Here is a 215294-nt window from a genome sequence, read left to right on the forward strand (position 1 = left end):
CAACGGGCTGAGTATAAGGGATTGATGTGCCAGTAGATAGGATTTAAAGCTATTGCATAAATATTGCCAGAACTGCACCCAACACAGGGTGCAAAAATCACCCTATATAAAGAGCTAGCAGGAGTACGTCTCATTGAAAGTCAGCAAGATTGGCCTTTAATCACTTGGATCTGAGACTGCAGGTTTTTCCCTTCTCACCCCACCTTCCTGCAAGGCTGACTCTCTGAACAATGTTGAAACACCCAGCTGGCATGTTCCCTACAGAGCCTCCCAGCCTGAAAACAGGGCCCCAAAACCCCTGAAAATTTAAAGCAATAGCTCACACTTAAGTACAGTTTTCACTATACCATAATTCTCATTAATGATGGCTCCCAAAGTCTGCACAGAGGATCAGGGCCACACTGTGCTGGGTGTGGTGTGCAAATGGATACAAAGACAGCCCCAAGAGCAGGCTAGCTGTGCTAGGAGAGGGTCAAGGACAGGAGGGGAAACATAGGATTGATGCTAGAAAAATAAAGTCTGCCCCTAGGGTGTTAAAACCACATTGCATGCTTGAAACAGCACAAGCTTTGCTGGTATAAAATACATGCAAACAGAGGATTAACTTCCTTACATAAAGAAGGAAAAAAGCAAAGCCACTGTAGGCTTGTTTTCTGCTGCCCTCTCCTGGGCCTTTAAAGGAAAGGACACTTCCATTGTCAGTGAAAGTAGTTTAGAGTGCAGAGGTAGACAGAGCAATCTGTGACTTAATCAGGTGCCACAGTCTTAGAGTACATCTACATTGCCCTGGAGGTCAATCCTGTCTGGGTCGATCTTCTGGGATTCAATTTTGTGTGCCAGTGGAAACGTGAAATTGAACGCTCAGGGATCAACAATTGACACCTAGACGCCTCGTTCTTGTGAGGAATAAGAGAGGACAAAGGGAGAGTTTCTCCTGTTCATCTCCCTCAGTGAGGACGGCCAGCTAAATTGATCATAGATACATTGATACCAGCTATGCAATTGCCATAACTGGAATTGTGTGTCTATGATCACCGTTAAGATACAGCGTAGACCTTTTCAGAACAGCACTTTAATCATATGCTTTATTTTAAACATGTCCTTAATTGCAGAGTGGTGGCCGTGTTAATCCGTATCTTCACAAAACACTTTGAAGCGCAACATGACTGCTTTTGTGTTATGTGCTTCATTGATGTCCTTGACAGTCACCAACTTAAGAGGTTTCCCGAACCTGGGTCTTAATGTTTGCTGCTATATCAGTGAGCACCACGTCAGCTTAAAAGACGCCAAGATTTACGTATCTGAATGTTGAAAGTGAAAAACTGACAGACTGGGCCCTTCTGAGCCAAGCAGGTGCTTGAGCTCTTTGAAAAGCGACCTGAACTGATGTGTTTCTCATGTCATTGGGAAGGGGGTGCACAAGAAGTGTTTACTGGAGGAAAAGTTGGAAACTGACAAAATAAGGCCTGGTCTACACTTGGCCAGTGAGTTGATTGCCGATATGCAGTTCTAGCCACGGCAATTGCATAACTAAAATCAACTTCCCTGCAATCAACTTACCTGGCCACCTGACGGAGGAAGGTCAACAGAAGAGTTTTGCACATTGACTGCCCTTACTCCTAGGAGTACAGAGATTGACTGCTGACCTCAATAGGTTAAATTCACATGTCTCCACCAGGCGCACCAAACTGAGCATCTACCCTGATTAGCATGTAATGTAGACTTGGCCTAAGGCATGCTATGCCATTGCCAAAAAATGTGCCCTCCCTGCACAATTATTTATGGGAATTCAGTTACAGTGAATGGTTTGGTGTACTCTTCAATAAGCTGAGTACAGCAGCAAATAGGATAGAAGTGACCCCTGGGTGATTTTTCTGCATGCATGTTAAATTGGGGATTCCAAACTCATTTGTATCACCCCTTTGCTGTGCAGGCAGAGCAGAGTCCTGGCAGAATCTACTGAGGCAGGCATTGAGATGGGAGGGGTCTGGGATTTCAACTCTGCAGGAGCATGAACTCCAAACCAGCAGGGCAGAAACTGGTTACAGAGGAGAGGAAGGAAGCCAGGTATGGAGGTGTGCAAAAACCTGGAGCTATGCCACGCCAAAAGCCATTTGTCATTTTGCTCCAGTCAATTTCACACCCTCAAATGTCATTTGACAAACACTTGTATGTTCGCGTCAAAACAGGAGCACTGGGAAAAAAAAAATATATATATCAAATCCTGAAGCTGCCTCTCTCATGGACTAGGCCCTCTGGTGCTCAGCAATAAGCTTCACTCTAGTGAGCTAAGGGGGCATTTTTCCCCCCCCAATAAAATGAACACCAAAATGATAAATACTTTCTAAGAGTGTCACCCTTTCACCACAAACATGTCGCACAGCAACCATCATGAAGGGCATGCCCATCGGGGGCTAATTCATCTCTGCAGTACTCCAATTTTAATTAAACTAGTGGCTACACCAGCGAATCAAACCCCAAGAATGCTGAACAGTCAAATATAATGTGGCAAGCAACCGAGTCCAAGCACAGACCTCCATCCTGCTTCTCTATTGAGCGGACAATGAAGACATAATGAGAAGGCCACATCTGGCTCACTTTGCACAGATTCAGTGGTCCCAGTGAAATCTACTGGGTGAAGGGAATATTGTTTAGTGCAATGTTGTTACTATAAGGCTGTGTGTGTGGGAATTCTGTCACATCATCAGTAGGAGATCAGTTAAAGATGTTTGCAAAGATTAATGTCCAAAAAGGCTCCCTTCCTGGGAAAAAAATTGAGCTTTGTTCCTATCCAAGATTTTGGAACAGTTGAACCAGAAGACGGACTTTCCCTTTGAATTCCATCTACAACTATCAGCTGGCTTTGACCTGATGCTTACAGCCACCAGTCCTGGCGTTCAGTGTTATTCAGCTCTAATTTACCCCTAAATGTTTTCTAAGATCCCATTAAGCAGTGGAAGTGTTGGTAATGTGCTAGACTCTATTGAACCCCGGCAAATTCTCTCATTTGGCACCAGTCAGGTCCCAAGGGTGCCAGACAAGAGAGATCCAACCTGCAGTCAGTGTGAATAATAGAGGCAAAAATGAGGCCCTTAGATACAAACAAACAGACCTTCAGTGTAGGTTCACTGTCTCAGATCTGTTAGACTTTATGGAACTATGACCATTTAAAGCAGCGGTTCACAAACTTTGGCATCACTCCCCCCTTTTGATTTTTGAGAAACCCTCACACCCACACACCCCATCTCTTCTATACGATCATTCAACCCTGCTTTTAACAAAAAATTCAGTTCATAATTTAAAGTAAACACGAAAATGTTATTTAAAATTAAAAACAAGCACAAATAGTTTTTCTTGGCCCCTTGCAGGCCACCAGAGCTGACTGCAACAGCCACCTACCTGCCTGAGACCTGCACTGCCAGAGCCACCCTCCCCGCCCCCCAGTCTCATACCATCATGACCAGCCACCCACCAGGCACCTGACCACCCACCAGCTGCCTAAGCCCAGCCCGGGTGGGACCAGCTGCCCACCCAAGCCCCACACTACCAGGGCCAGCTGCCTGCCTGTCATCTCGAGCTACCCAAGCCCCACACTCTGGGGCCAGACAGCCACCCACCAGCCCAAGCTACGCATGCCACCAGGGCCAGCTCAGATCATCTGAACCCTGCGATGCCGGGGCCAACTGCCCAAGCACCACAAGTCCCACAAGGTGGCCGGCCACCCAAGCCCCTCCCCTCCCACAAAGCCAGGCACCACCAGCTCCCCCTCCCCTGCTCTTCATCCCCCTCACCGGAGCCGTGTACCCCCAGCCTCTCATCTAATCCCATCCTCCTCCCCTACCCAACCCACACTAACTCATCTTTACAGGAGGCAGCCTTTGCCTGCTTGATATAGCAGCTGCACCAGGTCACCCACTCAAAATGGCAGGGGCTAAGAGGTGAAAGTAAGGGCAGGCTCTTTCTTCAGGTGCTGGGAATGATGGGGGGGGGGCTGGGTTGCCTTGTGCCTCCCCCAGAATTTCTTCACACACCCCACTTTGGGAAACCATGATTTAAAGCAACTGAGGATCAGCCCCAAAGAGAGAGAGAGACACACACACACACACACACACACAAATAGACAAATGGCATTCTGTCCCATCTTGGCCAAGGTTTTGACTTGCGATGAATTGCCCTTTCCCCTGTAAGAAGTCCCACTAAAATAAAAAGCACTGTTCATCGTGCTGATTAAACTTATGTTTTAAGTGCTTTGCTGGAAGCCAGGCTTGACTGCTCAGCACCTTGCAAGATCGAATTGTGAGGAGAAACCACCATTAGTCTTTAGGTACATACATGCATGTAAATTACCAGACATACAGCTTGGCTAAGTACCAGTTTGTTGAGCTGGTCAGGAAATTTTCTCTTCGAATGATTTTAACAGAAAATTAACTTTGTGCATAATTGATATTTTTCTTGGAAAAAAAAGTCTGTGTTCCTTGAACATTTTTCCCCTATAACCAGGAGCTCCAAGGGTTCCTGACTTTTGGCCCCCAGGCCTGCATACCCAGGGGAACCCAGCTTCCAGGTTTCCCCAAAGTGCCCATTTCCACATACAATAGGCTCTAGGCAGCTCAAGAAGCCTCAGAAGTATTTAAACAAATTTAAACAAGATGTGGTTTCAATTTTTAAATGAAATTTCATAATTACCATTCCATGAAGAACTTCAACCTTTAATTTTTTCACTCCAATTCTGCGTGAGTTTGTTCTTCTGAAGGTTTCATATGTCCCACAGAACAAGAATTCCAGCAGCCATGCTGTTAGTGAGATTGTACTATAGGTGGTCCATCATGAGAAGCATTCAGAATCCTTTCTTGGGGAACTAATCCTCCTTCAATAAAAATATAGCTCTTGGGGGGGTTGTTTTGTGCCACTTAATGACACAAAATTCTCTCTTGCGCAGTTTATCTAGTTTCTTTGTTTCTTGTTAAAGAGCTGTTTAAAGCATATAGCGATGCCCCAGTGACAGGTTGAATCTCTCTAATCCAGCATGATTTTCATTAGCCAGATCTCCACATTTCATGGGTGCAGCCAAGTTTCCCACCGTCCCATAAAGTTTGTTCACTGAGCACCAGGGCTGACGGCCGTATTCTGGGATGTTATTTCATTGTAATTTGCCCCTATGTAACAGGCCCCTTAATGGTTTGGCACTTCCAGGCCACTCCTTGGGTGCCTCACAGAAGCACCTTCTCTTTGCTCTGCGACTTCCCAAAGTTAAGGGTCTCCCTTTATCAAGCCCGTCTCATCATGGGTCAGTCTGAATTCAGGAAGGAGCTAGTCCCTCTCCATCAGCCTCAAGCTGCTCCAGCTCTGTTCCAGTTGTCTGGCCCTCCAGGGGAAGGGTGAGAAGCAGTCCAGTCCCACCCACAGCCCTGGACTCTGGGCCAGGAACCTAGGAAAGGAGGGAGCTGGTGGGGGCATTTTGCCCCTGCTCTACAGCAGTGCCCTTTCCCTGGGCCTCTTCACACATCACTACCACATTGCTGACATACCTGGCTGGACTGGGCTCTACCCCTTCCCTCCTGCTGCCTGGGGAAAGCCTTTGCTAGAAAGCCTGGAGGCCTTAACTGATCACAGGTGCTTTAATTACAGCCTGTTGCTGGCTGACTCCTGACGAGCCCCAGCTGCCTATCCAGCCTGCAGGACTGCACCCTCTGTCAACTGAAGAGGGGAACAAAAAGGGATTCCTCCAGCACCCAAAACATTCCCCGTCCATCAGGCCCTTGTCACCTGCAGTCTGTGGTCTGCCACATCCTAAATCTTTTCTAGGAGCCCAGGAAGCAGCGGAAGTGTTGGTAATATGCTAGACAAAATTGACCTCCCAGGGTCTGGCAAATTCTCTGCTTGGCACCAGTCAGCTCCCAAGGGTGCTAGATTAGAGGGATTCAACCTGTACACTATTAAAAATTAAATACATAAGGAACAGGGAAAACAGATGGTAGGTCACAGAGAAAAACATTTTAATGTGGATATATTTTGATGCATGAACATTGCAGGCTCTTGCTATGGAAGTGGAAGGAAAGCATAGGCTTCTGAAGAAGTCTGTTTATTGTGTGCTTTTGTTGGCCATTTTATATGTTTTAATATTGGCCACAGTATTAAAGCAGAAAATCTCCATATAGGGTGAGCAACTTGATATTATTCATTTCATTTTAATGCCCTAGCAAATTTATGTGCATGTTTCCATATATTTTTCTATTTGTTTATGCCAAAAAAGAAAATGCTTAAATAATAATAATGATAATATATTTGCTCCACATCCATTTTTAGTGCAGTTTATTGCTTCTGCAATAAAATATTCAATATGGGATTTATTTTATGTGTTATGAGATGTATTTACACATATCAGCTTTGAATTGCAAGAAACAATTTGAAAGCTTTTCTGTTAAAAATCCTATTTTGCTACATTTCATTATGCTCTCCAAACCAGGAATACATGCCTGGAAGTTTTGATAAATCAGAAGAGGGGTGGGGGAAGTATATATATTTTCAACATGTACGAATGATCAAAAATGTCATTTGTATTTTAAAATATATAAAAGCAGGAAAGGAAAATGTCCCCTGGACACACATTTCTATAATTCAGCAACAATACATGGGAAGATCTTTGAGTTGAAAATGCGAGTTTCTGAACATCTGGTAACTAGATCTCAGAGATTTAGTAGGTAGATGATAGTTTCTCAGTATGAAGTCAACAGTCAACGTTTGGCCACTGTGGTGTGACAGCATTAACTCAACTTTGTGGACTTTGTGGGAGGTGAGGAGACTCAACATCGAATTTATAAAACCCAGAGTTATGATTCCTATTCCTGGTCTACACAGCCCCTATTGTGAAACAGCTGTTTCAGGATAGGTGCTATTCCTCACAGAATGAAGTTTACAGAATTCAAAATAGCCATCTGCCATTTCAAAATAGTGGTTTTGCTGTGTAGTTGCTTGCAAAGGTATTTCAGCACAGCTGCCTTTATTCCAAAATAACTTAGCTGGGTAGACACCCACCCAGTCAGCTTGTAAGGAAAAAGCCTTTTCCCGGAGCCATATTGGAAGGCCTAATGCCTCAGGCCGTCATCAGCAGCCAGACTGAAAGAGCACCACCCATTAGCTGTAAAATAAGAAGTCACACCATCACAGTCCTTCTAAATTTCATTAAAATACTGTGATACCAGGGTGTTAAGAAGGGGACCCTGTCCTAATGGTTTCCAGGATCACAGCTCTCAAGATGGGTAAAGAAAACTTAGTCTGATAGCATTTAATCTGGCAAGAAACCACCTTATCCATTGTTGGGGTTGTGAAAGCCTCATTCTTATTATAGTCCTTGATTTCCTGTTGTTTGTGTGATCTCAGTCTGGTTTTTAATTAATTCTGTCTGCTGTGTAATTAATTAATGATTGGTTAGGCAATTCTATTGCAATATGTTAGGCCTGGTGAGTAAAAGTTTACTATTACAACTGTTTAAGGTGTAGCTAAGCAGGACTTCAGTTTCACTATTTAAACTGAGCCCAAAAGGAAGTTATCTGGGAACAAGCTCCAGGACCAGAGCTGCTACAACAGCTCCACTCTGTGCCCGTGATACTGTACAGAAACTGGAATCTTCCAAAGCGGCCTGATCCTAACTGGCTACTATGACTGATTAGTAACTATCCAGCCACCTGCAACACCAGTATGTGTGTGAGGGCCTGCAAATGCTACTTTTCATGTTGTATTGCCTTTTCCCCTGAGAAAGACTCCATGTGTCTCTTATAAGCACAACAAGCTGAAAACCCAGAATGTTTCATTTCTCTCCATTGTAGCGCTTGCTATAACTGCAGACTGTCCTAGCTGAATCGTATTAATGTGTGGGTTAGCTGTGAACTTAGGCAGGGGTATGGCTTTTTGGGTGATCTTTGAAGCTGCAGGCAGGAGTAGATGAGTTGTAATTATATGAAGCTATGGTTAAACCACCTTCAACTGTGAGTCGAATTCTCTGGTGGAGAATAAGCCCGCTGGTGAAAAGAGAAGGTTTGTAGGAGTTTGCATGGAAATGCAATACTAAAAAGAGCAGTCAGGTGCTATAATTTGCATCAATTCAATTCAGACCAGTGGCAAGTCATGGTGAGAAAAAAAATGACCAGCCGCTGAGACATTAAACTACAGGTTGTAGTGAGCATGAGCTACTTATTTCATCATTGGCCAGATGTAAAACTGTGCCATAAAATCAAGTATAGCCCAGGGTGGAGCACAGATGCTGAAACAATTTGTATAGCAGAGGAGCTGAGGGTCACTCAACCAAATTGTACATGACATAAGCCACAATTCCAGCATACATCTGGTAGGGAGTGGAAGGACTCCTCCATTTTAAGGAATGATCAATTGGAGTTAATGCCAAAACCTCCCACTGGGAGCAGAATGGGTTACTAGTCTTGTACTGTGACTGCAGAAATCAGTGTTTCTTGACTGCACAGGTCTTAAATAAACCCAGTTTTCTGGATCCAAGGCATAAAATGCAGGAAGGAGCAAAATCTATACTCATATGCATTTTTAAAAATCCACACTCTATTCAATCAATGTTCCATCTGAACATCTTATATCCATATGCAGAATATTTTTATGTGCATCAACAGCAGAAACAAAACCAAGCTGTGGGCACTTTGTCCGACAGGTGGGTGACATCTGAATGTCTTTTGAGTGTCCGCAGAAATGCACAGCTCACAGGGAACACCATGCTCTACACACTTGATATCTGATTTCCCCAAAGGATTTGGTAGAACAGCAAATGGCATTTAAACCATTTTAGTGGCAGGGTGTAAGGTCTCATGACTGCAACTGACCAAAGATCATGCAGGACAGTAGTGACATAAAGTTACAGTAAACTCTTGCATATCTGGCAGTCCCTGAGCCAGAAGCCTGCCAGATATTCATATATTCTGGGTGATAGAGAGCTGTATCTAGCAATGCACAACACTGAAGAAAAACAAGATTAGATATCAAGAAACAAACAAAAATGTATGCAGAATACTTTATTCATCACCAGTAGTACTGTACACTATAAACTTACACTGTATTTGCTGTATTTTCACTATACTGTACTTACGGAAAACGTAACTAAAATTTACTTGTGGTTGAAATACTGGTTATTTGAGAGGGCTGGATAATAGAATGCCAGATATGAAAGAGTTTACTGTATAAACAAAAGTAGCACATTGTGACCTGATGTGTACCCAGAGGTTTCCCTGCAAAGGGATGCATAAAAGAAATAGGCAATGTGGATGCACTATTTCAGTTCAGTAATTTGAGATGCATTCAGCCAATTTTAGTTGTTTTGAAATAGTTTCCTAGTGTAGATATGGCCAAAGTGAATGAACTTGGTGATAACAGCCTACTCATGGGCTAAAAGGCCTACACTGAAATTCTACTACCAAACTGGAGGAAAGGTGGAAATGATTTCTCTAGTTCTGAGTTCACCCTATCTTCCCCTGCCAGAAATGACTCATCTGTGAGGCTCTTAGGGTTTTTTTAAAAAATAGCAAATGGCCTATTTAATAGAATAAATTACACTGAACGGCAAGGAATTTTCCCAAGAAAGTATTCCTCTGGTGGGCAAGTTGAAGCCCTGTGCTATGCTATCCACACATTACAGTTGCTTGCCAAGAACTAGAAACAAATTTTTCTAACACAATGGAACGTATCTAAACATTTTGTCCTTTCTTTCCTTGCCTAGTTTTATTTTAACAGGTAAACAGGGTATGTAGTCTTGCTACATGAGAGATTTATCACTGGCTTGGGAGAAACATTTTTGTGGGATCCTTTTGTGAAAATATTGGCAGTATGACTCTGAGCCACAAAGTGTGGAATGGCTTTGGCATGAAAATGGATGTCTGCTGGGGAAACATTGGGATGTGTTTGGGAAATAATAATGTGGAGGAAATAGAACAGAATACTAGACCTGGGAGAGACAAAAGGAGGTCATCAAGTCCCATCCCCTGCTCACATAGCAGGACCAAGCACCATCTACATCATCCCCGTGTTTTAAAATCTCTGTTGCTGGAGATATTAACAACCACCCTAGGCACGGAGTATGAGATGCTACTGGTAACAAATCTTTGCTAACACCAAACACATTTGAACGAAGGCATGGGAGTATGAGGCTTGAAATACAGAGGCGCTCTCATAGACAGCTACAGGAATGTGTGGTGCTGTGTGCTTCGGCATACTGATCTATAAAACACCCTCTGGCCACAGATAGGAGGGACTGAGGCTTGACTAACAGTGAACCAGCTGGTTACAGTAGGGAGAGGTGCAAAAGCAGTTGTTCTGTACCTTGGATAGTAATTAAGGAGGGGAAAATCCAAGGCACCCCCCACAACCTCTTTCCCTTAACAACTCCCATGTGGGTCTCCAATCCAGCACATGTCTGACTTGGGCTTTTGCAGAGAACACCCACTTGGTTCTTATGCCAAATAATAATAATAATAGATGGAAAGGTTTTACTTACAGCTGGTGTTTCCATAGCGCCACATTTCAGCATGAAGAAAACTGGGTCCCTGGCTCCTGGATTCATGTCCCATATGCATAAAGTCATTTTTGCAATAAAAAGACTTAGCATTACACAAAATAGAGATAGGCAGGACAAGGGCCAGTTGCAACAGGCATAAAACAGCCTGTTTGCCCCTCTAACCAGGGTTCCCCTCTAATTTTTCCCATCTGAGTGCAGAATAAATTTTGTTACATTCACCAAGGCATGTGCGGACATGCACCACCAATAGAAACATGCTGCTGGCTGTGGGTGCCCTGCTAAACAGCTGGGCAGCACCTGAATCTCTCCAGGGTTGCCACCCAAGCGCTCAGTTTACAGAACACACTGCTTCTAACCCATACTATTATTACTAGTAGTAGCACATATATCTATTATGATAGTGTCCAGACTGGGGGGGTCTGGCTGGACAGGGTGTCATACAGACATAGATAAAAGACAGTACCCGCTCTGAAGGACTTACAGGCTAAGTCTAAATTACAGTGATTTTGTTCGCCAATGTTACTGTTGGAAGATATCTTCCACCAAAACTTCTGTTGACAGATCGAGGCCAAACTGCCAAGCAGATCGCAAGAGTGATCCACTCTGTCGACAGCAGCCGGAATGCCCAGCTGCTCTCTCGACAAAACGGCCGACCAGAAGCATAGCAGACAACGCAGCCTGGTGTTCTGGAAACCCTGTCTGCTGACAGAGGGCCTCCCAGAATGTCCAGACCAGCTTTCTGTCGACAGAAGTGTTCTGCATCGCGGGAAGGGGGATAAGACTGTCGACAAAAGAGCTGTGTTCTGTCAATTTACTGTTGACAGAACACCTTGGGAATGTGGACACTCTAGTGTAGACAGACAGTCTGAAGATACAGACAAAGGGTAGCGATGGGGATATGAAACATACACTTAAAGGCTACATCTACATGAGAGGGTTTTTCTGATAAAACCGGACTTTTTGTCAAAAAAAAACCCATAGAGTGTCTACGTGCAAAATATGCTTTGTCAACAGACTGTCAACAAAACCTGGCATATCTGCCGGCACCATTCTGCTTCTCCATGTTCAGGAATAACACCTTTGACAAGAGTTTCCTGTCCGCAAAAAAAGCCATGTAGATGCTCCAGGGGGGTGGGAGGGGTATGTCAACAGAGAGGGCTTCTGATTCACCAGGCAGCCCTGTTTGCTGAGCTTCCGGTCAGCTGTTCTGTCAAGAGCGCAGCCAGGCAGTCTGACTGCTCTCTGGCGACAGAGCAGATTGCGCTTTCGATCCACTAGCGACAGAAGTTTTGCCAAAAGATCTCTTCCAAGAGTAACTTCTGTCAACAGATCACTTTAGTGTAGACGTAGCCATAGTGTTGGGACAGTTGTTGGTTCCAAAGATTTTTCTTCAAATTGAAAACACCATACGTGCAGCTCTTCTTTGGCGCATTGCTTAGCAGTGAGTTGTGAGAGTGCCAGTTTTCAAAAGGGCACTCTGTATGATGCTGTTAATATGTATAAACACACACACACACTGCAGTAGCATTTACTATTCTATACTATTTAGTTTGCAGAAGAGAAGAGTGAGGAGTGATATGATAACAGCCTTCAACTTCCCGAAGGGGAGCTCTAAAGAGGATGGAGCGAGGCTGTTCCCAGTATTGACAGATGGCAGAACAAGGTGCAATGGTCTGAAGTTACAGAGGGAGAGGTGTAGGCTGGATATTAGCAAAAACTGTTTCACCAGGAGGGTGGTGAAGCACTGTAATGTGTTACCTAAAGAGATGGTGGAATCTCCATCCCTAGAGGTTTTTAAGTTCTGGCTTTACAAAGTCCTGGCTGGGATGATTTAGTTGGGGTTGATCCTGCTTTGGGTAGGGGGCTGGACTAGATGACCTCCTGAGGTCCTTCCCAGCCCTAGGATTCTATGATTCTATGATACTAGGTCAGCTTTTCCCTTCTTTCTTCCCCAGGGCTCCATCATCACTTGGTGGCATTGGCTGTGTCTGATAGTCAGCATCTGGCAGCATTAATGCTGATTTTAGCTGTGAGCTTAAAGGGACTCGTGATGCAGAACCCAGGAAGCTGGTTTAAAAAGCTGGTTGCATGTTGAGTGGGTTAATTTTTAACAGGCTCAATGGTGAGCAAGAGAAGCTGCAATAAATACTTTCCTAGAATATCACTGAGAACTTTCCAACGTCTTCGAATGTGTAAGCCCTTTCCCCCTGCAAATATATTTGCACTCTCTGGATCAATCGCAGATAGCCTGCTACAAGTCTACATTCAGGTTGGCTTTTGTTAAGTGATTGGGCAGACTAACATGGGAGTGCTTAGAGGTTTTGATTGGCTTAGCTAAAAGGGTGCTCAGGAAAGAGGACTGAATAAGCATAGCCAGTGCACAAACCCATGTGTGCCAGTTTATAATTCACCTGCCCAGACATGTAGTCTGGCACTGGGTTCTTGTGAGCATTTGGAAGAACAAAATTCAGTTATTCAACCTTTTATAAAACAAACCAGCAGTCCTGTAGCACTTTAAAGATTAACAAAACAATTTATTAGGTGATGAGCTTTCATGGAGCATTCGCAAGCGATCCAAGAGTTTTCCCTTGCTAGAATGGGTTAGCTTAGGAAAACAGAGGAATGATGATAATGTAACAACTGATGTGCTTTACCTGGTTTACTGTAACCTCTACAGCAACACAGTTCCTTGGTTTGGTCACAGAATTCAAAAGTCTGTTTTCATTTCCCTGTGCACACTTTCTATATTGGAACAGTTGGTTCAGGATGACTACATCCAACAAGGTTGCGCTCCAAGAATTAGTACCTGTTCTGTCGTTCTTCTAAGGTGTGACCTCTTTGTGAAATCATGAAATCAGATCATTAAGATCACATCGATTACAACATATTGTACTGAAGCTATGTGCAATAGCATGAATCTCACGACCTCCTGGTCAGCTGTTTCGTTGCCTTAAATAGAATTATATCTTTTTCAAAAAATGGCATTAAAGCTGAGCTTATCAGGTATGCTGTATCCATTTGAGCCTTTCCTACCTGAGCACCACTCGACTCAAGTACGTTTAGTTAAGAAGGAAAAAAAAAAATCCATATACTCTTTATATACCCTTCAGTAACGTCTGGTCCTTCACGCTGAGACTATTCTGTTTCCATGCCACGTAAATGACTGAAGTCTCACACAAATATCTCTGTGCAGTGTCCTATGCGGATATAACCTCCTTGGTTCTGCAGTCATCTGCAAGTCCTTAGCAACCCTCTTCCACCTTGCTGCCTGTAGAGAATGTTGTTGATGTGTATATAAATTTTCAGTAAGTTGCCCATTGTTCTTCCTCACGCCCTGATCCAGTGCTTAGAACGTTAGCTCCTCTGGGCAGAAACTGTCCTCGAGTGGTGAGAAAGTACTAGCACGTAGTGAGCACTTGCAAATAAATGAATAATATTAAATGCTGAAAGTTGACAAAGCCTATATCCCTTAAATTATAAGTGAGGTGCACAACAGCTGTAAGTTCTATGCCAGGATCCTAAGACTTCAACTAATTCCTCAGCTCAGTGTTACCAGAGGCTAAAACAAAATAGAAAAGTTAACATCATGTTAGAAGATCATTCAAGTCCTGCAGGTAATATACTGCACAATGCAATTTGCATGATCCTTTCCTGATGAGAAGGAACCCCAGCCGTTCAAGGGAGGCACAAACCTCACACGAGACACAGTTGAGTATAATTCATTTATACTGGATAAATCACATCTTTTCTTGGTCCTGCGCACCTCGAGGCCATGTCTTTCAGTTAGGACTTATCAACCTGGAGGCTCAGAATGAGTGGACACAGAAGAGGGTTGAGATTAATAGCTCCCAGGTGCAATATATTTGTCATTCACATGTTTATTATGGGAGAAAACAAACCAACCCATACATTCAATTTGCAGACACCGATTGTTTTTTATTATATTGCAAATCAAGACATTTGTAATAAATCACTTAAATGAATGGGAAAACTGTTCATGAGAGACCAGCATTCTGTGGCTTTAACAAAGCAGCGTCGTGTACATGAAGGGGAAATGAATGCCTTGGCATCTGTCGAGATCTCATTGTTGAGACACACTCATTGATTTCCTCTTGAGCGCAGGGATTGGTGTCATCCTGTGTGTGTGAACTGCACCTAGTACATTATGGTGCTGCTGGAATACCAGTGTCAAGTCTGTTCCCCACTGCGACACTCCTAGTGAAGAAGGTGAGGGACCTTAAAAATACCTTGCCTCTATAGTCTTCTGCCTACAAGCTTTCCAAGGTCACAGATGACTCTGGGAGGTAGCTGCCATCATCCAACAGAGAAAACCCCTCTTTTGAACCCAGGAAGATACACATGGAATGTTTCCTCGTGGGGTAACCCCAAGCTCTTAACCCTCCCTTAGGAGACAGCCTGGAAACAAAGAGGAAACCTACTGTCTCTGATAGCTGACCTTTCAATCTTAGGCATGCAGGCATACACACAGACCCTTCTCTAGGGCACAGGAATCAAATCATTGCCTTAAAAAGTGATTTATTACTGAAACAAAAAGATATACTTGATAAAGCATAACTGGTTGCTAGGTGTTACAGAGCAACTAAAACAAAGTAGAGTAAACCACAAAGAATTACTTCCCTGGGGCTCAGTTTAAAAGTTATACTGCACAGGGTGGTACATCAGCCAGCCTGAGAAGTCCCACACCAAATCCAAAATTTAAAAAAAAACTGCTCATCTGACTAAACATTGCCTTTCAACTTCCTTTTCTGTTATTCCAAGCTTGTTCCCGAGGCCTGGATATTGCTGAAAATTCCAAGCCTAGTTTCAGATTTAATCCATTTCCATGTCTCTCCTCTGGCCACACAAGATTCTCTTAGCAGGTAACTGATTCAATTCAAACATCCCCCTCTCTCTTCCCATTGGCTCACTTGGCTGCTTATCAACACAGAACCCACTATCTCTGGGTTTAACCCTTTACAGGCATTAATTTATGACAACCAGTAACAACATTTGCCAAGGAAGCTTTTCCCAAGGCTGCTGTAGCACAAATGTGTATGTCAGCCTCTGACCTTCACCTTGTTGCACGTGCCTTCTTGGTGGTCTGTTGTGCCCGAGGATGATGTCTTGAGCTTGCACAGGCTCATCAGTTGTGGATTCGCATGTGGTTAAGGAGTCTAAGTCTTGAACAGCACGGGCGTTCACAGTAGGGGCAAAGGAACTGTCCTGGCTCTGTCGGTGCAACAGCTGCTGTTGCTTTTCTCCTCTCATGAGCATCTATCGGGTGTAAGCGTCGCTGCTTTCTGAAGTTGTTATATGCGTGTTGCATGACAGCACACTGGCCTGTTCTAGCTGCTTTGGCTTTAATCCAGCATGAGCCGTGTTGGCGTTCACACAGTCCTTATACCTCTTGCAAGGCCTGCCTTGATTCCTTGTGCCCTGGGAGAGTTCACCATAGAGGAGTTGCATATGAGTGGGCTGCTTACAGATACCCTCCCAGCCCCTGCAACCTGAAATACACACTCACCATCAACCACACACCCCATGGCAGAAACACTAACCCAGGGTCAGTCCCTGCAACAAACCCCTTTGCCAGTTCTGTCCGCACATCTACCCGAGTGACACCATTAGACGTCCTAACCACATCAGCTGTCTCGTCAAAGGCTCATTCACATGCTCATCTCTTAATGTAAGATATGCCATCATGTGTCCCTCTGCAACGTACATTGCACAAACCTGACTGTCTCTATAAGACACAGTGCAGAAAAAGTGGGACAAATCCTTGTATGCAGCATTCTGGTATTTCACCTCTCTGTGTTAAGGCTTATGCTGTTTACATAAAATATGGGGTGGAGGGGAGCAAAGAAGCTAACAGAGCCATCAAGCTTTGTTAGGTGTTTGAAATAAGTTAGCCCTTCCAGATCCAAATGGAGAATTAAGGTACATCCAAAAGCCTTCAGATAATTCTAGGATTCCAGCATATCTGTACGCACAGGGAGCAGAGACAATCAGATTCGTATCTGCTATATGGCACTGTGAGACTCCAGTCTATCCTTCATCCTTTCTATTAATTTTACTTAAGCAATGATTTACTGCTTTGGGAAATTAATGCCAGTCCCATTTTGAAAACTGGGACAATAACAAAGTAATCGAAGCATCCAGTACAAAGCAGAACAAGTGGAGATTTCATTTCAAAGTGGGGTGGCAGGGCAGCCCCTGCGCGTGGAGGGGTTGTGTGAAATTTCACGAGGTAGGGGTACAGCATGATCTGCTGCTGAGTCTCAAGCTCATCCATCTCATTGAAAATGTTGAAATCTGTTACTGGTTTTATGTCTGTGTATTCACAGTTACATACTGACTAATACAGTGTTTACATTCTTACAGACTTATTTTCTTACACGGACTGAAAGGGCTTTTTTTTTATGTAAACATAACCAAAATTTGCATCAGTTTGGATCACATTAGACTGGTTGGGGAAGGGGGGCTGCTAACTGTAGGGATAAAAGGTGAGGCCGGATGTAAACAGTTTGCTCTCCCCTGTTTTAGGCCAACCACTTAACTTTTCATGCAGCGCTGCTGCCAGGGTTTTTATTGGTTCTTAGCACCATCTAGTGATTAAAAGAGATCCTGCATCCACAACAATGTGAATTTCAAATTTGAAGAATTCCCTGACGCCTGGGTTGCAACTCCCGAAAGCAGTAACAGTGAGGTAGCCATGTTAGTCTAAATCTTAACAAAACAAAACAGCGGCCCTGTAGCACTTTAAAGACTAACAAAATAATTTATTAGGTGAGGAGCTTTTGTGGGGCAGACCCACTTCTTCAGATCTGGAGACAGTGTTGTACTGGAGATTTCCAGATAGGAAGAAATGGGTCTGCCCTGCAAAACCTCATCACCTAATAAATTATTTTGTTCGTCTTTTCCCAAGAGAAGGAAGAAGGAGCACGTTTCTGCCAACCTTACAATGCTGCTCTCCATCACTGCTTCCGTAGAATTAGCAGGTCTCCCCCGTTGCATCCCTTCCTGGCCAGGCGTATACATGCATTGGTCTGGTGTTCTATATGCTGCACAATCGTTCTGACTGATTTGCTTGATGCTGGCCTTCACGTGATAAAACAGAACCTCTGTTTCCCATTGGTTATAAATGGCACAATGTTAAACGTCACATGGAGATAGGACCCTGAGACACTTAGTCCTCATGGTGTCATAGCAGGAAAGAGGATGTGGCTGTTACCACTGTGTTAAATATGAGGTCTGAAGTTTGAGCTTTCTCATCACATATGGTTGTGATTTGATCCAAAAGAACACTGAGTGCAGAGAGCATCTGAAGCTGCAAAAATCAGATCCCAGTTTCAGACTCTAGTGGCATACTTTGGATTTGTGGCTTTTGTTTGGTCCACTGAAGTGATGGGAGGTATTTGTGACAGCTGAATTCATGTCTTAGGCCAGGTCTACACTAGGGCAGAAAGTTGACCTAAGAGTTGCACCTCCTGCTACGACAATAGGCTTGTTGGAGTTGATATACCTTGCGTCAACCTTCTGCACCGTCTCCACAAAGGGAGATCACTGGGAGAATCTCTCTCATCAACTTCCCTTACACTTCATGACTGCAAGGAGTACCGGGGTCAATAGGGACACCCTGCTCAAGATCATCAGCTACCACCCTGGGCTCACACGCCAATGTCCTTCTCTTTGAATCTTTCGCTATCACCCATATCTCACATCCATACAACATGCTGCTGAATACACTCGTTTTCAAGACACTCAGCTTCGTTCCCAAGCTAATCGCTTTGCTTTTCCAGACCTTATCCATCGCCTTCAAACTTGCTCTTGCTTTTGCTACTCTAGTTGCTATTTCCTTCTTACAGTCTCGATCACACATCATGTTGCTCACCATATCTGTGAACTTCTCTGTTCTCTACTTCAATTCTGGCATCCCTGTTAGACAGACTGAATTGAAACCCAGAAAATCGATCTCCGCAGCGTCAATGCTGTGGTAAACGTAGATGTACCCTCAGATTTCAAACACCTCCTGAGTTTGATTTCTATTTTAAGGAGGATTTTTGCCTCGGAACTGTTTTTGATACTTCTACTTGATATAAAAATACTCCCAAGCTGTAGGCACTTACATAGTGTTTATTATTAAACTATCTCAGCACAAATGTTATTTGCTAAAAAGAGAATAAAGATGTTATCCTTCATGTGTATTGTAATATGGGACCCATAATTCTAGTTTTTAAGGGCAGAGTTCATATTTGATTGTTTAAAAGAAATGATCTAGTATAGTAAGCAGGGTAGAAGGAACAGTAGACTAATGGTGGAAGATGTAAATGCACCATCAGAACAAACAAATAAGTAAATGATCTAACTGTCCCAAAAAATCTAACAGTCTGACAAATGACCTTGCATTTATGATAACTGACCATGGTGACTGCTTATTACTCTCTTGCCTCCAGTGGGGAAAAATACAATGTTGAGCTCATTAGCATTGTCTTTTAAGGAAAGCAGGGCATCTAAACTGTTCTTAATTTTTGAAAACTGCTACAGAAACTGCATAAAAATGTACCATAGCATCTCCAGAATATAGACAGTGCACTTTGTGTTCAATAATGCTAGTCCCTTTGGGAACTCAGATCTATCTTGCCACTTAGGTAAGCTTGCCTTCTTGATTAAAGGTTTGGAATGGGAGCCATACAAAGAAAGATTAAAATGAGTGGGACTTTTCGAATTAGAAAAAAGGTGACTCGGGAGATATTACAGAGGTCTATAAAATCATGACTGGTGTGGCAAAAGTGAATAAGAAAAATTATTTATTTGTTCCCATAAGAAACAAGTGAAATCAATGGGTAGCAGGTTTAAAACTAACCAAAGGAACACAGGAGTTCTGGATTCAAATCTTGACACTGCTGGACAGCTGGTGTGACCTAGTACAATCAATTAATCTGCGAGAGTGTTTATTTTCTATAGCGGTTACTGTACACAAACCGAACAGCTAATAAACACAACTCCCCTTTCACCCTACAGGACTCCTGCCATATAGAATTTGTATTGTAGCAATGAGGTTGTTTAGAAGAAAAATATAACTGTTGGAAATCATTAGATGGTGTGGAAATTTCATGAGAACTTGATTGGATCTTTATATGGATATCAGCCTAGCCAGGGTTAACATAATGAATAACAAGAAAAATTTGGGAAGGTATATTAAACCTCACGTACCAGACTTCAAGACAACCTCAAACTATTAAAGACCAGGATCAGACAATGTGGGGGTGGACAGAGGACTACTGCTATTGCAGAGTTCTTGCACTTTCTTCCAAAGCACCTGGTGCTGGCCACTGTCGGAGAGACTAGTTGGGCTGCAGTTCTGCTCCAGTCTGGCAGTTTCTATGTTCTAGAAGCAGGCCTGCTCACGACGGTGCCGTGGTGAGGAGGAGGCATGTGAATATAAGAAAGCAATCTGGCAATTCAAGAAAATGACAGACACACAGGTACAGAACAAGGGGAAATACACCTGATTTTAATCTGATTTCAGATAACAGGGTTGCAGTGTATTACAGGCTTTACAGACACTCTGGGAAATGCCAACAAGAAATCCGAGGGGAAATAGGAAAAAAAAGTCCACCCCCCCCCAAGTCCAAATGGGTCAGATGAAGAACATCCCAGAGTAAGGCAGACGAGAGAGAGAGAGACTCCTAATTAGAGATTTTCACTTTGCTGTCTGTAAATTTCCTCCAGTATAGAACGATGAATAACAGGTGCACAGTGCAGAGAGAAATGTGGCTCTCTCCTGAGCCCTCCCAGGGAAGACGCTCACAAGGAAGATGCAAAATCCTCCTTAAAGTTTAAATGAAACTCACAAGGAAGATTCGGGAACAACTTTTCTGCCACAGAAGCACAACTGTATGTGGGGAAACGTTGCTCCTTAGAATCTTGGTTAAAAGAGAGAGAATGGTAACACTTTGTATTAAGGGTCTTTTTAGAAACAGGTTGTTAATTCATAAATAACTCTGTAACTAGTTATCTGAAAGTTCTGTTTGTAGCCTTTGGTTTCAGTGGAACCATAATCCCTCAGATTTGTGTTTCTACTTGATATTCCATCATTTAAGAGAAGCCAAGGTTGTGTCAGATGTTATGCACTCTATCAAGCACTCCTTTCTGAAATCCAAATCAAAGAAATGCAAAAATTATTCTATTTTCCACTAGAATGCCGCTTTCTAATCATTTCTTTTTAATGGAGAGATTGATTTGCATTCTAGGCTGACTGAGAAAAGGTGTTTTTAGTGGAAACCTGAGACGGCCTGGAGGTGAAACAATTTATTAAAAATAACAAACTTGTTCCTGGGGTTAAGCTTAATGAAGAACTGTTGAAAGAAAAGTTTAAGAAACAGTAACAAGAATTGTGAAATTGTCTTATCCGGGGAAAAAGAAGATACGTGAAATATTTTCAACCGTAGCAGAGAAATAACAATCCCCTCAGGATTACTGTACATGAATGAAAAATATGGTGAACACTGAAAAAGAGAAACTATTAGAGTTCCTATAGTGTAGCATAAGAAACAAATCAATAATTTGTATTTAGAGTACCCACTGCAAAGCCAGGACTACACCTTAAAGTCTATTGTAGCTATTCAATCCCAGCCCATCAACCTCCCTTACTCCTTGTGAGATTGTCGACCTGATAGTTTGATTTTGCATGTGCCCACTGGGCACACGAAACTGAACCCCAGAAGAGTGGCCCTGATTGGGTCAATCTTCCTGGGAGCGTAGCTGCAGCCTGGCGTTCGTGATCCTTTGCAGACAAATCATTAGGAACAAAAAGTTGGCGTTCTGGTGGCAGGTGCATGCTCTCTATGCCATTACCTCAATCACTAGGGGAGACACTGAACAGAGCCAGCCCCAAACCTGATACCTGTGGAGCCCCACTTGTTACGCCCTTCCAGCCTGACTGTGAACCATTAATAACTGCTCTCTGCAAACAGTTATCCAACCAGTTACACACCCGCACATGCACACGTGTGTTATATACTTACACACGCACGTGCTACATTTCTATTTCACATGTGGAATTTATAGTTGCAGCTGCCATTTGTAAAGCTAAAGAGTGACCTAATTAAATAGAGGAGTCAAATTACAGAAATTTCAAATTACCGGGGGGGTGCGCTGAGACCAGGGTTGCTTCCGCCCAGCTGGAACATCTGCACCCAGCGTGCCCAGGCCCACTAAGGACAGGGCCTTCTCTGCCCCGCTATGGCACCCCACTCTGCAGCACACACATGCCGCTGTAGAATGGGGCATTCCCAGGCTGGACCGCTGCAGATGTGGGTTGCTGTGGCCACACTGGAGTGCCCTCCAGCCGCAGTGGTGATGCAGGTGGGGATGCTCAAGCTGGGCCAGAGCAGTTCCAGTCCCTAGAGAGCCGTGAGCAGGAGCAGCCCTGCCATGCAGATTAACCAATGAAATGGGATTTTCCATCCCCAGGCTTGGTGGGAGGTAGGGTGCTGGATCAGGCTGGAGGTGGAGTGTCTGGGAGGGTGCAGGAGTGAGCTGGTGGTGGGATGCCTGGCCTGGGGGAAGGGTACAGGAGAAAGGCAGAGGGCAGGAGCTGACGGGGTGGGAGGGATGGTGATGCAGGGGCTGGCCATGAGGTCATTGTGGGGGGGCGCCTACCTGGCTCCGCATTCCCTGCCACTCTCACGTACCCCACTACACTGCTCCTATTGGTTAAAATCTCTCCAATAGGAGCAGTGGGGAAGCCCTCCCAGGAGCAGTTTCCAGCACCACGTTCCCCCAGCCAGGGGAAGGGTGAGCAGCAGTGCCATGCTGCTTCTCACCCCCTCTGCCCCCCATGCTGGACTCAGTTCCCGAGGCTCGGGGCCCCCCACCCCTGAGAAGATACTGTTTTAGAATGAAAACGTGTCGAAGAAGCTTTTTAAAAGCTTTTAAAAGTTGGCAGGGCCAGTCCGCTTGTTGATTAGTTATTTTCAGAAAAACAAAAAAAAAAGTCACTGCATGATGATTGGATGCTTTGTGCGTGCGGCTGTGCTTTAGCCAATCAGAACGCTGGCTTGTGCACGTGTCAATGAGGTGATGAAAGCAGTGAGTAACGAAGCACTTCTGGAAATGGCAGTGGAGTAAAAAGTATATTTTCTTTAAAAACAACTTGAGTAAAAGTTAAAGTATCACCAAAATAAACTTCAGTAAAGTACAAATACTGAAAAAAACATACTTGAGAAGTGAAACTAAGTATGTCTGCTTAGTTACTTTCCATCTCCAGCTGTGTGTCATAGACCCTTTACGGATGTAAAAGATAGAGATCTGTGGTGTGTGGGGGTGAATTTTTGTGCAGGAGCTGTAAAGCTTCAGGTGTGTCTGGTGTAAGTAGGTAGCCATCAATTTGTTGCAGTTCTTTTGCCACATATTACATTGCATTCCATTTTGCAAACCTCACTGTACACAGCATATAATTTCAGCATCGTAGCTACTGACCTACCCAATACTCCTCCCTGTATTAGTAATGACAATTAGACAGTTAAATCACAGCTCATCAAGTTGCAGAAGTAAACTCACTATGGTTTATTTCATCAGGTAACTTTGTTGATCACATCAACCCTGAAAGCAAAATTCTAGGGATTTGGGCATAGCAATGAAATTTGTTAAAGTCAAGTTTTTAAAAAGATCTTCTTAATAAAAAGTGTTACCAAGACAGTAATAACAATGGGAAAATACTGAGGTTTTTTTTTTTTTTTTAATTATAGAAGAAGGCTTAATTTTTTTAACCTTAGAAGCTGCAGTTCTGGGTTTACTAGAGAACTTCATGATCTCACGTATGCATTGGGCTTCCTCCTTTCTTAAACTTTAATTGTGAAATCTTTTCTTCCAAGTGTTTCTTGTGTGTTTAAGTGAGTTGAAGGGGGGGAAATGCAGTAGACAAGGAAAATTAGGGTGAAATTCTAATATAAAACACAAGCAGAAAAGTTGTTTTTTAAATGTAGACCTCTCAGCAACCATAAATTATCCACCCCTCATGCCAAAAGAAAAGAGGGGGTGGGCAAGGCATGGCTGGGGGGAATGCAAACCCAATTTCTCATTCCTTTGCTGCTCACCTTTAAACAAATTGACTGCCTTGATAGAATGCAATTCAGGAGTCTGCCACTAGATGGCACCAGGTTTTCTGGCACCTTTAAGGAAAAGATTGTTAAGGACAAAGTAGTAGAAGAACCCCAAAAGTATCACAGCATATAAAGTATCACAGCATCTCCTTCTAGTAAAGTCTGAACACAGAACCGCCCCCTCTGAGGCTTCATTTGTCTATTATAACCCTCCCTTCCCCCCCGCACCCCCAAGTTCTCCTGCGGGAGATGTGTATTTGAGAGAATGAAGCTGAGATCCACTCCAGCTACCGATCAGCCCTTTTTAAATGGTTTACAGAGTTCCTGTGAGGGAGGGAACTGTATACACTTGCATATAAGCTGAGACATTGGCATTTCAAACGCTAATCAATCTTTGCAATGTAGCCTTAAGTTGGGGTGAATTTAGCAGGTGAATTATGTAAAACGACTGTGGAAAATAGGAAATTCTAACTGAATTGCAGTTTTCATTGATCACTCTTGCCATTAATGAAATCATGACAGCAAGATGTAGGTGTGTTTTAGGTCGGATCAATTTATCAATGGCCGGTTCTGATACTTATTTACACAAAGGAGTACAAAAGAGCCTTGATATAAATGAGAATGAAATCAGTCTTGTTTATATCAGCTGTAGGATCTTTCTCAAAGACTAGGTCAGCTTACATGTTTTTCTGTTATCCTTTAAGGAGGATAATGTCTAGTTTTGTTTCATTATTATGATTTTTTTTAATCTCTACCAAACTGACAGCATCAGCTTGAACAAGAGGTAAAACTCCAGTACTTGCCAGCAAATCTGGTACAGTCAGACTGGGATCAGGCAGAGAGAGTGGAACTAACCATAGACTTTCAGGACTACTTTGCTTTAAACCTAGTACCAAAAATGTCAGTTGGCAGGAAAAATCCCTACAAAAGGAAGAATAAAAAATTATACAGCTAATGACCAAAGTTCAGGGTCTTGACAGTGGAAAGGGCAAAGTTACTGTGCACACATGTGAGACTGGCAATAAAGACAATCCTCAGACTTCACTGTTGAGATATTTTTAAAAAGGTTCTGAGTTTGTAGAAACACAGCGCAGGAAGGAAGTGGGAGAGTGGACCAGGGAGAGGAGAGTTGGGGGAGGGAGTGGGATTTTTTTGAACCATCTGAAAATTCTGTCCTGAAATAAAAAAATAAAAACAAATCCATTTCAGTGATGCCTCTGGCTGACAGTCTGCTCTGTCCTGGAACGGAAGCAGCTCCAGATCCAACGGGCAAAAGAAGGGAGGATTTGGCTTCCCTAACACCATGCTACTCTCCTGGCATGAGGCTGAAGGGCCTGTTGATTTAAGGCTGACTGGGTCTTTGTACCCCTGATTGCAGTGATGAGATCTCTGGTTACCCAGGCAGCAGGGGATGCCACACCACACCTCAGGGTAGGCAGCTGGCATCAATAAGAATTGCAAATCTGCCACTTGTCAAGACAGAGAGACCTTCTTCAGAGGAAGTCCTTGGAGGCTTGATCATGAAAGCCTAGGGGAGCTGTATGCACACCTGGGACAGGATAATCATCTCCTGAGAGTTACTTTCCTTTCCCCTGGCTAAGGGCTGACAATTTGCAGGTGCCCTGGTGGGACAGAAGCCTGGAATGGAGAGATCTCTGATGGGATAGCGCTGGAGAGATCTCTGATGGGATAGCGCTGGAGAGAGAGACACCATGAGGAATGTGTGTTGGGCCAGAGATGCCTTGGGAGATAGAGGTGTGATGGGACAGACTCCTGGTAGGACCGACGTGCAGGTAGAAAGAGAACAGCATGGGAGGGAGGAGTGACAGAGTGGGACAGGTGTTTGGACAGGAAGGGCTGGAGTGATGGACAAAGATGGTGACAGCATAGACTCATCATGGGGCAGAGGCATGAAGAATTAGCTGTGTGGCAAGAGACGTGTGGAGAGCAGACATACAGCTGGGCACAGATAGACAAACCAACAGACCGGAGAAGGTTCCAGCTTTGGAAAAGGGACAAGCTGGGGAAGAAGCATCTGTTCCTGAGCAGGGTAGCTGGAAGATGGAGCTGGCTGAGAAGAGAATAGCAGCCACAAAGCAGGGAGCAAATTACCATGGAGAATGAACAAACAGCAGAGAAGAAATGAACTGCCTGGGATGACTGGTCCAGGACACAAGGATAAATATTGTGCTGGTAACTTCAGAGCATAGTCACAGAGACAACATCTCGTTATTGCAGGGGTCATGTATGGGGGACTGAAACCAACCAGCAGGTCTGAGTTCTAATATTCTTGTCCCAATAGCACGCGCCAGTCCTTCCTGGCCACAAATCAGTGGCTCAGGAATCTCCAGGCTGGGCCTGAGCCATCCAAATCTAGATCCAAACATCCCCCCAAACATGGGTGTGTTTGGGTCCAGGATTTCAGTTCAGACCCTTTCTGGTCCTTGATATTGGCTCTTTGAAAGGCCAGCTGCCCCCTCCCCCCCCGTCAGTCATCCTCAGGTAACGAGCAAGCAGCCGCTTGACAGCAGCCTGGCTTTGTTCAGGGAGAGCAAGAGACCTGCACCCCCGACTGCGTGGCAACCAGAGATATGTTACCCAGCCCTGCTCCCTCCAAGGCGCCCCTCTCTCTCCTTTGCTGGACCCCACCTCATCTAGTCCACAAGCCCATGCGGAGGTGGGAGAGGAGGAAGGTGGCTAGCAGTGCCTTTTGCACTTCGGAGCATGACACCACATCCTTGAATCTACAGGCTAGGCTCTTCCCGCCTGGGGGACAGGCAGGGAGAAGGGCGAGTCACACCGATGTCACATCTAGGAGAGCTGGGCACCTCTGCTTCCTCCCTCAAGCTTTCCTGCTTGTCCTTTGCTCGCGTCCCCCTGCGCCCACCCCCCGCGATACAAAAGGGTCTCTGGGGGCAGCTCTGGGAGCAGGGGGTGGAGAGCCGGGCCTCACATAATGCTGCATCGGTTCCTGCGCAGTGCCCCCTGGAAGCGGATGGTGGTGTGGACGTGCTTGCAGCGGGCGCAGCCCACGGTCTTGAGCAGCTCACTGAAGAGCAGCAGGATATGCCAGTTGTACTTGGCAGAGCACTCGATGTAGCCACACTTCCAGGTCTTCTTCACCAGGTTGGAGACATTCCAGCGGGGGATCACCCGGCCTCTCTGCAAATCCCGCTTGTTGCCCACAATGATGATGGGCGTCTCTGTGGTGCCAATGACCCTGCAAAGAGACAGGGAGGAGAGAGACAGAGAACAGGAGTGAGGGGAATTGGCAACAGAAAACACGGCCATTTCTTTCATTGCTGTGATGGCCACAGGCCACTAGCCTCTGACCTGTTCCCCACTGGCTCCTCCCTGCTTCCTCATTACCCCTTCCCGCTTCTTGCAATACCTCTTCCGAGTCCCTAGAGCTTTTTTATCTTCCTATTAACATTTCTCTCTCCAGGGATCCCTTCCTATCCTCCAGTCCCAGCTGTGCCTGTCCCAGTGGCAGGGGATGGCAACCCAGAGCCTCCCTTGTGAAATGCAAGGGGGACAGACTGGCAGCTGCTGTCAGGCAGGCAGCAGGGAACCTTGTTCTTTAGGGAGGGGGATGTCAGAGCCCATGACGGCAAACTGCCCTGTTCCTCGCCTGCCTTGTCACACTGTTAAAAGACCCAAAGGTGCTTTGCCCAGGACTAAACATAGCCCTGCTGTGGCTCTTAGTATTTCATTGGCAGCAATCAGCCGCTCAGAGATTTCCCTTCTGAGCTGTTTGTTGCTCTTCGCTTGTCTATCAAGTTCCTGCTGGTGAAAGGTGCCATTTTCTAGCCCGCACCTTTTGGAAGACTTCAGTGTCTCAGGCTATCAATGCTGAAGAGACCAGGACTCCTGGAGAATGCAGCGCTCAGGGAGCACCTTTTCTCCTTCCATCCCCCTCCCTGCCCCCAGGATATGCCCAGGGACAATGCACAACTGAAAGGGACTTTAGTGTGGCGAACAGGAGCGCTACTGAAGCTCAGCCAGAGCCAGGCCAGGGGTAAGGCAAGCAGGTACTCACCTCGTTTCTAGGATCTGTTGTCGAATAGTTTTTATGTACTCAAAGCTGTCGAAGCAACAGATGTCATAGACCAGGATGTAGGCATGGACACTCCGCAGTCCCCTGCAACATATGTCCGCCCACTCCTGCAACACACACGCAGGAATCAGCCACAGTTCAGGGGCAAAGAGTCTTTTGGCATTGCCCTGAGGGTGTGTCTCCGCCTTTTACTGCCAGCTCAGATGCCAGGGCACTACTGGGATCATTGCAGGCCTTCTTCTGCTGGGGTCTGTGTCCAGGCTTTGATGGAGCGGGTACTGCTTGTACCATAATACCATGTCTCCTTCTGCAAACGTGGCTGTGGCACAAAACTGCAGCACCACTGTACTCTTCTACCTCCAGCATCCCTGGGACCTGCTGTATAAGTTAACAAAAAAGGTCCAAACCTGCTTTGGGCTGGGAGGTATTGCAGATGGAAGCGGGGTATTCCCAGCCTGATTTCCCAACAGCAGCCTCACTGCATGCAGCTGGAATAAGTAGCAGATAATTATGGCAGGAATATGATCTAGTGCTAGGGAGTGGGAGTTAAATGATCTGGGGTTTATTCCTGGTTCTGCTGAGACTGTGTGACAACAGGGGGTTATTTAACAGTCACATATGTCTCTTCAGTCAGGTCACTAACCTTCCTCACCCTCACCCTCTCTTTAACCTCAGTCTCCTCTGGTTGCACCCATGCAAATAGAAGCACGACCTAGTCCAAACAGGAACTGACCCAGGGAAGTCTTATGGCCTGTGTGACACATTGGTCAGACTAAACAACATGAACAAAACTGCTCTCACCAGCATCTCCACCTATCGGACCCCGGAAACCCTTAGGGTCATAACACAGGGGCAAGTCCTCTTTCACCTCTAGAGCAGGGGGTTCAAAGCCGAGCCAGTGATCCAAGTTGCTTATATCTGTGCACTGTTTGATGGGTTACATGATTTGAGACGGGTGTTGAGAGATAGGGTCAGAACCCAAGTTCCTAACATTATATTCACATTGACAGGGAAATGTGGGGAAATCCTGTGTGTGTAAGACCTCAGACTCCAGATGTGTTAAACGCTTTCTAGCAGCACTAAATTCACCTGGATTGCTAGATACTTGATAACAAGAAGTCCTGTGGCACCTTGTAGACTAATGGCTATTTTGAAGCATAAGCTTTTGTGGGCAAAGACCCACTTCGTTAGATGCGCCTAACGAAGCGGGTCTTTGCCCACAAAAGCTTATACTCCAAAATAGCTGTTAGTCTACAAGGTGCCACAGGACTACTTGTTTTTTGAAAATACAGACTAACTCGGCTACCTCGCTAATACAAGATACTTGATAATACTCTGGATCTGTCCATGGTCCTGAATGGGCTTGTTTGCTAGATTTATAAGGCTAGCTTCAGCCTAATGAGCTCATTCAAAGTTTTGGTCAGTGAACATATTATGTTTTCACCTGTGCCAACCTAAACAGTACACATTTTGTTCAGCTCAAGAAAAGAAATGTCTCTATCTCACTCTATTCCAGACTGGCCATTCATCCACATCACAAGACGACTGGCCCACGCCTGCTCTTTGCTTGGGAAAGGCAGACCAGCATACTAGATTTTCCTAATCAGAAGGCGTGTGGCACAGTGGCAGCCCAGAGATGCAATCTACATTGTACATTAGAAATCAAAAGACAAAGGCAGAGACAAGCTTGTGTTGGTTGGGGGGAGAGGGTCCAGGAATTCAAGTTTGGAACAGCAGAACAACCTATAAAGCAAGACTGGTGATGCTTGTAGAGAGGTGAGCCCAAGACTGGCATACCATAGATCAGCCCAGGTGTACTGGCAGAGCTGGGAGTACTTGGCTTGAGATGCCCTAGCACAGACAGGCTGGCAAAATTAGGAAAGCTGCAGCCCCATATCAGGGACCTAGTTCCATAGCTCTGCATTCCTCCCCTGCATTGTCTGGGTCTGCAGGGGACTAGTTCAGTGAGGGTGAGGCACGTTATATATGCAGCTTAGGGTTATATAATGTTAATACAGAGATGTTTGTTGAACAGCTGGGGCTTTACAAACCCCTCCCCTACAGAACAATCAGCATTTTGTTCATGAAGCACAGGTGAAAATACACCCTGCTTTTGTGTCCTTAAATGCCACCATTCTGCAGCAGCTAACACTGCATCTGTACAAGAGAAAGCACAGAGGAAAGTACTAATTCCCAGGACTTAAGCCTACCTTTCGTAAAGATTGTTACAAGGCTTTCTGAATGCTGTTACCTTGCACACAAGCCAAGTTAAAAGGAGATGCTAGAAATACAGCAGCTGTCAAAGGACTGGAGAGAAGCAAATCCCAGGCAGCAACTTAGGAGACATTCCATCTTTGCCTGCTAATCTTGTTCAGTACACAAGAATCCCGTCTATGACAGAACCACAAAGCTGTAGAGACCAGATCTCTGGCAGCCTGGGTCCCTCTTGTGAGCCATACAAACTAGCACCACTGAGCACCTCTCCCACTATAATGCAAAATTCCCAACAAAACAGGAATCATCCCTGTGTATAAGGCAGCTGCACTAACAGAATGAGGAAGAGGGAGAAGTCCCTGACCCAATGGCACTAGAGAGAAATTTAGGATTCCATACAATATAGACAAGTATCCGAGAGGTAGCCGCGTTAGTCTGTATCTTCAAAAACAACAAGAAGTCCTGTGGCACCTCATAGACGAAGAGATATTTTAGAGTATAAGCTTTCGTGGGCAAAGACCTGACGGAGGTCTGATGGGGGCTGACGAAGCGGGTCTTTGCCCATGAAAGCTTATACTCCAAAACATCTGTTCATCTATAAGGTGCCACAGGACTTCTTGTTATTTCTGAAGATGCAGTATAGACGATCTCATGACAGGTAAAGTAGGACAGTAATAGAGGCTGGAGAAACTGCAAAAAAACTTTTGAAACTTGACTACCGAATGTAAAAGTACAGTCAGAAGACACTCTAGTAATATTTCCTATAGTGGGGCATTTTCATACCTTTCAAGGTTATGATAGCTGGGAAAGAAGCAAACAAATGAACCTAGGAATGGAGGCAATGGCAAAGGACACTTTCTTGGAGCCTCGCTCTGCAGGCTATAAGAGTTCGACAGAATCACTGAATTTAAAGATGAAAGAAACCTATTCATGGTACCACCTTCATGCACCTTGGTCAGCGGATGAAAATTACAGGAAGGCATTTCAGTGACTGTTACCAAAGAGACAGACTATTATAGTGGCAGTTTCTTAGATGAGGGTTAATATCTTTGTGGAAGAATTCCAAGAAGTCTAGGAAATCGGTATTACAGCTTATTATGTAGTAAATCTTGAGGCTGGGATGCAATTTACTTGACTGCCATCACTCAACTCATTTTCAGTGCTGTTGATCATGATTTCACTAGGGTGTTATAATCGGCTATATATTTTTTTTTAAAGTTTCTTTGCCTAGTGACTCCTGCAGTTAAGTATCTTAATAAAATTATTGGAAGTACAATAAAAACAAGGCACAATGATTAGTTCATTAATGATCGGTTGCTGTCTGCAACAGCTTATTGATTAGGCTCTTGAGTTAATGTCAGATTTCTAATAGTTGAAAGAACAATGATAAATTGCATTGCAAATACTGCAATTATGCAGAGAGAGAGAGAGATAATATAGTATTATCTACTGTGCAGAGTAGGGATTCTGGGAGCTAGCAATCCCTGCATTCTACTTTTACCTACTATAGTGCCTCCCTGGGCATCTATAAGGACACTATGTTCTTAAGTCACTTAACTGCTCCATGACTCAGTTTCCCTTTCTAGAACATGAATTTGACAATATTTTGCAGCTTCAAAGAGAAGTTGTAAAGCTTTATCCATGACCGTGTGGAGTGAAAGGCACTAGAGAATTATAAGAATTCCAAATAATCCTCCATTATCAGGGAAGGAGGAAGATGTGACAGTGCTGATGGAGGGAAATTGAAATGTTTGTTTGCCTTAGGCTTGAAGAAAGTTGACATTGCTGTCAGGAGGGTCAAAAGTTCCAATTGCTGGAGACAAAGAGCTTGAGTAAACAGTCAGGAGCAACTGGGCTGATGTGGCCGATGTGAGTTTGAGGTGTGTTTATATAGGTTAAGCTGGAATCTTTGAAAGGTGCAACTTCGCTCCTCTCAGTTGGGGTCTAGTGAAGATAAATCTGAACCTTGGACCTTGATTCTTCATTCCCATGGGCTACCTCTACACGACAGAGTTTTGTCAATAAAACTGGGGTTTGTTGACAAAACTTGTGGAGCAGCTACCCACAAAATGCATTTTGCAGAAAGAAACTGTCAACAGAAAAAAGCCGCATAGATGCCCCAGGGGACCCGTTTGTCGACACAGCGGATCAAAATATTGATCTGCTTTTATGTGTAGATGCGATTTGTTGACAGAAGTTTTGTCAGAACGTCTCTTCCATCAGTAACTTCTGTACACAGATGCTTCTAGTGTAGCTGTAGCAAACCATACTGCAGTAAGGGTCATATAGGGAGATTAACCTTTGACCAATTAACCATTTGGGACTAGAGCAGAAAGCCATGGGAAGTGGACTGCTCCAGTCCCACAGGGCCCACCAGAGGTGGTGGTGTCCTCCAGCACAGCCTGAGAAACCTGCAGCAGCCTTGTGTGCACCATGGGCAGGGGCACTCAACCAAGCTAGAGCAGCCCCTGTCTGGGGCAGCCCCAGATGTGCTGTGAGCAGGGGCTCTCTAGCTTGGCCAGAGCAGCTCCCTTGCATGGCAAAGGGGCTGCTCCAGTGCTCCCTGGCCACACCTCCCACCCATTTAATTGGTGAACCAGTTAACTAATTAAAGAGGATTGTACATCCCTAGTTCATACACCCTTCTCTGAAGAATCTGGTCCTGGCCATTACTGCAGATAGGACCCTGGAGTGGATGGACTTGGGTGTGGGCCAGTAGGACAATTTCTATGAGTAACTTCACCGAAGACAATGGATTTACTTGTGTGACAGGCGCACTAGGCTGTTACACAGTCTTAGCATCTTGCATGCTGCCCCATATGTAAATGGAAGCTGAGTGAACCTGAAGCGAGGCTCCTGTAGAGCTTTGTCAGTGCAGGCGGCAGGCTGGCCCATTCCTCCTCCCCAAGAGAATATTTCCAGATTGCACTCCCCTTGTGACATGCCTGTGAAACTGAGCCTGGCCACCCCTGGGCATCAGGATGTTGCTTTCCTGTTGGTTCCCCTTGTGAAATGAGTGCCAGAACATTTGCGATGAATTAGCTCCCTGTTCGAAAGCCCCTACCAACCTGTGTGACTGTCAGGTCTGGAGGCCTGCCATTCCCTTCACAAAACTCCTGGGGAAGAGGAACATGCACTGTCCCCTTCTGCATACGCCCATGTGGAGTGTCACCCGCGGCTAGGGGAAGGAGGGATCCGCCTGACAGCCCACCGAACATTCCAAAGGGGCAGGGCTCAATCTGTGAGCATTCCAAAAGGGCAGGGATTGAACAGCCAGAAGGCAACACAGAGCTGTGTGCTCTTAGCTGTCCCACGTTCCTCCAGCACAGAGAGAGACGGGCATCATGCAACAATAAGGCCATTCTTGAAGAAGCTGTTGCTATCCCCTGCCTGAGGCATTAGTGGATAAGGATCAATGCGCACATGCCTGGGGAGAGGTGCTTACCTCCTGCTAGCTTCTCCCCCACGCAGCCTCAGCCCTTCTGCATTATGCATCGCCAGAGGCCCTATATTCGGTGTGATTATAAACACTGCGTATTTATAGACTGCTGAGCATCACTTTCTTCTTGGTGATGTAGCAGCCTCAGCCCTGCTGCTTCCAAGTTCTGCTTCAGAAATGCAAGTGAAGCTATTTAAAGCAACTAGTGCAGGGTGACAGGATCCATACCGGCTATGAGCTCAGGGCCAGTGCTGGCCCCCCTGAGAGGTACTGTGTGTGGGTCCCACCCACAGTTCCCTGTTCCTGGGGTTGAGATTTATTCCCTTTATGTACCCAACAAATCTTGGACAATCTCCACCTGTAGCCTACCAATAGCTGTGGTGACAACCCCTCCTACCGCCTTCATGTGTACATGAAGCTCTGTGAGGTCTAGCTACCCTAGTGTAGACTGGGAAGCTGGGAGGTGAAGCTGATTCCAAGCAAGGAGCCAGAAAGGCCACATTGGACTGTAGGCTGGGACTAGGGGGCTGCTGGTCTGGCCAACAGATGGGAGAGCCTAACCTGGGACTGATGGAAAAGCAGGCTCTTATGTGGCTACATATGGTACTGTGACCTCTCTTGGAAAGGTTTGGCCTCCAGATACAGTTCAGATTCACTTGCCAACCCATTGGCACAGTGCTACGGAAACAACCAGACAAGGAGTCTGCCCACCTGGGCTAGGAATCCCTTAAGGACAGCTTCTCTCATGGCAGCTCCAGGACTGGGTCCTTTCAGTCAAACCCAGAGGAACACAGGGGAGAGCCCCTCACTCAGTATTTTGGCATTTCAACTTCTGCCTCTGACCAGAGGTGAGCCCAAGCTATGAGGTTTGGCTCATGACCTAAACTTTCCCTGAGTTTCAGGAAGGTTGGACCAACCCATCTCAGAAGCACATTGCAGCACTCACACAAAACCAGACCTTCAAGGGGTGATGGACATGACCTGCTGAAAAGCATGTATCCCCAGAATACACACCAAGCTGTTCATGCCCCTCAACCCTGCTCTGCAGGGACCTGTATCCCACTTGATCCTCCGCTTTCTTTCTGAGGCTAGGCTAGGAAAGAGGCCAGTTCTGATGGGGGAATCTGATCCCCTGGAATGGCTCTAATCCACATAAGACTCTGACAGTCCCCAAGCAACCCCTTCTGGTCAGCTCAGACCTGTACCAATAGGGTGATCCAAGAGGAAAGCCCTTTGTAAAGCGCAACCAATGGCCTGAGCCATACATGCTCTGCCTCCTCTTCCCCAGTCAGGTGATGCATTCTCCCGCTTCTCTGCATTTGTTCCTCCCCTGCAGCTTTGTCTTCAGCAGAGTAAGGGTGAGCCAAGCCCCTGTGTTCCTCATCTCTCTTCACTCCTTTGAGATCACTCCAAGGACCATTCTTCCTTCTCTGAAAATCACCATCTGTTTGTACCTTCTGCCCTCTCTAGTGCATGCTGAGGCATGGCATTAATTGAGTATGTCGGGCATTGTCTGCCGTGTCGATAAATTACCCTTTGCTATTTCTGTCTGGCTCACGCACTGACCTTTTGTTTCTTTGTGCAACATTCAATTCTCCTCCTCTTTTGTTGTGCAGCCGTCACTTCCTAGCCTCCTCTCCTGCTGCTCTGGGGGAATCCTGCCATTTTTAGCCCTCTACTCTACTGACATCCCTGAATCACCAGCAGTGCTCCTCCCAGATAACGCAGGGGCTGGGAGCAGCACCCCTGAAGCCTACCCAGCTGAGGGGGATGAATGTAACTCCCCCAGAACCCCTCAGATGAATCCTATTTCTAGCTGTGTAGATGCAGGGCCCCGAAGGGTGATTCTGGGCTTCAAGGGAATGTAACTGGGGCACTGACATTGAGTTTGGCCCTTGGCACAAGCTTGAAGGGCATAGATTTCAAGAGAGCACTGTGATCATCTGATCTGACCTCCTGCAGAATATAGGGCAGAGAGATGCCCTGAATAAACTCCCACGTGAACTGGCGCTTATCTTTTTTGTCTTTTAATTCCTCTTCACAACTGTGCCATTTTACAACCAAAATGGTTGTACAAAATGGTTTTACAACCAAACTAAAGCAAATGGTTTTCATTTGGGTCAAAAACATTCAGCTTTTTTCCACCCCTACAAAGCCCCAGGCACTAAACTGCAAACACTTTTTGGTTAACATTTTCATTTCCCTGTACAATTTGTTGTTTTGAAAACAAACTTTTGCTGAAAACGGATCGTGCTTTAAAGCAAAAGTTCTGTGACACATTTTTTGAGAAATAAAAACAAGCCAAACAAAACCCAGTTTTTTTCCCCAAATGCCCCTTAAAAAGTTACTGACTTTTCTTCAACCTACATGTTTCCCCTTCTATCAATTAGACCAAAGCTTCTCAGCCTTTCTAATAGCAGGGAACAGCTCGCTAACGGTGCCAGGGAGACCTTCAGGTCTGGTGTCAGTCAATGAGAAATACTGAGTGAGACTGCTCTCAGTTTTCTTCTGCCCCTGTTTAGGAGTAGGCCTGTTCATGGTCTGTTACCTCCTTAAGCATTATCTATGCACAAATTCATACCTCTAAGGCGAAGTGGTACAACTCCCCCGTGCGAATGCAATTCTATCAGTACTAGAAGATTTACTCAACATTGCTCAGGTCCTTGTATAATTGTTGGCTTTGGGAACGATAACGCAAATGTTTGTGTTTCATTTCAGTCACTGCTCTGGGGTGGGGTGGTGGAGGTGGGGTTCTGTACGCAGGCTGCCCTGGGGGAGAGGACTACCCCAGCGCTCTCTCGCTGCAGCAGCTGGGCCCCGTGAAAAGAGCCTGGCCATGGCTGCTGCAGCTCCAGGGGGCCCGGACAGGGGAGGGCTGCATGTCCCTGGCTGGGGCAGGTCCAGGCTCACCTGCCCTGGTGCTCTTCAGCCAGAGCAAAGAATACAGTACACTGCACTCTCCCCTCGCTGCCTGAGAAAGAGGAACAGACAGCTTTGTTCCCATATGAATCCTGGGAGAGGCCAGGCTGGGGAGAGCTTCACCCCCCTCTGCCCTCCCTTAAGTGTGCCTGGAGGTGGGAGTCTGGTGGCTGGGACAAGCCTGGATTGGGAGGGGTCCTCTTCACCTGCCTGGGGATTCTCTCTCTTTTCTGCATGGCTGTATGAGGAGAAATCCCACTCCAGGCACATCCCACTGTCCTGGCAGAGCCAAACCCTGGCCTGGCTGTATGTTATGCTAAGAGGAAGCTTTATACCAAACTCAGTGGTCTCAGCTTTTGCCATTCAGGAGGAGCTCTGAAGCCAACAGACTCACAGGCTGACAAACTCTCTCAAACATACAGTAGATAAGGGTGCTTAAGCAGATGCTGCTTATTCCCGTGTAGGAAGGGACACAAGCTATACCGGTGTAAAGCCATTTTAAACCAGTCCAAGCAAAACTGACCCAGCGTTGCTCAGTTATGTAACTGAAGCAAGATTTGTTTTCTTTTTTTCTGTTTAGAAAATCAGAGGAAAATACGTACAGTAAACCCTCGAGAGGCCACTTAGCTCATATTAACGCGAGTTAAGTGCAAATCAAAACATCCCCCCCCAGCCCCCCGGTTCCCTTAGCTGGGAGAAACTGCACCACAAGCTGCTGTGGGCTCCCCAGCTGGGAGAAGCCAGGGGCCATGTGTCTGCCCCTCCCATTTCCCCCAGCTGGGGGACGCCGGGGAGCAGCAGAGCTCTGCAGCACCGGCAGCCAGGAGATTTCCCCAATCCCCCCCACCCCCCAATTTATGCGAAATTTGATTTATGCGGTGGTTGCCCAGGATGCAACCTGCAGGCAAATCGAGGGATTACTGCACAAACCACACAAACCATCGTGTTTTTGGAAAATGAAGGAAAAAAGAAGTTTGTGTTGATAAAAGTCAGAGAGTGAGTCAAAGATTACGTAGTGCGTCGTGTGAGACCACATTTGCAGTCTGTCTCTGCAGCAGCGTGGGGTGGGGGGGTCGATTTGGAGCCTGAGCCAGAGGCGCAGCTTTTTCCCTGCTCCCAGCACATCAGCAGGGGGGTGCTGGGGTTGTCTTCCCAGCCCCAACATCAGTTGGTGGGGACAGGACAGGGCCAGGGTGTCGAGCTGCAGTGTCTTGAGGGGGCTAGTTGGGCGGGGGGCAGTAGGGCTTCCCTCACATGGTGCTGGATGAGGGAGGGAGGAGAGACTGGGATAGAGGGGCACTTACTTCTCCTGGCAGAGTGGCGAGCCCTATCTCCACGTGGCCCGTTTCCCTGCTGTGGCTGCGCCCAGTGCTCATTCCGACCTATGGCTAATCCCCGCGCTTGCTGCCCGATGGGTGAGTATCACGTATGTTGTCTCTCCCCTCGGTGTTCCTCCTTTCCCATGTTCTGGGAAACCCTGGGATTTCGGGCATTTCCCACTTTCCAACCACAGCCGACCCCCGACCCTGGTTTAAGTTAGGGTAAGAGGCAGCTGCATGCCAAATGTCGTGGTTGTAGCTCTAACGGCTTAAGAGGAGCTGTTGAACAAGCACAGCACCAACAGACAGACGCACTCTAGTTATATACAGCAGATAACGAACTGCCTCCACTCTAGGGATTGTACCAGCATCAGTACAGATTGTTAAAGTTATTTAGCAGTTGCTGCACTAAATGTTGGAACACTGTTGAGGAGCTGAACGTTAATTTTCAAAAGGGATGTAGGAAGGTGTATAGGAATGAGACAAGCTCCTAAATCAGGCAGGTGTTGCAATACAGAGCACAGCAACACCAAAATACCTTTATAAATCTGGACCCCCTGACCCCAGTGAAATCTGCAGCATGGCTAGAGGTGTGGCTGGCTCAAATAACAATAGCAAAGAAGCTGCAGTGGCAGGGGCTGCAAAAACCCAACGAGAAACCCTGGGAACTTATTCAGGTGAGTAGCCTGTGCTGAAATCTGCTATTGCGTGTTCACTCTTCTGGTACCCAAGCGAGCTAGACTAAAGCTGGCTTTCTCTATATGATCTGCAGTCGTGCCCTATAATTGCAATGTGGACTCTGTGTATACATGACACCTCTGAAAATTATTCTGGTGGAAAACTGTACCGGGCCGAAAATTTAGAAAGTGCTTTTGCTCTAACCTAAGACAGGAGCAGATATTATGGGAACTGACTCTGGATAAATGCTTGGAATAAATAAAGAGCCAATATTTCCTGTCCTGGGGCTTACTGGAGGTAGATGCGGTGGGAAATGAAGGAAAAGGTCACATGATGTCTTTTCACAACTCAGAACAAATTTAGTTCATCGTTTGGGGTGAGGACTCTGGACTTCTCCCAGGCTGGTTCCACCTTTCCCCCATCAAAAAGGGGATCTTGAATCTGAACACCAAAGAGTGTATTCCTTGTGTGCGATCCTTAGGCATATTCTCCTTTCTGCACAGCAGGGCTCGTGCGCCTCCAACAGCTGCTTACCTGAAATTCAGCAGCCTTTCATTATCTCCAGTTTGGCCCCACTTCACGGCTTTCCCCATGGGAATGAGATCTGGGTCAGTCACGCTGAGATGCTTCCTCCCCCAAGCCTGAGCTCGGTACCAAGTCTGTGATGTTACTCCAACTAAATAACAAAGCGCTCCTCTTCCTACACAGAACCCTCACAACCAATGTTCTTGCTAATCGTTTCCATTCATGGGCAGAATAAATTTTGTTGTGCACCCAGGCATGCGCGAATTTGCACCCCCCAGCAGAAACAAAAACTCTGGCTGTGAGTGCTCTGCTAATCGGCTGACCAGCACTGGAATCCCTCCTGAGCAGCTGGCACAAGCACACAGCTTACAGAAAACACTGCTCACAAACCACTGCTGCAGGCAAATACCACTCAGGATGGGATGCAGACATAAAATTTCTAGACACCATAAATGTCTGCTTCTTGGAGAGACTTGTCCTATAACCCACAAGGGGAGAGGCAATTCTTGATTTAGTCCTAAGTGGAGTAGAGGATCTAGTCCCAGATGTAAATATAACAGGACTGCTTGGTAATAGTGACAATAATGTAATCACATTTAACATCCTTGTAAGGGAACTGCCAATACAGTAGCGTTCAACTTCAAGAAAGGGAACTACACTAAAGGAAGTTAGCTCAATAAAAAAACAACAGAAAGAGTCACAAGAGTGAAATGTCTGAAAACTGCATGGAGGCTAGTCTAAAAAAACATAATAGAGGTTCAGACTAAATGTTTCTCCCCCCCCACAAAAAAAACCCACAACCACAAACAGTAAGAGAACAAAAAAAAAAAAAAATTACCACCAGAGCTAAACAGCAGACTAAAAGAGGCAGTTATTTTTGAAAACTCGTGGAGATTGGGAGAGATCCCAGATGACTGGGAAAAGGCAAATGTGGTGCCCATCTTTAAAAAAGGAAAGAAGGACAATCCAGGGAACTATAGACCGATCAGCCTTCCCTCAGTCCCTGGAAAAATCATGGAGGAGATACTCAAGGAATCCATTTTGCAGCACTTGGTAGAGGGGAAAGTGATCATGAATAGTCAAAGTGGATTCACCAAGAGCAAGACATGCCTGACCAATCTGATTAGCTTCTATGATGAGGTAACTGCCTTTGTGGACATGGGGAAGTCAATGGATGTACCTTGTCTTCAGTAAAGCTTCTGATACAGTGGAAGAGAGGCTGGATGTGAGTGAACAGTGTGTCCTCGTACCCAAGAAGGCTAATGGCATACTGGGGTGTATTAGGAGCGTGTCTACACTAGCCAAAAACTTGAAATTGCTATTCAAATGGCCATTTCGAAGTTTACTAATGAAGCGCTGAAATACACATTCAGCGCCTCAATAGCATGCATAAGAGAAGAGTGAGTGGGTATTTGATAGCAGCCCTCATCTTCCTGAAGTAGGCCTCTAACAAGGCTGGAGAGAGGCTGTTCCCAGTAGTGATGGATGGCAGGACAAGGAGAAATCATCTCCAGGTACAGAAGGGGAGGTACAGTTTGTGTATTAGGAAAAACTATTTCACCAAGAGGGAATGCGTCACCTGGAGAGCAGTTGGAATCTTCTTCCCTACAGGTTTTTAAGTTAGGGTTGATCCTGCTTTAGGCTGGAGGCCAGACTCAGAGAGCCCTTCCAGCTACAGGATTCTATGTTTCTATGAGTTAGAAGCAAAAAGGCAAAACCCCTAGAAGTCAAATCAAGCTGAAGAAAACAGAAAGACAGGCAACCTCTGGCAAGCCCGAAGTAGAAATATGGTAAGGCAGACCAAGAAACTTTTTGTGATCTTAGCTACTTACTGCTCAAATTCTAACAACATTATTTTAAGTACCTCAGAAACAGGAAGCTTGTCAAACAGTCAGCAGGCCTACGAACCCAGCGAAGTGGTAAAGGAACTCTCCGGAAGCACAAGGCTCTTACAGAGAAGCTAAATGAATGCTTTGCACTTCACTCTGTCTCCACTGAAGAGGAGGTAAGGGAGATACCCATTCTTTTTAGCTGACAAACCTGAGGAACTGTCCAAGTTTGAGGTGTCTGTTGAGGAGGTTTGAAAATAAACTGATAAATTTAACTGTAGTAAATCAGGACCAGATGGCATTCACTCAAGAGTTGTGAAGGAACTTAGAGATGGAACTGCAGAACTATTAACTGTTGTATATAATCTATTGCCTAAATCAGCCTCTGTACAAGATGACTGGAGGATAGCTAACGTAACGCTGATTTTTTTAAAAACAGGCTTCAGAGCCATCCTGGCAATCAGAGGCCAGTAAACCTAACTTCAGTACCAAGCAAATTGGAAACTATGGCAGAGTCACACAGATTAACACGATAGGCTGGGAAGAGTTAACACAGGACTAAACAATGGGGTACATCTTTCAAAACTGCCTGTTCTGTTCATTCCCTCTGGAGCAATTGGCACTGGCCACCGTCAGGAGACAAGATACTGGGCTAGATGGACCACTGGGCTGAGCCAGTATGGCCATTCTTGTGGTTCTATGTTATTTTACTTTGCTAGAGCCACGCTGTACCCATCCGTGAGAAGGTTATTTAGAGGATTCTGCTTTGGGTTGAAATTAAGCACAAGAGAGCAAAGGGCCTGCTCAGAACAGTTGTGCTCCTGGGTAATCGATATACATATGGCTAATTTTGAAGTACCCATCAGCCGAGTAGCTACTTGGGAGGTGAGAATCAGAGCATGAAATCTTAACTATGGAGCCACTCCCATGACTGACTCCATAACCCTCCCCAGCTCCCTACAGATCTTGCAATCACCTTCACTCCCTGACTGATGACCCAATAAAAGGTACTGACCTCTTCAGACAGAAGGCAGAAAACTAATGTCTCAGCAAACAAGTCAGCCATTTGTAGTTACTTCATGCTCTGCATCTGCTGGGCAATCAATGAAATTGCATTGCACAATTGCAGTAGGATACAGAGTTTCTTAGCCCTGGTACCACAGTATACTACATACTCTGTCATTCCCTCTGGTGGTTGGTTGGGACCTCATCCCTTACAGCCTTTGATTTCAGGGGCTGATGTTGGAGGGCAGAATATCCCATTAATTTTCAGCAGAACTGCCTGTTTCTGTGACAGTAGCCAAATGTCCTCCAAAGGCTCCAGATCTGTTTTACAAGAAGGAGATAGAGAGAAGCACATCCTACCTGCAGAACAAAGCCACAGGACATACCGGGGAAGGCAGGAAGGGAGCGCAAAGGACAGACTCAGGCACAGCCCACACTGGGAGTTCGGCCCGTGGGAAAAATGAAGTAGCTTAGGAGGCTGACTTCAGAGAGCCCAAGTCTGGCCAAATGACCCACGTTCTCAGGCTGTGTTTTAATCCCACTGCAGAAGGAACGTGAGCTAGGGAAAGAAGCTTCACTCTGCACGTCGACAAAGCACTTCGGCTTGCGCTGCTCTCTGATTTAAATCAGTGGCTGTATCTATCTACACTGCAGCTGGAGGTGGAATTTCCAGCCCTAGTAGACATACAAGAGTTTTGATCAAGCCAGCATACTAAAACCAACAGCACAGGTGCCGGGCCGGCTAAAGGAGCTTGCCACATGAGGCTGTACCTAGGTTCTTAGCCAGGATTCTACTAGCCTGTGTCACCACGGTTACACTGCTCTTCTGAGTGCGCTGGCTCACTCCAAGCCTGCGTACGTTTCCCTGTCTGTGCTGGAAATTACACCTCCAGGCTGCAGTGCCGCCACAGCCAGCCAGACACAAGCACAGCTCCAAGTGACTGCACAAGCTCCAGCGTTTCGCACAACAGAGATGGGCCACAACTCCTCCCGTCACTTGGATGCCTCAGCTGAGTCAAGACAATACCACCCTTTCAGCAAGAATACATAGATCTCCACATGCTGTGCAAAAGGAGGGTGGGATCATTCTCCATTTAGTGGGGAACCTGAGGCACAGAGAATGGACTTACTGAAAGTCACGCAGCAGGCCAGTGGCAGAACCAGAAATAAAAGGCAGAGCTCTTGAATGTCAGGCTGGTGCTCTACCCACTAGGCCACATCGCTTTCTACCTTCTCCTCCACGCACTATCTACAGTGCTCTGGAGGCACTGAAAATATTCGGCTCTCAGTGGGGGTTCTGGCCTGTGGGAGAGTAGCACATACATACACTGACCATGAACAGCACCTCAGCTGGGCTGGCGGGTTACTTGGGGTTTCAGTAACGGGGGTCACAACGCAGCGTCTGCATGCTTCTGGGGTTCCTGAGCTTCACTGCAGCTCTCACTCAGACATGAGCTCTGCAGTGCAGAAAGGTGTCAGCTCCCACGATACTGCAGACTGGGCCCTGCTAAATACTAGAACTATCATGAGAGTTAACCTCGTGGCCATGTTTTAAGTGACGACACCTTCCCTGGTTTAGCACCTTCCCAACAAAAGGCTCAAGGCAACTGGCAAACAGCAAATGAAGGCGTCAAGAATGGAGCTGACTCACCAAGGGCACAATATGATTCAGGGACTAGAACCCAGGTGTCCCGATTCCCCTCCCACGCTCAGACCACTAGAACAAACCTGTTGCAAGCAGCCCGGTTAGTCAACATTTGCTTACCAGGAAGATCTTGCCCCAGACGTACAAGACACAACCTGATCCTAAGAGAAACCGACTGCAAAAATATCCCTGGATTGCATCTTTGCAGGGCTATGGATTAGCGTCCTGAGAGGGAACCCCTCCCATGCAGAGTCAAATGGCAGGAGACTCCTGGCACAGACTCTTTTCAGCTGATGAGCCAGAGCATGTCTGACCTGGGGAAGAATCATAACCAACGCCCATTGCTCTAAACAGACCCAGCTGCCTTGGGCTGGTGTTCCCAGGTCAGCACCCGGCATACATACCTGCAGCGTGTTAACTGGGAAAGAGGGGATGGGTGGGAAGTCCATGATCTGTAGGTCGTGCACGTGGCCGTTCATGACCACGGCCGGCAGGTAGACACGCCGTGTCTTGGTGGGCACGCAGGCCTCGCTGAACTCGTTGTAGAGGAACTGGCGAACAATGGCGCTCTTGCCGACCCCTTGAGCCCCAAGCACGGCAATCTTGAAAGTTGTCACCATGCCTCTCGGCCGCGGCCCTCCCACGTGACGTGGTGATTGGCTCCCTGACGCAGTCCACTGCGTTTGCACTGCCAGGAAGGCCCCCGGGCTGCATATTCCAGTGGCTGCGGTTTCAGCCCCATTCAGGAAGCATTTCCTCTTCAGCCCAGCCTGTCACTGCAAGACGAAGAGGGACCCAGTCAGCAGTTCCGCCAACCCCCCACCCTCCCCCCAGCAGCCTCCTGCCAAACAGCCACCTCAGCCCTGCCCCATCAAGCTCGGACTCTTATCCAGCCCCTGGATATCTGAGCACCTCACAGCCTTACACTCTATTCACCCCCCCAACCTGTTATACCCATTTCACAGATGGGAAGTTGAGACACACAGAGAGATTGAGTGACTTATAAGGATCAGGGAATTGAACCCAGGTCTAACAAGGGCCAGACGAAGATCCCAATCATTGGCCATCCCACCTCGGACTGCTGCCCCTCTTCTTCTCCTGTACTGACAAAGCTATGGTTCTCCTCAACTGCCCCCTTCACAGCCACCTTTAGAGTAGTTCCTTGGCAGTTCCGTTCCGACAAGGGGCTGTTTTAAATGACACCAGCTGGCGCCGGTTCCCTGGGGATCTCCTGCCAGACAGCATCCCATTTCCATTATTCCCCTAGCCCCGGTGCCCCCGGGGACTGCAGAGAGAGAGGGTTAGGCGACAGCTCCACCCTTGGATGGGCTGTATCCCCAGCAAAGGACACAGTGACTTTCTGCAGCTCTCGTGACTCAAAAGCAGCAGAATGAGCCACAGAGTCTGGTAACTGGCTACTGGGAAGGAAACGAGACAGGAAATTAAGTCAGAACCCTTTTTGTAAACAATTAAAAGGGAGACCAAAATGACTAGCTAAAGCCCATTGCAACCAATCCCGCTTGATCAACTCAAGATATTCAGCACCAGGTAAATGCAACCAGCTCTGGGGTGGGGGAAGCAGCCAGACACATTGCACAACAGGCCAGGGAGTGAAGGGGCTGAAAATGGGACACTCAAAGGGCAACAGTGCAATCCTTACTCCAGGATGCAGTTCATGGGCAGAGAGCAGACAGGTAGCAACTACCTAGTACTCTACGGTGTGAAGATACACGGATTGTAACAGACCCAAACAATATTGGACTGGTCCAGAGGCCAGTGCCCTGCCTCCCTCCCTTACCGGATCACTCCATAGGGCCACATGGCGTCTTATATTGCCCCCTCCTCTGCTGAATCAGTCCAGCTGCCCATAGTCCAGACTCCTGGATGTTCTCATAAATCTACTAGGTCCAATATACATCTTATGGCTGCAGGCACAATACTGCAGTAGGTCCTCCACAACTCCCATGGCCCGTTCAATGCTACCTATGGAGTGGGGCCCCATTCCATAAAATTACAGAACCCTTGGGCTGGAAGAGACCTCAGGAGGTCATCGAGTCCAGCCCCCTGCAAAAGCCGGACTAAATCATCCCAGCCGGGTCTTAAAAACCTCTAGGGATGGAGATTCCACCACCTCGCTAGGTGACGCATTCCAGTGCTTCACCACCTGCCTGATGAGATAGTTTTTCCTAATAGCCAACCTACACCTCCCTCCTTCCTGATCCCAGCAGGCAATCAGCTTCTGCCATGAAGCACAAGACTCCTGGCCAGGACATGACTGCAGCCAGGCCAGAGAGCTCTGCGCACACGTCCTGAGAGTCCCTTCCCAATGCTAAGGGAGCTGCACTTGACGTGGCCCAACAGCAGAGCCCAGGCACAGCTCCCGAGAAAGGAAACAAGGCAGGTCTAGCCTCAGAGGACTAAAGAAACCCAGGGGGAAAACAGGAGAAGAGGAGCCACAGATCACCCCTCTCACTGGGCCTTCCTCCCCCGGCCAGAGAGAACCACCTCATCTCAGCTTTCCGCCTCCACCCGACCCTCCCCAGTTACAAGTGATGAGTCCGAAGAGAAAGCTACAAACCAATTCCAATCAAGGGGAAACAATGAGGTGTGTATTATTGCACCCTCCAGACTCTCCACTCTAGACCAAGGCCCCATTGTGCTAGGTGCTGTGCATATACATAGGCTCTGAGGAATGTAGGTCTGCGAGGGACCTCTAATTCCCCCTCCCCCCACCGCAGAGGCAAGGCAAAGGAAGCGTAGACCAGCCCCGACAGGTAGTTGGGCAGCCTGCTCATAAACCCCTCCAGGGATGGGGCTTACACAACCTCCCATGGAAGCCTGTTCCAGAGTTCAACTACCTTAATTGTTAGAAAGCTTTTCCTAACATCTAACCTAAATCTCTCCTGCTGCAGACTAAGACCCTTCCCTCTTGTCCTGCCCTGAAGCGACGTAACACCCATAATGTAGTTGAAGACTTATCAGGGACACCACCCCCTCCCCCTAGTTCTTTTTCTCCAGACTAAATTTGCCAGATTTTTTTTTAAACTTTCCTTATAGATCCTAAACCTTTGATCCTGGTTTTCTGCTCTCTACTGGAGTCTCTCCAACGTGTCCACATTTTTCCTAAGGTGTGGTGCCCCCAGTTAGACACAGTGCTCCAGTTGAGGTTTCACCCATGCTGACCAGAGCAGGAAAATTACCTCCGGTATCTTACATAATGCACTCTCCGTAATGCACTTCAGACTATTTGGCATTTCCACAATTGCATCATATTGGTTAGCTCACATTCAGTGTGATCCTCTCTCAACCTCAGATTCTTTTCAGAAGGGTCTCCTCCTAGCTGCTTCTCACTCAAGTGGTGGTTGTTGCATTTCATTGTTCTGTCCTACGTGTAGTATGCCACACTGCACTTTAGTACAACTGCTCCTATGCGGGTGTCATGTCAGGCTGTGTCAGAAGCCTTGCTAAAATCAAAACAGATCATGCCTACTGCTTCCACCTACATGCTCAGCCAGTAACCCAGCCAGAGAATAGCGAGAGATGATCTCGGCCCAGGCAGCTTACAGTCTTAATAGTCACAACAAAGGCAAGAGAGAGGATGGAACTAGCCCAACGTTACTGGGAACAGAACAGAACCTAGGTGTCCTGAGATCCCAGCCAGTGTCCAAGTCATTGGATCTATTTCTTACAAGTGAATTCAAGGCTGGCCTACTAACCTGTCTAAGGAGACATCCACATGAGACTAGGAAAATTAACTAGTTAAACCATATTAAACCCTTGTTTGTATGCTCAGACTCGGTATTAAAGTGTCCCTAATTCGGTTTAGCTTAATTCATGTGACTTAAACTAAATGACATTTAGGCTACATGAATTCTGAGTAAGAGTGGGCACACAGGGGCTTACTGCAGTTGTTAACTAATCCACTTCAAACATTAATTCTGATTAACTTTCCTGAGTATTCCCAAGTGTTGCACTTGGTCCCTGTTTTGGGGACCAGCAAACCAAAACTGGGCAGCCTGCAGGTGAAAGTATTTGATAGCTGCTATCCTAAAGGATTTAGTGCTGGAGAAACAGCTACAAGGTGGCTTGGTAGCAGCCTCCCAGAGAATAAAGTGTAAGCCAAGAATGAAAGAAATTTAGAGTATTTTGACATTACATTTTGAAATTTTGCAAACTAAAAATTAAAAATAAAAATGTGAAAGCCACCCAGCAAGAAATTTAAAAAAAAAATTTGTTTTGGTCCAACCAAGTGTTTTGTTTGACCTGAAACTATTTTCAGTTTCTTTCAGCAAGAAAAAAAAAATCTTTATTTTTTTTTAATTGAACCGATCTCCCTCTCACTCAGATTTTTCAGTTTTGCACCCGAACCAAACAAAATTAACTACTTGCTCAGCTTCAGTTGAGTGACCAGGATAAGCAAGTAAGGGGTTGTGCGGTTGGTGAAGAGACAGAATTCACCAGCCACTGTTCAGGGCATTCCTAAGCTGACGCCTCCCAGAGCTGGGAAATCTGTCTTCTCTTTGCTTGGACAGGCAGAACTGCAGTTAGTTTGGGCTGTCACTCTGATGCATGAACAGCGTTAATGTTTAATTTCAGGGTCTGATCAATTGTGTCCTTAACTTGATGGGGGCTAATTTCTAAGCAGGCAGATCCTCTGAGTGCTAGAGATGCGGACACGTGGAGAGATCCCGTCTGAAGACAAATGTAGATACCCTCCAAGAGGCACGTGCCCACATACATGCTCTGTGACTCACAGAGACGTAGCTATAAACACCAGCACACTGTACGCTCACAGACCAAACAGACACACGGACACTCCCCATCAACGTTCATGCACACATGCCTGCCCAAACACACTCACCAACACTGCCCACAGACAAATGCGCCTGGCCACAGTCACGCAGACAGGCAAACAATGAGAACATACAGCTGGACTGATGCATAGGAGACATGCACACGTGGCTGCACCCCAATGGCTCTGAAGTCAATGACCCAACTTTCATTGGGGCCATTGTCTGCAGAGCTCTGGTTGTACCCCAAAGGTGCATGTGTTTCTCATCAGACACGTGCAGCTAAGAAAACAAAGGGGTGTCTGCGTCTCTAGGGGAAGCAGGCAGTTCAGAAAAGAAATAAACACGACTCTTTGGGTGAGCCCAGTGTTGCCCACTGTCAAGGCCTGACCCGATCCCTGTAGCAGTGTTATGTTGGCCAGACATGGAAGCCATATTTTCAGCCCTTTTCTCTATCCTTTTGTGCACCTTTGTTATGTTCTCTTTTAATGGAAATAGGCTCAGACGAAGTGCAGCAACATTTCCAGCTCAGCTAACTTTCTTCTCTCCCCCAAAAGTCCTAAGGCAGAAGACTGGGTGTCTGGACTCCTGGGTTGTATTCCCAGTTCAGTCTCTTCCCTTCTCCATGCTTCTGCTTCCCTCGCATGTGCAACCGAGAATAACAATACAGATCAGCCTCACATGGGGCTGTAAACCTTAATTAAGGTTTGCAAAGCACTTGGTAATGCTCAAATGGAAAGCACTATAGAGGATCATGGTATTTCTCTTGCTCCTATGTTTTCTTCCATCCATCCTGTTCACCCACTCCTCTGAGCATGGTTTCATCTGATTTCTCAACAGGCTCACAGCATGTACTTTTACCTGGTCATCACTGATTCATATGCTTGGGGAGCCCAGGTTGGAATTCAAAGACTAGCACCAGAGTGCTGATCACCACCTGGAGAAAATATTGTCTCCCATCCAGAAGCAAGTTCTTGAGCCCCGGCATCAGGGCATTTGACTCAGTGAGAAGCTGAGGCATCACTTAACCAAGCAGTTTTGCAACATTATAGGCTGTCACATTTCCATGCAAGCAACATGCGCATCATACTGCCAGGTCATAACACGCCATCCCCACCACACACAACCCACCACAGCGTCCCATGCAATGGGAAGGGAACTAGGTCAGCCCAGGGTTGGGGTGGAGGTCAACGTATTTCAAGAAAATCAAGATGGGCCCCTGACAGCCCAGAAGGGTGGCACGTGTAGGACCAAGGCCTCTACTTCTGTTTATACCATAGCTCGGTAAGGATGACATGTACTCTATGCAACGATCAGGTAGGAAGCTGCAGGGATGTCCTTTTCCCAGCATGATGCTTTCATCGACACACAGGTGACTGACCCTTACCCTCCCAGCACTGACCAGGCAGTAGCTTTGTTCTTTTTCCAATCTAGTGAGTCAAATTGCCACAGCCATGGTGGCTGCTTATTCATAGGGATGACTGGGCAGCTCAGCAACATCCAGATCTGCAGAGGCTAGCCCAGACTTCTCAGACGGAGCGAAAGGCAAGGTGCTCAACCTGTGGGAAAGGGGAGTCTCACTTGGTACAACTATCCGATCTATCGACAGGGAACAACAGGCTCCGTCTCATCCTTAAGCTGGAAAGGGAAGTTGGAGCTGCAGGACGAAGGGAGTGGACGCAGAGGAAAACAGGGAGATTTATGTTAACAGGGGACTTGGAAAGGGAGACAGGTTGGGGCTGGGATAAGCAGCGTAGCTGCAGCTTGTTGTTCTTCCATCCCTGTAGGAACACCACTTCCTTAGGTCAATGGAAACTTTCTGATGACCTGGCTTTATCTGTGCCGGAGGTTAGGTCAGATTATTCCCCCCCCGATCAATACACTGTGTAGACCAGGCCTCAGTGTTAGCAGCACACTTGCTCTAATACAGGGGTCAGCAACCCCTAGCATGGTGCCAAGGGCAGCATGTGAGCTGATTTTCATTGGCATGCAAGGCGGGACCTCCTTCCCCATGCAGCCGGGAGCTTGCTCAAAATCAGGCCACCTGTGGATTAACAAAAGACCAACTAATGCTACTGACCACCACCTACACGGTAAAGCTCTGCATCTTCATTTATTTATTGATGAAGCTGTTGTAAACTTAGGACTATTAGTGACTTTAAAAAGTATCACCAGCACTTGGATCACAGAGGTCAAAAGGTCAAAGTTTGGCACTCTGCCTTGGAAAGTTTGCTAACCCCTGCTCTATTGCATGCCTCCGCCACGCCAAACCACAGCCCCGTGGCTATTAACGGTGCAGGAGAATCTCCTTTAGCTAGCAGCAGTATTAAGGATTTTATCCTCTTTGAGGGTCTCCCCCCCCAAGAGGGCAACGTAATCACGAGCTCATGAGCAGGCCACCAAGCCAGTTCCATATGACGGGCAGGGAGATCCTTGTCCAGGGAGCTGGGGAAATGCAGCTGGAGGGCTCTGGCTTTGCTCAGCTTTGGTAACTACATTGCATTGTGTGGTTTCTCCTCAGGAAAAAAACCACATTTGCTTCAGATAGGAGCCTTGGATGTGTTTGTGGGGAAGAGCGTGGCGATGCCAGGCCCAGCCTCTCTTGCTCTTCCTCCTGAGGAAAGTGGCTCCCTTAGCAGAGTTTGGCACAGGTCTCCAGGCTGCTGGAAGCAGCCATGGTGGGTGGAGGTTCAAGGCAGAAGTTGCTTTCCAGTGAGATCTTGCTTTCAGAGAAAGTGAGGGGCTTGGCAATGTGCTGCTTCCTTCCCCACCTGGTCCCTGTCTCCGGAGAGAAAGCAGGCCATGAGCTGCAAAGCAGCTGCTTGTTTTGCCTCACAAAAAGACCAGTGATTCATGGGCTCCGGGAATCTGAAAGGCCCAAACACACCTCTGCTCCTCCCTTCACAGCAGTTTCTACACAGCTCCCATGCCTGGTACTAGGCCAATCCCCTGCTCTCCCACCAAAGGAAACAGCCAGGTGGTCACTGTGAAACAAGAGGCTTTATAAAGGCAGAGAGATACTGGAATAGCAACGAAATAATCAGAACTCTCTCAGCCGTCTACCATTCCACAGCGCCTTCCACCCCTCTGACACTTTGGAGCAGTCAGGGCTCACCAGCCTTCTTTGACTCTCAGCCTCAGCCCATGGAGAAGGAAACTGAAGCAGGGACTGGGAAGTGACTTGTCCAAGGTCATCCAGCAGGCCGACCAGAGCTGAGGCTAGAATGCAGCTCTCCTAACCACCCCAAGCTTCAAGCACCCCACAAAGCTCCTGCCTCAGCACAGAGCTAGGAAGAGGTCTGCAGGTTGCAGGTTGCACAAAGGTGTGTGACAGCGGACAGAGTTATGGTGCTAACCTAGGACAGGGGACACATGGCCTCTATTAGCTACGCAGCAACCGGCTTCCTCTGAGCTGGGCAGACTGTGTAACTGGGTAAGGCAGAGTGGGGAGGGCCTGCGAATCTGTCACTTCTCCGGAGGAAAGCTTGTTGTCCAGACTGAACAGTGAACTCCACGGGGAGGCCAAATCTGCGATCACCAAAGACAGCCGTACACTGAGCTAAAGAAGCAAGTAGCTTAGTCCAGCAGGGACTTTTATAATCGCCAAATTCCCACCCTGGTGAGCCGCCTCTGACAGCTCCTGGCAGTGGCCGTGGCATGTTAGAGCTTGCCCGTAAACAGTGCGTATGCAGTGACCATACACACACCGGCTCCCAGGCCCATTCACGCACAGATCCATGCACTGCACTTGTACAATGGAGAGAGCGAGGGCCTGGGCCTGGACCCGGGGCCAGATAGGGCACATGTGCCCTTCGGTGAGCAAACCCTTATGCAAGTGGGCGTCGACAGCCAGCGCGTTCCCTTCAGTGTGTAGCTGGGGAGCATGTGTCAGGATTTCGGCTGTGAATATGCATCAGAGTTTGTATGGCACTGTTGGAAGAAAAATAAGCTGCTACGCCCACCAGCACACACCACAATATGCTGTAGGGAAAGTCAGGGACACCCAGAGGGAACCTTAGCAACTAGCTGTGTGTGACAGAGAGCCAGCCCTTGGAGAGCTTGTCGGACTGACCAGCGGTGAAGGCAGGTGGGGGAGGGAAGTTATTCCTGGGCCCTGGGAAGGAAGCCAAGGGAGTGAGCTTCCCGTGACATCCACCCACCCTGAGTCCCGTGCGTTAGATTCAATGTGTCGGGGAGATTTCAGCATCTCTGCCTTGAACTGCTGACCAAAGAGCAGCAGGGGAGAAGGGGCTGGGCAGGGGGGCTCAGTGATCCCATACCCAGGGAGGCAGAAGGCACCTCCGTAATCAGACTGAGGTTAAACTTCATCCTCCATCCAGAGGCAGCATCCCTGTCCCCACCCCCAGGGGTGCACATCTCACCAGGGAAGTAGCCTGCTGTTCCCCAGGACCTCCCCAGTTCACACCTTCTCCCCCTGGCCTTCCAGGGCGCTGGGCCCATGAACTGGTTCGAAGAGCTCCGGCGAGCTGGTCCACATCCCCAGCCCTTCGGTGCCAGGCAGGACTGGACCCCCAGCTGCCTGCCCCACTTCACAATGCAGCCCTAGGAGATTGGGGGTGGAGGGGGCGGGGGGATAACACACCAACACTGGTTTGCCCTGGACCCTGTAACCCTCCCAGCGCCCCCGAACCAGAGCTGGGCCGTGGGAGGGACCCTGAATTCTTCCCCTGCCCTGCCCTAGGGCCGGGTTCGGCCTGGTGCCCCCTCTCCCCGCAGCTGCGCGAGCTGCACGGCTGCAACTTTGACTGCTGATCGGCTCCTTTGCAGGACCCCCCACCCCGCCCGCCCGGCGGAACTTGATCGCCCCGGGCGGGCACAGCTGCTGCCCCGGCTCTCCCCTGCGCCTTGTCCCAAGGCCCGGCTATGGGGCCGGCCTCCCCCCGGCCCGGCCGGCTCCTCACCTCGCCGCGGTGGGACTCCCAAGGGCGAGCTGCCCCCAGCTCGGCGCTGCGCCTGCCGGGGTCCGCTGCGGGAGGGGGGGGGTCGCTTTTCCATCCAGCAGCCCCGGCTCCCGGGGACTCTCCGCGCGCCAGGCTGCTCCGGGGCCGGGGCCGGGGCCAGCTCGCGGGCCCCGCGCCGGGGGGGCTCAGCGAGTCTCGCTGGAAGCTCGCGGCTCCGGCTGGCTGCCCTCTCCCTGCGCGCCGGGCAGGCCCCCGCCTCGGCTGGCAGCGGTTCCTCTGGGTCACAGCGCCTGCCACGTTCCCGCAGTCGGGGCCGGCCTGGGCTGCGGCTGCTGCGGGCGAGGCTCTGCGCCGGGGGTGGGCTGGCCGCGGGAGACCCCCACGCTGCCTTTGCACCAGCCGGCCTGGGGAGCAACGCCGAGCCGCATCCCTCTCGCTGCCACCGCCCCCCGCGTGACCTCGGTCAAATCACTTAACCCCTCGGGCCAGCGCTGAGAACTGCGTCCCCCTGGGTGGCTTCTCCTCAGGAAAAAGGCCTCCTCGCCCCCTGCATTTCAATACCTCACCTCAGCGCCAGACCAGGGCTTCCTCTGGCTACCAGCTGCAGAACTAGGGACGGTTCTGGGGGTAGGTCAGACCTCTGCCATTTCTCGCTTCATTTATTTCTTAGTGCCGGGAGGTGGCTCGGCCAGGTTTCACAGAGGGCTCGCGACCAGCTTGACGGGGGCCAACTGTGCAGGGCATGGGGTGCGCGAGTTTGCAGCTGTGCACCCATGCGTTGGAGACTGGCACATGGTAAGGGGTGTAGGTGAGGGGATTAATGCAGCAAACACATGGCCACTGAGCGTGCAGGGGGTAAAGTGCCCAGGGGGTTGGGGTGAAATCAGATCCTTACAGCCACCTTTTTAAAGGAGGAAGGAGCCAATGCACCAGGCAAAATACGCCCCCCCCCCCCCCCCCACACACACATTTGTGCATCCAAACCTCTGCTACCCCAGCCTGCCTTCTCCATGGTGGTGCAGCTAGGGAATGGTTAGGGGGCTGGGACTTCTCTGCACCCAGCTGCTCCACAGCCTTTGCTGAACATACAGCTTGGACCAGGCAGCACTCAGCCATTCAGGGTCTGGAACCATGAAAGGTGGTATAAAGATCCCCCAGTCGGCATCACATCCTAAAAGTCAGAGAATTGAAGCTAACATTTGCCTGAGGTCCTAAACTAGCGAAGGGGAATTAATCAGGGTGAGTTCCTCCTCCGGTGACAGTTTTGTAGAGGTCTGGTCTGATACTTGCTGACAACTCTAGGGGCTGACCTGGCCTAGGAGTGTACAGTAGCTGCTCTGTAGCGGGTGTATTCTGTTATTTTTGTATATTATCTAAGCACAGCTTCCATATCTTGCCAGTAAACCCAGTGCCAGTCCTTCTGCCAGCACCCAGCAGTTATGAGTGGGAAGAGGCCAGTTCATGACCATCTTTGCATGCTAGCTGGTGTAAACCTTTTTGATGCTTGCCAGAAAAATTCAGGCTCCATTCCTGGCTACACTGGGGATCCAAGTCTATTTTTGGTGGTTTTAAAAATACTCACTGAGAGGTTGTCCACTTGCAGCATTTTTCTCTATTACACAAACTGTAGCAGGGGGAAAAAAAGCATTGGATTCCTCTTATTTCTGGTTGCCTGGGAATTCTCTCCCTAACTCCACTAAGACAAGACGCTTACAAACAGGAAGCCAGCTGCAGGGATGCTACCAGATCTTCTCCAGCTGCACCAGGTCTTCTCCAGCAAGGGAGAGATGGTTCTGGGATTAGAACACCAGTGAGGGATTTAGCTTTTGGCTGTGTCACAAACTTCTTGGGCAAGTCACTTAATCTGTGGATGGTTCAGTTCCCCAGCTGGAAAATGCAGAGGATAAGTCGTCTTTTTCTGTCCTTGGCTGCAGTGGTGTCAAGACAGAGACTGTCTCTCTCTCTCCATATGTACAGTACCTAGCGCCATGAGAATCTAATTGTGGGTGGAGCCTCTGGGTACCCTGGTAATACAAACACCCGTTCTGGAGTTGGAGGGGTGGATTAACAGCTTTGGGTTCTTTGCCCTCCTGCACCTCTCCACTACTGAAGCCTCTGCTGGGCCAGTTCCTGGGTGATACCAAGGAACTCCCCTTGCCTGCAGTGGGTTTGCACAGGTGGAACCTGGCAAAAGGCTCCGGTGACAATGTGCAAGATGGCACAGAAAGCAACCCACTCTCCTGTCAGTGCACTGGCTCTGCAGGGCTAACAGGATTACAGAGCAGCAGCCAAGTACTGCTCAGCAAATCGCTCCCTGGTGCGTGCAGGAAACAGGTGGGTGGCGTGAAAGGGTGCCCTTTTGGCATAGTCACTTTGACTCAGGCTAGACCAGGCTGGGGCTGGTGCTCTGCACAGATCCCTGTGTCCATCATGGGCATGGGGCATGATTTCCAAGGCAGTTTTAAAAGCCTGGTTAGAAACATTTGATTCCACATCTCTTGGAAGAGCAAGAGGGAGAGATAGGGAAAGAGCTACAAGGTGCTGTTGGAGCTCCAGGGCTGATAGGAAGAGAGGGTGCTGCCTCTAGTAGCTGCATGCATGTCTCACACCTGCCGCCAGCTGCAAATCAGGCTCAGCCTCAAAGCTCATGTTGAGCCTACGTGAATTAGTGCTGCAGCCATGTAGCAGGACCATGTTTGCATGAAGGGCCCTACCACTGGCCTGCCTTCATCTCAGCAGTGCCTCCAGGGCCCTGGCTAGTCCCTTGGAAAAAGGATGGAGGCATTAGGGAATACTGACAGCAAATTCAGCTGCCTGGTGTGGCAAGGGACACAGTGATGGAGGCGAGAGAAGAGGGAAGGTCGGTGCCTTTACTGGGCAGTAGTTTCGTAGGATGGGGGAAGGCTTCAAAGTCTTACAGCGCAGAGCTCCAGCCAGGTCACTGCTGCGACTATGGTTTGTGCTGCTGTGGCACCTAGACACTCCACTCTAGCTCAGGCTCTCACCATGCTAGGTGCTGTAACCGCCCACACTAAGACAGGCCTTGCCCTGAAGAACTCACCTTCGGCAGCCTCCGCGGGCCCCTTGCCAAGGTTGGGGGACCAGTTCTGCACTCCGCTCTGGCTGCCAGAGTTCTAAGGAGCCGTGGCAGCATGGAAGGCAGTGAGGACTCAGCTGTCACCCCACCCCTCACCAGCTCCCCTCTCCAGGGGCCCCGTATGCCCCGGCCTGCCTGGAAACCTGGCTGGAGGGAAGGTAGCAGAGAGGTTTGCAGCTATCAGTGCTACTGTTATACTGGAGGATGCTCTGAACTCCCATCTATGGGCAGTTCAATCCCAGCTGTGTCTGAAACCAAAGCCCCCAGAATCCTGAGCTGGCTCCACCCCTGTGCCCTGTGTATTTCCAAGAGCACCCCAAAGCCATGGGTACAGAACACGTGACCCTGGGCACTGCAAGGAAAGATACAGTCCCTGCCCAAAGGAGCTAACACTCAGCTCTGCTCCCTGGGAGAAGTCAGGCCAGGCAGCTAGTGGAAGGAAATGATAAAATCAAGTCACTCTACCCTCACTCAGAAGTGGAAGGGACCTTCCGAGGTCAGAGTCCAGTCCCCTGCCCTCTCAGCAGGATTTATCATCATCCCTGACAGAATTTTTAAGTTTAGTTGCCCTCGACGGCCCCCTTAGGGACTGAGCGCACAAAACTGGGGTTAGCTGGCCAATGCTCAAACCACTGAGCTATCGTTAGAGGGTCACATGTGAGCATTTACACCTCTTATACACCTTTGAGTTTGTCATGTCACCAGGGGCCTTCTTCCTCTCCACAGAAGCAGCCAACCCTTTTCTTTCGGCTCTTTGTCATCTTGGCGCAGAGACTTCTACTGGTTAAGCGTGTGCTGCATATAGAAGTGTTTCCTTTTATCCCTCTAGGCATGTATCTGGCCCCTAGGGCACATCATACCCAATGCATCCCCAGGAGGTAAGGTACAGATAAGGAGCTGAGGAATAGAGATTAAATAACTTGCTCACCTGCTAAAACTTTACGTGGCTTCACCTCCATCGGTGTCTAGCAGACGCGACCCTGATTGACTTCAGTAGGAGCAGCCGTTGCTCAGCACACCTAAGAACTTGGCTGTTTGTTCTTGTTCAGCTAAAATGCAACCTTTATACAGGAGTCAGCCTTGCTGGCCCCTCCCACTTCCTGTTTCTGTGTCTGAAAACCTCCCCAGTACTATTGCATGGCAGAGCTAAAAATAGATGCGCTGTGCCTCGGCTTCCAGCGCTGCAGGGCTGCCAGGCACACCTGCTTTGCCCTGCTCATGGCAAAAGCCAGCCTCTGGCACCCAGAGGAGGGGTGGGATTCCACATGAACTGGCTTCCCTTGCTGCTGCTTTTTCATTGTCACATCAGCCCGTGCACCAGGCAGTCAGTGTATAAGGGTGGGATTAGAGAATCACCAAAATGTAGGTGTGGAAGGGGACAGTGACAGGTCATCTAGGCCAGTCCCCTGCACTGAGGCCAGGTGAAATTCTAGACCATCCTTGTCAGGGGTTTGTCCAGCCTGTTCTTCAAAACCTCCAGTGATGGAGATTCCACAATTGCCCTTGATAATTTATTCCAGTGCTTAACCACCCTGACAGTTTGGAAGATTTTCCTAATGTCCAACAAAAGGCTCCCTTGCTGCAGTGTATGTCTTTGGCTTCCCATCCTGTCCTCAGTGGAGAAGCAGAACAGCTTATCACCTCCCTCTTTATCACACTCTTTTACATAATGGAAGACTTGTTATATTGCTTCCCCAGGCTAAACAGACCCCTTTCCCCTGCCCCAATCTTTTCTCATATTTTATGGACCTTTAGTAGTTTTTGTTGCTCTTCTCTGGCTTGTCTCCAATTCTCCACATCCTTCCTGGCCTGTGGCACCCAGATCTGCAGACAGTGCTCCAGCTGAAGCTCTGTCAGCACGGAGCAGAAGAATAACGTCTCATCTCTTGCTTACAACACTCCTACTAGAACATCCCAGCATGACGTTTGAGTTATTTTGCGAGACTCTCCTGGTTGACGTATATCTAGTCTGTGGTCCACTATGAGCCCCAGATCCCTTTCTGCAATACTCTTTCCTAGCAGGCACTTCCCATTTTGGACTCACACCGTTGATTACTCTTGCCTAACTGGAGTACTTTGCATTTGTCCTCATTGAATTTCACATCATTTTCTCCAGACCATTTCCCCAGTTTGTCCTCATCTTTTTGAATTTTAGTCCTGTCCTTCAAAGCACTTAAGATCTTCCCATCTTGGTGTCACCCGCAAGCTGCATGTGAATACTCTCTGCCATTAACTAAATCAGTGATGAAGGTACGGAGTACAGGTGGCCTGTACTGGGTATGCCCTTCCAGCTTGACTGTGAACCACTGATGATTAGTCTCCGGGAACTGTTATTCAACTAGTTACGTAACTCCATCTAGACTATATGGCCCTAGTTTGTCTATAAGAGATTGTGCATGACTCTACCAAAAGCGTTACTAAGTCAAGATATGCTACATGTGCCCCTTCTTCCTTCTCTGCAAGGCTTCTTGCCCTGCTGAAGAATGCTGTTAGGGTGGCTGGGCATTGCTCTTGAAGGGGACAGTGGCTTGATCCGTCAGTGCTGAGGAAATGAATATTTGCTGCAATTGTTGCAGCAGCTGGCCAGTTTCCCCGTCTCAGCTCCGGCACCCAGGTCAGAACCTGCTGCCTCAGCTCCCTGACATGGAGAGGAAAGATAGGGCAGCATCAGGTGAGCTAGCAGCTTTCCCAAGGAGGGACTTAGGGGGCAGGGAGGGGGCTGCTGGTTCAACAGACCAGGGAGATCTCCAATCACCTTGTGCTAACTCCTTTCACAGCCCCTTTCGATCTAGGTTGCCCTAGCGGGATGTGCCAAACGTACCTCACTGTTAACACATAGCTGACCGCAGGCACCAGCATTAAGGGGATGCACAGGGAAGCTGTACTTAGAAGCAGGCGCCATACCAATTAACTGCCCCCCTTGGCCCTGCTCTTCACTCTGACTAACAGAGAGCAGTTAAGATACCAAAAGGCAGGGAGATCGCCCCCGCTGACTTAGCTAAAGACTGTTAGCTCTAGGGAATGCTCCCCCAGTACCCTGCTGCATGAAGCAATGGGACAAGGGCTGGTCTCCTAATGGTGAGTTTTTTAGCCAAAGACCTCCCAGTACATCTAACTAACCCTTGCTACCATCCTATCTTGGCTTATAGTCATGAGACAGAGAACAGGCGAATAGCTAGAGCAGGGGCTGGAGCCAAGAAACTTGTGCCATTGAACCTACAACCTTGGCAAAATCATTGTTTCTCTGTAAAACGGGACTGATACCACAATCATGGGTGCTAGGACTACGAAAGTCAGGTGTAGATTGTATCCTGGACAAGTACATACACTGGAGCCAATTTAATTTTGTATTAGCGAGAAACATTTCAGGAGAGGAGTTTCAATATTTTCATTTCAAACTCTTTTGTGACACAAAAGTGCTTTTTGGGGGGGGGTAAAAACTGAAAAATTTTATATTTTCCCCAGAGTTTTCCAATTTTTTTGGGCAATCCCTGATTTTTTCCAGTCCTTTCCCAGAGATGATAGGTTGGGAGATGCAAGAGAAGGGCAAAAGTAAGTATTTAGAGATGGAGCATGCTGAGGGGGAGCTGTTAAGTGAGGTTAGGCTGGGAATTGCTGACCACTAGACAACATGGCCAGGCTCAGATCCTCAGTGGGAGTTAGAGGTCTACATACCTCTGAAGAGCTGGCGCTCCACTTTTTATGAGTCACTACGAAGTGTTATATGAAAAGCGAGCATCTCTCACATCACACGTGGTCCAATCTCTTCTGCAAGCCCTTGGCTGCTCTGGGAAGCTGACACTCAGGAGCAAACAGCAATGGGAAGAGATGTTCAAAGGTTGGAATCAAGCTGAAGCCACCTAATATTACCTGTTGGATCTCTGAATAAATACACCACAGGCGGACTAATGGCTCCAACCCACTGAGCCACTTCTTACCCCTCTCTGCAGTGCACGGTAAAGGAGGTAATGATCAAAGATCAGTGAGCGTGGGAGGATGGATCTCTCCCCTGCCTTCCCCAGAGGAAGATCACCTCAGCTAAGAATTCTTTGGCCTAAGTTACATGCAAATAAAGCTGATCCCAGGCCTGTCCAATCACTGCCTGATCACACCATGACTCAAGGACGTGCAGGTAGCGATTGAGCAGCTCGGCCTCTCAGGAAAAGATGCACTGGAAGGAGAGCTTCCCAGCTTTCATGTATTTCATCAGCCACGAGACATGGAGAAATTGGGCAATTCAGCTTCCTTTGGGAAACTCAGCCCAACGGCTGCCCGTTTTATTTTGACAAGCTGCTTGGTGCCACGGCTTGAGGAGGAGCTGGTACCAAGGAACACACAAGCCCATGGGCCAGCTGTTTCTGACGAGCCCCAAGGTGGGTAGAGAACAGGACTTGGGAGAGCCTGATTCCCTCCTGAGCTCTGCACTCCCTTGTGCACCTCTGGGCAAATCATTCCAGCTCCTTGGAGGCTTGGTTCTCTCTTGGGATGGCTGTGGAGCAAGGGGCATTGATAGCCACCGATGGAAGGTGGCAAAGGACTTTGACTTGGCAGAAAGCCAGGCTGGAAATGTATTTCAATCGCATAGCAGCCACAGAAGGGGGTGGATGGGAGTATTTTCATGATGCACAGCTCTGGAGGAGAACCCGTAGCCAGGAGGGATAGCTGCACGCTGAGGAATAAGCCGCATGAGTGTGAGGTTCAGAGCCCAGGGCAGCAGACTCAGGCTAAGCTGTGTCAGTGCCTGGGTGGGGAAGGGTCAGAGGGCTCCAAACTGAGCCCTAACCTCTATAGAGCCCCACAGCACGAACCTGCAGCAGCTGAGGCTCCCAGGCTCGTTTTGCAGAGTCTCTCTCCCCTTACTCATTCCAAGGTGAGAATGGTCTCCACCCCCCGCATCCTCCCCCAGGTATTTTAGAATGGCTGTTCTCACCCTGGACCAGTCTTAGCCTCCTCTTTGGGACTACTTCAGTGTGCGCCTGACCATCAGGAAGGAGACAGACAATCTCAGCACCCCACCTTCCAGCTCTTACTTATGAAAACAGTGTGCACAGGACCGAACCATTCTCAGGTTCCCAGAGCTCTGAACCTCCTGCGTCTCTGGGCTGGTATTGGGCCCACATGTTACTTTCACAGACCTCTTCTACCCCCCAGCATGCAGGCAGCTTCTCTTTTCAGCTTGGTCCTCCTTTCCCAGGCTGCAGCTGACTTGGCCTGAGGGCACAATGCAGGGGATGTTCCCTAACAAACCAGAGGGTCAAAGATTCTGAGATAGGCCTGCAAAAAGTCATGGCTTAAAAATCCGACTTTTTGAAAATACCTAGAGGCATCTCTCTTTCATTTCCTAGTTTGGGCTCCTTAGGGGCATCCTGCTGAAGAGGGGTTTTCCCCATGTGGTGAGGAACTTGGTCTTACATTAAATGGAAGCTGAGTGTCTCATATGACTCCAGACACTGGGGTTATTAAGGAACACACCAACCATCACCAGAGACAGCAACACAGACTCAGCCTAGTGACTTCCCAGCTGCAGGCCTGGCTCCACTCGTGGTCAGTGCTTCCTTCTCACCTAGCCAAGACTCCAATTTACTGAGCCCCCAAAGGACACGGGGCAAGAGGAAGTTACTCACCTTGTGCAGTGAGGATGGTTCTTCAAGATCTGTGCCCCGGGGGTGCTCCATTCTGGGTGTCAGTGTGCCCTCGCACCGGCGCTTGAGAGAGTCTTCTATTGCTCTGGTTTCCCATGCCACGTGTGCGCAGCAGCACCTCCTCATGCGATCTGGTGTGTGTACGGTGTGTCATGGGACCACTCCCATTCCTTTTCTACCCCACAAACAGAGCAAGATGCTTCAAAGCAGGGGAAGGAGGGAGGGAAGTGGACCACCCACAGGGGGACATCTCAAAGAACTCTCACTGCTGCACAAGGTGAGTAACTTCCTCTTCTTCGAGTAGCGTCCCAGTGGGTGCTCCTCTCTGGTGACAATAAAGCAGCAGTCGCAGTTTGGAGGTAGGTTGGGAGCTCGGTAACTACCTCTTGTCCCATGTGGACGGAGGAACCAATGGAAGAGGAGAGAGCATAGTGCTGGGCACCATGATGCTGGAAGACCATGTGGGCTGCCTTGCATATGTTCACAAGGGGTACGCTCTTGGGAAAGGTGGTAGTGGAGGGGACAGCCCGGGTAGAGTGACAGCACCCGTGAGTTCCTGTTGATGAAGCACCTAACGAGTCTGAGTGCTTGACAGCTGCTGGGATGAGATGGGAAGGCCTTTAGACTGGTCTGTGAAGGACAGGAAATGCCTCAAGGATTTACACCAAGGTTTTGTGTGGTCAACGTAAAAAGCCAATGCCTGACGGACGTCCCGGGTGGGCCATGCCACGTGCGTAGGATTGCAGTACAGCTTCAGAAACATGGGTAAGTGAATAGGTTCGTTAATGTGAAATGGAGAGGGAACCTTAGGAAGAAACTGGGGACGAGGGTGAAGGGTGACCCTATCCTTGGTAAACGGTGTAAGGAGGTTTGGCCATGTGGGCGGAGGTGATAGTGAAACAGGTGGTGCTCATGTTGTGCGATGGCCAGTCCAGGAAGATCTTCCAGGCTCTTGACCACACCCTCAAAACTGTTGCTTAAGTTGCTGATGGTGGGACATTGTAGGCTGTGGTTGCTCCTGCCTATTGGATCATCACTGCTGGGACCTATGGTGCTGGTGTGGTTCACAGCACAGTTGCTGCGGTTGTTGAAACTGCTCGTGTGGCTTCTGGTAAGGGGCATAGTGAGTCTGTTTAACAGGGGGAGCGTACGTGCCCAGAGTGCGCAACGTGGTGCAGGAGTCCTTCATTGAATGAAGGACTTCACCCATTTTTGCAGCAAACAAGTGCTGTCCATGGAAGGGGAGGTCCTCCACCCTTGCTGTAAGTCCTTGGGGACCCCCGAGGGCTGCAGCCATGATGTGCACTGCATAATCATGGCAGAATCTGTGACTCTTAACTGCCCTACTTGTCACATCCATTGTGGATTGTAAAGCAGTGTAGGTGATCAGGTGTCCCTCGCAAATGATGGTAGCAAGAGCCAGATGCTATTGTTGGGGGAAGGCAGGGACCAGCTACTGAAGCTCTGAGTAGTTCAAGTGGTCATAATCGGCCAGCATAGGCACATAGTTTGCTACTTGCAGGAGCAGTGTGCTGGACGAGTTAACTTTGCATCCTGCAATGTCCCATCTTTTATTGGGCTTGTCTGGAGAAGTTGAATGAGATGAATTATTCATTATGGACTGCATCCACCACCAGTGAGTTGGGTTGTGGATGGGTGAATAAAAACTCCACATCCTTAGAAGGCGCAAAGAACCACTTGTTGGTAGGTAGGATTGATGCCGGTGTTTGCCAGATGACATTGGCGGCGTCCATAATGTCCTCATCCATGGGCATGGCAATCCGGGAGGAAGGAGGAGGCTGCAGGGTGCAGAGAAGCCTATATTGTTTAACTGGCACCTTTGGCAGATCTTTCTCCTGAGCTTGGGCCACCCTTCAGAAAAGCTCCTGGGATGCCTTGGCATTGTCCGCAGAAGGGGGAGACACCGAAAGTATCACGTTGTCTGGTAAGAATGAGGAGGGGTGCAGAGAGGATCCCTATTCACCCTCTGATAAGCAATCCTCACTACCAGAGTGATGAGAAGGCTGGTCTGGTGCCAAGGTCACAGGCTGCGGTGATGGCAGATGACTTTGGGACGGTGCCCATGGAACATGGGAGTGCACTGACCATGCCTGCCAGGATGACCACTGTCGCACGGGCTTGTGTTGATGGGAGTAGTGGTGCACAAACCTTGGTGGTAGCAGCTGCAGGTATGCTATGGTGGGAGGGACATCCTACCAGGTGGGGTGAGTAGGACTGGAGTGCTGGGATGAAAACACTCCTGCAGTTGGAACCGCTGCCTCCCAGGGTGAGAGGTCTAGCCCCCAGCCATGTGAGAACCCCGAGTGCTGGGACACGTATGGGGATATTGGCGGCCACAGAGATACATGATGCATGCTAAGTAGTGCTGTATACACCTGGATGGTGAACTTTCGCGGTGCCGCTTTGGTGCTGTGCTGTGCTCCAGTGCCAGTGACTTGGCCAGCACGACGTCCTGGTGCTGCTTCGTTTGCAGAGAGAGAACAAAGCTCCATCTACAGCCGAGGATGACGGAGAAGAAACTGAGGGATTCCACACGGCATGCGCACCACTAACATGGCGCAGGAACCCAAGGCAACAGAAGGTTCTCCAACTGCTGGCACGAGGAGGCACTGACACCCAGAGTGGAGCACCCATGGGGACAATACCAGAAGCCCCTCCAGCCTCCACCTGGTTGATACAAGTGGATGCCTGAGGTGCTTTATTTTCAGCCCCCTGATGCTGTCCAGGTTATGTGTCAGAGGTGTAAGTGCAAAGCACCTGGCATTGAAGGTGGGTGGGAGCTTAAAAGCTGCACAGCAAAATCCATAATGTGTTGTAACTCACCCAGCAAAGGATAAAGTCTAGTAGAATATCACAGTCTAGTAGAGCCAGGACACTGGACTGGAAAGCTAGAAAACCCGAGTTTTATTGTCATCTCCCCTCTCTGTGACTCAGTTTTCCTCCTATCCCTGCATATTTTACGTCTATTTAGAGTGAAAGCGTTTTAGGGTAAATACTCTCTCTCCACGTGTATGAACACTTCGCACAAAAGGCTGCTGATCTCAGTGGCAGCTACCACGTATTCTAATAATGCGCACAACAAACAATGATACCACGCGCAGACATGAGGAAGGAGGGGAAGGTACGTGCGCAGTTCAGAGGTGAGCGAACAGAGCGGAGCAGTGTTCAGTTCTGGGTGGTGAGGGAACTTTTCACAAATAACTCACTGGGTCCCATGGTACCTTGGCTGCTTCTGACCAGTTTGGATTGTCTGAGCACACGGACAGAAACAAGAGGCCCCTGGATCACGATGCTTCTGAATAATCCTCTGCTGCCATGGCATCCTCCAGTCCTGAACCAGTGTGTGCTGCCAGCCCCCTTCCCAAAGAGGCACACCACAGCCAGGCGTTAGTGTAAATGACAAGTTTATTGACAAGAACACAAGATAAAGCTTTGCCCAAAAGTGAGCACAGTGTGGCTATGCAGTACAATGGAATGGTGTTGACACTGAGAAACACTCCTTGCCTGCCCTCTGGCTCCCCTCCCACAGACTACGCTTCACGGCATGCAGACACACACAGCACAGGCACCAGGCGGGGGAAGGAGTTTCTGGCAGGCGGGGGATTTGCTCAGGGGTTGTTTAATTCTCTCCCATCTTGAGGATTTACAGAGGGTTTAACTAAGCAAAACTTGTGCCATTGCTCCCAGGGATCCTTTACCACTTCTCCAAGGTCAGTGACATAATCTGTGCTGCTCAGTGAGCCTGCACATCTTCATCAGCTGGTATCAAACCCAAGGGAATACCTGGGCTCTGCGCAGAATGTGCCAAGCCCTGGCAGAGCAAGAACAGGGATTTCCCTGCTGCCCTTCACACTCCGGCAGGACTCAGGCTCCCTCTGTCGTCCCCACCCCATGCACACAGATCTCTGCAATGGAAACTTACGAGAGGCCGGGTGCCACTTCACAGCTTGGCTATGAGGGATGGCTCAAGAGAGGCGTGTGCCTCAGCACACCCGGCACTTTATTAAATGACTGCAATAATTATTTCTATAGTGCACGCAGCCCAGTGATCCACAGGGCTCCAGACAGCCAAGGTGGTGCATGCTCAAGTGTCCATTTCTACAGCTCTGTTCCACATTCTGCCCAGCCGGGATTCGTGCTGCCAAACAGCCTCTGCACGGAGGACACAGCCCAGCTCAAATGTGGAAAGATGCTGCTGCTCCCAACTGTCACTCACTCAATCTTCCCAACATGGAGCCAGGTTTCATCCTGCCTTTGACCTGGTCTACTCGAGCCAGCCTCTTCCCCATCATTCTCCAGGGCTACCATTGCAGTCCCATTCTGTATCCCCAGATTCCCGTGCAGCATTGCAGACACCACCCCGGAGTTGATCCCCACCAGGTCTTGGAGCTCAAGAGCACCAGCTCTGAGGGTTGTACGTGGCCTAAGCCAATGGTCATGTGAAAGGCCCCACTTTGCTCTGGGGCAGAAGTGCAGTGCCCAGTGTAAGCTAAGAGCAGTGGGGACTGCAGAAGCCATCCTAGGGCTGGCTTTACAAATGCAGCTATGTAGAAGGACTGATCGATAGAGCCAAGCCCAGCTACTCTCCCGCTTTTCTTTCAGGCTGGTGTCTATTACAGCTCCATGCCTGTGACAGGACAACTCGCTGGCTAGCAGGGAGACCAAGCAGCTGCCCCATGCTCTGGGACCCTGCTCTACGAACAGGCTGCAGCAGACCCTACATCCCCCATGCCAGGGAGTTTCAGACACGAGGGGCTCAAATGACCCGGTCTATTACCTTTGGCACAGCAAGGCCAGGCTGAGCGCTAGCGACTGGGAACGGAAAGAATGAGCCTGTAAGATCACTTCCTGTGCAGCACCCACTGGCCCTTGAAGCAGAAGAGCTACCTGCGGGGGAGGGTTTATGAGGTTCGCCCAAATGCTGCAGGAGACTCTCTCGCATCATGATACATTTCCGGGGTCACAAGCTGGGGGGAGGTGAGCTGCGATTCCCAAATCGGCTGCTCAGGGACTCTGCTTTGCGCCCCTGGATAACGGGTGCTTCCTCCTAAGCAATGTCTGACTCTCTCAGTATGGAGCTAGCCCTGTCTCATCGAGCTGGGAGGGACTTTTGGGGGCCATCGAGTCCATCCCCCGCCCCCACAGCAGGACCTAGCACCACCCCTAATTTATTTGCCCCAGATCCCTAAATGGCCCCTCAAGGGCTGAACTCACAGCCCTGGGTTTATCAGGCCAGTGCTCATACCACTGAGCTATCCCTACCTCTTGGGAGAACGGCTTTCCAAAGCCAGGGACAGCTTGCCAGACATTGGCAATGACTGCTGGGCACTGGTGGTGCAAGGAGTGGCTGGGACCCCCCCCGAGGATTTAACTTAAAGCACACAGCCACAGGCTGCCACATCCTCCAGCTTTTCCAAGCACACAAGCACTCCAAGGGACCACAAGCAAAATGGCTGTCACCACCGTCTGCTGGGTGTTAGGCACCGCCCAGCTCTGGAAGCTGACCCAGCAGGGCTGCGGAAGGAAGGTGGATCAGCTATAGCAGGAAGACAGGGAATGAGCAGGAAAGGGGGAAAAAGGCAACTGCTCCCCTTCCAATGCCAAAAGCTTTGCATTCTGGGAGTCAGGCCTGACGCTTCCTTCCTTTTTTGCCATCTGTTGCCCCGTTCTCAAACTGGGCCTTGCCAGCTCCTTCCTCCCCATGCAATGAAGAACCACTTCCAAAGCCAGGACCTGCAGCTAGGCTCCCTTGACTGTTTTCACTACCCCGATCTGTTGGATTTCTTCCTTCTTTCAACTGGTTACAATACAAAAAAAACCCCAATGTATAAAAAATATAAAATAATAAAGTGCAGTTTGTGTTTCTATGACGCCTTTGCCTTGTTTTAATGAACAGAGACTTGTCTTTTTCAGGTTGTTAATGAGCCATCTATTACAAAATCTCAACTCCGCCAAGCGCGGTTTAGAAAACGCTAACCATTGGCACAAGGTGGAAAAGCCCACAAGGAAGAACGACAGAACAGTGGACGGGGAAGGGTCAAAGCAGTGGTTAAAGTTTCCATGGACGCTAAAAATATCAAACAGTTGTTCCCTAGTATTATTACCATGTGGATACTAATTGCTACCTTGGTTTCTCGGTGCAGTTGACTGAAATCCTACACATGAATACAGCTGCTTCCCGTTAAAGTCCTTTGCCTGCACCGACAATGGGCGTATCCAGACTCTCCCCTCCTCCCTCAGCGGGGCGAGGCATGGAGCCATGCTGCTAGTTTTTCAAAATGCTGTCATAGACCTGGTAGATGTACTGGGACACTTCAGGAGCCCGGCACTTCAGGGACAGCTGGAGAGACACAAAGCCAAAGGGAGGGTAAGAAGGCAGCAGATACATGCACGGCCCATCTCTACTAGACAGCTTGTTGGCCCCTCAGGGTCCATTTGGCTGAATTTGATCCACACTCCGCCCCATCGATCACACAGCGAGGCTGCATAGTTTTGGCTACCAGGACACTTCACTCATTCCACAAGGTGCCGAGCACGCGCCAAGGCTGCTGCACACAGATGTTGCATAGCGATTCAGTCTGGTCTAACAGCAGGTAGGCAAGGACACAAGTGATACTCGCCCACCCCTGCTATTCAAGTTCTTCTGCCTAACCACTGTGTCCCTTGAGCAGGGCTGACTGAAGACCAAACGCAGCAGCCCACTGATCTCAAAGCACAAGCTTTGTTGTCAGTCTAAAAGACCATGTCCCTTAACTCTGCTCTGTGACTGGAGTCTCAAACCTCCAGGGGGTGACACACACAATGTGGTCGCAAGGTTACCACTGTGCTTTCCAGGGTACCAGATTTGGGCTTTTCTTTTTTGGTTTAATTTGCACACAACTTCAAATATCTCATTCAGTTGCCATCCAAAAGCTCTACCACCGGAGCCCTGAGGTACGTGAAAGTGCACGCCTCCTCATGCGTGGGACACTCACCAATTCTGGGACAGAATTTTGGAAACAAGAAAAGAGCAGACAAAGGGACCCCGACCAGATGACTGGTTACTTCGTAGTGGTATAATGAATAACTTGCAGGGATATTTGGCGGGGAAGGGGAGCATACACAGACAGGCCTATCCTCCAGAAACAGAATTCACACCACACGAAACCACGGAAACGCTCTCTAGAGGTCCCCTAGAGGGCAATGCTGATGACCAAGCTGCCAGTGCTAACCACAGACGAGCTCACAAACCAGAGCCCTGCTCGCTGTAGTGTGTAACTAGGGAGTTTAGCAGAAAGCCAAGCTCCTGTTTTGAGGATGTTAGCTGTTTCTTTTCGATGCAAAGGGCCCCACTGGGTAAACCTTGAGATTGTCAAAGCCAGAAAGAAACTCCACCAGGAGAATCTGCAACAGTAAGCAGCCAGGGGGCAGGAGAGTTAAAGGTGGGACAAGCCACACTCTTGCCTTGGAGTGGCTGCCACAGATGAAAGGGTAAAGAAATCTCCCAAGTCTGGAGAACTGGGCTCTGGTTCCACCACTCAGTATGGGGTAAGAGTCCTGCTTACTAGAGGGGGAGGTGGAAGGGCAGGGGTGTGACAAATTCTGACAATACTTGTGTGGTGATTTCCTTGGCTAATTGTCTTGGTAACAAACCTGGCCGACACACACTGGCTGCTGAGCATGAATCTTGCTCCCTGGGTCACCAACATCCATGGTTTCCCATCTTGCCCCAGCTCAGCAGGGATTCCCCCTGAAGTTGAAATTAACAGGCCCTGTGCCATAGGAGCATGCAGGAAGCAGCCGCCTCAGACCTGAGATAGCTTAGGAAGAGACATTTGGCCTCTCCCTCCCCGTCAAAATCTGAAAGGTCTTACTGTGTAATTTGGGTTCCCAGGCTGAATACGAAGCTCGGCCAAGATCCAGATGCCATTGGTGAGTTTCAGAGACTGGTAGAGCATGTCCTGACCTTCCACATTCCTCTTGGCAATGGTGTACACATTATTGTTCTGCAGCTTACTGGAAACAGTGTCTTCAAAGAGAAAAATGCCTCTGTTAAAACCAAGCACACACACTGGGCACACAGAGGGAAAAAAGCACAGAACTACACCTGCAAATGTTATCTGTATTATTCTAAAACCTAGGCGCCCTCATCTCAGACCCAGGTCCTATTGTGCTGGGTAGGGTATGAACAGAACAAAAACATAGAGCAAGCGTGCAAAGCCAGTGAATTCATGGGAGAAGGTGCATGTTTGAGAGTGAGGCAAGAGGACATTCAGTCACAACTGACCCATCTCTGCGGAGATGTCCCCTTGGATGTAGGTCTTCCTGCTAAGTTAGCATTTGCTTTTCCCTTAGGGGTCCCGCTCCCACCTCCACAGCTACCCTACTCTTGCCAAGATGTGCATACAGCCAGGCCTGGGTCCCTTCCATGAGCTGCAGACTCTAAGCTCCCCAAAAGAGCCCAGAACTTGGGCGAGGTGATTCCAGACTTTGTAGCATGAACTCCCAAGCCAGAGGATGCAGCTAGGTAACAACAAATAAGAGCACTTCTTAAATCTCAATTGTGGCTTCTCAGTCATTAGCATAGTTCTCTGCACCTTGGATTCAAACCCTTTTCAGTAATCAAGTGGGTGAGAGAAAATGCCTTTCCCATCTGCCCCTTGGCAGCACGACCACACTGAGGTTTTTATACCATTTGAGACTTGCGTTCGCAAGAGACATATGATTTTACCATCACATAAATATTTGGCTGTAACCACCATATCTATTTCTTAGATACCTTACAGAGAAAAGAGAACAGCAGCAGGGCCCAGAACTCATAGCACCCAAATCAATGGTCCATGCTGACAGCCTGTGGAAGCCAAAACCCAGTTTAAAGAGAGGCTGACTGTGGTCTTTGAGGCCAGAAGAAACTCTGGGCCACAGCAGCCATGAAATGAGCAGTGCACCTGTAAGTTTCATTCCTAAAGCTGTAGAACCTGCTGCTCCAGGAAAGCAGGTTCAGTCCATGAGAACATACGAACGGCCATACTGGGTCAGACCATCCTGCCCAGCATCCTCTGTCTAATAGTAGCCAATACTGGAGCTTTGGGGTAGTGTCCAGAATCAGGCAATTTTGGAGTCTTTTCCCCCTGCCCTTCACTCCTGCCTTCTGATGGTGAGTGGATTCTCAAGACAACCACGAATGTCTCTCGTGGTCCAAAGCACTCCTGGCTGTGGGCTCCCAGGAATACTTCCTGGCTTTCCAGGTGGTTATTTATACAGGTCTGGTCAGCAGATGTTCTACATATTACTTCATGAGGCGAGAGTTGCCTTGGACACATTGGCCTGAAGACGTCAACGTGAAGTGGGTCTGGAACTTACGCTGCCCTGCGCTGCCAGTTCTTTTGCTCCAATCACTGGGCCATATGGTCAGTCTCCTGCGTATTGGCTGAGTGTACAATTATTCCCAGGCTCAGGAAGTTCTGGAAGTGGAGGAACACAGATGAGGCCTGTGTTCCCAGACTCATTGTTCTGAGCAAAAGGGAGGCAGAATCCTCAAGCAATACCAGCTGGGGCAGGTGTCTGATGCCTGCTTTGAAAACTCAGCTCCCTCCTTGGTTCCAAAGCTGTTACAGGCATTTACAACACAGGTGTGCTGAAGGCACCTGGCTAATTCCAGCAAGACATTTTCAACTCCCTCACTAAAGAGTGCAGAGGGAAAGTTCAACACCAGGAATTACCAGCCTCACAAATCCAGCAGCTCCCTTGTGCCAGTTCATCCCACAGTGGCATGTGGGAAGTGGACACGAGTGGGATGGGTCGTGTCCAGGCTACTGACCAGTGTTGTACGGTCCACAGCAACCAGAAAGACGGAGAGGAAAATGCAAAGTGGCTGGCAGGCAGCTGAAAAGTCCCCGTGTGCCTTTTGGAGACTTTGGCAAGTAAAGATGAGAGTGAAGGTAGGCAGCGGGCACAGGCCCAGCAAATCCACTGCATGAAGAGGGCAGGTGTGTTGGCAGGACAGAGGCGCACAGCGTGCGTGTGGGGAGCACGCCCCTGACAAGCCACAGAGGCGCATAGCGAGCATGTACCTGACCAATCAGACTCCAGCCAGCCGCTTTGGCCTCCAATGCTCGTGAATACTGAGATCTACACAAGGTTACATTTAAAGAGTGGAAGCAAGCAAGGCTGTGCTCGGGCAGGGGGTCAAAGGAGGAGCAGCGGAGCCTCAATCTATGCAAGAGAGCAGAGAGGAGAGCTGATCTCTCAAGCCCATGCTCCAATTTAGTCCTAGATCAGCTGCCTTTTCATCTGCACCTACCCAGCAGGTGGGGGCTGCAGCTGAGATGATGCCAAATAGGTAACACTGAAAGAGTCAGGTTTGGGTTTTCCTCTTTTCCTTGGTTACTATGGAAACTAGAAGAGGCAAGTAACTGATGAATTCTTGAGCTAAAGAATCCTCATTCCTTTTCCCAGTCTCCAGCTAATACACAGGAAGGGCTCATTGGGGTCAGCAAAAGATGCAGTGCAGAAAAGTCCACTCCTAAGCTCAAACGGAGTCAGGGCAAGCAAGAGGGGACTCTGCTACAAGCTCTATCAACTGACTATTGTGCTGGCATGGACGAGCGCCTGCCAGGGAGTGGGATACAACAAACATGCTTGTTTCTTGTACAACCGAAGGGGATTGCCGCACACAAAAATCTACAGAAGATCCCAAAGGCAAAGATGCCACACTGGGCAGTGGGCCTGCCTGAAAGGAACATTAGCTACGTGTTAGCTGCAGGTTAGGGCTAGATTTGCTTCCCAGTGCAGTGGGCCATGTTTAAACCACAGCACTCCAGCCGGCTAAGGGTCTTAGGGGAAGGTTTCCTGGCTAGCTCTTCTTCTCCACCATCTTTGTTCCTTGCAACAGCAATTCCCCTAGGCCTGGAGGTGCTGGATCTGCTGAAGCTGAGTAGGGGGACCACACGCCCTCTCTTTAAAGAGAGGGTCCAGTATTTAAGCCCTCCTGCAGGTGTCCTAACTTACAACAGGCAAATTGCCTCGCATTTTCTCTCTCTCTCCACCCCTTCCCAGCAATACTGGCAACTTCAGTTGCTGGATGGGTCCCTGATTGCCATCCGGAAGTGGAAGGGGCAGGAGTCCAGGGGCCAATGATGGGGATGGGTGTGCAAGGCAGGTGGCAGACCAAAGATGCAGCCTGTTGGGCCATTTGCTCCCCGGCCGGTTTGTCAGCACAGCTCACTGCGTGTGCTGGCTCTCAGCTGGCAAGGTCCCCTCCCCGGCCTGTTTCCAGCTAGCATTGGCTGCACACTGTGATGACTGGTGTGTGGAGACAGGCGGCAAATTATGCGTCACCTCTGCTGTCCACCTGTTGGTCCCCTCTGGGCTGTCATCCCCCTGCTTTGTTCCTTTATCCCCAGCCCTGCTGCTTGTCCAAGTGCCTCCCAGTGCTGTGCATAGAACCAGCCCGTGACTGGAGCACTCGGCATGCCAACAGCCTGGTTAGCAGGCTTCTTCCTTCCCTCACAACCTCCGCCTGGATGGGCGCCCCTGGAAAGCCTGAGGCCCCCAGCTTGAGACACTACAGTTTCCAGCTGTGTGTGGGGGGCGGGGAGAGAGTGGAAGAGATGAGTTCTGCAAAGATATGGGCCAGATCACCACCACCACCACCACCACCCTCCCCACCACAGGTAGAAGCAGCTCCCGTTCCTTCCATCCCCTACAGTGGGAAAAAGCTGCTGCTGGCCACGTTCTGGCGTGAACCCTGGCAGAAGTATGAAGAGGCAGCGCAAGCCCCTCCTCTCCATGCTGAATCCGAAGATACGGTGCCAGTTATCAGGAGAGGCGGTTCTGTCCCAGGAAGTCCAGCCAGGCATGAAGGGCAGAGTGCACTGGGCAGGAAGGGGTGGTCAGTAACTCACACCCCAAAGCAGGAGAGAGATGGATGCTTGAGAGAGAGGTATTCCTCCATGTGATGTCAACCTGAATGCCTGCACTTTATAGATCTGCTAGAATGTCATTGAATTCCCTCTTATTCAAGTGTCCTGTATTCAGAGGATGGAAATACGGTCACCCTAGAGCTGAGCAAAGGCACTAGCAGCAAATGAATTCAGAAAGCCCTGAGATGAGATGGAAAACACAGGTGGCTCCCCTGTTACAGACTTTCATCTGCCATGAAATCCTAGCTCAGCACTGTCCCCTTAAAGTTAGCAGTTGCTGCTCCCCAGCAGCGTGCTGGTTCAGAGCACACACAGAAGCAGAGGGCCGGTTCTATAGCTTCATAGACCTTTGCCGCCAACACATGACAGAAAGGAGGCACCTGCTGGTAGCCTGGAGTCTGTCAGGGCAAGCTAAGGGCTCTGACCCCAAGCAGGGGCATGGAATTGAATCTCAGTTGGAGACTTTATGTTCAAATTGTGGACCTGCTGAGAAGCGTTTGTTGTGATTTATTACTGGCAGCAAGCCTGGAAGATACCAGAGAATTGCTAATTTGTCCGAGCATGTCATTTGCAAGTGTTCCTCTCCAGCCAGGAAAACAGGAGTGAAACAGGCCACAGTGAAGCCTCCCCAAGATCACACAAGACGATGGAGCCAGGGTCAGAATTCCCAATCTTATCATCTTGGGAGTTCACTGGAACATCACTGGACACAGGTGCCACCAGGAGACTCAACCACTGTAACTATCTAACGTGTGCTGGGCTTGGACTGTCACTTGAACCTGTCTGTCTCTATCAATAGAGACCTCAGGGTACACACCTCGGAAAGCAAGTGCCATTTCCAATTCCCTTCCATCCCACATACCCGCTGTAGCCCCTTCCCTGCCAGCACGTCTAAACTAATGTCAGCTTCTCCAAGATCAGGCAGTGTTGCTAGGCAACAGCGCCAGGCAGTGCCTTGCTCAAGCTGGACAGTTAATGCCATGTGACACCGCTGCCTTTATAAACAGACATTTGCTTGGGGGGGGGGATCAGCCTCGCTTTGAATTGTGCTGTACGGTGGTGAAGCCTCTGGTAATGACCACACGGTGCAAGCGGAAGCTCATAAAAAGATGGTGCTGATGGAGCAGGACACCTATCTCACCTGCAGGACCAGATGACAGTGCAAACCAATCCCAAGAATTCAGGATTCCTTTACTGCTACAAGATAAGATGCATCTGTCCTCAATATGCAACTTCCGATTGGCTTGAGAGGTTTTTTTGTATGCAGAGGTTATTTTTAATTAAATTTGTAGATTAAAAAAGGCGTAACAGAAGGCGTTTTCCTTCTGCTACCACCTGAGGCCGGGTCTAAGTCCATCAAAGATACACAATTCCAGCTCGGACAATTTCGTAGCTGGAACCAATGCATCAAAGATCAATTTTTCTGGTCATCCCCATAGAGGGGATCAATGGGAGAACATCTCCTGTTGAGCTCCCTTATACCTCGTGAGAATGAGTGCCAGGGAGGACTGTCAAGCCCTGAGGGTTCGACTGAGCGCATCCCCGCTTGGTGTGCTAAATTGAACCCCGAAAGATCGACCCTGAAGACATGGATCTTCTGGTAAGCACAGAAATACCCTCAGTCTCTCTCTGGGTGCAGTGCTGGAGTTGGAAAGGTTTAAATATTAATGAGGATGGATGTGAAGGGTCTTCGCGGCAAGAAGAAGGAATTCCAGACACGCACACTGATGGAGGGAAGAGGTTTGATGAGTCCCACCTCTTCTCCTCAGGAACCTATGCACAACTGTCGGTGTGGTCGCTCCATCTGTCAGACGCCTGTTATAGCTCCGCTACTATATTTAAATAGCTGGTTCTGTGATTAGGGTAGATCAGCTGGGAAGCGGAGGTAGCAGAAGCTCAAGTCACATTGCTGAACTGGAAATCAGCTAGATTGGCAGATGACTGTCATCACTGACAGATTTCTAAACCCTGGAAGGGATCACACCACTGTGAACAGGCATCTGCTTGTCAGGGATTAGCTCTTTACGTGGTCTCATGGGACTCTCACTCATTTACACTGGCCAACGATGGCCTGGACACTTATTGAAAACTGGTGGACGCAGTGATCTTTGCCAAGGAGCAGCACTGCAGGGAATTCTGAATGGTCGTCAAGAGCCACTGAAATTCACAAGCTTTGTTTGCGGCAACTGCTGCTGTCACAGCTGGAAGCAAGGACAAAATCATGAGAGCACATCTGTCCCCAGTCTATGCCCACGGTACAAACGCTACACAGCTACACTGGTCTGATTTCCCAGGAATGAATAGGGCCCAGTGTGGCTACACATCTACCTGTGGATGTGGAGATGCCGACAAGCGCTGGCTCCTAGGAGCGGTGACACCATGCTCCTCTGTGCTGGAGGCAGTGTCTTTTGGGAGCAGAGCACTGTGGATCAGGAGCTCCTGATGTCCGTCCACAGATACCACATCCACCAGAAGACACGTGTAGCTACACAGGCCTCTAATAATAAACACCGGAGAGCTGGAACTTTCAGGGAAAGCTTTAACTTTCGGCTGCTCCTGCCAGGGAGAAAGAGGCCACGACACAGAGGTAGATTGTTTAACCCACACCCCAGAGCAAGCACACACAGACTTCAGTATTCCTACCCTTGGTGGAAAGAGTGGAGCATGGCTACAGTACAGCCTTGTCTACACTCTCTGCCTTTTTCAGTCATGGCCACCACCGCAGACCTACAGCATACAGGAGATTTACATCCATGCTGTGTGGTTGGCACTGATGCAGCTTCCTCTAGTTTGAAACTGCCGGGGTCCAAATCGTGCTGCTCTTGTATCAATCTGCACCAGGGCAGATACAGCCTAACACGCGTTACTCTCATGCCAAGCTCTCAGTCTTCTGCACCACCCACTCTCAGCTCACTTGGCTTTACCATCCAGGTGGTCAGGGCAGAAAATGGCCCTTGTAATTGCAGCAGGGATGAGGCATCAGCTCCGAAGACAAGAACAGAGGCATCAGCTGATAAAAGCATTTGAAGTCTGTTTATCAGCCATGACCCATTTTCCTCCCTAAACAAGCAGAGGAGGCTGACAGATTCTGCATATGCTGTAGCCTCCCTAGTGACAGGCAGCTTCCAAAGCTCTGGCTAAAAGACTGACAGGAGCTCACTCTCGCTGAGCCCCGTGGTGGCTGTAGATAGCACTGTAATAAAGCAACGTTATTGCTCATGCTGAAAGTGCAATGGCACAGAACTCTAACAGGCCTGGGGTGCTCCTGCATGCCACTCCACTGACAGCTGAGCTTCGTTACAATTCCGAGCCAGGCCAGGCCAGGCCATGCACAAGGGCTGGCCCAGGGCCGGTAAAAGGACCAATCAGTAAATTCGGTCAATTAAGTCTGCAGCCTTTATCAATGCCCAGGGGAGCAGGTGGGTAAATGGAGAAAGCGCTGCACTTTATAGACTAATCACAACCAAGGGTCAGGTAGAAAACTTGACAGAGGAATACCTTATACGTAGAGACATCCCAGCTTCCTCTGGGCATTGGCCATAACGATGGCCAGAAAATGGACCAGATGGCCCACTGACGTACTTCAAGCCACATGCAAGTAGTCAAGAATTAAATTAGCTATTTCTCCCAACAGACAGATCAACTGCAGCTTTGGGGCTGGAGTCAGGGTAAAAACTAATTCGCAGAAGTCTTATTGGAAATTCAGTCACCCACCGAGACTGAACATTTAGAAAATAGGCCCACTGGGGGATGGGAGGAGATGAGCCTGGCTAAGGGACAACCGTGGTAGGATAAGGGTGTGATGGATTACAGAGCAGCACTTCCTATCAGGCAGAAATGTCCGTGTGCCATTTGAGATGTTGGAACAGCAGGAGCATTGGGAGAGACTGAGAAGTTGCACTCACAAGAGCTCTAGGAACAGAATCAAGTCATAAGGTCTGACAGTTGCTATTTTTATCACCCCATGCGTCACATCACGTGTGTTCCAAAATAATCCAAATTATGGCTACAAAGGCCGGAAGTGCTTTCTGCCTGTGCCTGAGGGGAGAGGAGTGTGATCCCCGCCTGATGGCAGGCGGGCCGGACATGAGAAAGGTTACAGGAGCTGGTGATCAAGAGGGACACACTTCTCTGTAAAACACACTGGCTCTTAGTTGCAAGTACCTGGCTCCCATCCAGGCTTCTCAGTGGTAACCAAGCTGCTCTACCAACCATATACCCCTTTTCGTATGCCCTCATCCTTCAGTGGCCAAAAGGTCACCTGTACAAGAGAGATGTTCATTGTCCAGCCATGGCAAACAGATGATTAAGCACTTGCCTCAGAAAGAGAAGACAGAGTAGAAAGCCATTTATCTAACAATAGCTATATATGACTGAGCTCTTAGAGAGGGCTTCTTCTGCAGATAACACCTCCTAGCTTTCTGATAGGGCTTTTGATCAAGCACTCTACAAAGGAGGTCAATAGCATTATTTTCATTGTACAGACGGGGAAACTGAAGTAATCTGCGCAACATCATGCAGCAGGGAACAGAAAGCAGGGCAATCTGGCACTCTAACCACTAGGCATGGTTATACTCTGTACTGGTAAAGGCCCAAATAGACACTGGGGTGGAGGGAACATGACACACACAACTGATTCAGCTAAGGTCACATAAGTTAGTGGCAGACCTCTCTAGCCACTCAACCACAGCTGCCTCTCCGGCCTTATATATTCCAGTTTGTAATTTCTGTAATGTAAGTTACGGTACAGACTACAGTAACTAGCAGGAAGGACATGAAATCAAGCTCAAAGTTCTGTGTACAGAGACACTGCTACTAGGAAGACAAATAAAGGAGAAAGTGAGAACATTAGAACTAGAATGGAAAGAAAGAGGGAACAGGTGAGATCATAGGGTGGGATTGTTTTCAGAGACACTCCCTGGGGAACCTACTTTTATGGAATTAAGGTGAAAGTTTAGGCACAAGGCTCACTGAGGTACAGAATGAAGTCACTCACCAGCATTCAGGTGACAGTCCTTAATCTGGAACTGGAGCTCGTTTTCATTTGGAATATCCTTCCATGTGGCAAGGAAGACCTGACGTTCTATGGACGGAAAGATAGGTCAGTGTTCTATTCTCCTGATTCTCTGGCCTACCCACGCTGCCCTTCCAAAGAATCAGTGTAGAATGACATGCAGCAGAGAGAGAAGACACCTGCCTGGTCACCTCTGGCCCATCGCCTGCATTCTAATTCAAGCATTTTCCCTGGAAAACATTAGCTAGCAATTTGTCTGGCTTCTTTCACTGAGTGCAGTGAAGTCCTAAAGCCCATCTGGAGCACAGGTTGCAGCATCTTTGCTGCATCGGACGTCTATGAGCCAGAAGCAGGTGGGGCTTGTCAGGAAGAGACCCCAAAGCAAAGAATACAAGAGCTTGATTTCCATTTACCACCAGCAAAAAAGGTCAAATGCACCAACGAGCTCTGCGTCTCTGTTCCAAGCAACTTATCTGCCTCTGATGTAAAAGCTGATGTTGAATAGGAGAGACTGGGGGGGGAAGGGATTACAGTGTAAGATTTATGGTCTCAGGGAACTCAGTGGCCAACTTCACTGAGCGCAGGACTTGACATGCCCCCAGAGTACCAGCGTACCTTTGTTTGGTAGGGACAATCTGATTAGAGTAGGGATGTTCTGGAAATATAACTGCAGGAGAGCAGACACTAGCTACTATGCTGCCCTGGCACCACAGTACAGATGGGTCTCTGCTATGGGAGGACTTGTACTGGCAAAGTGCTGTTTGATGCATTGTACTCTGCTTGCCTGCATTGCTCTCCAAAGACAGCAAGCAGTACTCACCCATTTTGCCATCCTCCACGAAAAGCACATTGAGAGGAATAAGGCAGCTGAAGTAGAAGACATCGATGCTGTTTTTCACAGCCACCTGGCATGAGAAGAAACAGGCGAATTAGAAAATTTGACTGCAGCATGTGCACACTGGGGACGGATGGGGAAAAAGTCTCTCCTAGCCATTGTCATTGGGGTTTGTGCATTTCTAGGGGTGATTTTTAATAACCCTGCCTGGAGGCAAAGGCCAGCCCAGCACACTGGGGGATACGGAGAGACGCTGCTGAGCCTAGAAGAAGGAGCCCGAGTGGCTACTGCGGATCCAGCCTGCTCTTTCATAGGGCTTCACTCCCCTCCCAGGAGCACTTCACTGTGCCAGCTGCTGTAGGCTCACAGCCTCACTCATTTTTTATTCCATCCTCATTTTCCATCACTCCCCTCCCCACCACGCTAATCTATTCTGGCTGCATGCAGCACCGTCATCTCTCACCCTAAGCTGTTTAATCTTCTCCTTACGTCCTCTCCCTCCTATGTGCAACCTGTCCCCTTTCCCACCCACCCTGCGTGCTCCATGATCTCAGCCAGTCTGCCCACCTAGGCTCTCACTCCACTTCCTAACCCTCAGTCTTCCCTTCGACTCCTCTACACAGACACCTTGGTTATTCTTTTCTCCGTCTAGCTACACTCTGAATACTCCACAGCCTGAAGCCAGTCCCCTGTCTCAAACAGCCCCTCTCCCTTTTTCATGCACTGAATGTAATTTCTTTGTTTGCAGCTTGTAGGTGGAGTCTGGGCACAGGCTCCCTTTGCTGGTTCATACTCATATGGCCATTAGTTCTGGACTGTCCCTCTTCCGCTGTACATCAGGGACACCTGCTCAGCACATATATTGCCACATTTGTCAGCTTGCCTCAGGCCTCATAAGTCTGCATTTTGCAAATAGGGACACTGAAGCCCAACAGCTAAGTGACTTGCCTGAGGTTGTGCAGCACATCAGTGCCAGAATCAGGAATACACCCCAGATACCCCACTCACTTCACTACCCCCAACTCCTACTGGTCCAGCTTCCTCACCAACTCAGCACACTTCACAGCAGCACCTGAATTCCTGGCCATTTAGAGGGGAAATCTAGGCTAGTGAGCGGGCCACGTGAGTGGCCCTCCATCTCAGTGAGCCACAAGGTTGTCGCAACCAAGAAGAACTCCCAAAAGAAGGCAGTTTTGCTAAATGCACTTGTGTACCTAGAACTGCAGCGTGTGCCTATTAACTGCATTTTGAGTGGCTGCAGAGAAAGTATACGGCTCTCGCAATGTTGTGTGCGATCAGCATGCACTTCACTTCTCATGCCCTTGCTGTAAGCATCTCTTGCTTTGGCAACACAGGTACAAAAAACCTATGCAGATGAAAACTGGCAACCCTCTGTATGAGCAAGGGCAAACAGAACAACCCATGGACCACACACAGAACTCCCATAGGTCACATACAGTCCTCAGGCCACTGCTGCTTTAGCACCTTTAACCTGAGGAAAGCTGAGTAAATGGTTCTGTGGGGACTGAATCCTCAAGGAGTTGATAGAAGAGGTAGCTGAGCCGTAAGCTCTCATTTTTGGAAAGTCATGGGAGACAGGAGAGATTCCAGAAGACTGGAAGAGGGCAAATATAGTGCCCATCTACAAAAAGGGGAACAAGAACAACCCAGGAAATTACAGGCCAGTCAGCTTAACTTCTGTGCCAGGAAAGGTAATGGAGCAGGTAGTTAAGGAAGTCATCTGCAAGCACTTGGAAGGTAGTAAAGTGATAGGGAACAGCCAGCATGGTTTTGTAAAAAAACAAATCATGTCAAACCAACCTGATAGCTTTTTTTGACACGATAACGAGACTCGTAGATAAGGGAGAAGCAGTGGATGTGGTATACCTAGACTTTAGTAAAGCATTTGATACGGTCTCGCATAATATTCTTATCGACAAACTAGGCAAGTCCAACTTAAATGGGGCTGCAATAAGGTGGGTGCATAACTGGCTGGCTAATCGTACCCAGAGAGTAGTAGTTAATGGTGCTCAATCCTGCTGGAAAAGCATAACAAGTGGCGTTCCGCAGGGGTCTGTTTTGGGACCAGTTCTGTTCAATATCTTCATTAATGATTTGGATATTGGCATAGAAAGTACACTTATTAAGTTTGCAGATAATACCAAGCTGGTAGGGGTTGCAACTACCTTGGAGGATAGGGTCATAATTCAGAATGATCTAGATAAATTGGAGAAATGGTCTGAAGTAAACAGGATGAAGTTTAATAAAGATAAATGTAAGGTGTTGCACTTAGGAAGGAATAATCTGTTTCACACATACAGCATGGGAAAAGACTGTCTAGGAAGGAGTACAGCAGAAAGGGATCTAGGGGTTCTAGTAGATCGCAAGTTAAATATGAGTCAACAGTGCGATGCTGTTGCAAAACAAGCAAACATGATTCTGGGATGCATTAGCAGGTGTGTTGTGAACAAGACACGAGAAATCATTCTTCCGCTCTACTCTGCGCTGGTTAGGCCTCAGCTGGAATACTGTGTCCAGTTCTGGGCACCCCAATTCAAGAAAGATGTGGAGAAATTAGAGAAGGTCCAGAGAAGAGCAACTAGAATGATAAAAGGTCTGGAGAACATGACTTATGAAGAAAGGCTGAAAGAATTGGGCTTGTTTAGCTTGGAAAAGAGAAGATTGAGGGGGGACATGATGGCGGTTTTCAGATATCTTAAAGGGTGTCATAAGGAGGAGGGAGAAAACTTGTTCTTCTTGGCCCCTCAGGAGAGAACAAGAGGCAATGGACTTAAGCTGCAGCAAGGGAAGTTTAGCCTGGACATTAGGAAAAAGTTCCCAACTGTCAGGGTGGTCAAGTACTGGAATAAGTTGCCAAGAGAGGTTGTGGAATCTCCCTCGCTGGAGATATTTAAGAACAGATTAGATAGAGGTCTATCAGGCATGGTGTAGATAGTGGTCGGTCCTGCCATCGGGGCAGGGGACTGGACTCGATGGCCTCTCGAGGCCCCTTCCGGTCCTAGTGTTCTATGATTCCATGATTCTATGAATTAACAGCTCTGCACTGGGCTGGAAAGAGCAGGATCTGCTTTGAGGGAGGGAAATCAATGGATGACTATTTAATTGCTAACAGCATATTTAAATTCCCACAGCTGAAGAGATGTATGTGGCTGCCTCTTAGAACTAGCAATCAGCCATTGTGCATAGGACTGACTGATCTTTGCTCACCAGCAGTGACCGGGCTTGAGTCTTCTCTTTGAGGAGGTTTATGGCAATAGTCAGGTCAAACCAGGGCCAGGAAAACCTCAACATAACCGAGGCTTGGACCACAGCTGTTGAGTTTTATTTACCCATCTCACTCTGGCCACACCACACAACGTCACTGGAACAGAGATTGGCAGAGGTTCAAATTCTGTGGAATATGTGAGCCCTAACCCTGGCATTGGACACACAGTACTGACCGGGAAAGGCAGAACATCTGTCATGGGTTATGGCTGGATACATACACAATGTTGACAGGAATTTAGCGCCTCGCTTTCTGCAGATTCTGGGAAAACCCCAGACTATGTATCCTCTTATTAACTGAACTGAAATACACACACAGAGTAGTGAAACAGATTAATCCATAGATGCAAAATTAAAGACTTCTGTGTTTTGTCTGTGGAATAAAATATCCATGTGCTCTGCAGGGCCTTTTTAGAAATAAACTAAACACCCAGTAGAAATAGTTGTTCATAAAGGAGAGAAGGGGCGATTGGGAAATTTGAACAGACCAATCAGCTGGCTTGCAATACAGTTGCGTTAAGGAAATGAGGTCAGCTTCATCAACAACTGAAAATTATTTTGGAGCAATCTGGAGGGTCCTAGGAGAGCAGAGACCAGCATGAGATTTGCACATGACAGAACTTATTTTTCCACATCTTTTCTTTTAAAAAAAAAAAGGTGTACATTTAATTCACACATGAGAAACGATTGCTTAAAAACAGGGATTAGCTGAAACCATTATACCCTGTAAATTACCCATAAATACAAACAGCTGCACATTATGGTCAGTTGTCAGACACCAACTGCCATCAGTGCATGTTGGCAGGTTTGAAGGCAGAGAGGCAGATGGAATGAAAATTCACATTACGCAGGTTTAGGGGAAAGGCTCTGTGTATCTGCGGTCATGCTTGGATTATCAAAAAATAAAGGCTTGATTTAAAACCACACACACACACACACACACACACACACACACACACACCCCTAAGATGCATATGGTACAGAAGCAGCACTGACCCCAATTTAGCTGTGCAAATTTTTATTCAGCTATGCCATCACTTTACCAGAGAGATCTAAACAAACTAGCTGGGTTTCAGAGAGGTGCAAATTGACTCAGTCTGGAAGGAGGAACTTATTCAAGCTAAACGTGTGAGATTTGGCTAAATGATGGGTGAAGAGAGGCGTCCACAGCTACAGTAAGGGTATGCAGCTAGCCAGGAGGAAGACTAACTATTCAGAAGGAAACACTGATGAGAGAGTAATGGGATTGGACTGAAGCTGGAAAAATTTAAGCCAAACGTCTGGGAAAACGACAGCAAAATCTATTAAGTGACATGATAATCTCCTGAGGAAATGGGAAAGACCAATGCCTGGAGTCTTTAAATTGGATTTGACTATGCACTAGAAAGCTGTACTGTAGTAAGCAATGGCACAGGGCAAGGAGATGGACTCCGCAACCAAAGAGATTTTCCTACCTCTGATTTCTCTGATTAACAGCAGTGTTTATTTAACAGCAACAGAGGTTCATTAGTTTTTGTAGCTAATTGCTGTTGCTAAACAATAGCAGCAGCTTACCACTGAAGCTGGGGAAAAACTTCCTCTCCCCTCCAGGCACACAGCTAGAGGAACACCACTCCATTAATATGCTAATCTTGTTTCTGCAGTTACCAGAGTGCTATAAAAAGGTATCTGTTGACCTCCCTTTCAACTCTGCCGAAATACACTGAGCCAACCAATTCTGATGCAGAGCTGCACAGTGGGGCCTTTTCCTCCTGATATCCACACAGCCAGCAGTCCAGCCTCCTCCCTGGAAAACTGCGTCACAGGATTCGCTGATGACATCACTTGCAACCATTAAGTGAAAATCCCTGCAACCGGCTTTCCTGAGCAGCCTCTGCAAATAAGCACTGACGTGAGAAAGGGATAATCTTGCTGGGACTCGGACCCTAAGTCCTGTATATTTCATAATAAGGTTTATTTGACTTATCACCAAGCACTTTCTTCTGAAAGTATGCACCTGTTAGGTCGTGGACCGAAAGAGCCAGTAAATTACACTCCCACTCCCCACAAGCTGAGGTTGACCAGGTGGCTCAAGAGATGGGAAGAATGATGTAAGTCTCATGAGTCCAAGGTCACTTGGCCTGAGCTTCAGCCAGCTGGTTGGGAGCCTTCCGATGGCTGTTAGCAAGAGATGAGGCTGAGAGTCTAAATGGCCTAACCTAGAGGGTAAACATCCACTGCACAGCAACAGACGGGAGGCCCTGGCATTAATGGGCCTATCGATTGCTCTCCTCTGAGCTCCCCAAGAGAGAGGCTAGCACTAAGAGGAACATGAAGGGTGGAGTGACATGAGTGTTGGACCCATTCCATGAAGAGAGAGCTTGATGCTTCTGGAGATGTCACCCCAGCACCTTTGCCAAGCAGGACACTGACCCACAGATGGAACAGCCTCCGAGTGAGGCTGTGCGCCAGGCTTCACAGTGTAAGTGTTTCCTCTGGGAGCAGGTTTCAAGAGTGCTGAGGAATTTCCGCTCCCTGCTCAAGATGCATCTGATGCACTCCTGTGTCAGTTACCCAAGCCATGCAAAGCACGCTCTGCTGCATTTACTCACACAGCAGGGCTAGCCACACATGGCAGAGATCTATAAAAACAAGGTGCTTTGAGTCAGAGAGCACAGCCCATTGACCTATCACTGTCCCGCTATTGCTGCCCATGTTCAGCATTGCAGCACATCACACATACCATCACACGCACTATTAAAAGCTCTTCCGAAAACACCTGAGGCTACTCTGGGCCAGGAGAATTCTCTTTTTTACGCCCAAAGAAATCCCCGGAAAAGTTCTCATCGCTACTCTGTTATCAGTGTTCTCCTGGCAGATATGGTGTTTTTACAAGCAAGGATGACTGTGGGCTATTTGCCCCTGCAAGGAAGTTCCTGAAATGACCTCAAAAAATTCTTCACAACTTGTGCTGCTCAGCCGTCTCCTATTAGGCTTGCATAATGGCATTTTGCTTGACCCACTTGGGAGGAATAACTCTTCATCTTTTCCAAACAGGGATCAGCCTTTAAAGAAGTTTGCCTGCATCTCATCTGAACTAAGAATGTACCAGGGCTTTCAGCCTCAACCTCTTCTGGGAAGGAGACAATCTGGTAACACTCCGATTTTCCATCTGCAACCTGGTTTGAAAGAGAAAAAATTCTCTTCTCTGAATTGTGTCAAACAGGAGACTGCAAAGTCTTTCGTAAAGTGAAGGTGACAGCTGCCCGTGGTGCTCCAACACTGAAAAGGTCTCGTCCTGGAAAACCTGCACCAGCACCGTATGCTCAGAGCTTGTTTAACTGCAACCCTTTAGCACCTCAAGGCATCACCTGAGAGTGCATCCTCTGTGGACAAAAGCTGCTGAGATTTACATTTGCTTGCTTTGTGGTGTCTTAACTCTCTCCCTGAAGGAAGACATTAGAACAATGATGACTTGCAGCTGCAATTTTAGGATGAATAACACTAACTTTTTTAACATATTATCCATGTGCAACAATTAAAGAAATCAAACCAAATCCCCATTAATACTAAAACTAAGCTCTAACAACAAGCATAAAAGTACTCATCAGGCCCTGTACTGCTGTGTATTCAATGCCACAGTAAAGAATGTGCCCCGGCAATACTAAGGATTAGTGAAGTACTATGCAATTGAGCCGTATCTTCCCTGTAGCTGGGCTTCCTTGACTAAGTAGGAATCAAGTTTCTGTGCTGGCATGTGTCTATGCACACTGGAAAGCATGCTGCCCCGACAGTTTAGATATACCAATAGTTTTGAATATGAGCACATTACAGCTGTGACATTACCGAAGTGAGAACTTCCTTTTCCAGGATCCATGTCACCTGTCAGCTCCAGACCACGGTTTATTCAGTGACAGTGCCTGCAGCCAGAAACCTCATGCACATGATTCTCTACTTCTCATTTTGTTTGATGGGTATGGTTTACAGAATCCTCCAGTATGTGACCACCGCTGACGGCTTGGTGCTCTACATAGAAGCATAAAGCCTGAGCTCACACAGCTGAATTGAGTGCTTGGTATGCCCAGGCTGGGTGATATGCCCTTGGCTTCAGCTGTCACCTCCTGAAATGCTGCCTGTGTCAACGGTCGGGGAAACAGTAAATTAGCAGGAGGAGGGCTAGGCTCTCATGCATATCTGGCTCCACTGTAATCTCCAAAGAAGATGTTAGTGCATCAAATGGTCTGCATCATGCACCAATGAGGTCAGGTCTAGTAAACTGAAAGAACTGGCTGAAGACTCCAACTGTGCTCTGGGTGCTAACTGCCCACAGTGGAAACTTTGGGGGCAGGATTATTTCTTCCCCTCCTCACTGGGCTACAGTTCTCTCACCTGCAGGAGCTGGAAAGGCTGAGGCAATTATACTGACTAAGCACTTTCCTCAATGCATGAAATAAAGTTGATGCGCAGCAGCAGGCTCTGGTTTACAAGATGATGGAGTTCAAGAGATTCTATGGGATTATGGTTAAAACAACACAGGGACCTGTGATAAGTGTTGGGAGAATTTGGGGTCTGCTCCCAACTACCATTGGTTCCCCACTGTGATCTTACTCCATGCCTCAGTCTCCATTTTAAACAGAACAGCAAGGAATGGTACCCCCTAAACACAAGACTTCAAGAAAGGAGCCACAAAATTAGCATTATTCATGAAGCTGCTAAAGAACTGGAAGACTGTCCCCAAGCAGGCTCACAGAGACAGAAGCACTTCTTTACTGATGGGTTCCACCAGTTTCCTCCCACAAAGGTCCATCCTCTTCAGAAAGACACACACCCAAAGGGACAGGGGTGTTAAATTTATCATTAAAATACAGGCAGCTCTGGACTGGAATGTGACAGCTGTTTAACAGCATACAATATCCGATAACTGCTCAGGGCAGGAAGAGCAGAATATAGTGCCCAGCTGAAATCAAAGGAGCCAACTGCAATTTGGCCAAGACTAGTACAAACACTTAACTCTTGCAAAATGAGCCACAAGTGTTCAGCACTTTGCTATAAATCTAATCCAGAAAATATTGCCCTCCAGCAGCACAATGCCTCCTCCCATTGTGCTGGGGAACAGGTTCAGGACCAGCTCAGAGCAGACTCCTTACTGGATTGGCATCACCCCTTTCTGTAGCATTTCCTAGCCATGCTCTAACCATTCCTTGCCCTACTTGAAACCTCCTCAATATCCTTGTCCCATCAGGCCTCTGCCTTCTTTCCAGGAGACCTCATGAATTTCATTGTTCCCCTCCATCCTCTGAGTTAACAGCTCCCCAAACCAGCTGCCCCCGGCCATGGAAATCATCTGAAGTATTAGATAAATGGATTTTAAGGGTCTAGAAAGCTGTCTAGATCAGCAGGCCCAACAGCTAGTGTGTGTGGCTGGTGGCCAGCATCAAGCAGAGTATATCAATGGTTGGTTCTGGGGCTGGTTTTGTTTAATATCGTTATTAATGACCGGGTGAGGGGATGGACTGCACTATCAGCAAATTTGCAGATGACGCTAAACTAGAAGGAGAGGTTGATATGCTGGAGGGTAGGGATAAGGTCCAGGGAGACCTAGACAAGTCAGAAGATTGGGCCAAAAGAAATCTGGTAAGGTTCAAACAAAGACAAGTGCAGAGTCCTACACTTGAGACAAAAGAATCTCAAGCACCGCTACAGGAAGGGAACCAGTGGCTAAGCAGAAGTTCTGCTAAAAAGGGACTAGGGATTACAGTGGACGAGAAGCTGCATATGAGCCCGCAGTGTGCCCTGGTACCCAAGAAAGCTAATGGCATACTGGGCTTCATTAGTTGGAGCATTCCTAGAAGATCGGAGAAGGTGACTATTCCCCTTTATTTAGCACTGGTGAGCCCACATCTGGAGTACTGCATCCAATTCTGGACACCCCTGTTATAGAAAGGATGTGAACGCACAAGAAAGAGTCCATTGGAAGGTGACAGAAGTAATCAGAGGGCTGGAACACATGGCTTATGAGGCATGGCTGAGGCACTTGGGCTTCTTTAGTCTACAGAAGAGTGAGGGGATTTGACAGCAGCCTTCAACTACCTGAAAGGGAATTCCAGAGAGGATGTTCTCAGTGGTGATAGATGACAGAAAAAAGTAGCAGTGGTCTCAAGTTGTGGTGGGGGAAGTCTAGGTCGGATATGAAGAAAAGTATTTCAACTAGGACAGTTGTGAAGCTCTGGAAGGGGTTACCTAGACGGAGGTGGTAGTATCTCCTTCCCTGCAGATCTTAAAATTCTGGTTTGACAAAGCTCTGGATGGGATGATTTAGTTGGGATTCATCCTTGTTTTTTTTGGGCAGGGGAGGAACAGAGAAGACGCTTGGACTTGAGTTCCTGAGGTCTCCTCCAACCCTGTAATTCTATGGTCTCTTGATCGCCAGTACCTTACCTAGGCTGGCCTTCTTCTAAGGAAAAAGTTGCATCTTTGCTTCACCTTTAGGGAGAAAATGGATCTGAGATACGGAGCAAAACAATTTGGACTCAACTATTCTACACTTCACCGTGCTTTGCAGTGAATTAGAAGTGTGTTTCCAGTATCATTATCAATGAAGAATGTAGAAATTGGCAACACAATCACTGTAAATGTGTGCCAGCTGATTCAGAGGACTTAAGGGCATTTTGAAATATTGACGTAATGTACTTGGCTGCTAGCTCACCAGCTGCGCTGAACAAGGCCTAGTGATTGACAGAAGGAATGGAACACAGTCGATTTGGAATGTCAAAATCCCAAGAGAACTCCAGTGCTCCAGGCTTGAGTTGATACATTAAGGCTCTTTGTGATTCTTTCTAGCTTGTTTTCTATTAAATCAACTAATAGTCAATTACTGTCATGACAGAGTTGCAAATTTCCACCACTTTGCAGCATCAGCAGTGAAACCTGGTCCACACTGGCAATTTTCTGAAATTCTTTCCCCTATTGCAATATCAAAGCAGTCCCTCAAGTGCTGCTAATAATGGAATTGCCAGGATAGAATGCCTGCCATCATTTCTACCACGGCATTTCCTAGACCTTCTCAGAGCAGGATCAAACTGCAATCTTCAAGGCTTTTTACAACAGTGTTTGCACCTTTGGGGAAATTGGTAGTGCAGACAGCCTCAAAAGCCCTGTCTATATTGAAGCAAACTGGGCCAAATATAGCAATGATTTGAAAGACGGCAAGTTTTACAGTGCTGTGCTGAACTGCAAGGAACAACTGGCAAACATGGTTGTATCCAGCATGGAACTCCAGCAAGGACAGCATTTTATTAGCCAAAGCTATACTTGAAGGTTACCTGTCCAGCAGAGACCTACTACTCTCTCTGAACACTAATCTGGGCCAAATCTGGAAGCAAAACTCAGCAAAATGAGATTTAGGTGTAATTAAAAGGGTAAAATATTTTACATGGTCACAAGCACTGCTACACAGACACTGGTAAACATGTTCTTCGCTGTTAAACACACACTGTGGACTACATAGTGTCCTAATCTGTCTTAACCTTGCCTGCGTGGACAGAAATGCACAAGTCTAGATTTCGATCAAGGTTAAAATGTGGCTCCCAATATGGTTATAACATTTTACTCTGCCCACACACATAGAAACACAATCCAGGTTTGGCCAACAGATTCAATAGTGCAGATGGGGTGCTGGACGGCACCTGCTTTTAAATGGCCCAGAATTCTGGGTAGGAAACACAGCCCACACACAGCTCATCATTTTCAAGTGACAGAAGGCACTGAGTTTTAGAAACCTTTACTCATTGCCTGAGTCAGCAGCTGGAATTGTCTTGAACATAAACTCGTCTGTTGGGACAGGGCGCTGCCTGCAACACAACAATTCCTCCAGGCCAGCTCAACATCAAGGAGAAGTCACACCACTGAAGGGATTTCTGAATTACCCTGAAATAGGGGTGTGTTCAGAATGCGGTTTTGTTTCGGTGCAGCCTGGTTGCCAACTCCAGGCATTCCAGCATGGCTTTTTTTTAGTTTAGATTTGGCTCTAAATCAAACTCTGGTTTGGATAGCATTGGTGGATTTTTAACCACTGTGGGACCACATTGCAGAGCCAGCACCTTCCACCTCACCCATTCCTCCTTATCCCATTCGCACAGAGGTAGAGACTCGAAAAAGCAAATGCCGAAGGGATTTCCAGGGGAGATGCAATTGCCACTTCGGTTCCACGCCTTGCTTCAAGGTGGGGAAAGAAAAACAAACAAATCAAGTCTGCATTTTATTAGCCTGCAGTCAACCCAGGTTCTCTGAAGGCCAGCTCAGCCCTGGCACCTCTAGGCACTAGCAGAAGAGCTGAACATATACCATTGGCTTTAGCCAGAGTTGTGCAGTGGTGTGATCAAGCCAAATGCTAGGTGGTTTATGAAAGGTTAAGTACTCGGAGAATGTTCCTAAGCAACCAGCACTGACGGAAATTAACAAAACAAGAACAACTAAGTCAAGAAGATCTCATTTAGCAACAGACACTCTTAGAAAGGCTCATTCCAATAGCAGCTCTCTTCTGAGAGATGTAATGGAGATCCAAATACAATGTACCACAGCATGATCTGGAGTCTGTTTAACTCTACAAGGCCAAAATGCTTCTGTATTTACATCCAGTTTCATCCTTTGATTAAGGCTCACTGATACTTCACTACAATCGCTAATGGTTCTTGGCTGACTGTTCATATCAGCAGGACACAACCATTTTCAATATTAGGTTCACGGCAAGGAGGGAAGGAATTTGCTACCCTTTACCACATACGGCAAGACCACTGGAAAACATATCCTAGAAGGTTGTTAATGCCATGTGTAGACCTTGATGGCATCTTATATAACCAGACCTCCGAACATTTAGCTACTCTCTCCCTTCTCTAACGTGCTGGGTTTTTTTAATGCATCAAGTGTTTTAATCACTTTCATTGTTTAGGAAAGAGACAAAACTTAAAGTACACTTTGTGAAGACTAAGATATTTTACTAAAACTATGAGACGAACAGGATAAACTCATTACTTCTGAAACGGTTGCCTGCAGAATGAACAGCTGGCCTTAGAAGTTTTTAGTTTACACACCATGAAAATTTACAGATCAGTTTGATTACCTGAGGACTTGTTCTTCTGTTACTATCACAAAAACAGAAAAAAATAAAATAAAATAAAATAAAGGACTTTAAAATTCAAACAAATCTTGTACTCTGGCGCCTAACAATCTCGTGCACAGAAAAATGACATGAACTATCACACCCAACGTGCAGAGTTTTCTTCCTTCAAAGAAAATAAGCACAGAGAAACACAGAAGTCCTTATAACACAAAGAATGGCATTCCAGAGCTCAGTGCTGTCAGGGCAATGACAGATCTCTATCAAATCCATTGCTATCTGAAGACTAAAAGTACTGCTTTTTAACTTGGCTTCTGTTATCATCCTGACTCAACCCTCAGCTGAGCAAGGTACTATTACTTCATATGGCAGCTTCTCTGATTGTAAAAGGGCAGCCAACTTCTATGGCAATGAGGTAGCTAGTCAACTTGTGATCAGGTCTGGCACTAATGAATGCTCTTCTTCATGCCAAATAAGGAGCTTATTTTCCACTCTGCTTTATTCTTATAGCATTTTCTATTAAAAACAAACTGAATGGTGACTTTGGAGGTTTCATGGTAACCTGACTACTTCACTTCCTTTCTGTTAAAGGAAGCAGTGGCTTGAGGGTGCATTTCGGAAGTGTTGTAGGACACCACTTCATGGCCAAAGCCAGGAAGGCAGATCTAGGACAGTTACTGGGACTTGCCCATTCTTTCCCCACAAGTTCATAGCAGCTGAGACAAACTGATCACCAGCTTGACAAGTTTAGCTAGTCCTGGCCCTGGGGAATCTGTGACACATGGTTTTCTGCACAGTGGTGCGAAATGTTGAAATTACCTCCTCTGTGGAATGGATATCAGGAACATTATCAACTGTCTTGCCACCCCTCTTAGCCCTCAGCAGAAAAAGCCCCTGCCTGGGAGATATGCATTGTTCTCAAACTCCACTAGCCTCATGACTTTCCTAAGAGATTGTGGGCTGGATGTTCATCTCTGCTCCACTCATGCAGAAGCAGCTACTGCACTGCTCAGTGTGGTGCTAGTTCGGAGCCTCAGGCACTGAGCAGCAGAGCTATTTCGAGCTGTTTGCACAAAGACTCATTAATAAGTCATGAGCCACGGCGTGGAACAGCCAAGAGAAGGGAAGCGTTTTCAGGAAGATGAAAGTTACAGTTACACATAGTTTTTAAACCCAGGAGGGAGTAAGAACTCTCTCTACAAGGGAAGTGCTCCACTCTGGACCATTAATACAGCTAAAAACCAAACCAATGGGATGTATAATCAGACCAGCTTCACCCCAAGCTCCTCCAGCCCCAGACTATTAAGTTACTGAGATACACATGCTATGAAACTGATGATTTGCATCTGTTGCACAAGAGAGTTCTCTAATGGGAGATGCAGAGAAATAACAGACCACAGACAGGGAAACCACTAAATCAGCCAGCTTCCCATAAACAGGAAGCTACTGCAGACTGGCAATGGGGCAAAACTCTGTTCTGTTCAAGGGCTGCATCTGCCTGACCAGTGAGGTGAACGCTAACAGATAACTCAAACAGTGCCAGGATGTCCAACAAAATATGACCACAAGCTGCACTAGCAGGAGCTGGGAGGCCCACTGGAGTTATGTATTACAGTGAGAAATAAGGGCCTGAGGAATGAAACAAACAAGAGAGTTTCATTAATGGAACATGAAACACCCCGCTCTCCGGTTTGCGGGCATGCCCTGGATTTTAGCTTTGCCTGAGAAAATGCCTACATATGATCTTGGGAAAGCATCATAGAAAACTACAAGTGCCAGATAAATATTCAATCACTCCAGCAGCAGCCATCTTTCCTGCATGTTCATTTCTTCTTGCATCTCAAGTCATCATCTGTACTGAAGTAAAGCCCAGCACGGGGATCCACTCCAGATATTTGTAGCTCTTCCTCCCCATTAGAGCCAGCTTAGTAAATCCCTGCCCTCCCTCTCAACCAGTTCCAAAGGCACCTTCTCTGGAGCATTTCTGAATCTGTTGCATTTGTGCAACTCCAAGAGGGCTGGGCTTATTCACTGCAAATATGAACAGATAAAACACAAAGAAGTCACTTCTCAGAGGAGATTAGCTAAGATGGATATTTCCCCCTTTCCTAGGAGGGAAGACAGCAAACCCATCTTCCTTCATTTCTCAGATCCTCTGCCTAGCGCACATGGTTTTTCAGTACTGAACATCAACATCTCATGGAGTCTGGGCACTGCAGAACTTCCACGATTCACCGTCCAGCTTCCCCAGTTTGGCTACAGAACTCTTGTGTATGTCACAGGCACAAGCTGTTATTCTGCAGAGGCCACAACCCTACACCAGACTTGGCAGAGAGGTTCTTATACAGAGTCTCTCGTGCTTGGGGACAAAAGGGTTATGTTTGCCTGCTATACAAGTGTTGGGAGTATTAATACAGGCCTTGGGAGTCAGTAACTCAGGGCAAAAGTCCAGTTCTGGTAACTACATTCTGCCTCCCCTTCACAGTTCCAATTAACCCAGGAATCTCCTTCACCTCCCGTCCTGCACTGCCTCGCCATACACGCTTGGCCACGTTCCACCCAAGACCTGGCTGCTCTGCAGTGACATCAAGTGGGCCCGAGTGGCAGTTTAGGCTTGCCAAGTGCTTCAGGATCTTTCCCGTTGAGAGCGAAGCTAAAACAAGTGACCTAAGACTTACCTCTCAGTGCTGCAGAAAAACCAGCCGGGCCCCGCCATTTCCAACAGCTTCCTGGCTTCCCCCATCCTGGGGAGTCATTGCTCAGCATTTCAGAGAACTGCCACATGCCTCTTTGCAGGAGCCCCCAACCGGAGGTGACCTCTACTAGAAGAGGCAACTCAGACAACTGAGCTACGAGATCCTTGCTCCCCTGCAACATGGCACCAGACGCTCCTTACCTGAAGGTTGTTGAGAGGCTCCATTTTCATAACAGGTCCCAAGGTGTTGAGAGGAAGGGAGACGTCAATGCTTTGGTTTGGCATCAGTGGAGTGTGAATGGCCAGGGGAGTGCTGGGGATGACGCCAAAGCTGGATGAGAGAAAGCCAGAGGGAGTTCACACAGCACTGCCTTTCTCAGGGCTCAATATGTAACGTGGAAACTTCCCTTAATGGGGAAGGGAGCCGGGACCTGCTGTCCAAGGTTCTCTCTCCTCCCCATTTTAGCATGGGCTGAACTAGCTTACTGCCCTTCCTGAGCTGTGCTCCTCTGTTAGTTAGGGGATAGGGAAACAGGTGGCAATCTGCATCAGGGCAGCTGCTTGAAGGAGGACAATGCACACGGACTGGAGTCTGGTTGGTCTCCCTGAAAAAGGATCACGCTCTCCAAGAGATTATCTGCTGGCAACATTTCCCTTCCCCCTAGGGCCAATCAAATTTCTCAGCCCTGGTCTGCCCTGAAAAGAACAGCTTGCTAGCAAGTGAAAGCCTGGGGGATAGCTCACACCCTGGGACAGACGCTCTTCACTTCCGCCAAAGAAGTAGGCAGCCAGGCAGCCATGAACCTTGTGTCAAAGTGGGAGCAAAGGACAGAGATGCAAGAACTAGTGTAAGGCAGGGAGAGGGCAGCCATGAAACATCTAACCATGGAACTAGCAGCAGATTGCACTCGGACAGGTCTCAACACTGCCAGCTGGCTTTGGATGGGTGCTGCTTCTCTGCTCTTCTTCACATTCTAACTGTGGAAGCGCACTACCAAAGCAGATATTCACTCATCCCCCTGCAGCTCAGACACATTTTAACCCCACATGTCCTACTTAGTAGCAGTGTTTATGTGGTACACATTTCACCCCCAAGCTTTGCAGGGTTGGTCTGTAAGTGCAATTCAAGGTGTGAGCTTGGATTGATACCAGATACATCACTGACCATGTCTTTCCTTATGTACTCTGCTCAGCAGCTGAGCTCAGCAGGGCATCTAACCGTGAATGTTATTTGAATTTTGAACTGGTGATAGAATATACTTAGTAAGGGACCTTCTGCCCTGATATTTGCTTTCCCCGTCTGTCTGAGTTCAGGATTGGTAACCAGCCCCTGTGATTTATTCTTGGGCCTTTGTCTGAAGGGATAGTGGGCTGCATTGCTTTGCCAGATGGGGGAGATGCTCTGGAGATGATGGGTGCACTAGAAATGCTTGGAGCTTTCTTTGCATTGGTGGACAAGTACCCAAAGCTCTGATGGAGTCACTGTACATAAAAAAAATAAATGCTCTAGTACTGGGGAGTAGGAAGAGATCTCCCTGCCCACAGGAATTGTATCACCGCTATGGTGCAACCAGAGGGTTCACTGAAACAGAAAGGGCAGGCCAAACAGATGGGAACAAGAAGAAGAACAGCAGCAAGAGCAGAGAAGAAAGGTCATTCTCCTCACTGGCACACACCACAGTCTTCCTGAATAACTATGCCCTGCCTAGAGTCTACGTACCTGGGCGCACCTTCAGCAGCCATTCTGTCCCAAAGAGCTGCACTCGAATCTCTGCCCATATATTCTACCCCTGGCTGGCTGCCCAGTGCTCCAGACAGACGTACGCAAGTCACGCAGAATCTGGAGGTTAAGTGACTGGGCGAGGAGGAGCACTTTGAAAGGGCTCTGCGGGGAACGGCTGTCCTGGGCTGAGAAGGTGCCTGCACAGTACAGCACTTCCAAAGGCCTGGGTGTCAGATGAGACGAGAAGGGAGATCACTTGCGATTTTGAAAGGGGAGAGTGTGACCACCAGTCCCAGTTTTCAGCTGGACTGAAGCAATAAGGAAGCAGATATTTGGATCGTCCACAGAACCCGCATCTAATGTCAGCAATACAAGCCGGTCTGCTGCAAAAGCAGCACAGGGTCTACTTACCGCTCCTCACAAATTACACACTACCTAGGTCCAAATATCCCTTGTGGGAGGGGAACACCAATGTGTATTGAACAGGGCTTTATATAAAGGCAGAAGTGTCCAGCACGGGAGGGAGAGGGGGAGGAATGGTTCCAGCCAGCTGCCCTTTGCAGAGCTTCTCTGATACGTCAGTGCGGTGCAGCCTGCTTTTCACTGCCTAGCTACTCAACCTGCCACCAGCAGAGATAAGGCCCAGTGACCACAGAAAGGGAGAGAGGAGTCCAGCAACACAGCATTCCCAGGGCACACTGCCCAGCATCAGCTATGGCAGACCACTGCATGGACCCTCTCTGACTGAGGCAGGTGCAAACGTGAATGAGTAGGGATTTTGCTGACAGGGCACTTTGCCTTGTTAGGGCAGGTATAGGAACAAAGAACACTATGTTTTAGACCTCAGACTAGGCTGCAAGTGGCAGCTCCTTCCAGCAAAGTGATTTTGCTGCCTGCAGTACTTGCCATGGGCTATTTTACCTTGTGATTAGTTCACTGGCAAATAAGTTTAAGGCCTGATTTTCTAGTCCTGTGTGTATGCTGTGCTCCCTCCCAGCTCAATATGGAAATGCAGGCTGGGGTGAGTTGCAGCTGCTGACTCAACAGCCTGTCAGTTTCTCAGCACTTGGCTCGGGCTTTACCAGCTATTAAAAAAAACAAAAAAAAACAAACCACCCTTTTCAGCCTTACAAATACAGGGGTTGTTTCAAAACATTGCTGAAACTGAAAGGGGCAGCTGCAGCTTCAGAGCTAGCAGGAAAAAGGGACCATATGCTCGCTTGCTCACCAGGGCAGAGCAGACTATATTAAAAACAACACAGATGCATCCATCTAGGATATTTTCAGTTGTGTTTCATTCAGCCTGTAGCTAGAACTGATCATCACAGCATATTAAGCATTCGCTCTCAGGACTGAAATAGGCGTACACATCAGGAACGGCAAAATTGCTCCTTAGAAGATCTAACCCTGAGCAGTTATCACCAGCATAAGTAGCCTCAGGCAGCCAGGGCCAGACTGCTTTCAACTACGAGGAGGCATTTTCCCTGCTGTATAGACTCACCCAAGCAGTTAGACCTACACTTGTGTTACTCAGAGCTGTACCATGGCTTTGACCTGAGGTGAACTCATTCTGGGGAGGAAGAAAGTACCTGACTCGCATGTTACAGTTACTAGACACAGAGAATGCAGTGGGATTTGGAATGAAGCCCAGTGCTTCTACTGAAACCAATGGAAATTTACTACTGACCTGATGGGGAGAACTGCTGGGCTAGCCTAGAGCATTTTTGTGAGTCCTAAGCACAGGAGCCTTCTCAAAAAAGTTTGCCACTTCCAGCATTTACCAACAGAAGCAATCTAGGTCTCTGGGCAGAACACACACAGGAGGGTGGGCAATAATTTTTGATGGGGTGTGCCATGCCAGGATTTTGGTAAGTGGCCAACAGCCATATTTTCTTAGGGAGGGCCTGCAGGTTCTGGGGCAGAGGTTGGGTGCAGCAGGATGCTCAGGATAGGGGATTGGGGTGCAAGAGATAGTGTGGGGTCAGAGAGAGTTTGAGTGGAGAAGGGAATTGGGACGCAGGGTCCTGGAAGGAATAGGGTACAGGAGAGTGTTCTGGCCTCAGGGAAAGGTGTAGGAGGGGATGCAGGGTCTGGAGTGAGCTGTGACCTAGCAGAGGGGAAAAGGAGGGGCAGAGGGTTTGGGTGGTGACCTGAGGTAGGAAGGAGTGATGACCTGGGTCAGGGAGTTGGAGTGCGGCAGGAACTGACATGACAGAGGCAGGCTCTGGCTGGGAAGCACTTACCTAGGCTGCTGCTGGCCAGCAGCCCTGTGGGACCCCAAGGAAGGCTCCCTGCCTGCTGAAGCACCAGGCTGCTCAAAATGTCCAGAGGCTCACTCCACGTGCCTCTCTACCGCATGACCTTTCACAGGGGCAGAAGACTTTGCATGTAGCCCCACCCCCAGCCCAATAGGAACTTGTATGTTTGGGCTTATGTGCTTCAACAGGCTGGAGGCAGGAGCAGTGCCTGAAGCTGCCATCTCCACCCCCATAAGAGGCCCGTAGCGCCTAAAGGGAGCTGCCTTGAGCCTTTTTGAGCAGCCTTGGGCTGCAGCAGGCAGAGAACCTGCCTCAGGGTCTCGGCTGGGCAGGCCACAGTCTGGATCAAAAGGCTTGGTAGGCTGGATTTGGTCCACAGGCCAGCTCTTGCCTGCCCCTGATATACACAGGCCTTGCTCTGACTGCATGTAGTTGTGGCACTGAATATAAATCTCACCAAGATGTGGGCTAAGCTTTGACTCTCCCTGCACTGGTGACTTGCCCCCATGGGTAACAAGTACAGGTAACTAACCATACCATAAACCTGAAGAGGTTTTAATGACAAATTATCATCATTAATGTTTTCATTGTATTATTGGTGATCCAGGAAAGCTTTCAGTGGCAGCTTTAAAAAACAGTCACTTTTCATTACCCTTCGTTACTATTGTTCTTTGAGACGTGTTGCTCATGTCCATTCCAATATATGCACACGCTCACACATGTAGAGCCTCTGGAAATCTTTTACTCTGTTGCTACCCCAGGAGTGGGCTGTGAGGCCCTCTGGCGTGGCACTGCTGCGACAGTATATATAAGGCACAGCTGACCCCCCACCCTCAGTTCCTTCATGCTGGTTTGGTCCAGCAGAAGAGAGGCGGGTGGGATTTGGAACACACATGAACACCACACCACAAAGGAGCAGTAACAAAAAGCAGTGATGGGGAAGGTGCCCCGGCGACATTTAACAAGGTTTGGTACAGGATGTGATCCAGTGGGAGTCGAGAGCTGACAGGATGACATTGCATCCTCTCTGCCACAGTAATGAAGAGCTGTGACAACTTTCTAAACTGCTCCATTCCCTCTATATAAAAGGTGAGGGCACGTTGAATGGCCAACGAACAAAGCACATGCTCCCCGTTGTCAGTGCGGGGCTTCTGGTAGAAGATAGGCAGGAATATAGTTTAGATGCAAAGAAATGGGAGATCACCTTAGGCAGAAAGGCAGAGTGCGGCAAAACTGAACTTCTTCCTTGAAGAGCATGGTATAGGGAGGTTCTGAAGCGAGGGCCCTGGGCTCAGAAAGCCTGCTGGCAGAGGTTAGAGCTCCAAGGCCACCATCCAAGATAGGCAGGGCAGTGGGCAGATGGCTAGTGGTTCAAAGGGAGAACGCATCAACTTGGAGAGTATGAGGTTTAAACCGCACTGGGAAGAGGCTGCTTGTTCCGAGGATACAGCCAGTCCAGCCCTTTGAGAAACAGGGTTACCACGGGATCTATAAATACTGACTGGCCCCGGGTGGAAGACAGAAATGGCAGCCAGGTGTATCCTCAGCAGCCGTGAAAACCGAAGCAAAAAATGCATTTAGATTCTCCACAATGGGCTTATCTTTGAGTGCTCCCTTAGCATCTCAATCATCCAGTGGCCCCAACGGTGGTTTTGCAGGCTTCCTGGTGTACTTTAAAAATATTTTGCTATTGCTTTTTGAGTTTTTGGCTAGCTGTTCTTCAAACTCCTTTTGGGCTTTTCTTAGAACGTGTTTACACTTAACTTGACAGAGTTCTATTTCTATTTTCACTCCCCCAGGGCATCTGGCACCAGCCACCATTGGAAAACAGGACAATGGCTAGATGGAGCTTTGGTCTGACCCAGTCTGGCTGTTATGTTTCCACTTGGCTTGATAAATAGCCCTAGTGGACAGCTTCCTACTTCCCATAAGGGCCTCCCTACCCATGCTGGAGTAGCCCAACTATGGAGGGGTTCTTCTACAGAGCATCCATACTGTGAGGTGGAAAGACTCCAGGTTAGAATGACAGAGCCTGCCATGGTCAGAGGGGAAGGGCCCTGGGTAGGGCCCAGGAAAGGTTCAACAGTAGGACAAACCAGACACTATTTTCAGACTATCTATACTAGAACAGACAAAAATACTTGCAGGAGCAAGACATCAAGCTGTTCCAGCAACTGGCATGAACGGTAAGAAGGAACTGAGAGGATGGGGAGATGGAAGATAATTTAGTTGGAAAGGGGCCAGTGGTAGTCTGCAGGTGATTGATTTAATCCTGTTTGGGATTTGCAAAATGCAGTGAACAAAAGAGCCCATGCAAGTGTCTGGATTTGTTTTAAATCCCTCAGTGACACTGAAAATCATGACCTCGAAGGGACAGGTCACTCACAGCCTTGTCTAGAAGAGGGAAAATGAGCTGGGGCCCATTCCAGGAGTGTGCCACTCTCTTATCACATGAGGCCAAGCATGTGGTTTTCTTACCTGTTCTTATTAAACTGAATGGCAAAGTCAGTCATGTGCTGCAGAGCCTTGTTGGTGAAGTTCATCTCCATATATATGTGTCCCTGCCTGTGAGTGAATGTTCCAGAGATTTCCAGTCCTTTAGCCTTCACAGCAGGCAGCCAAACCTGAAATGTGACAAGAAATCCTGATTTGTGCTAGCGTAGAGCCCAGCCGGGAAAAACTCAGGGAACCCTGTGGAGTTTTTAAACATTTGAGAGGAAGGCCCTGAGTCATGCAATCCATCCAGTCAGGAGATGAGACAGTATCCATAGGGACCCAAATGCTGACAGCGTGCACTGCACACAGGTCACGGGAAACAAAGAATCAGGCTCAACAATGAGCAATACTAACCCTGCTGCTCCTATTCCACTGATAAAACTCTGTTTACAAACCTCCTGTAGGAGGTCCGAAACACTTGAGAACACTAAAGTGCACAAAAAGAGAAAGGGGCTGGGATGCAGGATTGACTGATCTACTGAAAAGACAGGCTCCTCAAAGAAAGGTGTCGGGATAATGCCAACAACTGAACCAAGAAAAATCATGAAGTCAGCGCTCTTAGTTGTTCCTAAAAACCCTTCTTGGGGAATCATGATCCGCAGCAACGGCAGACTCTGCACCAGCCAGCGTGACCACAGTTGATAGTGCAAACCAGGCATCACATAGTGAAATTCCCACAACTGGCTCACCCTGTAAACCTGCAAATATCTAGGGTGACCTACTGGGCAGTGCCAAACAGAGTCAGGGCACGCAGCCAGTTGCACCTGGATGGAGAGTTTGCGAGCATGGCATGCGGATGTGTTTTTGTTCATCCTGGAGACATGGCTGAAGAACACAATGAGTTTTTGAAGAAAGGCCAGATTGCTATGCAATAATGCTTTGCGCTAAGTCAAATCATTTCACTGTGTTCAGGATTTGATCTAATAGTATATCTAGGCAGATTGCGGAAAATCCAGGATTTAAATGTCATCAGTTGAGCAGTGGATAGTAGTTTTTCATTTGACACGGTGAGACTTCTGTACCCAATCTTTTATTTGTCACAGTACCAGCAAGCAGCCAAATGCTGAAAATTTGGTATAACGTGCATAGTAGTTTATGCACATGGATTCTATATAATTGTAAGAATTTGGCTGGTTATTCTTCTCTTGGCCACTAAATGGGATTAAGCAAAGTTTTAACAAGTGGCAGCTCCAAACAGGAAGGCGAGCCCACTGGTGCCACAAGGAAGAATTCAATCCCTCAGCCTGACCCAGGGCTTTGAAAAAACTAAATGCCAATTCCAACAGCTGCTCAGAACTGGTATGCTGTCCCCCTAGATCTAGCTTCACATTGGGTATTCTATCTTGGGCAACGTGGGACCAAATTCTGTGGGTACTGAAGAATCACTAATAATTGGATTAACACCACAAACTCTCAGTGAGCACTTTTAACAACTTTCTCTTCCACAATCAGGAAGGTGCAAATCCAGGATGCACACTCATTCCAAGCAAGTATTTATTTTAATCCCTCATAAATAAGACTCCCCCATACAAACAGATATTCTGTTTATTGATCAGCACTAATGCTTGTCCCAGAGTGGCATAAAATCTTGGGACCTGCTAGCAGACTATCAGGACATCTAGCAAGTAGCTGCTCAATGGGGAAAAGGGCAAAGTCCAAACTTTTGCAGATGCTATAAGCCCTGCCTTACAACATTATCTTACTGACAATAGTAGGGGAATGCTGAAAACTGAAATCTTTGGCCAATTAGATTTGTCTTCAATGATTACTGTCATTCTGGGGGAAACATAAGATACACAGAACAGAGCGTAATTCATACAGTCCATCCTGTATCTCCAAAGAGCACGAAAGGGACAACTGAATAGCTTCATTAACACCATGCTGCCTAAGCTGTACGACTGGTGAACAGCATAATGAAGCAACATGTGTCTTACGTACTGATTTTGGAGCCACGTATCCACCAGGGGCCATGCCTATACCAGACGAGAGTTCAAACAGGTCATTGAGGCCACTGCTAACCACAGCTGGGGTGGGTGAAGGAGCAAAACTCGCAGGCACAGATGATGGAATGAAGGTCTGGCCTACCTGCAAGAGTTAGGAAGAAAGGGTAGTGATGAACAAGGGGGACACAGAATGCTGCTTATTAAATAAGACAACATCCTCAATATTTTAGAGCACTTTACAGCTTCCCTGCTGAATTATCAATAGTGCTAAATAATGCACATGAATTCCAGAGTCCATGGAGACTAATCCCCACGCTCTTTGCTGTCACATTACCACATGATATCCTTGAAGCCGCTTCTAGTAGTCCCTTCTGGTCTACACAGAAAAATGAAGACCTCTAAGGCTTGAGAGAGCACACTTTAGGGAACAAGTCTGCCTATGCCTGGCAAAAGGACAAGATGATATAAATCATCTTCCTTTCTCCATGCTAAGTCCCATGCTGACGTTGAGCTCAGAACAAAGAACTTTGCACATCCAGAAACTGTGATGGAGTCATGATACGCCTGAGCACAACAGAGGAACTCTTCTAACTTTCGTCCCATGATCAATGGTTCACTCAACTGCAGATTGGAGGTCTAGCCCCATTTGCTTGCCAGGAATAGAAAGCCTCTGATACAGGAGTTTGGTTATTTCCCTGAAGGACTTCATTATAAACACCTGGAGACCAGGGCCATTCTAATGAAGACAATAGCTCTGTCTCCAGAGATGGCAGTTCTTGTCCTGAAGAACTCACCTGGAGACCCAAACGCTTTTGAAGGACCCACTATTATTCATTGTGATTATGGCCTTCTGTTTCCACAAACCCAGTTGTTTAGTAAAGCAGCAATGTAAGGGGAAGACTGTTTCAGAATTATTATATTAGGGGGAAACTTTTTTACTGGAAAGAAAATTCATGGCACTTACTGCCGGACTTCCTCCAATGCCCCCGCCAAGGTCACTGCCAAGCTGAAAGAGAGAAAGGAGAGAGAGAAGAGAAAGACAGGAGTTCATATAAGCTAGAATACCGAATGCCAAGAATAGAGTTTTTCAGTTCACTCAGCTGAATGCTGCAAACGTGTCTCATGCATTCACCATGCGCAGGACAGATGAATATTGTGTTGTGAAAGCACACACAGAGGAGTCTCTTATGCTAATAAAGCTGCTTAGAGAAGAAGCTGGTAAATAAGCTACCACCTTGTAATGTTTCAGATAAACATGTTTCAATCCATCTTATCCCCAGGATTGAGCACTTTGAAGGTTGATAGAGAAAAAAAAGACAATCCAGTCTCCCACCTATCATCTGTTTTGCAAAGTATGTGCAATTCTTCATGTGTTATGCACCAGAGCTTTTCCAAGAACCCCATGTTAGCTACCAGCAGTTCTAAGCAGCTCTAAAAAGTCCAGCAGCGTAACCACAATGGAAGATAAAAGTGACAAGGAAGCTCACTGTGACTTCGGGGAGTAGGTTCTGGAAGGCAGAAAAAAGCAAAGACTCCACAATTATTTTAAACAGATCTCAGCTGTATGTCCAAGGGAGGGGTGGGGGGAAGGGAGAGGGATGTGGACCTCCAATGTGCCCACTGCTCATACAAGCACAGCAATATGCGCTTTCCTTCCTGCTGCTCTACTGGGGTCTGACTTCAGAGCACTAGGTGACACAGAATTTTAATAATCATTGCTTTGAAGTTATCAAGTTGACAGTTAGGGCAGATAAAATTGTCCAATATGCTCCTCTTAGAACGACTCGATTCCAAACTCTCTCATTTCTCCTGTCCTTCCGTTCTCGATCACCCTGTCATTACCAGTTCACTTTGAAGCCTTACTTTGTTCTTAAAGCTTACCGAGAACTTTCCCAGAAAACGTTAATATTGTCTGAAAGTTATGAGGCCCCACGATACAATTTACTTTTGCATTTGCATCCTTCTGGATTTTCAAGAGAAAATTCAGTGCTGGGATCACCGCAGGTGGCCAAACCCTGTGATCCCTTAGGGATAGATACCTGAACACAGGTGCAATACTACTGGTATGGCAGTGCACCTGCAGGCAGCGTTTTCCAATTCCAGCAATATTTAGAAACTCAGGATGACTGACAGCAATGAGGCGATGCTGATCTATACTGAACTTCTACTGTAAATTCTCATTCTGCTGGCTTATCTCTTATTAATCATCTTCGCACAGTTTTCCAGTCACATGCAGGACACAGGTCAAAGACCACCACCCAAAAGAACAAGCGCATACGTGGAAAAATGCAGTGACCATCACATGGCGAAGGGTGGCTGGCTGGCCAGGACGACACTGAACGTCACATGGAGGGCTCTGCTGCTCAGTTTGACCACGAGTTTTGCGGGGCCCCTTGTCAAACAGGGTCAAAGATCCACATGTGCTTGGTGCAGTGCGCATGGAGCAGAACGAAAAGTGACAAGACTCAGAGTAGGCCCCGGAGCTGTACAAGGTCAGAACCTTCAGGGTTCCCGTACATCACACTCCCCACATATTGCAGAAAGGGATTCCACTTGTTCTTGGGGACTACCACCCCTACTTTCTGGCCATTCTTGTACCAAGTTTATGTTTATATGGTAACTTGGCCAATAGATGGCAAATTAACCAGCTGCTTTCCCCCAACCCCACCGGAGGATACAAAATACATCACCTTGAGCACAAGTTTGGAGGCCTTTTTCAAGTCAAAGGCAGGGTCCTACTGGATGAGATCATGGCCACCTGAAATCCTCTAGCTTTCACCAGCTCCTTTGGTGCTCTAGGCTCCCTCTTTCCATAAGTGCTAAAAGTAGGAAGGCAGGGGATGCTGCCACGCTTCCTGCCTTGACGCTGACTCCATCATATGCGAGGTCTAACCGCTTGGTTCAATAGCTCTCAGCACCTCCGCTGTACATACTGTTCCAGCATGCCAACTCTCTCTGGTGCATCCTTCCATCTCCTACAGTGACCACCTTCCTCTAAAGACTCAATATTGCCTACCATTCAACAGGCAAAATTATACTGCCCTTCCCCCAGCCAGAAAACCAAGGCACACGCTTTGTCTCACGAAGCCCCCCAAGCCACTCCCAAACCCAGTTCTGATACACAGTCCTCCAGGCCTTTCCCCCACACCCCCTCCCACCCACACTGCAGCAACTGACGCTTCATTCATGGACTTTGATGCTTTGTGTGAGGAGAGAGAGCGGCTGGCATTCAAAGGCAGCAGCTTGGAGCTCCACTCTGTCAGCCAGTGAGTGTGCAGGGCTCAAATGATCATTTCTCCCAGTTTACGTAAGACAACAGATGTGGTGAGTGATTCTAGTGTGAAACAACAAGAGTGGTGAAAGGCCCAAAATGCTACACCATTAATTGGCACAAAGTTACCCAGTCCCGTGGTGTAACTGTGGGCGCTGATTAATACTGAACTTGCAAAATGGGGTTTATCAATCATCTGGCTGACCAGTTCCTAGCCATTCAAATACACTCATCTCACACAGTGGGGAAATGCTATTCAGATAGCTCTCAGTCCCAGCCACGTCTTAGCAGAAAAGACCAGAACACTTCTGCGGAAGGACTGGCTTGCCAAAAAATCATGGTGTTGTGACACAGTTTCTCATTTTATAGTCTTGCTTGTAGGTGCCAGCCAACTCTGCACTCTACACCAAAAAGCTGAGAGGTCCAGGGGGAAAAGCCCAAGGAAAATAAACGAAGGAAGCACTCCAAGACTTGATCGTAACAGTCTCATTTCTAATTGTTACTACAATACCCATGTGGATTTCTGGGCCCTTCGTTTGATGAAAGAAAAAGAAAATGCCCATCCTGCAGCAAAGATCTTATATCCAGTATCATGGAAATGATGGGAATAATTCTGCATAGTTGATCCAGATGTTTAGCTGCTTTTTATCAGTTTCTTACTATAGTCATCTTAGAAAGCCACAGGCTCAAAATTCAAGCTTGAAAGACAACAGCCAGTGCTTCGTAGTGCTGGCATTTTGTTGTGTGTGCCTGCAGCTGTGCACGCCTGGTGGGAAACCTCTGAGAGGGGACACTGGACAAGGCACGGTTTGTAAATATCAGGATCCCCCAACGGCAGTCTCATCTTTGAAAGAGCTCCAGCTTTACAGTTCCCTATAGGAGTAGCCACATGAGCCTTCCCATCACACCATGGTGCAGTCCCTGACCCTACGAATGATGTAGTGGGGACATAACTCTTGGTGGAGGTCACCCACACCAGGCAGCTTGAAGGGAAGGAGCCAGTTTAAAGGCAGTCCTCCAGACCTCTGAAGAGCGGTGATGAAGGGATTGTGCTCTGCATGGACTAGAGAGGCACAAGAGAGCAAGAAGAGCCATTTCTCAGTGCTCAGCACCAAGGATATGGAGGGCAGGGTTCCAGTCCTAGGAAAATGTTCCTCCTCACTCTTTAGACATTGAATCTGCTTTCATACCCCTCCTGGTGATCTCTCTCCAAAAACGATTTCGAACCCTCTGAAGCCCCTCAGTCTCTCTCATTCTCAATGTTCTCCAATGCATCATATGCAAGGGACCAAACTTAGCTGATGGAGAATATGTCAACTGCTGTGCCAGTCCAGGGACAGATACACCTCACTGTTAGACACAACCCAAGTCCTCTTCGGTGGAGGCATTGCTGTCTATGCAGCATGCTGGAGCAGGAAACTATGACATGTCTGGTTTAAATTGCGATTGACACAAAACACATGCAACAGCTTCCCAAAGGAGCTCAGGACACCCTACGCACAAGACAATCAGCCTCCAGCAAGCCAACTGGTGGCTTGACAGCGTTTTCTTTGCCCCTGTCTTTCCAGGATATCTATAAATGTCTCTTGACTAGAGACTGCAGCTCCAGCCCGCCTTGCTCCCTCGGCTGAGGGGTGGGGAGGAGGAGGGAGGTTATTTCAGTATGAACTCAAAGGGTGGGAAAGGTGATAACAGTGATGCGTATGAGTAATGAAGGGAAAGGAGGCAGACAGTAAGAATAGGAACCAATTACCCATTGAGTGTCCTCTCCCATCTGCAGTGACAGGCAGAATGCAGAAGGAAAGAAACAGATATTAGTCAAGCATAAAGCAATGCTGAACAAATTCCCTGGGGAGCTGGCAGCAACTGTTAACCATTTCCACTCATATCACTAGCAGGTCTCCAGCTGGCCAGCCATCCTTTGCAGGAAGCATAATGTGCCCCTTTGCTGTTTATACGCACAACTGAAGACAGTTCCACTAGCAGCATGCTCGCATCAGGAAAGAGTGGGATTAACAACACTCCTTGCCCTGCCCAGCCCAACAAATTCTCCCTATTACAATAGGCTGGGTAAAGCACAACTACTGTTAGCGTCAACGGGGACGGTCTCTGGGGACCTGAGGCTTCATCACATGCAATACAGCTTGGACAGCTTTCAGGACTAGCAGCCTTTCACCCTCCTCAGGTCCCGCTGCTGTGGGGTGACCATCAGTCCCATTTTCAGCGAGACAGCCCCGTATTTTGGTGGCCATTCTGGCATCCTGACTTATCGTGCAAAAGGGGCTCATTACCCCATATCTCCCAGTGGTTCACCGGCTTCCCCCAGCTGGGGGAACCAAGAGCTGGAAGCCAGATTGTGTGGCTGCTCAGCTGCTGCCTGGCTTCCCCCAACAGGGCCTGGAGCTGAGCCAGGGCCGTGGGGGTTAGGGCCAGAGGTGCAGGGGGTGGGTGAACTGGGGCTTCAGTGGGGTTGGATCTGGGGCCTGGGTTGCGAGGGTTGGAGCTGGAGCCGGGATTGGAGCCGGAGCCATGGGGGGGTTGAGCTGGGCCACAGGGGTTGGAACAGGAGCCAGGGCTGTGGGGGGTCACCTGTAGCGGGGCCGCTGGAGCCGCAGAGGGTTTGAGCTGGGGGAGGCGGGGGGTTGTGAACCGTGGCTGCAGTAGGAGAGCCGCACAGCTTCACAGCTGGGAACTGGACCTGTGTGGCAGCACGGGCTGCCACCCACAGCTCAGGGAAGCCAGGAGTTTCGCTGGCAGGGCAGCAGCCCTGTTCCTGGCTGCACCACAAAGGGTGACCATGTGTCCTGTTTTGGCCAGGGGAGACATGGTCACCCTACGCTGCTGGAAACAGGAGCAACCGCAGCATAACCGTAGACCTTCCTCCACAGCAGCCATTTCGGAGAAGGAACATGGCAGGCAGACAGCCAGAGAGTAACCAGGCACAGCAAACAATGGGGAGGACTGTCTTCAATTATAGCTCGCCAGACACACACACGGTCCCATCGCTGTAATCCTCTAGTTTGCAGAGGCTTCAAGGGAAAGATGCCAGACCACCAAACAAACAGCAGCAATAGTAGCCCCGAACCTCAAACTGCAACATCTCTGCCTCATGTTAATTGGCTCCGATGACACTGCAGATGCTCTGCAGCTAAAGAGCAACTGTTCTGAAATTTTTATTCCACTGCAAGCAGTCTCCTTGATCTGTGCAACACCTCTGGCCCTGCCACGCTTCACTCCAGCACCTATTTGCATGTTGACAGTGCCTTGGAGGGACTAAGATGTTTGCTCAGTACATATGGATTACAGGCTTCCACAGCCATGTCTGCAATGGTAAGTGGACATGCCGAGGATCTCAACCAGGTTCAGAGGGAGAAGGGATAGAGTTATTGACAAGAGCTGCAACAACCCTGGTCCAAAAATCTAAATCCTCCTTAGTCATAGGATTACTACATCTGCCAATGCAGCCATGTAGCACATGGAGCTTTACTTAATTCACAAGCTAGCAGGAGACACATAATGACATGACATGATTTTATTCATCTAAGAGCTACGTTTTCATGACTCAGAGTAAGATGAAAACATTAAGAACTTGCATAATGTGAATCTACCTAACAGCAAGGAAAACAAAGCATTTCCTGAACTGAATCAATTGAATGGGTTGGCTAAACACTTGAGAAGCCAACTGTTGCCAGCCTGAGGATTGACTGGGGCTCACTGTACTTCAGGAACAGTCCTAACCGCAAAGGGATTGTGTGCATATGCAGCATCCTTGGATCTCCCTGGAGCTTTCAGACACACTTGGACTTGCAGCCATCTCCATTCTTTGGTTCACACATGGGCACTTTCCATATGGAAGCTAATGGACTCTGGCTCTGGATGTGCTTTTCCAAGCAAGATCGGGGGGCTGCAGAAAGACAGTGCTCACCCTGCGTGAACAGTTATTGCAATGTACAATCAGGACAGAACACCGTTAATGGAGCTGTCACCCTAACAATGCATTGATTTCAGTAACACTTACTGTCCTTTAACACTTGGTCCGTTAGGAGTGCTTCCACTAAAGGGTATCAAAACTATTAGCTATTTATTTCAAGCTACGCAGTAAAAGGTAGCACCTAGAGCTTTATATGGACCTCACAACTTTCAATTGAATGTAAACCTAGTAGCATTAAACAGACAGGAATTCGCTTAGCCACCAGGGTGCCTTTCCACCCCATCACTGATCCAAGCACATGCTCTTAATTTGCCCATGAAACCCTCTCACATATGTATTTTTTGCAGCCTGCCCAGTTTATCACCATATCTGGGCCATTTCTCTAATCCCTGTGGATAGGACAAAAAGCTTTAATTGCAACAAAGGTGGTTTAAATTAGACATTAGGAAAAGCTTTGTCAGGGTGACTAAGCACTGGAATAAATTTCCCCAGGAATTTGTGGAATCTCCATCATTGGAGATTATTAAGAGGAGGCTAAACGAACACCTCAGACATGGTCTAGAGAATACTAAGTCCTGTCATTAGTGCAGGGGACTGGACTAGATGAGCTCCTGAGTCCCTTCCATACTATGATTCTATGAATTAAGCCTTTAAACAGTCCTGGGAACTGGCAATTATCATCCCCATTCTGTAGAACTGAGGAACAGGTAAGTTTAAACAACTCGCTCAAGGTCACTGAACAAGTCAGTTGCAGAGTCGGGAACAAACCCAAGTCCTAGTCCTGGGTTTTAACCATTAGATGAGATGGCTACTCTAACAGAGTCAAAATACCAACAAAGCTAGACCCATTAAGGAAAGTAACTACTGCAGATGCATGTAAAATAATGCAATGGCTTAACTACTTAAAACCAGATTGCTGACAGTGTTCCCACTGGGGACTAAGGGGGCAAACCTCTATCATTAAAAAACCAGGAGGAGAGAATGAAGAACACCACAGTCATTGGAAATTAGCCTGGTTAGTATGCAGATAATGCCAGATGCCCCAAACCTCCCCAGCTGCAAAGCACATATGGGACGTGGGATGGGCAGATGATTGTTGATGCCGAAGGACTGATACCAGAGGCTGCTAACCAGCATTTACAATTTGCCCACACAAAGGGGCACGCTCAACAAGTGCTGAGCAGAACACACTGCTGCTTCCAAAGGTGACAGGCAAAGTGGTGGCACTGCAGTCATCAAAGCCCAACACTATTAATATCATCTCATAGAAAACGTGGGGCGCCAGGGTGCCTGGATGCCTGACTCAGAGCCCGCCTCTGCAGTCCAGCAAGACTGAGTAGCATTAAGTCTGATCACATAATAAAGGTGAGCAGATGCACCCAAAGCTGACTCGTGCCCACCCCTAGCAAGGTATGGCACTCGAGGAAGGAACAGCAAGAAGTCGGTACATCCCATGTTTACTATGCAGCTCTAGTCCTCTGGGCAGAAATCAGTCTGCCTGGCTGACAGCCCTGTGCCACTAACTTGGTGGTCAATGGGCTATTAGAATCTTTTTTATAGAATGGACAACCCAAGCTGATCATTTCTACAGGTTTATGGTCATAGTGGTGAAAAGTGACTTGTCATAGAAGATCTGACTCTAAGCAGCTTTTCAAAGCAAAATCATAACACAGGAATGATCCTTAAGGTGCAGCAGTTATCATTCCAGCAGCAGTATTCAAGCTCTGCTCTACATGGTCCTCCTCCAGCCAGGAGGACTGTGCGCGACTGGCACAGATTGCAGCCAGCTGGGGCTTTGCTTATTTAACACAGAAGTGAAGCCTAAAGAAACACCACATCTCAGTACCCCGCCCGTCTGTTGGGTCAAGGAGGAGCGCTGCAAGTGGGAACCTGCAGCATTTGCAGACCACATCTCCCCCACATTAAGAAACACTATTGCCACTACGCACGTTTAAAGCGCTTTTCAGCTGAACACCACCAGGGCATTACCAAGGGGTAATGGTCCCTTTTTACGTAAATGAAATCAAGACAGTCTAAAAAACTGGTCAGAACCTCAAGGGGCAGCAAAAGACCCAGAAATAGAACCCCGTTTCCTGCCTCCCAGTGCGGTCTCTAATCACTAGAAGATACAAACAGCCCACACTGGCTTCTTGGGACATGCTCTGACTGCACCTGTTACAAACAATTATTTGTGTTTTTCATTTATAGCACACACTGAACACATTCTCTGTGTGTGGGCAAAACTATAGCTACAGCTACAGATTTACCTGTAATACTGTAACACTAGCTCAGAAGGCTTGATAAGACAAAATACGCATTATTTGCTACAGAAACTAGCCCACTGAATGGCTGCAAGTCCCACATGCCACAACGGACAAGGCTTAGCAAAGCTGAGGGAGGAATTCAATGAGGTGCACAGTATTAATTATATCACGTTTTGCATAAGCCTGTTACCATCCAAACTGCTGAAAGAGAAATCAATCCATTAAAAAAGTTAAAATGTAAATGATAATTTGCAGTGGAAGTCGATCATTGGGCTGCTCCTTCTCTCCATCAACCCTGCTGGGTCTTTCATAGCTGGTTTCTCTGCACACTGAGCAAAAACCCCTCATGTGAAACACCTTCTCCGTGGAAACTGCGTTCACCAAATGCACACACTCTGTAACAGGCAATGGATGAAAGATGCATTTTTGCCAAAACAGATTAATGCCTGGCACCTTGACTAGAGAAAAGGCCTTTTTAGCCAAGAGATTCTGCCAGCAGCCTAACATAAAAGATGTCCCACTCTAGCCATTCAGTGCATTCTTATTAATCATTGCCATTGAACATTTGCTGGGCCATTTCTCTCCACGATAATCAAGAGGTGTTTGTAGTATGTGCAGAACAGTTAACTTACAGAATACGGAGCTGCCTGCAACACTTAACCTGTCAGGTCACTATATACTTACTCTGCACTTCCAACTGCTGGGCCATGCTAGATATGCGACATAGGCTGTCTGTTTATTGCAGTCAAATAACCACCCCCTACATACCTCCCGCTGCACCAAGGCGTCTACTGGTGGTGAGAGGCAGGGCAATTTCTAGAGAGAAGGAGGAAAAACAGAAGTGGAAGAGAGGGAAAACGGGGAACAGGGAAATGAATCGCAGGTTAGGGAGAAGTGTGTCACAAGAAGAGAGTTCAGGACCAAACACAGTGGTTATATTCTATCTTAGCAGCAAGGACAGAGCTGCAGAGATGCCTCATGAGCCGAGGAAGGAAAGGCTGTCCAGGTAACTTGTCAGTAGCCCTTCCTGCAGCCAGGACTGACCCCACAAAGCCAGACTCAGACGTCTTTGGCAATTTGGGGAATACAGTTAAGGTCCCTGGAAGGCCCAGAAAACAAGAGGGGAAAGACAAATGGCAATGTGTGAGGGGGAGGAGGAAGAGAAAAATTCCAGGGTGATGTGTGATGGCAGAGGGAAGAAAAGTAATAAATGAGGAACACGAGTGAGGAGATTCACCTTGGATCCCAAATTCACAGGTAAGCAGAAAGAGCAGCCAAAAGAACCTCCACTCTGCCAGCGACCCCTTGCCACGTGATCACACTTTGTTATGAAGTAGGGGACAGAAGTCCCTCTCTTGCAGAGACTCAATTCAACCACAGTTTGGGTCATTAAGCTTGGACATCCCATACACATGTACACGCACCTACTCACGTACAACATGCTCCCATTCAAAACAACAGACAAACAGGTCAGCTAAGGGACAGAAGAGCAGAGACAGGAAAGCCTGGTCTGCACAAGGGTGAGAGTCACTTGTACACGTCAAAAGTAGGGAGAAAACACAACAAGGACATTAGCTGGAGCAGCAAAACATTAGAAAGCATCTGAGGGACGCACCACCTGGAAGGTTGCTCTAAAACCACATCTCTAACTCATGCAAGTGACAGTTTTATTTCCCTGCAAGCTGAAGGGGGGGACCGCTCTACCAAGATAGAGCACTTTGTCAGAGGGCACTGTATGCCCCCATGGATTTACTTTAGCAGAAGCAGAACATGAAACAAGTGACAAGACTCTAGGCTTCCTGTTCCAACATGCGTGTTTCCAAATGGGTGCCTACCTCTCCGGTACCAACACTTGGTGAAATCCTTTCCCAAAGCCTATTCTAATTATGTCCATGTACTGCACCCATCATGGTGGTATGTGAGCCCCAAAAAACAAAAAACTAAGTGCACTTAATATACAGTACCAGAACTCACTTTCTCCTATGGAGCGTTCCATAAGTAGACAATTAGTCCCATTTTCAAGATTGGAAGACTAAGGCACAGACAGCAGGAGAGGGACTTGCCCAGGGTCACCCAGCAGGCCAGTGGCAGGAACAGGACCCAGGTCTCCTTTGTCCCAAACCAGCACTCTGCCCAGCAGCACTCTGCAGAGTTAGCCACAGAGCGATTAATGCTGCTTGTTGGAGCTGCCAGAGATGGCGCAGTTCCATGGAAGGTTTGGATGCAATTCAAGAAACTGGGATTCCTAGTTCCTGGTCACTCTTGCAAGGCACGGAAGTGGCTATCATTTTGCCCACTGCACTGTGCTCCACTGCTGCACTCATACAACACTGGCACCACAGAATTCCAGCCAGGGACGAGCCTGCCTGCTCCATCGGTGTGAACGGCAGACACATAAGCCTCTGCTCTGCCACTGGGAAGACAAAGCAGGCAGGGTGACATATATATCCTCTCCCAGCTATTAAAGGTTGCTGGGTTTTCAGTTCTTTAGCCTGTGAAATGCTATGACTGGATGTATGTGCTTAATGACTGTTTTCCTCAGAGTATTAGAGCAAATGGAGTACTTGGCAAGGTCCGTTCCAGGGCATGATAACTACTAGCCTCTCATGTTAGAAGGCTGATTATACAGTGCCAAAGGTTAAGTGTCTTGTTGTTTGTTGCGGCACAGCTGCCACGGGGTGAGGATCACCACGTCCAGCTTTCCTCTCCAAAATCAATTTCCCTTTTTTCCCATGATCTCATTACAGCTTCTACCCAACTTGTCTCCCTGGAGTGAAGGCAGAACGTACTTGGTCACGTTCTGGGGCTTGACCCTTTCAGGATTAGAACACCACCTTGGGAACTGCCCTGGCCAAAGGGAGGACTAGGCAGAGCTATGGGGTGCTTCTCCTGGACTAGCTGCAATTAACAAGTCACTGACACTAAAACAAGACATGATGTGGAGAATATACAAATAAGATGATCTAAGGCTGGTGAAGTAGCATACAGCAGGCCATAAAAATGGACCATTAAATAGGATTAATTGAAACTAGAGGGCAACACAAAGACCTTCAGAAGAAGAGTCAGGGTATTTTATAAGGCATTAGCACGTCCAAGGTCATAAAATAAAATCAACTCCTTTCGCCTCCCGTCCAGTCAGAGAGAGTATTAGAGAGACAGAGGAATTTTACAGCATGTGACAACATCCCTTTTACTAAGGGAAGAACCTGGCAGTGATGCCTGGAAGTAACAATGGCCAACTGTTCCAGGCCTTTCTGCTTTGGCTGTGGGCTCAGGGCTGCAAGCACGAAGGAGAGTGAATAACCAAGGTCTTGCCACCAGTACAGTGACTCCATTTATTTCCTACCAGCTGAAAGTGAGTAGAGAGCTGCTTACCAAGCTGTCCAACCCTCCTCCCAGGAGGTCCACAGCACCCATCTGTATGGAGGACACTTGGGGCACATTCACTGGGGGGCCCAGGTCGAGGTTCAGAAGGTCACCCAGAAGGTCTCCCTGTGATGGAATAACCTGAGGCTGCTCCAGGTTTGTAGTCGTAGCAGTTCCCACGGGGCTGTCTCCTGCATCCGTGCTGTGGGAGGAAGACAATCAAAATGGTTACTCACCTTCACTACTGGCTTTGGAGCAAAAGAGAAAAACCAAGGCAGAAACAGGTGACCTATAAGCATTTCTAAATAATAGTGTCCCATTCTGAGAGCTGACAAATCAAATCTGTTACAACCCCAGATGGAGGTGACGAAACCAGGTGTTGTGGTACACAGTCTGAGATCAGAGGACCTTCCAAAGGTCAGAGAAGTCCAACAACTCAAGAAGAGAGAAACTTTATGGGTAAAAATCAGATAGGAACCTCAGCTTCAGCATAGTTATTATTGGAAGAAGCAATCAAAAATGCCTCTCAAACACAAGCTAAAACATAATTAAGATTTCCCTACTCAGAGTGATTCTATGGGAGATTAATGAGATCCCATGCGTATGGGGCTTATGAAGCAATACACAATCTTGGGGGAAAACACATACGGTTTCCTAAGGAGTAAGCTTATTAACCACCTCTTCCTCCCACACCCACACCCAAACCCACACCATGGCTGTCCTACAAACAAGCACATGAACAACAGAATATTTGATTATCTGGCAGCCTCCTGGGCCCGTGGATGCTGGATATCAAAGAGTTTACTGTATGTTGTGTATCTGCTGCTTGCAGCTCAGGGCAACAAAGAAAGGCTACAGAAAAAGTAGAACAGCATGGACGAGCCAGTAACCAACCAGTGAAGAAAAGAGTCTGAAAGTTTCTTTGTATTTGTGTTTCTTTGTATTCTTGTATTTTAGACTTTTAATAGTGCTAGTGCCAGTTTTCTTTCCCACTTCACCCCCAGCAATGGAGCTTTCACCCATTCACTGTGCTGAATCCTGTCATTTGTTGAAGCGTTTTTAGGCAGCAAGCAGAATGTCAGATTCCCCGAAGTTCCCCACCAAGAGTTAACTGGGGGATTTTATTAGGTTTAAAAAACAAAACAATCATTATAATCCAATCAAAGACAGTGAGCTCCTTCCTCCCGCCATGTACATTCTCCACATGCACACCCTCCCACTGCCCTAGAGTACCAAGCAAATTTCTTTAGCGGTATTTCGCCCTACCTGCCCTACAATCCAATGAGAAATTTACTAGAGAGATTAAGCAGATCAATTCAGCTCACGTTAACATACAATCACATCCCGTACTCAGAACATCTCCCCATACCGTATTTTTTCCTTAAAAACTTTTTCCCATAACTTGGGCTTTTCCTACACGGCTCAAAAGAGCAAAGGAGGACATGTTTATTAAGAACACAGAGGCACGCCATAATGCTGCTGTTCTTTCATTGCCCTGCATCTCCAACAAGAGGGTTATGTTTTCCAGACTGCTCCCTGAATGAATATATTTGGGCGTCCCCTGGATGTTGGTGTAGCTCCAAAGCCCCATATCCTAGTCTAAACAGTGACCTTCTCTAGGCTCCTCTGCTTTTGCTGCTCCAAGAGCAGAACAGCAGCAAGCACTTGCTGGAGCACAGGTGACCATCTACACTTGCAGACAGAAACCCTCTCTATCTAAGTTTCCCACCTGCAGCGATTTAGAGAGGCGGTGGGAGCAACAGTGTGGACAAATCCCTGGAAGCTAAAGATTCTCCATCTTGAGTTGCACACAGCTCCCTCTTCTAAGCTGCTCCTCTGGCCCTAGGGATTTTGGCCAAGAGACCCCAGGTAACGCCCTTGTTACTCATGCAGAGTGGTGGAACATGATGTGAAACAGCTGGCTGGCTGTGCAGTGCTCACAACATGGGTGGGTGCTACCCATCAGCTGAGCACTAGAACGCAGATAAAAGGCAGTGCAGCGCTTTTGTTTGTGTGACAATACACTCCCTAATACATGCAATACCTTCTCAGGCTGCTGACCACAACTATTAGTAATTTATCCTAGGACTGTGCCCACATGTCTCATAGGATGTAGCCAGATATTTCTGTCCATTTACCAACCAAGCCAATCAGAGCATGAGAACCCTGATCATCCTTATCATAACGTGACACTCAGCACAGAGCTCATAGCTCATTCTCTTCCTCCTCAATTTCATGACACAGGTCAAGGGGGAAAAAAATAAACCCCTCATTAATTTAAGAAGTGCTAAGGGACTCTGATCCCAAAAGGATGGATGCAGAAAGGATGTATGAATGGATGGTGCTAGACAACAGCAGAGGAACAATTGCTTATATGGATTTATCAGTAAGATGACCAAAATGTACATCGCTGCAGATGTTACTAGCCAGGTTTTTTGCTACACACTGCCTTGAAAGGCCATCTTAGATCCTCCACCTCCTGCAGCAAACAAACCTGCAACTGGAATTAATACAGTTAGCAAGTAGCAGCACTCACCTGACAGTGCAACCATGGTAACCAAGGGAACAGCAATACAGCAAAAATCCCTGCCAATTGGTAACACTCCCTACTGCTTTCCAGGGCATCAGCCAGTGCCTCAGACTAGGATCCCAGGATGGGCGCTAACCTCACAGAAATGCTGTGATGTCAGGGAACGGACTGACCCATTTGGATTGGCACAGGGTAGCTCAGGCTTTCCGCCATAGTTCAGACCTCAATCTCCCCCCATTTTAGTCAAGGCCAAATTTTAGTGATTGTGCCCCATCATTTTCTCCATGCTCCCGGTTTCCAAAGAGTTCAAGAAACAGCGAAAGTTCTTGGCTGTTGCTGACCCAGCAGCGCACTCCCCACAACAGGAGAAGTCAACAGTGTAAATGGCAGTGCCAGCTATAGCAAGACCTGTTTCCCTCCAGGCCTCTCTCACACCACTCCAGAAATTCACACTTGCCACTAACTGTGCACGCAACTGCTGCATTTGGCTGCTGTGTTTCTCCTCCTGCCAGCCCTGCACCACTTGTTCAAAGCTTTTATTTCTCCAACCCCTATAATCAGATCCTCCTCCCTGCACGCTCTCAAAAAGCAGCATGAAATTCTCTCCCCCCATCCCATAGCTAACCAACTCATCTCTGTGATGAGTTATCTCCTTTAGTCCAATGGCTCAGAGGTTACAACTACAGGAAGATCCTGTCAAGAGACGGGACTCAGAGGGCTCAGTAAATGATTTGCAGACATCTCTGCCATTGGAAAGATGTGCTGCTGGTAGCGTGCCCTTGCGGCTCCGAAGTGTGCTTCTGAGAAGGGAAGAAAACAGCAGCGCTCCAACAACTTCCCTGGTTGCTTCCAGCTTACCTTCCATGGTGAATTGGCAAATGCTTGCGGTGGATCCCATGGCTGCCCTCCACAAAAGCATTGGGCGGTTTGTGGTACACAGAAGCCAGGGACCCAATGTGGCAGATCAGCTCATCCAACAGAGTTGGCTCGATCAGGTCAGTCTCCTCAGAAATCAGAGGCTTTTCTGATAACACCACTTCTTTGGCAGTCACGGGATCCGTGGAGAGAAGGCGCCAGTAGATATAGCCACGATCCCGCAGGTCGGGGTTGTCTGAATCCTAAGATAAAGCACTGCATTACTCAAGTGGTTGAAGAGGCTTGACCAGTACATACAACTACCTCCTTCTACTGCAATTACCCTAACCTCTGTCATTTAAACTCCCTGCTGGAAAAGCAGCTGTGGCCAGGAGAATGATTCTACAGAGGCTGCTATTCTATGGCAAGCTCAATAATAAAAATCCCATGGTCTGACCCTCTTGTGCTAACCTAGGTGGTCAGAGAAAAAACCCAAGAACGTACATCTAGTAAAATCTAAAAGGGATTGAGTACTCAAGGTTATTAACCACAAACGTTGATGTCACGCTTTAAAACTAACCGCCTCTACAAGGATTAATTTCTTTTCAAATGTGATCTTCAAAACGTCTTGGAAAACACACAGTATAGTCAGAAGGACAGGGGAAGGGGATTAAATGCACTTCTTCAGCCATTACTAATAGAATATGCATGCTACTATGTAGCATGAAAGACAATAACCTGGAAATGTCTTAGTCAAGGCTACTGGTGGGAGAAGACACACATGCTGCAGGATGGGGCTGATTTGCCTTTTTTATGTTAGGAAGGTCTTATTTATTCCTCTCTTTAGTAAATAAAATATATATATGAGAAGACAAACTGAATTGATTGTTAGGGTTTTCTTCAGCTTTCCAGGCCTCTAGCTTTCAACCTCTTTGTTTTATTGGAGAAAATTCTTCCCTAGCACGAAATCTCCATTCCTTTTTCTTTCTATTTTAAATAAAAGCTATGCTAAAAGCAAGCAAACAAAGAAAAAAAACCCAACGCAAACAAACACTGTCCACTGAGTACCAAGGCTGGAGTTTAGCAGGATGGCATGGATGTACGATGAAGAATTTTCATTGTAGACCTTTGGCAATATGTTTAACTCCCTGTGTGTCTTTACACACCCACTGAACAAACCTCCTCCTTCTCCATCTCTGTGATCCCAGACATCTAACATGCAATAATCCCCACTGATATCAGTCAGAACTTTCTCCACAACACACAAAAGTCCACATATAATGAGAATGAGCTGGGTAAGTGCACTTGCAGTGATCTAGAAGTGATCCCAGGTCTTCAGAGGTTAATGATCTCACTTGGCACCTGGCCTGGTGAGCTGCTCCAACTAAAGGTGAGCTTTTCTTTTTTAAACCCTCTTGACCCCAGCAAGAAATACCAGCTCATCCTATCTATAGGCACCTGCTTAAGGCCACGTAGGGCTTTGAGGCCATGTGCACACCCGCAAGTTCTTTCAGAGAATCAGGCCCTTTTTCAAAAGAACACGCGGAGCTTCCGCACACAAAACACACCTTTTCGATATGAAATTGAAAGAACGTAGCTCTCTTCCCAGAAACCCAGGTTTTACTGTATTCAGACTCAAGTCAGAATGCTGCTTCCAAAGGAGCTTTCCTATTCCAGCAGAACTGGGGGACTTGATCTGGAACAGGGCAAACTCAGACTTTCCTCTCCACTTCCTTCTCCTACCCTGCCCACGAAAGACACGCAGAGACCAACAATACCATCTAACCAGGGATTGCTACATAGGAATCAGCACTTTGCACAACAACATATTACAGGGCCTGTTCATATGAAAAGACAATAAACCAGACCAAATCAAGGTTTGTGAAATCCTAGGGTGCCCTTTAAGTGTTCTGTGATTCAGCAGATATGGGTTTAATACCTAGTATATATCTTTTGCAGGCCCTCTGTAACAATGCTGTGTGCCCTAGTTCTTCCCTTGAAGGAAAGTTTCCAGCCTGCCTAGTCACACATTCTTCTTCACTACCATCCAAGCTCTGCAGTTGACTTCTTCCCCCACCTTCCAAAGGCAGAGCAGAGATTCCCTACACATTCAGGAGAGCCAACATTTATGACCTTTTAAAAGTAAGGGTGACTAGAAGACATTGCTTCAGACAGTTCTGAAATAGAAACATGGAAGCAAACAATTGTAAGGCCACAAGCCTACCCCCAAAAAGCAGCTGAGAAGAAATTAAGAGTGCGTAATGACATCCTTGAATATTGCCTGTTGGTGCCTGCCCTGGTACAACACCAAAAGGTCTGTAAGCTCAGGCTCACAGGATACCTTGGCTTACCTGTGTGGCCAGGCTCAGGACCTGCTGAACCAGCTCCTGTGTTTCTGAGGGCTTCTTTAAGAACAACTTCACTATAGCAGTTAGCAGGGTGAGCTGCACCTAAAAATCAAGCAGGAACACAGCAGCTAGATTAAATGAGCTGCACCAGCACCAATGCCTCACAAACACATTAACTCCAGCATGGGGGTTAGTACATAACTCCTGAAGTCCTTTGTTGCATATCAGAATTGTGTATGTGCATTACACTGTTTTAATGCCACAGTCAGCAACTAGCAGCAGCTAATAGTTAAACAAACCATTTGGATGTTACCTTCCCATGAAGCTTAGTAGCTTCTTGTGAAATTGGTTTTAACAACTTGTCTTTTACAAGTCCATGGCCGAAATCGTGTTTTCATTTCATCAGCCATGTGAAACATGCTGTCACGGCAGCAAATGATGCCAGTGTAGGTTATGCAGTACCTCGTATCAGCACAGTCTCCTAGTACCTCAAAAGCTGGGGAAGTTATTTCAAGACCTATCCAGCTGCTGTGGATGAAGTTTCTCCTTTGCCCAGCACAAAATCCACCTATCTGACGCACCAATTAATGCTCTAGGAAGAAGCAAAATGAATCCCCTTACACCACCCTCCAGTCAGCTGCAGTTTTATTGCAGCCTCAGATTTAGGATCTCCCAGGCTGGTCAAACACAACATATTTGGCTAGTTAAAAATATTTCTGCCAAAATGGTTGGACAGAAAATTGGGATTTTGTCCAAACAAAGTAAGATTCAAAGTGTCTGCTTTCCACGTAAAGGTTTGATTTTTCTTTTTTTTTTTTTGGGTCACAAACTCAACATCAACAATAAAATTGGTTGACTTGGAGATGGTGCTGTAGTGTCTTATGTGAGCTGTAGTTTCTTTGCCTCAGGGTCCCATTCTTTCCTCTGGGCTGGGCTCAGTGGCCAAACTACATCTCCCATGGTGCATCACACTCCACCCTCAAGGAGAACAGAAGTGCCTTCTGGGAGATGCAGTCCAACAGAAGAGACTAGCCTAAGAATGAGACAGAATACCCAAATTACACTTCCCATGAAGCAAAGCATCAGCATTCTCAGATTAAATTTTTTGGGGTTTTGAATTTTAGCCCGAAAAATCAGTTCTGAGAGAAAAAATGTTTTCTACCCAGCTCTGCCAACCTTTCGGTCTGCCACTTGAATGCACCGCATGAGAAGACAAGGAATAGGGTGGTGAGCACAGATTTACCTGGGTACTTTCATCATGGAAGCCCTCCAAAAAGCTCTCCAACAGCTCATCCGCATTGTCGATTCTCTCCGCATATTCACCCACTATCCAGATCATGGCAGCCCTGGCATCTGGCTCATCCAAGGAGTCAAGGTTTTCGCATAATGTGGCAATGATGCTCTCATACCTGATTCATCAGAGCACAGTCTTATCATCAAGGTCATAGCAAAGCATTGTGTAACTCCAGTCTAACTCACACCAGGCTGTCAGTAGCAAAACACAGTGACCCAAGCTAAAGGACTTACGTTTTTATGAGCAGTGAGAGACGTAACAAGGACAATTAATTACTTGAAGAAAGTATTCCCACACTCCCCTGACAAAGGGGAGAGAGCATCAAAGTACCTAGATTTCAAGGTTCCTCAAGAGCTTTTTATTTTCCCCCCCTTTGCGGCAACACTGCAAGAGAAAAACTCTAGGCAGCGCTGCCCTCATTGCTATCTTTAAAAAAAACCAGGATCTTTGATTCATCATTTAAGATCAGCTGAAATGTCCCTCCCCCACCCCAAGTCTGTATCAGATCCTGCACTTGCACTAGCAGCTCTTCCTGGCTGGAAATTTGAACCTGTATATCATACACCCCACATCCCCAATGGGTTGGCTGTGGAGTGGCCACTGGCATGAGGTCCTAGGTTTGATGTTCTGTAACTGCCTTCCCACACTCTCCTGATTAACCTCATGGCATGAAGGGCATCTATCCTGGCATGAACAACTGGCTCAGCTACCAAAGCCTGAGGAAGTTAAATCATTAGTACCTACTGACCCCAGAGACTCCACTGAAAGACAACGATGTATTATTCCCTAGCTCGGGGTGGCTAAACAGAGACAAAGAGCCAAAACAGCTGTGGGGAGAGTGTAGATAGCCATGTATTATATACAGTAAGGTCATGACATTCGTAAATTCAGTTACTGAATTGAATTACTGGCACTCCGAGCAGGGAGCACCGGCTGCCGCTTCCCCAGGGCTTTGGGGTCCCTGTATTCGGGAAAAATCAACATTCGTGAGGGTTCTGAACACTGAATCCTCATGAATGTTGCGACCGTACTGTGTATATGTGCATGTACACACACACACACGCAGCGAGATATATAAAAATAAATACATGGTTCAATGCCCTCCCCCACAGCCAGGCTCCCTGCTCTAACCCATTCCCCCTCCCCACCTCCAGAGCCAGGCACCGCTTCCCCCAGTCCTCCCGTCTCCCTGCTCTAGCCCAATCTCCCTCTGCTCCCCCAGCCTCCCTGCTCAAACCCAGTGCCCCTCCCCAGAGCCCAGAACCCTCAGCCACCTTCCCCCACAGCTCTAACTCAATGCTGGTGACTCACAGGAGCCACCACAAGGCACTTTTCCCACCCAGCACTGGGGTGCACGCACAGAGCATCGGACAGCACTCCCAGCACATGGCTCCAAGCAGGAACCACATTCAATTGCTCAAAGAGCCACAGGCTGGGCACCCCCCGCCCTAACTGAATGGACAGGAGTCCCTCAAACAATAAAACTAGCAGGCAATACCGGCCCAGCCTTTACTAATGCTAAGTGGCAGGAAAGTCCATAGGCATTTCATGCAGTACTTGGGTCTGGAATTGATTAAAGTGAAACATGTTGGGGAATTTGTGAGCTTCCTACACTGCCAGTTTCCCCTTGCATATGTCATTGCCCCCAGATAATCTTGAACCTGAGACCTCTGGAGCTTAGTGCAGGCACGTCTCCAGTCTGAGCTAAAAGCCAGCTGGCTCTCTGCCTAGGCTGTGGAGGACACTCACTCTATGTCTGTGATGTGGTCTAGGTACCACGACATGGGAGAGTGAACTACACGTAGGTGTGTGGGTTACACATTCACCAATAAGGAAATCAGATAACAATCTGTTGACAATCCATCACCACAGTCCTTTGTACCAGGCTCTGAATGGATGCCACTATTCAGCAGGACAACAATCACCTGCACTAAAATCAGAGAACCTATTCAAACAGTGCCAGCGGCTAATTACACTGCACCAAGCAAAACGTAGGTTGCTTGCCTTTATGACATTAGGTCTGCAATATTTGCACATACTTGTTGGGATACTTGCGGAAAATGTCCCGGATGACAACAATGGCTTCTTGGACAACGTAGTTGACCTTGGTCTGGATGAGGTCCAGCAGCGTACTCACACAGCGTTCTGCGGATTGCTGAGGAGAGGAGAGGAGAGAAGTGGGAAAGTCACACTATGGCTGAAGCTTCAGACAAGCCAAAGAACAAACAGTTATTCACCTGTGTAACTGTTGTTCTTCAAAAAGTATTGCTCATATCTATTCAAAGTAGGTGCCAGAAATTAACTGCCTCATACAATCTGCAATTGCCACAAAAGAGCTGCGAGAACTTGCAGAAGGGCTTGTTCTTGTTGATGTGGAAGGCAAGTGCCCGCCTCACAACTAGGGAAAGCAAACTCTGCTCTTCCAGGGAGCCACGAGGTTTAGGGTAGAAAATGGGAGGAAAACGTGCTGACTCATATGGAAGCTGCAAACCAGTTTTGGGAGGAAAGCTGGATGAGGGAGAAATTAACCTTGTCTTTATGGAAAACAGTATATGGGGGGCTCAGACACGAGGGCACAGAATTCAGACACCCTTCTAGCAGAAGTGATGGCCACCAAAAAAGTCCACTTCTAGGAAAGGCAAAAGAGGGAACAGGGAGCCAAGGGCTCAAAGGGGAGGCCTACGAGCACTCTGAGGACCAGATTAAGGTCCAAACCAGAACCAGGCAGTAGGCCAGCGGGTGCAAGTAATGCATACCCTTGAGACATCGCCCAACCAGGGGGCTTGCAGAAACAGAACATACACTTTCCCCAGGATGAAAGGCCAAGACGGCCACCGGTTGGACCTTGAGAAAGGATGAGGCCAGACCCTGTTGCTTTAGAAAAACAAGATATTCAAGCACCTGAGGGATGGAGATTGAGCCTGTGCTGAAGACACGAGCAAGAGAAGTGTTACCACTTAACCGGGTATGTCCATCTTGTGGATGGCTTTCGGCTGCTGAGAACGTGACAGGCTTATTTGGAGCATGACTGTTCTACAGGGTTTAACCACAAAGCCGCCGCACCATAAGGTGAAGGGAGCGAAGGTCCGGGTGACAAAGATGATTGTGGTCCCACGTGATGAGGTCTGGAAGCAGGTAGAAGGAAGCACAGAAAGCTCCATCAGCGTGGAATACCTACGCAGAGATGCCCAAGCCAGGGCTATCAGTAAAATTCGCCTGGTCCCTGCAAAGACTGAGAAGCGCTTTGCTAACAAGAGGGAATGGGGCCCCAAGGATGACTTGGGCTGTCCCTGGTGTGGCCTGGACAAGGCGAGAGATGGTTTCACTGGAAATAGCAGGGCCTCCATCACGAGTAGTTGGAACGGCCCCTTGGTGGGAGGGGCCATAAGGGAGCTGCGATCTGAAGGGCTTCTGTTGCGTAGTGACTGTATGCATACCCAAGGACTTCACTGTATTGCAGGAATCCTTTAGGCTATGGAGTCACGAGATAGTTTGCGCCACAAACAGCCCTATCCCATTGAATGAGAGGTCCTGAATAATTTGTTGGACCCCAAGTGGGAGGCCAGAAGGTTGGAGCCAAGTGACATGGCAATGCCAAAGGTAAGAACCCTGGCACTGGCATCCCCCCACATCCAGGAAAGCTTGGAGAGATGTGCATGAAAGCCACTTTACCCTCATGGATGAGGGCTGCTAATTCCTCCTGAGTCTTGGGGCAACGAGTCCTTAAACTTAAGGAGGGAGGCCCACAAATTATAGTGGCCATGACTCAGGACGGCCAGTTCGTTAGCTATCCTGAGAAGCAAACCCACCCTCCCTCCCCAGGATTACACCTTTCCACCAAAGAAATATAAGCATTGAGGGCCAGGGTTTGGTGGCCCTGTCCCTCTATTTCATTAACAGCCTTCACCACCAGGGTGGGAGGCATGTAAACGTATATTCATACCCCTTGACAGGGATGAAGCATTTGTGCTCTAACCCTCTAGCCATTGGCGGGATGGATGTCAGGGTTTGCCAAATTATTGTTAGTGGGGAAGGCGACATGCGAAGGGCCTTCTGGTGGTCAGAATATCAGCCATAGGGTAGTCTGACTCAGTGACCTCTTCAATGGGTAGGTTAAGACTAGTGGCCACTCTATAGGTCGGTTCTAGAGTGACCAAAAGACCACGGGATGAGGGGACCCGCCACCACGTGAATAACTAGAGGAGGCCTAAAGAACTGCCACCTAAGCATTGTCCCTAGGCTATTTGGGAGGGGGGATACGAGAAGCCATCTCAGGCTAGGGAAGTGAGATGGGCTTAGTGTCCAATGGGAGGAGCTGTGGAGGACTGAAGCTGGTAAGAGGACATGGTGCCCTGCACCTGGTGATATGCCCCAGGCATCCAGAACTGCCACTGGGGCAGCCACTGAGGGGCTCCTGTGGTCCTATGAAGGCAAGGATCCCCCTTGAACAGTTGGAAAAGACACAAGCCTCCCCAAGATAGGCTGAAGAAGGTGGCCAGGGACGTGCCATATCAGCAGGTGTCGTTGGAGCCGAATGACTGGGATAAGAAAGTCATCAGGACTGGAAACAAGGGAAGTGACAATGCAACAAACTGAGTCGAGACCAGAACCAACACAAGTCCTTGAACACCACAGAGAAGAAAGAGACTGGTGTGGAGACAGACTGGCAAGGAGATTGAGGCCAGCACAGACAGCGAGATCGGCATGCTGAGTAGGAACGTTGCCAAGTACAGGACCTGTGCTGAGAATGAGACTTGTGAGAGGTCCAGGACTGGTGAAGAGATTGGACAAGCGTGGAGCTTAGGACCAACGAGCAGAGTGGGATGAGCATGAAGATTGGGATAGATGAGCTATGAATGGTGCCAAGAAGTACCTGCATTTCCGAAGAACGAGGCTAAGACTTGACATCAGCATGATTGGTGTGCCAGGTGAAGGAACTTGAACTGGAATGGTGCCAGGATGCCTGGTGCCCCATGATGACACAGTGCTGACTCTCAGTACAATGGGCAGAGTATATGTGGAGCTGGAAGAGCCAGCCAAAGAAGCCCCCAAACGTGAGAGGCTCAGGACAGAGAGCTATGTCACGAGTAAGACCATTGGCGTGAGCATCAAGGCCAGAATTCTGAGCAGTGCCAGGACTCCAAGTGGACAGATGGCATTTGTCAGCCTGGTGACCTTCCCCCAAACAATGAGGGCACGAGTCATAGGGGTTGCTCTTTGGCAGAGACATCAAGCAGGAGCTAGGAAGCTTGAAGCCCTGGGACTCCGGTGTGCCCCAATCCCCATAAAATACACAGTGAGAGAAGAGAAGGGAAAGGAAAAACCCCATTCTCTACTAGCTGGCTTCTAACATTATCTACAAAACCTACAACTGAAAGAACTACTTGCAACTATTTACACCACAAAGGTGGGGGCTCTCAGTTACAACAGCCAACGCTGGTAGCACGAAGGAATGGAGAGGTGGTTGGGTCGGCATGGTCATATACAGACTGCTGCATTGGTGTCACTCCAGGAGGCTCCATAGCCAATCCAATGGGTAGCAGCTCCGGTAACATTTTTGGGCAGCTGTCCACACAGCATGCGCACACCTACTTTGATTAGATATGAGCGAGCACTCAAAGAGCCGCCACCACACAGAGAGAGAGAGAGAGGTACACTTACATCCAGAGGATCAGAATGTAATAGGGAAATGTACCAAAGGTAGGGGCAAGAAAATGGAGATGTATTTTAGCTAGTCTCACAAGATAAATGAAGTCTGGCAACCAATTCAGAACATGTATATGGACGCCAGGAGCATGCTCCAGATGGTGATCTGTGTCTACGTATTAACAAGGGAATTCAGAGCATTGCTGAAGAGAAATACGGGTTGAACCTCTCTAGTCCAGCACTCTTGGGACGTGAATGGTGCTGAACAAGAGAATTTGCTGGACCCTGGGAGGTCAATATTGTCTAGCAGCATTACCAATACTTCCACTAGGCTCTTAAGACATTTAGGTGTAAATTACAGCTAAATAACAGCACAGAGCCCTGAGAGACACCACTGGTGGCTGTAAAACTTTATGGCTCCACAGGAAACTTGGCCACACATGACAAATGCTCATCCAGCTAACTAAAATCATGCCAGGTTAAGGATGTTGCCAGATGAGTGCCAGACTAAAGAGGGTAAAGCTGTACTGACTCTTTGACTCAAGCTCTTGCCAAAGGACAATGTTATGGCTGAGATGATTCTGAAGTGGCAAGTGGCTGGGTCTGCATACATGCAGAAGTTATATTAACAGACACTATCAACAGAGATACTTACACTGTTCAGCTGGATGGCCATCACATGCACTAAAATCAGAGAACCTACACACAAACACTATACTAACGTACACTCCTAGGCTGGGTCTACACTAGAGAGTTTAGCTGACAGAAGGGGCCTTCTGCCGACATAAGCCAGGGAGCGTTTACACCCTTAAAGCATTCCATCGACAGATTCAACAGAACTCTGCATTTGCCTCAACTGTATTATCCCTCAAAAATTTGAGGTGTAACAACCTGCCGACACAGTACTTTGCAGAGCTGCCATTCAGCTGTTCTGTCACCAGAGGGCTGTGCAATCTGGCAGTTCTCTATCGACAGAGCAAGTTGTGTGCAGATGGGATCTGTTGACAGAGGTTGTGTCAAAATTTCCCTGTCAACAGTAACATCTATCGACAGATGGGTCCTTGTGTAGACATATTCCTGTCCTAACCTATACTCCGTTTGGTGGCTAACACACAGAACAGGCTACTATGTATGCACTGCAGGAGCTGCTTATCAGATAAGAGTGGGGTACTTTGTCAAACTGGCAGAAGGTAGCGTACACGTGTGTTGGCAGAAAAGGGAGAGAAGAAGGGTTTAAAAGGCAAAAGTAAAAAGCCACAGAGAGTGGCTGGGTTAACAGCATAAAGCAAGCACTGCAAGGACAGCAACAGACCCAGGACTAGAGTGAGTTTGCTGGAACTACGTGAAGATTAGCTATAACCTCTGCCTCTCACACTCAGTAACTAGCGTCACATCCCAGACTCGGACTCTATAGAAGAGCAACAACTGGCCCCTTGAACGCCATATGGAGACCTGAGAAACTAGAGCTCTACTTGTTAGGAGACAGGAGACAATGGGATCTGATGAAGCAGGATGCCACAAATGAGCTAAGTGGCTCAGACACCAGAAGGCCAGAAATAAGGATAGTCTATTGGGCAATAGGAGAGTTCATGTGATGCCTCTGTACACAGCAGGTGATTAAACAGGAGGAACAGATCACTCCAGGCAGTGTATAAGCAGCCCCAATAAATATACACGTAAAACTTTCAGTACAGGGTACAAACAGTACTCACCCAGGTGAATCTGAGATCGGAATGAGATACAGTGGAAAAGGTGGAAGAGGAACAAAGGGGGAAATAAACCAGGGAAAATAGGAAGCTCTGTTTGAGAATGGGCATAAATCTCTAAGACAACTCTCAGCCTGACCTGACCCCTACTTGAGCAACGCAGAGAGTGCGTCTGTCTCATGCCATTTGCCTTATTCCACTTCTGCATACTTACACGGAAAGCAGACGACCTAGAAATTCCCAGTGACAGATGCATGCTGAATGCAAACCTCCTTTGTTCACTACATTAGGTCTCCTTATTATTGCTTGATACATACCACGCTATTAAGATGGCAGGGAAAAAGCAATCTGAGTTGTTGTAATTTAAAGGTGTCTGCTTTGATTACAGGCTGTCCCAATCTCTTCTCTCGCTTGACAAAACATCGGTTGAGGACTGTCAACCAGAAGGGCCTCAGTGCAACAAGCTTACAGATCTCATGCAGGCAGATCCATGGGCTGTCTGTTCAGCTCAAACACACTACCTAGGGATCTCAGCAAGGCCCCTGCCCAGATAATATCTCTGCCAGCTAAAGGAGCTGTGCAGGATCGCATATTCCCCTTACCACTGCCTGTTGGTGGATATGGGATAGTTCCAAAGCTTCCCTCTCTGCTCCATGACCCAGGAACAAAGACTTTTTTAAATCATTGTTATTATGATCTTAGAGAGATATGGGTTAGAGCTCGGGAATTTCCATGACCTGTGATACATGGGTCAGACGAGATCATGGTTTCCCAAACTGGGAGGGGTGAAGAAATTCCAGGGGGGGGTTGTGAGGTGACTCAGCCCCCCCACATCACTCCCCCGACCCAAAGAAAGATCAGGCCTTTGCTTCTGGTTCTCAGCCCCTGCCATTTTACGTGAGTGACCCGATGCAGCCGCTATAAAAAGCAGGCAGCTGGCAAAGACCCACATGCAAAGGTGAGCGAGTGTGGGTTGGGGGCCGGAGGAGAGGAGGATGGGGTTAGATGAGGGGCTGGGGGTGCCTGGCTCAGGTAAAGGGGATGGGGTAAGAGCCGGGGGCTGGTGGTGTCTGGTTTTGTGGGAGTGGAGGAGCTCAGGCAGCCAGCCAGCTCGCAGGATTCATGGGACTTGGGCAGCTGGCCCCAGCACAACAGGGCTCAGGCGGCTCGGGCTGGTGGCTGGCTCTGGTAGCCCAGGGCTCGGGTTGTTCAGGCGGGTGGCTGGCCCGGGCAGTGTGGAGATTAGGTAGGCAGGTCGGGTTGCTGGCCCACAGCTGGGATGGGCAGCTGGTGGGTGAGCGAGTGCCTAGCCCCGGCAGTATGGGGCTCGGGCAGGCGGCTCTAGCAGCACGGGTCTCAGGCAGGCGGGGCAGCTGGCGCAGGGCTCGGACAACTGGCCAACTGGGGCTGCACCAGGCAGCCACAAGGGGCCAAGGAAAATTATTTGTGCCTATTTTCAATTTTCAATAACATTTTTAAATCATGTTTTTGTGTTTATTGTACATTACAAATTGAATTTTTTGTTAAAATGGGGTTGAATTATGGTAAAGAAGAGGTGGAGGGCATGAAGGTTTTTCAAAAATCAAAAGTGGGGCATGATGCTGAAATGTTTGGGAGCCACTGGACTAGAGGAACAGAATTATTCTGTCTGTTATTGGAAGCTAAGAAATTTGCTTTAAATTATTACATTTTACAAATATTCTACACCAATCAAAATAGAACTGTTCAGATGCAAGAACCTTAAAGTGAAACCGACAACTTTCATTGTCGAAGCACTGAGGAATGCAAACCATCACCAGGCAAAGCAAGTTAACGTTTGTAACTCTTTCCCTAGGAACACTGAAGTGTGACCTATTGCAAGAGGGACAACATTCTTTGTTGAAATACGTACAATTGATTTTTAGCGTGAGCCTCCCTTTGAAAGGGAATGACTACAAGGGCATTTGTTGAGTGCGACAGACCCAAAGTTGCTAGGGCAAGATACACCTCCCTTCCCAGGCATGATGGTTAGCTATTTTTAAAGATGGGTGTTTCAGAGGTTTCCAAAGGTAGACACCTCACAAGCTTTGCACCCTTTATTGGGCTGGTCAGCTAGAGATGAAGTCAGAACCACAGCAGGGATGGTTTTCAGTCTGGGGAGGGTGTTACCTGCACAAATTTCTTTACCCCATCCATACTTCATGGACGGACACACCTTTACCCAACCCTAAAGAAATGTGCGCAGGTTATAAGGGCTTACAGAGAAGTATTGTGCTATAGAAAACACATGAAGCCTGGTATGATTCTGCAGAGTTCTGTGAACTGTACAACGGGGCACTACTCCTGCATAATTTGTGAAACTACTGTCCATGCCTGACATTGGCTCAAAACCCACTAATAACAATAAGCCTCCCTTCTCTGCCTCCTCTGGGCCAACGGGCTTGTTACACGAGCAGCAGCTCAGCTACTTCCATGCACTCTCTTCCTCACTGCCTAGCTCCCAGCCAAACTTGAGGCTTCATTTGTACTCTTCCAATCGCAGCGGCATTCTGCCCTGCTGCTGAGACACACACCTCCACACCCCGCCCCTCCATCCCCCAGATAACGTGACTGCTCTAAGTCTCAAGTCACACGAGATACAAATTCATCCAAGAGACAACTCTTCTGTATGAGATGACATCAGACAAAAGGCAGCAACCTTGAAGGGGGAGACGTGGCTCCCTGTGAATGCTCACTCATGGTGAGCTCCCGCTGGCTGTGCCCTGTGCCAAAGGCAGATTTCTAAGCCAACAGAAATCTGCGCACTTGGATAGCTACGAGAGTGCAGAGAGCCCTCCATTAGTCACCATACACAGTGAAAACAGCCTCCAGTGAACTCTGCTGCACCAAGAGCAGGTATGGATTAGCACAGGGATGAAAGCCTCCTTGTACTGTCGTAGACAGCTATGAACTCATAGGCAGCTATGAACTTGACATGTTTTAAATTTGGTTCTCAGTCTTCAAGGGAAGGTTTCCAAAAAAGAGCTTTAATTTAGCCTATTAGGATATATCAGGTTATGGTAACAGACTGCCATTGCAAATTAGCTGGGATGTCATCAGCCTTTGCACATATTGGGCATAGCTGGTAGGGGAGAGACAACTCCTACAGCATCCAGATACCTTGGGTACATGCTGATATTCATTACATGTGGCCCAGCTTATAACCTGAAAGGATTCCAAGATGCCTAGAGTGGCCTAGTCAGAAATTTGGCTGAGAAACCCAGCCCCTAAAATGCACTACCTCAAATTTGTCAAAAAAATGTTCCAGCTCTTTCAGTCTCAGATCCTCTTCTCCTTTTGTGACTACTCAGATAGCCTGCTCCCCTCCACCCAGCCAGAGAGGATGCACTCTGGCACCAACAGTCAGGAAAAGTAGACCAGTGCTGACAACTCTCCATCACAAAATACTTTTCTACCAACATCAATCTGAGTCTGAAGCACTAGGGAACAGCAAGGTGTTGGGATAAGAAGGTTCACCACAGACAGTACTTCCTGTCAATGGACAAAGTAGTCTCAGGCCTTGTTTATACACAGACTTGCACTGGTCAGTCAATGGTACAAACCTGCGTGGATGTTCTTGTTTCAGTTAAACCAGCCTGGTTTGGGAAATGAGACCATGCACACAGCTTTTCCCCCCAAGCGTATGTAAATCAGTTTTATCAACACGCCTAACCTTACACTATAAGCCAGTCCGCCGGCCTGCGGGCTGCATCCAGCCCCCCACCTTAATTTCATCTGACCTGCAACAAGTCTCCATGCTGTTGGCCGGGAGCCCTGAGACTTGCCCCCTCCTTGGCAGGGCAGGAGCTGCAAGCGCCAGCTTGTGGTGATACAGGAAACGCCACATGCTGCCATCACCTGCAGATGCCAGGCCCGCACCTCCCATTTGCTGGAAACTGTGGGCAAGCAGACTTGTCGGGGACTGTCTAGAGGTGAGGGTAGTGCTCTGAGCCACCTGCCTCCCCTGCTCTCTCCAGGGCCATAGGGACACATGCTGGTTGCTTCCAAATCAGAGAGCTGCCCAAAGCACGCCACATCCCCTCCTGCACCCCAGTCCCCTGCCCTAACCATGAGCCTCCTCCTGCAGTCAAACACTCCCTCAGAGCTTCCCCCTCTACTCTCTGACCCAGCCCTGAGCCTACTCCAGACCCTTAACTCCCAACCCCCACTCCAAACTCCTGCCCTGACTTCCCTCCCACATTCCAAAACCCTTGGCCCCAGCCTGGATTCCCCTCCAGAACCCTGAGCCCCACATCTTTGGCCCCATCCCAATTATAGGGCTGGCAGCTTTCCCAACCAGACAGACAACAAGCCCCATGCCATTCACAGCAATGTCATTTGGTCAGGAAAGTTGGCAACCCTAATCCTAAAGCCATGGGGAAGCCCCAGGCATCTATACCTCACCCATCCCTACAGGGCCATGTGCGGCCCACTGCTGATTTGTTCTAGAGTCAGTGGCCCCTAGCTGGAAAAAGGTTCCCCACCGCATACCAGTGACAGTTGGCTAGCACCTTTCAGAATAACCAGAATTACCGTAAAAGTTAAATCAATACACCACTTTAATATGGTCACTTGTAGGACTGACATCGTAGGACCTGACAAGGGACCTTTAACACTGTTCTGGATAACTGCAAATATCCACAGACCGTCATACGAGACAGCTGAACAAAGCTTCACATTTTACAGATCTTTATAAAACTAAACAACCCGACAGTGTCACGTGGGGTGGGTGTTCTACTTTGCAATTGACTTCAACTCTGAACACTGAAAAAAATTAAAAATTATCCCCAAAGCCTTTTGTAGATTCTGTTCAAACATAACTGGGGACACAAGACCTTCCTTCATTGCACTGGATCCTCTGTGTTCCTTATGAAACACAGGATCTCTCCTTCAAGATCCATCTTGCAGCAATTAGGACATTCTTAGCTGGTGTAAATGGTCATATGACAATTCACACCATCCTTCCAGTACGGGATCCAAGAGAAAGAGAGCAAATCTTTCAGGTAAGGCACTGACCTGGGACTCAGGAGAGGAGAGTTCCATCCCAGACTGTCCGGCACACAAGAACAAGTGACAATCTCTAAAACGAAAGCGACACAACCTTTCCTATCACACAATGCCGAAGAGGAGAAATCTGTTCAGATATCTGAAATGCTCAGACATTGCAGTGATGAGCAAAACCTATGAAACAATGTTGGGTACTTGCCTCAACCTTGATAGCGCAGCGTCCAATAGCCCGCACAGCTTTGCGTACAAAATCAACATCCACCTCGGTAGCATACTCTTTGAGCTCCGCCAGGACCTGTCAGGAAAAGCACCACACAAAACATGGAGACATTTGGGCTATGTAGTTAAGATAACATTTCCATTGGCCACTCCTCCATTTCTACCCACCCATGCTGCTTAGATACTTGAAAATTAAATGCAGATACCAATTCCCAGAGCACAGGGAGCTTTAAACATTTTGGGCTCAAAGTATTTAGGTTAATTTAAAGTGTGCCCATCCAGAGATCCAGGCACATGAACAGTATTATGCTTAAGCACCAAAACCAGTCACTACCTCCACCAATATCTAGAGAAAGACCAGCTTGAAGGAGACAGACCAGCAGGTGTATATGGGTAGAATAGGAAATAAGTTAAGAGCTATTCTCAAATTGCCCATACCAGACCTTGGCAACACAACCAGCTCTTTTGGACTTTGGAGCCACTGCTTCTCTCAGGCCTATGAGGAGATACAGGAAGGAATGGGAGGTAAATAGTGCAGCCCTGAATTACTCCCCAGTACCCAGTCCTTTTCTTCTCCATTGCTGCCCACACTTTATCTATTTGCTCTGAGTGCTAGAGGGGACCACTAGCAATCCTGTAGAGCGATTCTATCACAGCTTGCTATGCAGACAAGATTGTTTCTTGACACACAAAATGTATCTAAAATAAAGTAAACTTTACTCCTTGTCTTGACTGCTTTTCAATATATGGAAAACCTGCAAGAATTCTTTCCAGCAATTGCCAGGATCTTATAAGACTCTGAAGGATTCTTTCATTTAGAAAAAGTTCTGCCAAAAATCAAACCTTCTGCTTATTCTTTTATTTGCCAAAGGGACGTAAAAAAGCTTTTTTGTTTCCAAAGCTCATCCACTCCTGCTTAAGTCTTCCATATGTGATATCAGGGACCAGCTGGGGATTTTATTGCTATGTCACAAATGTGAGAAAAACAGCATGAAACAGGAGATTTGTCTGAAGAACCTGGGCTCCTTGCTCTGACAGAGTAAAAGGGCCCTAAAATTGGTGAGTGACAGGCAAATACACACAGCAGAGGCAATGTATGGGCAGAGCAGTTAAGCTTTGCACTTTTTGTATATTAGTGTTATGATCTCTATATTTTGGCTGCACACGACAATACATTGGCATCAACAGCTTCATAAGCAGTAGCTTATGTAGAACCTAACATCTTCAAAGTACTGTATAAAACACCAGCTAATTTTCAAAACAGCTAACTCCTATTGCAAAACTGGAGAAACTGAGGAACAATTAATGTCTTGTCTAGAGTGGAAACAGCATGCATCCGAGCAATAGGTTTATTCTCGGTAGGTTCCTCTGTAGGTAATTTCTGAACTCTGCTATTGAGTTTTGCCTGTTTTGTAAACATGGCTTTAGAACTAGGAAGGTGACTTGAGAGGTCAGGTTCTCAGCTTTAATCTTAATCCTCTGGACTACCCTGCTTCCCTTGAAAAAAGGTGGTTACATACCTTCTCGTAACTGTTGTTCTTCAAGATGTGTTGTTTAATATCTATTCCAGTTAGGGGTGTGTGGGCTCAGAAATTTTTTCCCACAACAGCGCCTGTAAGGTGAGCCTCGACACCCCCTGGAGTGGCACCTTCTTGTCACCCAACAGAGAGCCTAGCTAACCCTTCCCCTCCTCAGTTCCTTCTCGCCCACTATTCCAACTGTGGGGGGAGAAGGATGGGTACTGGAATAGGCATGAATACCACACCTTTGTTCAAAGATAGTATGCAATTGTCTTTTCTTCAAGTGCTTGTTCATGTGCATTCCAACTAGGTGATAACCAAGACAGTGGTTAGGTGGTGGGATCGGAGCAAACAGTTCATTGCAAAACTGCTCTCCCAAAGCCTCTTTAGAAACTTGTTTAGGTCTCTGAGGTCCTGAATGGGTCTGAGACACCACCACCCTCACCCCCACCCCCACAGCTTTCAGTATTAGGAAACATTGGGAACAGAATCCTTTGCCCTGTGTTGCTGAAGAAACACCTCAATTCCTCCCTCCCCAACCCTCAGGAAAGGAGCATCTGTACCTCCTGGCTAAGGAGTTACAGCAACTTCACGACATTCGCAAGCATGATATTTGCAAATGCTGCTTCCCTGGGACTCTGGGGTCCCCGTATTCACAAAAATCAACATTCATGAGGGTTCTGAACACGGAACCCTCGCAAATGTTGCAATTCTACTGTATTCATGAGAAAGGTCCCTCAAGAGGGACAGAAAGGGAGGTTGGAAACAGGAGAAGGAAGAGACCTGGAGTGATTACCCCTCTTCTACCATAAGACGCACCCATTAGTCCGATGTAATGTAGGACCAAGCCCAGTAGAAAGGGCTGGAAGCCAAGGGGGCATTACCTGGCTCCTGGATGCTAATGGGGTATACCATCTTCTACTGAGTGTAAAAGATGTTGAAGGACTTGTACATCCTCCACAGCTGGAGCCACTGTCGCTCCTGCCTAGGCTTCATCTGGCGAAGATGAAGAGGATGGTGCCAAGGGTGGTAAATCATTCAAAAGAATCCCCAGAGCCAATGGGGTTACCAATGGCGCTGGGATCTGGTGCCCATATTGACTGCTCTGCACCTTCGGTCCAGGACTGTTGCAATGGCACCAATGCCAAGGTTGAAAGTGTGGGTTCAGCTCTGTAAGGCACCCATATGGAGGTGGTAAGTGTCAGACCACCGACATACACCTAATTGCAATACACATGAACAAGCACTCAAAAAAGGATCAGCTTTACTAACAGAAGGCATGTCAAAATTTCATGAGAAATCTCAAGACTGAAACCCAGGAGAAGAAGTGATACACCTACATGTATTCCTGGCAACTGGATTTCAATAAATTTCCCCCATGTCCAGCATATCAGCACAGACTTGTTCCATCGCTTCCCATAGGAAGGCAACACAAACAGCTATCTTAAAGTTGCTACACGAAACAAGAATATTTAGTTTTAAATAGGACAGGAAGGCACATCACAGCAACTGGAATTGCTCTGTGTTAATAAAGATGGGATAGCATTTGAAATCCACGCTAGGAGAGAAGGGACAGACCACAGCGGAATTTCAGGGATGGCAGGACACAAGCAACCAAGAATGGATGGATGGAAGTAGTCCAGATGTCACAAATTCTAATGTTGACCCTGCAATCAACTCACAACGCAAGTTACTGCAGCTCTATTTGTTTCTGCAATTCCAGTCAGTAAAGTTCATCTCCTACTTAAGTAGTATGTTGTGAAGTTTGTACTACACTGTTAACATGTGAAGTACTAAGGAAGTACTAAGGAATTTCTGACCCCTCTATTAAGTAACTGCAGACAGCACACTGTGCCAGAGAACATGGATTTGAAGCTGATTAAATTTACAGAGGTATTAATTTGTGAATAAACTCTCCCCCACTGCATGCATTCTGGAGTTGGTATATACCATCCATCCATCCCATCTGATCACAGTTGGAATAACTGACCTGGGCGATGTTTGCCTGGGATGCCAGGCGGATCATGATGTCCAGCTTCTCCAGTTTGACATAGATGGGGTCATTGTACTTCACAAAGAACACCTTGATTTCCTGCTTCAAAATTTCAGGCCTGGGCAACACACAAGAGAATCAGCCACACTTCTGACTCAATAGCTTTCCATTTCAAAGATGAACCTTATGCTGGAAATAAAGTGGTATCAGCTCCTACTAGTGATTTGCACACAAATGTGTTAGACCTGCATTTCAAATTATAGTGTATCTTTTTACCTCCAGGTCTTCTGATTTCTACATTATTAGGTTAAGCTACATTAAATGTGCCTGTATTCCCTTTTGCCCCACTCTCATCCATAACGCCCCCCAACACATGCCACTTACACAACCAGATTCCCTCTTCCAGTGGCTAGATATAAAACACATAGCCACTTCCCCCAAGTACACAATCTACACACCCATCCCACCTTCTCAATATCAAGACTTCACAGTATTTGAATGCACTGAGAACCAAATGTTTACCCTCTTCTCCCAGTTTAGATTATTTGATTGAGAATGTAGGAAAGGATCTTATTGCATCTCTGTGGCAGGGCGAGAGGAGAAAAGGCAGGTGTCTCAAATTGCCTTCCCCGAGAAATCTTGCTGGTTAAAGACACCACAGTGATTCTGGTAAAGCCAATCAGCTGTAAAACATCCAATGACTCCTGCCAACAACTATATGTTTAAGGACACAGGAACAGGACTAGTGAGCCAACTCTTCACAGCCAGAACCAGAAGATGCATCCTCAAAGCCCACCTGGACACAGAGAAATTTCTGAACACATTAACTCAACCACATCTCCCTCCCCCATATGCCCTGAGTGCAGTGCTCTGGCCTGTACCTTTTCTGAACAATTAAGTTGATGTTCCTCAAGGCAACATACTGAACTTCAGGCTCTCCAGACAGCAGCGTGACGAGCGGAGGGGCTAGTTTCTTCAGCAGCATGTTATAATAGTCAGATTCCTTGGGCAAAAGCTCAAGGAACTTCATCAAGACTTTCACTGCTGAAAGCACCACAGCCGAGTTGGCATGAGACAGCCGAGGAGTCACCCGCTCACAGATACTAGAGATGGAAAAGAGAATGGATTTTCAGGTTATTTCTGAATTTCTCCCACAAGACCTCAGCTGAACATGGGTCCTATCAGAAAAACAACAGAACCTGGAAACCATGGTTGGCAAGTAATCCCTGGTAATCACAAGTCAGCAATGCCAACTTCATAGAATCATGGAACACTAGAGCTGGAAGACACCCCAAGAGAGCATCAAGTCCAGTCCCCTGCCCTCATGTCAGGGCCAAGCACCATTTATATCATCTATGTTTGATATTTATCCAACTTGTTTCTAGTATCTCCAATGATGGAGATTCTACAACCACCTAGACAATTTATTCCAGTACTTAACCACCATGACAGTTAAGAAATTCTTCCTAATGTCCAACCTAAATCTCCCTTGCTGCAATTTAAGTCCACTGCTTCTTGCCCTATCATCAGAGGCAAAGGAGAATAAATTTTTTCTCCCTCCTCCTTGGACACAGTACTCCAATTAAGGCCTAATCAGCACAGAGTAAAGCAGAATTACTTCTTGTATCTTGCTCACAACACAATTACTAATGCATCCCCGAACAATGGTTTTTTTTTTTTTTATTTTTTTTTTTTAAACAGTGTCACACTGTTAATTCATACTTAGCTTCAGGCCCACAATGAACCCTAGATCCCTTTCTTCCATATGAAGCAGTAGCTGCACTTACGCACCCTGAATTTTAGAGAATTTAAATATAAAGAGTAAACGGGGCACATTCAAAAGGCAGCCCAATTCGGGTGAAGCTAGGACTTCCTGGGCCTAGTACTTGGAAATCTCTGTCAGTTCCTAGAGCTGATTCAGAGCCTGTTTTCTGAATCAGCTCTGAGGAAATCTTATAACATCAAGGATGAGGGGAAAATTGAGTGAAACAACCCACAGTTGTTTTTTTTTAAAGAGGATTATCTATTCTGCTTCAAAAATGCAGACACAGAAGAAGCCCAGCAAACTAAAGGAGCCTGGACAGGATTTAAAATACATTAGGTTTGTGTTCTTTTTAGCTTCTTTATGAAGGATACAGAAAGCAGGCTATTTTTGAACAATGCTTGTTTCTGCTTGTTTTTCCTCCTAGTATGATGAAATGCAGAGGTTGGTCTTTGTTATGCTGAGGGACTTGGGAAGTTAACTCAAATTTGGAGGGGCAGGCAGGAGATGACTACAAGCTCTTCTTCACAGGGTCAGTCATCGAGGTTAAAGAGATGTTCCCAAAACCAGTGAGTTTTAAACAGCAACAGAAACCCATTTCACTCCTCGACATGAGCTTCAGTCCCATGGTGCCATAATTTAGATTAGTTTTCTTGGCACCATAGAGTTTTCCAGCCTAGGCAGAACCAGATATAATGTGAAAAATACAAGGAGCTATGTACAAACAAAACAAGTCCCTCAGGCCATTCTTTACATACAAAGAGAAGTGGGTCTTTGCCCACAAAAGCTTATCCTCCGAAATATGTTAGTTTATAAGGTGCCACAGGACTTCTTGTGGATGTTCCATTTTTGTGTGTGTACCTCATTTAAGAGGAATTGTGCTACCAGCTTCTGTACTGTGCTAAGTACGTACACCACTTGCCACACCACCTCTGGTCTTGACTGACCCATTGGTGGACCCCTGGCTTACTACGAATAGTCTAGCTCTTTAAGGAAAACCTGAAGGGCAGCGAGGTGGGAGCTGTGCAGTTTGGCGGCATTTCCAAATGGATTCTTCCATGTGAAAACCTGGAATATCGAACCCTCATGACTTTCCAGGCCGCTTTATTTTAAGTCTGTTTTCTGCTATTTGAGGCCTGTATTACAGTTCATTAAATCAAGTCCCCACTCTCAGAGAGGTGATGGGACCAAAATGAATCCATCAGAACTTTATTGAAGGCTGCTCTAGTATGACCTAGCATGAAGGGTGTACCAATGCATATACCTCTGAGCCTCACGGTCATCCTTGGGGTTGTAGTTAGACAGACAGTCCAGAATGAAGATCTGACCCCATTCGGTGCATTCATTCAGGGCGGTCAACAGCTTGTTAATATTCTGAGGATTTAGATCCAGCAAGTTACTGTTGGGATGTGACTCACTGATCTCAGACAAGGCAGCCACTGCATTAGCCACCACCTAAAAGAGAAAAAGACGACACACCCATGGTTAATGTATCACCCAGGACTCAGGGGATTAGCTTCACACAGAACCTATTATGCAGATGGGATGTAACTGAGACTTTGCATTGACATATCATGACCCACAATGAGTAGTTGTCACCAAACCCTTCAGAGACCATTTTAATCTGACAGTGCAGTCAGTAATACGAGCTAAGTGCAACTCAAAGTTGCACATTTCAAGGGTTTACTGTATTACAAATATTGCAGTGTATTACACTTGATAGCAGCCAAAGCATGTGCTGGGACTTCTAGCCCATTGTAATAGTGTTCACGTGGGCCATTACTGCATGGCAATTCACAGCTTAGTTTATCAGGCAGGAGCACCCTTAGTTCCATGACCATAAGACCTTCCCTCTCTGCAATCTGGAGTTCAGGAGTTGTATAGCCTAACACAATACCATATGAAGAGTCTTAATACACAACAGTCACCTAAAAGATCAAAAAAGCTTCTGTCTCTGTAAATGCACATTAGATGCCATGGAGCTACAAGCTTGAGTTTAAAACATTGAGCGACCCAATCTTGGTGGTCACTCGATAATGAGAAGGATGTCACCGGCTTTCTTTTAGGACTCAAGCTTCCATCACCAACCATGACACAATGAGAAACAATGCTGGGTCAGAGTCTGATCAAACACCCCGCCCCCCACCAAGCTCCAGTCCCCAGGGGACTTTGGGCTCTGCTTTACTAATCCCAGGCAAGGTCCCTGGTCTGAATCACTGTCACGTGTTGGCTGATTTTGCCTGCCACCTGGCTTTTGGCAAATTCCATGCTTAAACACCATTCAAAGGCAGCTGCAACAAACATGGTTTATAACATAATTTGGCTGAACAGTGATAATTCTACATTTAGGCTAGTAACCCTCAAAGAAGTTGGGCATCCAAATAGTGTTTCAGTGGGATTCGGATACCTGAATCACTGAGACGCCTGCAAAACTCCCACGCTGAAGACTATTAAAATGTATTTAACAACATAAACATACATGGTGCATTACAGCACTTGTGAGAGACATCCTCTATAGCTAATCTAACAGGCTGAACCAGGCCCTGGAGAAACCAATAAGCAACTGTGCTACATCGGTGAATGATTCTTTCTGGCAGCTCAACTCCTCGGCTCTATATGAATAAAGCAAAATATATTAACAAGGGTTTTGTGGGCATCTGGGTGGGAAAAGAGTGGATCATTCTCTACCAACCTGCATAGTAAGGAGTAGAGGTAAAGCAGGAGGCAAGATAAGATGTTCACCAGGATGAGCAATCAGACTACTTTTTATTATCTAAGGCTAATTGGAAATTAAACCAAGTGTGTAATGCAGCTAATGAAGTGTTATGTTCTGCGCTTAAAACAGGAATCTTCCACTTACTAGCCCATTAAAATGAGGAAGAAAGCTAAGAATGCCAGGTGAAAGGATTAAGCAGCTCTAGAGAGATGTGACTGTCTGCTTTATATGCAGAACAAAGTACCCAATGTTCAGCAAGGAGGCCAGCCTCGTAGCCTGCCTCCCCACCATCAGCAGCCTCTCCCTTTGCTGGTTAGGGCAGGGGTGAGGAACCCCCAGCCTGTGGGCCAGATCTGGACCGTGCCTTATCCAAATCCAAACTGCAAGGCTCCCCTCCATAGTGTCTGGCTCACAGTGAGGTGGTGGGTACGGAGCCCCGAGGCATGCAGGCAGGATCAGGCAAGATACAGTCTGGATTCAGGCCATGGGCTCTGCCAGAGCCATGAGGCAGGAAGCAGCTTTGGTGTCAGCCTCTGCTGTTCTCCCAGACTGGGGAGCCTGCCTGGAGGCTTCCTATCACTGTTGTGATTGGTCAGAATTCTGCCCAATCAAAGCGGTGGAGGGGGGTACCAGGGAGCAGAGGGGAGGGAACATGGCGCCACGTGCATCCAGGGTTGCGCAAAGGTAAGCACACCCTGGCTGTGCAGACACCATGCCCCCAGACAGTTCCTGCACCCTCTTCTCAACCCTCCCCACTCCTACCATTTTCCTACCCCCTCCTTTCCAGATCCTTCCCCACATCCTGATCTCACATCCTACACCTTCCCTCTCACCTAGACCAACACCTCTAGCCCACTCTTGCACCCCCTCCCACCAAGATCCCCCAAACATAGCCCACTCCTGTACCCCTCACTGGCCCAGTTCACCCAGCCCACTACTGCACCAACCCTCCTGCCCAAACCCCAAATCAATGAGGTGGGTTTTTTTGGCTTCTCACTTCTGTGGCCCCCAGCAGATTAGTCTACAGCTTAGTGGCCCCCAACCTCAGAAGGGTTCCCCACTCCTGGTTACAGGGACAAATGGTACTTCACTGGATGGAAAGAGCTGTTAGCAACACCTACGGGACAGACACAGGGTGTTTGTTTCACTACAGGGACACCCAACTGGGGGGTGATGGGCATTTGCACAAATGTGTGTCTGAAAGATCATTCCTACAGCCACAGGTAAAAGACGCCCTTTGATTTTTCAGCTGGGAGGGCGATGAAGCAGCCTTTCAGTATTGGAACAAGTGTACAGATCACTGGCACTTAAGAGCCACATGGGGGACATGAGCACCAGCGCTGCACTGACAGGTGCGTTGGGATCATCTGCTCATAAATACTCAGCCACAGCCCTTTCCAACAGTAACACCACACCTGAACTTTGCAGCCTAACTCCTATGCAGCAGCTTCAGCAACATTAACATTAAATTGTGCAAGTGGCCGACCAAATAGCTCAGGTTAGGGCCTCTAATGTATTTATCTGATGGGCATATACAACCTCTAGCTAAATGCCAAGCACTGCCTCTGGTCTGAGCACAGGATTGAAAACAAATAGTTCCAACTTTACCAATGCCACCTTTTATGGCAGTTCTTCATCCTCCCCTTCCCAAATAGAGCGCTGGGGCGGGGGGAGGAGGGAAGTGACATATTAGCGATCGGCATTTATTCCAGTCCTTTCTTTCTTTTGGGTGGAATGTGGCAGAACTAGAAGCAAGTAGATGATGCTAGGTGTCAGCAAGCATGCTGAAGCACACTTATTTTGTGGCAACGGGATAGGTTTTTGGGGACAGAAGGAAGAGATATTATATAGTGAGTTTCTGCAACCCCTGCGTAATTGGAATTTTTGTGCAAGTTGGGGAAAGCCGGGAACCTGGTTCCTGGCTCCCCTGGGCTTGCAGAAGCCAGGAACCAGGGGACAGCCTGGTTCCACTCTCCCCACCTTTTGCTGTTTGCCTGCTGGTCAGTTTCCCAGGTCCTGCAAGCCGGAGCTGGGAACCAGGCAGCAGCCTGGCTCCCAGTTCCCCTCCACTTGCAGAAAGGGGAAACTGAGCAGGACAGCAGCCTTGGTCAGTTTCCGAGCTCCAGCGAGTGAAGGGGAGCCGGAACCAAGGGCAGCCTGGTTCCAGGCTCCCCCTCCATTCCTTGGAGCCAGGAAACTAACCAGAACTGCTGCCTTGCTCAGTTTCCCATCTCTGCAAGCAGAAGGGAGCCGGGAGCCAGGCTATTGCCTGGTTCCCAGTTCCCTGCCACTCCGGGGACTGGGAAATCACTTCTGTCAGGAGCAGCAGCCTGACTCGCAGCTGCTGCCCCGACAGAAGCGGCTGCCTGTCAGGGGTGGCATCCATGAGTCAGGCTGCCTTCCCTGACAGGAGCAGGGAAAAACCTGTCAGGAGCAGCAACTTGACTGAGCATATCTCAAGGGTTTATTGTATGTTCTTCTCATCTCACCTTGGGGAATGAGGGGGTTTTAGCAGCCTGAAGAGAATCCAGATACACTCTTTAGCTTAAACACTGCTTGATGAACAGCTCTCCCAGGCTGCAGAGAAACTATCTGGGGGCACACATGTTGATGTCAACACCATGAACTGTTTGCTTCTCTGGCCTGGCTACAGCGCAGTGTGCACAGAACACCGAGCTCAGCTAAAAGCCTGGGAGAGTTTGTGGTCCTGTGAGACAAACTGGTCTTCGTTTCATCCCATCCCCCCAACAGCTTTGCCCATAAAGAATCTCCAGTCCGGCTCTCAAGTCTCCAGCTTCTCCTAGCAGGGGTCTCGCCCCACTTTCCCAAGAAGGCACTTTGAAATCTCTCCAGCAGCTGCTCCCCCAGCACCATCCAAAGGCAAAAAGATGAGCACTGTCCTTATACAAGTGTGTAACCACTTAAAACAGAGGCAAGAGGCACTGTCCAAACCCTCACAACCTGGGAGAGGGAAGGAGCCCCAAAACCAAGGAAAAGGTCACATTTTCTGACAAGCGCACACTTTGAGTAACGTCAGCAAACAACTAAAAAAGGGCCACACTGTACCACAAAATAAAAGCCAGACACCATCAACAGACAGAACAGCTTCAGAATGAAAGCAATGATTGATATATTTGAAACAATCCATTCAGTTAACCAGTTCAATGCTTAAACAAAAGTGTGCTACAGCAGGTGTTGAATGATTGCTTAGTAATCAGAAGACCAGCCTATGAGGGCAGCACAGTTGAACATTCAGCTAACCCCTATCAATCCTCAGTGCCTGCTATAATATGTGCTCCCCACCCACCACACGCACACCTGGCTGAAAGCAATGCAGTGTCCAATTTCCATTTTTAAGTAAAATGCAACACAACCAAGTGGATGATTTCTCAGGTTCTTGGGCATTCTGGATTAATGACATCATAAGCTGAACCCATGGTGTCCAATACGCTCCTGTTTGCCACATGTGGGGCAGTGGAGTGTGGTGAAAAGTGGCTCAGGAAACCCACATACACCCCACCAAATGGTAGGACAATGGTGCCTGAGTGCAATTCCTTCAACCCCAGCCCAGTACCTGCAGCCTGGTGTGGCCTTAGGGCCCAGCGATCCAGGGACAGCGACTCGCATGAGTTGGGTAGAACATACGGGAGGCAGTCTGGGGGTGTCTGGCTCTGGGGAAGCGGAACATTTATTCAGACTCAGTGGGAGGGCTTGTGATGAATGTGCAAGGAGGATGACCACAAGTGTGGTGATCCTTGATTTACTATTGGACTCCACTGAGCTGAACACTCCTGCTTCGCCAGTAAGCATACACCCCAAATCACTCACCCATGCTCTGCTTATCTGACTGCTACAAGATGCAGTAATGGTTGCACTGCTGGAGAAAGGTAAACGATTTGCATACAACACTCTAAGGCTATGTGGGAATGGATGCTACAGGAAAAATATAACACTGTGATGTGATAATGAAGCCCACAAGTGTTCACAGATGCTGTCCATTTTCCAGGCAAGGAATAGTTTCTTTAGGTTTAGGCATGACCAGAGAAAAGCACAACAAGTCTAAGATATTCACTCCCAGCCTCTGTCCTGCTCATTTATCATAAGCCAAGGTGGGAGCACAAAAGATAGAGAGCATAGCAGGATTCATCCATTTGCCTCTATATTCACCGTGCCTCAGGAAGTTTCCCTCAGTTTTGCCACTCCAAGGCTGTGGCCACACTTGGCCAAAACTTTGAAATGGCCACGCAAATGGCCATTTCAAAGATTACTAATAAGGTGCTGAATTGAATATTCAGTGACTCATTAGCATTAGTACACTTGCAGCCGCGGCGCTTCGAAAGTGCTGCTTTTGAACGCTCGCAGCTCGGCGCGGCTACATGGGACCCCGCACCTTTCGAAATCCCCTTATTCCCCTCTGCTGAATTCCCCCCTTTTTGAAAAAGGACCCCAGGTAGCTGTGCCGAGCTGCGAGCGTTCGAAAGGCGTCCGGCAGCATCCTAATGAGGCGCTGAATATTCAATTTAGCGCTTCATTCGTAATCTCTGAAATGGCCATTTGCAGCCACAGCCCAACAGTTCTTTCAGTTCCATCTCCACATGGTAACCCCTGGCCCTCAACTGCTGAGACCATGATGAACAGCTCCCCCATGGCCCAAATGGCAAACTGCACTGCAAGCCTCACTGCAAAGGTATGACCGAACATGAATGTCTCGGGGGAGGGCAGTTGGCACTGGAAAGAGATACAAAATATGCAGCACAGAACATTTCTCCTTAGCCTCCTGGTGCAACCATTAGGCAGAAACCCCAAAACATTGTCTAATGTTCCCCATTTTCTGCATCAGTTCGCGACAAGCCAAAACTCAGCACTGGAGTGGCCTGTGCATTTTTGCTTTACTTCATGGAGGTGCAAAATGTAATTTGACAGCAGAGCAGGCACTGGATGATTGGGGCATCTCTGCTGAACGGTCATAGGGTAGGAATCCAGCAACAATACTCCCTTCTGGTATATGCAATGGATTCCTAGTTACAATGAAAAGGTGTTTTTCATTCTCCCCTTCACATGCAAAACAAGCCACTCAGCAGCTCAGGCATACGCCAGAGCCCTCTGCAGGCGCAATGTGGCCACATCTGGCCCAGGATTTAGTTGCTGAGGGACACCAAGGTGCAGTATTCAGCTTGCAATTGACATGCTGGGCTGAGGAGGAAGACTTCTCAGGTTCAGGTGGCCAGGAGACAAAGCAAAGACCCACCCAAGCAAGAAGCACAGCAGCCTTAACCTTCTATCTCAGCACTGCAGTAGCAGCTGGAACTTGCCCAATCACTGTCAGAGTCCTCCTGTTTCAGTGCAATGCTGCGGACTGCTACAAAGCTCAAACCAGTCAGAAGATGGGCAGGCCACAGGAAATGCCCAGTTCCAGCTGGAAAACAGAGCTGATTTCTTTGGAAAGTCATACATGGCAGAGAAAACCAAGTGCTAGGCAGACTGGCCACGAGAAGTCAGGTATAACGATTCAACTGTTTCCCCTTCTTAGGAAAACCATATCCCTAGTTTCACATAGCATCTGTAGATCTCCCCATGCTTCACAAAAGCAATTCTCACACTCATTTTAAAGATGGGGAAACTGAGGCAAGGGGTGATGTGAACTGCTCAAGGTCACACAACAGGCAGTGGCAAAGTGAACAGAGGGCCCAGTCCTGGAGCCCCACGCTCTCGCCACAAGGAAAAGCACTGCACAGAAGCAAAGTGGCATTTTCATACGGAACTCAACCCCTCCCCCACCCATTTTTAAATTTAAACAAATCCACGCTCATTTCGCCATCCAGAGAGCTGCCATGCTGCAAAAGACACTCCTAGCTCCAGAACACAACCACCTTCCCCATAAGTCCCCTTGACACAGCTCTGATACTCAGTGAGCACGCTGGGTGCCTACCAAAGAACAACGGCATTGCAGCCCTTTTTCAGTTCTCCACTCCCTGTATGTTCCTTCAGAAACGTGCAACTAATTCAAGCTCTACCACAGAGGCCAGATGATCACACGCAAAGTGTTCCTGAGCATGTGAAGCCCTCCTCAGCTGTGAGGAAAGGTTCAGATGGCAAGCAAAGCTGCTGACCTTGGTGTGGGTGAGATGTCCATGAATATTTTCTTAACGAGCACTGCAATTCTCAACTTCAGTATAAGAAATGGCCAGTGAACAGGAATAACCCTACCCTCATCCCCCAGAGTAAATAAGAGGGATAAGAGCATGTTAGTGGTGCTAACAAGTGAGTCTTTCCAAACGAATTGGGTAGCTTTTCATGTTTCAGGATAAAGCCTCCAAAAAGGATGTATATCCCAATCGAACACAGGGGTACTGCATCCAATTCAAGGCCCATGCCCATTACAGAAAGAATGTGTATGTACTGGAGAGAGTCCCCAGGAGGGTGACAAAAATTATTAGGGGGCTAGGAGCACACACACAACTTCTGAGTAGAGGCTGAAGGATATGGGCTTATTTAGTCTACAGAAGAGAAGAGCAAAGGGTCAACTTTCTGAAGGCAGGTTGCAAAGATGATGGTAACAGGGGTCTCAACTGAGGGGTGTGTATTTGGGGTGTCTAGGTTGGATACTAGGAAAAATTATTTCCCTAGGAGGGTGGTGAAGCTCTGGAATAGGTTACCTAGTGAGGTGGTGGAATCTCCTTTCCTGAAGGTCTTTAACCCCCACCTTGATAAAGCCCTAAGCTGGGAGGATATACTTTGGATTGGTCTGGCTTTCAGCAGGGGTTTGGACTCAATGACTTCTGGAGGTCTCTTCCAACCCGATTGGTCTATGACCCAACTAGTGTTCAATACTAAAACCCTGAGAGCATGAAGTAATGGGAGGAGATACTAACTCAGCACAGATTGGAAGATGTCTGCAGAGAACAGTTATTCCACAGATTAAGAGTTGGTATAGAGAGCCACAGAATCAAGGAATGAACAAGCGTTAGAGGATGGACACCCTGTTGTGCTTCTCTCTTCCGCCATGTCTATACCAGCAGCTTCTGTCGACAGAAGTAACTGTCAGAGAAATTTCGACAGAACCTTTGTCGACAGATCACCTCTCTGTCAACTGAAGTGTCTACACTATCGTTGCTGAAAAAACATTGCCAACAGAGACGTTCTGCCTGAATGGGGAGAGGTATAACTCTGCTGATTAAAGAGCTTGCTTCTGTTGACAAACTCTTGACAGAGCGTCTTGGCCATGTAGACGCTCAGCGAGTTTTGTCGACAGAAGCCCCGTTCTGTCGACAGAAGGTGCCTGTGTGGACCTGGCCTTAGTCTTTATATTGCTCAAAAGAAATGACCAACTTTGAGTTATGAACCTCAAAAGAATCAGCTACTGAGCAGATGGAGTCCATGTCCCACTCTAGAACAGGGCTGCCACCTTGTGTTTCAACTATTAATTGCTGAGCCAGAGACTAAAGTAAGCCACTGTGCACATGAAAATACTGACAAGGCTGGCAATCAAAATCACTTTACATGAAACTCAAGAGAAAAGCAAAAAATTTAAAAGCAGCAACCCATGCATATCAACAAAGTTTACTAGAAACAAAGTCATTGTGGGCTGTTATGAACAACTAAACTTTTAAAGATATATTTCTTGAAATTTAAACTAGTAGCTATTGTAAGTGCTCAAAGAACCTCATAATCAGGACCAGGCTGGCTGAGTGACCTACTGCTGTGACTTTGTTAATGTCAGCCTCTCTTGTTAAGAGTAGCTACCAAGACCTGTGTTCTGCTGTATCAGAATATAGCTAGATTGTTCTAAATGAAAACCCTGCATAGTAAGACGCAGTGACTAGAACCAATGACACTCCTTGCCTGTAATGAGCTGTCTTGAAGTCATCAGTGTAGGAATAGGATCCAGAAGGCTGAACGGCATAAGGTGCAAGCAGGCAGCCCCCAGAGCATTCTATTTATTCTAATCGTGGCTGTGCTAAGCAGCCATAAAAGGAAATTCATGGCAAACAGGGATGAAGGGTTGTCTTGTGTTGAGAGACAGGACTGGGAGATCTGGGATCTGTTCAGATCCTCATGCAACAAATGGCAATCCTCACCTTCACTCTGTGCACAGCACTGAAAGGAAAGTAAGCATTCTGCTTCCTCAAAAGGGTAAGGAAAGCTTAAATTTTCAGGGGGGGAGCACTGATAAAATAGTGATGAACACACCAGAAAAGCTCATGAACAAACTAATGAAGAATGACCAAAGCTCACTAATGAAGATAGGATCCAGTTTTAAACCTATTCCAAAGCATGTCAGCCAACTGCATTGGAATTAATGAACAGAACCATAAATGTTTAGACACCCAGACTACATTATGTGCGCATAAAACAACACGTGCATTTACACCCTTTGCAGATTGCTACAGTAATGGCATGGTCCTCAACACTTACAATCACTAAATGCCCCTTTACTCTTCCATAATGATATGCTATTCTAAGAGAAAATATCTGCTTCTAAGACCACCCTGTAATTTACAGCCAAGCACCATCCTAATGAGAGGGCTCTTCACTGGTAAGAACACAAATCTCAATTCTTCCTCAATTACCCGGCAATCAACAGGCCCAAGACGGAGTTATAACTCCATGCAACCACCGGCTGGAATGATAAAAATTTGCCTATGCAACTGGGAAGCAGCCGATTACAGAACTGCAATAAAAGGCCATCTCAATGGCTTTTTGTGTCATCAGTGAACAGACCTTTTTTACCCTTCTGTTTTTCATTTCCTTAAAAAAAAATAGAAATAAGGATTTTCTACTGAAAACTAAACATTCCACCTGCATAACATGGCAGCTGCTCCATATTGTTGTATCTCACCAAAAGAAAAGGTAAACTCTTTTGTCCTAATGAAAACATAAATGAGTTAAGACAAAGATTTGCAGCCAGGTGGCTGCACCATTGTACACAAGAAAGGACACCACAGGCTGATGTGTCATTTTTAGCTGACTTCTGTATTTTGTTTAAATTGCAACAGATACTCATTTAAATGAGATCTTCCAGTCTACCTTCCTTTTTGACTGCTGAAAGCAGCGGAGCAGTAGATCAAAGAGAAGCCGCTTGTTAGTAAATATTGGTTTGTACCCACAAATGGAAACAATGTAACAAACGACTCCCTGCTAGCAGCTTCCCTGCAACACACCCACCCAATTTCACACTGCAGGAAACAGGGATGAGCTGAACTTCCTGAATAGGAAACAGATGACTCTTCTAATCTGTATTAGATGGTCTGAGTGTACCTACATGGGGAACGAAAAGATAATGAGCTCATCAATCAGGCAGACAAAAATATAATATTTAATGGTTGGAATCTGAAGCTAGACAAATTCAGATTAGAAATAAAATGAAAAATTTTAACCATGAGGTTAATTTGCCATTGGATCAAGTTAGCCAGGATAGAGATGGATTCTCCAACGCTGGCAATTTTAAAATCAAGATGGGGTATTTTTATAAAAGACCTTTACGAGTTCAAAAGCTGTTTTGGGGAAATCCTATAGCGCGTGTTATACAGGAGGTCAGTTTAGTTGATCACAATTGCCTTTTCGGGTTTTCAAATCTTTTAATTCAGATTTGGACAAACTCCCACATTAACAAGACTGATATAAAGAAGCATCAAATTTCCAATGTACACATGCCTGGTCATACAATATTGGAGAAAATCTAACCAGGTTAACTGCCATATTAATCAAAAGGTCTAACCATGTTTAAGTTATCTATAAACCTCAAAAGCTACAAAATAGCCCCCCTAGAGCTCATGCTGCCCACTCTGAGAAGAGAAGTATGCACAAAGCTTACATTGATGAAAACAGTGTACAGTAAACCCTCGATTTAACCGACTAATGGGGAGGAGGGGTGTCTGTTAAACCTGAAAGTCCGTTCAATGTGAGGGTTTATTGCCCACTCTTCCCCGCCAGGCCTCCACAACTCCCCCCACCCCACCCCCAAAAAATATGCTGGCGATTCACCAGAGTTGCTGCTGGTGGAGTTGCCGCACGCTCCTCCCACCATAGATGGAGCGCCTATGCGAGTGGCGCCTGCCCATGCACTGCCCCACCCCTGGTGGGAGGAGCTTATGGCGGCTCCAGCGGCAGTCCAGGCTGCAGTGGTGGGCTCAGCAGTGGAGGCGGAGGCTCTGGTAAGTCGCCTTACTTTTATACGCAGGGGGTGGGGGGTGGGCGGCGTTAGGATTTTACAGGCCTCCATGAAGTGAGCTCGGGGAACAACGGGGGAGCTGGCAGATGTCCATTGTTCCCAAAGTCCGCTAAATCGGGGTCCATAAAATCGGGGAGTTACTGTACTTAAACACAATGCAAATGCCTACCTAACGAAGCCCATAGGTCACGCGTGCGGCTCTGAAGTAAAATCAATGCATTCATATGACTCTCTCTCTCCCCCCTTCTTTGCTGTCACTCCTGTCGCTGGTTTTCTTTCTGCTACTGAACCTTAAGCTAGGTGTAACCAATGGTACCGCATTTTTGTCTTGCTACCTAGTAGAGTCTTAAGTGAGCATTGGTGATTCTTAGATGAGCATGAGTGCTGCAGCATTTCTGCCATCTTTTTCCCCAACATTTTGTTACCCCGAATCATCCTCTTGCAATCAGTTGGGTTATTGAGAATATTGAGGGATGGCAGGGTAGCTGTTTTCATTAGGAGTCTTTGTGCTGGTTTGAGTAGTTTATTCAAATGCCCTGTTTGCTGCTTTCCTGATTTTTAACCCCCATCTTCATTTAATTTTGTGCTGCACTCAGGCTAAAATGCTTCTGAATCAGTTACGAGTTAGCAGCTTTTCCAGTCAACTACAACAGACTGTTTACCAAAGTGGTTTCTTCATGTGAAGGTGGTGACTGGATCTGGAAGGACAGGAAAAGGCCTATTAAAGCCTGGTAAAGATCGGATCCAGAACAGCAGAAACTAGTATCTTCACAGCACCATCTAGATGGACCTTGTCAACATCAGAAACAAGGTAGCAGTTCTTCTGCCTTGTAGAGGACAGAGCCAGTTGTATGGCAGGGACGCAGTGTCTCCACGCTCAATATTCACATGAACAGAGCAAAACAAAACATACCTTGAAAGAGATTATCTAATACCAGAGCAGGCACATCCCTAATCTTCTAGATGGAGTCTTACCACTACTAGCAGCTTTGCCACTGTGAAAGCCACTAACAACAAGCAGTCCTGTGGCACCTTAGAAGCTAACAAATTAGGTCATGTTTATTAGATCATTTATTAGGTCTGTGAAAGCCAGACTCTTTTAGCTTCACCATCTCTATAAAGCTGCAAAAATCAAAAAGAATCTTTTGTTCTCTAGCTAAAGCCCAGCAAAGATCTGGCCTTTTACCACCTATGCTTAACTCTTCCCTGGCTCTAGTGAAGGTCTGAGCAACAGACTAGCAATATTCCACATGATTCGATCTGTGCATAGAAGATTGACAGAGCTGACAAACCTAGGCTAGCAACGTAAACTGATAGGCTTGGAAGAAGTCAATTAGACTTGTGTTCCAAAGTAGCCAAGATGGTCTCTTGCCATCCTACTTTCACATATAGAAACATCTCTTCTTGCTTCCTGTTGGAACTGCGTTATGAGATTATTTAGTTTGCTGAATGCCTGAGTCCCTAGAATGACTACTGAAGAACTGTGAAGAGCTGTTACCTATTGCCTTTATTCCTAAACACTGGCCCAGGGTCCAGGTGTGGGAATATACTCCCTCTCATCATCCCTGAGGATGGACAAATTTACTGCATAATTTCTCCCATCGGAGCTGTCTTATATGAGCAAGATGGATTAATCTATACCTCAAGTCTCCTGATAATTCACTTAACTGTATTAAAATGAGAGTACTGAGTTTTTACAGCCATTTATCTATATGCATTTACTGGCACATTGTGAAAGAAGCCATTGATCCACCTATCTTAGGAACAGGTGGGGAGCCCACCAAATGCATACAGCAAACAGGAAGCTAAAGTATTTTCTGCTCACTTTCTTTCCAGTTCAATCACACCTGGAAGACACAGGTAGCTATAGAAAGCAAACCCATTTGAGAGGGAGGTACAGTTTTTAAGATGATGTCCCCCTTTGTTGCAAAAGACAAGAAGAAGGGAAGGGAAATATCGTAAGTTCCCGTTCTGATCCGACAGAGTTGACTGGTAACTGTAGCAGTCATTGTCTGGGTGAGAAAACCTTTTTCCCTTTGTTGTCTTCAAACCCTTATTTGCCTCAGAAGAGCTGCCTTACCAGCTCCCTAGAGCAGTGGTTCTCATGTGTGGTCTGGGGACCACTTTGCCTGTGGATGGTGGGCTCAGACTTCTCCTCTCGCCCATGAGGTTGGCACGCCAGCACTAGCTTCCTGCTGTGGGAGTTGTGGGGAGCCCAGACCCTCACAGGCTGGATCCAGTTCATGGGAGAAAAGTGGCTCTGCATGTTCCCACTCCCTTTCCCACTGGCTGAGGGAATGGCAGTGCAGGAAACCACTCCCAGGAGGTTTTCCCCACTGCATCTATTGGTCAGAATCGTAGCCAATGGGAGTAGCGGGTGGCATGGAGCCAGGTAAATGTACCACCATCTTCCTGACCTTCACCCCCAAACCGTCTCACCCGACTCCACCTTTAGGCTGCAGGGCCCAATTCCCCACTGCCCCGCCCAGCAGGCCAGACCCCACCCCACCTTTGGGCTGAAGGGCCCAGCTCCATACCACCCTGCCCCTGCAGCCCAGCCCCTGCCTTGCCTGTGGGCTGAAGAGATCAGCCCCATGCTCCCAGCAGTGCAGCTTCACTCCACCACTGCAGCCCAGCCCAGCCCAGCCCCTCTGCTACCCGGCTGGGTTTGCACATCCCCACTGGCTCTGCTTGCAGGGGAGAGGCACCTGCTGAGCTGTGCACCCCTAGGGTGTGGGAGGAGGCACGGTGGGACTGAGCTCGTAGCACAGAAAAAGCAGCTCATGCGCCGTTCCTGGCGTTTATGCCGGGGGGCTGCCAACTCCTGCCCTAGGGTAAGGGAACTCCTCTCTCTAAACATCCAGCTGGCCTGCCCCTCCCCACTTCTAAATAAAGACTGAAGAGTCATCACCTGCTTAACTGCTACTGACTTCTCTATATGAATCCATTGCCTTTAAATGTCACTCATTCAGCTTTCTGATTTATGACCTGGTGTGGATTTTTAATACAATGCCCATGTTCTAACTATTAAATGCTTTTTAATGTAAAAAAAAAAAAAAAAAAAAAAAAATTTACGTGCTGCCCCTAGGATCTGACTATTCAATATTGACCCCTGCACAGCACAAGGTACAGGCCTCCAAACCACTCAAATAGCAATTGTATCCGAAACTACTGAAGCATGAGAATCTCAGGGTCTCTTCTTTCATCTTGCGTGCCAGCTCACTCAGCGATGTGGTACTGTATAAGCTTTGTCTCTCTTCCTGCTAGGTTAGGGGCTGTGCCCACTGATTCCTAAATGAGTCATATCTAGAACTCCTGCCTGGCAGCAAGAGAAACTGACCTTACCACACTCCTTTCTTTGCATGAGCTGAGCACCTCCCACCATAGCATTCCCATCTCAGCACCTAAGCTTCCATTCTTCCAGGGGTTCCCAACATGAGACCAGCTGGATATCTAGGGATAGCTGTGTAACAGTTAAATGACCTCTGGTGCCAATGAAGAGTTCTTAGTGGTTTATCAAGACAGAGCATGTGCAAGAATACCACGCACTTTGCAGAGCTCAGATGGTAATGTCCAACATATTCTCACAGGTCAGCCCAGAAATAAGCAAGCTAATATCAGAAACGAGAGGAAAAAGAAAAAACAAGCCTAGCACAACACTTGTGCTGTTGCAAGCAGAACACAATACCTCAGAAAGAAACAGGAGAGATCTTTTCAGAAGAGAGTGGCAGCATTTCACCACTTCCCTTGCAGGGTTGGGCAATCACAGAAGGAGACAGAATTTCACAATTACTGAACTTATCTGTGTTGGTTATCTGAGGCCAGACAACAGGGCAGAGGGGTAATTCTCAAGTGTCAGCCAGGAAGAAAGAATCAAGGGCTAGCTGACTCATTGGCTGATTTCGATGCCAGCCTGACTCAGGAACCAGACACCATCTCACAACCAATGCCATAACAAGGGTGACTCAGCAGGTCAGAAAGCTGATCAATATTTCCTTTCCAAATCAGTATATCTATTGAAGAAAATATTGAAATATACTTCCAACCCTGTCTCTTGATTCCTGTCATGCACGAGTGCTGATTCAAAGCAAAATTATATTTTCACTATTGTCCACCCTTCAAAAATTCAAACAAACATTCTATTTACTCCAGAGTGGCTGTCCAACACAGCATTTTTGCAAGTTTGTTTGGATTTGGATTTAGATGCCAAGAAAACGTATGGGGTCAACTGAAATTTTATTTCTATAAATATTTCTAGCGGTGGAGAAATCTAAAAAGCAATAGAAATCATGAATGTGTTGGAAGAACAAGCCGCCTCCCACTCTTTATGGGACTTGAATGTTTCCCAATTTACCCATCTATAAGGGAATGCAATGCTGAGTTCATTTATGAACTTTTAGGTTCCTGATTACCCGATCTGCTACAAATATGAAGGGCGTGCATTTGAGGTAACTTACCATCGGATTGGAGTCTGCAATCAGGTCACGTAAGGAATCCAGAAATCCCTGATCCTCCACCATTTGGGCATTGATGTCATGCAGCTTTGCCACACAGACTGCTGCTGTCTTCCGCACATAAGGATCTTCATCCTTCAGACACTTCCGGAGAGGCTCACACAAATACTCTGTGATTTTATCTACACGGATGCATCCCATTGTACGGACTGCTAGGGCACGGATGAGTGGATTTGGATCTTCACAATCCTGCAGGGCGGAAGTAACAGCAATAAGTGGGTTTGTAACACAAACTACTGATATTTTTCACCATATTTGCAAAAGCTGGGATCACTATGTTCTGATTTTTCCCTTCCTAGATAACGGGCCTTCCAACTAGCGAAAGACAAATTTCTGGTCCAGGGCAAAGGCCAGGAAAGCATACCGATTCTGAAAACATTCAGTACTGGTAATCAACTGTTCCCACCTCTGGCAGCTTGCCAATGATGAAATCATATTCTCAATGTCATTTGTTTTTCCTCATCCGGAACTTAAGCTGATATAACCTGAGCAACTTACCTAGAACATTAAGCTAGAGAGGAATGGTTTTCCCATGGGAAAACTAGGAATTCCACATCCTATATGTTGAGCTAACGCAAAGCTAGCATAGACATGCCTGGGCCCTTTCACCCAGAAAGCAAAATCAAAGTTTATGTGCATTTATTCAGGGCCTTTCACCTTTAATGGCACAGGAGCTTCCGAGAATACCCTCAGACTTAGCAGGTACATCGCTACTTGGAAAAACTCAAAATAACAGGCTAAGACCAGACCGAATAATTGGGTAGGACAGAAATAATAAATGTGATACATAACCACAAAAGGTCATGCTAACAAACTAACATATACGACAAGAAGTTGAGATTAAGGATATCCTGACCTAAGGAAAAACAGACTTCACCATTAGTAAGGTGAGGAAATACAGATTAGGAGAAAGGAAACATTCCTAACTGATTATGTGTCAAATATAACCACGTCAGTGTAACACATTATAAAAGTGGCACTGCAGCCTAGGGGCACTACGAGAAGATGATATAGTTTTTGGGAGGTGAGAGAATGATGGCCACTGGTGCTGGTGATGAAGAAGATGACGGCTAACATTTTGGGCTGTTCTGGAAGGAATGGTGAGAGTATATGGAAATACCGAAGTACGTTACCTATCTTGTGGAGCTGGGGTACGTGTGACTGTGCTAAATTTATTAATAAACTGTATTTGTAAACATACAAGACCTCCTATGGTGCAACTGTTGCAACTATGCACAGCCGGGTTTCCAAACACAGAATAATATAAATACTGGTCTTGATCTGGGACATATGATCTATCAACTTTAAAGGTGGTAACTGGAAATTCATAAGTAATCTATACAATTAAACACAATCTACAGATGAGGCAACACTGTGGGTGTGCGAATGGGATGCAGAACTGGACATAGTAGGTCTCATAGTTCAAGACCAAAATAATTTTAATGCCCAATTTTACAAGTTTAGATTCTGTTTCTGCTAAATGCCAGCACATTGTTAACTGTGTAAATTAATTGTATCCACAGTACTTCTAAATTAAGCAGACAAAAGAACTGAGCAGGAAAGCCCCTTAAAAGCATGCTTACTTTCTTTTATTTAATTTCCTATGATTAAAACAAACACCGACAAGGGACTGATTTTCAGATGTACAGTAAGGTCGCAGAGTACACGAGGGTTCCATTCCACACACCTTCGCGCAAACCCGGATTTCGTGTAAGTGGGGGTCCAGCTTTTTCTCCAGCAGAACACATGTTCTGCAGCTGGGGAAGCAGCAGAAAGGTAAGTCCTGGGCTGGGGGTGGTAGTTGAGGAGGGTTGAGCCTGGAGGTGGGTTGGGGCTATGGGAGGTGGGCAGGGGGCTAAGCCTGGGATGGATTAGAGCTGGGGGGTGGGCGGGGGGGGAGTTGAGCGTGGGTGGTGAGCTAGACAGAGTGCGGACAGGGAGTTGAGCCAGAACCAGAGCCATGCCTGGGTGGTGAGCTGACAAGGGGGGTTGCACTGGAGCTGCGTGGGGCAGGCGAGCAGCTTGTGAGCCGGCAAGAGGGTTGTGCCGGAGCCGTGCAGGGCGGGCTTGAACCAGAGTCATTTGCTGGTGGTTTAAACCCGGCCGGGGTGTGGGGTGGGTCAGACACATGAGAGCAGGGTCACCTACTCTGAGTTCGTGTACTCTGAGACCTTACTGTATAATTGGAAGTGATTCTCTGACAGAAAAGTTCAACTCCTTGAAGTCAGGAACCCTAACAAATGCTGACCTAGTCTGAACTGTACCAACATCACTCACTCTCATCAAAATCCAACTCTCACAATATATTAGCGGGGAAGTTTAAAGTAGGCATTTTCTACTAGTGGAAATAGTCAAAAATTGCTACATCACTCACTAATTTGTCCTAACAGAAGTGTGTGAAAGGTATAATGGGTAATTACATTCTGCACCATGAGCCTACTGATACAGGTAGCTGACACATTCACAGCTGGCTTTGGAAAGCAGATGATCCTTCTGAACTAGGTTCCCTTCCCTTAGCAGCAAGCTCACCCCCTCCTGCCACACCAAAAGCTCATGTGCATATATTCTGACTTATTTACTGGTACTATTTGGATGCTGGTGATTCTACTCAATTCTATTTAGAGCAGTAAGTCACGGTACACCTAAGAAATAAATTCTTCTAGTCAAATTTGTTAGAAAGATGTAGGTATAGAAGACACAGTAAAAATGTGAAATAATGAACACTTCAAAAAAGATGGACCCAGTTCTGCTGTTTATCCTGATGACACAAGAATAAGGGGAAAAAAAAAATCCGTGAAACTGAAAGGCGGGCAATTTAAAACTGATCAAATAATGCACAGACAGCCTGGGGAATTTATCACCAAAAGATACTGCAACTAAGATGTTAGTGGGATACAAAAAAAAAAGACTAGATATTTCTACAGATAACCAGAAAGCCCAGAGTAATCATGAAGGTTAAAACATGAACAAGAGCTCTGGAAGGAACATAAATCTTTCTGCCACAGGACCAAAGCCACCCTTTAACTGACAGGGACCAGTAAAAACTTTCCCCGGGGACAGCTTCTCTCAGAATCACCTACAGCCAGGCTTACGCACTTTCCTCTGAAGCACTGGACACCTGTCACTGTTGGATATAGGATGCTATACAAAAGGGACCTCAGGTCTGAAACAGCATTGCAATTCTCAATTCCCTGTACCCGCACCCCCAAATCTAGAGTCCCACAGCAACCCACAGACCTGCAGTCTAGAACAAGCATATGCCAAACAAAGCACATTGACATGACCTGTATGAGGCAGTTTTCTGATGAGCCATGGGCCAAGTTACCTTCACAAAGCTGTTGACTGCCATAATGGCCATATCTGGCTGACTCTTGGCATAGTTCATTAGGTACAGATATACCAGCTTCTTCAGCTCCAGGTTGTCGGTCTGCATGCAGTTTACCACATCTGGAAAGAGTGAGCTGGATAAAAGGAAAGCAGAGAAAAGAAATCTGATGAGCTGGTGTACAAAGTGCAAATGACCTGTCTGACTGCATGATGGCAGCATTCACTGAGGCTAGGAAAAGCCTGGAGTTCTGATGCTGCAGCTCTATCATATGCTCAAATCAGAGGGCACTTTCCTCCCCAAACACTGCTAGCAGTGAGTTATATGACAGTTTAATCATTTTATCGCCTCTGGGGTTTTAACATGACCCCATGCATGGAGTTGGCAAAAACAAAAACACTCAGAGAACATAATATATGATTGGCCATGTCTACGCTAGCCAAAAGCTTCGAAATGGCCATGCAAATGGCCATTTTGAAGTTTACTAATGAAGCGCTGAAATACATATTCAGCACCTCATCAGCATGCAGGCAGGCGCGGCACTTCGAAATTGATGCGGCTCGCCGCCACGCGGCTCCTCCAGACGGGGCTCCTTTTCAAAAGGACCCCAGCTACTTCGAAGTCCCCTTATTCCTATCTGCTCACAGGAATAAGGGGACTTTGAAGTAGCCAGGGTCCTTTCAAAAAGGAGCCCCATCTGGACGAGCCGCGCGGCGGTGAGACGCATCAATTTCGAAGTGCCGCGGCCGCCTGCATGCTAATGAGGCGCTGAATATGTATTTCAACGCTTCATTAGTAAACTTCAAAATGGCCATTTGCATGGCAATTTCCAAGTTTTTGGCTAGTGTAGACACAGCCATTGTGAAATTGACTGAACAACGTTAATATCAAATCTAATTCTGGGGTTAACCTGAAAAAACAGAGCAACGCTTCACAATGTTTAGTGGGGAACAAAAGACTTGATTTAGACTGGAACTGTAAACCAAATTTCAGCCCACTATAATCTAAAACAATTAAAAGATTAAACCACAGCTCACGCAGATGCCAAGAAAGCATCTGCGAGTAGCATTTCAGAAGAGGGCTATACTGAATTTCTACATCTCTCAGGTGATTAGATCTCAAAGCTAATGGGGTCATGGGCCTCGGGCTACTTGAAAAAAGCTGCCCTTTCAGCTCATCTTCAGCTTTGTCCTGCAGCATAGTCATAATGCTAATTTGCAACTTTATATTCATCTTCCTGGCAACACACCATGAACCCAGGATTATGATAGCTTTACCCAGGATCCAGCAAGCTGCTGCTGGGACAACACAAGAATACTTACAACCTTTTGCCTTTTGTATAAACCTTCCTCTTTAGCATGTTTGATGCCATGTCAAAGGCCTGGTTTGATGGCTGTTAGTTCAAATCAAAGCTTTGTCTGATAAAGAATGGAATACGCTCATCTAAACCAGGGGTGCGGAGCCTTTTTTGGGTTGGAGACCAATGAGCCACACGTAGATCAGTCAAAGATCACCTCCAGGTGTGGAGTCTGGGTAGGAGAGAGTGTGCAGGAGCAGGGAGGGCATGGGGTGATTTGGGCAGGAGGCAGGTACAAGAACAGGCTGAGGGTGGGAGGCTGGGCAGGAGGGGGTTGCAGAAGCAGGGTGGGACAGTCTGGGTAGGAGAAAGGGTGCAAGAGTCGGGCAAGGAGTCTGAGCGACGGAGGGGAGCACTTACCTTTGTGCACTCCACCACCATTGCCACTCCCTCCACAGCTGGAGGAACAGCACCATAGAGAAAAGTGCCCCAGAGAGGTTTCTCTCCTGCTGCTCCCATGTGCGCATGCACCCCACACCCTGCCCCGCCTCCTCCCCAGGCTGTTCTGGTTGCCTGGAACTCCAACTAATCAGAGCAGGCAGCTGGATGCTGGGAAGGAGAGTCCCGAGCCTTGGGAGCTGGATCCATATTCTGTGCGTTAATTTATTGTCCACGTAAGCCAGAAGAATTGGGTGATCGTAAAAAAAAAAAAAAAGTACTCGAAAGCTTATTCAGAACCACCACCACCACCTTCCAGCAACCTAACAAAGCCCTTGATCACAACCTGCAATGCCTCTACTCTTCCAGCTCCGGAGCTCCCCAAAGAGATTGCGCACTTGTTCCCAGTTGAGGACAGTATTATGATTGGCAAATATGCCGTAGAAATTAAGAGCAGACCAACTGGATAGGGAATTTGACTGGGACTCAGAAGTCCAGGGATCTATTCCTGGCTCCACCACCGGCGTGCTGAGTAATGCTGAGCAAGTCAGGGTCACCACTGTGTCGTGATTTCCCCAGATGCAAAATGGGCACGATTCTGCCCTCCTTCATACAGTGTGTGGAGACCTACTGGGGAAGGGTGCTTTGTAGGAACACAATAAATGTCACTTGTAACTGGGTCTGAATTGGTGAGAAAGTTCCCAGAAGTTCAGAACCCCTTCAGCCTCCCAAATTGTGTGAACTTGCATGTGCTGTAAGTGTGTCAGGACAGAGTGTCTCCCTCACAGGGAGAGACAATGCTGGAGACCATACCGGAGAGGGAGAAAGCCTTTACCTGACATCCTTCCCCACAGTCATGGCAGCAATAACCTTTTTCACAGCTTCTTTCCTCTTCTCTTTCTTCTCATTGTTGAGTTCAGCCTTTAGTTCAAAGATCTCTCCTGCAAAGAGACAAAACAATCTGAATTTCATGAAACCAGGGATCAACCTCTTGGGTTACCTGGAAAATAGTTTGTGTTCCCTTGCTGCTTCCGTTATCTGTGGACTATGGAATGGATTCATGGTACTCTAGAAATGCTGTGGGGGACACAGCCTCAAAGAAAAATGCTAATAAAAACCTCAATGTATATTAGAATCTCACCACTTTCCTGGGCATTAAACCATATCACTATATTAACTGCTGAGAAAGAGCACAAAGAAGCTATCATATAACAAAGATCAAACAGACTGAGGGTACACAGAAAGACAAACCTGGATGAGAACATGGCTTAATTTAAATAAGACTTCTACTCATACCTTCCTGCCTTCACGTTTGTCCACGGGAGGGTAATAATTTTGGATGGGGGGGCTACTTCAAGAATTTGGAATGCAATCAGGGGCCACTCTAACAGGGTGGTCAAGCCATGAGACTGCAAGTGACAAGAGTCCCTTTGGGATGTAAAGTTTTGTTAACTTCCATCATGCCAGACTGCAAGTGGAGGAAAGGACAGTAATTACACAAACTGCAAGCATCATATGACAAGGGATTTCAAAACTATAAGGAACACATAGAGGAAACTGATTTGTTAGCATCAAACACTCACTGCTCTTGTTTAAAATCCATTAATGCAATATGGGCCAATGAAACCTTGTTGGCTTTTCATACCAACTCATTTAAAAGACTGCAGTCAATATCCTTAAAGATGCTGAACTCCAAATGGCATTTTTAGGACAGCCTAGCAGGCAGACATGCCTGGAAGAAAGTCAAAATCAGCCTAGCAGACTGAGAGAGACAATTCTAAATGAGAGCATGCCAGAGAGGCCCACTGAGTTGATATGCAGCACCAGCATTTTCATTGCGGCTGCTTCACTGTCTGTGGAATGTGCACTTCTGTTACCTGAGAAAGGTTATGGCAAGCTTATAACCATCCCATTGAGATCCATCTGCTGAATCTGCAGATAGAGCTGACATTTGAGGGCTGAGCTACGTGTTGATACTCAAGAAAGTTATCCCAAATTAACTTCTAAAGTGGATTAACCATATTAAATCTACGTGTGGATGCTCTTACTCAGAATTAAAGTGGCCTTAGTTCAGTTTAGATGGATGTACCATGAAGAAAGCTAACATCAAAATAAGACCACTTATCTGCTCAGGGATTTACTGCAGTTTAATGAAACCAGTTTAAATTCTCACCTTTCATTAATCTGCATTAAGTTTCCTGAGTGTCCCTGTGCAGACAGGCTCTTAAATGCGAATTCCTTTTGTTTCCATAGATACTCACACTGAAGCATAAGGAGAACACAAATGACAATGTTGACCATTCCACAGAAACATCCAGACTTTCGCACACCGTGGAAGGTGCAAGAGATGCAACTGACATTCTGTCCCAACCCAGATACTGATCTCCAGTCACAACAAACTGCAGGGTCAGTTCAGCAGCACTAACATCAACAGAAAAGGCAGAGTGTGCAGGGCTTAGACTTAATGCTCCATATTTACTGCTAGTCCACTAGACCAGTTGACTCTACAGTACTGGCCTAAAGGAATGCCTCCGAAATGTGCATCATAGCTACTTTATGGTCTTGATCCAAGATAGCTCAGAAATGCCATCCCTTTTCAATGAGGTGTTATGGATGAATTAAGTCCGGGGAGAATCATATACAGCACAGGGGTAAAGTGTTTGTGGTAGGGATGGATTAGATATTGGGTTCTTCTTGTAAATTTCACCATGGCTTTTGAAAAGGCAGCAACAGATGACCAATAACTTATTAGAAAAAAAGCCTGCTGTAAGCTTATAAGAAGCCTTCCAAATGGTTACAAATGTGCATGTATGAAAGAATAGGCTCTTCAGACCTATTCTTCTCTACCAGCCACAACTGTTCGTGGTCCTGAACCCTTAAATTCAACCCCAAACAAGTCACTGTACATTTCAAATCTTCAAGTTTTGCTCCCCTGATACTCTAGAAAATCAGGAGAGCTAGGAAAGGTAACTTGGGCCACCAAGTCTGCATACTGCAATAATACTATTCAACACCTCAGTCCGGCCTTTGGACACCACCAGAGGAAAGGGGTTAGAGTGGGGGGAGAGGGATTCAGTGATTGTTTCATGGCCTATTTTTGAATAACTTCTCCCTGAATGACACAGAAATGAGGACAAAGTAATAGGACAGAACAAATTCTTCCAAGTTGAGTTAACTAAAACAGCCATGGTAAAATTAGAGCCACTCAACATCTCCAGGAATCTCCAAAATTTTGGAGGCGTTTAAAGCTAACCTTTTTTATTGGTTGTGAAATACTTGGAGTCTGTCATGGTTCCACTTCCTTAGCACACCTGCAAGAACAATGAATATTTAAATAGGCATTGCAGCTTCTGTTGACCCACTATTGAAACCATATATGCAAGAAAAACAACGGGCTACAGCAAGGAGATATACCTACCTATCTCAGAGGCAGAAGGGACCTTCAGAGGTCATTGAGTCCAGTCACCTGCTGTCTCAGCAGGACCAAGCACCCCACCACCGCCTGAGTGTTTTTTGTTGTTGTTGGTTTCTTTGTAACATATTTGCCCCAGATCCCTAGATGGCCCCTCCAAGGATTGAACTCACAACCCTGGGTTTAGCAAACCACTCAGATCACTGAGCTATCCCTTCCCCCTACAACATTTCACAACCTTTATGTCATATCAATTAGTGATGTGACTTAGCAAATACTTTCTTTTTTTTTTTTTTAAATAAAGTAAATTCCAAGTAAATTGCAACTGAAATTTGGTGGCAAAAGAGCTATTTGTTTTAGATAGGGTAGGAAAGGGGTTCACCAATCCTCCCTCTCCAGATAATTCATCCTCTTCCCTCCCACCCACCCCTGCCATTCCCTACACACACCCTGCAAAAGAGACCTTATATTCAAGAAGGGTGTGTCTGCACGGGCACAAATCTTCAAAACAGCCATGCTAATGGCCGTTTCGAAGATTACCAATGAGGTGCTGAACTAAATATTCAGTGCCTCATTAGCATTAGGGCGCTTCAAAAGCGCGCGGCTACACGGGGGTCCTTTTCGACCTGCACTGGAATAAGGGGATTTCGAAAGGCGCGCCCGTATAGCCTCGCCGAGCCTCGTGCTTTCGAAGCGCCGCAGCTGGAAGCCTCCTAATGCTAATGAGGCGCTGAATATTCAATTCAACGCCTGATTAGTAATCTTCAAAATATGGCTATTTTGAAGATTTGTGCCCATGTAGACACAGAGGAAGTGTTTGTTTATGGAAACAGATTCATGTTTCAGAACAGCACATTTCAGACAATGGAGGGACATATAAGGAAAGGGTTGTCTCCCCCTGCTGATGCACTTTGGGGTTAGATCACAGACTCTGAAACACACCGATCCCCACGCACACCATAAAACCATTTGTCTCCTCAAAATTTCTATAGGTTCGGATTACATGAGAAAGGTTGGGGGAGCGGTCCCTGCTATTTGCAGGATAAAAAGTAGGGCCTGACACAAAAAGTTTGCTAACACATTGGCTAGAACATTCTGAATCTAAACTCCTGAAGCTCATGAGTTTGTAGCAACCTCCTCTCTTGGAAAGCTATGGAGATTGCTGCCCAATCTCATTTCGTAATTAAAAATGCAGCCTATTTGCAGCTGCAATGTTATTGCTATCATACAGCTTAGCCTAGTTTGAAAGAGCACTTTGTGTTACATTTACAAATGTATCAGCCACAACATCATTTTTATGAACATTAATGTAGCTCTAACTACACTTTAGTATTCTTATGCACATGATCGTTTATGGCCATACACTGCACTGATTCAGTCTCCTAGTCTTATAATGCACAATATTTGGTTATTTAAAGAAAGGCCAGAAATCTAATAATGCACATTTAACTAACTGTGCAATGCTTCACAGAAGAAAAAAATTCCTTCCTAAATTTCTCAGGTGACCTTTATGCCCTAAAGCCTGAGATTCCATTGGCCTTTATTATTTTAGCTTACATTGCTAAAAATGTTACTAGCAGTCATAAAATTACTCACCTGATTTATATCTAGTCACAGTAGGTATGTTAATGACCTCCTGATTTTTCAGACACAAATACCATTCATGACTTATTTTAAAAACTACCAGAGCTATAAATACAATAAAAGGCTGCCTTTTCCCACAGCGCAAGGTATTTTGTTTCATTCTATGCTTGAGCTAGCTCCACCCATGCCAACAAAGGCAATTTCTCAGTGGCACTCAGTATAATCTAGTTTACTGTGAAAACATTACAGGGCACAGCAAGTCTCAAGTGAAACCCAAGGAAAAAAGAGACATGAGAGCAGTTATTCACCAATTATCATGGTTTCAAATAACAGTCAAGGAAACACCACCTTCTTCAGCACAACTCAAAACAGGAGGAGAGTTGAAACATTTTTGAAGATGGAAGAAAGACATTTTATTAGCAACAACTGAAGGATGTTTAAAGACAACTGAGACTATAAAGTACGATGAGCTATCAAGCCTAACCATCACTGCTAAACTCAAAACAGGTATACTGGGAGTGATTTTGAGATTTGCAACAAAAAAGGCTATGCTCACCCCCAGATAAGAACAAGCACATAAGAAAATACCCAGCAGGCTCTAGTCTCCTCTCAAAGTCTTGCTGGCTCATAAGCCTGTGGTTCCTTTAACTGTTGGAAATTCAAACTGAGAGAGCACCAGATGTGTTCAGTGCAGTGACTCCAACAGGAGTAAGTATCAGAGGCATAGCCGGGTTAGTCTGTATCTTCAAGAACAGTAACAGGTCCTGTGGCACCTTATAGGCTAACAGATATTTTGGAGCATAACCTTTCATAGGCAAAGACTTGCTTTGTCAGGTGTACCCGACGAAGTGGACCGTTGCCCACAAAAGCTTATGCTCCAAAATATCTGTCAGCCTACAAGGTGCCACAGGACCTCCCGTTGTTTTCAACGGGAATAAAAATTCCTTGTACCAGGACATAAACAATCCCACACAACGGGGCATGTAACTCCCATGCACGAACACTGACCACCCCAAACGGCCACAGGCTCGACGTAGTTTTATGCCCGGCCCGAGATGACTGGGGGGAAGGGGGGGAGGACACGAACCTCCTTCAGTTCCCAAGGGGAAAGTCTCGCCTGCACACCTGAGTGGATGGTGAACCGGGGAACTCACCAGCAGCACAAGGGGGGCGAGAAACGCTCTGGAGCGAGGGGCCCCGACTGCTGCAGGAACCGTCCCGGTATCACCTGGTTAAGCGCCGGGCCGGGCCAGCACCCAGCGGTGCGCGCCCCACCCACAAAGGGGGCGCGGCGCCACCAGCGAAGCCGGGAAGAAAGTGCGGAGGGGACGGACACACCCAGCCGGCCGGGGGCAACTCCCCGCCTGGGCTGCGCTCCGGCACTGACCCCTTCTGGCCGCCCCCGGCCGGCAGCGCACCCCACGGAGCCTCCGAGACCGCCTCCCTCCCGGCCCCGGCCGGCCCACACTCACCGGCACGGCGCGGCGGGCGCGATCCGAGCACAGGGCGGGGCACTCGAGCAGACACACACCGCAGCGGAGAAGGCAGCGGCCGAGGACCGGAACCGGAAGCGAGGCGCCTCGGGAGACTCTGGGCGATAGAGTTCTACCCCCCTTCCTTCCCCCGCCTAGAGCGTACGCGCCCCTGAAACCATAGAGAGGCGCCGGTGGGCAGAGCGCCACGTCTTGCTCCCGCCTTGTGGGCGCTGAGGTGCGTGTGGGGCCGAGCTGCCGAGACCCAGTTCCTCGCCATCCCCCGCCGGAGCCGATCGCTTGGCGTGAGCCTGGGCTCCCTCCCGGCCTCTTCCCCAGCAGACTCTGGGGGCCAGCCCGGAGCCCCGCAGCCCACGGGGCGCTCCCACGGCGCCTGGGCTGGGAGGCGCTCGCCGCCCTTCACGCCCGTTTGCTGGGTGCTCGTTCGCTGACCGGCTCCGAGCCTGAGACCGGACCGGTCCGGTCCGGTCCGGTCCGTGCCCTGCAGTGCCCCGGTCTGGGGCACAGATGCCAGCGTCACGGCAGCTGCTCGACCCTTTCCCTGGAGCTGAGGGCTTCCCGCATTAAATACACCCAGCGACCCACACGCACACGTCCAGTTCCCTTTGGCCTAGTTCCCGTGGGGCAGGCCAGGAGCCTTCTGCGCGGAGAGAGCCATGGCAGAGCGTGGGGCTCATCTCACCGCCGCTTCAGCCATCGAGGACAGGCCTTCCATCTTCGAGGTGGTGGCCCAGGACAGCTTGATGTCGGCCGTGAGACCTGCACTTCAGCATGTGGCCAAGGTAAAGAGGGAGTAGGTAGAGAATGAAACATGTAAACACAGGGAAATAGGACGTCAAGTGAAGGCGTTGTATCAGGCCAGGTGAAAACGTGTGTATCCCACAGGGTGAGTGGTACCTTTGCCTCCCCAGAGGGGTTTCTGCTTATAGCAGTGAACTCTGTGACTGTTTTACTCCGTTGTGTTTACAGAACATTAGTGCAGCTGTGCTGTGATAAGGACAGGCACCTGCCAGTGTTTTCATTGGAAACAGCTTGTGGCAGGGGTTTACTACAGGTTGAACCTGTCTAGTCCGGCACTTTCTCATCCAGCAACATCCATAATCTGGCATGATTTTAGTTAGCCAAATGACCATTTATCGTGGCTATGGCCAAGTTTCCCATGGTCCCATAAAGTTTATTTACAGTCATCAGTCCTGGCTCTCAGTGTTCTGTGCTGTTATTTAGCTGTGACTTACCCCTGAATTTCTTCTAAGAGCCCAGTAAGCAGTGGAAGTGTTGATATTGCTGCTAGACCAATGGTATCCAATACACTCCCCATTCACCATGTGTAGCGAACGTGGCAGGGGGTGTGGCAAAATGTGGCTCAGAAACTCAGGAGAGATACCTACACACGTGGGGTGCCCCTCCAGCTGCTCCACACACACGCCTCACCACACAAACACATAGCAGTAGAGGCAACTCTTCCAGCCTCAGCGTGGCTCGTGCAGCTCCAGTGAGTAATATTGGGGGCGGGGGGACCTGGCTGAGGAGGGCAGTGGCGATCCGTTACGTTTCTCTTGGACACCACTTTGCAAGATAATATCGACCTCCCATGGTCCAGAAATCTCTCTTTTTTGGAATTAGTCAGTTCCTGAGGGTGCCGGACTAGAGCAGTTCAACCTGTACTCCATCATAAACATTTGCAATAGATTGAACCTTGGAAGACAAGTGACAGCTTTCAGGTTGAATTATAATTTTCATTTATGTGCCAAGCATACCATATCCAGGAGGAGAGATACAGGCTAATGATTAAAGTAGAATCAGGACTCCTGGTTCTGACACTGACTTTCAAAGGGCCTTAGGCTAGTCACTTTATTTCTCAGTGCTTTGTTTTTTTCATCTGTAAAATGAGAAATAAACATACATACATCACAGGGTGATTGGAAAAGTGAATTCTGTAATGTTGGGAAAGCACTTTGGTGATTGTTGAATGGAATGCATTATAAAGGACAAATTGTTACCTTAGGCTACAGAATTCCTGTGCCTGAGAAGATAGTTATCTCAGTATAGCAGATTGTGACCTCTCCATTACTGATGTTAATGGCACAGGAGCTGATAATTCTGAACTTCCAGAAAGAAAGTGAAGGATTCCTTTTTGTGGAAAGCAAGCCCTCTGGTGGTAGATACATGATGGTCCCTTTGCACTTCTGAAGCATGTCAAAATTCTATATAATCAATTCACTGATTAAAACCCCCATCTTCAGACCACTGTACAAACATTAATTAATCCTCTCAGCAAAACTGTGAGGGAAGGAAAGGTTCTCTGCAGATGGGGACACTCAAGCAGTGAAGTGAAGTGTTTTGTCCAAAAGAAGCCGATGAAATCAAAAGTAGAAGTAGGATTGACTGGTGCTCAGGTCTTGGCTTCTAATCCCATGTTTAGACTACGCTTTTCTCTAGCATGCACAGGGATGAGTGCCTAGATCTAAGTCTTTCTGCCAGACCAATGCTCATAATGCTACTTCAGTTGAAGAAGGCATAGATACTGAATAATGTTCATGGAGGGAAAACACACATGCTGTGCATTTGAGTCTCTGCTTCAGTGAGGATACGTATACAGTTAGGATTTTAGGGGATACACTTTCATTAGTGGGAAGTGAGCGGGATCAGAACCATGTCCCCTTTGCTGAAATACCCTTTGCTCACTTTTCACCCCTGGAATTCACTTCTATCGTAAGTCACACATTGATACCATACTGCCAGTTTATGCTGGTGGAAAAACTAAAGGACTGAATTTTCCAAAGGGCCAAAGTTTTAATAGCCAGTGTTTGTACTCTGATCGCTGCTTCAGTCAGTTTGTGAACTCTTTCATATATGGGCTACGTAGGCCATAATTTTTTTAACTAATTGGATTTCTCTTTTTTGCCATTTCTTTCTTTGGTCTCTCTCCCTGATCTTTAGATACTTGCTGAATCCAATCCCAGCTGCTACAGCTTCCTTTGGTGTTGGTTTGATGAGATCTATACCCTCTTGGATCTATTGCTCCAGCACCATTTTCTGACCAGGTGTAGCGCCTCTTTTTCAGAAAACTTCTATGGCCTAAAGAGGATAACACTGGGAGACAGCAGGAAGCTTCAGCAGCTGGCCAGTGCTGGGCTGCCAAAGAAGCAACACTGGAAGTCTCTCCTCCTGTTGGTTCTTGTTCCTTACCTGAAAACGAAGTTGGAGAAACTGGTCTCCAGTCTGAGGGAAGAGGATGAATATTCTATCCATCCTTCGTCGTCAGCCTGGAAACGCTTTTACAAAGCCTTTTTAGCAGCTTATCCATTTGCAAACATGGCCTGGGAGGGCTGGTTTCTCAGCCAGCAGCTCTGCTACATCCTTGGTAAGGCTCAGCATCATTCCCCACTGCTGGGCCTTGCTGGTGTACGCCTGGTTAGGCTGACAGCAGAGGACATCCAAGCATTGGAGCAGAAACTAGGAAAAGCTACTTCAAGCCGACAGCCAGCCCACAGGTAAGTTAAAAAGGAGCCAAATCCAGCTTAGAATCATTTGTGGAACTATGTGAGACTCTTTCTTTTCCCAGATAGTTCTATAACATAAAATTGTCTGTGTTAAGAGGTACTATATGGGGCTCAAATAGGGCTATTATTATGAAACACATTCAAAGAATGTGGTCACATTGACCAAAGAGGAAGCAGAGCCAACTTCAGAAGTAACTGGTTGCAAATCTCCCTTAACTTGCACTCGTTTAATCTCTGTGACCTATTCTGTCCTTGAGTACACTTCTGAAAAAGTCCTACCTACCCACTTCTTTAATAGCAAATTGTCCACCACTTGACTAGGATTAGCAGTTTTGTTCCTACAGAAATCCTGAACCAAAGGCACAGAGTTTTGGCCACTCTCAACCCAAGCCTGCTTTGAAGTGGTAACCCATGGGTGAATTCCTTTCTACCCACAATCCTTCTCAACCCCAGTTCTTCCACCTAACAACTTCAGTGGGCCTGGACCCACTTTCCAAATTTTAAAACGTTCCATGTCCCTTGCAGGCCAAAATCGAATGGCAAATTATGTGTCCCTGAAATATTTGTTCACTTCTTCATTTGATAATGTTTTAAATGTTACAAATTTGTAAAAAACCGTTTTTAAAAAGCATTATGTGACTAGCCCGGAAGTGTATATTTCATTTGTAGAGTGGGCTATGCCTCTTCAGTATTATCTGTCAGCATTGTAGTTTGCAGGCAGGTGACTCAGCAGAGTGCTAATTGGGTGCCTGTATCTTATCTACTTTCTGCAGCATTAAGGAGCGAGTAAGTTCAGCAGTGAAAAAAGCTTTGGGAGGTATTGCCTTTTCCCTGTCCTCCAGCCTCTCCGTGGGTGTGTTCTTCCTTCAGTTTCTGGACTGGTGGTACTCTACTGAGAACCAGGAGAACATCAAATCACTGACTGCATTGCCTACTCCTCCACCACCCATACACCTGGAGCATGGAATACGCTCACCCCTCTTACCAACACTGAAGACAGTGTGCCCGTTGTGCCGCAAACTCCGAGCCAACGACACAGTCCTTTCCACATCTGGCTTTGTGTTTTGTTATCGCTGTGTCTATGCATATGTAAAGAATCACCAAAAGTGCCCCATCACAGGCTATGCAACAGAGCTGCAGCACCTTGTCAAATTGTACTCCCCAGAAAGCTGAAGGGAGTGCACTGCACTGAAACTTACAAACGGATACCTAACTGGTGCAGGTAATTTATGTTTTCAGTTCTTGTCTACACTGAACACACCTCATGTGCAGGTTGCACTGTGTCCCACACATTACTAGAGCAGCCGTAGGTACAGTGACAGTTTAGTAGCCGAGCATTCAGGCTATAAGACACATTTGGACACTAGGTTCAGCAGCAGCACTAGGGTTTTTGCTGCCTTGAATGCTATTCTATCCAATTCTAAGATGCTAGGGCAGGAGTGAGTAAGATACAGTCTGTGGGCCAGATCTGGTCCACCAAGCTGCCAGATGTGGCCTGTGGGCCCACTCAGGCAGATGACGAGACTGTCTGGATGGGAAAGTAATTAGAATATTTAAACGAGTCCCTGAACAAGGGAGCAGACTCCCTATGCGTTGGACGCTGGGACCTGGGCCAAATCCCTGCTGCGAAACCCAGCCCGGATAATGCCCACCCAGGTAAGCCTCTGGACTCCGCCCTGAGCCTCCTGGAAAGGAGTGGCTAGCAGGGACAGTGAGACTAGGACAAGGGTGGAAGGTTAAAACAAAGTAACTACAAACTTTATTAAAGAACACAACAAGATTAAAACTATAACAAGTAACAGCTTCTTAAATGCAAACTTTCTTATGCTCTATTGATACGTACACTTATTTTTGCAACAGTATCCATTTGATGACTTGTTCTTAGATCTTGAACTGATTTTTATTTTTCCACAAAAGAAAAGGAATTTGATTACTGGGATAAGGGAAGAAGGAAAGAGGGATTTAGGGATGAGGGTTGTCAGGTTCTTAGAAATCCCTGCTGTCTCCTTCCAGAGCCGGGGTGGGGGTGCTAAACCCCACCTTCGTGCGGGATCGGGTTGCTGGCCTGACCCAAAAGGTTGGTACCCGAAGGCCAGTTGGGACTGTCCCTTTATATTGAGGGGGTCTCTGGTACCCTCTTAGTGGGCCCAACTAGTGATCCTGGGAGGCTTGTGCTCTTCCTCAGGTCACTGGGTAGGATTAACAGATAGGGAGGCAGTGCCTTCTCCTGCAGTGTATTGAGAGGGGGTGAACAAGGATAAGGGGGGAAGGATAAAAGGGGAAAAGGTTAGTTGAAACTTTTACCTTAAAACATTGAGAGTAATATAACTATATCAACTTAAGCCTACACTTAACAATGAACACTAATTATTAATTATATGTGCCGATATTTGGCTACAATAGTAAACCCTGCCTGGGATGTCCAGGCCCGGCCTCAGAGGGTCGAGCCCCCGGGCACTTCCCTCCCCTCGTCAGGGAAGGGAACAACGAAGGAGCAACCCTCCGTTCCCTCGTAGAGGGTCCCAAGTTCCCAGGTGGGAGTGGGTATAGATAAAAAGTAAAGCAGGTTTACGTGTCCAGTTCGGTTGTGCTAAGTCCAGTTCAGTTAAAGTCCAGTCCGGTGAAGAGATGTCAAAATGGCGGGCGGCAGGAGCGTAGGTGCCGCGAAGGTGGCAGGCTCTGAGCTTCAACTGGTATGCGCGCAGTACCTAACCCTAGGGGTGAGGCCAGTTCGCCGCTCACCAGATCCACCTTCAAGCTGCTTGTTGGCAGTGAGGTCGAGGGTGCCGCAGTGATGGCAGGCTCTGGGCTCTAATAGGCAAGCGCGCAGTACCTCACCCTAGGGGTGAGGCCAGTTCGCCTCTTGCCTAGTTTACCTCAGAGCTGCCTTTGCTTAGGTACAGTTAGCACCACAGCAGGCGGGCCCTGCTGGGCGAAGATGGTGTTGTCTCAAAGAATCTTCACAAAGGCTTCTTAGCCGGAGCTCTTCGCAAAGTTTTCGCCTTTGAGGCAGCTGGCCTAGGGGCTGGTGGACGCCTCAAGGGCCAGCACCTCCCCGTGTAGGTGGCGGAGTCATATCCGCACCAAGGGCCGGCGAGCGCTGTGCGGTGCTGCCTTATATTCTGTGATCTTATACATAATTCATGAGGCTATTTACATATGAGAGTTCCAAGCACATGCTTTCAAAGAGGTCCTCTGGGCCAGGGAAGCCTCTAGAAGCCGCTTCACCTGTACCCAATGAGGAGCCTGGATTTCAAATTCATGATTCTGAGGTGTTTGTGAGTTCAGGTTACTGGGGAAACCAACTGACACAGAGTGACCGTTACAGGGGGCTGCTAACTGGCAGCCTATGTACCTTTTAGAGTCTACCTGCCCCTGTAATGATGTTAAAAGGCCAAAGGCTTGTTTACCCTGGCCCACGGGGACGATTATGCCCGAGGGATGAAAAGTCCCTGACAACAGAGAGCCTCCAGCCCCTGCTTTTTAAGCATCTTTCTGCTTCCTGTAGGACTCTGCTTCAGATACTGGGAGTGAGTGAGAGGCTTCACGTGTTGCTCTCACCCCTCTGCAAAATCTCAGATTGTTTTCAGTCAATAGGAACTCAGATTTTACTGGAGGTAGGTGCACCATTTAAAGCCCCTACCTTCTGAAGCAGGAAGCCATTTTGAGAGTGTGGGGCTACCAAGAGCCTGCCTCAAGAGTGCTGCTGGCTGGGAGCTGCCTAAGTAAATCTCCCAGCCCAATACTGCATCTGGCATACCAGACCCTCCCTCTTCCTGCACCTATACCCGCATCCCCTGCTCCAGGTCACAACCCAAATTCCTGCACCCCAATCCCCTCCCTTGGGTCACAACCCAAACCCCTGCATCCCAGGCCCATGTCACAACTGCCTTCTTCATACAGACTGCAGTGCTTCACCATGCTCCTAGTGAAGTAGCTTTTCCTAATATCCAACCTACGCCTCTCTCTCTGCTCTGTAACTTCAAACCATTGCTCCTTATGCTGCCATCCACATGGCCAGCCCACAGAAGGCTTGTTGCACGGATCTACAAAGACTCCAGTAAAGGGCTTATGTAAATAAGTTACCAGACTGTGGCTACTGCATTTATTGAAAAGTTACTTTTCAGATTAATTTTTCCAGGGTCTTCAGGTGACCAGTAGTGCAGCTAACTCCCAGTTAGCAAGAGTCAAGAAACTGATTCAGGTCTCCTTTATTGGAGTCCATAACTGAACACTGATACGTCCATTCAATTATGCTTAGTCCTATGGACTTTCAACCTTTTACAATATTTTTAAATGGTCTAAGATTTAAATACCTTTTGAAGTTAGTACAGGACACTGGATCTTCAGTATTTGTATTAAGACTGCAATAATGGTTTTAAGTAGAAAAATAAATCTTATTCTACTATAGCACCCCTGTCTTTCTAGTGAAGTATGCTTTACGTAACTGTTTACATCCTTAAGTATGTCCTCTGTTTTGAAAATTCAGATAGGGTAGCCCTGGGTTACTGAGTCTCTGAGACTTCTGCGCCCCCTCCCACTCTTCCATGGAGCCTTTCAGCACTGGGGTGACCTCCCTTCCAGCAGGGGACTCCTCTTCCTGGCTGGAGTTTGGAACGGGCACCTGAGTCAGCAGACCCCATTACCAGAATAGGGCACAGAGATTGGCCGCAAAGAGCGGTCAGTGGGGTCACCGGCAAACATAGCTGTGTACCACATGGAGGCTGGGGAGCCGGGCTGCGGGACAGGGCAGACCAGACTGGACCCAGCCACACTAATGAAACATGCAGCAAGTGGCAGGTTTAAACGGGCACAGTTCTCCATCTCTTGTTTAGCTCGCTGACCATTGGTACTGTGCCCGGGCAGGGCAGTCCCTGCATTCCAGGAGGGGCAACTCTGCTTGGGGCACAAGGTAGCCCCTTCTCTTGGCTGTTCACTGGGTCTGTGGCCACTGCAAGGCTCGAGCTGCCCAGGGCAATTTTACTATGCTGTGAAATGTAGTTGGTAAAATAACACTGTGTCAGTCATGTTGTAAGAATAAGCCAAGTAAATATATAACCAATGTAACGATCAACTTACACAAGTGTGACTCTTAGGTGATGATTGTTAATTTGGCTCCTGAACCACAGAGGGCTGAGTGGATGGATGATTTAAAAATAGTGTTTTCTTTTCAGAATTAGTTAAATAGGCGTGTTAAGTTATGTATTGAAGGAGAGTGAGATGTGCATAAAGCGATGATGAGTGAAGTATAGTCTGACCTGGTATTACCAAGATCTTGTTTTGGTTCTGACCAGGGTGTGATCATTTAATCTTCTCTCTGAGCTGACTCTGGAATTAACTATTATTCCTTCTCTGGCCATGAAATATTATTATACATTCCTTTAAACTGATTGAATTATGTACCTAAGCAGTCATCCTGGCAGCAGCTGTTACTGGGGAAAATTAGAAGAATCCAATCTTAGCTTATATAACGCAAAACAATGAATTAGTTCAGTCAAAGTGTAGAGAGACCACTGTATCTTGACTTCTTTCCGATGTTATAGTGAAAGTAGGTCAAAGTCCTAGGTTCTGTCTTTCCCATAGAATGATGATGGCCTGTTGAACCTCAAGTCTGCCATTTTATTTGCCTTTTTGTAAAGTATGCGAACTCTTAAATTGTAATTGAGTAAATTATACAGTTCTTAATGAGGTTTCTCTAAACTACATTCTAATTTGGCTTTCATTTTCTTCCAGGTTTGGGTGACAGTTTCAAGTTCAGCTGTGTATTCACATACAGGGCAGTGGAATGACTCCCATAGAGTGCTTTCAGTCCTGGGAGGGGAATGGTTTTCTGGCTCTGTAGCTGTCTCCAGGAAGGGCTTAGCCATGGTCCTCCCCTTCTCTTGCACTGCACTCAGTAGCTCTGTAGCTTTTAAGTCTTCCTTTGGAGCTGGCACCAACAGCCAGTCCCTGCTTCAGGTGCCTAGAGGAGGAAAGGTGTTCTGGGCTCCAACCTGGGACCCTTCTTCCAATTTACCTGGAGCTAACAAGAGAACTCATTTCAGACGTAGGTGGAGAGCAAGTGAGAGAATTAGCTTCAAAGTTAGTGAGAGAACCAACTTCAAACATAGACAGAAAGCTAGTGAGAAAACTGACTTAGCTTCAAAGCTAGCAAGAGAAATAGCTTCAAACCTATGGAGAGAGCTAGCGAGAGAGCTGACCTTGCTTCAAAGCTAGTGAGAGAACAATCTGCAGACAGGCATAGAGCTAGCAAGAGAAGAGAGAGCTTCAAATGTAGGCAGAGAGCTAGTGAGAGAACTAGCTTTAAACATAGATAGAGAGCTAGTGAAGCAACAGACCTAGCTTCAAAGCTTGTGAGAGAACTAGCTTCAAACATAGGAAGAGAACTAGCCAGACAACTGTCTTACCTTCAAAACTAGTGAGAGAGCTAGGTTCAAAAGTAGGCAGAGAGCTAGCAAGAGAACTGACCTAGCTTCAAAGCTTCAAGAGAACTTTCTTCAAAGACTTCTCCTGTCTTGCTAACAACATTTTTGCTAATGCATTTTGGAATAATATTTGCATCTTATTTTTAGCTTGTGGTCCACTATGACCCCTAGATCTCTTTGTGCAATACTCCTTACTAGGCAGACATTTACCATTTTGTGTGTATGCAGCTGATAACTGATAACTCAGGTTCTTTTTCTCATGCAAGACCTAACCAGCAAGGATGTGTGTCACTAATTTTGGTGCTTCTCTGCCTGCATTGTCCATAGGCTCTGAACAATGTGGGCATTGACAGCTTGCAAATGGGCTACAGATTTGAGAGTGTAGACAAGCCCTAGCTGTGTCTTAGTCTCCCACCCTGTAAAATGGAAATAATAGAGGTAACTGTGGGGTTAGATTAGGTGACTCTCACAGCTCCTTCTAGCTCTGCAATCTCTTCAGCGGGGCTTATGAGGGGGATCTGGGGTCTTTGGAGTTGAAGGTGCATGGCAAGGCATGGGGGATCTATGGAGGTTGGAGCACAGGTTGGGGAATCTGGAGTCCTTTTGTTGTGCAAAGAGGCTGTTTGGGTTGAGGATATTGTCTCGATCCCCAGGGGGACCTGGGAGTCAGAATGTGTGCTGCCAGGGCTGTGGGCACAGGAGATGTAGAGTCAGTTTGAGGAATACAGAGCCAGAGTTCCCTGTAAGCTGAGCACTTGGACAGCCACCCAGAAGAGATTCAGGTGCCACCCAGCTGATCCGCAGAGCATCCAGCCACCACCATGTGTTTCTATTGGCAGTGCACATCTGCATGTGCCTCTGTGCACAGAACAAAATTTATTCCACCCCGGATGGAAAGAACGAGAGGGACCATTGCGCAAAGGTGTGTGTGATCCTCTGTTGGAAGCTGCATTTAACTAACCTCTAAGCCAGGCTTCTGAGGCCAGTTCCCTTTTTGATTCCTGGGCAGCAAACAGCAAGGGCCTGGAGAGGAATTCTCCATTCTCCCCTCAGCCTTTATGGGGCCTGTCCTGCTCCCTTCAGACACCCCACACCAGAGCCTGGCAGAAACTGACCGGGAGCAGCCATTTATGGACTGTGACTGGGTGGGCAGCAGGGTCCATCCAAAACTGATCCCACCCTCTATTTGGGAGGGAAGGAAGGAGGCGGTTCCCCAGGAAATGGGGGACTGCACAGATCCCCAGCAAGGCCAGGGCATTTACCTCCAGGGCATCTGGCGCTGCTCAGACCCTGGGTGAAACCAGGGGGCATTCCCCAGGGACACCAGCAGCTGCACAGACATGGAGTCCCTGCCCCAAAGTCCTTACAATTGTTCTCCTCTACTGGCAGCAGGGGGCCCTAAGGTGCAGAGACTCACATGGGAAGAGCCAGGAATTGAATCAGGGGCTTTCACCTCAAGGCTAGCCAGTCCTGGACTCAGCCACACTCTCTGCAGAGCCCAAAGCCAGCGCTCCATCCCACTTGGTGTTCCCTGTAAGTAAGCGCTTGTGCAGAGCGGCTGCCCAGGAGAGTCGCATGCTGCCCAGAAGATGGGCAGAATGCCCACAGCCGGCAGCCTGTGTTTCTGTGGTGGTGTACATCCACACATGCCTCAGTCCACAGAACAAAATGTATTCCACCCATGGAGCAAAAAGTCACACTCCTGTGTATCTTCTTTGCTCCCCGCGAGTGGTGCCATCCGCTTTGTGTCCATCACCCAGACAAGTTCTTTCCCCTGCTTCTCCCTTCCTCACGCTAGCTGGGGCAGTCACAGCCCAGCCAGGAGGTGGCCAAACTCAGAAGTCTGCTGCTTTCCCTGCCTTTGCTGCTTATCAGAGGTGATGGAGCCATTTAGTGGTTACGTCAAGGGGCTGGGCTGCAGGGCTTCTGGGTTCTCGGCCAGGCACAGGGAGGGGAATGTGGCCTAGTGGCTAAAGCAAGGGACACTGGGTGCAAGTGTCTATGGTGAGAGATTGGTCTGAGAGCGGGTTGGGAGTCTAAAGTCCAGTGTTCTGCTGTCTAACAGAGCAGAAGATCTTGAGCCAGGACTCCTGGGTTCTAGCCGAGCTCTTGGAGGCAGAATTATGCAGGGGGCTGGGAGGCAGGACACCGGGGTTCCCTTTTTAATTGTGGGAAGCAACATAGTCTCTGTGTCCATCTTTCCCTACGCTGCAGTGGGACACAGCTGGCCCGGAGCACTTCTGAGCAATCACATCCAGTTACTACAGAGCTGCCCACAGTATCATCATTGTGTATGATGTAATGGACCAGGTGAGTCCGAGCACAGAGCCCTCCCCACAGGGGCCATTGCATAGGGTGGGGATTTGCTGTAGCCCCTGGTTAAAAGTGGCTGTGGCTTATCAGCTTTTTTCATCGTGAAATATTTCACAATCTGAGGATAGCCATATTAGAGCTTCCTAGATATCTTCCTACCTCCTTAGATATCTGCACCTTCTTAGAGGTGTAGGGCCTGGGCTTTGCACTGGTCAGCTGTTTGACCACTGCCCACAGCTTATACAGGGAGTGCTTACCCAGCACTGAGATGCGGCCACCTCTGGGGTGGGATATGGCAGCTGTTTATGTCAGAATCATGTAACTCATCTGTGGCGTGGGACATGGTTGCTACCGGGATCATATCACCCATGACACTGAGATGCAGCCACCTCTGGAGTGGAACGTGGCAGCTCTTTATACAGGGATCCTGTCACCCAGCACTGACATGCAGCCACCTCTGAGTAGGGTAGTGGTGGGTATTTGACTGCAGATTGCTCACCCAGCACTGAGATGCAGACACCTCTGAGGTGGTGCACAGCAGATGTATGCATGTACAGGGATCATGTCACCTAGTGCAGAGATTAAGCTTCCTCTGTGTTGGTATATGGCAGCTGTTTCAACAGCTGTATAGAAACTGCACAGCATTTTTTGAGGCAGGAAGGGAGAGACTCCAGTGTCCCAGTGATAAGGCAGAGGTGACTGCTATCTGTGTGGGATTTAATTTTAAAATTACAGAGCTGGCTGTCTTCTGCCATGGGCTGGGCTCAGATGCAGGATTTCTTCCATGAAGCAGTGCCTATATGTTGTTTAAAACAGCTGCTGAATCCCACCCCAGAGACAGCTGCATGCATTTGATGGGAGACCTCAGATTTGCATAAGAAAGATCTTCGCATTCTCTCTGAGCCTCTCAGCATTAGCCAAGGGTTCTGTGTATATAAAAGCACAAACCTTTTAAAGTCCAGGAGGAAAAATCAAGGCACACTGGATATACAAATCAATCTGTTCTGCTGAATCCTAACAGCTGCATAGCCCAGAGTGTCTGTCTCTTTTAGAGGTTAGAGTCTGAGGCTGGCTAGCTCAGCTGGTTCGGGATGGGGCTTATGTAGCTTTCCTTGTAAGCCTATGGGTTTGAGCCCTGCTCAGGCGTGTAGTATGGGACAGTTGCTCCCTGTTAATAGCTGGTGTGTGTGTGAGAGAGAGAGAGAGATGGAAGCTGGTGCCCCTCTTTGGATGGGGAGGTGTTGTGTGTTTGAGACACAAGTGGCTGTGTCGTCCCCCCCCCCAACACACACACCTTGCAGGGGACAGCCCCATGGCAGCTGGGATAGACTGGGTGTGAGTGAATTGGGATAAGCCTAGGGGTGATGCTCTTGCCCTGATCCTAGGGGAGCAGACCCTCTTGAGGAGGGGGCAATAAGGGAAGAGTAGGGCTTTGGGGAAGTCACTGCCAGGGGTAGGTGCTCTCCGAGCCTTTCCTGTCTCTGCTCCCCCAGGACTCCTTCAGCAGCATGCGCCTGTGGCTGCTATGCCAGCAAGAACATCAACAAGCTGAGCATGGGCAACAAGAACAACCTGACCTGCACGAAGGTGGTGGATGGCACCATGGCCAAGAGCAGTGCCTGGGAACAGTGCACATGTCGGTCATTTCAACCCCAGCCCACAAGGACCCATCGTCTGGAGGGAGGAGGCAGTGAACGACAAGGAGATCATGAAGTAAGGCAAGGTCAGCTGGCAGGCCAGGGCAGAGAGCCACACCTTCTTAGAGCTGGAGGGCCAGGGCTTTGCACTGGTCAGTTGTTTGTCCGCTGCCACAGTTTATACAGAGATTGCTTCCCCAGCACGGAGATGCAGCCACCTGTGGGGTGGACATGGCAGTCGTTTATATCGGAATCGTGTCACCCAGCACTGAGATGCGGCCACCTTGGAGGTGGGTTATGGCAGCTGTTTATACTGGAATTATGTCACTCAGCACTGAGATGCGGCCACTTCTGGGGTGAGGCACAGTGGCTCTCTTCATTGGGATGTGGCAGTTGTTTCAACAGTTGTATAGAAACTACTCAGCATTTTCAGGCAAGGAGGGGAGGAGAATCCAGTGCCCACTGTGTGCAGGCCAAGGGGAGCTGCAGTTACTCATGCCCACCCACTGTCTTGGCACTAACCGTGGCCTGTCATATTCCCGTGCTCCCTGGCATAGGAATACGTGGACATGCTGGAGCAGGCCTTTGTCACCATGGTGGCTGAGATCAAGAACCTGGTGGGCAGTGACCCCACCCAAAACAACAGCCGTCCATCGGCCTTGCCCACCGCTTGGGACTTGGTTTCTTCCTAGGGCTGGTGTGAAACAGAATTTGTGGAGGAAGTAAAAGCATCTCGCAGCGTCTAGGCTGCAGGGTTGGTGTAGCCACCTTGGGCCCAGGACACAAGAGGGAGGTGGTGGGGGACAGAATATGGCTTAGTGGAGTAGCTTCTGAGTTCTGCAGCTGGGCTGGAAAGGAACTCAAAAGTTTGTCTCTCTCCCCACCAGAAGTTGGGTCTACTGGTGACATTCCTGCACCTGTACTGATTGAAGCAGCTGGGGGCCTTTGGGCCCTACAGCCATACATCTGGTGTGACTAGTCCTTCCCCCCCCACTGCTCAAAGGCAGAACTAAAGCCCAGACTAATGCTGGGCTCTGTAGTTATTTTGTGAGACTCCACCATGGTGGCTACTGAGAATCCTGTGGCTAGGCCCAGAGCTGAAGTCACAGAGCACTGAAATCACAGGGTTTCGCCTAGAGCCAAACCCACAACACAGAGAGCAAGTAGCCAGCAGAGCACAGTGTGCAAGGGGCCAGCAGGGTGTGGCAGGTGGAGCGCAGCGGGCCAGCGGATGACAAGGAGAGGCCAGTGGAACTCTGCAGACAAGGGGCCAGCAGGTGTGGCAGGTGGAGCACAGCAGGCCAGCGGATGACAAGGAGAGGCCAGTGGAACTCTGCAGACAAGGGGCCAGCAGGGTGTGGCAGGTGGAGCGCAGCGGGCCAGTGGCTGGCAAAGGGTGGCCGGCAGAGTGCAGCAGGCAAGCAGTCAGCAGGAGCAGCAAGCAGCCAGCAAGTGTTCCTGCCCTGGTGTGGCAAGAATCTCCACACTGATGCACGTGTGAGCTCTGGGCTGCGACAGACCGGACTGTACTGTGAGCGGAGAGCCAAGGCGGAGGTACACTCTATCGGTCGGGGGGGTGAACGTAAAGACCTGGCTCAGCAGACTCTGGGGACAGTGAGTGCCTGGCCTAATGCAGGTTTACCTCTCCTTTGTGTAGGCATATTGCATGTGCCACTGTGTACATTTATGTTTGGCTACTGTTATCGAACCAGCTGTCTCTGTCTCGGACTCTGTGCTTGCAAGAGAAGAACTGCCTTTACAGGCACCCGTCAGGTGGAGTGAGATTGTCCCAGGTTACTGGGTGAAGGCTCCAGCTGGTTAGGTTGCATTACTGATGGAATCTCCTGGAAGCTGAATCCGGCCCTTCTGCCAGTAATAGAGTTACTCTTTAAAAGCTCTCTCCAGCCCGGGAAAGTTTTTGTACCGAGTGCTGCTCTGCTGCTATGGAGCGACAAGGACTTTGCTGCGCTGATTGGCTCAGGCGTGTTTGGAGCTGGAGGATCCTTGTCCTGCGGAGTGGGAGATTTAATTGGATGGGTGCGTGAGTGGGGGTTGCTGGGGGAAAGGCCCTTGATGTTTAGTTCCTTGCCTTTGGAATAGAGTTAACTCTCTAACCAGCAGAGCTTGTCTACCCATCTTTGACAGGCACCAGCCACGTGGCTGGAGGTTGTGGGGACCAGGTGCAGCACAGGCCAGCAGGAGACAGCACTTCCTTCCTGCTGGCGAACACCACAGAGACTTTTCGGGCTTGCTGGTGCCCTGCAGATGAAAGGTTCCCTACAAGTGATTGCTAAAGCCCCATTCAGGTGTGGGCACCCTGCTGCTAGCCCGTGCCAGCCCCCACCAGTAATCCTGGGGTAGAGGGATGGAGTGCAATGGGAGGCAGAGGGCAGAGCAGCAGGAGAAGAAGTGTGGAGGGGCTGGAGCAGAGGCAGGATGTGGGAGAAGCATACAGACGCCCACCCAGACCTCAGGCACGCAGGCCAGCAGCCTTGCATGGGCCAGATTGTGGAACTGCTTGGGCTGCAGAGGACCCAACCGCACTGAGGTCCCACATACCCCTGGGCGGGTGGGGCCAGCAGCAGGTCTTGGGCTGCAGAGGGCTGTGAGTTTGAGACCCCTGTGCTCCGCAAGGAACGGTGCCCATATACACCAAAGGAATCCCCCGGTACAGCGCTTGTATAAAACCAAGCATCAGTCTGATGTTGCACATCGACTCCACAAACCATCACAGGCACTGGCCCAGCGCTGCCAGGGAAAGAAGAGTGACACTGACTGAATTGCCAGCTCTGCTTCCGGCAGCACCCCTGGGCTTTCTCAAGCCTGCTAGCGTCTGTAGAATCCCAGAGTGCTGAATGAGGGGCCCCCACATCCCCCCATTGGAACCAGAAGTACGCAATCGGGCAGCAGCAGAGACACACCCACAAAGCAAAGACAGCGCTGAGGGCACAAAGGAAAAGAACAAAGAACACAGGGAAAGCAGCATCGGTCTGTCTTCTGCACGGCAACGTTTCAAAGCTGTATCAAGTCCATGTTCAGTTGTGAAAGGACCATCCTTGTGCTTAGCTCAGGTATGAATGTATCAGTTATGAACCACCTCCGTTTCTGAGGTATCCGAAATGCTGAGGCTCCAACCCTGCACCAGGCGGGAGCCCTGAGAAGGGGGCAGGCAGGGCTGCCTGCTCTGGGGACCTGAAGCTTGGGAAACTGTGGGTGTGTAGGTAGTTTTAGAGGGGCAGGGACAGAAATACTCTGCTGAGCCCTCTTCTGGGCCAGAGGTATGTCTCAGACTGATTAGAGTTGTACCTTGAATCCAAACTCTCTAGTAAAGGGGGCACACACACCCCTCACCCCCACAGTGCTTTGCAGACAGTCTCAGGAAGGGACCAGAATGGGGATGTGGGGAAAGGCCTGTTACACAAGACGGGGACATTGTTTCATTTCAGATTGCTCTGTCTGCAGGTTGGCATCAGAAAGCAGGCACCAGGCTGCAGAGCAGAGATAACAGAGCCCATTAATTCCATCAAGGCTGGGATGACATCTTATTATTAGCCAGAGAGGAGACTAATGGCTTCTTTTGTTCCTGCCATTGCCTTCCCTGAGCGCTGAACTTTCTGGAAGAAAGCCCCTGGACTGGCGACCACCAGACCCTTTGGGGAGCATCCAAGCTGTGCTGCTCCCCCAGGGCACCTTTCCCACCAGAGCTGGTCCCTGGGCTGCAGGGTTCTCAGGGCCCCATCTCTGCGAAGCCCCATATCCCCTAGCTGCAAGGAGTGTCCCAGTACCTCAGCTGAGGGACGTTCCCTGCAGCTGGCTCCGAAAGCCTGCTCTGGAAAGGAGCGTTCTTCAGGTTGATTTAGTCCCAAGCTTGGGTTATGCCAACTCGTTCCCAGCCTTGTGACTCAGCCAGCACAGACTGAGCATCACTTCCCCGGGCGCTGCATTGAGACAATCTTCGATTTGCAGACAGACTGCTGGGGCTCCTCAAGATGGTGCTTCTCCAGGCCCTGAGGTGCCAGCTCAGGCCAAGAAGCTGCTGGCACATGTCATCCCCTGGTGTCAAAGCCTGGGACTATGACTGCAGGCAGGCAGTGGGAGGCAGCCAATTCAAGGAAGGCCCCCGGCATGCTGGGGCCTATGCAGAGGGACGGCGGGGAAGGCTCCAAGAGTGAGGAGTCAGAGTGGAGCATTTTGAAAGCTAATTCAGGGCTTAGCTCTAGATCTGGAGGGCCTGAGATGGCTCCACATTGTCCTGCAAGGTGCCTCATGCGAAGGAGCCCCCTGCAGGAGACGTGGGGACCTCTCGGTGTTGGGACTCAGCGTTGTGGTGGGGAGACTGCTGTTGGGGCTGTATGGAGGGGGATCTCTCTTGTAGGGGCCTGTCCAGCCCAGGGCTGGGACAGTCTGCACCAGGGGGCTGGCTTTCCCTTGGGGATCAGTGGGGTCTCGCTGGGGCTCGATCCTGGCGTGATGTACGGCTCAGCACACTCTCTCGGGGGGCTGGCTGTGGGGTGAGTAGGGTCTCTGGTGGGGGATGGGGCAGGTGGGGCTCATGGGGGGAGGCTGGAGTCCTGGTGGAACTGCACTGCCAGTGTCAGGCAGTGACTTTACCACCGTGCTCTGGCTGACCCCAGTTCCTGTCCCTTTCACATAGAGCATGCCAGAGAGCTGGGATCACCCCGCCTTGCACACACAGCTACTAGGTACCCCCGGGCACTCCCTAGGCCCCTGTGCCTGCTGTGCGGGGCTCTGGTCATCCCCAAGACAGTGTCCTGGGCTAGGGCAGTTTTGCTAATGGCACTGGCGTCGCTAGAGTTTGCGAGGGGTCCCAAAGGAGCTGTAGCCGTGCTCTGATTGGCTGCAGAGTGAGCACCTAGCACTTACAGTCAATGCCATGTACCATCTTCATGGTACCACTTCATGGCCCTTAATGTGCATGTTGCTTTAAAGATACCAGTAGAAAAAAAACCCACGTAGACAGAAACCAGCGGAATCCGGCACCTCTGGACGTGGGCAACGCTGAATAAAACATCTCACAGGCCCTGGGAGCTGCTTTCTGTGCCCAACCCCACCGAAGAGATGGCCGGACACTTCTCGTGGGTACAATGTGTGTTACACAGAGGGCTTGTAAAATGCATCAGCCTCTTGTGTGAGAAAAGCTGCTCTGTGACTCAACACTAGTTATACCTCCATAGCCAGTCACAGCTCCTACATAATCCGTCCATGCCACCCTGCTCACCCCCTGCCGCGTCATTACATTCAGCTGGGGTTGGACTAGATGACCTCCTGAGGTCTCTTCCAACCCTAATCCTCTATGTCTATTATGATCCTATGATTACAGCTCCCTGGAGGCTGGCTATTAACCTGCCTACGCTACCTATTGGAACCTGAAATCAGGATTTTGCTGCAAAAGCCCCCGTGCTTTGTTTGACAGCTGAGGCATGAGAATAGACTCACTGGAGGGGCTGTGCAGCTTCTTTAGCCTCTTTAGGAGCAGTCTGGTTTTAATAGCTAATTCCACAGTATGTTGCCCAGCTAATGTCCCCCTCCTAGGAATTTGAGCTCCGTCGATATTGTGCCTCATGCATAAGCCATTACAAAGGCTTTGCCAAACTCTGGCCTTGAAATATCTGGCTACTCACTGCGTCTGGCTGTCTGCTCGTGCACCTCCAGTGTACCATCAGGCACAGCCCCTCCTGCGCAGTGCCAATGCACTGAGACATTCCCACACTGCCACCTCACTGCACAAGGGCTGCCCCTCCAGCCCCCGTTCTGCTTGAGTTGTTGCTGTTTTGCCCCATCTCCTTGTGTCCTAAAATCCCGACTCATCTCCAGCCAGTTCCTTTTGGTCTAGGATAATATCCCCCCGCTGCCACATTCCGTCATTAGCATTGAAGGACAAGGTGCTGGAGGACTGGCAGCCACACGGGCCACCGTCTGACCTCTCAGAGGCACCAGGTTGCAGGGCTGCTCCATCATAATGGAAGGCCAGGCCAACTTGAGTGTCTGGTGTTGGGAACTGGCCTGGGGGTGACAGCTCTGCTCAGGATCCCCAGATTTTCAAATGTAGTTAGGCACCTCCCATGAGACCTGTGGGAGTTAGGCACTTAAATACCTCGAGGACTGGGGACTTCAGAGTTGCTAGGAGCCCTAGCACACTGTATTGCAGCGTTGTGTCACACCACCACTGCATTGTCTATAGGGCAACATTGCCATGTTGTGGGTTCCATTCCCTTGCCTTGGAATCGCCCCTGGAGCTGGTTGAATAAATGGGGTTGGGTTAATTGGCTGTTCCAAGAAATAAAAAAATCATCTCAAGTTGACCTGAAACAAACATTTGTGACTTTTCTGGCAAACTGAAAAGTTGACAAAAGCTTTGAATGGAATGTTTCTTATGCTTTGTGACGGGGGCGTACTGGCTTCCCACTGGCACTGGAAGTGTGGTCAAGGAAACCCAGACCCAAGGGGAAATGGTGTAACTGCTGGTCCTACAGAAATATAGATGGGTCTACTGTGATTAGCCCAGGTAACCCTCTGGACTGTACAACTGGGCCGAGAGAGGACGTTGCACTGGGTGGCATGGTGATTCTTTAGGCCCAGCATACACTGCAAGGGGCAGGATTTTTGCAAGCTCTGCCTGGAGTGCCAAAAGGAATACTGAAGGCCCCCCGTTAGCATGACCATGAGGTGGGGGTTCCTTTTGAACAGGTTGGTCTGGACCTGGTGGGACCCTTGGAGAAGGTGCGACATTACTGGATTTTGAAATTAAATATGAAAGCCATTCCTGTAATCACTGTATTTAGCGTGCACCAAATCTTGTGCCCGGTGGGCCAAGTGAGGTATCTAATGAAAGCTGGTGATTCACTGAAGCTGTTTATGCTACTTGTATATCTGTGCCATCTTTGTGTGTAAAGTTATAGATATTGGATCCATATCTGCATGAGAAGTGTTTTAGAGCTGAGGGTTCATGATGGGAGGTGTGGTCTCCTCCCTCGATGAGGGACTAAAACAAAGACTCAGGCCTCAAATATATGTCTCAGGAATTTGGGACTTGTCATCTGGGATGCAGCCCAGGGCAGAATGCCACAACGGGCCACCTAATCAGGGGGTCCTCCATTACCTGTGTGAAGAAGAAATGATTTTTTCCCTCCACCGGGCGACTGTATGAGTATGACCCTGGCAGTGACCATTCAGTTGTTGTTCTTCAGTTGTCATGAATTAAGCCTGCATGACTTTAGGACCCATCCCTCAGGGAATGTATTTTCAGAGACTCTCAAGAATAGCGGCTTATACCATTGCTGTAACCTGCATCAGTAGCTTTAACTGATGTATGTAATGTATCACTTTAACAATTTGTCTCTGTCACCCTGTTCTTTCTTTCTATATTAATAAACCTTTAGATTTTAGATTCTAAAGGGTTGGTGCAGCCTGCTGTTTTGGGTAAGATCTAAGCATATATTGACCTGGAGCTGGTCCTTTGGGGGCTGGAAGAATCTGTGTGGATTTGATGAAATAGGTTTCCCTAACCTCTCAACGGAGTAAGGAGGGGTGCTGGTTTCGGCATTAGGAGCAGCTGGAGAATCTGTGAGTTTGCTTGTGTAGCTTCTGGAAGGCCATCGAAGGAGTGCAAGGTGCTGGCAAAATGGCAGGGCCTCTTCAAGGTGGTAAGGCATGTGGGGCTGGTGGATTTTGAGGTATGATTAAGGGGCAGAAGGAAAAATGTCTGAACCTACCACATAAACCTTGTAAAGGAATGGAAGTTCAGGGAGGGTTTTCTACCTGCCAGACCTAGGACCATGAGCCATAGACCCCAGAACCTCTACCCCTGTTATGCTGGAAGAACAACAGGACTTGAAACAACAGAAAGAACTAAGCAGACTAATCCCATCCTTTCCCTCCTTCTTAGCTACCCACCTGGACAGACCAAGTTAAGTCAACCATCACATAGCTACTCTACTGAGCCAGAAGTCATGGGACCACCACCAACCCTTCCCCAGGAAGATATGGGAGGCAGTCCAGAAGGAACTCCAGACCATGCTAGAATTGGGGGTGGTGGAAGAGTCCTGGGGTGAGTGGAGGAGCAAGTTGCAGTGGTCCCAAACCATATGGGGCCATACTGTTTTGTATAGACATCCACAAGGTCAGTGCAATATCATGGTTTGATGCCAATGGAGGGTTTGATGCCCAGGGTTGATGAGCTGCTGTAGAGACTGGGCAATGCTGGATTTGGGCTGGATTTGACCCTGGATTTGACTAAGGGGGTATTGGCAAATCCCCTTGACTCCTGTTTCCTGGGAGAAGACAGCCTTGCCCACTCCATTGAGGCTGTATTAATTTGTCACCATGTCCTTCGGCCTGTGTGGGGCTGCTGCGACGGTCCAGCGACTTATGGACCAGGTATTGCCACCGCACCCAGTATACAACAGCCTGTATAGATCACGGGTGAGCAAACTTTTTACGTTGGGCCCACTTTTCGTTCCTGCAATTAGCAGGGGCCTCTCCCACCCCCCCAACCTAATGTAATCCAAACCGATGGAAATTTCAGCTATGTTCAGGTGAAGGAAAAAAAAAACCCTGTTGGCATGTATAAGAAAATAAGCCTGTAGAATGTAAAAAACTTTGTTTCTCGGTACATAAATTGAATACACACACACACACACTGATTTCAATATTTTTAATGAGATGGGTGAGCCTGACGCCCAGCAGCTGATTGTGCTGCGCCCCGCTTATGAAATTCCATGCCCCCCACTTTGCACACCCCGATATAGATGATACAGTGATATGCAGCCAAACGTGGCTGGAACATCTCCAACACCTACAGACAGTGCTATGGCCTTTGGTGAAGCTGGACTCACAGCTGGGCAGATGTGAGGTGACCTACGTTGGCTACACCATTGGGCAAGGGACTCTGTGCTCACTAGTAGACAAGGTGCAAGCCCTAAAAGGCTGCACAGCTCTTTCTTCCACATGGTGGACCACCGTGCGTCACTGGCGGGAGCTGGCACCAGGCTCCCCCAAGCCTGCAGAATGGCTAGAAGGTTTCTGAAGCAAACTGGTGCAAGCTGTGGTGAAGGGCTTGTAAAGTCCAGATCAGCCCAGAGCACTGGTTAAGGGCTCTCCTGAGTACACTGGTGAGCCAGGCCCCGCTCTCCACGGCTGGCAGCTGCTGGCGCCAGGGAGACGGGATCTCTTCCCAGCCACAGCCCTCAGCCTGCTTTGCTGGTGCACCGCGTTCCAGCGCCTTGAGCTAACTGTGTTGTTTGTTTCAGTGGCAGCCGCCCACGCAATGAGGCTGCTGTTGCTCTGAGCAGCGTATGTTCTGCCAGGGGAAGCCACCTCGTCAGTGACAGTGTTGGCAGGGCTGGGAGTAAAGCCGCAGGGGCTTTGGGACCTACCTGCTCTGGGAGGTGCAGGGCAAGAGAGGGGAGAAGCTCCCCTTTGGCTGCCTCCCCTTCCCATTTGCAGGTCTCCTGGCGCCGAGCCCAATGCTCTAGCCACTAGACTGCACTGCTGCCCAACACCGCTCTGACGTGCGATGCCTTTGGACGCAGTCCCCCAAGCAGCATCCCCCCAACCCCCAGCGCTTGGCTCTCTTGGGGCGCTGTCTGCACATCCGCCTGCAGGCCCAGGCAGTGCCGAGCTCAACGCTGCCCACCCCCATAGGGAGTGTTGCTGTGCGAAGGGCGACCACCTTCCAGGTGCACAGCGACTCGGAGCCATAACAAGCCAAATCCCCTTCGGCACTTGTTTGGTGCTGGGGCAGATGCCGATGCGTGGGGCCAAGGGTCGTTCGGCAGAGTTCGCAGTGTCTCCTCTGGGCCTCCCCCGTACCCATCTGCTCCCCTTGGCTGGATCCTTCCTCCCAGCTTGCCGGGCTCCAAGCCTGAGCTGCCTTCTGGCTCACACTCCTCTGGTTATATTCGCTCATTTTCACTTGCTGAGTGCGGCTAAAAATAGACGGCAAAGCTGTTCAAAGGAAACCTTCATGAGCAGCTCTCCCCTGGGGCTGCTGCCCCCTCCTGGCTCCGATGGACTGCAGCCCCGTCCCTCGCACAGGGGCGGAGGGACTCCATTGTTACACCATTTGTCACACCCGCTGCAGCAGCAGCTGGAGGGGCAGTGCCGGCCAAGCTGGCCCATTGAGGGGGTTGGGACTGCCCCTGTGCCCGGCTCAGCCCACCTCCCCAGGAGAAGGGAGAAAGTCCTGCGCAGAAGACTAGAACTCACAAGCCAGGCTGGCTGGCTGGTATCTGACAGCTGGCGAGAGACAAGGAGGTTCTCAGCACCCAGGCTGATGGGGTGACTGTGTGGGGCGTGGGTTGGAGGCCAGTCTGGGGAGGAGGGGAAATTCAGCTCCTAGGCAGTGAGAGCTGCAGCCCTTTGACTCCTAAGGTCCTGGAACTAATGGAGCATCGAGCTCCTGATGCCTGCCTCAAGATTGCCTCTGGTCAGGGCATCCTCTGGCCCTGTGAGCTGCAGCTGTGCCACACTGACGGTGGATGTAGCCGCCAGGCCAGCTGTGCCACAGTGCCAGTGAGTATCCCTGCCCGGCCAGCTGTGCCACCCTGGCCAGGCCGAGTGGCAGCAGGTCTGTGGGTGCTGCAGGCTGCAGAGGTGAGCTCTGGCTGGTTCCAAGGGAGCAGGCCTGTCCGCTCTCGAGAGGGAGCTGTTACAGTCAGGACTGGCAGGTATCTTTCTGAGATCTGTCCTAGAAATTATTCTGAGGGCAGCCACTGGCCTGCCTGTCCAGGGCGATCACAACGGGCCCATCTGGCTTGGGAGCCTATGAAAAATGAAGCCAGGCAGCAAAGTTTTCTGCTGGTTGCAACAACTTTCCCTACCAAGGCCCACATGGCAAAACGGAGCCAAGCACGTCCTCACAAGGCACACTGCTCCCGTCTGGCCGGCCGCAGAGTCCAGCCACACTGCAACTTCTGAAATCATAGAATCTGGGACGGGGTGTACCAAGCCTGCACTAGCCAGGGGGTGGGCACCAGGCTTGCTGCGTAGAACAGGCCAATCCCCGCTGGGCTCGCTGGGCATGCTCCAACTGCAGCCCAGGTATAAAAGGCCTGGGAGGCCAGTCAGTTGGGGCTGGCCACCAGGGGAGAAGGATCTCCTGCTAGAATGTGGCTGCCCCTGCCAGGATGGTGCACCTCATTGGAAATGGGATAGGAAGAAGCCCAGGGCAGGGAGCCAGGAGGTGTCCTGTGAGCTCAGTGTGTTGTGGTGGGAATCCCCATGGAGCTGGTGGTTGGGGGGACAGACCCACCACCGACAGGGCCCTGGGCTGGAGTCTGGTGGAGTGGGAGGGCCTGGGGTCCCCTACCCCCACTCCTGCAACCCCAAGGAAGCCAGAGCACTGACCTGTAAATGCTGACTAGGTCGCTATGGTCTGTGCATACGGACTAGGCCACGGAGCCTGCAGGCAGCGTGAAAGTCCTCGGAAGAGGTTCAGGGGAGGCCCTGCCACAGAATCATAGAACTCTAGGCCTGGAAGGCACCTCAGGATGTCATTAAGTCCAGCCCCCTACCTAAAGCAGGATCAACCCTAAATAAATCATCCCGGCCAGGACTTTGTCAAGCCAGGACTTAAAAGCCTCTGGGGATGGAGATTCCACCACCACTACAGGTAACACATTCCAGTGCTTCAGTGCCCTTCTTGAAGAGGGGTCTGGACTAGATGACCTCCCAAGGTCGTTTCCGGCCCTAGGATTCTAAATAGCTGTTCCTAATATCCAACATACACCTCTGGCTCTGTAACTTGAGACCATTGCTCCTTGTTGTGCCATCCCTCACTACTGAGACCAGCCTCTCTCCATCCTCTTTAGAGCCCCCTTTAGGGAGTTGAAGGCTGCTAGCAAAGAAGGGTGGTGCTAAGTGTAGGTCAGGATTACTTCCAGTGGAAACTGAGGCACTGAGAAATGATGGGTCCTGTGCAAAAGGGGAGAGTGAGTCAGCTGCAGAGCTAGATTTAAATCCCCAGGTTGTGGTTTTGTTTTCACCCCTGTGTTTCTCTGCCACAGAGTGGCTACAAAATGAACAGCACACCCTGAAATGGCTCCAATTAGCCTGGTCCTGCAGGGCCCCTCTGCCCACAGACCTGATAAAGCCAACAAGAGCTCTGGGTGTGGAAAGACTGACAGACCCCAACTCCTCTTCCATTTCATCATTCACCCACCTTGCCCCACCCTGACTCCCTGAGCACCTCTTGCCTTGGGCTGCCATCACTACCTTGTCTTCTTGCTGAAAGCCATGTAACGCCACTGGGCCCGGGTTGCCAGCCCCAGGGATAGAACCTGTGAGCATAAGGTCTAAAGCCCTGTGCTCTACCACGTGAGCTAAAGGTTAGCTGGCCCTTAGCTGAGGCAGTAGAGTACAGACTTCGCTCACCCCAGATGAGGTCTCAGTGCCTGGGTACAACATCTGCTGGAACGAGAGTCCTAACCCATCTGCTGTGGCCTGATCCCCAGCACTGTCATGTGGAAGGAGTCATGAGCTGCATGACTCTCCCTACTGTGCCATTGCTTTGCTTTGCCAACTCCCCCCCGCGGGGGTGGCAGCTGGCAGGCCTGCTATTGTGTGACCATGGCACGATGGGAGGTATGTACCCCTCAGCTCCAAGCAGTCACTCTGGGGTGCGAGGGGTGTGTGTGTGTGTGCGTGTGTATTGCTGCAATCATTGTCTGCAACCAGAACAGCCCATTGTTACTGCCCTCCGCCTGTTTTTCAGTAGACTCCTGCTGCAGGACCTTAGTCGCTTTGGCTCTGCATCCTAAACACTCAACGGCGAGAAGCTGCTGAAATGAGTAAAACCAGTGAGCAGGAGAATGTGGTATAAAAAGAACACACCCCACCCCCAGAACTCTGAACAGCTGCTGTTTGGTTGCAGGTATCCTGGCCAAAGCAGAAGGCCTTTCACTCCATGGTGAGCAGGGCCCGGCAGATCCCACCAGCCTTTTTTTCTCACTACCCTGTGTGTAATCCTGAGGGCGATGGCGGGGAACCTGGGGACTGATCTTTTACAAGGGGATTAAAGAAAGGTGGCTGGTGTTGCAAGTTGGGCAACATGCTTCACTGTAACACAATAGAGCCTAGTCCAGTAATTTGATGGGAAATGTCTGTGTTGACAGTAAAGGGTCCAAGAGCCAGGGCCAGGCTGTCTGCTCCCTTCCCTGGCATGGTGGAAGCTTCTTAGATGTGCTCCCCAGTGACCAGGCATAACTGCAGTTTCACCTCGCTCTTGTAGGGGCACATAACAGCTGCCAGGGAGAAGGAAGCAGAGAAGCCCAGCCCAGCCATCTCCCTGCTCCCCATGCTGGCAGAGGGCAGAAGGGTAAACCACTGCCCCTTCCTGAGACATGGTGTCTGTGTGCTGGGGTTTATCTATCCTGCCCCTCCCTGAAAGAGTTAACTATGCTGGGCAGGCTGAGGAAGCCACACCCCCCAGCTCCCCTGGGCATGCTCAGCCTGGAGGCAGAGTATAAAAGGAACAGTCCAGCTCAGTCTAGGTAGGTTGCTGGAGGTGGGAGGGTGGAAATGGGTGGTTTCTCCCTGGGAAGTGAGTTAACCTAAGCCTCTAGGCCATGCTGCCCTGCTAGGAAGGGGGACCTTCGTGAGGCCAGCCACCATGTGAGGGTCATCAGCATAAGAATGACCCAGGTGCGGTACAGCCTTTTCCCTTTTTGATCGTGTGACCTCCACCACCCAGGACAGGGTGGACCTCCCTGGTGACAGTTGCCCACACCTGCTCCCTGGTGTGCATGTGTGCCCCAGAGGTTGCTCAGTGCTGGCTTTGAGTTGGCCATGTGAGCTCAAGGAGTCGGGGCTCTGTGCAGTCAGAGCTGAGGGCCTGTGTTCGGTCCTCACCACCAATGACCCATCCAGGGTCAGGGTGTACCACGCTCTCCCCCGGGTACCTGAAAGTGTCAGGAGATGTGCCTTGGTGATGTGCCTCCATGTCTCGAAACCAGCAGGTGTGGTTCCTGAGGAAGGGAGGATGCAGAGGAGAAAGAGGCTGTAACCTCTGCAAAGGCATTGGTCTGGCTCGAGCGAATCCCCAGAATGGCCAGAAGGTGGCGCCAGCCAGTGATGAGTGGCACAAACCTGCCCAGCTCCCCAAACTGCTGTTCCCATCCAGGAGCCAAACTCACCGTGGACACAACTTTGCTTGGGCAGTTTCCAGCCATCCCTAGCGGGGGTAAAACACTGGCGAGAGACCTCATCCTCCTCGGCTCGCCAGCACCCCACCGCCAACCCCCATCAGAGCAAATGGGAGCCCCGGCCCAATGGGCAAGGGGGGGCTGCACACCCCCAGCAGCACTTCTTGCCCCCTGGCTGCAGCTCTCCGCAGCGCTTGTTCTGCATTCGGGGCCTGCACGGGGCGGAGGCTGCCGGTCCCGCCTGCCTTAGGAGTGGCATTGGAAGGGGTGGGAGGTTGGGCTGCTCTCAAGAGAGGGCTCCTGCCAGGCGGTTCATTCAGGGCAGCTGTTACCTGCAATTATGCAGAGAAGAGCTTTGCTTTTTCCTTTTGACTTCAGTCAAATGAAATTGCTGCAGGAGCCAGGCTGCTGCCGATTTAATGGCACTCAAGGCAGGGCTGGGTCATGGGTGCACTTTGCCAGCTCAATTCACACCGAGACCGCGCAGCTGATGACACTGGCTATTATGCGTAATGGATTCTACTCAGTGACCGCACCCGGGGAGCGGGGGAGAAGTAAATGGAGCAGAGGAGGCAGGTGCTCCATGGGGATCTGTGTTAAATGGCTCACCGGTCAGAGCTGAGATGCTGGCCCTAGTTTCCCTGCCCCCAGCAAGCCTGGCGGTGGGGCTTGCCTGTCTGAGCCTGTGCATGCGGTAAGATCCCATTCCTGCCTCACCCTTTCTTCTCTGCTCATAGGTTAGCTGGGCACTGGGCCCACGCAGCCGCCGCAGCAGGCGTGAGCCTGCCTTGTGAGCATTGGCTGGCGCCAGGGCCGAGTTATCCAACCCGCTTCCCTTTGAGTGGTTCGACGGCAAAGAGTTCCTTCTCGACGGAGCTCTGCTGGGGCTCAGGGCCCCTCAAGGCGGGTGTCTGAAATCACCCCAGGGCTCTGGGATCTGGAAGCACTGCACGCCCAGGCCCTGTTCATGCCCCCAGGAATTCAATGGAGGGAGGGGCTGGACCTATAGCCATCTGGCTGTTGGCTGAGGGTGGCTCTGAGACCTGCCCTAAGGGGTCGGGTCTGACGGTGTAAGTAAGCAGACTGTCACTGGAGCCAGTGGAGTTACAGTGGTGTGGGACAGGGGAAAGGAGAGGAGAATCAGCCCTTCCTGCAGGACCATGATGGCCTAGAATCCCAGCACTGCCTCTCTTGTGCTGCACCTCAAGAGAGCCATCTCCTTGCTCCAACCTCCAGCCATGCAGGAGCAGGAGCTCCCCCAGGCCCTTCTCCGCTCCAAGCAGAGGGCGGTTGCCAGTCCTGTGGCTGGCTTGGGTAAGTAGTGCCCAGCCACAGCTGCCCTGTCCCCTAGGGTCTGTCTTCCTGCAGAATGAATCTGGGTTCCAAGTTTTGACCCTCCTGGGCCGCGTCTACACGTGCAGGCTACTTGGAAGTAGCGGCGCCAACTTCGAAATAGCGCCCGTCACGGCTACACGTGTTGGGCGCTATTTTGAAGTTGAAATCGACATTAGGCAGTGAGACGTTGAAGCCACTAACCCCATGAGGGGATGGGAATAGCGCCCTACTTCGACGTTCAACGTCGAAGTAGGGCACGTGTAGACAATCCGCGTCCCACAACATTGAAATAGTGGGGTCCGCAATGGCGGCCATCAGCTGAGGGGTTGAGAGACGCTCTCTCTCCAGCCCCTGCGGGGCTCTATGGTCACTGTGTGCAGCAGCCCTTAGCCCAGGGCTTCTGGCTGCTGCTGCGGCAGCTGGGGATCCATGCTGCATGCACAGGGTCTGCAACCAGTTGTCGGCTCTGAGGATCTTGTGTTGTTTAGTGCAACTGTGTCTGGGAGGGGCCTCTTAAGGGAGCGGCTTGCTGTTGAGTCCGCCCTGTGACCCTGTCTGCAGCTGTGCCTGGCACCCTTATTTCGATGTGTGCTACTTTGGCGTGTAGACGTTCCCTCGCAGCGCCTATTTCGATGTGGTGCTGCCCACCGTCGAAGTTGAACGTCGACGTTGCCAGCCCTGGAGGACGTGTAGACGTTATTCATCGAAATAGACTATTTTGATGTCGCTACATTGAAATAAGCTACTTCGATGTAGCGTGCACGTGTAGACGTAGCCCTGGGGATGCTGGGGAGGTGCTTCCAGCTCAGGATAGCAGGCGAGGGGGTGTTTAAACCCAGGCTGGTAACCCGTCCACTTTTCAGCGAGGCTGTTGGCTAAACCACACCAGTGCCCAGAGTACTCCAGTGCCTTCCCACAATTCCTCCGGGTGCCCAGAAGGACAGACTTGTTCTCCCACAACTCACTGGGAAAGACTCTCAGTGCCTCCTCCCGCCCCGCCCAAACGCTGTAACAGCTGGGGAAGTACAGTCAGTGGTGTAAGGGCGATGGTGACCCAATGCAGATCAGCCAAGTGGATTCCCCAGTAAAGCGCTACCTGACAACGGTTGGGCTGCGCTCTCCCGGTCAAGCCCATGATGTATATAAACAGCTGGTGCCTTCTCAGTGCTGTCCTGGCTTGCGAGGGCCACCGTGTGTGTGGGTGGCAGCCTCTCTTCACGCTGCATTTCAGACTAGTGCAGAGGCACACATTTCCCTGCCCTGATCAGCTAAGCGCAAGCTGGCTTGCACCTGTGCTAGGTATTTAGTGGGAGCAACCCCAAATTCAGAGCCTGATCCATTAGAACTCCTCTTTTACTCACGCAGAGAAATACGGTCTGGTGCCCGGGGCTATTGTCTGCCTATGTCGGCTCCATTCTCCGGGTCCATCCTCTGTTTTGGAGCCATGCACCAGAGAGGCTTGCAGGGATGTAACTGACAGACGAATTTGGCCCCATAAATGCAACGCCCCAGGGAGGATGCAGCTGGGTATTTAGCGGGTGTTACTGAAATGGTGCTGAGTGCAGCTCATCCATGTCTTCTCTTGCACCCCTTGTTAGCAGCTGGTGGGGGTTCTAGTGCAGACCAAGCCACAGTGAGTTATCATTTATTCCCAGTAAGACTGGGACATGCGACACCTCCTCATGTGCTAGGGGTAGTGTATTAAGAGATACTCCCTGCATAAAGAGGCAAAAGCAGTACCCCTCTCTTTTACAGAGTGGGGGGCTGAGGCACCAAGAGATTGAGTGACTTGCCTGTGACAGGGTGCAGTCATAGAAGACCCCTTAGAGTGTTGCCTGCTGTGTTGATCAGGTCACTGATGCCTGCTGTCTTGCCATCTGGGACTTCCCACCATGCTGTTCTGCTGAGCTAGATCCTCTGATCTCTCCCAGCCAAGGCACAGAGTTGGGATTACTGCAGAGCAATGCAGATGCTGATTAACCACAGCTCTGGGAAGGTGCAGCTCTAGGGCACAGCACATAGAAAATCAACACTCAGAAGGGATTAAAAGCCCCAGATAAACCTGTTTTTCTATGTGCAAAAGCTTTGCACAGGGAGGGCTCATTAAGTAAGCCCGCTTTATCAATGAAAGGGAGATATGCCCAATGGTAGCCCTCCCCAGGTAATAACAATTTTACACTGGGCCTGATTATTAACAAAAGAGTTTTTATTAAGCAAAACAGTAGGATTTAATTTATTATAAGGAAAACAGGCAGGTCAAAGTGAGTTATCTAATTAAAACAAAAGAAAATCAATTGCTAATTCTATTCCACTAAGAATCTAGTTACTTGTGAGTTCTTACTCTAAACAGCTGCCTTTACATCAGGTGAAAGCTTCAAGTCAGAAAAGATCCTAGCCTGATCTGGGTCTCCAGTAAACTGTAAAGCAGTTCTGCTTCCCCTTAGGGTGTGACAGAGAGGTAGCTGTGCTAGTCTGTATCCTAACAAAACAGATCTGAAGAAGGGGGTCTGCCACACAAAAGCTCATCACCTATACATTATTTTGTTAGTCTTTAGAGTTCTACATGATCACTTTTTTGTTTCCTTAGGGTGTATCAGGCAATTTTCAAGGCAGGCTAAAGACAAAGGAAGGGAAAGATTCTTGTTGCTTAAATAGGCTTTCCCCCTGTGCAGGAATACTTTGTTCTAACATCCCTTCACTCCCTTGGGGAAAAAAAACTGAATTCCAAAATGGAGGCTTGTGCCAGATATTGTGGTCACATATCTTTCTGAACCAACAACCTCCCAGACGTACAGGACAAATAAAGCCATTTACAAGCCATTAGGCTGATTGCCCAGTCAATGGGGTAAATAGGCCAGTCCTTTGGGTTGTTCTGGGAGTACCAGTAATGGCTGTCATTAGTAGCTTGCAGACGTACATTGGATATTTTCAACTTCACACAGAAGATGGATAAATACGACATACGGACTGAGCAGGTTCTAACTTTAGAAGTGGTAGGTTACACCAGGCATTTTGTCCAAAGCCTCTCTGAGTTATGAATGTTTAAAGTCATAACCCATTTCCCATAAATCATGGGGGTCCATCACAGAGGTGCCCTCTGTTGTACAGCTGGAGGGTGAGGCCCAGAGAGATGGGATGAACTGCCCATGACTGCAGTTCTCTGCTACTTCTAGCCCCTGCCCCCAGCCCTCGCAGCATTAATTTCGTTCCCTCTTCCTGCATTGTCTTCCTTGGTTGCTTTACCAGCCACCACAGCTCAATCAATTGATGGCTGTGGCTGAAGCCGGGGGTAACAGGAGAGCTGTTGCATTGGAAAGTGGCATAACCCTGCACCCTGTGGCAGCATGACCTCCTCAGCTTTGACCTTGGGCAGGAACAAGGAGTGCTCTGTGACCTCTGCAGGAGGCTCAGCAAGCAGCTGTGCCGGGGAGCCGGGTTTGGTAAACAGCCTTCCTGTCCTGAGCAGGTGGGTGGCTGGCACCCTGGGCTCCCTGTTTTGGCTGTGTGATGCTGACAGTTGTAAGGGGTCATGTTACCATATATGAAACACAGAAATATCTGCTAGGGGACTTACAGGGCCTCTATGTGTCTTCTCCCTGGCTGAGATGTTTCAAAGCCCTCAGAGGGATCTGGGCAACCCCATCTACACCAAATGTGATGGCAGCTGGCCCTCCATGACCCTTTGCAATCCATCTCCATTTTTCCTTCCCCTCTGGGTTGACCCAGTTGGCCACCTGGCTCAGAAATCCTGGACAGGTCTCCAGACAGAGGCCAGGCTGGCTGCCAGCCTGGTTTGCAGCCCTGTCACATCAGCTAGCCAATGAGCCTGCTCCATTCACAGGGCATTGGCCAATACCTGCAGCAGGCCCCTGGACTGGCTGGCTGGGACACAGGGTGGATCCCAAAAGAGCTAGGGCAGGTGGAAGTGGGGTTTGTCTTGCTCCATTCTTCACTGTAGACCCGCAGCTCCTCGTTTCATGCTCTCCTCCAGCTCTTTCAGCTTCAGAATGCTTTACCCCAAAGGGGAGCACAACCATCCCACTTGTGCAGGTGGGCAAACTGAGGCACTGAGCAGGGTCCATGGCTGGCAAGTAGGAGAGCCACGAATGGAACCCAGGTCCTCTAAGGGTTGGGCAAGTATTCATGACTCTAGCCTACCGTCCCCCCGTGTACCCCAGTGCCAGAACAGTTCGGGGCTCCCAGCCCATCTTGGTCAGTGGCTAGCGGCCTGCAGACACACTGCTGCTGGTGGTGATGAAGTCGCCTGGCCCTAGGGAAAGTTTTGTCCTGACCTGTTGTACTTAGTGGTTGGCTTGTCCTCTGCCTCTCCACAGTGGAAATCAGGAGTGACTCAGGGCTTGTCTACACCGTTGCTTTACTGCTGCACTGTTGCTGTCTCCTGCAGGGGCATGAAAAAGTCCCCCTCAAACACGGCACATTAAGTACCGTGATGCAGAGGTGAAAATAGGTCCCTAGCTCTGGGAGCTGATCTCCTCGGGGTGGTGGTTACCTACGGCGCTAGGCGAACACTCTCCCTGAGCTGCTGCCAGGACCACACTGCCGCAGCCGCGCTTTAAACCTGGCAGTGTAGACCAGTGGTGTCCAATAGGAATTGAAAGATCTCTACACTTGTGGTTGTCGACTTTCATATTTGCCACATCCCCCCTTCCCCTCCCGCAGAGCCAGGCACCCCAAGACCCCCATTCTAATTCAATGCCAGTGACTCATGAGAGCCACCAGACCGCCACTGCCATCCCCACGTGCTTCTCCCACCAGGCGGTGGGGTGCGTGCGTGGAGCAGGCAGAAGGTGTTCCCCGTCTGTGGCTCTCAGGTGGAGCTGCATTTAAAGGCTCCAAGAGCTGCAAGTGGCTTGAGAACCATATTTGCCACAACAGGGCATCCTATTCGCCTCATGTGGTGAGTGACGAACGCATTGGACACCCCTGGGGTAGACAAAGCCTCATGTCAGGATCCTCTGCTGTCCTGCACCTTCAATGCAACATGACTGCAGACTGGCTTTGAGCTGAGAGCATTTTGCACCCTGGTGCACCCCTGTGAATGACCACACATGCTGGAGGCTAAGAAGGGTTGTTGGTAATCCCCCATCCCAAACCTGAGCAGGCTGGTCCCTCCTTGGCTGCGATGAGACCAAAGCTCAAGACGTTACAGCTGCAGGAAAAAGGAGAAATGTTATATAGTACTGGCATTTTTCAAAGAGCCTGGAGAGCTGAGCCAGTGCCCTAGGGGAGGAGCTCACTGGGATGGAGTCCATTTACATTTGTTTTCCCACTTAGGTCTTCTCTTGCTGGGGAGATTAACCGGTGTCGTCATACGGCTGCAGCTATACCAGTATAACTCCCTGGGTGGGTTTCTTTATACCCATATAGGAGTGTTGGTGTCAATTTCAGCACATACTACTTCCAAAGCAACACAGCCAAAGGTCAGTAACATTTGGAAAGAATTCCAGGAGTTTTAGGAGGAGTCTAAACCCTCATGCTTCTGGCCATGTTCCAATCTCTAATGAATGGAGGTCAGGAAGAAACTTGCCCTGGATGGGCAATAACTGCCTGCTGCAGGGTTTCTTACTACTGCCACTGTCAGGATAGGACACAAGTCTAGGTGAACTGTTGGGTCGATCCTAGCTAAGTTTCCTACTTGGCCCTCAGTACTGTGGTACCTGAGGGCCTCATAATTTCTATGGTATTTATCCTCATGTTACCCTTTAAAGTAGAGGAGGGCTGCTATTGGCATTTCTCAGAGGGAGCTGAGGTACAGAGAGGTTTAGTCCCAGATCCTCACAGATATTTAGACACCTATATGACTTGACCAAGGTCACAGAAGAAGTCGGTGGCAGAGGGCAGTTGGCTCCTGGTTTCCAGCTAGTGCTTCAACTGTTAGAGCTTCTTTCCTCTCCAGCCTTACACTAGTGTGGCTGCTTGTAACAGAGGGCAGAACTCATGCAGGAGGGTAGAGACCTACCTATGGCAGAGGTGAATCTCACAGCAAATTTTGGGATGGGGTGGGGGCCCGGCTGACCCATTGACCCCTGGCCAGGGGCAGGGTTCCTTGCTGGCTGCAGGCGTGTTGTGCCTGGGCTTCCTACAGGTCCCTTTTGCCACGTAGCTGCCAAATGGAAAGGAGAAAAAGAAAAACAAACTAACTATAGAGCGGAGGGCGGTGCCTGTCTTGGCAGTGCAGCCTGCTCTGAGCCACAGGCAAACCACCCTGCAATGAGCTTTCTCACCAGGGGAACCCTCCTCTGCAGGAGTACTTTTCCCCTGCCCTTTCTCGCTCATTCATTTCACAAAAGCTTTCTTGTTATGCCACCAATTTACCCTGCGGATTCTATTGTCGCCTCACCACACACGGTCCGAACAACCGACATGTGCTCTGCTTGCGAGTGGCCCCGTCGGAGCAGTGGATTCTTTTGTCAGCTCCGCTAACCGAGAGCGGCAGCTGGCCCCAGAGCCGCCGCATGCCGCGTTGCACACATGCAGGCTGGCCCTGCGATGCCTGCCCGTGTCTTCCTCCTTCTGCGTTTCACTAGCTCCTTCGCTGATGTACCTTAGAGCTGCTCCAGCCCATGGGGCTGCAGGGGAAAAGGTGGTGTCAGAGGAGCGATGCTGAGGATCTGCCCTAGGTGCTCTGTCTCAGTGGTTTCTTTGTCGCCCCTTAAATCCAGTTCTTGGGGTTGAGCCAGGACCCGGATGGAACCATCATTCTCCTTAGTTGTCATTTTGATCCCTCAGGCATTTGTTTGTTTGCTCTAAGACAGCCCCTGCCTGTTTTTTCTGGCCTCTGCTCAGCATCCTGCAGTGCAAGCTAGCAGATAACGTTGGCTCTGTTCTATTTTTCACATGACTGTAGCTCTAGTCCAAGGTGGGGGATTGATTTCCCTAACGTGGGGCATTCCAATTTGAGGTACCCTGGTTTTCCAGAGGGACCGAGCAGCTCCCACTCGCTTCTGGTGTGTGTGTGTGTGTGTGTGTGCGCGCGCACATGCGCCACACCTCTGAAAATCAGCTCAGAAGCCAGTTAGGAAAATGTGAGCCTTAGCCACTCCGTGCCTCAGTTTCCCCATATGTAAAATAGGCCTGGGAAGAGCCTGGCCAAGGGCAGGTAATTGATTAGTGTTTCTGGAGCTCTTTGAGGTGCTAGCAGGCAAGCGCTATAGAACTGCAAAGCAGGGCTGGTTCAAGTGGAGGATGCAGATGAGGGCTGCAAATGGCGGTGCTGCCTCGTGATTTAAAATCAGGAGGCAGAGGATGGAAGAGATGAGGTGTTTCCTCTGGTAAATATTTACCACCCAACCTCCCACCTGCCTGAGAAACAGTGGCTGCTGTCAGTCAGCAGCAAAACCCCTCCATCAAGAGCAAGTTAGTCGTTTTCATGACTTGACACAGAGCAGCTGAGAATGGGGCACCGGAGGTGGGAGTGTGGTTACAGGGCCCTCCCCGGCTGGTGCGAGTAGCTCTGTTGGCCTCAGTGGAGCTCTGCTGACTTACACTGGCTGAGGACTTGGCCCGTTGTGCGTGTAAGCAGCAGAGTGAAATAATTTCCCTGTGAAAAGCGGCTGAGGTCTCAGTCCCATGTGAGGTAGGCTCCCCAGGAGGCATCTGAAATACGTTACATCTGCCCAAGAGGCTGGATTAGACTGAAAATAAAGGCAGCCGGTGCCTAACCCGGCTGTCACGCCCGTCGGTGTAAATCGGGAGTCACCCAGTTTGAAGCCAGTGGATTAACTGCAGCGTAAAACAGCCGCAAGCGAGAGGCGATTGGGGCCTAGACATTCCAGGCCCCTCTGTCTCCTTGCTGGTAGCTTGCCTTTTGCCACGTGTTCTCTGCCGCTGTGATGAGGGGCTCGAGGAATAGATGGCGAAGGCTTAGTTACAAGTATTACGGCCATAAACATAACCCTGCTTTGTGAGTGCTAACGGCCCACAGCAGCTTGGTGCATTGACAAAGGCCTGCGGTGTTACATAGCTTACTCCATAAGCTAACACCTGGCTCTCAAAGCACCTGACAAAGTGCGTGTGTGTGGAGGGGGTGATAGCCTCTGCCCTGTTTTACAGAGGGGGAAACTGAGGCATGCAGCAGTGGCTGGTCACCTGTATAGGATGGGGACCTAGTAGCTGTGTCTACACGTGCACGTTACTTCGAAGTAGCGGCACTAACTTCGAAATAGCGCCCGTCGCGGCTACACACGGCGGGCGCTATTTCGAAGTTAACTTCGACGTTAGGCAACGAGACGTCGAAGTCGCTAACCTCATGAGGGGATCAGAATAGCGCCCTACTTCGACGTTCAACGTCGAAGTAGGGACCGTGTAGACGATCCGCATCCTGCAACGTCAAAATTGCAGGGTCCTCCATGGCGGCCATCAGCTGGGGGGTTGAGAGATGCTCTCTCTCCAGCCCCTGCGGGGCTCTATGGTCACCGTGGGCAGCAGCCCTTAGCCCAGGGCTTCTGGCTGCAGCTGCGGCAGCTGGGGATCCATGCTGCAGGCACAGGGTCTGCAACCCGTTGTTGGCTCTGTGTATCTTGTGTTGTTTAGTGCAACTGTGTCTGGGAGGGGCCCTTTAAGGGAGCGGCTTGCTGTTGAGTCCGCCCTGTGACCCTGTCTGCAGCTGTGCCTGGCACCCTTATTTCGATGTGTGCTACTTTGGCGTGTAGACGTTCCCTCGCAGCGCCTATTTCGATGTGGTGCCGCGCAACATCGAAGTTGAACATCGACGTTGCCAGCCCTGGAGGACGTGTAGACGTTATTCATCGAAATAGCCTATTTCGATGTTGCTACATTGAAATAAGCTATTTCTATGTAGGCTTCACGTGTAGACGTAGCCAGTGAGTGCCAGTTCGATGTTCTCGGTCACTGGAGATGATTCCCAGCAGGACTCACTCCATGGAAGCTGGTGGTGTGTATTGAGAGGCTCTGGGACTGAAGTGGGATGCTGAAGCAGTGTGTATCAAGACAGGAGCCAGCTGCAGGCAGGCTGGGAACACACTGATGTTCTGTGCTGGGCCGGCAGGGAGGCTGGGTTCGGATACAGCCAGGCTCAGAGCGCAGCTGCTTTTCAGGCCAGAGGCTCAGCTGCTGTATCTTGACACTGTTCCACTGACTTCCATGCAGCTCCAGTCAGCCCCGGTTGAGGCCCTGGCACAACATCTGGCTCTGTGACCAGAATGAACCCCCTTCGCGGCCTGGCAGTGATTGCCCATTGATCGAGCTTGGCATCCCGTCCTTAGCTGACACGTCTCCCAGTCCCAGAGCCGTTGCTGCGGACGGAACGCCAGCAGAGAGGCTGCAGATTCAGCAAGGCCCCCAGCAAGAGGCTGAATAGGGGTTGGTGCTCAGACCAAGGCACACTGGTGCAAATCAGCAGGCCCAGCTGTCAGTGCGTTCCCCAGCTAATCGCCGGCTGGCGTTCCCTGCCACCCACCAAGCCCCTTCGGGACCCGGAGCAGGTTCCCCAGTCAGTCTGTGCCATTAAGCAGCCGTGTTAGAGGAGCAGAACGTGCTGGCTTGTTTTGGTGCGCTGTGTTTGGAACTGCCCACAGGCACGCTGGAACCCAGGATCACTCGAGCTTAATGCAGGCGCCTCTACAGCGTGAGCGAAAGGCCCGCTGGCGCTCAGCGTAGGCCGCGGGGGACACTTATTCTTTCTCTGTGACCTGGGCTAGGTACCACTACATGGGACAGTGAACCACACACAGGTGAGTGCTTACATGTATTTTAGGCTACAACGTCTGTTGTGTGTGTTGCTGCATGAGCGCAGCACCTCGTTTCCATTTCCACACACATGCACACCTACTTCCCGAAGAGGTGGTGGATTCTCCATCCCTCAGGGTTTGTAAGTCCCAGCTTGACCAGGTCCTGGCTGGGATGACGTAGTGGGGGTTGATCCTGCTTGAAGCAGGGGGCTGGACTGGATGACCTCCTGAGGTCCCTTCCAGCCCTAGGATTGTATGATTCTATAATTCCACCTTCCTTCACTTCTCGGCACCTGGCCTCTCCTGAGGATAATACATGGAGACACATCTCAGAGAGCTGCAAGGGACCTCAGGAGGTCATCCAGTCCAGTCCCCTTCCCGCGGGGCAGGACCAAGCATCTTCCCTTTTCTTGCCCCAGATCCCTAAATGGCCCCCTCAGGCTTGGGAGTTCAACCCTGGGTTTGCCGACCCATGCTCAAACCACTCAGCTAACCCTCTCCTAGGGTCATGTCCTCTCATCCGTCTGCTTGTTGAGCCAAACCGTGCTCCCATTTACACCACTGTGTGCACACTCCCTTCAGTGCTATTGCCTGAGTGTGAACCTCAGAGCCGAGTTCCTGCGTGTGGGTGTGTGAAAAAAGACCATTGTCCCTTACTAGCCTCTGAGAGACAGATTGTGACACTGACTGTAAAAGGCACATGGATCTGGGCTGCTTTCCAGGGCAACAATTGGGGTTTGAGGGCAGTGACCCCAAATTATTGCTCCCAGGACGTGCACACTCCTAAGGCGGCCGCTGCAGAGAAAGAAGCTGGACGCTCACAGCCTGTCACAGAGCTGCTGCCTGCTCTGGCCCTAGGCGAGTATTTCACACAGCTATTGCCTTGGGTGAAACAAGCATTGCATCGGAGGCATTTATTTCAGTATTAGGTTAGCGGGTGGGGTGCCCCATCGGGCTCAGGGCCCAGGTGCATTAGGGGGCTGTACGTACAACTAGTTGGTCCCTGCACAAAAGGGCTTGCAGTCAGTCTGAGAAAGGGACCGTGACCCTGTTTGACTCGGAAAAATCAAAGCAGGGGCAGATTGCCATTGAGTCCCAGGCTGGACAGATCACTAGCTCATGCACTCTGACCAGCCTGCCACCAGCCAACCCCTGCCCAGCACCAGGTCGCACCCAGAGTCAGCAGCAGGCGAGGAAACTAACCCGGATCTCCTGGGTTCCCAGGCCGGCTCTTATCAGCCAGCTGGTTCTTCCTCTTGCAGCTCACTTCCCTTGGGCTGAAAAGAGAAGTGTGCTCGGCTCCTGTGGGTGAGCAGCGCTCACAAGCCTCTGAGTCCAGGCACTGACCTCGGGACTTAGTGCTGGTCTGGGAAAAAAATCACTTAGGCCGCATGCATCTTAGGCCACGTGATGCTGCCGGGCTCCACCAGAATCCCCCTCCCCTCTCTGGTGACTGGGTTGGTCGCTTGCACTCCCCCAGAAATGATATGGGCCCTGAAAGAGAGGCCAGACCTGGCTCACTCTGCCACCTCGTGCCCCCCTGCAGCTCTGAGACAGAGCACTGCCAGGCTGAGCTTGTGTTGAGCTCTCCCTGCAGGGAAAGCAGGACACAGCAGCGGCCGTCCAGGCGCCTGCCGCCACAGCCTCTGGTACTAGATCATAAGAATGGCAGAGGCCAATGCCTGATGCTCCAGAGGGAGTGAACAGAACAGACAATCCTGAAAACAATCCCCCTCCAGACATCCGTTTCCAACCTCTGACACGCAGGGGCCGGGGACGCCATTCCTGGCTGCCGTGCATGGGCCTAACCTCCACGAATTGATCAAGTTCTTCTTTGAACCCTGTTAAAGTCTTGGTCTTCACAACCTCCTCTGGCCAGGAGCTCCACAGGCTCACTCTGCGCTGTGTGAAGAAAAACTTCCTCTTGTTCGTTTTTAAGCTGCTACATATTAATTTCATTCGGAGACCCCCTTGTTCTTTTTCATGGGAACAAGTAAATTACTTTTCCTTATTCACTTTTTCCACACTGGTCATGATTTTATCGACCTCGATCAGATCCCCCTTTAGTCTCCTCTTTTCTAAGCTGAAAAGTCCCAGTCATTTTAATCTCTCTTCACACAGCACCTGTTCCAAACCCCTGATCACTTCTGTTGCCCTTTTCTGAGCATTTTCCAAAGGCAATGTATCTTTTTTGAGATGAGGCGACCACATCTGTACACTGTATTCTAGATATGGACATGCCATACATTTCTATAGAGGCAATAAAATATTCCCTATCTTATTCTCTAGCCCTTTTTTAACAATTGCTCACATTCTGTTTGCCTTTTTGACTGCTGCTGCATACCGAGTGGATGTTTTCAGAGAACTATCCATAATGACACCAAGATCTCTCTTGTGTGGTTATAGCTAAATTAGTCCCCAACATTTTGTATGTATAGTTGGAATTATTTTTTCCAATGTGCATTATTTTACTTTTATCAACATAAAAATTCATTTGCCATTTTGTTGCCCGATCACTTAGTTCTGTGAGATCCTTTTGAACCTCTTTGCAGACTGCTTTGTTGCTGTTTTGAACAGTTTAGTATCATCAACAAATTTTGCCACTTTACTGTTTACCCCTTTTTCCAGATCATTTATAAATAGGTTGAATAAGATTGGGCCCAGTACAGATGCTTGGGGGAAACCACTAGTTACCTCTCTCTATTCTGAAAACCGAGCATTTTTCCCTACCCTTTGGTTGCTGTCTTTTAACCAGTTTTCCATCCATGAGACCTTCCCTCTTAGCACGACAACTTATTTTCCTTAAGAGCCTTTGATGACGGCCCTTACCAAAGGCTTTCTGGAAATCTAAGTACACCACATCTACTAGGAAGTAGGTGGGGCTGCCTTGATGCTACAGGCTGCAGCCTGGCCATGTGCTTTTGCACAAGACATGCCGCCTGCAGCCGAGTCCTGGGGGACAGCATAGATCTAGCTGGGGAGGCCTCCTGCAAAAGGGAGTTCAAAAGAAGCCTCTGCTGCTTCTGTGGGGAGGAGGGGGACTGGGAGCAGCCCTGGAGCAATACTTGTCCACCTCCCCGTGCTCTAGCCTTACCCCCATGCATGGCCAGTGGACCATGCGCCAAACAGGCCGTTTCATTGCTTGCTGGGGGCCTAATCCTGAATCCTTTGTGTTCCCAGGAACCGCAGTGGGAATGTCAGTGACTCTAGGAATGCAGGTGTCTGCAGTGAGGCTCCGACTGCGGAGAAGGCTCCCTGCTGGTGCATACCAGCAGCTGTTTGGTTTGTTTTGCCCTCTGTTTTGGCCCTAGGCCACTGGCTCTCTGCAGGGACTGGCTGGCGTCTCACACTGGGCACAGGGCCCTGGCTCCACTGGGAGATTTTTCCACATGAAAAATGGCCTTAACACGGAGCAACAGCTTGAAACTGCCTCTCCCTGTGCACTCCTGATTTGCAGGAGCAGCTCCACAGGAGTCAGTGAGCATGAAGATATACTTATCTCAGAGCTGGGAAGGACCATTGGAGATCACTGAGTCCCATCTCCTGCCCTCTTACCCTCCCTCACAGGATTTAAATGTATTTGCCCCAGATCCCTCTCAAGGATTGAACGCCCCCCTTTGGGTTTAGCAAATCAATGCTCAAACCACTGAGCTACCCCTCCTCCCTAGCCCACCTTGCTGGTGTAAACCAAAGACAGCTCCTCTGAGCTCACTACGCCTGACTCTCCTCTTACAGCCATGTAGCCCGATCAACTCCAATGAAGCTAATACTGACTTACTTCAGGGCCAGGGTGATCAGAATCGGGCCCAGCGTCTGGATTGCTCAACCAGTGGCAGAGACCTTCTGGTTGAAGGGCACCTGCAGCAGGTTCGCTGTTACATGAGGAGAGAGCAGCTGCCTTTCTCCTGTCATGGTGCTTTGGAGTGAACTGGGATGGCAGGGAAGGGGACTGACGTGGACCCCAAGCTCTGGTATGAAGCTCAGCGAGCAACTCTCCCGCCATCTCCCGTAGTGCTGCAAAATCCCTTTCCAAACAATCAGCTGTTGGAGGATGACCCTGCTTACCGTCTGCGTTGGACCGGAACGGTTACACTATTAGAGGGCCAGGCAGGCGGGGGAGTGTTAACATTAGCCAGAGACATTTTTAGTTTGGTTTATACAAGCTCTGATGTGTCTGGCGCTCTGTTGAGCATCAATACATAAACCCCCTGCAATAACACTGAGCTCTGCAGCCAGATGCGGATGCCAAGACTTCCTTCCCAAGCCTCCTTCCCCTTCCTGCTGCTCTCTCGAACTCACCTGCCCTTTCAGAAGGGCTGCTTCCTCGTGCAGGGTCCCCTGCTGGTTCTGTTCACGTCACTAGTAAGCCCCATTGGCCTTAACAGACACTGAGCTAACCCTGTAGTTCAAGATCCAGTAGCCAGAGAGATGTCAGCTGCATGTTCGGTCAGTTAGTGCGTTGTTAGGTTTCAGAGTTAACGACCTGCTTCTCTGAGCTATTGACCTGGAAGTGATCCCCAAGGTCAGTCGGGCTTGTGTCTACGGTGGCAGCTCCATAGAAGTTGTGGGTCTCTCCGGGCCTGATTGGAGAGGTGGCTCTTTAGCCCCAGCAGCTCATCCGTCACTGGTGTTGTGAAGCTGGTGAATGCCCCTTCGGCACTCTGCAGACTCAGGCGGATGTCCCTGCACAGGTTGTATTCGGGCTCAACCCTGTCAAGGGGTCCTCCCCACCCGTAAAGGCTAGAAGCATGCTTTGCTGACAGCTGAGATTCTGGAACATGATTCTACAGCAGGCATTGGGACAGGCTCTGTCACTTCCCCTGCCCCCCAGCTCTAAGCAGGGGTACTACCTACCCCCCCAAGCTCAGCTCCATTGGCACAGAGCCAAGGAGAGAACAGGGCTGGTCAATGACCACCATTAAACCAGAGCACTTTGCCTTTTCACAGGGGCCCTCCATTAGCCAGGAAGGGAGGGAACCCACACTGAACTGAGGGCGTGCTGTCGAGAGGCCCTCATTCAACCCAGATGCTTAAGACAACGCCTAACTTCGGCTTGTGAATAATTTGCCTTGGTTCTTGTCTTCAGCCGGGCTGTTGGGTAAATGCAGGGTTGTGGTCACCTTTCCATGGACGGTGGTGGTCCCCTCTGCACTGCTTTGGAGCAGCAGGCATGGCAGGAAGGGAGGTAGCATGGGAGCCGGCCACTGCTAGCCAGTCCCTCTCAGGTGGGTTGTCTGGCTTGGCCTGCAGGGGCATGCTGTTCTTCCTCCCCGGAGGAGGGGCTAGCCAGCCCATGGAGCTTCTCCTGCTGGACAGAGCCAATGGGGGCCCACAAGCGGCCCTCCTTAGAACTGCGGCACAGCATGGGTGCCGGGGCTAAACTGGCTAAAGCAGCTGTCTGGTAAACTGGGCCCAGTTCCTAGTGGTGCCTTGTTGAGTGCCTCGAAAACAAGCAGTGCGGCCCTTTACCTCAGCTACCAGCTGAGGTGCAGAAGAGCTCAGTTCTATTCCCAGCACTGGGGTGTGACCTTATGTGCCTCACTTCCCTCTCTGTGAACCAGTCTATGATGCTTCCTTGGCAGATTTAAAACCCCATCACTGTCTTTGCCCCCAGAACTCCTCTGGGAGGCATTGGAGAGGCTGGACATGCAGAAGTGAAGTGACTTGCCAAGAGTCCAGCTGGGAGCAGAGCTGAACCCAGGTCTCCTCTGTAGTAGGTTATTGGCTGGCGCTTCCCTTGCTTTGGCAAGGCACTTGGAGAGCTATGGAAGCAATGTTTGTAACAACTAGCTAGGCCCCTAGAGACACAAGGCTTCCAGTGACCTGACCATCCAGATGCATGTGCATAGTTTCATTGACTGATGCTGGGAGTTAGGAACACTAAGCTTCTTCTTGAAGTGGAGCCCTCCTTAGCAAAGAAACCCGATAGCACTCGTAGGGAGTACTGGGGCTATGTGTTTATCTAGCCCAGGTAGAAATCAGGAGGAACTCCACCGAAGCCCATAGTTACAGGGCTGGGAGGTCAGAATTTAGGGCCCCTACAAATTCATCTGACAGAGGCATCTGTTCTGATCTTGTGAAACTGGATCTCGGCTCAGCCTTCCCCCGCTGAGGCTGATCCGTTAATGAAATGCCATATGGCTTAGCCTGGAGAGAAAGTCAACTCGCGTAATCCTGGATCCTGCTTGTGCATGTCACATCTGGGCTACTTGGATTTCTGAATTAAAAACCTAAAACTAAAGCTTGCCAGGCTGACAGCAGCTGTGCCATGAACAGCAGCGTAAGTTGCATATCCAGTACAACCAGTGAGAGTGCTGGCATGGACTGGGCATTCAGCTGAGGGTGGCAAGTAGAAGAATCAATCAGTCTGCAGGAGGGTGTAAGATACAGTGGACTCCCCACCCTCACCCCCACACACCCTCTTTGCCACTCAGCTCAGTGGAGTTCTGCTCTTGTATTTTTTTTCTTTGGTGCATGGGACTGAAACTCTGAATTTCTGGCTGTTTTCCTTTTTCCGTGAATGAAGAGGAAGGAAAGCAAACGGGAG

The 215294-nt window shown here is 48.5% G+C and overlaps 3 protein-coding genes and 1 non-coding gene across 21 annotated transcripts; 2 read left to right on the forward strand and 2 right to left on the reverse strand.

Annotated features, from left to right (window-relative positions):
• Nucleotides 1-20014: 20014 nt before the first annotated feature.
• Nucleotides 20015-57097, reverse strand: RASL10B (RAS like family 10 member B). 2 transcript variants are annotated; one of them, XM_075013550.1, is made up of 4 exons: nt 57002-57097; nt 43669-44040; nt 27674-27798; nt 20015-26854 (listed from the first exon to the last, which is right to left on the reverse strand). In XM_075013550.1, exons 2-4 carry the CDS (start codon nt 43882-43884, stop codon nt 26584-26586), a joined length of 612 nt encoding a protein of 203 aa, XP_074869651.1. In that variant the 5' UTR covers nt 43885-44040; nt 57002-57097; the 3' UTR covers nt 20015-26583. The 2 variants fall into 2 exon arrangements, with proteins under 2 accessions (XP_074869651.1, XP_074869650.1); XM_075013549.1 differs by lacking the exon at nt 57002-57097 and adding an exon at nt 52977-53231.
• Nucleotides 57098-65123: 8026 nt separating this feature from the next.
• Nucleotides 65124-169744, reverse strand: AP2B1 (adaptor related protein complex 2 subunit beta 1). Of its 3 annotated transcripts, none has more exons than XM_075013918.1 (22): nt 169642-169744; nt 166427-166484; nt 164009-164114; nt 161439-161574; nt 158057-158302; nt 141977-142167; nt 139832-140053; nt 138948-139068; nt 135418-135513; nt 124881-124996; nt 122791-122956; nt 121551-121649; nt 119203-119462; nt 115824-116016; nt 103947-103988; nt 102978-103124; nt 101022-101167; nt 94764-94893; nt 79474-79558; nt 78636-78722; nt 69590-69744; nt 65124-68076 (listed from the first exon to the last, which is right to left on the reverse strand). In XM_075013918.1, exons 2-22 carry the CDS (start codon nt 166461-166463, stop codon nt 68002-68004), a joined length of 2856 nt encoding a protein of 951 aa, XP_074870019.1. In that variant the 5' UTR covers nt 166464-166484; nt 169642-169744; the 3' UTR covers nt 65124-68001. The 3 variants fall into 3 exon arrangements, with proteins under 3 accessions (XP_074870019.1, XP_074870020.1, XP_074870021.1); XM_075013919.1 differs by lacking the exon at nt 169642-169744 and adding an exon at nt 166592-166670; XM_075013920.1 differs by lacking the exon at nt 103947-103988.
• A 110-nt stretch (nt 169745-169854) lies between these two features.
• Nucleotides 169855-192129, forward strand: PEX12 (peroxisomal biogenesis factor 12). 15 transcript variants are annotated; one of them, XR_012648152.1, is made up of 5 exons: nt 169856-170444; nt 172603-173156; nt 173939-181123; nt 181805-181900; nt 183397-191040. XR_012648152.1 is itself a non-coding variant. In XM_075013924.1 (4 exons), exons 1-3 carry the CDS (start codon nt 170319-170321, stop codon nt 174336-174338), a joined length of 1080 nt encoding a protein of 359 aa, XP_074870025.1. In that variant the 5' UTR covers nt 169855-170318; the 3' UTR covers nt 174339-174387; nt 191447-192129. The 15 variants fall into 15 exon arrangements, 3 of the variants coding, with proteins under 3 accessions (XP_074870025.1, XP_074870023.1, XP_074870022.1); XR_012648153.1 differs by having other exon boundaries at nt 173939-180512; XM_075013924.1 differs by lacking the exons at nt 181805-181900; nt 183397-191040 and adding an exon at nt 191447-192129 and having other exon boundaries at nt 169855-170444; nt 173939-174387.
• LOC142023333 (Z30 small nucleolar RNA) lies at nt 178395-178490 on the forward strand. Its single transcript, XR_012648210.1, has one exon. It is a non-coding gene; the product is annotated as a Z30 small nucleolar RNA (small nucleolar RNA).
• Nucleotides 192130-215294: the final 23165 nt, after the last annotated feature.

Source organism: Carettochelys insculpta, chromosome 19 (genome assembly GCF_033958435.1).
Source record: "Carettochelys insculpta isolate YL-2023 chromosome 19, ASM3395843v1, whole genome shotgun sequence".
In the NCBI taxonomy this organism is placed as follows: Eukaryota; Metazoa; Chordata; order Testudines; family Carettochelyidae; genus Carettochelys; species Carettochelys insculpta.

What these genes read in the sequence shown, in the direction of transcription:
- RASL10B (XM_075013550.1), bottom strand. Translation starts at nt 43,884, where the DNA reads ATGGTGACAACTTTCAAGATTGCCGTGCTTGGGGCTCAAGGGGTCGGC. An exon ending in TCCCAGTTAACACGCTGCAG is followed by an intron (nt 27,799 to 43,668) that starts GTATGTATGCCG and finishes TGTGTGTTGCAG; the next exon opens with GAGTGGGCGGACATATGTTG. An exon ending in CAACAGATCCTAGAAACGAG is followed by an intron (nt 26,855 to 27,673) that starts GTGAGTACCTGC and finishes GTCTCTTTGCAG; the next exon opens with GGTCATTGGCACCACAGAGA.
- AP2B1 (XM_075013918.1), bottom strand. Translation starts at nt 166,463, where the DNA reads ATGACAGACTCCAAGTATTTCACAACCAATAAAAAAG. An exon ending in AACTTAATTGTTCAGAAAAG is followed by an intron (nt 139,069 to 139,831) that starts GTACAGGCCAGA and finishes TGTGTTGCCCAG; the next exon opens with GCCTGAAATTTTGAAGCAGG. An exon ending in GAGGAGGGTTGGACAGCTTG is followed by an intron (nt 103,989 to 115,823) that starts GTAAGCAGCTCT and finishes TCTCTCTTTCAG; the next exon opens with CTTGGCAGTGACCTTGGCGG.
- PEX12 (XM_075013924.1), top strand. Translation starts at nt 170,319, where the DNA reads ATGGCAGAGCGTGGGGCTCATCTCACCGCCGCTTCAGCCATCGAGGAC. An exon ending in CACTTCAGCATGTGGCCAAG is followed by an intron (nt 170,445 to 172,602) that starts GTAAAGAGGGAG and finishes CCTGATCTTTAG; the next exon opens with ATACTTGCTGAATCCAATCC. An exon ending in AGCCGACAGCCAGCCCACAG is followed by an intron (nt 173,157 to 173,938) that starts GTAAGTTAAAAA and finishes TACTTTCTGCAG; the next exon opens with CATTAAGGAGCGAGTAAGTT.